At 33.6% G+C, this 288,358-nt stretch overlaps 2 protein-coding genes across 6 annotated transcripts; one reads left to right on the top strand and one right to left on the bottom strand.

Moving 5' to 3' along the window:
* The first annotated feature begins 109,975 nt into the window (after positions 1 to 109,975).
* LOC129219352 (dnaJ homolog subfamily C member 4-like) lies at positions 109,976 to 259,943 on the top strand. Of its 4 annotated transcripts, none has more exons than XM_054853722.1 (6): positions 109,976 to 110,241; positions 114,342 to 114,423; positions 138,856 to 139,025; positions 140,496 to 140,678; positions 158,176 to 158,262; positions 259,808 to 259,943. In XM_054853722.1, the coding sequence occupies exons 1-6, from the start codon at positions 110,147 to 110,149 to the stop codon at positions 259,839 to 259,841; spliced, it is 651 nt and encodes a 216-aa protein (XP_054709697.1). In that variant the 5' UTR covers positions 109,976 to 110,146; the 3' UTR covers positions 259,842 to 259,943. The 4 variants fall into 4 exon arrangements, with proteins under 4 accessions (XP_054709697.1, XP_054709696.1, XP_054709699.1 ...); XM_054853721.1 differs by lacking the exon at positions 259,808 to 259,943 and adding an exon at positions 193,562 to 193,707; XM_054853724.1 differs by lacking the exons at positions 158,176 to 158,262; positions 259,808 to 259,943 and adding an exon at positions 193,562 to 193,707.
* On the bottom strand, positions 206,388 to 284,798 carry LOC129219351 (esterase E4-like). 2 transcript variants are annotated; one of them, XM_054853719.1, is made up of 10 exons: positions 284,591 to 284,798; positions 282,343 to 282,495; positions 275,755 to 275,908; positions 269,476 to 269,661; positions 268,442 to 268,635; positions 260,986 to 261,130; positions 259,163 to 259,338; positions 257,042 to 257,198; positions 251,352 to 251,487; positions 206,388 to 207,703 (listed from the first exon to the last, which is right to left on the bottom strand). In XM_054853719.1, the coding sequence occupies exons 1-10, from the start codon at positions 284,783 to 284,785 to the stop codon at positions 207,349 to 207,351; spliced, it is 1,851 nt and encodes a 616-aa protein (XP_054709694.1). In that variant the 5' UTR covers positions 284,786 to 284,798; the 3' UTR covers positions 206,388 to 207,348. The 2 variants fall into 2 exon arrangements, with proteins under 2 accessions (XP_054709694.1, XP_054709695.1); XM_054853720.1 differs by lacking the exon at positions 206,388 to 207,703 and adding an exon at positions 242,589 to 243,361.
* Positions 284,799 to 288,358: the final 3,560 nt, after the last annotated feature.

Raw genomic sequence — 288,358 nt, 5'->3', positions numbered from 1 at the left:
CCATATAATCGGTAATCCACCGAACCCTCTAACTGAAGCTTGGACTAAAAAGGATCAAAAAGCGAGAGCGTTAATAAATTTATCCATTGATGATAAACAAATAGTTCACGTAAAAAATGAAGTTACTGCTCGAAGTACTTGGGAGGCGTTAAAAAAGATCCACGAACGATCTAATTTATCAAGCAAACTATATTTGCTGAGAAAATTATACAGCACAAAATTAGAAGAGGGTGGTAATATGAATAACCATATTATTAAAATTCTTGAGATCACTGATAAGCTCAAAGCTATTGGTGAAGATATCAAAGATTCCCATTTATCTGCTGTCTTATTATGCTCCTTACCCCCAAGTTATGATACATTAATTACAGCTCTGGAAGCACGGCCAGAAGAAGAATTAAACTTAAATTTTATACTTATATATTAACAGACGAATATAACAAAAGCAATGAAAAATTAAAAAATAATTCATCGCTCTGTTTCGAGACGAATAGAATTCCGAAATCAAACGCACATTGTGAAACGAGTTTCGATGACCCACTTTCAAAAGAAGAAAAATATAAAACCTCAAGTAGGGATCTGGCTTATCTCTCCTCAGACAGGAGTAAATCTTATATTTTAATGCTCCAAAGTTAATGGAACTTATTTATTAAAAATGGAGCAAAAAAGGTAAGTACAGAAAATATGAAATTTTTATGTTATTAAATGGATTTTTGAAGCATAAAAATACCTTTTCTTAAAAAATAAAACAACGTTAAAAGCACAAATGTGCAGGAACACTGCAGACACGTGTTCTGGCATTACAAGAAATGCATTTTTCAATGCACAAAACGTGAGCTTATGGATTTGTAGACATCCGACAAAAGTCGTATTTTTTAAACATTCATTAGCTCACATTTTATGCACTGAAAAAGATGTTCCTTATGATGCAGAAACACGTGTCTGCAGTGCTCCTGCACATTTGTGCTTTTAACGTTGTTCCATTTGCTTTTAAAAATTATTTACGTTTGGCGAACTAGAAGAATGGATTGATATAATTTGTTTTAATTCCAACTTGATTAACCCTACCTTTTATGTATTTGTTTATTTTTAATTTAAAAAATAACTTATTTGTCAAATTACTGACAGAAACAAATATTTTCAATAATGCGCAATAAAATTTCGGCTGGAATTTTGTTTTTAAAACTATTATTTGTGTATGTGTGTGTGTGGACATGGAGGTATATACTACTCTTCCACTGACCACTGAGTTCAAAATTCGTCACGTGTGTGTCGGTGGTTCTTCTTAAAACATAATTGGAACTTCGAACTCGATACTCGACCAAAGTGCTTTTCGGTACGTCTCTAATGCATGAATTACTCAAAGGTTCTTTTGTTCAATGAAATGCTAAAAAAATATTTCCTAACATGTTTCTCCCTTCGACATACTGGGTTGATAAAATTAGAGTTTTTATTATATCCTCCTTGAATGTACGCGAACCTTTTGAACCTTTTTTTTTTTAATGCCTGGTCTGTGCTCGGCAGTTATAAAATGGCTTTTAACAATTTTCTAGTGCATAGTTCACCGGTTTTTGGTAATGTTAATTTTTGTTCTCAAGGTGTCATTATTGTACTTAATGATATTGATCTCGATTATTTTCATTACTGCATTAAAAAATTCAAACCCTGAGCAGTTTTAAATCGAATGAAAGAAGTAGAAATACCTTATATCATGTAACTTGATTTTATGTTATGTTATTAGGTAGTTTTTATTACTTGCTCCTTTTTCTTCGGATTGAAATGTTGCGTTGAAAACCCGAGTACAGTCAAATACATCAGTTGATATGGAAAAATAAATTCAAGGAACGGGAATTTATTTCTAACTTGTAGCATTGTGGGATTGATAAAATTTTATTCAGGGCGAATGACTAATGTCTGAGAATAACATCCATATTTATAGTGGAATAATAATGTTTTTTTTTTGTTAGTGATAGTTCTTAAAATTGCGTCTTTTATCTCAATGACTATTATACATCCCCCTCCCCCCTCGCAACATTAATTTCTGTTCCCGCCCTCCGCCACTGTTTGTAACTGAAAAGGAAAAAAAAACCTTGGAATGTTCCTATTTATTCTCAAGTATCACTTATTGTGATATGTGCAGTAGTTTCGAAAATTCGATTTTTAAAAATTTTGTTCATCATTTGTGCGCACCATGTTCAATATTGAAATTTAGATGATTAATAAAGCACTTGAATTTATGTTATAACTTTTCTTTTCTCTCTTTTTTTTTCTGCCTTCATTTCTCAATTCTATTTTCTACGCATTCTGCAAATTTTCTAATGTGCAGAATAAGTTAATTTCCTGACACATGGTCTTCTTTCTTCTGTCCCTCTTTTGGCGGGAGAACTTGAGTGGACAACTCAGACAACTTTCCCTGCTATTCCTTTCGCTGAATACGGATTTCTCGGAAATCGTAAGCAAAGCAGTCAGCTCTAGAAACACTTTGAAACGAAAACACATGTTCTTATGGAGGGGAAACAGGTCGGGTGGGAAACATGTTTTGGAACAGGATCCTTTTCGAATCCATCGCAGTCTCTCTGCCCTCGTCCGATAGCAAAGACAGTACCGACGGGCACAGCTTAGATTTATGGCTGTCATTCACGTACTCAGTGATTGACGCTGTCCATCATGAAATCTGACCAATTAGCAGAGCAGAAAAAAACGAGTTAGACCCTCCCAGACACACCCTCTGTGTTGCCAGAGAGCGCGAGCGAACCGGTTCCCATGTCTATGGATGGAATACTTGAAATTATCCTCCTGAAAAATTCAGTTGCGAGATTACCCCATCCCTCGCGTTGGCACCCCTGAGATAAGAGTTCAGGATTCTCAGAAGCAAGTATTTCTACGGCAGGTTATGGAAGTCTAAATATGTGCTCGTTTGCAGCATAAATTTGAAAGTGTTTGAGTCTATGCTTCAAACATCCCCGAAATTCTGTGTATTCGCTTTGGGATTGTAAGTCTTGTGCGGGTGCCAATCATTCTTCGGTTGCGCTTGAATTTCAATGTTTACTCGCCCTTTTGCGTCTTTCTTTTGTCTGGACACTAAGAGTCTTGGTTTGTGTACCAAGCATTACAAGGTCACGCACGTACATGTTATTTGTATGGATTTTTTTCTGATTAACTTATGGTTTTATACTTAACTGCTTTCATACTTTTGCCCTTTCATAATGTAAGAAATGTTATTCAAGTGCTCATTATGTGTGGTATTTTAAATAATGATATTTTTTCTTTTTCAGGTTTCGAGAGATGTCTGCGATTAACTACACTGTTACAACCAGGGGTTCCAGAGGGATGAATATCTTCCCCCTAAGGTGAAAGCATGGTTCCCAAGGGTGCCATGCTGGCCAGGATATAGAGCAGGGGTGCCAAAACAGCAAACAATCGCAGAATGACTTGCTGGCGCATGCGCTTCCGGCATACATTCAACATTCAACCACTTCAATATGGCGGATAAATGATAGGTTGCAGCTATGCGTGGCCTTCTGTCTTTCACATTGAATGAAGTACACTATTGGATTAAAACTCAACTTTCCTCGGATTTATCCCCAAAATAACAAGTACAGCTTTTGATCACTTTGTAGCTTTTAATGCTTTCAAACATAGTTTAAAAGTACGTTTACTGCTTTTCAGTTACCACTACTGGCGTTAAGTTTTAGTTTACTGTTACTGTCGTGAAATTTCCATCATTCAAAATGCTACTAAATATATCTTTCATTATATTCTTGAGTACTCGATAGGCAACATTTAATCACCAAAATAATAACCGCAATAAGATTATCAATAATCAACAAGTGAGAACCTAAATAAAAATGATTCTTGTGCTTCATAGATTACAACAGAACAGCAAGCGGAAAAAAATAATCTCTCGTCATCTAGCTTTTTTTTTTTTCATTCAAGTGTTTGAATCATTTCCTGTTAGCGGTTAATATTTCGATAGCGCTAGGAATTTCTTAAGGTTTTTAAAGTGTCGAAAAACTTCGTGTGGATTTTATTTTATTGTTACTCTAAAATAATCTATAAGTACACTTTACTTTCGGTATGGTTTCATTCGGTATTATTTCTCACAAATGATTATTATCTTAACTATGATTATTGAAATGATTACTCGTCTTTAAATTTAAATTGATTCAAAAACGCACACAATGCTGGGGGGGGGGAGGATCTACAGTAAAAATCAGTAAGGGTGCCATGTCTCTCTCCGTAGATTCCTTCTTTTCACCCCCGCTGCCTATTTTTTAAAAGGTACCTATTTTTCACCCTAGTTAGAGGTGCCATTTTGGCTCCATATTCGGTGCCGCTGGTGAACAAGCGTTTCACTCCTGAAAGGTGCCGAATGCAACCTGTAGTTTCAACAGTGTAGTTGAAACTTATGGAGTTAATTTAAAGTAAATATATAAATAATTCGCATTCTTTTTGCTGTAATTTACCAACTCTTTTAGCATAAAGCCTTAAGGTGATGAATAAATTGGTTATTTGTTATACACTGATTTCAAACGCCCAGGGTGTTCAATTATTTTAGCATTGTGACTTTAATTTGGACCTCAGGGTAGTTCACAGTTTAAATTAAGTAGAACGATACATTGTTCCTGGCAATTTAAACAACTATGTTTAAATGAAGCTAAACCGCTACAGTGAATTTTCTCGTCAGTTTTTAAGGAGTAATGCAACTTTCAGTATCATGGAGGAAAAAAAAGCCGACCATTTTTTAAAATTACTAATTTGACTGTAGTGTAATGCAAACATCTAATTTAGCTCTGCTTTTAGTACTTCACCCTTATACTGACAATCCCGTAACTTTTTCCTTTTAACACTTTAGCAAATTTATGTGCAGAAATCACTAAGAAAATCCCTGCAGAAAATCGCCAAAAGGGATAGACATCCCCCTCCCGCCCTTTTTTTAATCAATTTTTTGATTAATACCTTTATAAAGAATAATTCTTTAAAGACTTTTTCACTATCTTGCTGGCTGGCGAAGTGGGAAAGCATGCGCCTTCAGATGCGAGATCTAAGGTTCGAGCACATGCAAATTACTAAATAACCCCGTGTCTATGCGTGAACTGGCACGTTAAAGCTGTGGGACCGAAAGGTGGTTGAGGTGACTGATCGGCAAGGCATTGCACTTGTAGCTGGAGAGTCGCGGGTTTGATGACTCTCTGTCGAAAATCCTCCGTGTACGTTAATGTTGACTGCTGCAGGTTAACTCTGTCGTGTCACCAAGTCCCCGCTTCAAATTGATACCTCTGGGGTGCTGGACCAGGGGTTGCTCGGCTCCTGTTCTGGATCCAAAAAAAGAGCTCTCCTCAAGGCCGAATTTAACTGGTTAACCACATGTTGTGATAGGTGTAGTTTGGGACCACAAGTCCTTCCCTGGAATTCAAGGAGAACAACATCATTGTCTTTCTCCAGTACTATTAAGTACTAGGGACGTTCAAAAGTAAGTTATACTCGAACAATTTATATCAAAAAACACTATTGAGAAGTGTGATACAATACAATATGACACAGATACATCACTCTATTTTACTACAAAATTTCCCAGTCGCTGCAGACATTCGTTGGACCGTAGCACTAATCGTTCGATGCCCTGACGATAGAAATCCGCTCCCTGGTCCTTGAGCCAGCTTAGAACAGCTGTCTGAACCTGGTGACCGCTGGTAAATTCTCTTCCACCCAAATATTCTTTGAGTTTGCCGAACACGTGAAAGACGCAGTACGCCAGATCGGTACTGTAGGGTGGATGCTACCAGACCTCCCATCCAAAACTGCGAAGCAAATCCTGTGTTGTGCGCGCCTTGTGAGGTCTTGCATTGTCGTGCAAGAGGACAACACGATGAATCTCTGTACTTGTTAAACGTTTAGCCCACGTAAAACGTACTGTTCCGCGGACTTCAACGTTGGAGTACGTTTCCAGTTGCCGCGCCATTTTTTTGTCGTACTACGCAGCAACGATTCAAACTAACCGAATGAAATAGCTGCAGTTAGAAGCTGTTTAACTAAAGTATCGTCTGCGCACGTTTCCTTCTTGTTACGGGATGCTGCCATCTATGGGGACACAAGTGTAACTTGCTTTTTGAATGCCCTAAATACATTGCGAGACTTTTAGCGGCTACTTAAATTGTTTTACAAAAGGCTTTTCAGTTTTTTTTTTTTTTTTTGAAGTTCATTAAAAGCATTGAATTTAACCCCGTTTTTTAATTTCGACCTTAGGCTAATACAAAATTGAAATTATAATCTTGAGAGTAATTAATTAGTTTTAGAAGTTTAAAGAGCTAACTGAAACCTAACTTTGATATTTCAAGTCGACTACTAAGGAATATTTAAGAAGGCAACTTGCAATAGCTCAGATAAAAAGAAATGCTTTTGTAAGAATTAAGTTGCCATAGTTTTATGCAAACATCCATAATTGAGAAGTTTACGTTCAAAACGGATTATATCCAGTTTTATACTTTTTTGGCAAAACGAAAAAAACGTTTTACACACTAACTGTTAGAATTTCAAATTTCTCACGATGTTTTGGTAAAATAACATGTGACTATTGGCATAAGTCTGGCATTTTTTCCTCAATTTTACCAGACCTAAATTGCCAATTTTATTTTGGATATGTTCCTTTTTAACACGCCTTTATTAGCTTCACTTGTATGTTTGTGAGTAACTCTCCTTTGGACTAAGAGCTAGTGGCTTATTACTCTTAGTACATTCCACTACTTTATGAGCGTTCGAGGCCGAGCGGTCTAAGGCGCGGGTCTTCGCTAACGTCCACCTCCGGGAATCATTGAGCGTGCGTTTTAATCCCGTCTACACCGAAATTAAATTTATAATCTTGCTACTCAATTTTCGCCCACTTTTTGTGATCGGATTCTTTTAAAATTTGGAATGCAACCTCAGACCCGATGACAATGCAATATTCTATAATTAAATTAATTTATTAACAATAAGTTATTAGGTTATTCTAATTAACATGCTTTTATTAGCTTAACTTGTATGTTTGTGGGTCCAACTTTTCTTTGGATAAATTGCCAGTTGCTTATTAGACTTACTTTCAGCGTACAAATCAGAGCTGCGGAGTGTAACAATTGTTGTTATAAATTCGTTGTTGGCACACGAATTTACCAGAGAGCATTCAAAATGTCTGATGCAAATAATGCAATAGAATATTAAGATACATTCCATTACAAAAATCGAACACACGCACAAAGATTTCATTTAAGTGTTACAAGTGTTAGCAATATTTAGTATCTAAGTCTTATTTGAAATAAAATAATAGTTTAAAAAAACTAAAAAAACACGCTTTAGTAGCAAAATGATCTGAAAGGTTAAAAATAATCTTTGGATGACAAGAAAATAATGTAATTGACCAAACACTTAATTTTACTGTAATATAAAAAAAAGCGTGGGGGGGGGGGGCTTCTTATCAGGTGTCTTAAATTTCTTCCACTTGTTATCCATACAAAAATGTAAATAGGCAGCCTCCCCGCGATTTTTTTTATTACAGTAAAATTAAGTACTTGGTCACATACTTTATATTTGTCATCCAAAGATTTTTTAACTTTTTAGTTCATTTTGCTACTACAGCGTGTTTTTTTAGTTTTTTAAACTATTATTTTTGGAATAAAACAGTGGATATCATCCCTTTTGCAAAAAAAAAAAAAAAAAACACGCATTTTCTTCAGACATAAACTTTATTAGATTGAACAAAATATTCAACATTTTTTAACCGACGAAAAAACGGAGGAGGTTCTCAATTCGACACGTATATTTTTTTTTTTAAATGTATGACCACGCAAAACTTTTTACAGAACACTCTGATTTTGATAATTCTTTTTTTATTGGAAAGGGTATACCCCGAAGGTGGTCCCATAAAAATTTTGAAAAAAAAAAAAATCCTACCCTAAGGGTGGGAAAAGGGGGTTGATTTGTTGTTCACTCACAGATTTTTAATGTATGACCACACATAACTTTTTACAAAATAGTCCGATTTTGATAATTCTTTTTTTATTGGAAAGGTTATACCCTGAAGTTGGTTTCATATAAATTTGAAGAAAAAATTCCTACCCTAAGGGTGTGAAAAGGGGGAGATTTGTTGTTCACTCACAAATTTTTTTATATATGACCACACATAACTTTTTACAGAATAGTCCGATTTAGAATATTCTTTTTTTTATTGGAAAGGGTATAGCCTGAAGTTGTTCCTATATAAATTTGAGGGAAAAAATCCTACCCTAAGGGTGGGGAAAGGGGGGCGATTAGTAGTTCACTCTAAGATTTTTTGATGCTGAATTGGGTATAAAAAAAAAAAAAAACTCACGATGAATGAGATGCAGACTTGTATGTCTCTCGTGTGTACTGTCTTGAGCAGGTAAACGACAGTATCTGCAGAAATGAGTTTTCGAGATATTTGAAGAATTGTGCGCTGGATTCAGTACTATCAACTGGGAAATGTTGGAATTATATTTCTTTTAGCGGAAACCAAATAAGTTAGTTTGTACAACAAAGCTAACGTACAAACAATGATGACAAAATGCAAAAAAAATAAAAAAAAAAAAAAAAAAGATAAAATTGCAGTTATAGCCCTTTACCTGCACACGGCAGTGTAGACCTCTCAATCTCTGATACTTGTGATTAGGGTTAGTTTTCAGTGCCAGTCGTCAAACATTTTTTATATTCAGGATTTGTATGAAAAAATAGGGCGAAGTTTAGTGATGGTGACATACTATTTTTAACCGACGAAAAAACGGAGGAGGTTCTCAAGTCGACACGTATATATATATATTTTTTAATGTATGACCACCCATAACTTTTTACAGAATAGTCCGATTTTGGATATTCTTTTTTTATTAGAAAGGGTATGCCTGAAGTAATTTCCCTATAAGTTTGAGGGAAAAATTCCTACCCTAAGGGGGGGGGAGAGGGGGTGATTAGTTGTTCACTCCAAGATTTTTTGATTCTGAGTTGGGTATTACAAAAAACAAAAAGCTCACAATGAATGAGCTTCAGACCTGTATGTCTCTCGTGTGTACTGCCGTGGGCAGGTAAGCGGCAGTATCTGCAGAAATGAGTTTTCCAGATATTTGAAGAAATGTGTGTTGGATTCAGTAGTATTAACAATAAGAAAATGTTGGAGTTATATATTTTTTTCAGCGGAAACCAAATAAGTTAGTTTGTACAACAAAGCTAACGTACAATAGATGACAAAATGCAAAAAAAAAAAAAAAAAAAGAAAAAAAAATGCAGTTACTGCCTTTGACCTGCCCACGGCAGTGTAGACCTCTCAGTCTCTGGTATTTGTAATTAGGTTTAGTTTTTTAACCGACGAAAAAACGGAGGAGGTTCTCAAATCGACCCGTATATATAAGTTATTTTTTTTCATGTATGACCAGGCATTACTTTTCACAGGTTCGTCCGATTTTGATAGTTCTTTTTTCATTGGAAAGAATTTTCCCAGAAGTTGTTCCCATATAAATTTGGAAAAAAAATTCCTATCCTAAAGGATGGAAAACAGGGGTGAGTTATTGTTCACTCAAAGGTTTTTTACTTTTTTTCGTGTAAGACGACGCATAACTTTTACAGAATAGTCTGATTTCGATAGTTGTTTTTTATTGGAAAGAGTATACCTAGAATTTGGTCCCATGTAAATTTGGAAAAATTCCTTATCTAAAGGTGAGATATTAGGAGTGATTTATTGTTCGCTCACAGATTTTTTATTACTGAGTTGTGTATTACAAAAAAAAAAAAAAAAAAAAACAACTCACGATGAATGAACTTTAGATTTGTCAGTCTCTTGATTTAGAGCTCTAAGTCTCTGCATTTCTGCTAAAGCTCGTTCATCGTGAGGTTTGTGTAGTAACTTATTTGGCTCTAGATCAGATAAAGCAATACCCTCAAGTGTTTTTACTCTACTCAGTGCCACATATGCCTGTCCTTTAGCAAACACTTTCTTTCCGAGGTCTATTACAGCTTTATTAAGGGTCGTACCTTGCAATTTGTGTACCGTGACGGCTCAGCATAGAATTATTGGCAACATCCTGTGCTCAATGTCACCATAACCTTTCGTTCCTTGAAAAGTTGCAACCACTGGAGGTATGGCGACACAACCATCGCTATCTTTTAGTCTGCTTCCTTATGCTTTCATCGTCAAACTTAACTAATATGCTATCCGGTAATTCTCCTTCCTCTAGTTGATCCCTACGTATTGATGGCCATTTTATTTTTTTTTTAAATACCCATTGCACCATTGACGAGGCCGTCAGATACTGATATGTTACGTTTCAACATCACACGAGATTCGGCAGCAAGTTTTACCTCTGATAAAAGTCCACCAAAATTGTTCACATCTTTCGGGACAACATTATCTGGAAGTTTCTTTCCATAGGTAGCAATTTCACGAGACTCATCTATGGAACGGATTGTATAGACACAACGTCCTCAATTTCATTTGAAACTCGCTCTCTTATCAGATCTAAACGATGAGCGCGTTGCTCTTCACTCTCATTTGAAAGTCGCTCTCTTATCAGATCTAAACGATGAGCGTGTTGCTCTTCACTCTCATTTGAAAGTCGCTCTCTTATATCCAAACGACGAGCGCGCTGCTTATCACCTTCTTGCAATAAACTATCGTTATTGTAGCTTCTCATTCTCGACAGTCTTTCCTCGCGCTGACCTAAACTCTCCTGTGAACGTGTTAATGTAATTCTCTTTCTGTTTGCTTCCAACCTTTTTTCTTTCTCATTAATAGATTCTTCTAAACATCTTTTCCTCATCCGAGCAGCATTTTTTTTAGGCCTACCCATGTTAGTATGTAAAGCCTGCTTTTTTAAAATTATTTATGTAACACAACAGATAATTGTTAAAATACGATTATATATATATATATATATATATATATATATATATATATATATATATATATATATATATATATATATATATATATATATATGGTAATAGCTTAAAGTAAGGTAGGTAGCTATTTTAAAAGTAATCAAAAATATAAGCATACAGATTATAGCCACATTAGTAGCTTATAGCCACAAATAATTATAAAATAAAAACTTTTTAACAAAAAAATTGAACCGCCGAAAAAACTGAAAAGCAAAAAATAATAAACCATTTTAATTAAACCTTAATAACTAAGTTCTTAAACTGATGTAAGTATACCTAAGTATATATTTTTGTAATAATTTAGAGTTTTTAATTAACCTTAATAACTCAGTTCTTAAATTAATGTAAGTATACCTAAGTAGTTTTGAGTCGGTGCCAAACAATAAATAAACAAAGATCCCTAAATTACCTAAATTTAAAGAAATAACCAAATAAAATTAGCAATGTAATGTGAAATGTCCGGCGATAAACATAAATGTTTCAAAAAATGCTCCCTCCACACGCCGTCATTAAATCATGAATACTAGTAGATCGTATACAACGAAAAGTACCTCTCGTTGGAGCTTTGAAACCTTTGGGACGAGAGAGGCAAACAACCAGTGAGAAAAATCTTCAGGATCATGTATGCAATTAACGACTACAGTTGTTATGCCATACTTACGCTGAATAATACTATGACCCACAAAACCATTTATTTGAGCTTTTAACAAGATGAGAAATCCTTCTTCAGTATGATGAACAATGATATAAACATTTTGACTGTTGTATATGAGGCAAAAGCTCAGTAGCAGCCAAATACTCGACACGTGCTTCTTCGAGACCACTCGACGACGTTCGGGTTAACTTCGTGAACGCTCGGCATTTTCCGGCGAAGGGGCGTGTCGCCATACGCCACCGCTGCGCCTCACTTTTTTCAAAAATAATTAATTTGCTTGTTTGGCACCGACTCAAAACTACTTAGGTATACTTACATTAATTTAAAAACTGAGTTATTAAGGTTAATTAAAAACTCTAAATTATTACAAAAATATATACTTAGGTATACTTACATCAGTTTAAGAACTCAGTTATTAAGGTTTAATTAAAATGGTTTATTATTTTTTGCTTTTCAGTTTTTTCGGCGGTTCAATTTTTTTGTTAAAAAATTTTTATTTACTTTATTTTTTACTCAACTTTATTCCTTCTTACTTTATTCTTTACATAAACCATTTCAAAAAAAAAAAAAAGACTTTCGATCCGATTAAGTATGAACAATAAAACCACCCATGCCGATTCAAATAACAACGTTGTAGGTATTTATAGATCACAATTTTTCAATTAATCATAAATAAATCATTAATTATTCATAACTTAATAGCATAATTAATTATTTAAAATTAATTTAGTAATCGAAATTTGAGGTCGCGCTTGCCTAACTGATAAGATTTGCGCAAGGTGCTGCGATCTCTGCGACGGACGGGTATCATGCTTTGTTTGGAAATGCTCAGCCAGTGCCTCACTCTGCTATTTTATTTGTGAACTAATTTTGAGTTAGAAGTGGCAAATTCAAATTTGGATATGTGCCCTTTTGATATGAAAGTGAATGAGTGGGTGCTGGAAAATAAGGGATAGGTTCCACTGTGCTGTAAAAGACCTGGCGAGAAATAAGGGGATGGATATACACCGTTTAGGTGGTAAAACCCATGTTTACGAATTTTTTTAGCAGTAGATGAGAAGAATGAAATTCATGAGTCGACAAGGCTTATATTAGATTCTGAAAATGAAAAAACAATTTTTTTTTTTTCAAAAGTGGATATAATCCATTTTGAAAGTAAACTCCTCAATTAGCCTTTGCAGTGCACTGTCAATTCCGCAAATGAATTATTAATTATGTTTTAGTAAGAGTTTTGGCGAATTTATGTAAAGAACTTGTTATGCAACTGCAAAAGCATTGCCGAAATGGATAGAAAATGACTTTTTTAACAAAGTGCTTTAGTTTATCGCTTCGTTAACAGAATTGAAGACTAAAATTGAAAAACGCATTAAGTGCTAAAAAAAGTTTTCTTTTTCGTCAAAATGAAGTAAATGCAAAGCATTGTTACAGTGCGACGCAAAAGTTTAGACAATGAGCAAATTCACACAGATTTCGAAATCTATTTATTCAGTTTTCCTAAGACTACTTTAGTCTAATATATAATATTTACAGCAATGAAAAGTTGACTTGTGCATTTTACAAGTTTTTACATTGTAACAAAAAATTAATATTGTCTCAAAAGTTTAGACACAAACGAAATAAAAGTTAAATAAAAGTTTTAAAAACTGCTTGTGCATCCATTCTTCTTTATTAGTTAATAAATACGAGTTTCCATCGAAGAAACTAAATCTTGCATGGTTTGGGGCTCAATTTCGTACCATACTTCCTCAATAGAACTCTTAAGTTCCGTTACAGAAGTGTATTGTCTACCATTGCTGTAAACTTTGCGACACATGATGCCCCAAAGATTCTCTATAGGGTTGAGGTCTGGGCTACACGATGGCTAATTGAGAACTTTTACATTATTTGAATTTAACCAAGATTTTGTGTTTCCTGCAGTGTGAATCGAAGCATTGTCTTGCTGAAATTCCCACTGAGGGCCCCCTATAAGCTCAGCAAATGGTAGGAGATTATCCTCTAGTGTCTTAGTGTAATGCTGTGATGTTTGGGTACCACTGGTAAAGGTCAAAGACACTTGTCCATTGTAGCAAAACGCTGCCCAAACCATCACAGAGCCACCACCTTGTCGGTGACTAAAAAAACATCTGGGTTCCTTCCGTAAGTCATGCCAGTACGATGTCCAGCCATCTGGACCATCCAGGTTCCACTTTTTTTCATCGCTAAATATTACTGATATCCATTTCGATCCATATGACATATGATTTCGAGCCCATAATATTTGTTGTGATTTATGATGTGGCTTTAGAGCTGGTTTCTTTTTCATTTTGCAGTGAACCATTGTCCCTGTTTCCAAAATTCGTCTACGAATCGTATCCTTTGATACCGAAAGCCCCAAGGAGCTTTGAACTTCACGAACAGTCATTTGTTGGGTACTTGCTAGTCTTTGGATCTGACGATCATCCCGTTTATTCGTCACACGCGGCCTCCCAGATCTGCGTTTTGCTTTATAATTGCAGTGACTTAATAAAACTCGATAAATAGATTTCTTAGATCTATTAATAATAGACGAAATTTCAGGAACAAGCTTACCTTCAGCTTTCAGCTGCCAAATCTTAGTTACCTCATCCGCTTTAATCTGCTCAGCTCGCGGCATCTTGACTACCAAGTGTTATCGTTGGCAGATCTTAAGCACAAGAGATCTGTGAGATGTCATCTCTTTTAAATTTGCATATACGAAAAAAAATTTCACAGAAACTTATAATAGTGTCTAAACTTTTACAACAAGCAAATTTCTATTTTTATCCAAAACAGTATTGTTAAAGCATATCAAACAATTGTATTTTGGTTATAGTATTTCAAAAGAGTTTTTGAATATATTTGCAGACTTTTGTATTTCTACTATCGCAATTCTAAATTCTACAGTTGAAGAACGTCATTGTCTAAACTTTTGCATCGCAGTGTAGGTTCGAACTCAAGCGAACCAAACAACCCCGAGTCACAGGCAGGGGGGCAGTTTAAAATTGTCACTTTTAATTATGTAAAACCACTTAGATGTGATAGGTTTTTAGTTTGTTGGACAAAAGTGTTTCATCGAATTTCATTATGACAACACTTTTTGCATTTTTGAGGGAGAAAAAGTCAAAGTACGAAGAATGACCTTGTTTAAAACTAGAATTTACTTTAACCTTTTGGGTTTAATCAAGAATGTCGATTTTGTGAAAGAGATACTTAGCCTCTTTTTCTTTTCCTTTTTTTTAGTCACTGACAAATGACAATTATTTAACATGAACTGCAGTATAAAAATTAAACTTGCTTTTTAAATCATTGAATTCAACAAATGTTTTCCTCGAGGTCAAATTAAATAGCATTGCTTTCGCTTTAGCCAGCACGTTTTGCCACTCTGGAAGTGAGTATTAACATTTTGAATTTTCACAATTCGTTAACACGTATTCTTGAAAGCTTGTTGCCGAATTTGATTGCCATTGGTTTCTGCTTTTATTTTTCTGATCTTTCCGAAATATTTAAACCGTCCAGTGTTAGATACTAAGCACAAACATGGAACCAGCTATTTGACAAAATTTGTCATTTAATATTGTTGGATTAATTAATTATGGTACATTACACCAACTGGATCGAACCACTTTATCGTTATTCTTTGACCGATACTTTATCGGTATCGGCATCCAGTTTTGTCATGCAGTTGTTACATGGTATCATCTGCCGCTAGGACTTGGACTGGGTGACTATATCATTCTCACTTTTTTAAACTTATGCGGGAAAAAATCAAATAGTTTTCAGTTGATTACATTTCAAACCTCTTGTTCATTGTAGTTTCAACATTGGTTTTGCTTACGTCTCGGGAAAAATTAGTTTTTGTGTTTACTGAGTTTTATGTTTGTAACTTAATATGCATATTTCAATTTATTTTCAAACAATTTAAATACCGGATCTCCAGAATTCGTCAGTAAAAGGAAAAAAAAACTCCCCTTGAATACAGGGGGTGGGCAGCTCTGAAATCTTGGCCCCTGCTGAGGAACGGGCTTGCAGTTCTGAGAAATGTAGTTCCAAATTTTCGTTCAAAATTGATCTTAATACGATAATCCCAAAACTATAAAGTATAAACAAGTTTTAGTATCTTATTTTACGTACAGATGTAAAAATTAATTAGTTTAAGCTGTGGTATAGCAACTTGTATCACTTAAGTAAGAGACACAAGTCGCTGCTTTTCGGATGTACTATTTCGCAGCTGCAGCAAAAATTATATCCTTTATAGCACGTGTTCTTGTATTTAGAAAACCTATCTGCAATTTGGTTTACATTAAAAAAAAAAATTTGCGTGTGAAAAGCTGTTTTTTAATAATTGTAGTTTATAATATCCAAAAGTAAAGCTCATTTTTTATATAGGTATCCGGGTCTACGATCAATAAATCTTCTTGGAGAAGTCTTCGAAGGATTGCGAGACAGTGGACTGTACTGCCAGTTGCGACGCTTGTTAACATGTTTGCTTAGTGAGAAAAATACAGACAGAAAAGAAAATTTCAGTTACTTTCAGTGCATTTCTTAAGACATGCTGAAAAATAAGACATTCGCTGAGAAAGTACAAGAAGGAAAATAAGATCGTCATACAATCTTTCAGTTATGTGGAACACGTAACTCCATTCTGAACTTTGAATTATTTGTCACACAGCATCGAGCATTGGTATCAATTTGTATTTTTTCTGAACAAATTCTCTGAAAATATTCAATATGTGAAAGATATATCAACATATGTTGAAATTTCGACGATACTTGGTTGATAAATCAAAAATGTTAGCTCGAATCGAAAACAGAAGCTGTAATTCAGTTAGTGTACACCTTTACTTCTACTTCTATTCATTTCTTTTCCATTTCAAACGCCTCTTGCAGAAAATTTAAAAAATAAAGTGTTTTTAAATTGTGGAAACTAAATACATGGTTATACAATCCAAATAATATTTTATATTTAAAAATTCCGAGTTTACTATTCCTAATGAAACTTGATTTCACGTTGCTTTACTAAGAAATAGCTTACAACATAGGATTGATTGGTAGTGAACTTTGTTTATCTCACAGGGGAAACTAGGGATACTTGACCCCCAATTTTGTTTTTTTGTTGTTTTTCTTTTCTGTAAAATCTTTAAAACGAAATAAAACATAAACATAAATAGTTTGCCGCTTTGCACATCATTATGGCTAAAAATAATAGTATAATTCTAAGTAGTAATGGTACAAAAAAGTCTGAAAATGGGTCAAGTGTCCATAGTGTTAGGGCGACTTGACCCAACACTGAGGGAGACATGACTCCCCTCATGAATATACGAAGACTCGTAGATATTGAAATCAAAAACGCAGGTTTGATGGCGTTTTTTGTTTTAATAAGTAATACTTCAAGTGAATATACAGGTATAAAACGTTCACTCTTTAGGTGAAGTGTTACATACATTTTTTTAAATTATCATTAATCTTACTCCATATTAGCAGGAGATAACAAGTCGAATTCAAAACTTTATCAGATCAAACCTAAGCAATATTTCAGTTATTTTACTAACAATTCCAACTCATTGGGTTATTAGTCAAATAAAAACACTTTTTTATACAAAAATATTATATATTAGCTATTTATTTAAAAAAATAAATAAATAAAATCACCCTTCATGTTCACAATATTAGTTATTACTTAGATAAAATAAAAACATTAAGCCTATATTACAACATTTTATCTATTCAAAAACAAAAATTCATTGAAAACATCAAATTAAACAAAAACATCAAATTAGTCTTTGGGTCAAGTCTCCCTACACTGTAAAAAAAATCCGGAAACGTTTCTGAGTATATCGTGCAGCTGCGGTTCATGAAATTTTCAAAAACGTTTCTGAGTATTTCGGAATTATTTTTCTATAATGTCCAGAAACGTGTCTGAGTATTTCGGAATCCTCTTTCAATGTTTCTGAGTATTTTGGAATACTCTTTCTGTAATTTTCAGAAACGTTTTTGAGTATTTCGGAATCCTCTTTCCGTAATTTCCAGAAATGTTTCTGAGTATTCTGTGCAGCTGTGGTTCATGAAAGTTTTGAAAACGTTTCCGAGTCTTTCGGAACTCTCCAAACAATTTTCAAAAACGTTTCCGAGAATTTCGGAATCCTTTTTCCGTGATTTTTTCTAAAATATAATTTTTTACTATAGTATTGCATACCATATCAGTTTCAGTTCTTTCATATCTAACAGCAATGAAACAAACAACTTTAGAATCATTCGTGGATTTTTTTTTCTGAATTTCTAATGACAAATAGCATGGTTAACAGCATAACATACACTGTAACAAATTTCGGAAACGTTTCTAGATATATCGGAAATGTTTCCGAAATAGTAGGAATCCTTCATCCAATAGCGAACTCCTCAATAATCAGAAAGCTTTTTGTTATTTCAAGAAATCTAGAAGCGGAAGTGATGACGTAACGATTCGAAACCTATTTCATCCTTCCAACGCGGGCGCCAATGAGTCGGAAATAACGAGAACTTATTTTTTTCTTATCTATGGTTGCTGCTGTCAGCAACTGTTTAGCATTGGATTGCTTGTTATTTCATGTCTAGAGAGTAGTAAAATGTGTCGAAACTAATTTTACGCCTTTGTATTTTGGACTGCTCTTGATTTTTTAGACGATGTACGCAGCTATTAAGTTAGTTAAGGCTGCTCTTCAGTGAGGGAAAACATTGAAGTTAGGGTGTAAATGGCTTTCTTCCTTGAACGAAGGGCGTGAACCTGAATCAAGTGATTGACACTTCAACGGCCAATGGAGTGGACGGTAATCGATGTAAGGCAGGAACACGTGACCTGTCACAGCTGTCATTGTTCTGGAGGGAAAGGATCCCCTAAATGACTCCCGTCGTGAAAAGCAATCAAAGAAATTAGCTGGCGGCCGAAACCCCACTTTAACAGTACCGACGCGAAGGTTGAGCAGAACAGAAAATAAAGTCAGTACCAACGGATCTGCGGTAATTTTTGAAACAAAGTTTTGTTTTTTGGATATGCGTTCCCAGAATTTATATTCATGAAAAATTGATGAATGAAATCAAAATTTATCATAAATTGAACAGGAAAAACGATTGTCTTCATATTTTTTTTTTTTTAACGATGTTCTCAATTACCACGTCCGAATCTTATTTCGTTCATAAAGCTAATTCATTTCTTATCTGAAGTTTAATTAAAGAATGCAATTTTTTGCTTTAGGATATGATTATATAAAAAAAAGAAAAACATAAGAGGTAAAAGCTTAGTGTAAAACTGTGGTGTAGTCCCGGAAAAAAAGGCTGAGGGGTGAGGAGGGATGATTACATATCGGTTATCGGATATTTACAGTCAAGAGGTGGAACCATGCGGATTTTATTTTTAATTATTGGGAGGATGGCAGAAATGGCGTAATCAGAAAAAAATTTCTGATTAGGATATGGTTACATTTCAAAGAGGGGGGGGGGGATCCCGCTATTTTCAGTATATATATATATATATATATATATATATATATATATATGGTCGAAAAAGGAATACTTCTGCAATTCGATGATGAAGGATATGCAACGCTGAACTGACATTTTTGTTAATTAATCAATTAATATTTTAGATATTTATTTATATTTTTTCGGTGATTCTTCATGCGCAGGGCTGCATTTGTTTACTATCAGTAAACAAATCATCCCGCTAAAACATAGATAATCAGCATAGTGACTAGAGCAGCATACACAAGACTAAATAATTAATATACTTCTTAAATTTGAAATTCTTTTTCAAAAAAATAATAATAATAATAATATTTTACGCATCAAATGAAAAGTACAACAGGCTACAATAATAAGTAATTGGTAAGTCTTTTATTGAAGTGTATTTTCGAAGCAGGCAGTTATATGATGTTTGAGAACAGTTGAAAATACATTTCGTGGGTGGAATTACTCGAGCAACAGGGAATTACTTGCAATAATGTACTTAAATTAAAAATACAAGCTGCAGTTTACTTGCAGTACACTTGGAACAATGTACTTCGAATTATTCAAATGCAAAATGTTAGGAGGAATAGAATAACTTTTTAAAACTTTTTTGATTTTTTTTCTTCTCAGGTCTTTTTTTTCTAATGGTTTTCAATTTTTGGTTACATTAGTTATGCATTGCTTTCTGCGATTCAAAATAGTAATAATAACAATAATCAGAAATGCTTTCCTTTCTGCAGATACTATGGTGAAAAAAGCAACGGTTAAAAGCACAATTTTCAGAAAATTCATTCATGCTCGCATTTCGAAATTAAATGAAACCTCTTTATTACCACACAAAGTTGAGAGCTTCGTGCAAACGACGTCCTAAACTTGATAGCTGCACTCAATCAAGCTTTCATTGATGCAAATTATTGCAATCAATCAAACCAGCGTTAGAAATCAGTAAAAAATCCTACTGGTCCTTCGGACCAGTCAACATGAATATGTACTGGTCCTCAAAAAACATCACTGGTCCGCTTTAGATTTAACACTAAATATGTTTGTATCAAAAATTATTTGCACTTTAGGCTGATTGCATTTGTTCATTTATTTTAAATGTAACTTTTTCATTTTTATCTCATTGATTAAAAATTAAATAAAACACTTAACTGTTCAAAATGGTAAACATAATATTAAATAACAATGCGAAACACATTTAAGCACATTTTTATACTGATGAGGATTTTTTGTGAATTACTTGAATGTTTCAAAATTTAAGATTTTTGTTTGGCAAAGTTTGGCAATAAACATTTAAATTTGCGAAGTATACAGTATGAAAACAAATTTCATTAAAACAACCATTGAAATATGCTACCAAAAATTTGAATTTAATTTGATCATTTTTACTTAGTTTCAGGACGTTATTTTCCCCTCTAAGTGTGATAAATATTGAATAAAATATAAATGTATGATTTAAACTTACGTAAAACTTTTGAAAAGAAAAATAAATTGTAAAAGAAGTCAACCAACAGTTTGACTAAACATTGGCTAGGCAAATGCTTTTGAATTTTTTATAGCAGAGTATGATAAAAAATATACAACAGTAAGTGGTCCCAGGGACCACCAATTATTTTTTTAATGGTGGTCCCAGGAAGGTTTCACTGGTCTGGGACCAGTGGACCAGCAGTAATTTCTAACGCTGCAAACAATCGTAACAATTACGCGGGATATTTCCGGATTCGCTTTTTCCCTACTTACGTCAATTGTTTGCTCGTAAGAACGTGAACAATGTCTTACATACATAATTTATATTCAGAAAAAATATTAGAATTGAAAATATAGTCCGACATTTGCAAATCACACACATTAGTATACTATCCTTTAAATTTAAAAAATATTTCAATTTAATTTTTCTCTTTTTGTATAAAAGTATTCATGAAGCCGAATTTATAAATTGTTGAGTGTACTAACATTTATTGCTCTAATTTTTCTAATTTTTCTTTTTTTTTTTTTTGATCTCTTCTCGACTTTCCGGGGAAATTTTAAACTGTTAGCAAAATTAGGGTAACTCAAATAACTCTAGAACGTGGAAAAGAAATCTGTCAGGCCCAATAAAGCTTTTTGAATGATGTAAAAGACAGAAACACATGTATCTATCTCTATTGATAAAGATGTTCTTAGTAACCCCGAAACAAGTGTAATTTAATTTGCACGTTTGTACAGTAAAATAGTGTAATTTCTATATTAATAAATGTTAACCTTTAAAATCAACAAAAGTTGAGAGATGTGCGCAAAGTTGCGTGAGACTAATACCAATCATTCGCCCTCAAATACCTTATTATTGCTTGGCCAAGACCAAATATATTCTTTTTTTCAGCGACCACGGTTGCTTATTATTTTTACTTGTCCGTAACTGATGTTCTTTCGACTTTATTTTTCTATGCTTTTAATGCAAACTCGTCTGTTCCACGTGTCTTCGCGAGCATGTCTCTCCTCCTGGGCGGTGAAGTTCATGTCCCCCGCTAGCGACTTTACTTATTCCCGACCCTCTCGATTTTACACAATACTTTTCAGACAAAAACAGCATTCAGTCAACAACGTCCAGCATCCAGCCCCTGGAATTCATTTGAATGTAGACGTCTTGTATTCAAATCATGACTTTTACAAATATATGATTCGGATAGGAACCATTTGTAGAAATAAGAAACCCAACGAGTAGGATCCTACCACAATTCGTAATTGCGAAAAACATAATTTAAATTCAAGACGTCAAAATTCAAATGAAAGCCATGGGCTGGATGCTAAATGTTTCTTTCTCTTCTGCTTGGTATTATTATTATTTATTTATTTATTTATTTATTTTTTTTGATTTTTTTCCCCCATTAATGAATAAGATCAAGTAATGATAATGTTTCAATGAAGTTTTAACACCATTTTAAATCGGGTGTTTCAAAATATCTTCAATTTTTAAATGTGTAAATTGTAATTAAAATATGCACTTTAAAAAGCATGAGTTTTGTGCAAGAAATAGATAAAAGTCAAAACAATGTAAGCACAAGATAAAGATGTAAAAGTTTAAAATGCAAACATGTTTCAGAGACAATAGCCTCCTTCCTCAGTGCAAAGCAAGCAAAAATATGCACTTGACAAGTTTATGAGCTGAACTTATAATTAATTTCTTTGAATCAAATTTTACTTTTTTACTTTTATGAGACTTAAGATTTATGTGTGATTTATGGAGTAAATATTGACTCAAATTGCTGCGTTTTAAATATAGTGAAGAAACCATTTGCATTAAATCTACAATATTTATTCATTACTAATATACATATATAAGGACATAATATGCAATAGTAAACATGAGTTACTATACCACCCCTATACATGAAGCCTTTTTATAGTGATTTCAAAACCATATAGTCGAGCTCGTTTAGCAAAATAACAGAAGAAAAGTAATTAAAAACATTAATACATTTTTGGCATTACTTACAGAAACAAAATGAGAGAAAAAAAAAAGATTTCTACTTTTTTTTTTTTTTTTTTTGAAAAGCAAGAAAAAGCTTGATTTTTGACCTTCAAAAAAGAAAAAATGAGAGAGAGAGAGAGAGAAGTTTAATTTTTTTGGAGAGTTCATAATTAAACGAAAATGAAATTATTCGAAATGGTTTTCGATTCATGTTTCGTCCCAACACAGTTGAAATTATCAAACAATTTTAATGAAACAGATACAATAATAAAGTATTAACAGCATACTCTTTCACACCATCAATGATTAGTGTGAAATATGTTTTAAAATAATCTAAATTTGTTCCTTACTAGTAAAGTGTGAAGTATATATATATATATATGCTATTGGTCCTGCTTTTTTCTAGATATTTTGCGTTTATTGTTATTATTTTTTCCTCCATTATTTCTTTCCTGCTGCGCTTCTATTATATAATTTGGGTCTCTGATTGGCATCGATCGCAGATATCTGAGATCGAGTAGTTCTGGTAATATACAATCCAAGTAAAATTTTGTCAATTTTTCTTTCATGTTATTTTTCCAAAATGTATCATCCTTTAGAATTTTCTCTGTTAGAAGGCCTTTAGGAGTCCAAATAACAAAAATGCAGTACGACCTCTTACTGATATGTAACTGCCCCTGAATTTGAAAAAAATACGAATGCTTTTTGTTTACTTCATAGCTTAATTTGTCTCTTCCCAGTTTCCAGAACTTTATTTTCCTTTGAAGTATTCCCTCTACGGGAGTCAAATCAGAACAGGATGATGGACATTTTATCTCAATAATACCATCCTGTTCAAGAAGACCGTCGGGCGAAGCGGCAAGAAAAGGTAAATCTTCATCTATAATCAATCCACATGGATTTACATCAATTTTCACTTTTTTGAGTTCGTGTATTGCATTGACTTCATTTTGCTTGCCATACACCATAGACGAAGTGGAAGTATGAATGTATAGCAGCTTTTTTGCCAAATTTGCGCAACTTGTATAAGGAAGGGAGTCTCGCGCAGACATCTCCAAAATTTGATGCCGTAAGTCTCTTTCGGCGCTCTTCCATCCATTCTGTGGACATACTTTGCAAAACAGTAGATGAAAAAACTTTTTCTCTTTCTTCTTTTGTTATATTTAATTTGCTGAAGAAATTTTGTTTTATTTCTTCAAAGTTTTCAGGTGATAAATCTGGTTTTTCCGCAGCATTTCCGTAAAATTTATCGGGTTTCTCTTTTGTGAATAACTTTCGCCTGCGCTTTACTTTTGATCGTATCAATGCTTTTGCTGCTTTCCGTTTTTCAAAACCTTTACTGAATGTTCCTGGACTGCAGTTGTATGTATGCTTATATAAAGCATTTATTGGCGATTTGCTGTTGAATGACACTTACTGGTTATGAGTACCTGATCAACAGTCAATAATATGTAAACAATGTTAATGTACATGAAGTAGCTAACAGATAGAGTAACAAATTCATTTATGTAAATGTGAACAGGGCCGATCCTAGCAGGTGTGCAGAGTGTGCGCCGCACAAGGGCGGCCAAAGCAAGGGGCGGCCGCAGGCCGCATCATATAGTTCTTATAATCAAGCAAAATTCCTAAAGAATTTCTCACAAAATAACTTATAATAAGTAGAATAAATATACTGATTTTTAAATATTCAATTGTCGAAGTATGTGTCAATTTCCCGAGGTGCAAAGTTTGTGACAGAATCGGTAATCAGGTATGGATACAGGGGAGGGGAAAGGCCCCCGTCTGAAGCATAAAATGGTGCCGTCTAAAAGGAGCACCGAGGGCGGCCACTAACGTTTACCCCCAAGGCCCCAAGTTTTTAATGACCAAAGCAATGAAGACATATTTTATTTATTAAAAAAAAAGCTATATTGATTAGATGCTCTCGCAAGCATTTCAAACAACAAACTATGTAACAAACTCTGTGTTTAACAATCGTGGATGCGTGGAGAGAAAGTGGGAAATTGCGACTCCCTTGAGAGTAACATATATGAATGACGAACTAAAATGTTGTACTTTTCCCAATTTACGACACTTTTTGTGATTAAAATCTTGAATGAACTGCCCAGTTTCAGATCAGGTAGGAGGACAGAGCCCTTGCCCCGGGAAGCAAATTTAAATGTAGCTCCAAAACGAAGATCCAAAAGGATGCCATGATCTCCTTGACGAAACTAAAGAAGGCTTAAAATTGCGTTTCTAGGACTTTACTTTCGGAAAATTTCGCTGGTTGAACCATCGATTTTAAGGACCCAATTAAGTCTCTAATTCACCTCTTCCCCTTAACTTAATCAAACATAGCCTAAAAATTTTGTCTCCAAAATCCAAAACGTGTTTTCAGACGACAGCCCTTCCTATTGTCAAACGTCATATAAAATTGCTTTGGCATTTTTCGAAATTTTTTGCAGTGGGGGGACCCCGAATCCATTCGCAAACATTACTACCAAAAACAGTCTCAATTAGCGTCTTTAGAGAAGCCCCTAATTCCACCCTTTCTCACTTAACGTATTGAAAAGAAACTAAAATTGCGTTTCTCAAACATCAGTTTCAAGAACTTTTGGGGAAAAACCCCGGATCCCCCTTTTCTCCAACGCAATCACTATACCTGAAATTTTCGTTTTTAGACGGTTCTGTGGAGCCACAGCTTTTTGCCTAAACTAGCATGAAATTGACCTCAGTTTCAAAAACACAGTTCGTAAGGGCATACTGATCCCCCGCCCGCTCTTAGTCCCATCGTTATCAAACAATGCTTAAAATAGGATTTTGGGACGAATATTTCTAAAGAATTCCGGAGGAGAACTGCCAGGCTTATGTAACTTTTTACGGTGCTAGGGCATATTCATCAATCGTCAAGCTGAGGTGGACAAAAGTCTATAGTTATATTTTTCAGATATTAATGTTGAAAAATATCCGAAAGAACCGTAGAAGCTTCCCAGTTTTGTTAACGTCATCAAAGATAATAAAATTGCGATTTTAGAAATATCCGCTTAAGAGCTCCAAAATCCTTCCTTCCCAAAAATAGCCTATAATGGCTTTCAGTTCCAAAAAATATTTTGGTTCGGAATATTTTCACGTTTTCCCTATTGTTTTCAAATCTAGCCAAAAACGAGTTTTTGAATAAAATAGTGCCGAGAAATTACCGGAAGATAGCCGCCAGATCCCCTACCGTCACTAAAGACGGCCTAAATTTTAAACTTATATTTCGAAATCTTTCGATGGGAGACGATTGAATCTCCCTCCCTCTTGCAACGTCAACAAAGGTAACCCAAAATTGCGGGTTTAAAATTTCAGTTTCGGAGATTTTTCGGGAAGATCGCCGATCCTTCCTAAGCTACGGTCTTAAAATATAGCTTCAAATTGATTTCAATTTTGAAAGAATTTTAGGAAAGAACTGCAACATTACTTTCACTTAAAGTCTCGAAAAAGTCCCTAAAATTGCGATATTTAACGTCAATTTCGAAAATTTCTCCATTCACCTTGAATATGCTTGACCCTTTTGTCCTTGCAGCCAAACACAACTAGAGATTAACTAAAAATATTTTTCATATGCCAATTTTGATAATTTTCTTGGAGCAATCCTCCTCCCCCGAACCCCTGACACCTCCCCCCATGCTTCCCCTTCCTCCGTCCCTTCTCTGATGTCACCGAAGAAAGATTATAAAATGCGTTTTTACGACCAGTAAATTTTGGTATCTATTGCTTTCTTCAAAGATATAAATTGTACCTAAGGAGTTTCTTAGTATAAAAAATTCTTCCTTTTTATAAAATCATTCTTCTGTTCCTCACCCCCTTTTTTTTTCTAAATTGGAGCTTGGCATAGAAATTTAAAGATTTATATAGACGTTAAAAATTAGTCAAAATATGCAAATTACTCTTGAGGGGCGGCACATTAGGTCTTTGCACACGGGCGGCCGACACCCTAGGATCGGCCCTGAATGTGAAAGCGTGAAAGGCTGAAATGAATATTCTTTGCCTTACATTTCGACACGAAATGTAACTCGATACCAAGATTTTTATTCATTTATTTTTTATTCACTTATTTTTTATTTTTTTCAATGCATTCCTATACGAACGGATTGAATTTACTTATAGACAAAAAGTTTTTCCACCCATCTAAAACAATTCTTTTGTTGAACTACAAATTATAAGTGTAGAAAATGCATTGCTTGATTGAAAACTTGTGGCTATGTATTTGCTTTTTCATCCAGGATATTAAAAAACTTTGACCTTTGACACTTTGAATTAAAATTCAACTAGAAATTTGGTTTTTCGTACTAATATTCAAGCCGTATATATTGTATTTATGGTTCAGTTCCCTTCTTGTTGTTTACCTTTTTATAGCGAAATTGAGGCTATAAACGAAATTGTTATTTTGTTCCTTAGATTTCTCTATGAACAGGTCGACTGCACAATACATACACACAAATATATATAGATAAAGACCGACTAAAATTGAAAAACCTTAGGTTTCAGGGAAATGTTTTAGACGTCAGACAAATTATTTGTCTGAGCTTATGAAAATTTCAGTGTAACACGACTACCGAAAGATTCTTAGAACATTGTGTATTCATCCAGTCAAAAACAAAATGGTCAGTGTTCTCCCCCTTCCCCCATCAGTTCTCTAATTATCTGTAAATTTAAACCAGTGGTTCCCAATCTTTTGCACGTTGCGACCCCTTTTTGACCAAGTAAAGGACCTGTGATCCCGTAGCCTACATGTTAGTAAAGTATCGCTAGGTGTGGACCTAACCTGGCAACATTGTGAAAGCTACGTTAGATCCTAGATTACAAAACTGCTATGTTAGATTCGATCCACCCCTAACTATACTGTGGTAGGAATAATGTTTCGACCGAATAAGAAACGCTATACACGACCCCATTTGGGGTCACGACCCTGGGAACTCACCCCTGCTTTAAAACAATTTTTTTATACTCATTCATGCTTTAAAGAAATGCAGGTATGTATAATTTTTCTCCTTAGAAAGTTTTCAAAAGAAAAATTCAGTAAAATCCTGTTACAACGAATATTGGTATAACGAAATACCCGTTTCAACCAAATAAGTTTTCAGTCACGATTTTGAAGTTCATTGTTACTGGATTTCACTGTATTATGGATTACATGATCAATGTGTACATACCTTGTAAAGAATTTTTTTCGAGTTTGGCTCGAGAAATTATTTTTAAAAATGTTTGTTGAGCTGTGGAAAGTATTTTATGCGTTTACATTTGTAGTAACATAGTATAATATAGACAAAAATAGATTCCAAATATCTAGTAAGTATCTGGAATACGGTTTTGGAACCCAGGTTTTTTTTTTTTTTTTTAGAAATGGTCGCATTATTTCGAACAAAGTCTCAAAAGAGTGCTGGAAATATTTTGCCAGATCTTTTATGGAGCAAAATGTCGAACAGTACCTACCACCTTTTTCAACGAAATTCATTTTTTTCGAATTTTAAACAATCAAAGAATGGATATTTCAAAAAAGCAAAAAGTACACGACACAGACAGAGGCTTGAAAAATACTCGGAAAAAAATGTACATGAAAACTTCAATGGAATTTGTAAAACCTTCATCCAACTTTCCCCGTAGGTTAACATTAGATCCGTACGCTTTCAGACTCAGTGAAAAGCACCCTTAAATTTGCTTATAAAATAGCATTAATATACATATTTATCTTTCTTTGGATGCACCAGCTCCATTGTTTATGCTTTCTTGATATAGTGAAAAGTAATGGGGGTAGTGCATCCCCAGAAATAGAAATATTCATTAATGCTGTATTACAAGCATACTTAAGATCAGGGGCGTAGCTAAGGGGGGGGTTTTGGGGACAAAACCCCCCCCGAAAAGTTAGTCTCAAAAAAAAAGAGAAAAAGAAGAGAGAAGAGAAAGAAAAAAAAAGAAGAAAAGGGAAAAATTCCAAGCGATTATTAATACATATATATATATTATATATGTATATACATATATATATATTATATATGTATATATATATATGTATATATGTATATATATATATATGTATGTATATATATATATATATATATATATGTATATATATATATATATATATATATATATATATATATATATATATATATATATAATATATATATATATATATATAAGAAGTAACCCCCCCCGAAAGTCGGGTCTAGCTACGCCACTGCTTAAGATCATTTTAATCTTAATTATATCCGTGAATTAATTTGAGTAACACGGAAAGGTTCTTCACTGAAGGTCTGCGATGCAACTTTACGCAAAATGCGATACTTCCTTTTTTTAAAATTTACAACGTGAATCTTTTTTTTTTTTCGGATATAGGGTTTATAGGTGTGAGTCCTATACTCTGGTTTTATGCCAAAAAAAAAATGGGAAAAAATTGTAAAACAAAGCCCTAGAAAAAAGGATGGGTTTTGATGATTTTAAAAATATAATAAGTGGTAATACCCCCCATGAGTTAACCAATTTCCTCCATATGTTCTTGCGCACAAACTTAGCACCTCTCTGGTCCTTCAGAAAAGTATTAATGTATAATATAACGATCCCTTCCCCTCCAGATAAAAATAATGGCTACGAAACTGTCAAAAACTGAAAAAAATTTCGGGAGACATTTCCAAAAAAGCGGGACGTGTGAATGGAAAAAGGTGGTCATATTTGGATTCAGGAGGTCATTTAGCACAAGAATTCACAAGAATTATCTCCCCAGAAGCACTCTTTAAAAACTATATCCTTTCTAAACACAAATCAAATCGTGAAGATGTTTCCAAGCATGTGGATTCACTTTCAAAAGCACTCATTCATTCCTTCATTGAAAAATGCCTCCGGAAAAGAGGGGAGTAGTAAATGGAAACGGTCGTTTGCGCTAATGATTGTAAATCTTATACACCTCACCCGGTTTTTCCCCTCAAGAAAGGAGGGATCCGTGGTAGGCGTGGCTTAGTAGAGAAATTGAGCTTTTTCGAAAATATTTCAGATGGTTGGAACTCCGATATATTTTTAGAAATGGTCGCATCATTTCAAACTTAGTCTCAAAAGAGAGCTGGAAATATTTTACGTGTTGGGGCGTTCTTAAAATTTCGATAGCACGATTTGCAGCTTTTTTACAGAGCGAAAGGTCCAACAGTACCTCGTTTTCGAAGAAATTCATTTTTTCTCGAATTTTAAAAAATCGAAGAATGGACGTATCAAAAAAGTAAAAACTAAAATACACAGACATAGGCTTGAAAAATACTCAGAAAAAAAATTGACCCGAAAACTTCGAAGGAATTTTGTAAAATAACATTCAACTTTCCCCGTAGGTTAGCATTGGATCCGAAGCTTTCAGACTCTCAGTGAAGAGCACCCTTAATAACCATTTGTTTCTTTACAATTTCCAATGCGACCATAATTAGATATATATTGTGTGTTCAAGCGTGAATAGTTTCAACACCCGTGTTTATACTTAATGAAACGAAACCCTTTGGATTACTTATTCAGTTGTAATGGAGGTACTTAGATTTTCTTCCGCTCATGTTCACTTGTAAGTATTAATGAATATTTTAAAACATGTTGTTATATACATTTATATTTTCCTTGATTTGCATTTGATGAGGCTCCAATTGTAACTGTTTTTGGGTTTATCGAGTTAATTTAAAGTTATCCTACATACCTATGTGCGCGATGTACTAATTTGTTGTAACCAACTGAAACTGATTAATTACGCAAAAGAAATAAGATTTATATTTGATAAGCAATCACAGAAAAGTTATTTCGAAATACTTGGATGTACATACATTTTGGTTCAAAAAGAAAAAAAAACAATTGTTTAATTCATTAAAAATATGGTAATGCAAATATTTTCTAGTATTGTAATATGCTTCACAAAAAATGTGCCAGTATTATTTATCTTTTTTTATTATAATTTATTCATTCATTTAAAAAAATTTTATATCATTAGAAAATGACCATGTTATCTATTAGTAAGAACATAGTTATGCAATTAATTCATCTGCTTATTCATTTTGTTAAATGTGGTTAACAATAAAAAAATTCCTTGACATTAGTTGTTCTGAAAATAACATTTCCTTCGTGGATGTACTAGTTTAATGTAGGACAGTCAGGAGGAATGAGTCAGTGGCAAAAATGGAACAGCTGTATTTACATGCCGAAATAAAAAGTAATATTATTTCATGTCATCGTTTTAAAAGTGATCATTTTTTAAATAATGTTATTAATATGCAATGCACATATGGGGAGAAGACGAGGGGCGTTCACCACGCAGACTGTGCCATTGACATTTTCAAGGGGTTGCTTTTTTAAGGGGGGGGGGGGCGCTTTATATCATTTTATGGGTGCACCATCACTTTTATGGTGTGGGGGGGACTCTCGTATATATTAAATGGAATAATCATGTAATAGAGTTCAATGTTTTAATAAATAAAATATATAATGCATTTTGCGCACACTCTAAAAATAAAATCAGTAACCTATTTTGATTACGTATCTATATTTGTGATAAACTGGAAAAGGGCAAGAACAGAAGAATAAACCCGAATGGTTCCAGCAGGGGGACTTTGGTGTCACATTTAAATTCATCAATTTCTCTGTTGGTACTTTTCGGTACACTTTGTTCGTCAAAGAAATAGACTTGACGTGAACGAATTTCGGAACGCAAAGTGTAGGTAAGTTCTGTCAAATTATATCCGAAAATAAAAGCTATCAAGTTTGATACAAGATATGTTTTTAAGTTCTGCATTAAAAATACAATATGTTGATAATTTTGTCTTGAAAATATTGAGAGAAAAACTGAAATTTAATATTGTTTAACAAACAATCCCACTTTTGAGAAAGTACTCCCCTTCCCTCCCCCGACGATTTTGTGATCATGAATGAAACTACTATATTATTTCATAAATTTTCAAAAATTTATAACTGTGCATATGTTATGCTGTTAACCATGCTATTTGTCATTAGAAATTCAGAAAAAAAAAATCCACGAATGATTCTATAATTGCTTGTTTCATTGCTCTTAGATATGAAAGAATTGAAACTGATATGTCATGCAATACCATAGTAAAGAATTATTTTTTAGAAAAAATCACGGAAAAAGGATTCTGAAATTCTCAGAAACGTTTTCGAAAATTGTTTGGAGAATTCCGAAATACTCGGAAACGTTTTCGAAACTTTCATGAACCACAGCTGCACAGAATACTCAGAAACATTTCTGGAAATTACGGAAAAAGAATTCCGAAATACTCAGAAACGTTTCTGAAAACTACAGAAAGAGGATTCCAAAATACTCAGAAACATTTCTGGAAATTATAGAAAGAGGATTCCGAAATACTCAGACACGTTTCTGGACATTACAGAAAGAGGATTCCGAAATACTCAGACACGTTTCCGGACATTACAGAAAAAGAATTCCTAAATACTCAGAAACGTTTTTGAAAATTTCATGAACCGCAGCTGCACGATATACTCAGAAACGTTTCCGAATTTTTTTACAGTGTATGCACAGTTATAAATTTTTGAAAATTTATGAAATAATATAGTAGTTTCATTCATGATCACAAAATCGTCGGGGGAGGGAAGGGGAGTACTTTCTCAAAAGTGGGATTGTTTGTTAAACAATATTAAATTTCAGTTTTTCTCTCAATATTTTCAAGACAAAATTATCAACATATTGTATTTTTAATGCAGAACTTAAAAACATATCTTGTATCCAACTTGATAGCTTTTATTTTCGGATAAAATTTGACATAACGTACCCACCCTTCGCGTTTCGGAATTCGTTCACCTCAAGTCAACTTCTCTGACGAACAAAGTGTACCGAAAAGTACCAACAGAGAAATTGATGAATTTAAATATGACACCAAGTCCCCCTGCTGGAACCTTTCGGGTTTATTCTTCTGTTCTTGCCCTTTTCCAGTTCATCACAAATATAAATACTTAATCAAAATAGGTTACTGATTTTATTTTTACAATGTGCGCAAAATGCATTACATATTTTATTTATTAAAACATTGAATTCTATTGCATGATTACTCCATTTCATATATACGAGATTCTCCCCCCCCCTTAAAAAAAAGCAATCCCTGAAAATGTCAATGGCAGTCTGCGTGGTGAACGACCCTCGTCTTCTCCCCATATGTACATTGTATATTAATAACATAGTATTTAAAAAAGGATTACTTTTGAAACAATGACATGAAATAATATTTCTTTTTATTTCGGCTTGTAAATGCAGCTGTTCCATTTTTGCCTCTGACTCATTCCTCCTGACTGTCCTATATTAAACTAATATATCCACGAAGGAAATGTTATTTACCGAACAAACTAATGTAAAGGAATTTTTTATTGTCAACCACATTTAACAAAATGAATAAGCACATGAATTAATTGCATAACTATGTTGCTTACTAATAGATAACTGGGCCATTTTCTAATGGTATAAATATTTTTAAATAAATGAATAAATTATAATAAAAAAAAATAATACTGGCACATTTTTTGTGAAGCATATTACAATACTAGAAAACATTTGCATTACCATATTTTTAATGAATTAAACAATTGATTTTTTTTTTTTTTTTTTTTTGAAATAATGTATGTATATCCAAGTATTTCGAAATAACTTTTCTGTGATTGCTTTTCAAATATAAATCTTATTTCTTTTGCGTAATTAATCAGTTTCAATTGGTTACAACAAATAGTACACTGCGCACATAGGTATGTAGGATAACTTTAAATTAATTCGATAAACCCAAAAACAGTTACAATTGGAGCCTCATCAAATGCAAATCAACAAAAATATAAATGTATATAACAACATGTTTTAAAATATTCATTAATACTTACAAGTGAACATGAGCGGAAGAAAATCTAAGTACCTCCATTACAACTGGATAAGTAATCCGAAGGGTTTCGTTTCATTAAGTATAAACACGGGTGTTGAAACTATTCACGCTTAAACACACAATATATATGTAATCATGGTCGCACCGGAAATTGTAAAGAAGCAAATCGTTATTAACTAACTTAATAGCTGCGTACATCGTCTAAAAAATCAAGGGCAGCCCAAAATGCAAAGGCGTAAAATTAGTTTCGACACAATTTAATACTCTCTAGACATGAAATAACAAGCAATCCAATGCTAAACAGTTGCTGACTGCAGCAAACATAGATAAGGAAAAAATAAGCTCTCGTTATTTGCGACTCACTGGCGCCAGTGTTGGAAGGATAAAATACGTTTCGAAGCATTGCGCCTCACTTCCGCTTCTAGATTTCTTGAAATAACAAAAAGCTTTCTGAATAATGAGGAGTTCGCTATTGGATGAAGGATTCTTACTATTTTGGAGACGTTTCCGATATATCTAGAAACCTTTCCGAAATTTGTTACAGTGTAGTTAGGGTCAAAGTTCCCTCGCTAGTTTTCTTTTGTTTACCTTAGTTTTTTAGCATCTTAGATGAAAGGTTACATAAAACTACTGTCTATAAATATATAGCTGGAACAGTGACTAAAATAAGTGTACTTTTAAATTTCATTTTCCTCAAAACTGGAGGTTGAGTCATTTTCTTTAAAGCTGGACACTTTTGATAGTTGATGTCTTCAATTTTCGTAAAAATTTCAGGATGTGTTAGTGGTACTATAAGAAAAAGTGAAGTTTCTTTTTCTAAAGAACTGATTCGTTTGTCCTTAAGTAGGGGTCAAAGTTTAAAGTCGTGAAAAAAAAAAAAAAAAAAAAAAAAAAACGAGCTAAATATATGATTGCTTTACTTCAAATTCAATAAGTGAACCAAACCAATTCTTTTAAATGTGGATACTACTTGATACTAGGAGGTGACTGTTAGCATAACTATTCTGGTGGCTTACTCATGGTTTTGAGGGCAAAGGTCAATTGAAACTGCTGCTGTTTTTTACTTTTTTTTGCCTTGTTTAGGCCCGGATATCTGCTAAAGTCGCGAGTACTCCTCTTAAATAAGTATATGATTAACTACTCACCACAGTAAAATACTAAGAAAAATATAAAATATCTTTCTTTTCTCTTTGCTTTAGTAGATAAACGGTCTCAAAGTCTGATTTTTTAAAAATGCTCAAGTTTAGAGGTCAATAACTTTGATCGCGACGGGTCAACAACTTTGGGACGCAGCTGTAGTTATAGTCAGAGTGGTGTAATTTAAGATCCAGGTTAGAAACCCATGGCAACTAATCAACTTTTTAAATTACGTGGTCTCAAAGTCATTTGAACCAAAAAGAATCAGTTTTGGGTCGATTACTCTAAAACGCCTGAGTAAATAACTTTGAACAAACGCTGTAATTATGCTCTACGTGGTGTAGTTTTACACTAATGTCAGAAAATCATGAGATCTAATCATTTTACTTAATTAAACGGTCTCAAAAATGACGATTTTAGTATAACAGAGAGTTTTTTCACGAGTTCATATGCGTGCTACTCAAAATCTTATAAGCTCAAACTCCCATAAATGCTAGAACTAACCAACAACCTAATGTACTTAAAGCTCCCAAAATTTCATGCTTCCAGTGTTATAAAATTTTCTGTAACCTTGTCCACAACATGGCAATACTTCTCACAAATCTGATCCGCCATTTTGGAGCACTATATTTTGAAGATCCTAGATCCTCAGGATTCGGCTCTCGGAAGCTGAAAATTAGCATCAGGTTAGTTTCAAAGACATCTCTACGTTTCTATAAAATTCTATCCCATTCGGGGACGATCGAGCGTGGACAGTTTGAAAAATCATGTTAGTTGACGTGGAATCATTCTGCTGTAATCATTATGCACATTTTAAATGCATCTTTTGTTATTGTATAACAAACCTGTTTTTTTTTTTTTTTTTTTTTTTTTTTTTTTTTTTTTTTTTTTTTTTGACGAAAAATTTATATTTCTACTTTTGAGCCTTATTTAATATTTTTTTTTTATTTATAAAAGTTTATTTCTAAGTAGTGTAAATGCAAATTCTACTGTAATTATGAACTCAATCTCTTACCCAATTGCAATCCTCTTCCTAAAATATATTATTGATTTATTATCATTATAAGTCAAAGATAACAAAAGATGCACGTGAATTGTCAATGTTAAATCAGAGTGATTCCATGTCAACTGAACAAAATTTTAAAAATCGTCCCTGTTTCATCATCCCCGAATGGGATGAAATTTTATAGAGGTGTAGAGATGTATTTGAAACTAACCTACGCAAATTTTCAGCTTTTTCAAAGTGAAGTGGTTACTTGGTGGGCAAAAAGCTTCCCGCCAAACAAGATAAACAATTTAAAGGATCTATCCATATTTCTGAGGAGTTGAAGGTGAGAGGAGGTTCTAATGGAAGTAGGTGTGATGAAAGAGAAGAGCGAGGATGATAGTTTGGCAGAGATACTTGGCGGGCAAACTAGATATAACTTTTTAAGGCTGAGCGTTTTTGGGTTTAGGATGAAAGCCTTCTTTTTTGGGCGGAAAAGTTAAAGGTTTTCTTAGCGGGGAAATTTTTACAACAGGGTTGTTTTTGATGAGATATCTCATCTTTTTGCATTGATGAGATATCACATCTATTACTTTGTCTGTATTTTTGGAATTGAGAACTTCAAGTTAGAAAATTTTCAATTGAAACAACGTTGTTTTGTGTTTTTAAGCAACGATAATGGCGAGCCTAATTTTACGTAAAGTTATTTTCTGACCATTAAGATTCTATGTTAGTTTTGCGAGAATTGGGCTGTTTAAATTTTATTCCAATCCTTGTGTCCTGTCTGTTGCAAAGAAAACTTCTTGGATAATAAAATACTATATTTTAAATTATATTGTTTTCGAGTATTTTACAACTTCGCAATAAATTCTGTTAATTTCTTTATTTGACGGATTACTCAACATTTTCATGAAGGTTTCTTTAAATGTTTTACAGCTTGCGGGCTATTATAATCTAGCTTTTCACTTTTTATTAAATGACTTTTTTTCTTAAATCGTGGATTATTTTAGGGTTTTGGGGTTTTATGGGATAATTTTAATTGTTTGGTGATTTATCTTTCTCTTGATAGAAGTCTTTGTCTTGTTTAATACCTAGATTTGTTTAAAAGTTCATTAAAAAGACAAAATAACGCATGCTATCAAAAGGAAAAAAAAAAAAACTAAGCCATTAAATATTTTACATTTGAATGTGTCAGAAGATCTATACAACTGTACTTGACGCGCATGATGCGCGCGGACTAAACTCAGTAAAAGACTTGCTTAAATTATTTGCAAAAATTTTGTCTGAACACATTATACTGCAAAGCACTGATATCCACACGCATATTTTATATATTTTCAATTCATAATGTGTTTGTGAGAAATGCATTAATTTAGAAAATAAGCAAATTAATAAAAAAGTGCTATTTTTCGCTTTCCATTAAAAAGTTATATGTGTCGTATTTATATACGTACAGTTTCATATAATATGTCACGCAAAATATTCTAATGGTTTAACCCCAGTTTTGCGCCGACATTTAAAACTTCTTCCCCCTTTAAATATATCAAAATTGAAAAACAGGGAGAAGGAAATTTCGTATCGGCAAATTGGGGGGGGGGGGAGGACAGCATTCTAATCTCATTCATTAATTTGTTTCTCTGCTTAAATATAAGCAAACAACATGGAATCTTAAAACAGAAAGTCCAATGAGTCAAGTACATGCACAGTCGCTGTGGCAAATTTGTGATATCCGCGATTTAACGTCTAGTTGCAACTGCTGGATCTGTTTTAGTCTTGATTGAATTTCATTTCCTAAGACAACTTTTGAATAACTTTGGTTAGATCTGTTCTAACCTTGCAATTGCAGTCAGAGATTAACAAACCCTACGAGCTGAGAGTAAGTTCATAAGAATTTAGGGGATATTAATGATCTTCAAACTTTAATTACTCCGGCCCATGATGTTCCTGGGTTTTGAATTTTTGTATGTGTACTCAATGGCCCTCTCCCCCCCCCCCCCCAAGAATATGCATACAAAAACTAACTACCATAGCCTCCCGGGGGCCAGTAGCGGATATTTTAGTGGGGCACAGGGGGCACGTGCCCCCCAAAAGGATTAATTAATTTCACTATTTTATTTATTAATTTTTAACTGACCTTTCCTTTGCACTTTTTTTACGTAGCTAATTAAAAAGAACACAAAACGCACACACAGCATATTTTGAATAAAAGCATTTTTGTTTGCTAAAGAAGTATTACTGGAGTCAGAGGCCAAGAGTTGCAGAATACATTTAACTCATTGGCTTCAAATTCAAGAGATCGCGATTCGTCCATTAATTCTTCTTTGATGGAATCAATAATTAACATTTTTTTTTAATGTGTAGGAGCACCTAAAAGAGTCATTTTGATCTAGGAACCTATTTGCGAAATAATAAGTTTCTTTTTCAGCTAATAAAAGATGCAAAATGAAAGAAATCATGTGGTAGTTTCTTAGAAAACTATGATTTTTGATAGAAACGGCATGTAGCATTAATATGTTATCTTAACTGTATCATGGCTTTAAGAACAAATCAGCAATTGTTTTGAAATTCACACAGAAATAGTTTCTGAATTCTTTAGTGAAACTTATATATCTTTATGAAGTTATGATTGAATTAATTTTAAAAAACTCAAGAGAGGTATGGGTTTATTTAATAACCTTGCCCTCGTGTTATAATCATTATGACAATGTTCCTAGGCATTGTCTAGCATCTTGGTGACATCATATTGGGTTTAGTATTTAAATGGCTTGAAACGTTAAAGATGTATTCCGTCCACATTCAAAGTATATTAGTGCATAATATTCATGTACTTAGAAGTAGATTCATTGACCTTAAGGAATCCTAAAAATAATAATAATAGTAATAAATAAATAAAAAAACACGCACATTTAAAAATAAAGTCGTCAAAACTTTATTATGAAACATCGAAGGCGGGGGGGGGGGGGTATTCAATTTCTCGTGCCCCCTCCAAAAGATTTTTCTGGATCCGCCCCTGCAGGGGGCTGTGATAGAACCCCGGGAAAGTACAATTTGAGGGATAAAAACGGGGGGGAGGGGGTCAAATGGCACAAAAGGCACATCAGTAGGACACAAGGAATGTGTGCGAAATTTCAGCTTGATTTCTCTTTTCGTCTTGGCTGTAGTCCTGTCAAAGAAAGCGAAAACTTTTTTGAACAGCGATTTTCTAACTTAAATTCCTCCTCCCCCTGATAGTCCAGGGGATTGTATCTTCGTTTACGTCGTCATAGTATTGAGTATACCAAAAATCATCTCCGGGGGTCTTCATGGGGCTGAGATACAGAGGGGTGAAAAACCCAGAAAACCCCAACTTCTTCTGTCGTGTAAACTTTTCTCCGCACGCACCCCACCTCTTAGCCGTAGGCCTTAGGTTCCACCGCCCGGGGGGTCCGCGTAGCGTTATTTTCTTCCGTCTTTCTTGGCGGTGGATTTGTTTTTGTTGACTGCTGACGTTTGATTTCCTTGGATCCCCGTGATTTTAAAATAAACTGTTTACCTTTTACAAATATATATCAGCCAATTTTCAATGCCTGGCTTAACTTTCAAAAAACAAATTGCCTCATAACATAAGCATTGTTTCTCAGGGTTGCAAAAATGTTACGTTAGTCACACTGCTCTTTTTGGTAAAAAAAATACCTATCAGCAATTATTTTGCTTCAAATTCTTGGTAGAAATGAAAAATAGTCACCTTGTTATATTTCAAATCTGCATATTAAAGAAAAAAAAAATACTCCTGCTATAAGTAAAAAGAGTTAGAAAATCAGCTGCGAATGTTACGTAAGTCACTATGGAATGACCCTACTGCTTTTAATAATTTTAGGCACGTTCATGTGTCGTAACTGTGTAGCAGTGTGATGGAATTAGCAGCAATCAAAGTTGTTTTTTCCAGATTTCAATATACACATCTTTTCGTTTCTACGCTTCACTAATAAGTTCCTTAAAAGATGAAAGGCCTCTATTGAAGCATAAAAAAATTCGTTATTCTCAAAATTTGAATTTGACTTTTAAATTTGAATTGTAAATGATTGCAGTATATTATATGCTTGCACTTTTTTATTAATTGTAACATCTGCTTTTCAATTTTTTACAACTACGCGGTATTGGCCGAGTTCTTGATCAAAATATGGCCGAGTACCGAGTAGTTACCGAGTACTCGGTGCGTCTCTAGCATGCATGCTGCAACAGGGAAACAGACAAAAAAAATTTTAAAGTTAATGACAATGTCTGAAAAATATCTACCTTGCAAAACTCTAACTTGCAATAATCTATTCTATTGTGCTAGTGATTAAACTTTCCATGGCTGTAATTCCGTGATCAAAATACAAATATGCTACAATCCCACAAAGCTTTTTTTTTAAAATGGCTTCTTTTGGTATTTCTGCTTTATTTTCGTTCACGTGGAATAGGAATGAGACTCTTTTCCGTTACGATTAAAATCTGTAATTAACGTATGAATGTTTGGTGTTTTTTCAAGTTTTCTTGACGATGTAAAATATGAGCACCTAACATACTTGATTAAAAATTTATTTTAAAATAAGGGAGAAGAAGAAGGAGAAAGCTATAAAGACATATTTTTTAAAGTTTAAAACATTTTCAATCAGGAGTGCCAGTGCCAAATCTTTCTGCGATGCTCGAGTACACTGTTAAAACTACAGGTTGCATTCGGCACCTTTTAGGGGTTGAACGCTTGACCACCAGCGGCACCCAATACGGAGCCGAAATGGTACCTCTAACTAGGGTGAAAAACAGGCACCTTTTAAAAAAATAGGCAGCTGGGGTGAGAAATAATCAATCTCAAAGAAAGAAAACGGCAAATCAAAAGTCCCGAAAAAATTAAACGCAACCCTCCATAAATACAACTAAAATCCCCCCCCCCAAAAAAAAGAAGATAAATCGCCATGTAATAATCAAAAGGGGAATTTTTTACCTCAAAACAAAAATAAAATTTTATTTAGTCACATCCGAGAAAAAAAACCTGGCAACCTTCTGAACGCTAATTTAAAATGAGATCGTACAAACAATAGTGTTCCGATGTAAAAATAGAGTTCCATTAGGCTTAGCAGTGCTTTTTATTTTTTTCCCGGTGATTTAACGGCCTTTTTTTTTTTTTAATTCGAAAGAAATGAATGAACTGTATGGGAGTTTTTACGCGTGTTTTCGATGGCGCCAAAATCGAACTGATCGGATAGTTATTTCGGGTAGAAAGAGCCATTTCATGTCATTTTCGGGCCCTAAAATTAAAATTCGAATAGTTCGGTTCTTTTTTGGCATTTGAACCCCCCCCCTCCCCTACGTTCCTTCTCGGGTGCCCAAGCACCTCCCTGCTAAATTTGGTCCAGATCCGACGAAAACTGTGGATTAGTATAGGGTACATATATACACACACACACATATATATATATATATATATACACACACACACATATATTTGTTTTATTTATATACGAGCTGCGTTGCCCTACTTTGCACGGTCTACCTCGAAAATAAAAGTTGGGTCAAGTGACGCATGCTCAACAATCAAACTTCAATTACAGAAAAAAAATACTACAAAATTTCCCGTCAAAATAATCATTCTCAAAGAAAGAAAACGGCAAATCAAAAGTTCCCGAAAAAATTAAACGCAACCCTCCATAAATACAACTAAAATCCTGAAAAAAAAACAAAGAAAAATCGCCAAATAATAAAAGGGGAAAATTTTACCTCAAAATGAAAACAAAATTTTATTTAGTCACAACCGAGAAAAAAAACTGGCAACCTTCTAAACGCTACTTTAAAATGAGATCGCGTAAACGATAATTTTCTGATTTAAAATTTCTGTTCCATTAGGCTTAGCAGTGATTTTTAATTTTTTCCTGGTGATTTTAAAGCTTTTTTACTTACAAAAAAGGAAGTATTGTATTCACGAAAAAAAATTATCTCAAAATTCGGACTTAATTTCCTTTTTGCTCACCCACGAATGAATATTGAGTTTTTTTTTCCAACCCAACCACACGCGAATAAGTGCCTATAAACACCCGAAATATCCATTTTGACATTCCCCGAGTTAATTGCAACGACTTTTCTCGTGACGTCCGTATGTTCGTAAGTGTGTATGTATGTCACATACACAATTTGGAACGTAGACTCCTAGTGGGGTCTAGTTGTGCACCTCCCATTTTTGTTTCATTCGGATGTTCCAAAAGGGGTCTTTTACACCTTTTTTTTTGGGGGGGGGAGGGAGTCAATGTTAATTCAATGCAAACTCAAGTAGTAGTAGTAGTAAACTCAAGCTTTTGGTCGCCAACTTTGCGACAAATTTGGCGTTTTTTGAGCAATCACGATTGCTAATTGTTTTCATTTGACCGTCCTTGATGTCTGGTTCCTTTTGCAACCCCCTAAGTTCCTACTCGGGTGCCCAAGTACCTCCCGGCCAAATTTGGTCCAGATCCGACGAAAAGTGTGGATTTGTATAGGGAACATACATATACACACATATTCTTTATATATATATATATATATATATATATATATATATATATATATATATATATATATATGTGTGTGTGTGTGTGTGTGTGTGTGTGTGTAACGGAAACAAACTGTTGATTATATATAATTAGCGACGATTATTCATAATTTTCAATAGACTTGGTAAATATGATTATCAAATTTACTAGTTTATTCACATAATTTCCTATTCTTCGTGGATATTGCAATACATTAGGATCATTTGTGGAGTAATGAGATCTTAATTACAAAAATTGAACATTTTCAAGCAACACAAGAAAACTCAATCGTCTAAAAAAAGAAAAATGTCTCGGTTGCAATTAAAATTTCTAATAATATTTCAATTAAAAAACTGAAATGTGCCTTTTTTCGTACATAACTTTCATTTCTTACCTTGGAAAATGTATATTAGATAATAGTATTAATTCTATATAAAAAAAAATTTATATTATTAACTATTTAATTTTTACCTAAACAAAACGGAACTTCAAATTTAATTACATATTTAGAATTCTAGATAATGTCAAAGTCTTGAAAATTAAAGATCTGAAAGTAAATGCACAACACACAAAGCCTCCATATCAAAAAGCAAACTAAGTCAATATTCTAAAGAAAAACATTTTCTTGTAGGATAACCTATTCGGACTCATTCTGCTATAACCTTCAGAGAATTATTACCAACTTTTTCACTAAACTTCATTTTCAAAGGCATCGTTGTGTGTGATATATCTCATCCTTCCAGAAAGATATGATTATTTTTAATTAATATTGCTAGTTCTGGAACATTGTCAAGCAAAATATTTGTTCTATACAAATTGAGCTGATTTTTAGTAAAGCTATGGACTTTTATTATATTCACCACTACTAGTCAAGGAATATAGTTGATAAATATTAAATACTAGTAGTACCCACACGGCTTTGCTCGTAGTAGAAAATTAAAAGGTCTTATGGTTCGCCTGTATAATTACAAAAAATGTATGGTGAATTTTTCACCAATTGGCTTACACCATGTTATGGTTCCACGTTATGATAACTTGGTAATTTACTCGTCCATCGTATGATAATTTTGCTCGTGAAAATGTTCTTAAAATTGGAATAGAAAAAGAACAAAATCGAATTTTCGAAAAATTGCTTCGAGGTGCACACCCCACGCTACAAACTAACTTTGTGCCAAATTTCCTGAAAATCGGCCGAACGGTCTAGGCGCTATGCACGTCACAGAGATCCAGACAACCAGACATCCTCCAGACATTCAGACAGACTTTCAGCTTTATTATTAGTAAAGACTATTTCCCCTGCTTTGACGCTTAGTGAATGACAGTAATTTTTGATCGTGTTTGTGGGAAGCTTTCTTTTCTATTCTTCTGAAATTACATTACACCACAAACTGTCTGAAGCCTGTAATTTACCCCAAAGAAAACACGTGAAATGGAATGTTTTACCTTTTTCTTTAGTATTGTTAATCACCGCAAGGTAGCGTATTCGAGCTCTGGAGTTGCGAATAGGATTTGACCGTTTTTTAAATAATTTGACTAATTTTAATAATTTTAAAAATTTATTTTAATCGGTGCGCTTTTATTATTTACGGCTTCTGCCGATGATATCACAAATGATGAAATGCCATTCACTGTTGCCATTCGTAGAGCGTAATATTTAATTCGCATTTTTACTCAAGTGTAATGGCAACGATATGGTTGATAACAAGCGTAGAGTGCAATATTTAATTCGCTTCTTGATTACAATAACGTGAAAACGCAGTACACAGATGCGCTTACGTACATCATTTGTGACGTCATAAAGACTACGTCTTATTTTCAAAATCGGACATGTTAAAAAAATTTATTTAAAAAAAAAATTATCGGGAAAATGAAAGTTTTTTCTCGCTTCATGTTATTATTATTATTATTATTATTTTTTTTTTTTTGCTTATTCAATCAATTTCAATGACTAAAAATAGTACTTTGACTGAAGGAAACAACCCCATTTTGAATAATCTCTGCGGAATATGTATAATCGCCAGATTAATCTCGTTCTACTGCACATACACTCAGGAGAGGGAAATTTCATGATTTACTCGCCACTTCCCCTAATGTGGCTAGTGTATTTTAAGTGAATTGGTTTATATTTTTGCAAATTTCACATCGAGATATAAATCGCAATCACTGTACTTGGCGGTATTTTTTTAAAATTAATAATTTAATAAAGAAATACATTAATAAAAATGGCATTTCGAATTTTTTTTCCATTATAAAATGCGGTAATTTTTACAAAATAACTTCCACATTTAAACGGGGTACTTATATTAAAACAGCATTGAAAAATATATCACCTAAATAATTTCAAAAACTTATCGAATAGAACTCTAAAGAAGAAAAAAAAATGTTCTTTTTAGAACGGATTTCGTCGATGTCACAGAGATACAAGACCAACACACAAAACGACAAAGAATATTAGGGGGGATTCAGTAATTTATTGCCTGTCATTGAGGCAGAGCGGAGGAACGGAGAAGCAGCAGACAAGACCCTGAAGACCCTGGGGGGAGAAGAGAAAGTGGTCCCTCGAAGTGGGAGGAAATGGGTGTGGTCTGGTGAAAGGCGTGTTTTTCGCAGTTTTTCACAATTTTTCGAAAACAAGACTTTACTACGTGGAGAATATCAATGGAACAAATTGTCGCAGAAACAAACTTAAAATATTTTTTTAAAGAGAAATGTTCAATCTCTTGCGCTCCTTTTTCAGTTTTTCCATATCATTTTTCAAACGTGTGAAAATAGTCGTTTAAAGTTTTAAAATGTTATTAAAAAAATTTCAAAATAACTACAGAAAAAATAAAAAAGAGCATATCTAGTTCTAAGTCATAGCCATCGTTTAAAACAAACCGCGTGAAAATATTCCAGTAATTTCTCGTGTTATGCTTTGCATAGGTAGCAGATTTTCCCGTAGAGAAAGCATTAGCGTCGAAAACCAAGATGGAGGGTATAGAAGAGCCTTAACTAGATGGATCATCCTGTGGTAGAAAAGTGATTCCTTTTCAACCAACGATCGTCCGCCATTGCTAGGGCAAGAACTTTCCACCGCACATCACATAAACTTACTATCGGTTCGTTTTCCGCAATTTTCTGGGATTTTTCTGTTTTAAAATAGTACTTTCAGTGTAAGATTTTTTTTTAATTTGAAAAAAAAAATCCTCAATCATTTTTCTGTTCGAAATTAACTACTGGAGGTAATTTCAAACCTGAAAATAGATTTCGCATCTTCTTAATTTGTAACTCACTCGTCATTCGGAATTATGCGAAACATTAAAGTATACTTTTGTCTTTAACGAAAAATTAACTTTTGGGTAACGGATAAGTCAGTATTAATCACTACGAGGATTTTTTAGGCTGCATTTCGTATCTTGTATGAATTCTCGCATATTTTCAAATAAAGGGATTTTAAATTAACTAGGATATATCTGTGAAGTTTACTGCATAAAACTTGCAATTCATGGGTAAATTTATATGTACTTTTGGTTAGTAATAAATTATAAATTTAAGAAATCAAAATTGATATTGCATGGCTTTTAAAGTCATGATAACATGTTTAATTACTCGTAATCAGAATATGTACTTTAAATTGCCAGAAGTAAAATTTACAAAATATTTTTATTGAACAAAAATGGCATAAGGCACATAGATTTGTAAATCTCACATCCACTTTCGGATCAGAATCAATAACAAATATTATGAAATAAAATAATATGTAACACTTGCAACTAAATTGTTGATAAAACACGAAAATTTGCTTTTAACTCTCTATTATGTGCAGTTTTTAATGGTGACAACTTTTCAACGCTAATTTTTGATTGATCTAAAAGTTTTATGTCCTTAACAATACAAAAGACTTTAGTTTTCGAGCAGTATCTGCCTGCATGCGTGTGAAAAATATTATCCATTTCTCACTGAAACTTGCTAAATTTAAACTTTTCTTAAAATTACGAGAGACCTACAAACTTCATATTTCGGTTACGGAGATACGAAGGCAAAAAAATTACGAATCTAGACACATGTTGTACTTAGCTCTTTCCATTGCTGCTAAATTATCAATATTTTTCGTTATTACACTATCGTATGGTTTCCTAGTATCTTTGAAACTTAAAGTTGAAGCATTAGTTATCGTTTTATTGTTCTAAAAGCTAGTAAATTGCATAAAACTATACGTAATCAGCTTATATGTTAACTTGTTAATTGTTCATGTCTTTCTTAAAACAAAATTAAAATAAAATGCTGTTTGGTATAAGTTTATTTATGCTATTTTATACTTAACGGATAATTTAATCGTTATTAAAGAGTATGGTTTTTGTTAATTTTTGTCTGATTCTACTACGCTTACAATTGAGATTCTTAGAAATATGGTGACATCTAGTTTAACATATTGGTTTGCAAGTAATTTTATTAGTTGAAGTGTATGCTCCCTATCTTTATCATCATTGCCATGATTGATCTCTTTAAATAATGAAATGCAAGTAAAATTGACTAGCACTAAATTGACAATTTTGGTTCTTATTTTGACCATTTTTGGTAAACCTTTGTTAATATACTTACGGATACACTTTTCTGTTTCTGAGCAAATTTTAACACTATCCTTAGTCGGTTTCGTCAACCCTCCTTTATTTTTCCTATCAAATAGAGCAGTATGCGTTACGGCTGCATTTTTTTTTTTTTTTTGATCGAATTACCTTCAAACACTCATCACATTTTAAACGTTGCGAGACTGTTTTCTAACAAAATCCGGCAATATAGGTGACAACATTTTTGCTATATTTTGTTAATTTCAAGTCATCTTCTAAGTCATTTTCGCCATTGTCAAAGGAAACATCAAAATGCAAATATGTGATGTCTTGTGAAAAGGAGGAGTTTTCCACACTGGTTCCGTCATTGCACTGTAAAAGTTCAGTTTTATCTTGTAGAATGCAGTTTGTATTTGCCGAATTTTCAACATCCAGGTGGAGTAAAAGTTGTCTGTAAGCTGCTCGAAATTGTACAGCTGAAGGATTGTTATTCAATCCACCTTTTTGTCTAATTCTCGAAAAGAAGAGTTCCAAATGGTCTTGGCTGAGTTTATAAGTAGGCAGGTACTTAAGATTTTTCGTAGCAACGTAGTCATCTAAAATTCCGTTTACACTTTCAATGTTACAAAGAAAACCTAAAACACCAGTTTTCATGTTCGTTTTGTATACAGGTGTCTCTGACGAAGTTAATTTCAGTTCTCTGAGATACTCGGATACGTCAACAAAAAATCTGCTCCAAATGGGTTAGTTTCCAGTCCTAAGCACTGCTTTGTATCCTGTTTCAGAGGGATTTGAACTGTTAAGCATATCAAACAATCTATCCATTTTCTGGCAAAACAAAGCGGTCGCAGTTGCTCCGATGAAATGGGGATGCTTCAAATCATTTTCTAAGAACATCAAGGATTCATAAACAGATGAACTTAGTACTTGGGATGCTAAACTTACTTTCATTTTTTGATTTTGAAAATCTACATGCATCCTTTTTATTTTGTTTCCCAAATGGATACCTTCCACATTTTGTACTTCATCTAATTTTTTAATGTAATTCCAATTTATTAGACCAGAATCTTTGTCAGTAAGACCTACCGAAGCAAATAACTTCCGAACCAGTTTTAGCATATGACACGCATCTAGAATTACATATATCTTTCTGTTATTGATGGGATTCGTAAAAAAAGACCTCATGTTGTCAGCATCAATTCTTGCTCCAAGAATTTCAGCCATGCAGATGTTTGTTCTAGTTCCATCAAATGTAACGGATACCACTGTAACTCCTGCACCCTCAACTTCTGAGACACAGTATTTCAGTAAGGATGCTTTTTCATATGCTTCACAGCCATCAATTAGATAGTAGGCTACAGGAATACTCCAACAAGTATTAATACCTACAATTAAAAAAACAAGAGCTTCTTTAGCTTCGTTAGGTACATTATGGCAAATGCCTCTTCCGAGAGTAACATATCCCTCAAATTCCTCACCATTCCAGTCAATGTGTTTTCGAATAGCAATTTCATCAAACATTAATGCAACAAATATTGGACGATTGCTATTTTTCACTCTTTGCTTAATGTAATCAATTGATTCTTTTGTGATTCCTGGCTTACCATTTACTGACCTGGACCATCTTCTGATGGTTATTTGACTAGGTAAGGCCTTGTTGAAGCTTTTCCTAACATAGGCGTAAGCCTTAGCTGAGTAAAAATTCAAAGTCATTGCAAATGATTTCAGTGACTTACTATACTGGCCTCGGCTTCCAATTTTGTGATTGAAAATTTCTTCTTCTACGTGAGAAAAGTTTTCTTCCAGAATGTTTGCCGCCTCTTGTTTTATTAATTTTTTATCCCTCAGCGAAGAGATTAATCTTTTCATAGAATTAATTTTTTTCTCTTTTCTTTTCCACTTTAGTTTAGCAACTTTCAGTTTACTCTGCAAAAGTATAACATTGCATAAATATATCTTCTTTTTCACGGTACTTAATTACTAACCTGAACCTAATATTACTATCAAAGATAGTATGTGTCTGTAAGATTTCAATTTATAAATGTTCGCGAAAGTATTTATATTCTTCAGTATACTACCTACATGTAAGTTTCTTTCACTCAAAGTAATTCAAAAGCCCGTGCTTCATAATTTTACTGTAAAAATGCTTGTTTTTAATGGGTTACTGCAACTCATTAAAAACAAGTATTTTGCCTGTAAATTTACGATGTATGAGGCATTTGAATTACTCTGGCTCAAAATATATGACAACTTGAAATTCAAGAAAAATTTCCCCGCTGCATTTTGTCAAGAGTTTACTTGCATGTTACACAAAACCTAATTAACTTAAACTCACAACAATACCAGAACTTATAAATAAATAACCAAGTGTACTCGCTAAGGATAAATTACTGAAATTTTGTTATCTTTTAGCCCTGACAACCCTTATTAGGAACCGGAAAAGGGTAGACAACCTTTCTTTGGCTTTTTATTTACAGCTTTTACTCTTCATTGATAATAGAAATTTTTGGAAACCAAATTACTCATTTTTGGTCAACTTCGGCCCCTGATAATCTTGGTTTGATTAGGGACTTGAAAAAGGCATACTCTTACTTTAGCAATTTATTTGCAACTTTTACTCTTCACTAGAAAATCGCCCGTCATTGTATGACGGGTGAAAATTGTTTCTACATTTAAACGAAGCAATTGCATATTTGGTGATATTTCGATAGTTGAAATTTTAACCCTAACACCAGCGGATTAACCCTAAACTCCAGTAGATATCGTTAATTGTTTTGGTTTCTTCGTTTTCATAAAATTGAAGTCTTGCCCTTAAAACAGTTAATTTACCGTAACGAGTTCAGCCTTGTTACATGAAAGCATTTCCCTGCATGTTAAACATTACCAAAATATATTATCAAATTATCATGCCGTGGCGCGAGCTTCATTGTTGAAACACGCAGGTTACTCGATTCATCGGCTGTTATTTATATGAGAATTTATGGTAACATTTTGGAAAGTCGATGAGGGTAGGTAGAGCCGGCTCTAGTAGTTCTGTCGCCCTAGGCGATACTGACAAGTGCCCCCCCCCGCCCCCCATTGAATAATAGTAATAATCATATAAAATAATATATTAATAAAATAAAAATAAGAGTAAAGTGCTTAATTAAAGTGAGTTTCTAGTTAAATTCCAAATTAAGTTTTGCATATCCAAGCACTGGTACGCACTAAAATTTATATTTTGTAACGTTAAAGCAGTGCATCTTATGAAATTGGAACAGATAATGATATTTTCAGAAGACTTTTAAGTCATTCAATTTGCCACTTCTAAAATTTTACTGAATTTCTTGTTAAATTCGGAGCTATATTTTGCATCTCCAAACACTGGTACACACTCTAATTTATTTATTTATTTATTTATTTTTTCTTTAGCATTGAAGCAGTGAATCTTTTGACGCTGAAACATATACTCATGCTTAAAAAAAAAAAAAAAATCAATTTCGAAATTTGCCGCTGCTAAAATCTGCTGCCCTAGGCGGTAATCGCCTATCCCAGGAACCTACCCCAGGAGCGACGATATATACATTATATGCATAATAATAAAGATCACTTACCTTTATAAGATGTTTTGGGAAGTTAAATACAGTTGGAACTGCCGTAGGTTTCAACTTTCTAATATTTACGTAGCCTTTTAAGAAGTCATCTTCCGTAAAATGCTCAGAACACAAACAATGATACACTGTAGGAGTAAAATTTTCTCTTTTGACAGCTGTCACCCACTTGTGCAAAAGCTCTTTGTTACGCAAAGGAAACCTGTAAGCAGTGTGGTATTTTTTTATATAAGTTTGAGCAAATTAAAAAGAATACATTCTAATATCAAAGCAGACTATATATTAAAAAAAAAACTGTGGGCTTCAAAAGATAAAATCATGCAGTAAGTATACAAAATTCCAGGAAAAAATGAATCGCTTTTTATAGATATTGCAGAAAGTTGCATTGTTTAACTTGTGTTAACTGCAAAACAAAACTTCTTGTAATTTGACTGTTTATAAATTTTAAAAAAATGCGTTTTTTATATTGTTTTAAAAATAATAACTACTATATTAATACGCATTGGAATTGGTCCGAAAGTGTGCTAGATATGAGATAGTATAATACATTTTAACATGCCTTAAAATAAGTATTATTTTCTATCGAATGAAATTAGTTCTACATTTGCTTTTAAGAAACATATTTAAAATTTTGCCCTGAAAAATGACATTATTAAAGCAGCTTCACTTTATATTTTGGATCAGATGTTGGGAACTTTTTTTTTAAATTTGGTTTGCGATATCAAAGTCATGTACATCGCAAATTTAAATGAAAAAACACATTAAAATGCTGAAAACGTGCTTAAAGCGTACAACTGTACGTTTATCTATCCAGACTTGGGGAATTTTTCTGTATTTAAAATATTTTTACTCCTGTTGATTATTTAATATTATAGTAGTTCAAACTAAATTCTACGCTTCTAAATATAAACCCACTCTTACCTGTGGAAAGATACATTGCTTCCTTTTTTTGCTCTATTCGTGCACTTAAATGCTGAACACGAAGTCGGCATGACTGAGTTTCATCCACCTGAAAAATGCTGAGAAACGAAGCAAATGCTGTTCAACCACCAATATATTTGCCCTCACAATGGAGGCCGAGTCTACTCCGAGGGAGAATCATTTTCCCCTCCGAACTTCGGTAGGCTGATCCATGTGAGCGAGAGCGAACCGGTTCCCATGTCTATGATTCCATCCCCAATTCGCCATCTAACCCGTTCAAAAAGAAGAAGGCATGTCTGCGCTGTGCAGGAGAGGGGGAACATTCCAAATCAATGAACCGTGTCTGAATCGTAGGGATTTTTCTTAACGGCAGAGAAAATTTTAGGGAAAAGTATGAAGTGGAAATGGAAGGAACGCATATTGGCTCTTCTCAAGTGGCGATTCAAATAGGACACATCTTCTATCTGTTTTATATGACGTACTTGATTTCCTGGGTGCACGATAGAAAAAATGTGGTGCTCTGCGCCAGTAGCGTAACCATGGGGTCTAGCGCCCCTGGCGAACGAAAGAAATTGTGTCCCACCCCCTGCCCCAGGGTCGTCCACGTGGAAAGTCACCGGAGATCATTGTGACCTCCAAAAAAAATTTTTTTTGGAACATTTCGATTATATAATAGATTCGACAAATAGGAGGCAGCATCGTAATTTTTTTTTTCGAATTTTCTTTTTCAGAATTGTTTTCAATGATGCCCATTGTTCTTTCTCAGTAGATGTTATGTGTGTGTGTATATCAAGGGCGCCCATATAGGGGGCAAGAGGGGTTTAAGCCCCCCCCCCTTAGAAATGAGAACTTCCTTGCTTTTAGTACTTTTTCCTTTGCAAAAATGCAAAAACATTTCTTTTCCAGCTATTAATGAATAAGTTATTAAAAATGTCAAATTTTAATTTCTCTAATCTGTACTGCAATCGGTTTCTATGGGAAAAATATCCTGCTAAACCATGGTGAAAATATCTGAGCCCCCCCCTTAAAATTGTGCATATAGCCGCCCATGGTGTATATATATACCCCCCTCTAGCTCCTTTTCTTGCTAGTTTTTTTAAAAGCATTTTTCAAATTTAATGATGAAAAAAAAAAACTCTTAACTTTTTTTAATTAGTCAAAACTCCGCCTCCCTTCGGCCCCCACCCTCCCTTACGCTACTGCTCTGCGCTCATATTTCTGCTCTGAAATTTCAGCCATGTGGCTGCAGCCACTCTACGAAGTGGCTATAATTTACATTTTTTTTTGTAGTTTCATAAATTTATTATTAATTCATCTGAATTTTTAATTCATGAAAATAGCAATACAGTAATCTTTAATCAAAAATCAAATGTTAGTTTTTTAGTTATACTGCGTAAATATTTTATTTTTATTCTTTTAAAAAATGTCAAAACAGTAGTTTTATAAAGTTGTATAAATAGCTTTGTCCTTGAAAAGTAAAGTTTTTTAAATTAGAATAGTGTTGCAAATTCTTTTTGCTATATTATATTTATTTATTTATTTTGATAATTCAGAAACCTGTGATAAACCATACAACTATTAGGTTCGAACTTTTAAATTATTTTTAATTTGTTATGTAGATTCCAAGAAGAATCATTTTGAAAAGCATACCAATAAAACTAACTTATTTAAAAATTCATTGTCTATTTTAAACACAAAATAAAGGTTTATTTAAAAAAAAAAAACCTTGCTAGCGATTGATTTATAAAAATACTATAATTACTGTAATTTCACAAATTAATCTGAATTAATAAAAATGTATGTTTCAATTTTTTAAATTTATTGCTTCATATATATTTCACTATTCATAGGATAACAATCACATTCTTCATTATTATTTTGGGGAAAGGGCCCTATGTAAACCTTTTTTTTTAATGTCTTTTTTTTTCTCATTTTTTCATAGTAAAAGTTTGAGATTTAAAAAGAAAAAGATACATTATGGATTTTTAAAAAAAAAGTCTTCAATTGTTCACATAAGCTCCTATAAGATGAAACAATTTAACATGCCTGGAGCACATATGAACAAGATTTAAAAAATAAATAAAATAAATTTGAATTTCAGACATCCTGAACTCAAATTATGATTTTCGCAATCACAAGTTGCTATAAGACCCTACTCGTTGGGTCTTGTTTGTGTAGACGAGTGTGTGTGTAGATGTGTGAGTGCGTATGTGTGTAGGGCATTGACGCCACAGCGCAAGAGTAGTCTCGCTCGAGGAGGTCGTAACTTTAAACCCCCCCTCCCCCCTTCTTCTAAAAGGCAAACTATGCTTAATTTAAGCTTTGAATGAATGCAAACGATTTGTAACTATGGCGAACTAAAATTTTTCTTTTTTATAAATATTACAACAACAGAATAGACTTATTCTCATCGTCATGGCAACCTGAAAAATCAGAACAATGTTAACCTCAGTCAAGTGAGTTTAATAAGTATATGTGGTGATCGCTCAAAAAAGAAATCTAACTATCAACATATAACAAAGAATAATTCTTTAATATTAAAGATATACGTACGTAAAAAATGCATTGTAGGGTTTGTAGCCTTATACGACTACATAGCACAGGTAATATTTTATTATGTAAAGATTTTACTTATTTTATAATAATTTATAACTTCAGAGAGGGTGTGATGATGTATTAAAAATATTTTTAGCTTAAGTGTTGGATTATATTAACCTATCTTTTTCTTTTTATGTCCTGTTACCGTTCTATAACACAAATAAGTCTTGACCACTGTAAAAAAAGAGAAAATCAAATAACAAAATAAATAAATTTTAAAAAGTGGTGAATTTATGAATTGTCTAGAGGAGAAAAACAATGAAAAATGTTTATGCATTTTTCTAAACCTTATAATATCTTACACTTATATTCATATTATGGAGAGGATACAGGAGCAGTTCAACTGTGCTTCATCATATACTTTGGTACAAAATTGCAAAAAAAAAAAAAAAAAAATCAATCAGACGCATCTTTCAAACTTTTCCAGGAGGGGGTTGCAAGCACTGCTAATTACATCGAAAAACAACACAACCCGCACTCGTTTGTGTAAAAACATTTTTTCAAAACGGGGGGAGGGCGGGATTGGGGGGATGGCAATTGACCCCTCTAAATAAAGGTTCTGCTTTTAATGCGATAAAAAATTTAAACGTTCTCAAAACCTTACTTGAATAATAACACAATAGCTTGCAATAGTTAAACGAAGCTTATTTTGAACGCGTTTTTACATGAAGAATACTGGCGAAATTACATAAAACAGCTGCTAAAAAAATTGTCACCACAGAAATACAAAATGACCTACTGCTCTAAAAGTTTGCAAGGAAGGTAGGACTAGTACTGCCATCCCTGTAGAACTTTTTAAAGATTTTTTGTGTCATGTTATTACAGAAAAACATACAATGTTCACATGCACCTCCTGTACCCTACAAACATGCTACGGCTTTTTTTTTTTTTTACTGAATCATAAATACAAACTTTCATTTATCAAGCTTTTAGTCAGGCCGTCATTATAATTAATAATGGGAGGAGGTAAAGAGTATGCGCTGAATGTTAAAAAAAAAAAAAAAAACATCCTACTTCACATAAAAGAAACATTTGATTTCCAAAATTTGAGTTTAGTGGGACAATTGACCCGGCATGACCCTTTATATGATCGGCATGCTTTCAGTTTCAATGCCATAATACGTACGCTCACACATCTGCATACATATGATATAGCAATACTTTCAGCAACTTATATAAAATGTTGTTATTGATTTAATCATGATTGCAGTGGTTCATTTCATGCATCTTGCTCCACACGTTAAGCAAATTTCATGCAGCAAATTCACACCTTTATTACTTTTTGTGTTATCTCCCCTCCTATTATTTAACAGTCACAAACACTGTTTTAAAAGGAATTTAAATATTTTTGTGCCCCAAAAGTAAAGAACCACAAAAGTAAAATTAAAACGATGTAATTTGCAGGAATCTACAGACGGGTATTTTGCAGTGACAAGAAATCCCTTTTTGAGTGAGCTTTAGGATGCAAAGACATCCAACGCAAACTTCTGTTGGAGGCTTTTTCATCCATAAGCTCACTTCCTTGTAATCCCGAAACACGTATCTGTAACTTCCGGCAAATTTGTGTCTGTTTACGCTGTTAAATTTCTTTTACTGTTTTAATATGTTTAGCAAATTTCATCCCAAGATTTTTTTTTTTTTTTTTTTTTTTGATCCCCCCTCGCCGTGGAGAGAAACTGCAAATCCGTTGTAAACCTTGTTTACTGATAAATTGATTATTATTTCATTGCTTCTGATTTTTTTGTATAAGAGTAGACTTTCAAATCCGTGGTTATAGGCGTTCTAAACAATACAAGGTATTTTCTTAAATGAAATATACTTTTACAAAAACCTCACAAAACAAATGAACTTAAACTGAACATTAAATTAGCTATGCAAATAGCAACTTATTAATACTCTCGAACAAAAATAGAGTTGATGATTGATAACCAAGAAGTCATGTATTTGTTATTATTAAGGAAACCTATTATTAGTTCACATTTCTAATTTCTGGCTATAAGAAGAAAGACCTAATCAAATTTAATTTTTAGAATAGCATAAAATGTAAAACAACTCCCTTTAGTTGATTCATAGTGTTCAAACGCTTTAATTACTGCAACAAAAAAAGGAGAGGGAGGGATTAATACGATATGAATGAAATGTTGTTCATAGATCACTATTTAAGTTAAATGTTAATCCAATGAATGGTTTTTCAATTAGGGACTAGAAACCCCTCAAAGTATGCTTCAAAAGCACATTAGTTGCGAATACATTTATGCTTTCGTGTAATAATACCGTAACAATGGAGTCGTTACACAATCAGAATAGAAAATTTTTAATTACATGTTAATGGAAGCACAGATGTATCTTTATTTTCAATCACTGAAACTGAAAAAATGATTAATTACATGTCAATGGGTGCACTAATTATTTTTGTCATTTTTTTAAACCACTGAACCGGAAAACACTTGAATGGAAAAAAAAATATGCAGAATTAGGAATTCCGCGGGATTGAGAGCGAAATCCCACGGGATCAATCCCGCTAAATATCCTGCGGGATCCCGCGGGATTTCGGGATTGGAAACCCTAGAAAATATTAACCTTTGCTGTATTCATAATATTTCTTAATGCTCTTGAAGCATGGCGAAGACATACAAAAACAGTACTTTTTTGTAATATATATATATGCACAGTAAACTCTCGATTATCCGCGGCCTCTCACAATTTCAAAAGAATTTTCTTTTTCGGCGTTGAATGTAGATAAATGCACACAACATGACTTAACAAGAGCAAAATCTATTTTTAGACATCCCTATTTATTTCTCCCTCATCCCTTCCAATGACATCTGCCCTTTCATGGCCACCGAAACCTGAATAAATGAAACTTGATTTTTAGATCTACCCTATTTACTGATTTTTAGCACTACATTATTTAAGTGCATAAACGAGTGACCGGACCAATCTTTAAAGAATTCCCCTTCCCTCTCATGTGCGTTTTTGGTTAACCTAGATTGATATGTTGGAATCATTTGCTTTCACGATTAGCTTGCGTATGTGTGTAATCTGTTTGCAATAATGAGCAATCCTTTTAAACTTTTACATGCACTTTTTACCTATAGTGTTATCGTTGTAGCTATTGTTTTAATCAGAGTTGGGCAAATTTTAATTGCATGGACAATTAAAGATTAACAATTGATCAATTGTAATTGTGAAAAATTACAATTAACAATTGATCAATTGTAACTGTGAAAAATTACAATTAACAATTGATCAATTGTAATTGTGAAAAATTACAATTAACAATTAATTAATTGTTAATTGTAGTTTACTGCAGTTAACAATTAATTAATTGCTAATTGTGGTTTACTACAATTAACAATTAATTAATTGCTAATTGTAATTTTTCACAATTACAATTGATCAATTGTTAATTGTAATTTTTCACAATTACAATTGATCAATTGTTAATCTACAGTTAACAATTAATTAATTCTTAATTGTAATTGTAGTTTACTACAGTTTTCAATTGTTTTGTTAATTTTAATGTCTGTCTGGCAAGGGTGTGTCTTGCTCGCTTAAAAGTTTGTTCGCGTCCGTAGTTGCGCAAAGGCTTAACGTATGTACACAGCATCGTAAATGAGCAGGAAGGAAATAATTATGCTCAGAATCTTCTAAATTTGATAATTCTTCATCTTCAACATCTGATTCAGAAAAGGCTTCTGTCGGCTGAGAGTCTAGCACAACTTCATCTGTAATATTCATATTGGTCAATTTGACACCGAATATTTTGAAAACCTTTACAAAATTACTGCCATTACCAGTCACCGATGCAACAATTTTATTCGTATTGAGGCAGAAATCACCGTTAATTTCTTTAATTATATCTGATAGTTGATCGTAGCTGTGGACACCTTTGAATCATTGACAAGCTAACGCCACAGAAACTCTGCGTAGATCATTTGTGATCCAGTGTGCTGCAACTCCGATGAAATTTCTTTTTTTACTGGACCAAATATCTATTGTTGTGCACACATAGGGAACTTCCTGTAGTTCCGACTTTATCTTAGCTACTTGCATTTCGTAGTGTTTTCCTATACGACGTCCTAGTGTACGTCGACTCATTACAGTTAGCCCCATTTCTGATATTTTCAAGTTCATAAACATTTTAGAAAAATTTGGATCTTCCACTGCACGTAATGGAATCATAGAATGTATAAAATATTTCAAAATATTTTCATCGAATTGTTCTTGTGTAGTTGTATTCTCATTTGACTTATTAGTTTTTCCAGTTTTTATTTTAACAATAGTATCATTTTTTTCCCGTACCTCACTTCTCTGTTTTTTTGAATATGTTTTGTACTCTTCGATGCATTCTTGCCCATGTTTTCGCTTCAGGTGATTCAAAAAGTTCGACGTGCAATTATGATAACCTTTAACTTTAGTTAATACATCTCTTGGACATTTCATACAAAGCGCTGCGATTTTATTACCAGTAGACTCTTCGGGCAAGAATTTAAAAAATGTTCCATCAAGTAGGAGAAGTCGCTCAGGCGAAGACGATGAAGACTCGGCGGTGTCGGTTGGTGGACTTGGTGGCACTGGCAAAGTTATTTCTAATGACTCATTATTGTCCGAAACCCGAAAAGTCACTGACATGTTACTGCCTTCGTCCGTTTCGTTTATCGACGCCATTTTATTTTATAACTTTAACCCGCAACAGGGGAGAAGACACATGCGGTCTCACACACCGCTCAAAAGCTTATCCTACCACCCCTATTTCATTTTCAGCCCGATTGAATGGTTTCTCCCAATAGCTTTTTCTTTTGTGACCTTGAACACCTCCCTTGCTTATAATCAGCATCTTTTTGTAAGAGCTTCTAGTTTAAATTTCAATTGTATTCTTTAGACTGTGAGACCTCACCTCCCCATTCCCTTCAGTGCTACAATTTCCGGCAGTGGTAAACATGGCTTTTAACGTTGGGATGCGGAATAGATGCAAAATTTTCTAGATGAGGTTGAGAGTTCGAAAAGTTCGCACAAAAATTACGCAATGAATGTTCTAAGGACATTTAGGCCGAATGTTTTTCGGAAATACGACGCTATACACTACAAGTTAAGATGCTGTCAAAAATTTCTCTTAATGTGATATAATCAATTGTTGTTGCCGTGAGCCAGTTAAGGTGGCAATTTTGGATGCGCTGCTTCACTTTTTCAAAGTCCGACTTCCACAGTACACACATGCAGAGCCTAATTACGTAAAAGGAATTTTCAGAGGCCCTAACATGACTGAAAATATATGCTTAACAATACCAGCTTCTGCGTTTAACAACAGTTTTAAAGAGATTGCTAACATCAGAGCTTGCCAAATAAAAATCTTTGGAAGAATTATATAATTAAAAAAGATATATATTTAATTTCATACATTTAAAGACACATTTAATAAAATGTGGTCACAAGTTAAATTTTCAAATGTGGGATTTGGTTCAACTCTGTTTCAATGTATATTTATGCCACTTAGTTTCTTTTGTGAAGTGTTAAATTTGATTCAATTTCTTACTGCCATTATTCGGCGAGAATTGCTGTACAACAACTGGGGGGGGGGGCGAAATGAGACCGAGCTACCCCTAATTTCAAAGGTTAATCGGGCCCTGCATACATGCCATAAGGACCCGTTTATAGGGTAGGCAACCATTTACAGCACAGAAACACATTCACACAAAGAAAGGACAAGGACAAGAGAGAGAAAGTACATCCTTGCCCAAGCCGAGATTCAAACCGGGGGCTTCCCAGTCGCAGTCAGACTCCTTTGAACACTAGACAGGACAGGCGACGATAATATCAGTTTTCTAGAATTAAAATGTTTTGTATACATTAAATACCTAAAATAAAATAGTTAATATACAATAGGTTCGGCTTTATTGCGAGCAATAAATTATTTACTGCAGCATATGACTTTTCTGAAAAAATCTTATGGCTCCAGCAAAATTTCCTCAGAAAAGGTATAATTCAATTAAAAATTAAAATTTTTTTTTCCGTACTAATAAAACTCCAAAAAACATCTGACAGAAGTTACAGAAATGTATTTTAATTACATGATTTAAAAAAAAATGTAAAACAGAGCGGTCTCTGTGACCTCACGTCCCATGATATGTCCTTCTTTCTCACCTCTTCTGTTACGGGTTAAACTAAAACAACGATTTTTACAAATTTAAAACACTTAATTAAAACACAAACATTTACGTGTGGAAAAAGCTTGCCAAAACGAGACTAGTTCACGCGGCGAGCGAGCAATCAGCACTGAACGAAAATATGAAATTGAATAATACTTGGGACCCTGTACGCTGCACTGTACCTATTGATACATAAAGTTAATTGTTACTTTTAATTGTTTCATAAAACAATTAAAAAAATCAATTGCAATTATTTTAATTGTGAAAAACTATTAACGTACATTAATTCAATTAAATTAATTGCAAAGTGCAATTAATAGTTTAATTGCAATTAATTTAATTGCAATTAAATTAATTGCAATTAATTTAATTGCAATTACTTTTTTAATCAATTAACTAGGCAATTGAAAAAATAATTGATTAATGCCCAACACTGGTTTTAATGTATGCGAGTGTTACTGCTCCTGTTAAGCACTAGCATCGTTTTTACCTAATTTTCAGATTGTCCGCAAATTTGCTTAACCGCGGTTTCCGTGCCACCCAGGGATGCCCTCCCCCTAAGATCAAGAGCCCCCCCCTAAAAAATTCAGTGGCGCAGACTGCTCCCCTGGTGCCAACCCTATTACGCGGGTTTCTGGGAGTTGACTGTGTATAGTAAATATAAAGCATTATCCGCCTTGGTACTTCAACATCCTTGTTTATCCTCTCCCACGCTTCTCCGTGCTAAAAACGATGTCAACACGTTGTCAGTCGCATCCACCTGAAGAAATCGCGGCGAAAGGGAAAGCGATGCACCGCCCCAAGCGACGGAAAAACAGCTCGAGTGTCTTATCCGGAAGTGCGGACGAGTCCAGTCGCTTTGTTTCGCGCGCTTCCGCCCCTTTGAATCTGTTCTTTTTCGGGATGTCGAATCGGTTTCCGAGCCATCTCTGGTTTCGATCGGTGTCTCTGCTCATGCTCATCCCACTTTGTCACCCTTAATCCATCTCCGCAGATGCTGCAACCACACCCGAAACTGGACAGCAAAAAAATTCTCTTGATATCCGGTGCTGAAGCACATCTAAAAGAAACAGACACATGAATTGAAACACTTGTTTTTCTCGAGCAATCATCTCTGCAAATATAAGTAATTATACTTTTTTTTTAAAATAAAGATGTAAAAATAAAAACTCACTGAGTTATTAATAAAGCAAGGCAATAAAGATAAGTGATTATCATAGTACGTATGTCTTCCTAGGTTTAAATTACGTTTCTGACTTGTGTCACATTTATTAATCAAGTTTTTTGTTTATAGTGATAACAATATACACTCTATAACAAAAAAATCGACGCACCAAGAAGTAATCATCCGATTGCTTTGAAATTTCGTATGCATGAGTGTTTTGACCAGATACGCAAATGATTAAAATTTGGTGGCCAATGAATGAATAGTTTGATCTCCAGCGCATCGGAACTGCGCATCCAGCAAATATATATAAAAAGCAGTTCTTCAACAGTTGATAAAACTTTCGGTTTGATTGCGATTCAGATTACTTTTCAACAACTTAAAAATGCCTCGCCGCATGGTTCGTGTTCATTACAAGCAACTGTCCGAGTTTAAAAGAAATCGTATCATTGGATTGAAAGAGGCCGGTTGGTCAAATCGGAGAATCGCTCGTCATTTGAGTCGAAGCGATGCGGCGATTCGAAGATGCTGGCAAGGATGGGTGAAAATGACGAAGTTTAGCGTCAGGATGGGAGCGGTCAATCTAGGGTCACAACAGATAGTGAAGAGAGAGTGATTGTCCGATTAGCTGTCACAGCGCTTTCTTCATCTCTATAAACCATCAGACGTTCTACTCAAACACCAATGTCCATCATGACCATTTACAGACTGTTGTGACAGCGAAATCTACACTCGCGCCGACCGTTACGCCATCTGTCACTGACGCCTACATACTGCCGAGCCAGATTACAATGGTTCATTGCTCGATGAGGTTGGAATCATGCCGACTGGGGACATATAGTCTTTAGCGACGAATCCCGCTTCCAACTGTGTCCTGAAGATCATTGATTACGTGTTTGGAGACACTCAGGGCAGAGGGGGGGATTCTGGTTTCACTTTTGCACGCCACACTGCACTGGCCCTCAACAAGGCATTATGGTCTGGGGTGCCATTTAATTTGATAGCTGAACCTCTTTGGTCGTAATTAAAGGTACACTTACTGCACAGCGGCACGTCGACGACATCCTAAGAGCTGTTTTGCAACCGTTCCTTTTGCAGTACCCTCGGCTGGTTTTCAGCAGGACAATGCCAAACCACATACGTCACGTGTTGCTATGAACTGTCTGCAAGCTTGTCAAACTCTTCCGTGGTCTGCCAGATAGCCAGATCTCTCTCCCATCAAGCTTGTCTGGGATATGATGGGATGGCGATTGCATCTTGCAAGGAATGTTGATAACCTCGTTCGATAATTGAAGCGAATATGACAGGAAATACCGTAGGACAGCATTCCGGAGCTTTATCGGTCTTTGCCACGCTGTGCTTAAGCTTGTATCCAGGCTGGAGGTGGGTCAACACCTTATTGAACATGTTACTGTAACTCTGACATAAATTATTCAATTGTTCTGAGAACTTAATCATTTACTATTCTGAGCATTGTTTTTCTATCCGCCAATTTTCGTTTCAATCAGATCACTCCTTCTTGGTGCGTCGATTTTTTTACTTCCTTTTACAAAAAAGGAAGTATTGTATTCGCGAAAAAATTTTCACTCAAAAATCGCCCTTAATTTCCATTTTGCTCACCCCCAAATGAATGTTGAGTTTTTTTTCGATTCGACCACATGCGGAAAAGTGCCTAAGAATGTATAGACACGCGAAATATCCATTTTGACCATCACCGAGGTAATTACAACGACTTTTCTCGTGACGTCTGTATGTATGTGCGTATGTGTGTATGTGCGTATGTGCGTATGTGCGTATGTATCTCGCATAACTCAAAAATGGTATGTCCTAGAAAGTTGAAATTTGGTACATAGACTCGTAGTGGGGTCTAGTTGTGCACCTCCCCTTTTGGTTGCTTTCGGATGTTCCTAAGGGGGTCTTTTGCACCTTTTTGGGGGGAAATCATTGTTAATATCAATGCAAACTTAAGTGGTGTTATAATTTGGTAAACACTTGGTGACGTATCGCCAAGCTTTTGGTCGCCAAGTTTTTTCGCCAACTTGGCGACGATTTTTTTTTTTTTGTGCTTCTTATAAATTAATTGTTCTCCTGCCAAATATACCTAGCCATTCCTGATTTGTTATTTGATAAGAATGAGATTAAAAAAACATATATTCAGCTCAGTGGTGACTCTTTTTTACTTCCTTTTACAAACGAGCTGATGTGTGCATCACATGACTTCCTTTTACACCAATTTAATGTTATTTCTCTATTATTGCAATTTTAATGTGATTCTCTCTCTAACTCTCTAAATATCACCAACAATGGCTACATTAAAACCAGATTTAAAAAAAAATAGCCAAATTTGTCGCCAAGTTGGCGAAAAAATTTGGCAACAAAACGGCTACCAAAAGACTGGCGATATATCGCCAAGTGTCTGCCAAATTGTAACACCACTTGAGTTTGCATCGAAATTAACAATGAATTCCCCCCCAAAAAGGGGCAAAAGTCCCCGTTAGAAACACCCGAATGCAACCAAAAAAGGAGGTGCACAACTAAACCTCACTAGGAGTCTACGTACCAAATTTCAACTTTCTAGGACATTACGTTCTTGAGTTATGCGACATACATACGCACATACGTACATACATACGTCACGAGAAAACTCGTTGTAAATAACTCGGGAAACTTCAAAATGGATATTTCGAGCGTCTATACGTTCTTAGGTACATATGTACGTGTGGTCGGGTCGAAAAAAAAAACTCAGCATTCATTTGGGGGTGAGCAAAATGGAAATTAAGGCCGATTTTTGAGTGAACATTTTTTCGCGAATACAATACTTCCTTTTTTGTAAAAGGAAGTAAAAAAGAGTCACCACTGAGCTGAATATATGTTTTTTTAATCTCATTCTTATAAAATAACAAATCAGGAATGGCTAGGTATATTTGGCAGGAGAACAATTAATTTATAAGAAGCACAAAAAAAAAAAAAAAAAAAAATCGTCGCCAAGTTGGCGAAAAAACTTGGCGACCAAAAGCTTGGCGATACGTCACCAAGTGTTTACCAAATTATAACACCACTTAAGTTTGCATTGATATTAACAATGATTTCCCCCCAAAAAGGTGCAAAAGACCCCCTTAGGAACATCCGAAAGCAACCAAAAGGGGAGGTGCACAACTAGACCCCACTACGAGTCTATGTACCAAATTTCAACTTTCTAGGACATACCATTTTTGAGTTATGCGAGATACATACGCACATACGCACATACGCACATACACACATACGCACATACATACAGACGTCACGAGAAAAGTCGTTGTAATTACCTCGGTGATGGTCAAAATGGATATTTCGCGTGTCTATACATTCTTAGGCACTTTTCCGCATGTGGTCGAATCGAAAAAAAAACTCAACATTCATTTGGGGGTGAGCAAAATGGAAATTAAGGGCGATTTTTGAGTGAAAATTTTTTCGCGAATACAATACTTCCTTTTTTGTAAAAGGAAGTAAAAAGGAAGTATTGTATTCGCGAAAAAATGTTCACTCAAAAATCGGCCTTAATTTCCATTTTGCTCACCCCCAAATGAATGCTAAGTTTTTTTTTTCGACCCGACCACACGTACATATGTACCTAAGAACGTATAGACGCTCGAAATATCCATTTTGAAGTTTCCCGAGTTAATTACAACGAGTTTTCTCGTGACGTCTGTATGTACGTATGTGCGTATGTATGTCGCATAACTCAAGAACGTAATGTCCTAGAAAGTTGAAATTTGGTACGTAGACTCCTAGTGAGGTTTAGTTGTGCACCTCCTTTTTTGGTTGCATTCGGGTGTTTCTAACGGGGACTTTTGCCCCTTTTTGGGGGGAATTCATTGTTAATTTCGATGCAAACTCAAGTGGTGTTACAATTTGGCGGACACTTGGCGATATATCGCCAGTCTTTTGGTAGCCGTTTTGTTGCCAAATTTTTTCGCCAACTTGGCGACAAATTTGGCTATTTTTTTTTAAATCTGGTTTTAATGTAGCCATTGTTGGTGATATTTAGAGAGTTAGAGAGAGAATCACATTAAAATTGCAATAATAGAGAAATAACATTAAATTGGTGTAAAAGGAAGTCATGTGATGCACACATCAGCTCGTTTTGTTATAGAGTGTAATTAAAAAGATTCATTTGATAACTATTTTGTGAAAATGTTGGGTCAATTGGGTAAAAGAAAGCAGAATTTCGATGTCTTAACTTCAGATCCATTCTTTTCTTTTGGATGAACTGAGAGATAAAATTTTGCAAAGAGTACAAATTAGAGTAACTGGGTATGAAAATTTTGACTTTATGAATGTTTGTTCGCGATTGAAATCATATTTCCTTTTCACCCCAGCGTGTTTCCTTTTACCCTAGATGATAGGGGTGAATGGAAACGCCCCATTTATTTCTCCATGAGAGTGATACAGGTAGATCATCGCACTCTATACAATCAGTTTTGAAGCTTATGAAGTTCTTCACCAACGATGCTCAATCTGTGGCTCTAGGTCGCATGTGACCCGCTGAATTCTCCAAATATAGTCTCCCATTATTTAAAAAGGAAAATCATACAAAAAATTAAATTATGCTATGAATTTATGTAAAATACCCTCAAATGTGTAATTTACATCAAAAATTTTTTCTTCCAAACAATATGGAGAATAACAAACTTAGATGTTTCCATTTATCCCAGAATACATAATGTGTGAAGGGAATGGAAACACCTACATTACATTGCACATCAAAAATAGCAGGGAACATGCAATTCATGATTCATGACCAAAACTTTTAGTGACCTTCTATATACATGACAAATATAACTAGTTGGAAATTTATTCGTAGTTGTAGACCTGTTGGAGGAAAAAAAAAATACAATCACTAAATTTAAAAAAAAAAAAAAGAAAAGAAAAAAAAACTTTTTTCGCAGCGTGATTTTTAAAGTGATTACGTCAACCCTATGTGTCTTCACTAACCCATAGTTTTGCTGCAAAAACCACCACAGACCTGGTAAGAGTTCGTTTCCGCGTTTCATTTTATAACCAACTGAACCCACATATTTAAATCCAGAGCTAAATTTTCTGAAGTCTCCTGACAGGTATTTTTAAGTCCCCTTTTTATTCGGAATTTTTGACTAACCGAAAGCAATTCGGTCCTAATCACTACGGTTAATTGAGGTTCTACTGTATGTTTGTGTTTTTCATCAGTTTTACTTAAAACTAATGATTTCTTTTAACGTGGTAAATAGCAGTACCAATCTTATTTCCTATCATTTCTCAAGGGTGTTAGTTGTGAGTATGACATAAGTTCTTTTAATGCTTTAAAAATAAGGCATCATTTTAAAGAATCGTTCACCACTATCGGCAAAGCAAAAAAAATCACATTTAGATTTCTTTTTTTGCAAAAAGTTACTCATAAGAGAATTGGATTTTTGAGTTTCCGCTGGTCGAGTGCGAATGCATCGCACGGGTGAGTTGGAAAAACTTGACCACGGAGATATGGCACGTGAACTCGAAGTAGAAACGGAGCACTTCATTTTATAATGGGTAGGATGCGTGAGAGCGCAAGACGTTACTACTTGCGTGATCTCGCTGATTCTACCTTTTACAAAACGAAGTGGTCCGTTTTCACTTCCTGATCACCCACCATTTCTCCGTAGTCAAATTTTATGCATTATTTCTCAAAGTTGTGTTTTAGTGATAATGCTAGCACTTCAATACGTTATCAAACTTAATAAAGCTATTTTCCCTCGCTTCATCAAAAAAATAAACAAAAGTTCACGTTTTGTCAGTTTTTCAAAAGAAAAAAAAATCTTTTTTCGTTTTTTATTACGCCTTACTTTAATGTATAGTATCCCGAAATAGTGGCCCATTAAAGTTCAGTTGGTTAGAACGTCGTGCTAACAACGCTAAGGTGTAGGTCTGAATCCCCAAGGACCTAAAATTATTTTAATAACTTGTTTTCCTAAGTAAGAATTCTGATCCAACTTTTCATAACTATGTCGTAGGGTGAATATGCTGCGTGTAATTTACAACATTTCAATTTTTTTCGTACTTAAAAATAATTTATTTCGTTGAAACCAATATTTCTTTTTTTTTGTATTAGTATTCTTTCTACCGGTTTTTCACTGTATATATAGTATACAGGATCTTCGAGGAATAACCTTCCAATTCTAAACATTAATTATTGTAACATATACTAACAAGTCAAATAAAAAAGGTTGCAGATGAAGAATGAAAAACTCTAAAATTATTCGCTGGTATTAAATGCCTGAGAAGTAGAAGGTGCTAATTCCTATTTCTTGATAAATCCATGTCAATTGAGACCATTAAAAAAAAGAGGCAGGTGCACCAGGAGTATAAGTGTAGCATGTATTACAGTTAGCTGAAACAAAAACACAGATACCCTCTTAAGCAATGTTCACCAGGTGTACAATAAAGATCCACTAACTCTCACATCTAGAGGATTTTTATCATTGAGAAGAGGTAAAATGGAAGGAGTGAAGACAAGACCTCAAGTCACATGATAGATTTTAAAGAAAAGCACTGTGAGAAATCAGGTTTCATTCGCTAGTTTCACGCAAAACGTGTCAACCATTCGTCTTTGTTGAGTCACGTGACTTTAACTCTTTTGCCCAAGTTTTTTCTTCGCCAATGATTGGACTTGCTAGCTCCCTCCATTTTAATTCCTATACTAAGATTTTTTATGGTTGAAAAGTTCTTTGCACAGTTATTGAGGATTTTTTCTCGGCTAACCACAACACGCGCTGCACTTCTCCTGTGCAGGTGCTAATTTATTTTCTTAGCTCAAAAAAAGTAAATTAATACCATATGTGGGAGTATTTCCTGAAATGTTCCGAGATTTCACCAGATTCCTGAGAAAAACAAGTATTTTTGAGAAAAGTTTCTTGAATTGCTACTAGTTGCATTAATGCAGACTTTTCAGTGTATAGTGAAAAATATATTTAGCTACACTGTTTTAAAAATTCAGGAAACTCTTATGGTAAATATTACTGTAAAATTGAGTGTTTACAGTACAGAAAAAAAAAAATACATAAAATTGTACTGAAAAAAAAACGATACACCACGTGACTAAGAGTGCGAAGCACTTAACACTGTATTTCCAATTACTCGATGTGTCCCATTTTGTGTGGTGGTCAGCAGAGCCGCCTTCCAATACGAAAGTCCCGAGATTGAACCTGAAGCTCGTGTTTCGCGTTTTTTAACTCTCGTTTATTCTACCATAAAATTTTACATTAAAAAAGGATTTTACGGTAAAAGTTACTGGTAAAATGGAGGCCAGTAACTTATACCGTAAAATTTCAGGATTTTTTTCAATAGTGTATCATTGAGAAGATATGTTCATCTTCTTTATTACGCTCTTCGCCACAGTTCTGTTACTGCCCTTCTAGATTGATAGAGCGCAAATCTAGGGCGAAATGCAGTCTCTAGATATTGTACTTTTGTAAAAGTGGCAGGCAAATAAGTTGTTCGATACTTGCTAACAATTCTGCTTCAGCTTCGGTCATACTTTCCCAAGTGCTCTAGGAGCCTTCCTAATTAATCAGGACTGTGCAAAGCTGTTTCTATAAATAAAGTTTTTTTTTAAGCTTCCTGATTTTTTCAGAAAGATTCCAGGTTAATGTCAGAAAACTTTTCCGGTTTTATTATTATTATTATTATTATTATTTCAGTTAACTTTCAGAAATTATGCACACTAGCTGTCCATCATTTTTCAGAAACTTTCTTAAATTTTTTCTTTAGTGCGTAGGGAAAAGTATATCGGTGCTCTGATCTGGAAAAAATTCGAAATTGAAATTCTAGACTATGCAATTTTAATACATCCTATGATGAGATCAGGGGAAATAATGGGATTCGGAATTCTCCCTTTGAATTTTCAAAATATCAGTTATAAAGAACACAGTTTTAGATGATGTTTGTGTGGTGATGTTGGGGAGATTTTGGGGACCTTCCCACGGAAATGTTACGTCATATGAGTGTTAAAAACGCATTTTCATTCCATTTCTGATAACTTTAGGGGAAGTGATGGAGTTCAAAGGTTTTTCCCCTGCAATTTTTGAAACGAAATTTCCAATAACCCAACTGAAGACAATTATTGATGATGTTATGTGAAAGGATTTCGAGGGGTTCTCTTCTGGAAACTTTTTGAAATAGCTGTTCTGTAAACGTAATTGTGAGCCATCTTTGATAACGTTAGAAAATTTCATTAAAATTTTTGGAAATTAAAGTTCTGATAACGCAATTTTAGACCATCCTTAGTGATGTTAGAGCGAAGCGAGTTTCGAAATCTTTCCCCAGGATATTTTCGACATCAAAGTCCTAAAATCTCAATTACTAAGTTACTATGATGACGTTTGAGGAAGAGATGGGAACTCTCCCACGAAATGCTTCGAAATTAGAAGTCCAAAAAATGCTATTGTGTGAGCCTCTTTTGATGGCGTTCAGGGGGGGGGGGGGGATTAAGTTCGGTACTCTAGTGCAGAAAATTTGCAGACAGCTCCAAGTAGAGATACTTATTTTATAACCACCTGATACACGTAGCACTGATTTTTGCACACTATTCCTTGTGTATGTATACTAGGGTGGGGCCGAAATAAGCCGATTTTTTTTTCGAAATCTATTTTGGATAGCACGCAAAAGTTGTGTAAGTGAGATATTTAGCACTGACAAAAACTATCTTAGATATTAAAAAATATCTAGCCGGCCCTATTTGACACTGAAAAACCGAAAAAAATAGAGAAAAATGAATTTATGTCAAAAAATTTTTTTTCAAAATAAATTCCAAATAATTTGCTAGAATGCAACGAAAATGTTATATAATGAGCCAGTTCGAGCCCATGAAATGTTTAACTGATTTTAAAGAGCATTTAATCGCACCTTTTCTGACATCAAAAATTGGAGAAAAATGAAAAAAATATTGGATTTCTTTAAAAACCAACGTGAAAATTATTTTTCAAAATTAATTCATAGACTGATTAATTAAATAGCACTATTAATCATAGTAACTATTATCACGCAATAGTATCATACATTTTTTAGAATTACGCATAGAGAGAATAAATTTTTTTAAAAAAAATCTACAAATTTGTTTTATAATACCTCATGCATAATGAATATTATTTTTTCGAATAATATTGTCCCTTGTTATCGAATGATGGAAATTCTTTCCTACCTTGAAGTTAGGAACGAATATATCCATCACGTGCAGTTTCACCACAAACTTTTTATGTAGCTTAGATTATTAGTTTCACACAACGTTCCACAACCAGCGTGTAGCGGAGAAATTTCTCGAAAGTTAACTTTGTAGGCTGTTCTTTGCACATTTCTATCAAGTCTTGGTCTTTTAGATGCTTTTAGGTGGCCCTGTTACAACACAGTTTGCCCAATCAACTAAATCAACATAATCAACGGCTTCAAAAAAATTTTTTAGACCGCTTAAAAAATCGCACACCATCGGAGCTCTCCGTCTTCTCATTTCTGGAGTTGAGAATGGGCCTAACTGCTAATTCCCGAATGTATTTTCTAGAGTCAAACAACATTGTCAACAGTAGCTGTTCGGGATGAACGAAATATGCATTATTTGAGAGAACTTTGAAAATTATCTGCTTAACGTTGTCTGGAAACTGCCTTGCAAGAGAAATCATTTTCCAAAAATGTTGCGAATGAACTGGGCGGTGTATTTCATGAAACGGTTTGTAGTTGTCAGCCATCGTGAATGATTGAGTTTGCCTGGGCTACTGTTATCCACGCTAGAAGGGAAACTACCATCTTTTACGGCAAGACAGATTCGATACAAATATTTAAGGTATGGTACATATAAAAAATTTAAGTTCAGTACTTAAATTTTTTATATGTACCATATCCAAAGCCAGACGATTGCAGCCAATTTTATCAAATGTGACCACTGGATTTTTTTCAATCTCTAAGAAGCTGTCCGATAGCTTCAGAATATGAATGTGGTCCCTTTGTGCAAGATGCCTCAGTAGTCACTCATTAGTATGCAGCATATATATGTTCCAATATAAAGGTCTTTTAAAATATGTCTCAAAAAAAAAAAAAAAAAAAGGAATTTCTCCACCTTTCCATCCCGTATTTACATTTGTTCCGTCGCATCCAATAACCGATAAGTGGAGAAAGCTCATATAATACTTTTTTGCAAAAGCCTATATATACCTTGCGAAATTTCTTTTGCACTTTCCCCAGCTATTAGCAATATATGACCGATGTACTTGCTACCTGGCTCTTCTATCAGTGCTACATGTGTTACAGATGCTAATTTTTGATGGCCCAGATGTCTTTTAAAGAGTGCATCTTTGCGGCCGTCAATTTAGTCAGTTTAAAGGACTTCAGAGGATGGAAATATTTTTATATATACTTAAGGGTTCTATTTGTCAAACGTATCTAAAATAGTAGTAAAATAATCTTAGGAATAGTAAAAGCAGTTGAGCGCCGTTTATTAAAAAGGAGAAATAATTGGAACCGCAGATAACAAAATTAGCATCCTGTATAACTATTTACATTTGAGTGTGTGTATTTTTTAAAATTGGCGAACAAATGTCGCTGAAAATTGATTGAATTTGCAATGCATACCCCAAGTAACGCATTACGTAGCATTTCAATATTAATACTTATTTCAAAACTACTTTTTAACGATTATTGTCTTTTTTTTTTTTGCATTTTCTCCATGTTTCAGTCTTAAGGATGCGCAGCTAAATATTCTAAAGTGTATAAAAGTCTTTGAGGGTTACAACTGATACTTCTACTGTTTGTTGAACTAGTTTTAAATTGATTCATTTTTTGGAACCCCTCCCCCTCTTTTTTTTTTTGGAAAAAAGTACATTTTTGCCCTTTTTTTCAATTTTTCAAGGTCAAATAGGGTCGGCTAAATTTTTAACAAATTTAGCGAAATTTTTTGAGGGTGATAACAGACCCATATAGCAACTTTTCCGCACTATCTAAAAACAGATTCCAAAAAAAAAAATAAATAAAAGGTTTTTCGGCCCACCCTAATGTATACGGTACACCACCTAACTCGATCTTTCGGATATTGCTTAGTCAAGCTAATTCCTTGAGCATCAAAACAAATTTCAAATCCATTATGGCTTTTTTTTTTAATAAAGGAAAGTATTGAAAAGGCAAAACGAGGTCATTCTAAACTAAAATGTATTATCGAGTTCAAACTAATTGCCTTTGCATTCGAAAGTAAAACTTTTTCATCAATTTCGATTCCAGCACTAATATTTCTCTCCGAAAAAGGCCTTCAGATACCTTATTATAAGTCTAAGGCATCATTTACTGGGGGGGGGAGGGGCTTCACTTAATTGAGAAATTTCCGGAGATAATTACACTGAGGTCTTTTCCCCCGGTCAGATAGAATATTCAGGCACGCTTCTGCTGTCAGAAGCCGTAGAAATCGATCTGGAGCTACTTGCAAGAAGCCATATAACATAGCTTGCTATACCCATTCGCTTCTTCTGCTTATTATTAAAAGAAGACTGAAAAGCATATCATGTAGCAGGAGGATGCGCTATTTTCTCTAAACATCTTTAACTACTGAAATAGAATTCATTTTCTTTCGGAGAATGGCAATTAATAATTGTTGCGGAAAAATGGCTGAGGATCCCAGAATATAATTGAACTCATTCTACACTACCGATGGTTCTGAACGTGAAGCAACTGTTTATTTATGAAAATATGTTAAATTTCTGAATTAGATGCTTCGAAGAGAGCTGCGTGTTGTTATTAGTAAATGATATTCAAATGAGGCAGTGAGAAGCAAATGGATGTAAGAGGATATTTTCAAGTTTTGAATAAAACTCGTTTAAAGATAAGATCCTTGGTAGACTTTCATTGAAAAGTTTTTCTAAATCATGCTGTATAACTGCGCTTACTAGGGTTAATAGTACTATATTTTGCCTCAAGACAGAAGGTAGGTTCCCCTACCATTTGTACTGGTTACCTCCAAATTTTTAATTTTGTTACTTACATCCCTTTGCTTCTCACTGCCTCAAATGTGTTAGAAAATTTTAAACATTTTTTCTTATGATCAGGGTGTTTGTATTATGAAAATTTTCTTAATCTTTCAGCTTAGGTCTTAATTTCTGGCAAAGAAGTGTAAAGACCTAGTGGGGCAGGTAAAGGGCAGCAACTGAAAATTTTTCATTTTGCATTTTTTTCCCCCATTTTTGTCATGTATTGTACGTTAGCTTTACTGTACAAGCTTGCTTATTTTGTTTTCGCTAAAAAAACGGTTCGAAAAAAAAAAAAAAAGCCTGATTCTAATACTTCCCTATTGCTAGCATTGAATCCAACACACATTTCTTCAAATATCTCGAAAACTAATTTCTGCAGATACTGCCGTTTACCTGCCCACGGCAGTATAGTTCTCAGAACTTATTTTCTTTCGTAAATAGATAAATATAATACATTTCTCAATGTAAAATGTAAAAAAAAAAAAAAAAAATGCTTGAAGTGTTCAGGGCAACTAAACTTTCCCTCACAAAGCCACCTTTAGGGGTAACTAGGGAGCCTTGACCATAAGGGAGGCTTGACCCACCCTTCAATTTTTGTATTTAAAAATATTTTAGCTGTTTCTCACTAGATGGCAATCAAAGCTAATGATGTGATCAGGCATCCATCTTAGTTTTATTCATCTAGCTATCAGGTGTGTGGAGATATTCAGAAAAGAGAGTTTTTCAATCTAAAAAGTAAGAATTTTGAGCATAATTTGTAAGACCTTTTAAGCAAATGTAATTAATTTATATTTTTGCAAATGGGATTTTCTAAATACTATAATAATGAGCTTTTTTTATAACTATAAAGTTTGTTCCTTGAATTAGGCTTAACCTCACCATGTGCTATTCTGTACAAAATGGGTAGGTGGGGTGGCTTGACCCACTCTATGTAAGGGAGGCTTGACCCACTGGGTCAAGACTCCCTTACTTAAACAGTTTAGGAATTCTAGAAATACTGTTTAGCAAAAACAATTTATAATTACAATAGTTACTTCATGTTGATAATATATATGATTATTATATATTTTGTATATTTACAAATGATGAGTATGAAGTCACCTTTTTACGACGATGTGAACAATCATTTAGTTTTATTTTATCCTGAAAACAATGATTCATCTGTTGTATATTTTACAGATATGACTAAACTGCCATGTCCTATATCTTCTGGTTATACTGTAAGTGTAGTCATGAAAGTTCCATTTAATTTTTATTTTTCCCAATTTATGCCATTAAGATAATGTCCCATCTTGTACATTTTGGTGTATGCACAAATTAAATAAAATATATTAAAAATAAATACTAGGTAAGTCTGTTTACTTGATTCTATGGACAGTATTCTTTATTATTTTTTAAATATAATTGGTAAAATATTATAAATGTCATATTCTAAATATTAATGTATACATGATCTTAAAAATAATTTCTGAACATTCAGTTATCATGCTAAAACATGTATACTTAATATTTACATAATTAATAAAAGAATATTTTCTATTTCTCATTTTATAATTATATATCATTGCCCGCGTCAATTTTACAAATTTACAAAAATGTTATCTGAAAACGTGGTCAAGGCTCCCCAGGTTCCCCTACTACTAACCGTAAACCATATTCGTTAAAAAACGGATGTTTCGTCCGAAAGGTTAAAGGTCACACATTTGTGAGATTATAAGTGCATAACTGAAGTAAAAACCTAGATTATTATTTAACCTTTTTTACCCGACTTCAAGAAAGGAGGTTATGTTTTCGTCATGCTGCTTTTTATGTATATTTTCGGACTATTTCAAGACTACTGGACCGATTCGAAAAACTCTTTTTTGTTTAGAAGGTTATATTTACCAGATGGTCCCATGGTAATTTGGTCTGGATCTGATAAGGGGTCTCGGAGAAATCCAAGAAACTTTGAATTTCACACGTTGTGGATACGTATCCAGCTTACTTCAGCGGGCGGGATACGTCACAGGTCACGTGACCGGTGTATTTTCACAGCAAAGGTTTTGCCCTCGTCTTAAACGAGAATTCTCGCGGCACATATAGATGATTAATTTTTGCCGCCTGTTAATTTTTACTTATAGGTGTTACCAATGTCTTACTACGTAGCAAAGCAGTAAATTAACTATATTTTGTTACTTTAATAGCTGAATCAATTACCTTAATATAATTTTTAACTAAAATAACTTAATTTATTCACTAAAATGTTTTTTATACATATAATTCAGTTTTTAAATATGTTTAGTGTTCAATCCAAGGGGAATTGAATACAGAACAGGCCTCTCACGATAATTTAACCCATATTCTTTAACAATCTGTTGTGACTGGTGTTTGATTTCTAAAGTTTGACCAGTATTCTAGATTTACTATTTCACAATGCCGCCGGTTTAATTTGAAATTAGGGTTATACTAATTAGCAGGCTTCAAAAAAAGGGGAAGGTTCTGATAGTCGAATTAGTTTTTTCTTTGTACAATGTTCTATAAATACTCGAAGGCAACTGTACCCAGGGGCGAGCACGGGGGGGGGGGGTGAGAAAGAACACCTTTTTTTTTTGACCCTGGACCTGAGAATGAAGGGGGCCCAATATTTTTGAAACTAGGGGTGAACTATAGTGGTAAACAATATGGAGAGGGGCCCGGAAAAGTCATTTGTGACGGGCCCAAAAATTTCTGTGCACGCCTGCCTGTACCGATTAGGATTTTTTTTTTTTTTTTTTGAAACGGTATACTTCTCGAGCGATCCAATGGTAATCAAGTTCGGATTTAAGGAAATTGAGTTAACTTTTCAAATATCCTACTCAGATTTAAAGCGATTTGTACTTTATTAACTTTGTATATCGTCTCACTTAGTGAACCGATTTTTATGATTTTTTTTTTTTTTTGTCTAGTGGATAGGGGGGTGGTTTAACTTTACTCCAAGGTTCCAAATCTTTGCTTTGCTTTATTTGTTCTTCAGAGAAAAGTTATGGGCAAAAGACAATAAATTTCATGTAATTTCCTTCACGAACGATTAAATATAAAACCCATTATTTAAAAAAATGCCATAAAACTAAGGTATGTGTTATCTTTACCCATACTTAAGGAAAGTACTAAAAAACATTATTATTAAGAGTAATCATAATAAAAATTTTGAATCAAGGATTCTCTGAAGCAAATATAAAATTCATTCTAGTGGAATTTTTTAATAAATCGTGTAATTTTCTATAATTTCTCACAAATAATTTTGATCATTGACTTAACTATGATTATTCAAATTATTACTAGTCTTTAAATTTAAATATATTTGTGACAGCTCTCAAATATACACGTATAGTTATCAAAAGGATCAACGAAAATATTATTGAAGCAACAATTTTGACGGGGAAGTTTAAATGAGAAATCATCCTGCTGCCATGCATTCCATTAATATTGTCTGAATCTCCAATATAATTTAGAAGGCTTCATTTTCCGCTTCAGTTTCCGTTTAAAGGAAAAACTGTCAAATCTCTTCGTGTTAGCAAAAACAGATTAACACATATACTGTGAATAAATTAGTACAAAGATAATATTCAATTTTAGTAATTTAAAATAATCGAAAAAATAGTTCGAGATCAATGTTATCTACCTTATTTATAAAATTCTATTTTTATAGCTTATCATTTTATTTGGTATATTTTGTAAGAAGTCATTGATTAAAAACTATAATTAAAGCTTAGGTGAATAAAATGTACATACAAAATTTGTTTGTTGGTTAATGCTTAATTTCAACATTCCGGTACTCTAACCTACCACTTTCAAGTTATTTTGCACGTTTCTCCGAAGTAAGTACTTACTAAATTTACTAAACGTAAGTACAGTAAGTAATGCTTTTGCTACAGAAAATTTAGTCAGTACTTACTAAATTTAATAAGTTCCTACTTCAACCAAACTCGCCCATTCTCAATTCCCTGTGATTTGAAAATCGACTGAACTTTTTCCAGCCTTATCAAAAATATTAATTTCATCGTATTAAAATAATGAGTAAAAAATTATTTCCATTTTCAGCCACAGCAACGCGTGGCTGGGTCAGCTAGTTATATATATATAAAAAAAAGAACAACTACACAAATGTATTTAAAAACGCACACAAAACGGGAGGGGGAGAGGAGGAACTACAGTACAAATCGGTAAGGGTGCCATTTTTATCTCTGAAGGTTCTTTCTTTTCACCCCCGCTGCCTACCTTTAAGAATAAGGAGCCTGTTTCTCACCCAAATAAGAGGTGCCATTTCAACTCCGTATTGGGTGCCGCTGGTGAACAAGCTTTTCACCCCGAAAGGTGCCAAACGCAACCTGTAGTTTTAACAGTGTAGGGGGGGGGGAACCGTAAACTTTTTGATAATCTAGAAATCCCTTATTTTTTGGCTAGTAAAATTAAATGATAATTAATTGCAGCAAAATGTTAAAAACAAATATCAAGGATGATTATTATTTGTGAGTTAAGTTCTTTTATGTCATTTCCTGCAATGATGTGTTAGCTCAATCATCACAGCTCTAAAACTCCGACAGCTTCCCAAACATAGTATTTATTTCTTATTCGTATCAGATGTGTATAATTACAAATTACAAATTGTCCAGTCATAGGGGTGTGTTCATTCGCTGGTCGGACTCCGGGGCGCCCCAATGACAGGTCATGAGAGGTCACTATGATCTTCCAAAAGTTTCCTTATTCGGCAAATTTTGTCTGGCGGTTTATCAAAATTTGGAGCTCGGCAAAATTATCATTATTCGAAGAAATTTGTAGTTCCATTCTGCAAAATGTGGAGTTCCATTCGGCAAATTGAGAATTTCCGCCCTCCCAAAAGTTTAAATTCGTGGCACCTTAAGTCGGACTAATCCAAATTCGCAAGAACTTATTCCAGTGTTCATAATTTTTAGATTTTATGGTGATGGATCGTTGCAAGTGTTGTGAGGACTATATTGCTTGGATGTGTCGATAGTCAATGCTTTTTGACAATGACTAAACTGTAGTTCTGCACACGCTTCAATAATAAATAAGGAAACTTGTTTTTTTTTTTTTTTCAAAAAACAAATCGTTCTGCCCCGAGGACGGACTGCTTTAGATTCGGGTAGAATTTAATCCAGACAAGATAGTATTTCGACCTGACGCAAAATGAATTGAAAAGTAGTTAAAAGTTCGTATGAATAAGGAAAAACACTGCATAAGAACGGGGTGCACGCAGCTGTTATCAAATCATATTCCTCGGTAACGCTGCATGTTAGTGAGACGATTTTTCAAAATTTAACTAACCAAAAACAATCGGCACTGTGACTGTCCGCTTGCCAGCCTGCTTTCAGGAATACAGCCGGAAAACGGCGACATTCGATCCGCGACTCGCCAGATGGGTGAATACGGAAACTCGGAAGAGCGGCCGCGGACGAGGATTTGCAGATCGTCGCGCGCACTAGAGCCCGATACCGGATTAGCATTTACGACGTTTAATTGCTGATTTCGATGTCGGATCCGATTGCTTATGCTACTAGTTACGATTTGAAGGGGAAATGCTCATCGCGCAATTGTTTTCAATTGCCGTAATTTAACTTGATAGTTCCTTGGTTTTTCTCTATCTCAAATTTACTGTTGTCGTACCCCTTCAAGGGGTCAAAGAAACTCAATGAAAACTTCATTATCAGGGGCCGATCATAAATTTTTGGTAAAAGGAATTCTCAATTCTTCTCCGAAAGCAGTTCCGAATTTTACTGAATTATAGAGCATAAACATGCAGAGACAAAAATGTCTTTTAGAAAAGATATTAGGCATCACTAATAATTATTATTTTTAGCTGAACAATGCGAAGCACTCACTCTCGACGGAGGGAATTCAAAAACCTATTTTTTAAGGGTTTTAACTTATTTATTTATTTTTTTGAATAACAGCCAAAGTGGGACTTGTTTATTTTCCTCTGACAGCAGTGCAAAAACCTTTAAAAAGATTTCTTACTTTTGAAGTTTGCAAACTTTATACCATTATACAAAAAATTCCCCCTCCCTTTGTACGTAATTTAGAATTTTTTTCGAAGCATTACTCTACAGCTGAAATGTATGGTAGTGTATGGTTAAATTTTCAACCTTTTTTGGCAAAGAATAATGAAAATATGAAGAAAAATACACATAGTGTTGATCTAAAGTTGTACGGTTTTACGGTATTGATGATGGCGTTCCTCTCCTCCCACATAAAAACACCTTTGAATACTAGCATATACTAGCTGACCCGTGCGAAACATTCGCATTTGACATCGGTAATTCAAAAATCCGATTTTTTTTTTCTTTTTATAGAAATTTTTCGAAAAACATTACAATGCAAATTCGTTGTTTATTTTTCGCCGATGGCGGGAAAAAAAGAATAAAATGATGCCTAACTTTTGTAGTTTTATGAAGTACAAAGAAAGCACCAAAATAAAAAATAAAAAAAAAAATGTGCTTCATGGGACACTCGGCAGAAGTGATAACTTTCATAGGATTAAATTATTATCATTATTTAATCCTATGAAAGTAACGATTGGCTTATGGTCTATAATGAGCAACGAAATTTTTGCATTGTATGTTATCTAAAAATCTTGCAAAAACTGCATCAAGTACAGTTCCGTGACTTGTAGTGGCTTCTTCTGGCTTATTAATCATTTGTCATTGTAATTTGGATTGTAGAAACGATACTACATTTTTAGCTCGATCAGAAGCAAAATTAACATTAAAATCTACGGTTAAAATTAAAGGAATTGTATAACAATCTTCATTAACTAAAGCAGAACCTTATTGTGTATAATTTAAAAGCTGTTTATGAATAAATTGAATAATACTTGAAATACTTTTGTTTGGAGATATATATATGTTGGCAATAATAATTTGTTGCTTTGCTTCATTGAGACGACTTCCAAATTGCTCTAAATGAAAAATAATTTTATTCTTTGATCACCATTCAGACTACTTTTAAACATTAGTTTTGATGTCGGCGCAAAAACAATAGATTAAATGAAGCGTCGTTTCTAAATATTTCGTTTATCCGAAAAAACATTCAAACTTACGAAACATTTTAGATTTTGCTCTGTGGTGAACAAATTAAATATTTATTTATTATTTTTTTTTTCTCGACCGTCCCCAACCCCCGCGTTGCGGAATCTGCGGGGATGAAGTTCGTTTAAAATATGTACACCTTATCACATTTTAAAACCCTAAATGAAGCGAGATGTTTTTAGTATAACTAATCGCAAAAATGTTTTTGTTTTGAAAATAAATGTAAAGATTAAATGCTGTTTTGAATATATATTGTTTACAATGTTATTGGTATTACAGTCGACTCCCGCTACAACACGATCCGACTTACGCGAAATGACTACAACGCGAGTTTTTCAGGAGCAATGAATTTTAGAGCTAAAGCGAATTTCTTGCTCTCAACACGAAATTATTTGGAAAGGAATCGTCATGCTAAGTTTCGGCTTTGTTATTGACTTCTAACATTGACTTCGTGAATCAACTTTCATCCTTTCAGCATCTCTGACTGTGCAAGTCCCCACACACAGCACTATAAACATAGCTTTATTAGTGTGTATATACATCACCACTCCTCATTTTTCATTTATTTATTCTAAATATGAAAGGTGATGAAATATTTTGGCACCTAGGCTGTTTCATCTAAAGTTTGAAGATGGAAACAAAAAGCGAAAGTTTGCCACAATTTAAGAAATGGTAAAAGATTCTTAATACGCTTGAACAACTAGAAAGTCAAAAGAAGGCAATCTGTATAAGCAGGGCCGTGTCCAAGGGGAGGGTTTTAGGGGTTAAACCCCTCCCATTGGGGGAGAATAATGATAAAAGCAATATGAAGAAAATGATATTTAACTTAGTTATAGTGTTAATGTTTATGTCAGTGCTCCTTTTTTAAGTCATTTTCTTTGATTTTTTTCCAGCAATTTACGAGTGCCCACTCTTCACCAACTGAAATTATATTTTAGAAAACCAGTTGCAAAAGAACCACTGAATAGACTGACAATACAAAACATCCAATGGGAATATTTTTTGGTATACAGCATGTAAAAAAAAATATTTGTGCGAAATTTTTAATACCTTTTGCAATATGCAGTGTAGTTAACAGATAAAAAGGCTTGTTTCTGAAGAAGCTGTAAAACAACATTCTATCCACTAGCGCAGCCGGAATTTGGGGAGATAGGGGAGGGGTCACAAACATCCCTACATGTATATAATACTATACTTGTTATCTCTTCCTAGGAATAGTAATGCGCTTTAAAATCAATGGCTCTGGCCAGAGGCGTAGCTAGACCCGACTTTCGGGGGGGGGGGGTTACTTCTTTTATTTTATATATATATATATATATATATATATATATATATATATATATATATATATATCTGTGTGTGTGTGTGTGTGTGTGTGTGTGTGAACTTTTACATACTTTGGAATGGGGTGCCCCAAGTACGATACTTGTGTCAAACAAAACAAAATCAAAGAATTTTTTTTATTTATTTATTTTTTGTAATGTTTTGGAAAATTTAATTTTTTTTCCTTTTCCTCCATTTAATTTAAAGTGAAACTTTCTAGCAACAGGTCTAGTCAAAACCAGTCTATCCAAATCAGGGGGAAAATCAAATATCTGATGAGCGTGTTCCGTTCATTTCAGTGTGACTGCTTAATTTAGAGGTTAACACACATCTACAAAAGCTGGCATCCCTGAAAGCTAATAGATGGATCCATTTCCGCCTGTGAACTGGATGCTTGACTTTCAATCTCATCGGTGGTCAGACTATTTTTACTAACTTGGTTCGCACTAAAAGCATGAAATAAAATAAAAAAAGACTTCTTGATTATAACCTGCAAAAAATGAAATGACTTTTCATATCGTTATATTTATATGTTGCTTTTTATATGTATTTACATTTATGCTAGTTCTAAAGCAGTTAATAAAATTTGAATTAAAAAAGAGGGAAGAAATATAGGCGGTAGAAAGTTATTTGCACAAAACTGCATACCATCTGTTCTCCTTTCAAGTTTTTATTTTTAATTTTATTACCTGCTTTAGAATTTACATAAATATCTATTTGAGAGAGCAACAACAATTTTCGAGTGTTATAAACAGAAGTCTTGTTTATTTTCTAATTTTTAATGCGAACCAAACTAACAGAAATAGTACAGAACAGTCTAGATTCATTTCGTTTTTAAACATTTTATTCATGTAATGCTATGCAGTTTTTCTTTTTAATTAAAATAAAATTTCCTTCAGAAGGGTTCGATGGAATTAATGCTGCTTCAGCAGACTGTACTTCGTTTTCTTCAGAGGACGTTATCTTTCTCTTTTTAGAGCAACCATATTCGTCATTTACATTTTTTTTTGGGGGGGGGGGGTTAAAAAGCTTGTTATCGGTTTTGCTCGCTTCATTATACAACAACGTTCACTTAGAATATACTATTCTAAATAGTTCAGACTGCACGTTTTTACAAGAATACGCAGAAAATACTGGCTGACATTTTCGACAAATCGATGTGATTGCGGTGGATTTTCTGGTTAGCAAAGGCCGTTTTGACTATGATAGCACAACGCCAACAAAAACCTTATGTCTCGAATTCCGGCTATGCTATCATTTTTGGATTCGAATCCCAATGATCTTCAAATCAGCAAGCAAAAGCATTTTCTTCAACTGGAAACAGAAAGGGCTGAGGGGGCAAAAAAAGGAGAAATGCGTTCCACAAATAGGTTTTCTAGGAAGATTAACCGAAGGACAGTCGTTTCGAGCACTTTCTTGGAAGAAGAGTAAAGGGGTGAAATTCACAAATTGAGTATTAGTTGCATTATGGATGAGTATTTCAAGTTCATGGTTAAAGGTCATTCAAGTTAAAAGCCATTTTGCTCTGTTATCTGGTTTAGTACTGTTCTGTGATCGCTCTCTTTCTTAAAATTATGATTCCTTAAAGAAAACCAAGATGATAGGAGGGAAAAGAAAGTTGAAGATTTTTTCAAGTAAAGAAAAAACGAAAATCCTAGAATATTGGCCAGGTTAGATTTGCAGCAATTGCTAACCTCAAGAGGATAAATAATTAATCAAAAAACAAGAAAAAGAAAAAATCAGGGGCCAAAAAGCAATAAAAGACGTTTTCTTCAAAAAGATATGCTCAAAGTTTCTTTTACTGTCAAAATGTTTCTTTAAACTGGCAATAAAGCACTTAATAATGTAATAATAGAATAAAGACCTAACAAAACTAATACAGAGGAATTTTGATCAAGAGCCCATGTTGTCTATAGTATCGATTTCAAATTTTCACCATCATATTCCAAATTTCTATAAAGTTTCTTAAAGCCCCCGTATTAAAACCTCTTTATCTCGATTGTTTTCCTTCCTGTGAAATTCGAAACATACAGATTCAACTCTATGTAATATTCCCACTGCGCCGCTCATAAAATTAAACATACTTAACAATTTTCAGAATCTATGACAAAAAAAAAAGGTTACATATACGTAGATTTAACAAATCAATTTCATTTCTAAAGCGAAGTGTGAAATTTCACTCAATTATCAAAAAAATGTTGCAGCATAGTGAGGAGTGAGGCGTCTTTACGCTTGAGGGTCACTCATTGAGCTGATTTTCAATGGCACTGGGGGGGGGGGGGGGGGGGCGAAGTGAATTTTTGACCACTGATTTTTGATTTTTTTTCTTTTCTTTTTCTTTTCTCTTCTCTTTTTTTCTCTTCTCTTTTCTTTCTTTCTCTCTCTCTCTCCTTTTTTTGGGGGACAAACATTTCAGGGGGGGTTTTGTCCCCAAAACCCCCCCTTAGCTACGCCCCTGGCTCTGGCCCCTAAAGTACTCCATTGCTTGATTATAACCATAAAACAGGAATGAATTATTTGGTACAAGAGGTGTTTTCATGCCACTGCGAGAAATGATTTTTAAAAGATCTTTGAAACCCCTCCCTTTGTGAAATCCTGGACACGGGCCTGTGTATAAGTCCAGACCTTAGTTTTAATACGAAGCTCGCAGAATAGTGTTTAAGCAAAATGCAAACAACATGTAATCGGAATCTGCTCTTGTATTGTAGATTATAGAGACTCTGAAAGAGGGGGGACCTTAAATGTTATAAAAATAAATGCGAAACTACTATGTTTAAAAATATATTAGAATGACGATCAGATTGCGCTGCATAAATCATCATCTTCAATTTTTTAGTTATAAATGTAACTTATTGTATCTACTCTATTGTACTCTTACAGTTCAGTGCTTTATTATTAATAATGTTGTACGTATCGTAGGTACTGTTTTAGTTTTATATTTCTTTCCCATAGATCACTAATTTTGTGCATCGTGACAGTATTTTATGTATTCATTTTTTTTTTTTAATACGGTAAAAATTCAGCTCTTTTTGTTAGAACCGTAATTGTATAGTAAAAAAATGATCTAAAACAGTTTAAAAGGTGTTTAAAAGTGTCTAAAATGATTGGGTATGTTAATAAAAAAATCACATACACAACACTTTTCCACAACGCGAAATTTCGACTTACGCGAGGAGTATTGGAACGCATCCCTCGCGTAAGTCGGGATCCATTAAACTCACCTTTCGTTAGGAGATTGCGTTATGTTGCGACGATCATCCATCTTCTATTAGTTTCATTACTTTTTCTACTATCACTTAACGTTTAAAGCTGAATCAAAGATTAAAGAAACAAAATTTCCCCGACCATGCGCGCTTCTGTCGTATGCGCGAACGAAAGGAATGTCAGACGAGATTTGCGCCGTTACGCGCGTTATGTCACAAATCGGTTTACCCTCCCATAAGAAGTTACCACTTCAAAAACATTGGCAGTCATGGGACTGCCGACAGAAGTGAAAATTTAATAATACAAAAGAAATTTGGTATGTTTGTACGCGCGCGTGTGTGTGGTGTGTGTTTAATTTTCATTTATAACTAATTGTAATTTCAAAAATTAAAGTTTTATAATTTGTAAATTCAAAATATCAGCTACAGTCTAGTTTTAACATTAATCAGCAATGCCAGCATCAATTACATACATTTTGGTTGGTCTATTTCTGTTCGTTTACGAAGTGAATATTGATGCAATTATAGGAAATATTAGAAAATAAATTCTTAGTTTGTGTTATTCAGTTTTCCATGCATAAAAATAACAAACAATACACATACTGAACTTTCCACGCAATCAATTTGCTGCATTAACCCTCTTTAGCTGGCTTGACGGAAAAGCCGATATGCCGTGAGATTTACAGATTTAAATTAAAAAAATATATATATGATTTAAATAAAAAAATTCCAATTTTTTATTTTTTCAAATTTATATGTATCATTCATATTTAATATCATGATTTTTTTACGCCATGATGATCATCATCATAATTATATTCCTAAACGGATATAAAAGGTTTATGGTAGCCAAAATAGGAAATAAAAAATTTTGATTCGAGTCTGTTTAAATATCGTTTAAAGCCTGCATCAACTGCACTTTTATAACTCGTTATGCTAAGAGTGCAATCATCGAACATCGTTAAATTAAATTCTGCATTTAAAAATTCAATTAATGGTAGATTTTTATCATCTGCAAAGTTGATATTGAAATTCCCAGTCAAAATCAGTGGCAAATCATCGAAACTCTTCCCAGTTTTATCTTGAAATAATGCAAAAGCGTCTTTAGAATAAATAAACAAATTTTTATTCAGAAATTCTCGTACTGCGCTTGAAGACTTATCCGGTGAAATATAAACCGCAACCATAACAATTAGCTGTCCATTTTCAGAGTGGCAACCGCAATCACAATTTCTCATCGATATCATAAACATTGTTTTTTCTCATCTCAAAAAATCCCCAGCACCTGAAGAAGTTTTCATTTCAGAAATATTATATGAGGGTGAAGACCGAATTCTCACACGGGCAGTTTATGCGACTCTTGAGACTGATGCGCTGTCGATTGTGATACTCAAGTCTCGTAATCTTAACGAAAAAATCGCACGTAAACGAGCAGAGAGAAGCCGCGCATGCGATGTATTAATTCCGGTGTTGGTAAAGTGATGGCTTTTCGGTGTCGTGAAATGGATGGTTTTTTCCCACCTCAAATGTGCTCAACGCGACTAAAGAAGTTTTCACTTCAAAAACTTCTATGAAATATTATTCATGATACTTCCGATTTACTATGCTAAACATTTTCATTCCTGATATTAATGCAACAGTACGACTGTGGTTTAGAATAATGCAGTGAGTTCAAAGTTTAGATCATATATTTGCTGAAATTTAGAAGAACAAGTCAGTCAAAAACGACCGGCAGGATTGAACACTACGATGCTGGTCTTTCTAGCAGGTTAAGGGATACTTAAAAAAAGAACCGATTTTTTTCGAAAACCATCGAAATATGAGTTTTCTGTTTATATTTTGCCGAAAGCGGTAAAACGTTTTTTCAAAATGATGCCTTAATTATGGAATTTGATCACGTATTGAAGGAGATATGGCGTTGTGTTACAAAAAAAAAAAAAAAAAAAAACACCTTGGAGAAACTTTGTATTCCAAAAAAGCATTGCAATACTGTCTCTGAATTCGCCGAATCGATCGAGAAAAATTGCCGAATATACAAAGTTTTTGGGAGGTCACAGTGACCACCCGTGACCTCCTACCGGGGAGCACCTATTCGTTATAGTGGAAATTTCGTTATAAAAATCTATTGATTAATGCAGTGAAATTATTCATACACAGTATTGCACATCTGACGCATATTGAACATTAAACAATTTATGGAAAAATTAAATAATTTTTGATACACTTTTATTTTCCAAGCAAAAGTTTTACTTTTTCTCTACATTACTATTTTTTTTAATTGCGTGAATTTTTCTGCCTTTTCTCCTTTGCATGTTTTTTTTTTCCTTTGCAGAATGTTTTAGCTCCAGCTACAACATGCGCTGGTGATGAGTATTTCAAGAATAGTGTTAAATTTTTGCGGATTTTTCAATTCCCAGAATTTTATCCTGTTCATTATTTACTGAACCTGGTGACGCTTCGTTAGGCTTATTAAGACAATATGGTGTATAGTGGGAAAAATGGAATTTTTCTTATGACTCAAAACACAAAATAATAATAATAATAATAATACATATTTTAGTTAACCTGTATAGCAACACCTTCGAGACTAGTCACTGCAACAGTTCCTCTTGTAGGGAAGCTGCAGTCGTTTTCATTTTCGCAACACTTTTGCTGCATGTTTGCTAAGCTTTACTTTTTTTTTAAATTTGAGGTAGAAGAAAAGTAGAAAATACTAATTGGAAAATTCAAATTTTTACAATTTTACTTTACAAGCATTACTTTACTAGTAAAATATGACTATACTTGGAATTTTCAATGAAAAAGACAGAGCGAAAATGCGCTAGATTAAAAGTTGTATACGAAGCGGATTTTTTCCCCGTTTCGTTCCAAAAGAACTAGTCGCCAATGTAATTTTTTAGTCGCCTAAGAGACCTAGTTAAAGCGTTTTTTTTTTTTTTTTCTTTTTCAGTTACATATGTTTTTACTATTCTACTAAATGTTGTTGAATTTGCATTTTCCAATAACTCTTCGGCTAACCTTGCACCGACAAAATGCTGAACACTGATTAGTTTCAGAGCCATCTTTATTAAATTTAGACTCAGAAGTTTAAATCTAGTGTCAGAACACTAGATTTTAGTTTTTCATTCATCGCTTAGCGCTGAAGTAGCTACAGAAATTAGTCTGATATTTTTAATGATTTTTACTTGCCCTGATTCATGTTGTTTTTCCTTTTGCCATATTTTATATTTATTATTTTAATCAAGTCGTTTAAAAGTATTTCTCCTTCTGCCCGCAAAAAGAAGAAGAAAAAACTTGCTTTATCTAAAAATCTGCAAATAAAAAGAGACTGAAAGGAAGAAAATATGCTTTTGTGCATTTTTATTTGTAACGAGTAATTAAACATGTATTGTCGGTCACCATCAAAAGGAAAAATAAGGTCTCCTTTAATCATTTTATATCCATTAAAGTAATTGGTACTAAATATTCGCTTGGTTGGCCTCTTTCTAAGAGGATAGCACTGCATGGCGGTTTCGTAATAAGAATAATGAAATCCAAAATATAAAAAAAAATTTGCAATTTGGCAAAGATTCACCCTTTATCTACCATTGAATACTGAAAGGGTTAAATTCTGCGGCGAACCCTAATAACATGCTTCCATCATCCCCATTGCAGTATTCACAGAAATGTTTAATTCTCTCACTTCGACTGCTGATCCTCAGTGTCTGTTTGGATTTTTACCAGAGTGACAATAAAACCACTGCACGTGTCCATGGATTGGGGGAGATCTGATTTAGCTGAAAGCCCCATACGAAAAAAAAAACTGAGTCGGGGAGGGATGTTCGGGAGATAAGTCCCTGCTTCCCACCTGCATTGTCCGTAACTCTACACCTTCCCTAGCTTTAGCTTATCCTGTCTAGTTAAAAGCGTGAAAAGGGATAGCTTAATAATGTATGTGAGACGGTTGCCTTAACGGGATTTCCGTTTTATTGCAATAGCGAATCATTACCTTTTGATGAGGCAAATTGCGGCAGTCTTTGCCTCAGACTTAAAGTATCATACCCAATTCAAGAAAGCAGAAAATAGGCAACACATTAACAGTATCAGTAATATTAGAGGGTTTGGAAGCTGTGTACTAAAGAAGGTATTGGGTTACGGATAAAAGGTTGTTCTTTATAAATAGAACTACGAATGACATTATTCCTACCCATTTTGTTTTTTGTGTTAAGAGTATGACGCGTTTTTTTTTAAATATTATGAACTTTTATTTAAAGTTACTATTGGGTTACTCCCTGTAAAAGTTATTCCCCCCAAACACCACGTACCCCCCCTGAAAAAAAGAGAAAAATACTTCAACACCCTCCTCCCAAAAGAAAGAGAAAAATATCCCCCCCCCCCTTAAAAAATTCAACGGCCCAGTCTGCGCCATGACCCCGCCCTCCTCCCCTGGTTAGGAACCCCTGGCTAAGAGTAACTTGTTTTAAAGAAACTTTAAAATACTTAAACTACGACCATTTTATAATTTACGATCGGTTTACGAAACTTTTTTTTTTTTTTTGCCAACGAGGTTTTTAGAAATTATATCTAAATGAAATACAGTTTCTGAGCTATTCATAGAAAAAGATAAACTCGAATCAGTGAAATACTTTTGAAGCTGTTCCTTTTTAATTGCTGGTTTTCTCAAAATTTTGTGCTGAATTTCAAAAGCTTGACGAAGAAAAAAACTTCTTGCAAAATTCGTTCGGAATATTTCATACGTCTAAGCAAAACAGTTGATTTTAAATACCAACTGCTTTTTTTTTTTTTCGTTTGTGATGTTGGTCACGAGATACTTTTCAGTGCTGTCTGCTTTATTTTAAATGGCGTGGTGCATGCCCCGCCATTTCAAAATTTTCAGGAGAGGGGAGGAGGGGAGCGAGGGGTTTGTGTTTCATACTTTTAAAATGGAAAAAAATAGATACAAAAATGCACAATTACAATACATTTCTAAAATCCACGAGGGGAAGGATCAATTGACTCCCCCCATTGACCCCCCTTGATCACCCAAACGACGGTACTGAGTATGTATTTGTAATAAGAGAGTCAGAGTGGAGTTTTTATATGATCAGGAGTCGAAGTAGTAGATCTTTTTCTCTATTGTCTCCACAGCCCTGATTGCAACATATTCGCCAATGAGTGTTGAAAATATAGCTCACGCTTAAAAACAAAACAAAAAAAAGTCTTTTTCGTAAATTATTGAAATTGAAGAACCAAAAAAAAAATCTATTATGTTTTGAATTTTCAAAAGAGACTTCCGTCTAACAAGTTTTTTGTTTTTATTTGTTTGTTCAGTTATTACCCATTTTTTGAATTGTTATGGCATAGAGTTTTCCTTTCTGCCATTTTTTTTTTTTTTTTTTTGCTGGATATTTAAGCTTTCTTTCATGCTCTACTCATTTACAGTGGCGGATTGGTTGAAAAAATCGGCCCTGGCATTAGGAGATGTAGCGACCTCATAGCTCTTATAGATATTAAATTTTACCTAACGATTGGGAAATCACTTAAATACGAGGAAATTATTCTTAACAACTAAATATGTTTTATTTAAACAAAATTTAACAGATAAGAGCACTTCTGCGCTTTAATGGTGAACAAATTCATACAGTATTAGATAAACCTTATTTTGGGGGGAAATTGTGTTTGTAATTGTCTATTTAAGTATTTTTATAATGCCCGGAACTTGATTGAATATTTCCGTAATGATAACACTGCTTGGCTAGTACGTCCCTTTCTGCAGTCATAATAAGTAACCTAATTGCCCTGTTATATGAAACTGATCTAGCGATGTTCACATGGGTGAAAGACTAGGGCCGTCTTAGAACGTGATGGGTGGGTCCCTCGACACAAACATACATTATTGGGTCCTGTCATAAACATTCCCTTTTTTTATACTGCCATCATACCCTGACGACCCCCAGACTCGATACGAGGTCAAAAACCTGGTGCGAGGGGTCGGGTACGAGTTTGGCAGTCCCTTATTTTTTTTTTTTCAAACGCATGTATCAATACAAAGAGGGAGAAAGAGTGGACTTAGCTTTCTGGCTTCTTTTGGGAGTCACTAAAGTATTAGCAATATAAACTTAATGGAAAGATTAACATTGAGCCTGAAATAGGGGTGTCCAGGGGGCCTCTCCCCCGTAAAAGTTTCGAAATTGTAGTCTTAAAAACTCAATTTTATACAATATTTGGTGATGTTAGGGAAGCGTAGGTTCAGGGTTTCTCCTGCTGCAATTTTTCGGAAGTGGAAATCCAAAAACAGAATTTTAAATGATCTTCGAGTATATGGTATGAAGAGTGGTTCCAGGGGCTCTCCTCTGAAATTTTTTAAAAAATATTAGCTCTGAAAACGCAATTTTAGAAGATCTTTTGTGATTTTAAGTCGAGATAAATTCCGAGGCCATCCACCAGAATATTTTTATATTGAAGTCTTAAAAGCGTTTTTTGGTAAAGACTAGGGCACCGGCAGTTACTTGAAAGTTAAATTCCAAAAACAAAATTTTTTCCTGACCTTCAGTGATGTTAGGAAAAGGAGTTTTCAGGACGCTGTTTTAGATCATCTTTGGGAATGTTAAAAAAAATGAGAGAGGTTCGAGTACTTTAATTCAGCAAATTTTCCAAACTGGAATTCCATGTTATGGCGGGAGTGGTTTCGGCTGTTCTCCTATGAAGTTATTCAAAATTGAAACTCAAAAATTCAAATTTTACACGATATTGGATGATATTAGGAGGGGGGGGGGAGGTTCTGGGGACCACTAGAATTCTTTCGACATTGGTTTTTATCAACTCATTTTCTTTTTAAACTGAGGGGCCCGAAACGGTGAATTTGTACAGCATACAGAATACTTAATGTTTCGTCAAAAAATGTTTGAAACTCACATTTCGGCGACCTTTGGCCTTTGATTTGATAATCTTAATAATGTAGTCTTTCATGCTCCTCAATGTCATTTTAAGAGTGCATTTTTTAAAATAATTTTACGGAAAAAAATATTTTGTCACTTTTATTCCAATTGTTATAAACAGGGTCGCCGAGAGCAAAAGCGGATCCGGGAAAAAAATGACAGAGGTAAATTTTTTCACAAGCCTCCTTCTACACCTTTCAGCATTAGGATATTTTACTCTCTGCACGAGTTCAATTCCGAGCCTGGCCCCTATTCTCCAACTAAGCTGACATGACCTCACGTCGACCCTTATTGTAAGTTGCATTTTATAGCAATTGTGAATTGTCGTTTATATATAAAATTGGCAAAGAGACCAAAAGTATTTTAACTTTTTACTACCGCTAAGGTTTCCCTGTTTTTTTTTTTTTTTAATTTATTCATTTATTTTTTATTACAGCACTAAAAATATATTGGCATCCCCAAGGCCCGACTAACTAAAAGTGAGGCCCTAGGCCCACATTAATTTAGAGGCCCCCCTGAAGACTATGCAGTGTTTGATTTACATTTTTAAATCACGGATGCACTTTTGGAGGCCTCTTTGTCTAATCACACAACTATGTATAAATCACTTATGTGCATTTATGAATCCCCTTTGGGCCCCCTCATAACCGTGACCAAGTAAATTCGTTGCTGGCAGAATGATTAAAAATTTCCCTTTAAAGAAGTTTTTTTCCAATTAATAAGTCAGAATTTTTTATTTTTTTAAAATATATGTATGCTTCATATCGTTGCAAAGCTATGCATAATTCTTTAAAAAATGCGGGCCCCTTGGGAACATGGGGCCCCAGGCCTAGGCCTAGTCAGCATGTGTGGTAATCAGGCCCTGGGAAGCCCCATTTCAGAAATTCCCCGCCCCCTCTTGGTGACGGCCCTGCCTCCCTCCACCTGCAAACTTTAGCCCTTTTTTTATGCAATACTGATGGTATAATTTAGTTTCAGATCATGAAACGGCACAATAGTAAAGAAAAGACTACACCAAAGCTGTAAAAGATTCTCAAATACACTCTCTAACAAAAGAAATGACGCACCAAGAAAGCGTAGTCAGAAGTACTACTAAAGAGTAAAGAAATGTTTTTTAGAAAAATCTCGAAAAAAACCATGACACACAGAAAAAACTATTCATTCATAAGGACATTTTTGCTTGGAGAAATTGCTAATATTTTTCTCAAAAATAAAGAAATGAAAAAAATTGTTCACATTTGCCCCCCTTTCCCCTATACTACTTGAATGTTCACAAGCAATTTTTAATATAACGTAATACGTCAATAGATTTTATCTTTTTTGATATTTTCTCAGAAAAAAACATTCAGATTTACATTCATATCTGATTCTAGTGAATATGACATATTTCTCTTTAATGATCAATTTTCACTAGTTGAGTTTTTGACATGTCATACTGAAATCATGCTTTTGACATCAAAAACCCAACCTTGTATTTAAGTCATGAGTGGTGGCAAGGTAAAATTCTGAAAATTGTTTTTTTATAATAATAATTAAATAAGGGAGAATGGAATTCATTTTAAGTGAAGGATAAATTACTTTTAACTACAAAGTATATAGCAAAAAATATTAAGTCTCATGTTCATAGTCTCAGCTACTTTTATATAAGTGAAATTTAATTTATAATGACTAATTACAAAAATATGGGGATAAGTGAAAAACTAATTTGCTGAAATATCTCAACGAAAATGAAAACATATCTCAGAATTTGCTTTAAAATAAAATAAATTCAAGAATGAAGTAACGAATTTTATTTGTCTTAAATCGGGTCCGACCCTCCGATCCATCGCAGCAGCGTGGAGTTCGGAAATTGTCGGTGTTCCATTATACGACCGATGATGTCGACATGTTGCCCTGAATAACTGAATTCACATTAATGTGCAATTACGTATCATGTATTTCGTTTTAGTATCCATTTTATTGTCAGAGCCATCATTTCGCTCGACGTATTTTTATCTGGTATTTTGCTCAGTCGGCCATATATTTTAAGTCCGACCGCCAAGAATATCGATTGATATCCGATTCGAGCTATCGTAACTTCGGATCAGATCCAACACCCCTTTGAGCATGGTCGGGTGGGTCAGCCAGATCCGACTCATCGGAGGCAGTTCCGCTTTGCGCATGCGCCAACACTGGTCGGTGCTTCATTACGGATCCGATGGTCGGGTATGCAACACCTGCCTTTTTACTTCCTCTTACAAAAAAGGAAGCATTGTGTTCGCGAAAAAAATTTCATTCAAAAATCGGCCTTAATTTCTATTTTGCTCACCCCCAGGGGTGCCCACAGGGGGGGGGGGATTATGGCGCAAGTTGCGCCATCAAAGTTTTTGGGGGGGACTTTTTTTTTCGAGAAGGTTTTTTTTTGGGGGGGGGGACATGAAATTTTTGAATTGCGGAAAGAAAAAATATTTAAACTCATTCCACAAGAAATAGATGCATTAATAATACTTTCTTCACGAACTCTTCAGGGTCGTTGCCTGGGGAGGGGGGTTCACCCCCCTCACAGTTTTTCTGAAGTGGGGCCACCAATTTCATTTTGGAGAGGCAACTAACGAAGAAAAAGGGAAACTCTTCGTTGTTTAAAAAAAAATAGTAATTATAAATGAACAATTGAAATAATAGTGACAAAAAGTATTTTTTCTGTAAAATTTGAATAGAAAATGTAATCTTAAAATACAATTTAGGAGCATCCATTATTCTCTTTTACTAAGAGTATCTAAGTAAGGCCTGCAGAAATGTACGCTTCAAACATTTTTATTAACGCAAAAAAAAAGTATTCAGTGCAGTACACTAGGCCGCAGAGTGGGTATGTCTGCCTAGTTGGAAACTATGGGCTCGGCTCAAATTAAATTATTGTGCATAGAGTAAAATTAGCATAATGGGAGGGAGGACCGGCTACAAAACTAACATGGTGCACTCCTTATCTCTCGGCGGCCCTGGTTATAAAAAACCATGCTTCATGGTTCTTGAGTTAAAAAAAAATACATAAATAAATAGGACAGCTTCATTAAGACAGCCCTTAGGATAGGGGTCGCGAAGCATTCCCATATGTTTTTTTTTTTTTTTTAATGAAAAATATTGTCCTGAAAATCATTGCTGAGTGGAGAAAAATGTATGGGTCGCCGAAATAAATTTGAAATGACAGAGAGAGAGAAAAAAACACTTAAATACAAAGAGAGATTCAAAGTATTGTAATGAATACTCACACCAAAAGTTCTAAATGTTGGAATGTAAAAATCGTAAGTAAATCAAAGCTTAATCAAGAGATGCAGGTGGCATATTTAAAATAAGATGAAGTGGGACAGAGACCTAAGGTATCACAGAAAATTACCACATCCGTTCAAAATGTTAAAAGTCCTTTTTTTTAAGACCGTTAACACTTGTATTGCAAGAAAACAAAAATATTAGGCCGAGAAATTGAAAATTTTATTACTGAAAGTCCAAGTAAATAATCGTGTTTGGCAAAGGAAAATTGGAAGAAAATATCACCACAATATTTTTATCAATAATTAAAATTTACAATGAAGATAGGAGGAACGTAGCCAAACTGAAAGGAAAAGTGGAGAACTCCAAATCCTTCTTTTTACGTCCCCAAAGCTAACCTGGAAGCAGTGGCGGATTGGTTAAAGAAATCGGCCCTGGCATAAAGGGATGTCGCTGCCCCGTAGCTTCTAAAGATACTAATTTTTACAAAAATGATTGGGAAACGAAATCACTTAAATATGAGGAAATTATTCAAAAAAAATAACTACTTTCCTTTAAACAAATTTATCAGATGAGATTCTTTTCTGTGTTTTAATGGTGAACAATTGATACACGATAAGCTAAACCTTTGTGTGTAAAAAGAAAGGTGATTGTAATAATCTATTCAAGTACTTTTAAGTTTCCTGGTGCTGTATTGATTATTTCCGTAATAATATCTTCTAACATTACTTCAGTTAGAATAGGGAGGTTATTAGGGAGGCGAGGGGTGTGTGCGAACCCTTAATTTTTTCAAACACATGTACCAATACAGAGAGAGATAGGGAGTAGATTGATTTTCTTGCATATGGAAGTTATTAAACATTAGCATTAGAAACCTAATTGTAAGTTTAACATTGATCAGAAATATAAGGTCCAAGTAAATAATCGTGTTTGGCAAAGGAAAATTGGAAGAAAATATCACCACAATATTTTTATCAATAATTAAAATTTACAATGAAGATAGGAGGAACGTAGCCAAACTGAAAGGAAAAGTGGAGAACTCCAAATCCTTCTTTTTACGTCCCGAAAGCTAACCTGGAAGTGAGTTTTTAAAACTTAGGTTTTGAAAAAATGCCAGGAAAACGTTCTCAAATCCCAACCCTTTTCTCTTAACGTAAAGTCATTAAAGATGGCCTACACCTGAGTATTTAGGACAGCAATTTCAAAAAACCATGAGAGTGCTCCCAACGTAACCTCCGAGGAACGCCCTCTCAATTAATCATTCATCATCATTCAAGGTGGGATAAATTTCGTCGTTTGGACTTTAATTTAAAAAAAAAACTCCCTGGGGTGTCCCGAAACTGTCGTCCTCCAAATATTACCGTAGATCCTCAAAAATTTCATTGTTAAGGCTTCAATTCAGAAAATTTTTCGGAGATCTCCAAAACCTTCTATTCCTCATACAGTATTGAAAATCGTCTACGACTGCGTTAATTGAATTTCAATTTTGAAAATTTGCCAGGGGAGGACTCCGAATCTCTCCACCCATTACCAAAAATCTTCTGAAACTGCGGTTTCTACAGATCGTATTTTTTTCGAGAGAATGCCCTCCCCACAACCCTCGACAACACCATCGAAAAATGTCTTAAACTTCGGTTTTAGTGCTCTAATTACGGAACATTTCTGGTCGCGAGCCCCTTCAAAACTCTCCCTCCCCCTTACTTTTCATCGAAAGTTGGCTTAAATTACGTTTTTAAAGCTTTAATTTCAGGAAACTGGCGGTACACTAAATTTTTACAAAAATCTCTACAATCGCGTTTTTGAGTCTTCAAAATTTCAAAAAAATTGGGGGGGGGGGGAGCCCGCATCTCTCTTCCCCTTAATATCACCATTGATCGTCTAAAACTGCATTTTTTGAACTGCAACTTTCAAACTTTCCCGGGGGAGAGCCCACGAACCCGCCTTTACGTGTGTGTCATAATCAGAAATAATTCACAATTGGGAATGCGTGCTTGAAGTTTGAATTTTGAAAAATTTATAGAACGATGACCCCGAGGCTCTTTCTCCCTTAACATCACCATAGGTCGCCTAAAACTGTGTTTTTCGAATTCCAATCTTGAAAATTCCCGGGGGAGAACCCCCGGACCCCTTCTTCTGAACATAATTAAATATAATGTTTGATTGTGTTGGGAACTTAAATTTGGAAAAAATATCGGGAGAGGCTATCCTGGACATTCACTCTCCTTCCTCCCAAACTTAAAATGTAGTCTAAACCTGCGTTTTTATGTCTTCAATTTCGAAATAATGCAAGAAGGTAGCCCTCCGACATCCCCTCTTCTGATTGAATATTATCCTTTACGATTAAATTTATATTACTAGTACTAAGGTCTAGTAATATGACTATCCCAGCTAACCCACAAGTCAAATCTTCTCTCTCTCAGCATATTGGAACATGCGTTTGAAACAATTTTAAAACAATTAAGGGGCCACCAAAAGCTTAACCCCCCCCCCCCCCCCAGTTTTGTGACCTGGCGACAAGTTGGATCAGACGATTTGATTTCTTTTAAATTTTTTATAAATTTTCTGGAAGTATCACAATTCTGCATGATGAATATGTGTGACAATAATGAGAGGGAGAGAGGTCAAAAATGTTTTATTGTTTGTAATAATTCTGACCAGTATGCTCTAGTGGTCTTTCATATGCACCTTGACAATAGTTTAGAACTAGTTTTGAAGTTTACGAATAACATATTTTTTATCCCTCCAATCGACAATTAATATATTTTCTTCATTAACTAGCTTGAGCTTACGAAGAATTTTTCATTTCACTTCACTCCCATCTTTTCTACCATTTTTAAACTGATTGTTTTAATTTATCATTATATAATATTTATTAAAACTTTCAGTGAAGTTGGTTTTCACTGATGGAAGTAGAATAGTCTGTTCTTAAGGTGTTTAGATTATTTTTCGTAAATCATATTTACTTTCTTCCATATCTGATATATATAGAAGAATATTTGGTTCGTTAAAATTCTCGAGTTCTGATTTTTGATGTGTGCTGAATAGCTGAATCCATTTTTGAGGATTTCCGAAAAATAGCTGTCACGGTGTGTGTGATCCATCTTTTTTGATTATGCGACTTCAATTTTGGAAAACTTTCAGGAGAGTGATGCCACTGTACGTCCAGAATAATACTCTCATTATCATCAAGAGTCATCTAAAACTGCGCTTCTAGTACTGCAATTTCGAAAAATTTATAAGAGAGCGCCTCCTTTCCTTAACACGATCAAAGACAAGCCTGGAATTGCGTTTTTGGAGTATTAATTTCAAAAAATTGCCGAGGGAATTGCATCAAAATTCACCTTCCACTAAAATTATCAAGATCGATCAAAACTGCGTTTTTAAAGCTACCAAGTTCGAAAATTTAAGTGGAGCGCCCTTCTTCCTTCCCCTCCCCCACTCTTGTCAACCTTATTAAAGAGTCCTCTTAAATTTGGTTTTCAGAGCTTCAATTTCAAGAAAAATTCCGGGAGAGCTTCCGAAAACTCTTTTTCTTAACGTCACAAAGGTCGGCTACAATTGCAATTTTAGAAATTCAATTTCAGAAAACTGCTTGTCCCCCAACCATAGATAAGCGTTTCTAAAACTTTAATTTCAAAAATGTTACTGGGGCGAACCCTAGGATCTCTTCTTTCTCTAACATTACCACAGATAGTCTAAAACTGCGTTTTTAGAACTACAATTTTGAAAACAAAGTAGAGCCCTCCTTAACACAACGGTAGACTAACCACAATTGTGCTTTTAAAGTTTCAATATTGAAAAATTACCGGGAAGGGGCCACCAAACCTTTTATATCCCTAACATCACCAGAGATAGTCTAAAACTGGTTTTAAAACTACAATTTAAAAAATTTTCCGGGGGAGAAACCCTCAGACCCCCTATCTAAGTGACAATAAACTTCCGTTTCAAGGTTCATATTGTATACATGTAGCGATGCTTCCATCCCAAGCCAGAAAGTTGAATCCACTCTCCCTGTAAGTATCCATACGTTTGAAAAAAAAAAAAAATGCAAATAAGGTGTAGCAAAATTCAGGGGTACCCAAAAGTTGTTCGCTCAAGGTCCACGTTGTGAAATTCGGGAAAGCAAGGCGGGTCAGCAATCGAACACTATTTCAGTTGAAATGGTATTTGTTAGCGCTATCCCCCCCCCCCCCCCCCGTAAATTTTACTGGAAATCAGACACTCTAAAAACTGTTATGTTTAACACAATTCGAAAGCGAAAAAATTTTTTGGGGGAATTTGCGCCATTGAACTTGGGGGGGGGGGATGGGCACCCCTGCGCACCCCCCGAATGAATGTTAGGTTTTTTTTTCGACTCGACCACACGTGTATATATGCATAGGAACGTACAGACACCCGAAATATCCATTTTGACGATCCCCGAGTTAATTACAACGAGGTTTCTCGTGACATCTGTATGTACGTATGTATGTGCGATTGTGCGTATGTGTGTATGTGTGTATGTATGTCGCATAACTCAAGAACGGTATGTCCTAGAAAGTTGAAATTTGGTACGTGGACTCCTAGTGGGGTCTAGTTGTGCACCTTCCCTTTTGATTGCATTTGGATGTTCCTAAGGGGCTCTTTTGCCTCTTTTTGTAGGGAAATCATTGTTAATTTCGATGTAAACTCAAGTGGTGTTATAATTTGGCGGACACTTAGCGATATATCGCCAGATATGTCGCCAAGTTTTTTCGCCAACTGGTGACAAATTTGGCGATTTCTTTTTAAAAATCTGGTTCCAATTTGGCCACTGTTGGTGATTAGAGAGTAAACTATTGTATCACATTAAAATTGCCAGTAATGGGAAAATGACATTAAATTGGAGTAAACGGAAGTCATGTGATGCACACATCAGCTCGTTTAAATATTCAATAGGCATAGCCATAGGGACAACAGTCCGAACCTAAATTTTTGAGGGCTTAGCCAAAGCGATTTTTGAGAGGGGGGATTATTTATATTTGCCGAATGAAACTTCAAATTTTACCGAACAATGAAATATGAGCATATAAACGTAGATGCCTGCATCTAAGCATCACTTTGAAAAAAGAGTAAAAAATGCAATTTTTGTAATGAAAAGCATGAAAAATGTAATTTGTTTAATACGGTCTTGCAATTTGCTGAATCATCTGACAAAATTTGTCATGAAAGGAAATTCTTTGGAAAGTCCTGGTGACCTCCCATGACCTCCATTGGGAGGACATGGGAGGGCACCTCCCTGGCCAGATATTTTTGAAAAACCCCTAAAATAAAACTAATAACTGTAGTTGGGTATTGTAAAATTAACTTAAAGGGATTTTGAGCTGTTATGCAACTCAGATTCCTCTTTTAATAATTTAATATTGTAATAAGTATAGAAAAATATACACGAACAAAACAGTAAGAACTATTTTTAGCTTTCTCCACGCTCGTCATCAAGTTTTTTTCCCTGGGGGGAGGGAGGCAAAATGCACACACTTTTAATGTATTTTTAGAAAACAAAAATGCAGCCTAATAACATTGTGTTTCTAAAATCCGGTGGGAACGATCGACCTCTCTGATCTCCCAAAGTGACGGCCGATTTCATTCGAAAGAAATTTTTTTGCGAAATCAATTTTCAAACATTTTCATTTCCTGCACAAAGAAGTCTCCAATTTTTTTCCTAAATAACATTCCAAAATTTAAACAAAAAGTTTCTACCCAGACCGAGTTGGCTTTTATTCAAAAATGAGCAAAGGAAAAATGTATTGCTTCCTTGTGGAGTAGACCTTAAGTTGCCTCATAGTTCCAAAAGGATTCCAAATTTTTGCGCAATGTCGGCGGCAGAATTAGCACAGATTTTTTCTTCGATGAAGCTTTCAATAAAGTCAACACTGCTTCTCTAACAGAAACAGGGGTGGATCCGGAAATTTTTGTAGGGGGGGGGGGGCAAGTTTCAATGGCCAACGTTATACCTTCGACGTAAAAATATCAGTTAAGCAGGGAGCAGGGGTGCCATTCCTCCAACAAGTGATTGCGCACCCCTCCTTAAAATGAGATCAAGTCCCTACTCAAGCAAACTAAATCCCCCTCCCATAAAAATTTCAATGGCGCAGCCTGTGCTATGAATTCCACGCCTAACTTCTGCGGGCACCCCTCAGTTAAGTGGAAAAGGAACAAATTAAAACATAAATCTTCGTCAAAATATACGGGTGATTCTCTCCAAATAGATCAAACTAATGCCCCAAGCATAGGTTTCCTTAGTTTATAATTCAGGGCAGTCCAGAGCCAAGGCAGGCCCCTTGGCAGTTTGGTGGACTTGCCCTCCTCCACCCAAACCTCTTATAAAACTACACCGATTTTCAAGTCGGGGACTCTCCAAGGGCCGGGTTCCTAGTTTCCGACTATACTAGTATCAGGTTACCAAGATGTGCCAAATTCAGTTCCTTGATACATAGTGCGGAAAAAATGCAAAAATCATGATTCTTGCGTTTTTGTAGCATATTTTTTAAGATAAACTTTTGTGACTGATGTGTTGCATTTATTTAGTACTGAATTCAATATTTTAGAAGTTCTTTTGTTATTGTTTGTTTTTTCTTACTTCTACTGCATACTGTTAATGTCTTAAGCATGAGAAAAAAATATAACACATTTCATTTTCTGCACTACTTGGGATTGAAAAAAAAAATCGAAAGCATAGCGGAGCAGTTAAGATCATTTCAATGTAAAAAGGAATTGCTTCATTCTTATTTTTGGACATCAAAACCTTAATTTAAAAAAAAAAAAAAAAAAAAGCCTTGCTACTCAATTGATATTCTTTGCTACTACACTGTTATAACCAGGGGTTCCAGACGAGTGAAAATATTCCCTCTAAGGTGAAAGCATAGTGCCTGAAGGTGCAATGCAGGCTGGAAAATAGAGCAGAGGAGCCGAAACAGCATGCAATCGCAAAAAGACTCATTGCGCATGCGCTTTTGCCTTAGACATACATTCAACCACCTCAATATGACGGACAAATGATGATTGCGTTTGTGTGTCTTTCACATTGAATGAAGTACACTATTGGATTAAAACACAACTTTTCTAGGATTAATTATCCGAAATTACAAGTAAGTACAGATTTTGATCACATTGTAGCTTTTAGGGCTTTCAAACATAGTTAAGTGTTTAAAAGTGCATTTATTGCTTTTCAGTTACCGTTACTGTCTTTTTGTTAGTTAACCGTTACTATTGTGAAATTTCCATCATTCAAAACGCTACTAAAAATATCTGTCATTATTTTCTTGAGTACTCGATAAGCAGCTTTTATTAATCACCAAAAAAAAAAAAAAAAAACACCTGCTATAAGATTATCAATAATGAACAAGTGAGAATCTTAATAAAAATGATTCTTGTGCTTCGTAGATTATAACAGAAAGCTAGCGAAAAAAAAAATCTCTCTCAGTCTAGCTCTTTTTTTTTTTTTTTGCTTTTTCATTCAAGTGTTAGAATCATTTCCTGTTGGCGGTTAATGTCTCGATAGCGTTAGAAATTTCTTTTTGTTTTTTAACTGTCGAAAAACTTCATGTGCATTTTATTTTGTTACTTTTGATTTACGTTTATGAAACGATTTTGTTTTTCCGTAACTGTAATATCCCTGAATATTTTTGGCTCTTCATGTAAATAATCCATAAGTACAGCTATGTTTCATTTTTGGAATGCGTCATGTTTTAGTAAATGTATAATTTCTCACATTATTTAAATAATTATTCGTCTTTAAATTATAACAATTTGTGACAGATCTTTGATACCCTGTAAAGGGTAGATATTTATTGTTTTATAAATTCTTAACATTACTTTTTGTAAAAAAAAAAAAAAAAAAAAAAAACTCATCAGAACTCTGAATTTTTCACATGTTTTTAACGGCCCCAGAGTTATTAATATTATTTATTTTATGAATTTTTAAGAAAACGATAAAGATTTCGCTGGTCCACAAAAATTTTCATTTGCTTTTACCGCGCCCGTGGGTCAAAAGAGGTTGAGAGACACTGAGTTAGAGCAATGAGCACTTCTTAACTATGTTGAAAACTCTGAAATATGGTCAAATGCTGTAATTACATGTTTTAATCATTTCCAGTATCGAGTTCAATGTGAAAAATGTCCAAAACGTAGATATCATAAATCAAAACAAAACTTAAAAATAAAAATATGAAAAAAAAAAAAAAAAAAACCACAACTGTATTCAAAAACGCACACAATACGGGGGAGGGAGGAGGAGGATCTATAGTAAGGGTGCCATTTCGCTCTCCAAAGATTCCTTTTTTTCACTCCGGCAGTCTATTTTTTAAAAGGTGCCTGTTTTTCACCCTATTTAGAGGTGCGATTTCGGCTCCGTATTGGGTGCCGCTGGTGAACAAGCGTTTCTCCCTTGAAAGGTGCCGAATGCATCCTGTAGTTTTAACAGTGTAGTGTTTATGACTCACCCATATTTTATGAGAATGATTTTGAATTCGAATAAAATGGAAGAACAAAACTTGATCGTGAGTGATTTCAAACTATAATTATTATGAAACTAAACCAAGTTTGAATACAACTTAAAATAATTTTTTTAGAAGAAAATGTTAATCTGTTTGAGCCAATAAATTCGTATACTACTACAAAAAATCTTTTCCTGATTTGGAAGAGAAAGTACTGTTATTCATTTATTTTAAAGTTTATCTTCAAAAAATTGTAGAAGAGAGAAAGAATCATTATTAATATTAATAATATAATAAATTAATATTAATTATAAGAAGTAAAATCGAATTTATCAATGAAAAGTCGTTGAATTTAATAATATATAGCAACCATATTAGAAAATAGTTATATATTTACATTTATAAAATATATATAACAACATAGAGGGAAAAATACAAATACTCAGAAACTTATTACCACATGGTACTTCATTTATACGTCTTTTATGAAAGAAATTAAATATTTCATGAAGCATTTTTAAAGCAATTACTGTTATTACAAGAAGATATTTTTTAAGTACTGTTAATCGTGTATAATGGAAAGATTTTGTAACTACTATATTGATTCAAAATGCAAATAGCTGTGTACATAAATGACTACAATAAATATATATAGTAAAATATTCTTTTTGCAAAATATTAAAATAACTATAGAGGAATAAGTACGGAATATCAGAAGTTGGTTGGTACATAACGTTTCTTTAATAACCCCAACAAAAATATTATCCTATGAAATATTTTTAAGAACAAACCTTTACTTTAAAACTGATATTTCCAAGCACTATTGACTGTGACTTTTCAAATGGATACTAATGATGAACATTCAAAATATGATCAACTATGTAATTACTGATGCTTATGATTCAAATAAATGAAATAAGCTGTAGTAAATACATCTACTCAAATATTTGCATTTGTAGAATATATGCGCAACTCTAGATGAAAAAATATGCGTTCTCCGAAACTGACACAACAGGTTGGCACATAACGTTTTACTAATAACCCCACACAGAAATATTATCCAATTGAAACATCTTTGAGAACAACTACCTTTGCTCTAAACAGATATTTCCAAGAACTATTGGTTGAGACTTTTAAAATGGATATCAATCATACAAATTCAAATCATAATCAACAATGTAATTACTGATGATTATAAAACGAATAAATGAAATAAACTATACTGAATGCATGTACTGAAATGTTTGCATTTGTAGAATATATACTCCTGTTTGCGAAAATTGCAACACAACGAAAGACTTACGAAAGTGAGCTGAAAATTGCAGGAAATATAAAGTAGGGCAAGATAAGCAAATGATTAGAATTGCAGACCGGTAGCGCATGCGTATACTGAGCAGCGCCCTCTGAACGGCGGATCAAACCGAATATAAATAGACGGCTGTAGCGAGGCGTGCATGATTATCGGTCGTGTTATATGCTAAAGTAAACGTAAATTAAATCTTTACTAGGTCTCTTCAACGAAAGAAAGCGAAATTTGAGCAAATTTCGGAGTTTGAACGGGATAGAATCGTCGGCCTTCGTGAAGCTGGATTGTCTTATCGTGCAGTAGCCGCTCGTGTACAGCGTAACAGCAGCATAATCATGCGTGTTTGGAAGCAGTGGACGGACGAGGGTCGGACAGCTCGGAAATCCGGGAGTGGACCCCGAAATATGACGTCAGCTCGCGATGACAGACACCTGGTGCATATGACGCTGACGACCGCACAGCTTCTTCTAGACAATTGGCAGCACAGTGGTCAACAGCTACAGGTGTTTCATTGTGTGCTTTATCAATTCGGAGACGTCTGCTGCAGCGTGGGCTGCGCGCAAGGATTCCTTTATACAGGATTCCTCTCATGAAAAAACCATCGCCGCCTGCGGCTACAATGGGCCAATGTGCATAGGAGCTGGCGTGCTGATTGGCAGTAGATCGTCTTTTCTGACGAATCCCGCTTCAATTTGTGGCACCATGATAGCCGATTTCGTATCAGGCGCTATGCCGGTGACGAAATGGGAACTTTGGGCGCCGAGCACTTTGGGCGCCGGGAACTTTGGGCGCCGGGAACTTTGGACGCCGAGCACTTTGGGCGCCGGGAACTTTGGGCGCCGAGCACTTTGGGCGCCGGCAAGCGAAGTTTGAAACCCTCTCAATTACAGTGCATTGGCGAAATTCGGAAGCTGCCAAAATGGTTGGCGAGAATTTCGCAGTGCTGCTCTTTGCGGAGCGCAATGCTGCTTATGCTCTGCTCAAGCGCCTCTGCTTGCAACCTGTGTTTGAAAACAAAGTTCATTGTAATAGTCGCGATTGTCATAAAGTTCTGTATTTTTAAAACTCTGAACGATATTCTTTTGTCGTTCAATTATTTGAACACAATATGTATCAAGTTTTTAAATGTTGCAAGTCGTGTATGGATATTACGCTAGTTAAATTTTTATTGAGACTTATAAATTTTGTTTACAAATGCTCCTTGTGCAGTCGTGAAAGCTTGGCTTCATCTTCATACGTTATGGCTTTCATATTTTAACTCGTATTATATTTAAAATCCTTGAAACTTATGTTTTGTCACATACAATCTTATTTTGTGAAACAACCACGAATTTTGTTAGCGTTAATAAAAAAATGTTATATTGTTGACTAATATAATGTAAAAAATATATGAATTTTTTAGGATATATTTGGCATTTCTTTTAATTCAGTATTGATTCAATGTATTTTAATTCGTAAATATACTTCAGTTTGATTCTTCTGTGTGTTGAAGTTACGCATAATTCAAATTGCAGACGATATTCCTTTTATATTTTCCGAAAAATATTAAAGTGCATATTACTTATGAGTTAAAATCAAGTTGGGTTGTGGAACAGTCAAAAAATATTAAGAATTTTTCCTACCTTTCCTGCAATCCTACTGGTGATTAAAAAGTTAAAGTTGAAAATAAAGAATGATAACGGAATATCATATCAATTTATTTTAAATACTAATAAAATCTCGGCTGTGTTTCTTAAAAAAAAAAAACCTATATTGTCCCCTCAAAGCAACAGTAAGATATCTTAGTGTTATATCTGTGATTAGGTATGTTACTGTTGTTCTGAAGCTATGATGTATTTTGGTTTTGCATTAAAAAAACCCGAGTTTAGACCAAAATATCTAGGACAGCATCAAGACAAGTAAAAAAATAAAAAAAATCTAAAGATGGAATGGCAGATCTACCATGTTGCAATTGTAAGGGGCTCCCAGGACCATAAGGCTATAAAGATGATTCAAAATTGCAGCCTTTTTATTTTTTTTTACTTAGTTCTATGATAGACAAAGACTTAATAAATTTTTTAGAAATATCAATATTTTGAAATTTACCAAACTAAACAATGAGATGGGCTGGTCATTTCTCAAGAATGGAAAATGACAGAGCTGCGTTGACGGTCTTTAGTGCGATCCCATTTTGACAGCGACCAATGGGTAGACCAAAAACAAGATAGGTCGACTGTGTTGACTCTGATTTTGATTTCATTAAAATCAAAAACTGGAGGTCAACGACAAAGAGGAGGACAGCCTGGCGGGATCTCCTGAAAAAGGCCAAGGCTCGCAATGGGCTATCCAACCAATTATGATGATAATTACAGACAAAGGGGTCCCCAAAAATATATTTCAATGGGCCTCTTAAACCCATAAATCAGCCACTGAAAACTAATCTTCTGGTAACTCTGAAGTAATTTGAAGTGAATATTTACCAAATACTTGAACTACCTATAATCTGTGAAAAGGTAATTGTTTCTTATTCACAGTAATTATTACAATTGGCTAAAATCACCTTGGTTTGCTCAAGACATGAATAAGTACAGAAATTCTTAATTTCTTAGTATTCCTGAACTGCTAATACTGTACTAATACTTCGTATAAGCAGGCTTGTCATTTCGAATTTTTCCAGGGTTTGAGGTGTGGGAGAGGGTGTTTACTCAATGCAAATTTTATTGCAGAAACTACAACCCCTTATGTGTAACATTAATTTCTCAAAGCTAGGGGTGAGGCAATTGACCCTCCTAAATGACAGGCCAGCTTATAGGAAGTTTAAAAATTTCGACGGGGTCAACAAGAGGCCATGTCTGCCTGGTGTAAACCTAACCGGCAGCTCTGTAATGCTGTGATTAGGATTTGCGTAGCCTTCACAATATTCTCAGGTTAGGTTTGCCCCAACTATAGTGGGCCTAGCATGGAATCTAAGTGATATATTTATGGAGGGCTCAAAAGAATAAGGTTTTCTCAAAATATCTTCCGTTGAAAGGTTCTTCATTCATAAGGGCGTAAGGATTGGTAGGAGCACCATGGGCTCTCACAACCCTTTGCACTGAATCTTATTCAGCTCCCTATTCTGCACAAAATATGAAGTTGAGAAGACGATTGAATGTCATGGAGAAACGTGCCATATCTTGCGCTCACTTAGGCTTCAGATCTGGCCCTTCCCCCAATTTTCCTTCCACTTCCACAGTGCCATGAATTCAAAATTAATTATAATTCAAGCAAGCTCCTTCTGCAAACTTATATGGATTGCTTTGAACCTAAAAAAGAAAAACATGGGTGGCTCACATGTTGTAGGGTGCTTACTTTGGCTCAAGAGCCTCCCCCCCCCTTTCCCCCGACTACCAATCACTTCTGAAGTGCTCCAAATTCAGAGTTAATTACAATACAATATGAATAGCAACCCCTTCTTCAAGTTTTCCGGATTGCTTCACATGCCATGAATGGTAAGGGCAAACGGAACCGAACACGTTCAAAGGGTGCAAGAATGCACTAGCTAAGGGCGCTCACTTTGGCTCTCCTCCCCCCTCTAACTTAACTATCACAAGTGCTATGAATTCAAAGTCAATTATACAATATTTGCTGTAAACTCCTTTGATAGGGAACATTTTAATATAATTAAGATTTTGGTGCAATCTGCAAATTGTTATCAATTATCAGTTCATTCAGGCAAAATTAACAAGGCCAAAAAAAAAAAATTTTTTTTAGAGCTCTGAATATATTATTATCATTAGCATACAAATGAACTCACACCTATTAGACTATAATGATTTAGTACAGTTAAGGAGTGACACAAGCTCGGATCATAAAACATTCGAAATGGAACAGCTTACAGTTCCTGGGGCCAATGTCTACTGATTGCGAGTAGCTGGTAGTAGACAAACGTGTCATTTCAATTTTTTCTAGGAAATGGGGGGGGGGGGGGAGGAGTGTGAAAAGGCTGACACTGGTCGCTCATATTCTCACGAGCCCCACAGAGCATAGGAGCAGTGACTCAACATCTTCCCACCCATCCTTTCCCCTTTTTATTTTTTTTATAAACTAAAAACTGAGACAGATGAAGGTGAAATTACAAATTAAATAGAAAGGATTATATTCTTTCCTGAGATAAAATGTATTTCTTAGATCATTAAATGGTAGTATTTTTTACAGATTTTCTCACGACATCTTTATTGTTAAAAAACTTTATGAACTAACCAAAATCTTCAACATTGTTCAGAGAAAACCAATAAATTAAAACATCAACAACATAAGAGAAGCACACTCAGATCGTATTTCAGTTACTATTCTCAAGAATATAAAAAAAAAAATCAACAGTCAAAGAAACTCATTTTGAAACAGCATGTTCTACTATGTTTAAATCTGTTCTGCGTCTCTTTCAATGTGAGTTTATTGCGAATGTTTACAGCAAGCAGAATTTTCCAAACATAACAACAATACAGACGTAAATTAAGATTCAGAAGAAACCCTACGGAAACGGAAATATTTCACAACACAAAAACGGTAAATCGTGAAATTAAAACGAACTAAAACTTTAAACAGCAATATTTCGCATTGCAATTTCTACCTCACAATTTAAAAGGGCGGTCCTGTTTACATTTTACTCGGGGTTGCTTAAAATGTATCCAGGTTACCATGCTGTTTAATAGAACGCGCTCGTTTTTATTTCTCATTTCGCCAATGTACTGCAATTGGTTTTGTTCGGCGATCCTAACCGGTCGACCACTGAGTAACCGGTTGCTAACCGCTGCCTTCAATCATCAACCGGTTACCGTATTAATATGTTGCTTAGTTGATTGAAGCACATGATCATTAGATGTCACGTGATCGATTAACCGGTAGCTACCAGTTGAGCTCGTCGAACAAAAGCGTTCCTTGCGTTCGACGAACCTCACCGGTCGACCGGTTACTAACCACAGCTTTCTATGATCAACCGGTTACCATTCTAAGCAGTTGATTGGAGCATGTGATCATTAGCTGTCACGTGATTAACTAATCGGTAGCTATCGTAACGTAAGCATTGAGAGCGTTTCAGAATTCGCCGCCGGGAACATTGGGCGTCGAGCATTTTGGACGCCGGAAACATTGGGCGCCGAGCATTTTAGACCCCGGGAATACTGGGCACAATATGCTCGGCGCCCAAAGTGCTCGGCGCCCAAAGTTCCCGGCGCCCAAAATGCTCGGCGCCCAAAGTTTCCGGTGCCCAAAATGCTCGGCGCCCAAAGTTCCCGGCCCCCAAAATGCTCGGCGCCCAAAGTTCCCGCCGCCCAAAATACTCGGCGCCCAAAGTTCCCGGCGCCCAATTTACGGCGCCCAATCTGCGGCGCCCAATCTTCCTAGACCGAGAATCGAAATCCGACGATTTTTTAACTTTAATTCTTTGTATTTGAGAGGAGAAACCTTCAGGTTTTATTTCTCATGAATTTTTCGCTTGGTGATGAATATAGTGAAATATACTACGTAATTTTGTTTCATAACCACAACCACTGAACACAACCAGTAAAAAATCAAAACACAATATCAAAACATTGGTGTTTAATTTCGAATGGAAGTCACAAAATTACCTCAGAACTGTTGAAAGAGAGAAAGAGTTTGATTTTATTGTTGCAGCTTTCAATATGAGAGTCAAATGACCCAAAAATGATATGCAGGGGTTATTTAATTACCCCAAGGGCAGTCAGTAAAGCATTGGATGAGTACATCGTGCGACTTTACTCTGGTAAAACTAGTAATAGGTAAAATTGAAATGATATATCACTATTTTATATACAAGGTTTAGTTTAAAATATTAATTATCATGTTTTTGATTGATTGGTATGAACTTTTCACTATTTAATGCAGTGGGTAGTAGATTTTTAAAAGTACAGTTGGCTCTCTGTTTAACGACGCTCTGTTTAACGACCTTTCTCTATTTAACGACGGCTTTTCACGGTCCCAGATGGTCCACTATAGTGTTAAAAGAATTCTATTTAAGGACGCTTTCTACTTAAGGACGATTTTTTGTGGTCCCTTGAAAGTCGTTAAACAGAGAGCCAACTGTATTTCATTAGTGTGTTCTGTGTGAACATTCCATTTTCGCTGACTGCTAATCTTTTGTCATTTGACGGATTTTTGCCATGTTTGAAAATTATCAAAATTGTGCCCTACTCCCACCCTATTTGTGATTTTCATTTCCTAATGATTAAGTGCTTGTATGTTTAAAAATAATTTGATTAGAAACTTGTAGAAGGTTGTTTTTCAAAAGTGCTGCCACTGCTTGTGACATTTAATAGTGCAGCTTCAATGAAAGTAATTTTTCGGCAGTGGAAAATTCCCAGAAATTGGGTGAAGACAATTAAAAAAAATTCCCCCACTTTAGCGACTGGTTGTTCCCATTCCTGATATGCATACCTCATTTCCCTTCACAAACTTGACTGTTGCTATGCATTTCTATGGAACCTAAACCAATTGAGATTCTTTAAAGATATTTTAATATGCTTTCTAAAAAGCATAGAAAAAGCAAAGATACAAAATTTTATAAAAGTCCGAACAAACCTATGTGTCAAACTATGTTAATTTTACATGGCATGAAGGAGCAATTAAAAAATTCTGCTGAAATTTCTTCCGATTTTCTGCTGAAATTTCACAAATGTGTAGACTTTCTGCAGAAAATTTGTTTGAGTTTTTCTCTTATTTGAACAGAATTGTTCTGCAGCTCAGGCATCTGCTCTGCGACTTTCGTCACAAATTTAGCAGTATTCTGCTTTGGGGCATAGGTACAATGGGCTGTTAGAAAAGTATCTTACATCATTCTGTCTTGGGGCAAGTAAATGGCAATATCTGCAGAAATTTTTTGAGACCTTTGAAGAAACCCATTTATAACACCGGGGAAATGTTGGAATTAGACGTTTTTTTCATGCTTTATTTTACGCAGAAACCAAATGAACCAGCTTGTACAATAAAGCTAATGTACAATAGATGACAAAAATAAAAAAATTCCATTTACGGTCCTTTACCTGCGCACAGCAGTATTGTATGGTGCAAAAGCCTTGAAGTTTAAGGTAATAAAGGCAGAAGCAATTGGAAATCGACTTGCTGCCAGAGAGTTTGGCGTTGATGAGAGATGCATTTGCCGTTGGAAATCGGATAAATTAACCATCAAAAGTGATGGCCATTCAAGGGATGCCGAAGGCGAAAAGTGCAAAATGGGGATTTTTAAAAATATTTCATTATTGTTAATTAAAAATACTAATGAGAAATTAAAAAAAAATTACCTTTAATCCAGCTTTCTTTACTACTGGTTGTGCTCTTAAGTTGTTTAATGTAGGGTGTGGCGCTTACACTGGGTGCGACGCATACATTAAAAATTTTTCCTTTGAGAATATATTACTATGCGACGCTTACACTGGGTAGGGCGCTTCTTCCCAAAAATATGGTACTGGATTTTGACAATTTCTTTGATACTTGACTGGAAATAATCCTCTTTCAACTTTATGGAGAGAAGGAAATACTGTGTCATTTACAGCCTGCTGCATGAGGTAAGTTTTTAGTTTCCAGGCCATGTGAAGCATTCAAACAAGTAACAGTTTTAATGGGTCTTTCACTATCACTTTCTGCATCAGAATCACTATTCATTTGCTGCCCCCTCACCCCTCAGAAATTGCAAATTCTAATAGTGCTTTTCTGCTTTGCACAATATGAATATGTCATTTGGAAAACAATCCAATATCTCCTCACTCAAATTGACAAAAAAAATTTTTTTTTGGCTGTTGAAATTATTTGTTAATTCAGGGTTTATTTTTCATTTAATAAGAGGTTTTTGCTTTCATTTTAGTCAGGAAAAAATAAAAATTCGCTAAATCGCAAAATGGAGGTTCATTAAATCGGGGTTCGACTGTATCAACATTTCTTGCATCAATTTATGGCCAAAAAATAGCACCTATAGTTCTATAAATTCTGTTGTAAAATCCCATAGTATAGTTATTTTGAACAAATTTTATTTCATTTTTTGTCATAATGAAAAAAACTATGAGCATTGTTTCAGACCAAGAACGTGGTAAGTAGATATATGTTGGTCCACTTTTAGTAAACCTACAAAAAAAAATAAAAACTTTAGAAGAATTAGAAAATACATATCATAGTATATTAGCTACAGTGAAGTTGAGGAAGACCAAAGTTGTGCTGATTCTTGAGAAAATGTAGAGGTTTTTTTCATAAATCCTGGAAGTTGGTAAATTTACTATTTTATTGTGTCAGGGGTGCCCATCTGGGTGGAGGAAGGGCATGGAGCAAGCTGCGCCATTGAAATTTTGAAGGGACGGGGTGTTTTAAAAGGCATTTTTCTGTTTTTTAGGAGATCTTCATGGTACTTGGGGGAAGGGGGGGGGGTATGCTCTTGGGGGATGGGCTTCCCTGAATATTGATCTTTAAACTCAATTTGTTCTGATGCTAAACACAAAAGAACATAAGTTTGTTACAATATTGGATAATATTTATCATTAAAACTGTTATAGAAGTTGAAATCCTAATGAACACCAACGTACCCTGCGCTTGAGGCACGTTGGTTTGCTTCACAGAGTTCAATTAAATAATTAATTTACAAAAATAGAATAATGAATTGAACTTTTTCAAAAAAAAAAAAACATCTAGGATGGTGAGAAATATGTAATGAGCCTCATGGGTGGTGGGGGAGGAGTCAAACTGCTCATTTAATTTGAAAATGAAAAGTAGAAAATTGGACCAATGTGTCTTCTTTCCCCCTATACAAGTAACAACTGGAAGTTGGTAGGTCATTTAAATGGAGGATCACAAGACAAATTTCAAAATTTGAATATGCTGATGTAGCATAACTTACAAGTTATTTTGAAAACATTTATTTATTTATTCTTTCATTTTTTTGCTTATTTATTTATTTTTGTGGCAGAAAGTCAATAACCTATTTAAGTTAAGTATATCATTTGGCATGATTTTTTTCAATGGAAATCATGGTTAGAGCATTTAATCTTTCTCACTTTTCATATGGTGCTTCTTAAAAATAGTGTTTTAGCAGCCTCTATGCATGAAAATTAAAACAATGAAAAAAGAGACAATACAAGTATACTAAATACTCTTGGTATTGTCGACTGAATTAATATACCATTGACGAAAGCCAATTTTGCCTAAATGCATTTGTGACTGTTGCGGCAAATTTTAGCCAAGAGCGAATAAAAAGTTAAATATTAAAAGAATGACTAGTGACCAAATTTGGCAACATTTCTTTTGAAGGAATGCTAACTGAAACTTTGCAAGTAATATCAAATTTGTGTTATGTTGCCTTTTCTTTCCTTCTTTTCTTCCACTCTTGCTACCGTAAGTAGGCTTTCAAGCAGGTTTCTTTGCGTACACATTGGATCAAGTGCTTTTTTAGTAACCTGCAATACTTTAGCTATGCATTAGTGTGTTAAAGGGGGGGGGGGGACACCTTCTATAAATTAACCAAAATCTGTCTGGAATTGTTACACTTTATTTCATTTGTCACATTTTGTTTCATAAGTTGATTTATTCCTTTTCCTTCAGGGGACTATGTGCTCTTTTGCTCATATAAAGAAAAGGAACTGCCAATGTTTGTTAGATATTGTTGTTAGGGTCATTTCATGATCCCACTTGGTCATCAAAAGTTCTGATATGCCTGCAAATGTCAGTATAACACTTAAAAACTTGCTGGCATTTTGATGCATTTTATAAAATGTTTGACTTCAACATTTTAGTGCTTTTTTTTTGAATTCCCAATGATTTATATTTAATTTCAGTTTTGATGTAATTATATATTTTATATATAAATTATTGATTAAAATATTTGAAACAAATGTGCCCACAGAAGTCCATATGATGTTCTTGGATTGAAGAGCTCATGTACAACAAAAGATGTGAAGCAAGCCTATATAAAAATGTGTAAGAAAGTATGTTAATTGTTTTGTGTAACGTTTGTCTTTTAGTCAATATTCTTTAAAAATGTATATATTTTTTAATTATGAAAATTTTTCAGTGCCCTTTCAACACACAATATGTTTCTTATTATTATCTTCCATACATATGGAACAAACAATGGTGAGTCATAAAGTCAGTCGAAAAAGATAAAAAAGAAATATTTTACCATGATAATCAGTTGGATACAGTTTATATTTTTTTTACATAATCTCCAGCAATGTTGATGCTCTTATCCCATGGTCTTATCTCAACCCCAATAAGAAAAATCTCCTATAGGTTTAATGTTCCACTTAATGCATTTCTTGAATGCAGACACCACTTTTTAATTGAATTGAAATCACGTTTACGTGATATTGTCAACATAGAATCTTCACACTTTCCGCTGATGAAAATAATACCATTAATGATTTTTAAAAAGCCTATGTCTTTACAGTTGTTGATAAAGCCAGTTCTAATTATGATATTTGCTGCAAAAAATTATATGCTAATATTTTGAAAAATGAACTTGAAAAAAAAAACACCACTTATAATTTCTCCAAATTTAATGACTCTTCTATCATCAAAAAATTCGTTGCTGCTTGCAAATTTTTTTAACTGCCACATCCTGATTCTGTTAACTTACCTTACTTGTAGGCAATTCCAAAATTTCATAAAACACCTGTTGGGATTCGTTTTATATGTTCTGCTACTAACACCATTGGAAAAGATCTGAGTGTAAAACTTGAACAATTTCTAAAAAAAATTCTAGAACAACTTAAACTTCAACAAAAGAATTGGTTTTAGATTGTTAATAACAGTGTAGAAGTGATAATTTACTTAATATGCTTGATATAAATTATTTGGAAACCTTTGATTTTGAAAACCTTTTCACCAATATCCCACTCAATGAGCTTTTTTCCTCTGTTTCAGAGCTTTTTAATTCGGTTAAGAACTCCCTTGATTTTAATGAAAAGTTTTTTCTTTGTCTTTTTAAATTTTGTATATTCAATAACTTTTTCAAAAATGGTAATTCATGTTTTCTTTAGATTAATGGCATTGCAATGAGAGCTAATTTTAGCTCTACATTAGCCAACCTTTTTCTTTTACATTATGAGATGAAATTTTCAATTGAAAATCCTTCTTCTGCGCCTCTTTGTTGTAGATACATCGATGACCTATTGTGTATAAATTTTCCTAATTTTTCTGAACTTTGTAAAACTATACATCATAATTCATTAACGCTCAGAAAGACTAGTTTTGCTCAAAATAACTTCAATTTCTTGGATATTAACATACAAATTGATTCAAATTATTACATTACAATCTATGATAAAAGGTGTGAATTAAATTTCAAAGTTAACAGCTTACAAGATTTTTAATCCTACTTAAGTAAAAAGATTTTTATTGGCATCATTGTTTCTCAAGCTATCAGAATAAAAAGAATTTGCAATACCAATTCCGCTTTTAATCAAGAAATTTCTGTACTCAAAAATACATTTTTTAATAACTTCCCTAAAAATCTGGTTGAAAACATTTGCTTAAGTATAGCCTTCGATGAACATTTCGCTTCTCTTGAAACCGTTTAACTGTGTAAATGTATGATACAACCGTGACAAGCCATTTTTTATGGATTGTTGGGGTGGAAGGTTTTTACACACGGGAAACGGGTGACTGGCATGTTTTTGGATTATTCTCTTCGGATATGGACTTATTAATTTTTTTTGATTTTACTTTTACTTTGATAACTGGAATGAATTTTGGCAAGTTGAATATCGGATTGGTTCTGTTATAAATAGATCTCAAGGTAAGATAATTTTAGTTATTGGCAGGTACTCTCCCATGAATAGCTAATTATTCAGAACTTGCTTTCCTAATTAGTCGAGGTGAAACCCCCTGCTTTTAATATTAGGTTTAAGTTCTTGTTTATAGTTTAACATGTGATGCGTTCTGCCCAATGTTACTCTATATTGCATATACTGGAGCTTAGACACTGTCTTTTAGTTCATAGTTAATTTTTTTTTGTCTTTTGACCATATTTATTGAATCCTCCATGGCTGATGAGCTTTGGATTCATACTTTGTCTTTTCCTATTAAATAGCTGCTTGCAATTTTCCATATATATATATATATATATATATATATATATACTTTTTTCTCATTTATAGATTATTATTTCTTATTTATATCACGAAAGTTCACTATTTTTACAACAAATTGTTTTTTAAACTAAAATCTTTTCCACATAACTACTATCAAATTTTACAGTCTTTTAAAATATCTTGAAATGACTGTAAGTAAAAAGGAAATAACAAAACAGGCTCTCCACTTACCAGTTAGATGATCAAACTAGAAAACTTTTTATTTGGTGGCGATCAATTTTTTACAGCATGAACAAACTGCTACACAGAACTTAAAATTAGATGCATATGAATTTTTTCATTCGTGGAGTTAATTTTAATTAATTCATATAGCAAAGTTTAGACGATGAGAAGTTTTTGCTAGTTCGTTCAAAACATCCTCTACTGTTAGGGTGGCATTTCTATGTATATTTAGAAGAGAAAAATCCATTTAATCTCATATTGCCGGTGGAGTTGCGCAAGTAGTTCTTCAGACGACGGAGAGTTGAAAATGATCTTTCACTTGTGCACATTGAAACTGGAAGGACAGAGCTAATATTTCCAAAAGTTTGTAGATATTTGGAATGATATTTTTTTTGCATACAGCAAGAGCTTCAATTGCTGTTTTTGGAAGGCTAATATTTTCTTAGCTCATACTTGCCAACCTTTTGTACCATAAAGACATCTCGGTTCTTAGATCTTCCTCACCACCATCTATATCATCTTCATAAAACTTTGAAAGCTCTTCAAATTCCTAAAATTTTATTGTTTCAGAAACTGCAGATATGGCTGGAATGATGCTTTGGAAACCTAGTAGAATTTTAGGATGCATCAGGAAGCGAGAGTCTAACTGATTCAGGAACAAATCCAAAAATGGAATGAAAACTTTCACTCAAAAATATGCTTCTGGAGTTGTCGATGAAACATCATCAGGATTATTTTGCCTTGCAGCTTGTTGTGCGAGATTTACAGCTATTTCTAACTTTTGCAGAAGTTCAGAAGCTGATGTAAATTTTTTGCAAAATTCCACATTTGCGTTATCTCGTAAAGATTTTTTTTCTGAGCTGATGTCTTCAGCAAGGTTTACAGCTTTTACTAAATCAATAGTTGACTTCTGCAGATATTTGCATAAAGGCATGGTTAAGGTAAGCACTTTATGTATGCAATACAGTGAAATAATGAAAGGACTGTTTAATATCGTGCATAAAAGAGAATCGGCCTTAATAGATGAATTTTTATCAGTCCACTCTGAAATACCTTAAAAGGTTTCGACAACAGGATCAAAGAGCTTGATTAGTGCAGGGGTGCAGAAAATGTTTTTAACACCAACATTTCCCCCAATCTGTATGAAAATTTCCCCAAAATTTTACAATATGCTATATGTTTCAGATAAAAATTCATTCCTATTACTATAGGTAGAGATAGTTTTTGGGGGAAAAAAAGCAATTGCATCTTTAAAACTAATAGAATGAACTAGTAGCCTTAGAACTCTGTATCTAAAAAGCAAATTAAGTAAATGCATATAAGTTTTAATTAAAATATCATATCTACATTTATTTTAAATGTAAATTATTATCCAACAAATAGTTGATGAAAATATAAAGAGTGGTGATACAAAAGAAAATGCATTCAAAAGACACTTGTAGAAAAAAAAATGGATTTTTCTTTTTTTAAAATCGAATCTGCAAAATTTTCCCCAGATGGTTCAAATTTCCCCCGATCCTAGATCGCCGGATCGGACATATTCTGCACCCGTGGATTAGTGCAGCTACTGAGTTGTACCTCAGCAGTCAGCATGTTGCACAGAGCTTTTTTTAATCTCTCTCGCCGAGAGCACATTTCCTTCATTAATGGCTGCAGGGGTCTGGCCAGAGGATATTTGGGTCCGTTAACGGACCCTTCACAAAAATCCGATCAACCAAAACGGACCTTTCACAAAATCCCGATCAAACAAAACGGACCCTTCACAAAATTCTGATAAACAAGATCGGATCTGTCACAAATTGTTTACTGCAAGAGCAGATCTGAAAGCAAAATAACGCATATTTCTGTGTATAAACCGATAATTTTTGGAACCTTTTTTTAAGTCAAATTAGAGGGATCAGCTTAAACAAAATTGGCTAATTTTGAAAAAAAAAAAAAAAAATCGGCACTCTTGGGATATTCCTGCAAGCGATAAATAATTGCTACTGCCAAATAAATATAATGGTTGTTTGTTTTATCACAGCTAATTAGCAGCGGTGTTGTTGTAAACTTTTCTGAAAAGGCACAAGTTTCTTTATTTCTGTTAGAACTCCCATTTCAAGTTTTTAAAGCAAAATTCCATTTTCTGTTATGAGTCAAAAATTAAAATGCTGAATAGATGGTTTATTTTATTTTTTGGGTCAACTGTGTCCACAGATATTAATGATATGTTTATCATAGGACTCTGAAATGCAATTTTAAAATAATTTTATCAAAAATATTTCTTTTACAAGCCGTTTTTATACTTTTGATGTCTTCACTTGATCACAGAATTGCGATCTCTTTGCATCCGCTCTGGGAATCAGATTTTTCGAATTTTTGATGATTATTACGCTTTGTTAAGAGGTAAACAATTGAAATATCTTTTTAGTTTTGTTAAAATCACGGAATTTATAAGTTTTAAACGAAATTCTCTGCCTTTTAAGAGTGTCTTGGGTCAAAAAGTTGAATGCTGAACCCTATTCTGAATTTTATTTTATTTATTTATATTTTTGTTACAATTATTTTAAATACTGTACAGAAATATATCTAGTATAATTCAACATAATGTAGAATGGTAGATAAATATTGATACTTGAAAGAGCGATGCTCCCCCCCCTTGCCAAATATCAGAAAAAAAATTCAGAATGATTTTCTCGACGCAGAAGAGGAAAACGCTCAACTTTAAGTTTAATTGATGCAGTTTGTGCCATCTCTAAATTCGAAAATTTCGTTTTAACAAAAAAAAATTTTTTTTTTTATTTTTTTTTTTTTGCGAAATTTTTTGATTTTTCACAAAATTAATTCATTTTTCACAAAATTATTTTATTTTTCACAAAAAACGGACCCTGTGAAAAATCCTGGACAGACCCCTGGGCTGTAGTCAGTACATGATGCCTTTTTGGAGTATTTAAAAAATTGTGTAATGACGCAATAGTTCTCATGCAATTTCTTATTGCTATAGCATCACATACCATAGATACAGATTAAGGCTATGTTCTGAGCAGTGAACGTAGAGAGCTGATGGAGCAATTTCTCTTACGTGAGCTTGCACGCCTTTTAATTTTCCTCTCATCGCTCGACCCCCTTCATAGCCTTGGCCTCTTAATTTTTTTATGTCACTCTTTATTGTGTGTAGTTTATTTACAATCGCCATAACAATTCCTTTGCCTGTGACATCATTGACTGGAATGAACTGCAAAAAGTTCTCCTTCAAAATAGTTTTTCGGCTCCATATAGCACACGCACAATGATAATTGCTCTATGCAGGCTATATCAGTCGCTTCATCGGCGAGAATTGAGAAGCATGAAGAGTTTTAACTTCTTCAACCAATTTTTATAAAATTAACTCATTACATGTTTGGATAATTTGATTTTGAATCAGTGGACTTATATATTGAGCATTGCCATCACTATTATCTAACGTTTGTTTCAAAACAGGGTCGTATTTGCCCCAAAAACGCAAAAGAGCTCGGAAGTTTCCTTCTTTCAAGGTTTTCGTCGACCACAATTCTTCCGGCGTCTCTGTGTCCTCTCAGAGCAAGGCCTTGCACACCACAAAACAGAACAGTTTCAATAATTGGAGAAATTTTTTTCTGTTTTCTAATTTTCTGCTGACTGATGCAGTATTTAATATTTCATCAATCAACTTGTCCTTTTTATTCTGGATGTTGCATAATGTTCTGGCGATCACCACCGATTTCTGATAATACAAACATTTCTCATGAGCAGTGAACTTTTCCACAGCATCTTTCCAATTGTCAAATTTAGTTTTACAAAGCTGGCCTAAAGGTTGCTTCCCAGATCCAGCACCATCACTCGGTGCGAATAACACACAATGCTTGCAAAATACACCACTTTGAAGGTCGGAATAGGCTATCCATTTCCGTTGAAAAAGCCATTTATCTTGGAATCGTAGTTTTCTTTTCCCTTGAGTAGGAAATACAAATTCTGGATTGGGATTCCAGATATTGTTGAGAACATCTATTTTTTGTTTTTCATCAGGCACACTCTTTTCAATATAAAGTGCAATATCAAAAGAATGCGCTTCAATGACGTGTTTGGAAGTATCAGAAACATAGGGTCTGGTGGGGTAAAGTGCTCATAAAATCGTAGGTTTTCAACTTAGGTGGATAATAAATGCAACAAATTCTTTAAAAACTTAAACTTTTTTTATTGTTATTTTACATTGCATTACTAAAGAACACGGTACATTGAATTTTAGGAAGAAAAATATTGATTTTAGTAGTTTTATATAGCTTTCTTTTCCCTATGTTTTTATGACCACTTTACCTCATGGGGTGGGGGAAAGTGGTCATAGCATGGGGTAAAGTGGTCGTAGTTAAAAATAGATGCAAAACCATTATGAAGAACTCTAATACTTGTATATTTCAGTTGTTTATATAGTTACAAGTATATTTACGAGTACATGCTTGTACACACGAATATATACGTGTCGTGTTATACACAAGTAAACACGTTCCTATTGGAGTAGATACATGTATACATCAGATACATGCATGCACGTGCCTACTCAAGTATATACGTGTATATACGAGTATATAAGCATGTATACGTGATTACCTACAGGAGTGTATACGTGTCTATATGAGTACATATGTGTCACGTATATGTACGTGTCACATGTATATAAGAGTATATACGCTTATAAACGAATATATGCGCGTCTGCACTTGTATCTCGAGAAAATACGTGCATACTTGAGTATATATGTGTATAGTAGACGTATATACGCAAATATAAGTGTACATACATACATACACGAGTTAATTCGTGGATACATCCAGTGCATCTTTGTACGTGTCTACTCATGTATATATAATATGGAAGCACGAGTATATACGCATGTATACATGTAAACACGATTATATACCTGTATAGACATGTATACATACATTTATGCGTATACACCAGTACATGTATGTATACACGAGAATATACGCTTATATACATGTCGGCTTACAGAGTGAATCTGAGATCATGGGCAAAAATCAAAGAGGTGTGAGAGGGGAGGAAAAGAAGCAAGGAATCATAAGGAAGTTATAATCACTGACGCGCTACATGCACACAAAGCCAGAAACTGATGGATGCAAAGCAAGGCACAAATTTGTTGCACAAAGATGATTTTTTCTAACATTTTAGTTTTTAAGAAATATTTAGAGCAGTTGTTGAAAGTTACAGTCTGTAGTAGCTCTAATACACGCATCGCAATAAAGGAGCAGCGGCTGATGAAAGTTTTTCAAAAGTTTGGTTATTGCAGCAGAGAGGGATCTGTGAATGCGACGCATGTATTACAGCTGAAGGCCACAAATTTCATAAATCGCTTTAAAACTTTCATGTTGTGTAAAATTATATTTGTGTAATATATATATATATATATATATATATATATATATATATATATATATATGTACACATTTGTGATTTTTTTAGCATCCATCAATTTCTCACTTTGCGTGCATGTAGCGCGTCAGCATTGTGTTTGTGACCATATGTTCCTTATTGATTCTTGCTTCTTATCCTCTCCTTAAACACCTTTTAATAATTTGCTCAAGAACGTAAACTCGCCCTGTATACTTTTATATCAAATGTTTGTATGTAAGTGTCTACTCAAGTTCGTACGCTTGTATACGTGTCTACCTGAGTATATAAGTGTTCTTATATATACGAGTATATGCAAGCATATACGTGTATAGTAGAATGTATAGCTGGATGGATAAAAAATACTTGCAGTATATATACGCATATACTCGTATATTTAACCCCGTTTACTGTAAAAACAATACATATTAAGTAAAATTTATATTTAATTTGTATCTGCCTTATACCTAAAGATTAAGTGACATTAGAAGAACAATATTCGTTAAGCCTAATATTATGACCACTTTACCCCATCTTACTTAAATTGTTCTAAAAAATTATTTAAAATAGATTCAGCTAACTGCTAATGAGTAAGAGTTCTTGAGTCATGTAGGAAGCTTCCTGTACAGTCAATCTGTTCCTAATTCTAACAAATAAAAATTTCCAAGTATGTTAAAATAGGTGTTTAGATTTTAAAACTTTTCATATTCACGCAAACTTTTTTTTTTACCGAATAAAATTTTTCCAGTTATAAACTTTTGTATTTAAAATGTAGTTTCTAACTGCCTTACTCTAAAATAAAATTTTCACATTCATTCGAACATTTATTTCCAAGCTATAGCCATTTATTTGACGTATGACCACTTTCCGCCACCAGACCCTATACTTCGGATTTATTCATTACAGATGCTTTACTTTTATCCTTCAACAATGAAGAAAACAGTGTTTCTTTTTCGATGGGAAAACTGGTTGTGGTTGAAGGCTCGACAGAAATATGTTCACTTGCAGATGGTTCGTCATTAGAATTATCCAAACATGCATCCTTCTCACGTATGTTCACTTGCGGATGGTTCGTCATTAGAATTATCCGAACATGCATCCTTCTCACGTAGGCATGACTTTTTGCAAAAAAAGTGTGAAATCGGTGTCATCGACCGTTTAGACATTTAGCAGGAATATCCTTTACATCAAACTTAACTAAAACTATAGTTGGAGACTGTAAAACATAAAATTATGTTCAAAAATAAATAACAAAGCAGAGCAAATAATCGACGTACATACTTTAAAACCATCCACACTTTCGATTTTGCTGGCTGTCATTGGTTTATTTTGTCCCCTCCACCATGAGAATCAAATTTGCTCTGCATGATTTTTTCTGTGAAATGCGGGAGGGGAGAGCAATTGTAGTGATCAACCTAAGTTTTGTCGAGGGGGTTTAAATCTCCCCCTCTCCCCACCCTGTATACACCACTGGACCAAACAGAGATTTACAGAATCCACTTTACCGCTCTGACTTGGCGCTAAGCAATTTCCGTCTGTTTGGTTCACTGAAATATCTTTGAGGAAAGCAACTTACAAATGACAACAAGGTTCAACATTAAGTAATACTGTGCACAATGTAGCACCGAAAGAATTTTATGCAGCTGGAATTACTGCTCTGATAAAACAGTGGGATAAGTGTGTCAGCTTTGCTGGAGGTAGTGGGGGAAAATTGTCTCCATGTGATTATGATGGTAAATTATTTTGTCATTATAGTATATGTGACTTACTTTAATGATTTACCCTTGTACATGGGCGACTGGCTGACTTTGGCCCAGTCGGCAAAAGGGTACTTTAGCCCACCTCTGTAAATTAAAAATGTTAAATTAACCAGTACCGGATCTCGATTCTTCCGAGTCAAGCAAAGATATTAAACTACCGCAGGTTCCTATTTTCCCTTAAGTTTCTAAATCAAGTTTTAAAGTACTAAAAAAAGAAAAGTTTGAAACGTAAAATTAAGCTAACACTGACACATTTTTTTATGTGCCTTCAAAGAAGGATACTAATGATTATAAGTTTGAAGAGGCACATCTTTAGGCTTCTATACTGACAACATAGGAAAAACACGAGGAAAGGGAGGAATCAGGTTATTCCTCCGGAATTTTTTCGAAATTAGTTGATCTATATAGGCCTAAGGAGGATGGAATCAGGAGAAGGGGTTCTAATTCCCTTCCAAGTGTTATTTTCAAAGTTGATGTAAAAAACCGCAATTTTACGATTTTTGGTAACGTTGAGGAGAGGAAAAAGGGGTTCCCCACAACTTTGTTATCTTAACCTTTAGGCTACGGCAACTATACAATTATCTTTTCCATCTCCCTACGGCTCAAAGTTTTCTTAGTTCCTTCCCCCCCCGAATAGGATAGCATAAAGGGGGCGATGTCCACTTCAACCGCTGAGCTCTCCGCAATACAGGGTTACCATAGTGGGACACTATACTTGGCTAGTCATCACTTATTCAATGGTTTGAAAATAATTTTTTTCCCTCCTTGTTCCTTATGGGGTACTCTAAAAAACACTGCTGTAAACACGTTTTTCAAAAGCATATCGACATACTTAAAACGTAACTAGTACAATAAAATATCAGAAAATATTAACTAACTTACATTCAATATGATCAGCAGTTAATAGTTTTATCACAATAATGTTTCAACTATATTAGTTGGTAAAATACATGATCATATTCCCTTTTTAATTACGCGAATAACGAGATATACAGGTTTTCAGGAAATTTCATTCGAGACAAACATGGGGGAAAACATTGAATTAATACTTTATGTGCAGGGAAAATGAAAACTTTGACATAGAGAGGTTTTCGAGATAAACAGTTTCGACTGTATTAGTGAATATGCTAAAATATGCTTAAAGACAGTCTTACTCATTACAAATAAGCCCGCCTAATGGAATTTTCCATTAAGCTAGAGATTCTTTTATCCGAGATCACAGAAGCAATTTTCAATGGTTTAAAACATTAAAATATTATTACATAAAAAGGGTTCAACTGTAATTCATCAATAATGTTGTATATGTACACTGGAAAAAATTTAAAACATTTTAAGTTTATTGTGCAGACTTACTAAGTTATTCTGTGTAATATCTCTTTTCTCATTTTTTTATATAATATTATTGACATTAATAGTATGAATTTTTTAAGTTGAGATAAAAGTAAAAGTGTTTCTACTGTATGTGCTCCTCTCACATAAAATTGAGCCTGTGAAAAATCAACCACAAAAATGCGTTTATTTTTTGACACATATGTATGCTTAAGACAGAGAGAGAAAGAAATATATTTCTATAAATTACACATTTTATTAACGTTCAATTCTAATACAGGAAATTATTACAGCTTAAGGCGATACGGGGGTTTCAATTTTTTTAAAGTAATTTTCAATGAATTTCTTTGAAATTTTCAGCATAGTTACATGATGCTAATACCAGCTCAAATATAAAATTTCATTGAATTACTTTAAAATTTAATTTATTTTTAAATTTAAATTTAGATTTTATAACGCTTTTGTCATATTACTCCTTGCAAGCGAAAATTCATCTAATTTATAAAATACTAGCTAAATATGATACGTAAAACAACCGAAATTGGGATGTTGGAATTACTTTTTCAAAATTTTGTAATAAAGATAAATAATGAGAAAAAAAACCAAAAACTAGACGTTTTCGATAAAATATGTTCATATTTCAATAAAATATAGCAAATAAACTCCACAAAACTAATTAAACAGAAAAATCTTTCACAACAAAATGTTAACAAACCACTTAAATACTTGGCATAAAATTTTCAGCAGATTTAAATAATAATTCGTTTGCAAGGAGCAGTTTGAGTTTTGTAATTATGTCGAAAATTAGGTTTTGAGGAAATCAGCATTTTCTGTTTTACTATTGCAAATTTCGTTATTGAATAAACAATTTAGTTTTTAATACTAATTCGCCACAAGTAAGGTCTTATGATTCATTAGAAATGGTATTAGTATTAAAAATTTAAATATTATATGCTTTTTTTTACTCATGCATTTTATATGCATTTTTTATATGCATTTTTGTATGCATTTTTTAGTAAAAAAAGGGGGCGTGGCTCCCACAAAAAGTGTCACAACTTCGCCAGTTTTCCACCGATTCAGTTTTTTTTTAAACGGTTCAGCTAAAGGTGTAGTTTTTAGAAATATAATGAATGAAAATACGTTTGTTTGACCAATTTTTACTCATCTGAAAGCCCCTTATCGCCTGAACAGAATTTAAAGAGCACTAAGTTCGTATTCAGGTACAAACGAATAAACATAAACATAAACACAAATATTCATACACACATATATATTATAGCCCCCCCCCCCCGTTCCGTTTTTTTTCCCCAACTCGAAATTTGACCTGGTGGACGCATCTGCAAAGCTCTGCATAACTTCCTAAGCGTCAGTTGAATTTTCGTGATAAATTTCAAAACAATTAATATCAACGCATAGAGCAACATTGCATTTTTTGCATATGATGGTTGAGCGCCTTTGCACATTTTTTTTAGAACAGACAATGCATCTTCGTCGATTTTTAATTGCTTGTGGCCAATGTCCTTCGTTAGAATTTCTTATACAAATATTTTTCCTAAGTGGTGATTGAATGGACATATTACTGGTTGAAGGGCTTGTTGTAATGCTTGTTGAGATAGTTAGAAGTTGTCTGATGAGGTTCTTGCGAAATGTTTTGTGGATGCTTTTCGGAAATTTTAATTTAAACAAATAATGACAGTTAAGTACTGTTAGATCAAGGAGATGGAAAAATAACTTCTTAGTCCACTTCATTGTTCTTCTCCCAAAGGTATACGAATTGGCCATCCTATCACTTAAATCCACATATCCCATGTGCTGATTATAATCTTCTACAATTTCTGGTTTTTTATTATCTTTGCTAGTTTTCAAATCCGGACAATGTATGTTACTGAGCATATAAACATCGCGTTTATCTTTCCAGCGTAATGCTGTAAGCCCTGTTGCATTATATTTTAATTTTACTTCCCCCTGCTGCAGTTTACATTTAGTTTTTGACAATTCTTTTGGGTAATATTTTCGATTTGATCGTATGGTTCCACAACTGTTAATTTTATAGTTGAAGAAAAGATCTGAGAAGAGCAATGGGGAAGAAAAGAAGTTGTCCATGTAAAGCTTGTGCCCTTTGTTCTTGAAATGTTCACACATATTTACTACCACATTGTGCGATGATAAATTAGTGCTACTTCCTTGTGAGTTATCTTTACCAAGATAAACTTGCATATGACAAGTATAACCAGTTTTATCACAAATTTTAAAAATTTTTATACCCCATCGCTTGTGCTTTTTTGGAATATATTGTCTGAAAATAACACGACCTTTGAATTTCACAATAACTTCATCAATGGACAGTTCTTCTGTGGGATCATACAGGCTTCTAAAATATAAATTTATATGATCAAATACTTCTCTAATTTTCCACAGTCTGTCGTAATTTGGATCGTTTCGGTCTGGCGAGTTTTCGTTGTTGGCAAAGTGTAAAAATTTAAGGATCTGTAAATACCTGTCTCGGGACATGCTTTTTCCGAAAATAGGCGTTTCAATCAGTTCGTCTTTCGACCAATATTCACAAATATCATCTTTATCAATATGACCCATTAAAAGGGTCAAAGCAATAAAACGTTTTAGTTCTTCAGTGGTACAAGGCTTCCATTCTAAAACATGTTTCCTTTTTCCTAAATGTACTGGCTGCAAAGTCTGAGAAGCATACCTGTTCGTCTCTTTACATAAAAATTCAACAAAGTCATTGGTAAAAATGAGATTGAAATAGTCTTTCTCTTCTTGTAGTTCCTCCACACTTACTTTCACGCCAACATGAGAAGTGAATTGGAATTTCATTGGAGAATCAGAGACTTTTGGGTTATCCCACTTTTCTAAGGCTCCAACTTCAAAAGAATTTTCTGGAAATTCGGGTGCGACGATAATATTTTCTTCATTTCCGTCGATTAGCTCAGATTGCATAAACGATTCATCCTCCTCCTCGCACTCTGACTCACTATCAGCATAGTTTTCATCGTCTAGTTCTTGCATCAACTTTTGTATTTCTTCATCTGTGAGTCCTTTCCGACGATACATTTTGAATTGCAATAAATTTAGTAATTACATTAGAGGTTTAGATTTTCTGTAAGTATATTTGGTTCTGTTTTAAAATTGAAATCACTGAAATAACACTTCTCATCTAACCTAAAGCTAATGACAACAAAATAATAAATATCAAACTCTATTTGTGAGGTAGACCACTGGATTCAATAAATGCCAGATGTCCTTATATATGCGCTAAAATGCGGAGGTAAATAGCGTTCAACTGAGACCAAAGCCATTGTAAATACAATGTAGAATACCTTAGATTCAAGGGAGGCAACTTTGCTTTTCAGCTTGGCTATTCAGAAAAATGATGACACTAATACGTGTGTCCAAGATAGAATCTACAATAATAGCAAACAATTCCTTGCTTTGCTTTTCTGAGCAGGTGCAAGCGGAATATGCTTGAACACCGTATTCATTTACATAAAGAACGTATAGCGCTTATCTATCTTTTAGAGCATGCAAGGCACCCTTTTTTGTATATGAAGCTGTTAGAGGCGTTTCAAAGTCAATCACTGTCGAGTGAGATAATATGGAGAGACAGCCTACAAATCTCCTGATATCCCCATTCACTCTTTCTTCTAATTGTGGTTGAAATACCTGTAGTAATTGTTGAAGGATTAAGTTCCGCTCCCTTCACAATGCACAAGAAAAATATCTGGGCAAATTTGTTTTAGATTCCAAGTCTTTCCTCTTTTCAACATTTCTTATTTATGTACTATCTTTATAATACATTTTCACTACCCAGTACGTTGTTATTTGTGAGTAAGAGAAGATAAGTAAAAAAAAATACGCATGAGTAAACAGAAAACCAACCTCTTTCTTCCATTTTTTACTGGCATAAACAGTTCCAAATGTAAGAATTAATTAACAGAAAAAAAAATAAACAGACATTAGACTCTCATTGAAAACTGAGTAAGATATATCAGGTGCTCTTATAAATCTTTTCACTTAACCTCTTTTTTTTGCGCAAGAAAGAAAGAGGAGCAACCGACTTTGACTTAAAAATTAACATTTTAAGCCCTTTAAATACAAACAGGGGGAAAACTGAATGCACAAATTTATACTTTATCAACTGTTTTATAAGGCCATAACGTTTAAGAATTCCTAAGTTGAACCATAAAATTAAAAAATTCAGCGAAAAAAAAAGTCCTCGTAAACGTGCCCTGGTGTACTATACTTATTTTGTTTCACTCAGCATATCCTTAGTCCTTTTAACTTTCTACTGAAATAATATTCGCTATAGACAAAATATCAAGGAAATACATTTATATTTTCTAAAATATCAAAATTAGGTTTTTATGCTTTTCACTCAATAAGTGATCAATTATCACAGAAGATTTTGAGGCATAGCGTAGGGGGGGGGGTAAAAACACCCCTCAGAGCCCTTGATTTTAACATTCTTGCCATCCCTAGTGCAATAACTTTTACATATGAAAAGGTTCGTTTTGAACAGAAAACCCCCTCCAGAAGATAATTCTGGCTGTGCTAGTGACTCTTTTTATATAAAAAAAAAAAAAAAAAAAAAAAGAGCATTTAGTCTAACTTTCAATTTTTAAACCAGAAGATTCATGACACAGATTCCTAATTGAACCTCTCTTTCAAATTTATTGATTTTAGAATGTTTTCCATGTTTTGTTGAAACGGTATTACAAATAATTTTCAGTTAAAAAGTAAATAAATAAATAAATGAAACGTAGCAAATCGCAAATTGATAAGTTGTTTCCTATTCAGCATGATATTCATTTTCGAAAAGTTAGCAAAATAAATATGCTTTTCAAGTGTTTAATTATTTTTATAAAACCATAACAAAAGAAATATTTTGGAGAATGATGTTTCTTGCCTCTGCTCCCTAAATATCTACACTGCTTAACTCTCTGGCGGTTTGACATACGAGCGGAATTTCACCTGGAAAAGGTCACCTTGGGAACATGGCTATCTGCTCGAAATGGTCAATACTTTTTATCTTGAAATTCCCTCCCCCTTTCGGAAGGAGATAAAAAGCACTTTTAATCCCTTTTGACCAGGACGTGCTGTCAAAGCTCAACCCCTTTCTTTCCAACGCGTGTCGCAGGGAAGAGTGGAACTCCTCCAGACATGCTGTCAAGGTCCGTCCCGCCCATTTCTCCCCTCAACACGTGTAGCAAACGAGTTGAATTCCTTTCAGCCAGTCGTGTTTTACTAATCACAATTTTCTGTAATATTTATGAAGTAATAATCTAGATTTTAAATCTCTGGAATTGCTATCTCCTACTACTGCTCTAAATTACTATTCACATATTTTATTATTGAATGTAACTACTCATATTCAACATTTATAAAACAATATTTGGAACAAGTTATTTCAATATGAAATAGCTAAATGCATTTAGTTATGATTGTAATGTTTTGCATAACCTGAAATGATACGTAATAATAAAAAGCAATAAAGGAATTCCCTCCCCCTTTCCGCGCAACAGCAATTCGTTGTTTTTCTTTTAACGCTGGGGGAAAAAAGCACTGCAAATTTATACATCTATGCATACTTTTTACATACTATGTTTGTATATGTATATTTTTTTCTTTATTTGTGCATTTTTATGTTTCGAATCTCGCCATATTTGAGACTAAGTGATCGTAATAGCGGTATACCTAGACTTGCCTTATTTCCGAAATGTTCAACCAGGCCCCCCCCCCCCCCACCGTGGGTATTTCAAAAGGCACACACCCCGGCTGGTTTTCAGAGTGTTTTAGAAGGTAGTTTATTCTTAATGCTATGGATAAATGATTACTAATTATCAGCCTAAACCAGAAATAATAAATGATACATGACGCAAGCAGATACATTTAAACAATTTATTTTGTAAACGTTAATCTTTTGAAGTTACTTCAGCAAGAAATGAGGAATTGAATTTTGAACAATATTTACTTGTTTATTGCATTGGCTAGGACTTTTTTAGAAAGTCTTTTTTGTTTTAAATCTTTTTGTAAAATTCCTTACAAGCAAATCCGATAGTAATTTTATAGCTCATAAATTACAAATCTGTACCTCAGAGCTAAACTAACGTGATTCACATACGCTACTTTACAGGAGAGAAAAAAATATGTCATGTGAGTGCAATTTTCGAAAATATGTAAAATATCCGATATTTTCAATCAACGCAAACTAATGTCTTCAAAATAGTAAATGCATCCTCAAATCACTCTTTATTTATTATTATAATGTGCAGACTTAAAATTAAGGTTTCTTTAATTATTCATATCTAATAATTCCATTTTACATTTTAGTCAATTTTAATGCAGTTAATATAGCGTTAGCTGTTCTACTCATTTGTCTTCTGTTAGCTACTTTTACACAGTTATATGATTCAGAAAAAAACAATATGCAACAGTCAGGGGCATAGTCATAAGACATTTTCTTTTGTTCCAACCAATGGTTAACATTTAATTAGGTACTTTTAATATGCATTAAAATTGTTACATTACTAATAATTTTATGAATAAAAAAAATACATTATTTTGTTATATTAATGTGTAATAATACATCACAAAACTATAGTGCATAACTTTTTAGGTATTTTTAATAATAAATGAGCTATATTACTATGATTAATATAATTTTTATACTGAAAATACCGTAGTTGGAAAAATAAATATCGAAAATATCAAAATATCATGATATTTTCAGAACAAATATCGGATATATATTGGCGAACCCTAGCAGTAATAAACAGAAAATTCAAATTTTTGGACTTACGTCAGTCTGGCTACGAGGTACAGAAATGAAAAATTTATTATTTTAAATAATCCTTCACGGTTAATTATTTTTATATTTTTTTGGTCATCTGTAATGAAACTTATATTTTACCGAGACGTGAAGTAAACTGGCCGGGACACTGGATTTTGAATGAAAATTGGGACTGTCTAGGATCCCGTTTGAAAATCGGAAAACAAATACTAAATCCAACATTCACTGAATTATGGCGTATTTAACAAAGCTATTATTAAAGAAACACTGACAATCACATGGGATCTAGTATGGGGCGCCTCGATGAGAGGCTCAGAAGGACAGTGTAACCTCCCCAAAAAATTCTCGTTTGAAAAATGTGGAAACATTATTGCAACATTGAGATTCTTCTTTCAAATTTTAAAAATTGTTTTTAATGATGCATAATGTTGCTTCTCATTAGATGTTATGTAAGTATGATATAATGTGCATGCTCATGTTTATCATTTGGAAAAAGTAGAACTTCATTCGAAAATTTGAGAATCAACCTCTCCCCCCCCCTCTCATTTTATTTCGGAGTGCCCCTGCTAGTAGTTAAGACCTAAGTGACCGAACTAGGTATCAAATCAAAGTTATGAAAACACAATTAAAGCAAAAAATAGTAAACAACGAAATACTTTTAAATTATAGTGGTAAAAAAAAAGTCGCAGCAAAAAAGTTGTTAAAATAATTTTACGAATTTTCATCCCCGTAAAAGGTTTATTAATTAGTATGAAGCATGAATTATGATGATTTTTCTATAAAAATCAAGGTTTTATAATTATTTTTGCTTAATTTGTTCCAAGGAATTGAAAGATCATATGACTTGTATCAAGCAATCGCACAGATTAAATAGTGATTTGAGATAAATATCAGGCTTTGGGCAAATTGAGATCAATGAAAATTCTGGATTTGTTGCTTAATAAAGTACAAATAGTTAAGCTCTGCTGAAGTTTTATTTTAATTATAAAACGGTTTAAACCTTTATTTATTTTTCTCTATTTATTATTATTCCTTTTTTTACATAAAAGAATAGTTATAAATTCTCACTTAACCATTTCCCCATTTCCATCTTCCTACAAAATACTGTAGATCTTAAGCAACTCCATAGAAATTTCCGTTACTAAGAGTCAGGTCCCATTCTTCTGAATTTCTTCCCCCTCTGAATGAAAAAAATTCCGAGGCTCTTTATTTTTTATTGAAAAGAAAAAGCTACAAACGATTAAATTTTTGATTTTTTTTTTTTTTTTTGAAAACTATTAATTTTTATATACTTTTCCATTTTTAATAACAATAAAAAAAAATATTATTATTGTTCTTTGCTAACAACTGAAGTTTTTTTTTTTTTTTTTTTGTATAAATGTTAACACAATAGCCGCCTGGTGTTGTGCAAAATTTTTGCTCCTACTATATATTGTTTATTTAGTTTTTTTTTTTACTTATACAGAATTGAAATTGTATGCTAAGAGATAAATGTTTGTTTTTCTTTGTGATTAAAATAATTATAAGCTGAAGTATTAGACAGAATCGGTGAATTTAAAATGTTTCTGATATTAATGATTGAAATTTGCGACCAAAACCCAAGGCCAATCAGTTAGAGTAAATAAATTTGAAAAAATATCCCTTTTTTTTACATTTTTTATAATGTGTTTTGAGTACAACATCTGCCTAAATGTGCGTAAAACGCGACGTAAGTGCACATAAAAGTTGAAAATTGATCTTTTACGAGTACTCTTTGGTTTTTTTACAGCATTGTGATTTTATAAATTAAAGTTCCTAAATTATATGTTAGTAGCGAATAAAGCCGTAGCTATAAATTTATTTCCAAAAGGATACTTAGTTTGTTTTCGTTCAATTTGAAATCTCACGGCTTTTATTTATTAATTTATTTGAAATGTAATTGAATGTCATTGTCGTCGATTAAATTATGTTGCATCCATTTACAGCACAATCATTAATTTAATGTAAATTTTAAGCTTAGAAGAAAGAGAAGTGGATATTTCATTCTTGGAATCAAGTTTTGCTTTTAGCAGATGGAGGTTTGCTTAGAAATCTTTGCGTTGATAAGAAGGATGCACTGAACCTTGAAACCCCAACCTGATGAAAGGGTATTGTTTGCATGTGTGAATACAGAAGGTGGGCCCCTGCGCTCCGGGGTGCCGCTCTCAGGAGAGGGGAAAGGAAACGCAGGATTCTACGCCTTGGACCGTTTGACAACGAAAATTTAGTGTCAGAAAAATACGTGTAAAACGCTAGCGACGTGATCTTGCTACGGCGTGATAAGACGTGCAAAACCGCCGGTAAGACTAAATAGGTGTTTTGTACTCAGTAAAATATGCTGTTATTAATTATAGGACGCCTTACTTTTGGGTTATTAAACAGAAAAAAGCTATCAAAAATTTTTCTTTCCTTCAAGTATTTTACTTCTTTTCTTTCTCCCCTCTTTTTCGAAACTTCGCCACACATTCCTTCACTGAGAACAAAACTATGCCAAATGCCTCTGATTGACAGACCCCAAAAGGGGTGTAGTGCGTTTCATTCATTTTCTCCCTGCGTAGGCGTGTGTGAAAGGATTATCAGCTGCGGGAAGTAACTGGAGGGGGAAGGGAAGGACTGGTACAGACGTTGTACCACAGCCGTAGGAAGAGAGCACTTTTTGTCGGTACAGCATATGTACCGCCGTTGGCTAAAGGTTAACTTTTTTTTTTTCAAATTTGAAGTCTATCTTTGTTTACAATAGAATGTGGAGGGCTCTTCCCAGACATTCTTCGAAATGAGAAGTTTTAGAAATGTAATTTAAGGTTACCCTTTGTAAAACTAATGGAACAGGAAAGCATCGGGCAAGGTCGTAGCCAGGATTTTGTTTCGAGGGGGGGGGGGGGCGAAAATTTTCGATAAAAAGACAAAAAAAGTCACCTGTTGCTATGATTTTTGAAGCATTGCGCATTGGTAGACATATAGCAGTAAGAGAGGGGGCAACACAGAGAGACTGATGGCGACGGTATTACTGGTTGTTTTTCGGAATTGTTTCTTTTGAGCAGTAATTCTTACTGCTCAAAAGAAACTTACTGAATTACCAAGAGTTAAAGTTACTTTATCAAAATGTGAACAAATGTTTTCTCTGATAATTTATATTTATTATTATAATATCATTTAATCAAAATTTAATAATGATCAAGTTTTGTTGGTTCAGAAAAAGATGTGTGGTGTCGTAAATGTCGCAATTGCGAAAGATACCAATGACATAAGGACTTTTAATTGGCGCTCAAGTTGGACATGAAGTAGTAATATATACCACCAATCACTTTTCATAAACTATGAGGATCAGGAGCACCCAAATGATTGTTTGTAAGTGAGGAGCAGGCATAGGAGTATTTTTAATATTGTGAAATTCATGCCAAACTGACACTGGGTTTGGCATCTCATTTTAGACGCAATTTCAAAAGACATTTCTTTAAACGCAATTCATGCTACAGTAGGTAGTAATGCAAGGGAAGTGATTTGGCTTGCAGATAGTCCCTCGGGAAATTTTTGAAGCGTTAAAAAGGCATTTGGAACAGTCCCCGTAAAATTTTTGTTATTGAAGTTGTAAAAACGTAATTTTGGGATACATGTCGACATGTTAGAGGAGAATTTTGGTTGCTATAACTCGGAAATTTTTTTTTTTAAGTTAAAAGACTTACGCTTATGACGTGGGAGTTCTTAAATTAGGAGATGAGTCTTGAGTTCTCAAATGTTTTACAATGAGACTAAACGCCACTACAAATTTCTTTGGGTGAGTTTATGGTAAGGAGATGGAAATTTAGGAGTTTTCCCTTCTTAAAACACAGTCTAAAGTTCTCTTTGGTAGCATTAGACAAAGAAGAGAGGTTTCTCAGGGAAAACTGTTTGCAATCAAAGTCTTAAGAAACATGATTTTCTATTTTGTTTGATAATATGGCATATGGAGCAGGTAAGTGGCTACTGTCCTCCCGTGAATTTTCGAAATCAGAATTCTGAAAATGAACTCTAAAACCTTGCCTCCCCCCTCCCCCTTCCCTAATAATTCAGTCCTAAATCCGCCTATGTTCAGGAGCTCTCTCTTCTAAGTCGAAATTTTGTTCTGCTTCTGATTCAGTTTATCGTAGTCCAGACTTGCTTTCCCGTATGCAATTCTGAGATGAAAATACTCATATAGCGATAACTAACTATAGATCAATGAAATATCTTGCCAACTGACAGCATTTAATTGAATCTGTCACAACCATTGAATACTATGAGCTTGCATGGAAATTTTGGGGCCCTCACAAATGACTTTTACGGACCCACCTTTATCTTGTTTATCCCTTGGTCCCTACATATATCTCACCCCTCATTTAAAAAATCTCGGATAGGACCTCCTTCAGGCTCGGAATCGGGTCAACGGGTGTCCCTTCTCCCCCCCCCCTCAAAGCATGGCCTACTCATTTATAGCTGGGCTGGGGCCGCTTTGTCTAATAGTGCAGGCCCTTTCAACTTTTGTTAATAGACGTACAAGTATAAGTTTTTAACTCTCTTTTTTCGTCCCGGGTCCTCTTTCAGGCCTCGTTGGACCCCAATTTTTTTGGTCCCCTCCCGTTTCCTCATGGCCCACAGAGCTCAAAAACTAGAGAGAAAGTTGAAAAGAGAGGAAAGCATTCGCACGTGTGAACTTCGGCCATTTACTTTGGTCCCTGCTTAGGATGGAAAAAAAAAACCTGTTTCCAAATGCTTTTTTCACATAGAGTATGCAAATTACATGTTTTTTTTTTATTTTTCATTATGACACTTTAAAGAATGTTATGTGAATTTAAAATGTATTAATTTCAAGAAAAAAAATTGCTTGAAGTTGCCCACTCGGTGCTTGGCCCAGTCGGGGATCCCCGCCTAGCCGAGCTGGCCAGTCTGCCCCTGCCCTTGTATTTATATGTAGGTCTAACTGTACTAAAACTTTTCATTGTGCAGGAGCATTCCAAAAGTTTTATGATGATTTTGCCCATTCCCTAATGTTTTATTAAATTATTAGTTGAAATTCATAACTTAACACACAGATGTACTTTTCTGTTGGAATTAGTACTGTTTCTTTATATATATTTCATTTATTGTTACTAAAATTCAAATCTGCAGTGTGAAACTGAGTTACCATTTTTCTTTGTAGAATTCTTTTCCTTTTTGTCTTTTTCTTTAGCGAAAACGTTTTTGATAGTGATTTCTTCTTAAAAAAGGTGTTATTACCTGTTAAATAGTCCAGACAAATGTATAATACATTGCCTTTGAAAAATGTACTTTACAAAAATGTACTGGAAATAAAATGTTCTCCCTCCCTCCCCCACTAATAATTTTCTGATCTCTAATAGTAGCTTTTGACAATGGTTATCAATAGTTCCTCCACAAAAAACTTCTTTTTTGTGACTTTGGGAGATTTGGATTTCATCCAGTTTCTGTATTTGTTCTGCAATATTTTGTTGAACTTCAAGTCCTTGTACAGTGAAATTTTACTCACATGCAAAGTTCTTGTGAAAATGCTAGTTATTTATTCTGTATTTTGTTTTACTGAGCTCTAATGAGAATAGACATCCGTACACATGCATGTATTTAAATATCATTGCAAACTTATCAAAAATTTATCATCATTAAATCAGAAATCAAATGCTTTTCAATAATTGTTTTCTTAGTTGCTGATAATTTTGTGAGTAAGGCTGTGAGATTTTGAGATATTCTTTTCTGGGTAGGGGGGAAAGCAAAGTGTATATACTCAGTGCATATTATATCCAAAAATAACAGAAACCAAACACACATATATGCAAATCTATACATTTCTCAAAGCCAGAAGGGTAACACAACATGACCCTTTCTGACCTTCTAAATTATATGCCAAGAAATACAGGGTGTCTATAAGTGATGAACCCGATTTTAAAAAATCGAATTTTCAAAAGTTCTTGACGGAATAAAATAATTAATGCGTAAAATTAAGGAGAAAAGTACCAAGTTTTTTTTACCTTATAAATGTTCGATATGGGACCCTCTTGTCACACGGCATACGTCCAGTCGATAATCTAGTTCATTCCACACGTTTTCTAACATGTCTCTGTTAATGGTTTGTAATGCTGCAGAAATGCGTTGTTTCAATTCTGGGAGCATTTTCGGGATTGGCTGTACAAAAACACTGTCTTTCACATAATCCCATAGAAAGAAATCGCATGGGGTTAAGTCTGGAGATCTTGGTAGCCATGTGAATAACGTTAAATCATTGTCACCCGCACGGCCTAACAATCTGTGTGGAAGCACATTGTTTAAGTAACTACAAACTGACAAAGACCAACAAGAGGAGGTGCTCCATCTTGTTGGAAGATTAGATCGAGACTGTCCTCAAGCAGTTGCGGAAATAACCAAATGTCCAGCATGTCGAGATAATTGTCAACTTGGTACTTTTCTCCTTAATTTTACACATTAATTATTTTATTCCGTCGATAACTTTTGAAAAGATGATTTTTTAAAATCGGGTCCATCATTTATAGACACCCTGTACTTTTTGAAGTGCATCATTATTGCAGCATTTAACAGTTGATAGCTCTGCTTATGCAGTTTGAGTTATTTTTAAATGATGTCTATGCAGAACATTTTTATAACTAAGCCAAAACAAGCCAGAAGCTAGAAAATAGGTGCAAAATGAGCTTAACTTACTGAAACAATTTTTAGTTTGTTTGTATGATTAAATGTTCTGTGTTAAAATGATTCAATTGTAATGTTAATGTGTTGTTGTTACACAAAAATAATTTAGTTATTAAATTTTAGCTGCATCCAGACATAAAACCAGGAGATTCTTCTCAGCATAAGAAATTCGTTGAACTTAATGATGCTTATACAACACTTGTGAATACTGACAGTAGACGACAATTTGACAATAAGTCCTGGAATCCAGTTAGAAGATCTCATTCAGAATATCAACAAACATCTGGACCTTAGTTAGTGACTTTTTTGTTTTGAAATTTTATATTATGTTTGTTTGTTTGTTTTAATGAATGTATTGATTTGTGACTATTTAAAGTAGGTTTTCAAGAAGAAAGATAGGACCTGACTTTCATTTTTGTTTATTGTAAATAAAAAAAAACAGCATTCATTTTAATGCAAATTAATCTCCTTTTTTCAAAATAATCTGCTCACAGGCAGATTTAAGGTAGTTGCAGAGGTAGCTTCTGTAACTCATATTCAGTGCACCATTACCCATTTACATCCGAAATAAGATACTACTAAGATATTACTTTGAAATCTCTAAGTTTCCATGTTTACTGTTGCAACCCATATTAGATGCAGAGAAATCCCATTCCAATAAATACCAATGTTACAAAATTTCTGCTTCAACAAAATGAATTTTTAGTCCCAATTTAATTGCTGTCACATTGCTTGGATTCAACAAAAGTCCCATTACAATGAACAACATTTGTGGTTTCTTAAAGTTTGCTGTAATGGGATTTCACCGCATTAGATCTTCCTCTGATTATGTAAGAATTTATATACTGTATCAGTTATGTAGCAAAGAGTTTTAAGCCATGTAGCTAATCTTGGTATGAAATAAAGTATATTAAACACTATGCACTGCATGAAAAGTATGTTATGCTTTTGACAGTTCTTGTAGCAATGTAATAAGCCACAGTTCAAACGTTTTGAAACATATTGTATTAAATTGTCATTTATATCTCATAAACTTCAGTAGTCCTTTTTTTTTTTCTCATCATACTAAGCTGTTAATTAAGGCTATCTCTTCATTTTCCTTTTTTTTCTTCTTTGATACAGTAAGCTGAAATTTATATGAATACTATTTTTTAAAAGAGCTTGATTTAAAATTAAATAAGACTAGCCAATGTGATGTGAAGAGCTAATTTTTAGCATAAAAATATACTGAAAAGATGAGGATCAAGTGATTAAAGTTAAATTAGTTACAGAAGTTGCTCTCATGGTAGCAAAAAAGTTATTGCATTTTATATTATAATATCAAACTCTAGTAAAGTAACAGCTTACCAACCTTTTTTTAGAGGCTTCTCTGCATCAATATGTTTTGCATCAAATAACTAATGATGGATAAAACTTTTTTTCTTCTAAAGTTAAGTAATAGTACATTTGCAAATTGAAAAATTCAAAAATCATTCATCAATATACTTGGGGAATTGTTTTTTTTTTTTTGAATAGATACAGATTGAAGAATTACTTAACTAGATTCATTCTTGCACTACAATTAATGAGCTGTAAATAAAAGCAAATGAAATTTCCTGTGGATTTCTTGATAAATAATATTCCCTAAATTAATTCTGAAAGGAATGTTTCATTTTAGAGATTATTAGAGAATATATTTCTGCTATGCATTGTAAAAGCTGTTTCCTAAAATCCCAATTTAACTATAATACTTTTCATTACATCATTTTTATTCCTCTTAACAGTGATCAGGGTTCTTGGAATCAAGATTCTTCATGGAATGATAGACCAGAATTTAAAGAATATTTCTATCAGCATGGTAAAACAAGAAAAGTGGATCCTGCACATCGCATAAAAAATATATGGATTGTTTCTGGCTGCTTTATCCTTGTTGCTATAGGTTCTTTGTTGTACTTAATTGCATATAAGTAAGTATGTTAATTTTGATGATATATGCTTATGCATTTCTCAAATTTTGGTTTGTCCATTCAAACAACTTTTAAAATTTTGAAACACAAAAACAAAAACTGTTTCACCAAATATCTTGCCTGTTAGCTTCTCTAAAATCAGTTTTAAATTATGCGTACAGTTGAATTTTATCATCATATCACCCTCTGGATTGTCTACAAAATGTTATCATAAGCAAGAAACTTCCTAACTGATATAACTTCAAAATGCATAATTTAATATTAACTTACAACAAAAATAATGGATTAAAAAAAGAATTAGCAATTTTATGTTCTTCCTTTGATTCAATTAACAAAATTTTCAATTATTGACTAACATATAAGAAAAAAAAAATGACTTTTTTATTTTACACTGCAATACTTTCCTATAAGGATTTGCCTAGTTCTTTTTAAAATTTAAGCAATCCTACTTTCTAGGAAATTGATTATCTCATGGAAAAATTACTGCTGTAGTGCATTACCTGCAAGGAAGGAAACTATTTGAAAAACACCTCACTTTTGGCCATAATCTGACCAGTTGCTAACAGCTATACAGCCCTCTTTTTGAACATTAAGAACACTTTTAAATTATTTTCAATACTTTTAGGCTGTACACTTTTGCCAGTGCTAGTGGTTAAATGTTATATCTTTCACTCTTGTGAGAACCTTTCAATGACCATTCAAGTACAGCTGAGTAACTATGCTCGTCCTCATCTTGTGCTGTTTCAACTGTCTAGCTTCAAACCCCACATTATTCCTTATTTCTTTTTGTATATTTGTCTTCTCTTGAAGTTTTGACAAGTTGTTAATTCTATGAGTAATACAAAAAGAACTTATCATTCATTGGTATCTCCATGTAAAGCTGAATAATTGAGATAAAAATACAGAGCAGTTTTGCACTCCTTTCCTTGCTCCTCATGTCAAAGGTTAAAACCTGTCACTTTCAAAACTTATGCTTCCACCTCACTGTTTGTTCTTGAGTTGGTATGCAGTGATTAGTAAGTATAACACAAGTCTCTTATTGCTTGTTAGAAATTCCAATAATGTAAATTTATTTGTACCGCTTTTTTTTTTTAATTTCTTTTTTACAATACTGAAACCACTTCAGTTCTAAGAAAAATTTCTGTCCTGACTGAACAGCTGAAAGGTTGTGGTAGCTAGAATATCACAATAAAACACTTGTGATATCCATTGCCATTTAACATTAATATTAAATGCTATATAAGTTTGGCATTTTGGAAGAGTTATATGACATCCAATTGATGCAATAAGGAGATTTTACTTTCTATATATATATATATATATATATATATATATATATATATGTTTTGAAAAGTTAAAGCTAAAAATAAACTTTTATGCTCCATAAGAAGGAATATAGGAATTTCAGAAGTAATTTCCTGTTTATCAGGTTTCTGTAAAGTACTGTGCTAAATTTCTTCACACATTACGACCATTCCACTGTCATGTGCGGGACAAAGACGCTTAAATTTCATTAACATTTTGTCATATCTCTTAATATTTTAATTAAACTGGGGTAAGCAAATTTTTTAATCTTTACATTTAGTGCAAAGATACTCCTGACACAGATATATTTTTATTAAAAAAATTTGTTATTTAAAATATAATTTATTTCCCTGCGTCACATGCAGACATTCAAAGTCAACCACTTGTAACTTGCTTATGAATTAGTTAATATTTTGTCTCTATTAATAATATTAATGTTAAAATAAATTGTAGATTTTGAGAGCAATGGTTCCAATGTAAAGGAAACACACATGACAGTTCATATGATAAACAATAAAAAGTAATTGTTTAAAAAAGTAATGAAAAAATCTTTTGCTTAAGGAATCACATATTCATTTGTAAATTGTTAATCAATAAAATGTTTATCATTACCCTTTTAAATTATTATTTTTAACTAAATATATGAGGCGTCATGTGCAGGACAAAATTTTCCGTGGAATGACTCATTAAAGCTCTATGTCTTAAAGGTTCTGTTATAAAAAACTACAACATTTTGTATGCAGGGAGTCATAGCCTGATAGGTCTTTTTTGTATTTTCTAAGCATTTTAGCTGTTTTCAAGTTTATGTGAATATAGTCACAATACTTTTGGACATATGAGCTTTATCCTCTGACGACACAGATTATTAGATATATTTTGATTTAAGCATTGGAAATTTGAGCACTGTTTTTGACAATTTGATTCAAAAAGCACTTTTTTATTGGCTAATCAAAAGTTTTCAAATCTTTGCTCATGAAAATAAATATACTTACCTTGCCTATACCAGTGACTAATGTCCTTCAATGTGCTGCGCCTTACAGCATGCCCACATACAATATGTGACCAAAAGTATTGGAACACTTTCAAAAATTCATATTTTTATGGATTTCTCAAGAAATAAGAGACCAATTTTTCTGTACCTTTTGTCAGATTAAAGGTTATGCTCCAGCTGTCATTTTCTACTAAAAAGTATGCATTTGGAAGAACAAGCAACAAATAAGAAAAAGAAAGGTTTTTGATCATCCATCCAGTAAATAGCTGGGAATAAGCTATAAATTTCAGAAATAAGTTAACGATTTACGTAGAATTTATTGTTATGTTTTCTTAAAAGTATCATACATATTCATGAAGATGTAAGCCTTTCTTTCAAAAATACAAATTTTATTTGAAGCTTTTTGGCTCACAACACGCAGATTTTTCTGTCAACCCTCACCAAACTATCAGAAATTTTACAGCATACAAGAAAAACACACTACCGAAATTTGAAACTAAAATAATGAAAATTTAATGAAATATGAACTTATAAAGCAGTTAATTTTTCACTGTGCCTGCATAAGATATAGCAGTTTATAGCTTTCATAAATCAAAAAACAAGTAGATCCCCCAACTCATTAAAAAAAAAAAATCCAGTTCAGTGACTGAAACATTTAGAAAGATATCACCAATCTAATGAACCTAATTTCAATAATTTTCAGATGGGCGACAATCATGAGGGATAGTTCACAAATACTGAACAATTGCAGGCAAGTGTTGCAAATTTGGGAATGAAACTTTACGATTTCTCACCTATCCAAGAATTATTGAAATTCGACTCATTTGATCGCTGATATATTTCTAAATTTTTAAGATATTGAAATGGAATTTTTTTTATGAGTAGGGGGATCTGCTAGGGTTTTAAATTATAAAGATTACAAATTGCTATTTTTACCGCATGCGCAGCAAAAATTTAGTTGCTTTTTGCTTTCGTATTTCCTTAAATCTTCAATGTTTCAATTCCAAATTTTAGTATTATGTATCTCTTGTACGCTGTTAATTTTTTTGAATGTTTGGTAAGGGGTGCCTGAAAAATCTGCATATTATGAGCTAAAAACCTTTAAATAAAACTTGCGTATATCTGCAAAATTAAGTGATACTTTCATTAAAATATAAAAATCAATTTTACATAGTTCGTAAACTTATTTCTGAAATTTATAGTTAATTCCCAGCTGTTTATGGCAAAGGATGAATAAAATCCTTTGGTTATTTTCTCATTTTTGTTGGTTCCCGAAATGCATGGGTGATTTTCTTTTTATTAGGAAATGAAAGCTGGAGCATACCTTTTATGTAACAAAATTTACAGAACAATTGATCTCTCATTTCTCAAGAAATCTAAAAATGAATTTTAGAAAGTGTCCCAATACTTTTGGTGATATTGTGCATCATCGTAATGTTCTCATTAAAAAAAATGTTTACAATGTTAAATTGAAATTTTGCAAAAAACACTTGCAAACTTGCAGTTTTAAGGGTCATATTAGTCAGCATCATAGAATCACTTATAGGAATTACCTATGATTTCTTCTCAGTATTTGAAACGATAGTTCTTCAATCCAACCTGACTGTTTTAGCATTCCTCTTACTAACTGGCAGTGCTCGACAGTTTCGAAATTTTCCCTGTTTTAAAAAACAATGAAAATCTGCCACTGCTCACTGAACATGACTCCCTGCAGTTATTAGAAAACTTTCTTATCCAAAAATGTAGAGTAACAAGAATAGATTTGAAGACTAAGGAAATGAACATGGTTTGTCGTGTAAGCTAAACATGATTTTAGAAAGTGTTTCTAATGTTTGAAACAGCTAGGATAAGTATGCTACATCAGCAGATATTAACTTAGATTAGTCCAAATCATTGAAATGACTATTTATTAGTTTTATTATGAACCTTGATTGGATGCTCTATGAATTCAAACCATTTTCTTTTTTTTGACTGATCTCTTAAATGTATCTCTTAAAAATAATCATGAAATATGGTTTGAATGTTGACTAAACTATTCTTATTTCCAACTGAATGTGAAATTAGTATAAAATTTCTCACTGAAATATTTTCCATGTGATAACCCTCTTTTGTTTCTTACATTTACTTACCACAATGCTGTGATTTTTTAAAAAATTGAATTAGAAGCTGTATGCACCAAAAATATTAAAATGCATGCCACAGCAATCTTAAAATGTGCAGATAATTAAAAAATTTGCAATTTTTCTTTGTTTGAAGGAACTTATGTATTTAAACCACACTAGAAATATAAAATAAATGATTATGTGATTTTGATGGAGAGGATAAAATTTGTTTGAATGATGAGCAATGAGAAGAATTCAGGAATAATTTCATTTTTTTATTTTAGAATTGACATCTCAATTCATACATTAAAATTTTTTTTTTTTTTTTTTTAAATTTCTTCAATTGCGTCTTCTTAAGCATGAGTATTTCAGGCTGTATATCTATGTACTTCATGAATAAATGCAAGAATGGTTCTGGTAGTTGAGAAGTGTTTTCTTGTTGATTTATTACTTGTGGCAACTTACTCAACTTCTATACCAAAATATTTCTCCAAAGAGGCAGTAATTTTACAATTCAATATATGGCATGCAGAATATTTGTAACAAAACAACACATTTCTATGAAAACCTTAAGATAGTAGTTTCTTTCAGAGGTGTTTGAAGAAATACTGTACTTAGAAGAAAGAATTGCCATGGTTTACTGAAAAATAGTTGGTGAAACATTTGAAGAGGTGTCTCAGTGGTACCATTGAATTTATCAAAAATAGGTTCTGTGCAAGAGCCAATATCAGGTTATTTGTGACCACAGTGTTAGCACATTTGTGTTAGCACATGCGGGACCTAATTTGGAGAACTAGGGCAGGTCCCTTTGCAGAATGGTTGTACAAATTCGAGAAGCGGCGACCAATTTTTCTGATTCAGGCAAGGATTTGAAACTGCGGCAATTATCCTTCTTCCTTCAAATTTCTACATCACGTTTGAATTTTTCTTTTTTTCTTTAGAAATGAATGAATTGATGACTGCAAAAAGAAGTGTAAATTTTAAGAACCTTGATGTACGAGAAAATTGGGTGGGGTGTGGGTCAAAAGAAGTGTGGGGGTTAGGGAACGGCGCCCTTGATGTTGATTTTTTTCTTCCTTTTTTGTAAAATTAGACGATATTATGAGACTTTTACATGACTGATCAAATGACCCCCAAAAAATGTGGAATAGGGCCTCCAAAACCAGAACGGATGGCTACCATAGATTCTCTCTTCCGATTTAAAGTTTGATCATCGTGAAATAACATGAGAAAAGTCCATTTAGTTGGAATTTTTAGTTTTCATTTTCGTGGAATAAATCAACCCAGTCAGCAAAAAATCATTTTCTATGGATCATTATTGTATAACTTTGAGAAGTGAGGGAGCAAGCCCTTTTCACCGTTTCAAGTGAACGGGCGCAGGGGTGAATAGACTACCATTTTAGGGGGGTCATGTAGAAGAGTGACCTGCCCCCCCCCCCACACACACATGAATAAACTTATGGTTTTTGGTATGAAGAATTTCTGAAACTGCTTAGGTATCAATAAAACACACCACACCGTTCAAGAATATAGCACCTATTAGGACAAAAACCTCACTAATTGATTTTATAAAGAATTAATAGAAGTAGTGTTTCAAGTATTCACTTTTAAAAATAATTAATGAATTGAAAAAAATTACTGAAATCGTTTACGTTTTATCCATAAAGTGTTTGAGCACAATGTGAATGGATAATATTATAAAAGTTATAGGGGGGTCATGACCCCATGACCCTCCCCTTTTATTGCCACTGAACAGGCTGTTTTTGGGATGTCAGACGTCTTTGGGATGTCAGAAGTGGAATGGAAATACAAGGAACAGGGGAACTCATCTTGGAAATTTTTCGAAATTGAAGTTAAAAAATGCAGTTTTAGTACTGAGATAAAGTTTGGGGGGGGGGGGGGCGGAGAGGGACGTTAGAGGATTCAGTGACTTTTCAAAAATTTTTTGGCCCTGTTTCGTTACAATAAAGGAAAAGGGAGGAGATTTATCCCAGAATTTTTTTCAGAACTGAAATCAATTTTATGCTATCCATGGGAAGGAAGGGTTCAAGGGTTTTCTCGTGGTAGTATTTTCTAAACGGGAAATTTTAAGCTATTGTGCCGATGCTAAAGAAAGGTTTCATAAAAAGGTTTCAGAAACCTTCCCCATGAAGTATTTCGAAATTAAAATCTTAAAAACACTATTTTATATACCTTTGGTGACGTTAGAGGAGAAGGGAAGGACGTTTGTGAAATTTATCAATCTTCCTTCCTTGGAAATCCTTTAAAATTGAAAACTGAATGATGTAATTATAGTCAGTTTTTTGCAATAAAGTTGAGGTAAGGGTGGGCGTTTGAGTAGCTTTCTCCAGAATTTTTTGAATTTGAAGTCTTAGAAATGCATCTTCAGTTATGTTAGGAGATATGTCAGGGTTTCGTGGCTACCCCAAAAAAGCTTTTGGCCTTGAATATTTAAAAACCAAATTCCAGGCTATATGTATAAATGTTAGAAGATGAATGGCAATTTGCTTTCTTTAGAATTGCTATGGAGATATTTTATGTGTATTAAGCATGCAGTATTTGAAGTTTATCATTTATTTATTTATTTTTCAGAATTGCACCTATATTAGTGTTAAGTGTGCATTAAGAAAATTGTCATTGCTGCTGAGTTTTAAGATTTTTTATCAACACAAATAAAGAAAGTAAAAAACATAATTAATGTAAATATATAAATGAAATAAATTAAAAAGATAGCTTTGGAAATTCCTGAAATTTCAGAGTCTTGGGTAAATTTCGGCATGCCAATGTGATAGTACGATCCAAGGATAGAGGATCTTAACCCTTACTTTATTCTGGACAAAATTATTTGCTGATAATCATTAAAAATTTATGCTTTGATTCCCCACTACCTAGTTCCTTTCTCTTGATCGGAAGTTATAGGGTATGGCTATAGATATGGATTTAAAAATGTTCAACTGGCTATATGTTTTTTTTTCTTCTGGAAATGTATTTGAGACTAGTAGTTTTGGACATATATTTTCTAACTTTGATAATGATACTAAAAGCCTCAGGAAACTCCCCCTCTCCCTTAATTGCACTGAAAGTAGCTCCATATCCCAGATTAAATATCAGTTAAGCTCATTTGAACTTTTTATTTCCATTATTTTCTTGTTTATTTTCGTGAGGGAAAAAAAATTTAGAGCAAGGTCCTTGCTGGCCCAGGGCCTTATTGGACCCTTTTTTCTCTAATCGGCTTAAGTGTGACCTAATTCATACATGCTGGGATTGCCAGATATTGATGGTGATCCGAGATGTTTTCCATCTGCCACGCAACCAGTTTGTGTGAATTTGTTCACAGGTTGCCTGATTGGTGTCTATTTTCCGTATTTTCAGTCGCACAGCTGACATGCCTCTACACCTGTTTCATCACTCAGTTCCAAGGAAATGATGGTGATTCTTGCTTCTAAAGACAGCATTTTTACAAAATCTTGTAAAAAATAAAAATAAAAAAATCTGTGTTTTCTTGGAAATGGATTATTATTTTTTGGAACACACTATGATAAAGTATTTATAAGGATATTTTACAACCATAATTGCTTGAACACAACAGCATTCCAAATAATTCATTTCTATTTAATAGCCACAAGGAGTGAAGTAGTGGGGGGTTGGGGAGTGGGGATGGTCCAAATTCCCAGAAGTTGGGTTTTAAGTAATACCAATTCTATTATTGTATTTTATATACATGACAGAACTGTTGTGAACCTGTCCTCCCAAATGGTAAATTCTGGCTGCGCTAGTAATAATCTCAGCATTTATTCCTTATACGGCTTGTTTCGATTCAAACCTCATTATATGTTTACTGTGTTGTATATTGTTACAAATAATTAAAAAATTCCACAAATTATTTTATGACATATACAGGGTGACAAGAAATAACTTGGACACACATGATACATTATAATTCTAATGCTAATGAAAATATAACAACCAACCTTCAACATAACTATGAATACATTATTTTGTCTAATATATTTACAAATTTTCAAAGTGGCTACCTTTAGCCTTAATACACAGCTCTAAATGTGTAACAAAATTTTCGGCTATGGACTGCAACTCACTTACTGATTTTTTACCCCATTCCTTGCATAAGGATTTCTTTAGGAATGCCAAAGTTTTATGAGGTTTAGCACACACCCTTGCATGGGCGGATCCAGAAATATTTGTGAGGGGGGTCAAGTTTCAATGGACGGCGTTATATCTCCTAAGTAAGAAGAGTGCCCACCCCCCAATGAAATGAAAACCCATTCAAATACCCCCTCCCTACAATTTTTCAATGGTTAAGCTCATTAGAGATGATTGTGCTTTTGAAAATGAACAAAAAGAACTGAAAATGGCAATAGCCCATTCAAACAAACTCGGTCAATCCTTTGAACTGTGACGCGCTGAGAAGAAATGCCTAACAGAACGACGCAAAAAACAAGTTAACATTGATTCCATGCAATAGTGTAACTAGGGGTTGGTTGGAGAGAGAGGCTCTCGCCAGGGGCGCAGCAGCCCTGGGCGGCATTTCAACTAATAAAAAAAGATTTTTTAAAAGGATTTTCTTTTTTTGAGCAATCACGATTGCTTATTGTTCTCATTTGACTGTTTTGAATTCCTATGATTTTATTTTCCCACCACCTCCCTCTGCCAGCACCACCGTCGCGTCGACCGGCCTCATGATGCTCCTGCTCTAGCGAAAACCGTCACCAGGTTGCGTCTATATCCTACACACACACACATACACATACTCATGCCTGCGCACAGACACAAACACACTGTAGAATATATTACCGCTAATAGCGTTTATAACTTACATCCACCATGAAAATAACAATTTCCGTCTGTTGAGATCAAAAGACACTTATTTAAAAGCAAATCTTTTATTGAAGATATTATAACATACATGAATTTCATATCTACGATCTTTTTTGCTAACCAAATTAACGGCATAACCTTCTAAAGCAAAAAGAAATCTTGTTTCCTTAACTTATAAGGACAGAACATTTGCATAATTCAGTTCACGGTTTGCAGTGATACTTTTCACTTTAAAAATATATAAGAAAATTTGCAAATGTGCTTTCAAATGTACGTACGAAAAACAATCAAATTAAAAAATTCTAACAATCGGCCCCATCGGGCGTACATTCATTCTTTCTTAGTTCAAAAATAATATTTACAATATACTGAAGTTTTTCCTTTGATAAAGGTTTTGTTAAGAAATCTGCTTAATTATTTTTACTACTGATATAACTTAAACTAAATAAGTTTTCTTTGATCAGATCTCTTATGAATTGATATTTTATATCTATATGCTTAGTTTTAACATTTTCTGGTGAATTTTTAGAAAAATATATAAGCAGATTGATTATCACAAAATTGTATAGGAATATTTAAGTTTTTAACGACATTAATTTCTTTTAATACTCTCGAAAACCATACAAGTTCTTTAACACTTTCTGTTAGAGATACAAATTCAGATTCCATTGAACTAAGAGCGATTGATTTCTGTTTATTCGATTTCCAGTTAAATGGAATACCGGCAAAATAAATAATATGCCCACTTGTAGAATACCTATTCGTTAACTTATAACCCCAGTTTGCATCAGAATACGCAATTAAACTAGAATTGTTAACATTTGACAAATTAATTTTTAAACTTTTAGTATTAAACACATAATTCATGATATCTACAGTAACAGTCCAATGTTTAAATAAATAACCATTGCAAAATTGAGACATGACATTTACTGCAAAAGAAATATTTGGTCTGCTTCTCGCAGCTAGAAATGATAAACACCCAATCAAAGTTCTATATGGGTATTTTTTCATTACATCATTTTCCACAATTTCTTTCTCGTTAACCCTTTGAGGTAATTCAACACTGTTTTTGAAAGGTAAATTAACATGATTTCTTGGCAAATCTTTAAATTTTTCCATTAGTTTATTTATATAAGTTTCTTGATGCAAATAAATTTTATTGCCAATCTTTTCAAAATTTACACCCAGTAAAAATTTAATTTCCCCCAAATTTACGACGTCAAACTTACTTTTTAGTAATGCTATAATTTCATCAATTTTACTTTTACTTTTTCCAAATAATATTAAATCATCTACGTAAACCAACAAAACTATTTCATCTTTAAGTTTATAAGTACAATTACACCATTTCATTTTTTCAAACCCAAGTTTGAGTAAATTCGAGTCTAACTCCAAATTCCATTGTCTTCCCCTTTGATGAAGCCCATACAGTGCTTTATTAAGCAACCAAACCTTATGTTCTTCACTTTTAACTTCATGTCCAACAGGTTGGGTCATGTATACCTTCTCATTTAGACTTCCATACAAATAGGCAGATTTTATGTCTAAATGTACATGAGACCAACATAGCACGGATACAAATAAAATGAAAAACAATCGAACAATTGAAAAACAAATGACTGGCGAGAACACCAAATTGTAATCAATGTTTGCCCGCTGTTTCCAACCAAGAGCCACTAATCTTGCACGGAATTTTTTAATTATATTCTTATCATCCCTTTTTATGCTATATACCCAACGGTTTCCTATGATTCTACAATTTTTGGGGGGTTCAACTAAAGTAAATACTTTTCTTTCTTTGAATATTTTTAATTCTTTGTTCATCGCTCGATCCCATTCAAGTTTTTCTGGAACATTTTGACTATCCTGGAAGGTTCTGGGTAATTCTACGTTATTTACTTCGTCCTGAAATAAAGCGAAATCTATTTCATCACAAGTAAAATTATTTTCGTTCTCCGAATTAGACTCGTCGCTATTTTCATTTTCTGACTCCGGTGTTCGATCATTTTTCGGCTTAAACAAAAATGCATCAGGTTTAAATTCGATTTGTTGCTCCTCACAATATTCTTTTACTTTTTTTAAAGATCTTAACCTAGGTTTTCCCTCAGGTGGATAGTAATAGACGTCAACTCTATTGCTCTTTTTTCGCGGTCGTTCTTTTCTTTCCCACTCAGAAATGTTTAAAGGTTTTAGTTTTCTATCAGCGTCAGATTTTTGTTCCTCAATAATTTCATGTTCCTCTTCAATCGGCCAATTTAGCGTACCAATTTTGAAGTTTGCGTACTCATTTTTACGACCTTCACCGAAAAGACTTTCTACCCCATTTTTACGCTCGTCTATACTAACATGAATAGTTTCTTCTATAGTTTTTTCTTTCGGTAACCAAATTCTATACCCTTTTCTATTTGTTGCATATCCGACAAGTATGCCAATTTTAGCTCTGTCGTTTAATTTATGCCTTTTAACTTTAGGAATATGTACATATGCTAGCGATCCAAATAATCTGAAATGTTGTACTGAAGGTTTATGACCACTCCAAATTTCAATTGGTGTTTTACCTTTTGTAAGTTTATGCTCACAACGATTGTAAATGTGAACGAAAGTATGCAGGGCTTCAGCCCAAAACCTTTCTTGCAATCCACTTTCATGCAATAATGCTCTAACTCCATCTAAAGCTGTACGGTTAAATCTTTCTGCTACGCCTACTTGTTGAGGTGTATAAACAGAAGATCGTTCAATTTTTATCCCACGTTCATTTAGAAATTTTTCGAATTGCTTATGGCAAAACTCTAAGCCATTATCAGTTCTAACTGTTTTTAATTTACAATTTAATGTACGTTCAGATCTGGCTAGATAGGAATTAAAACAATCAAATACTTCACTTTTGTTTTTTATTGTAAATACATCTACTTTTCTAGAATAGTTGTCTATTATCGATAAAAAATACAAACTACCTCCCAGCAAACGAACTGGAGCGGGACCCCACAAATCCATATAACATTTATCCAACACATTATTAGTTAATGTTCCATAATTTCTGTTTAAAGAAACTCTAGTAGATTTAGCAATTTTACAAGTCACACAAGAATCGAAATTTCCCGTTACGTTTTCAATACCTTTGACACTATTGTTAACACTCATATTTTTTAGTAAATTAGCATTAACATGACCAAATCTTTTATGCAGATCATTTATGTTAATGGAAACATTATATGCATTCACATTAAATATTTCAGATTTCCTATAGTTAGGTATACCGTAAATAACATACAATTTCCCTACTCTATGAGCTGTTAAGAAATATTCATCATCTTTAGTAAAAATTCTCATTTTATTATTACACCAAATTATTTTGTACCCTCTTAAATCAATATTTGCACCTCCAATTAAATTCCTACGCATATTAGGTGTATAATAAACATTTTTAAGAATTAATTTCACAAAATTTCCATTATCTTTTACATAAAACACTATATCACCTACGCCCTTTATTTCACTAGTGCAATTTTTATCCCCAATTAAAACTTCACGTTTAGATACAGGATAAATGAATTCAAACCATTCTTTGTTGTTGCAAAAATTTCCTGTTGCTGCACAGTCTATCAAAAATTCCCCGAGTTCTATCGTATCTTCATTACTTGAGACTGACGAATTCTGCACTTCCATATGTTCCGTGTAAAAAATGCGGCTGTCTGGTTGAGACGATTTACTTTTGACATCCGGTTTTCTTCTGTTCTTGAAATAACAGTTTTTAGATAAATGATTATTCTTTCCACAAAATGTGCACGGCCCCAGAAGATTTCGTCTTTCATGCGATGTTTGCCTCAGCTTGCTTCCACTGTTAACGCTCGAGAACTGACTTTTCTTCCATTTAGGGATTGTATTCAAGTTCGAGCAGTCTTCCAATTTGGAAATGTGTGCGTTATCTACGGGTAGATATCCCTCTTCTTTCATCTTTAACTGAATTCTTCCCAATTCGCTTATTAACTGCTTTTCCACATTGTTGTAAGTGAATTCATTATCATCCAGGCGATATAATATTTGAACAAGGCTTTCAAACTCTTTGGGTAGTCTTCTAATTAACTGAAATGGTACTAACAGTTCAGGTATTTCAAATCCAGCATCTTTGATTTGAAGTTGCTCTTCCTTTACTCTTTGGCAGAAGATTCCAACTGTTTCTTCATCTGGATAATATCTCAGTTCATAAAATTCATCGATTAAAGTTGCTATACGAGCGCGGGAACAAGGTTCGAAGTTTTCCTTTAAAATAGTCCAAGCTTCTTTTCCATCTTCGGTACACTAAATCAATTTTAAATATTGCTGTTCAACACTTGTGTAAATTGTTGTGTAAGCTCTGGCTTTCCTCTGCTCGAAATTTCTTATCAGTGCTTCCGGGGATGTTTCTGCTGGTTGTTTTGGTTCCCCGACGATGAATTCCCAACATCCTCTGTCAATTAGAACAACTTTTACATCACACTTCCATGAACTATAGTTGAACGCATTCAGCTTTGGAAAGTTGATACTACTGTAATTTTTTTCTAGGCTGTTCTCCATTCTTTTCTGATATATCAAGTCCAACAATATGACGAAAAGTCTATAGTTATTTATCAGGGTTTTTAAGGCCCCGTAACCAATGTAGAATATATTACCGCTAATAGCGTTTATAACTTACATCCACCATGAAAATAACAATTTCCGTCTGTTGAGATCAGAAGACACTTATTTAAAAGCAAATCTTTTATTGAAGATATTATAACATACATGAATTTCATATCTACGATCTTTATTGCTAACCAAATTAACGGCATAACCTTCTAAAGCAAAAAAAAATCTTGTTTCCTTAACTTATAAGGACAGAACATTTGCATAATTCAGTTCACGGTTTGCAGTGATACTTTTCACTTTAAAAATATATAAGAAAATTTGCAAATGTGCTTTCAAATGTACGTACGAAAAACAATCAAATTAAAAAAATTCTAACACACACACAGGCATACACTCACACACATACACTCATGCCTGCACACAGATACAAACACATATGCCTACTTACACACACAAACACCGACACACATGCGCGTACACACACACCACTGCATACACAACACGCACACACATGCATACATACACACACACAAACACGCACCCACACACATGTGCCTACACAAACACATACACATGCGCCTACACAAACACACACGCTCGTGATTGCGAAAAACAATTTGAATTCAAGATGCCAAAAATTCAAATTAATATAATAATTTTTTTTTTTTTTGATCGTAGAATTTTAAGAATGCTTTAAAAAAAGGAAAAAAAAAAAAAAAACTCGCAAGAAAAAGAGCTAGAGACACATACAACATCTACAGAGAAGAAACATTGGGCATCTTTGAAAACAATTCTAAGAAAGAAAATAAGAAAAAAAAAACCTACAATGCTGCCTCCTATTTTTCGAATCAACTTATCAAAATGTCCCCCCCCCCCAAAAAAAAGTTTTTTTTGGAAGTCACAATGACCTCCTGTGACTTTCCACATGGGTGACCCTGGGGGGAGGGGGCAATTGCTTTAGTTCGCCAGGGGCGCTAGATCCCATGGTTACGCTACTGATTCCAAATACTCTTTTTTCGAATTATTTGAAGATTGGTAATAATCATGATAAAAATCTTGTCACAGGGGGGTCAGCTGACCCTTTGACCCTCCCCTGAATCTGCCCGTGCACCCATGTCTCCAAGATGGACCAAACAGAATACTCTATTGGGTGCAAATCTTGGGAATACGGTGGCCTTTCTAGAGCTCCAACGAAGTCCGCAAAATGTGTTGACAACACGATTTTTTTTGGAAGGAAGTATCGGGTATCGGCTTCGTTACTGGCTACTAAATATTAATTTCGTGAATGTTGTTACATCCCTTTATCATCACTGACAGCAGCGAAAGTTCTCATACCAAACTACTCTACGTATCGCGTAGTTGTGCATCAAATAACAACTCAGCATCTTTTTTTTTCATTCTAATTATTAATGTTGATGAAATAGAATGGCGCCTTCGTGCGCTGTTTCATCCAAAGTTTGAAGATGGGAAGAAAAAGAAACTTCCTGCCAAAAAAAAAAGGGTTAAGATTCTCGATATGCTTGAACAACTACAAAACGTCGACAGTAGCACGAAAATAAGTGTGAGTGAATCTTTCATGAGTATAATTAAAAGTCAAAACAAAAGAACTTAAAACTTAGACTTCAGAAATTAGTTTCAGTATTGAATTGCAGAGTAGTGTCTAAGCAAAGTAAATATGTATTATGAAAATGGAAGCTGCTCTTGCACTGTGGATTAAAGAGTTCAGGAAGAGAGGCTGTTGTCATAAAATGGAAAGGTTATAAAAGACAAGGCGAAACAACCGTATTTAAAAATATATTGAAAAAGAAAGGAGCATAAATCATCACCATCTTTATTTTTCAACTCATGAATATTATTACTGTATCTACTGTACAGTGTTATAGTGCAGCATTTTATTATTACTACATACTGTGTGTGCCGTGTTGTTTTATTTTATGTCTTTCCCTCCCATGCATTGATCATTCATTTTGTGCAACTTTAAGTATTTTATGTTGAATAAAACAGCTTTTTTTTATTTTTTAAGTTCAGTTCTTTATGTAAGAAACTAATGTATATTTGAGGAATACTTTAAATTAGTTTAAGGGGTGTTTAACAGTGTCTAAAAGAATTTGGTGTGTTTCAAAAAAAATGTATATGTAACGTTTCTCTACAAGGCGAAATTTCAACTTACGCGAGGAGTCTTGGAACGCATCCCTCGCGTAAGTCGGGACTCGACTGTATTTTGAAAAATAGACAGGGGAGCACTACCGGACCTCTTCTCCCCTAACGTTACTAAAGATCGTCTAAAATACGTTTTTAAGACTTAAAATTCGAAAAATTTCTGGGGAAGAAAACCCCGGACCCCTTTACTTTGGAATTAATATTATACTTAGGATTGGTTCATATTGGCTTCCTTTTAAATCAGAAGTCCTATACAATCGCCTCAGAAATACAGTAGTGATTACAGGAATACCATTTTGAGGCAGTGATATATGCCCACGTTTGTTAAGGAAAGGGGAAAACTATTGAGAAGGTTACAGCCATTTATGTTAAACTTGTGTCACCTAGTGAAAATTCCTTAAAAAGTGCTCTAGTTAAAGGTGGGCTATATTGATGTTTGTAAAATTCAAAAATTTTCCAAAGCATCAAATTTCGTTGATGCCGCTTAACAATGCAAGGTCTTGGAAACAAGGGTGTTTGCTAAACCTCATAAAACTTTGGCGTCCCTAAAGAAATTTTTATGCGTAAAACGGGATAAAATGTCAGCAAATACTTTGCTGCACATAGCCGAAAATTTTGTAACACATTTAAAGCTCTATTAAAACTAAAGGTATCCACTTTGAAAATTTGTAAATATACTAGACGAAAATATGTATTCATATGCATTTTGAAGTTTGGTTGAGATATTTTCATTAGCAGTAAAATTATAATGCATCATGTTTCTCTTTTTGTGAAACATCAAAGTCATCATAACCTCCTTATAAGAAAAAATATTAAACACAGTGAATAATTTGTATTGACAGCCCATTCAAGGGTTTCTCCATCACTGTTTTTTCAAAATATGATTTTTTAGATAAAGAGAGGAGATTCGTAAATTACCGAGAAACTTCAAAGAGAATGTTTTTTTTTCAATGCTGTGCACAAACTTCAACATTAAAGTTAATTTTAAGTCAAATGTGCATTCTACTTCTACTTCTTCTCTTCCCCAATGGGAGGAGTTTAACCCCTAAAACCCTCCCCTGGACACGACTCTGCAGACTAACATAAGTCCAAAAATGCCACTTTTCAGAGTATTACTACTTTTGCATTGAGTTTTCACAACGTAACTCAATAAAATAAATCCTTCATAATCTTAAAAGAGTGAGCCCCATTCTTTGTATGTAGCAGACGAAGGTTTTTCCACTCTTGCAAAGTAGCAATGATGTGACTTACGTTAGTCTAGCTTTGAGGTACAGATATATTTCCATATTAATGACAAAGTTTGTAATCTGGGCTCTATGTTTTATTATTTTGCATTAATTGTGTGAAACAAATATAGAATCATTCTCAAAACGTCAAGAAAACTATGCATTTTACACAAATTTCGTACAATGTGTTCAGCATTGTTGTTAATCATATTTTATATCTGGTTTAGTCGTGTTTTTTTTTAATTAATTTTATTATTATTATTTTTTAGCTATGCCAAAATGTATACTTTAACAAAAGTGGATGAGAGAAGTAAAATGATCAGTGAATATTATAGTGGTATACGAAAAAATGCTGAGTATGTAATTTATTTATTTCCTTTTTATCCTCTTTTTTAAGGGAGTGGTAGGGTTTTGCAGTTTCAAAAAAGTGATAATTGTTTCTTTTTGTTTCATCTTGTAGTTAACATTTAAATAATATATTCCCAAAATTTCAATTTGTTTTGAGAAAAATCCTCAAAGTTATCAAGTATTCAGTCTCCGCTCCTTCAAACTGTAGCTCCGACAGCTGCCGAAGAATGCAGCAGTTCTGATAGCTGCGGACGCTCCGAACGTCAGTGCTGCTTCCTTAAGGGTAGTTTAATCTATATATGTAAAGCAGACAGTGTTTGTTTGTTTGTTTGTTTCTTTGTACCCAATGGCCAGAAGCCCCCATAGCACCTACAGCTCTGAAAGTTGACAAATTCAAACATACCCCGAAGATCTGCACCTTTAAGCCCAAATTCTAAATTTCTAGTTAGATTTTTCTTAATTAAATATTTTATGTGATTTTTAGCCTTTTTTTTGTGTTTATTTCGACACAGACCCCAACTAATCCTGCCGGGAAACTATTATTTGTACTATAGTGTAGGGAATTTAATTTCAAATATGATGACCGAAACAATTTTGAAGATTGACCGACTTTTAAATTTTTTTTAATGAAATTTAAAAAAAAAAACTTTATTTTGCATTTTTTCCTGGTTTTAACTTTTTTCTAAACCCATTCCGCAAAAAATATGAGAGATTTCTTTCTGAAAATTTAGTATGTTGTAGTAGAGGTGCGACATCGATAGTAAAACATCGATGTTTCAGAACATCAATGTTGGAAATTAAAACATCGATGGTGTTGATACATCGACCAAAAAACATCGATGTTTTCGAACATCGATGTTTTAAAACATCGATCTTTTTGTGAATATTTAACATGCATTTTTTAATATACTACACTACAAACTTACATAGATGATAATCTCTAACAAATGTTTCTTAATGGATCAGGGAATTCGTTTGGCATTGCGTCTAATTTAAGCAATACAAAAGAATACGAACCCCACGAATATATTGAAACTACTGAACTGCAAATCATAAATACAATTTAATAGGAATAATTTCGCAACATCTTGGTACTATAATAAGACAAAAAATGATAATAAGACATGCAACAATTAATACAAACTAGTTAAATTTGCGAAAAAATATATCATAGCACTTGCAATCAGTTGTATGATGAGAAATAGTTGTGCAAATTATATTAAAAGTACAAAATTAATTCTGACGATTATTATTAAGAGCAAGAAATATGTTTTGCACTGTTAGTGCTATATAATTAAACACAAATTGTGCGTAATTGAGGGACGGCTTGTTGGGTGTAGACGCAGTGGCGGATACAAGTGAGAAGGTCAAGGGGGTCATATCACCCTCTCCCCCCCCACCCGCAACAATATTTGAATGTTTGCTCGAAAAAATAAACTCGATCAAAACCGTAAGAAGTGTATACAAGAAGAAGGGGGGATCATGGGGGTCATGACCCCCTCCTCCAATCAAAATCTGCGACACTATTTTGTCATCTGTTTCAATCAAAAAACTAAGTTGGAATGGGGGGCATGGTTTAAGGAGCAGAATTCGAAAGGGTACTAACTATCGGGATTTTAGTAGAAACGGAAATAGGGTGGCTAATAAGAGAAAAGATTTTAACACTTGGGATTCAAACAATCGTGCAGCATTAAATAAAAGTAAGATGGGCTTACTTAAGGTTTTTTATACAAATGCTCGTAGTATTAGGAACAAGATGGAAGAATTGAAAAGCATAATTATAGACGAGAGGTTGGATATTATTGGAGTTACCGAGACATGGGCTACCGAAAGTGATGATGATTTATTATCTATCGCTGGGTATAATTTGTTTCGACAAGGTAGAGTAGGTAAAAGAGGTGGTGGGGTTTTATTTTATGTCAGAGGTAATTAATGATAAACCTAATGAGATTGATATGATTTGGCTGGAGTTGATTAGTAATAGGGGCAAAAAACTACGTTTGGGGAATATTTATAGGCCACCCAACTTAAGCCAGGGTCAAGACGAACAGATGTTTAGTATTATTAGTGACATTTCTAGCAAGGGGTCAGTCATCATAATGGGAGATTTTAATTATCCAGGAATTGATTGGAATAATTTTTACCATAGTAATAGCAGAGAAGAGGATTTTTTGAAAGTTATTGGTGACTGTTTCTTAGATCAAATTGTAACTCAGGGTACTCGACAGGACGCGATTTTAGATCTAGTTTTCTGCGACATGGAAGGCTCTGTTCAGGGGTTATGTGTAGGGAACACATTGGAGATAGTGACCACAACAGTATTAGGTTTGGGATTAAATTTGATATGCACAAAGTAGAGAATTTTAGGTTTGTGCCCAATTTCAGAAATACTGACTTTGTGGCACTTCGGCAGAGTTTGAAAGCAGTTTTTTCTTCTGGATTGGACAATAGCGATGTGAATCTTCAGTGGGCAGAGTTTAAGGAAAATCTAGCGAATACGGTTAGGGATCATGTTCCTTTTAGGAGAAAGGGTGTCAACACTAAAATTTGGCCAATGTGGTTCTCCAGGGAAACTAAAGACGCTCTAAATTACAAGCAAGCTGCTTTTTATAGGTTTAGAGAAACAGGTCACAGTGCAGATAGGCTCCAATATTGTAAGGCAAGGCGTAAATTTAAGTATTTGGTACGGATTCAGAAAAGAGAGTTGGAGCAAAGACTGGCAGATAACATAAACAGGAATCCCAAGCGGTTTTTTGCATACGCTAATTCGGGGAAAGTTCGAAATAGTCATATTGGGCCACTGGTTGATGAGCACGGAATTTTAATTCAGGACGATAGTGATATTGCTAATGTTCTTAATAACTTTTTTTCGAGTGTTTTTAACGATAACTGTATCTCAACAGTTGACACCAACAAGACACAAGCTATAGTACAGCTTGAGGACTTTGTATTTTCCAGGGATGACGTTTTACTTCATTTGAAAAAAATTAAAGAGACTAAGGCTCCGGGGCCAGATGATATTTATCCGAAAATTTTAGTTGAATGTGCAGAGGAATTAGCAGATGTAATCGCAAACATTTTCAATGCTTCTTATAATTCGGGGACAGTGCCAGAGGACTGGCAGCTGGCTAACATTACACCGCTCTTCAAGAAAGGGTCTAAAGGGAGTGCGGGAAATTATAGACCTGTGAGTCTAACTTCGGTGGTTTGCAAAATTTTTGAAACATTGATGAAAATTAAGATAGTAAATTTTCTAGAGACTAATAATCTATTGACTAGTTTTCAGTACGGTTTCAGGAAAGGTAAATCTTGTGCAACTAATTTATTACATTTCTATGACAAAGTTACCATGGCTTTGGACAATAAGAAGCCTGTAGATGTTGTTTACATTGATTTTCAAAAAGCTTTCGATAAGGTACCGCATGTTGCTCTACTTAGCAAATTAGCTGATATAGGAATAGGAGGGAAAACTTTCATTTGGGTAAAAAATTGGCTGACCGGAAGGAAACAAAGAGTAGTTGTAAGGGGAAATTATTCTAATTGGAGTGAGGTCTTAAGCGGGGTTCCTCAAGGATCAGTGTTAGGGCCTGTTTTGTTCATTGTCTTTATGAACGATATTCACAAAAATATTTCTGGGAACATGAATTGTTTTGCTGATGATGTCAAAGTTATGGGGACTGTAGAAAATGAAGAACAAGCAAATCAGCTGCAAGAGGATCTAGATCATATTACGGAGTGGGCTGATAAATGGGGTATGGCTGTTAATGTTGGGAAATGTCAAGTGCTACATTTAGGGCATGGAAATAAGTGTACAAGTTATTATTTGCAAGGTTCAGTCATTAGTCAGGCAGACAAAGTTACTGATATGGGGGTCCTAATAAGTCAGGATTTAAAGTTTAGCCAACAGTGCAGCATTGCTAGCAACAAAGCCAATAAGATGCTTGGGTTTATCAATAGATCTATTTCAAATAAATCTAAAGAAGTTCTTCTGCCCTTATATAGAAGTTTGGTAAGACCCCATTTGGAGTATGCTGTTCAGTTTTGGTCTCCTTATCTTAAGAAAGACATTAATGTATTGGAAAGGGTTCAAAGGCGGGCTACAAGGCTAATAAGTGGACTTTCCCACTTAGATTATGATTCCAGGCTTAGAAGGCTAAAAATGTACAGTCTTGAGCAAGGAAGAGACCGAGGGGACATGATTCAGCTGTTTAAATTTATTAAAACGAAAGATGTTACGGGGTTAAAGTTTAGCACTGAAAACAGGACAAGGGGTCATTGTTTTAAGCTATTTAAATCTCAGGCTAACATGGATATTAGGAAAAATTATTATTTTAGCAGGGTAGTGGAACCTTGGAACAGCTTATCGGAAGAGGTGGTAATGAGCAAAGGAGTAGACAGTTTTAAGAGGGCCATTGATCTTCACTGGGGATTGTAAATTGACTAGGACCAGTCTAGCTGGGCCCAGAGCCTGTTGCTGGTCGTCACTTTTGTATTTGTATTTGTATTTGTATATTTGAGTAGTAAAAATGACTGCTTGAAAAAAAAAAGCCAGACCGAAACCATAATAAGAAACAGTAAATAGTTCTCGATTTTTTTTTTTTGGGGGGGGGGGGTTATTAACTGTCACTTCTCTATTTATAGCATATGTATTTAAAATATGTAGACAGTAAAAATAACTTTTCTTGAGACAGTTAGTCTGCAGCGCTGGGTTCAGGAGCCAGTATAATGAAAAGTAACAAAGAAGTGTCTGATGCCCATTTACTTTTTATAAGCAACAAATTTAATCTATGATAGTTTTTGTAAAACCACATCCAAAGCTTCAGGCATCGCTTCAATCGATAAAACATTTGAGTCCGTAAATGTGTTTTTTTTTTTTTTAATGTAAAGTCTCTATAGATTAGAATTTCTTTCTGTTGTAATTTTTAGATAGTTCAGTTATTAGTCTTGCTGAGTTTATTTTTAAATGTGATGTAAATAGTTTATTAGTTTAAATCAGTGTGTAGGATTTATTATCGTGCAAGAAATGTAAAATTTGAGTGTCGTGTTAGCGCAAAACCTCATTATACATAGGTTCTCGCAGGGGTGCCCACCTAGGCAGTGGTGAATACAAGGGGAGGGTCATAGGAGTCATGACACCCCCTCCCCTAAAACATCGACAATATTATCCGTTCGCATTGTATTCAAACACTTTATAGATAAAATGTAAATGATTTCAGTTTTTGTTTCAGTTTTTGAATTATTTTTGAAAGCAAATACTTGAAATACTACTTCTTTTAATTGTTTATAAAATTTATTCGTGAGATTTTTGTCCTATTAGGTCCCATTTTTCTGACCAATGTGGTATTTTTTAAACACCTAAGTAGTTTCAGAAATTTTTCATACCAAAAACCATAAGTTTATTCATGTAGGGACGGGAGGGTCACTCTTTAGCATGAACCCCCTGAAATGTTAGTCTGTATCCTCCCCTGGGTAGATGATAAGTAACCCCCGATATTTGGTGTTTAAGCGCATTTCTCTTTTTGCTGACTATTCCACGAGGCAGAGTAAAAACTCTTTCCAATGAAACAAAAGTCGCCATCACTATCAAATACTTCGACACAACTTTTAACAGTTAATTTTTACAGTTATAATATTCACCGTAGTAATATATAGGATTCTTCTTTAGTTTAAGTATTGGAGCCTTAGAATCGACTGTAAGTTCTGGCAACAGACTACCAGTGTCGAGTTCTTCCAATAGCTTTGACCTCTTCCTCGCCCTCCAGTTATCTTTTACCATCTTGTAGTGATCATTCCAAAAATCATCCTTTACACAGAAAAATTGATCTTTTTAAATGTGCGCAAATAAATAAAATTTTTGGAGCAATTCCATAAGTAAACTTAATTACCTAGCGAGAAAATTGGAGCAAATTTTACTATAATTTTCAATTATAAAACAAAAGCATCAACATTGAAAAAACATCGAAACCAAAACATCGAAAGTAAGACATTGATGTTTCCAAAACATCGACATCGATGTCGCACCCATATGTTGTAGTCAAAACAATTCTCCCTCTTCAGAAAAAAAAAAGTTTTCAAAAATATGCAATAGTTTTTTGTTTTATTTTTGAAACATTTTTTTAATGAAATTTCAAAAAAACCTTTATTTTTCACTTTTTCCTGGATTTAATTCTTTCTAAACCCATCCCACAAAAAGTATGAGAGATTTCTTTCTGAAAATTTAGTATGTAGTAGTCAAAACATTTCACCTTCTTCAGATTTTTCTTTTTTTTTTTTCTTTCAAAAATATGCGATAGCATTTTTTTACTATTTTTTTTAAACACATCATATTTCTAGCATTGGCCCATGGGGGAGAAAAGCGTTCTTTGTTATCAAGCTGTGACATCATAATAGGGCAAAAAAGTTCCTTAACAATTTTTGTGAGGCTTGTTGTGACGTCATGCCTGGATTTCAATTTGCTTCTTTTTTCGGCTTTTCCTAACCGTAGCCCTTGCTTTTTTCTTAACTTTTTTTAAAATTTATTAAATCTTTCTTTTTTTAATCCCCCCCTCCCTGCTGGACTTTTCGCTGCAACTATTTTACGTTACATATTTGCATACTTAATTTAATTACATTTTTTTCCCGCAAACGCTACTTTTTGCACGTCACAGGGAACAATTAGAGAGGTTTTTTTGGCGCTATTTAATTAAATGAATGAAGCGCAGTTTTTTTTTATGCTGATCTTTGTTTAGATTAGGAAATGTGCAGGGAGGTTAAAATAAATAGAAACGGATAAAAAAATTAGAGATGGATTGTATAGGTAGATTTATGCCAAAATATATAAATATATAAATTTATGCCAAAATTGCCGAAATGCAAAGGCGGCAATTCGGCAATTTTGGCATAAAAAGGTGAATGAAAGGAACATTTAAATTGGTTCAATCAATGTCAAATTTGAAATAAATAAATAAATGGTTATTTATAGTGTTTTTTTTTTTTTTTTTTTGCGATTACTATTGCAATATGTCATACAGTAATGCATTTGAAGTGGAGCATTTAAAAAAAATTCTGTTAATGAAGAACATTTGACGTAATATTTTTCATTAACAGAGAGATCATGTCAGACTGTAGAAGGCTCAGTTTTTGATACAAGAAAGTTTCCTTCAGCCTCAGGCAGGCTCGGATTTTGGTCCGAGACTATACCACTCGGGCTCAGGTGGGCTCGATTACAAATTTTTGGGCCCGGGCTCTCAAAAATGAGCCTGAACTCATCTCTAGTGTGTACGCATTTTAGTTGAAGAAAAATGATCATTTCAAGTCAGACGGAGGGGGAGGGAGGCGTGGATTTTTTTATTCAACGAACTTCCTTTAAATTCTTAGCACAGGCATCGCTGTGCAGGTACTGCTAGTATAATATAAACGAATAACGAAAAAAGAGGAAGCTAAGGAGATCAAAGCTGCTGCAGGGACTATTAAACCTTTGTCTTCTGAACCTTTACTTCTAACTTTAAACATGTTTTTCTCAAAACCACTTTTTCAAAGTCATTGTTCGTTCCCATTTTAAAACCAATTGATCGATTCATTTCAAATTTAGTGCACACATTCTGCATATAAAAAAAAACCTCACCCCTACGTTCAATGATAGTTTTTTTAAATGTTTTTTTTACTAACAAAAAAGCCGAATTTTTCATCAAATATAGCCATTTTAACTTCCAATGGCCTCCAAAAATTTTAAGTCGAACAAAAAAAGATAGGATATTAATTAAACCTAGGGGTAGGATTAATTAATACTTTGACTAAATTCAAATGGAATTTGATTTCAGATAAATGTCAGCTGAGATACAGTGAACGCGGCCAATTGTCTTTCTCCAAAAATCTTCTGGGAAAAAGCTCTGTCACCGGCTTGCCTGTGGATATTTTTTGATCAAAATTTTCTGGAATATTTTTAAAACTATACGCAATAATGCACAAAAGGTTGTAATAAATTTAATCAATCCATTTTATAAATAAAAAACAAATTGTAAAAAAAGTGAAATTTGACGCTAAAAACCCTACTCCCCTCCCTTAAAGTGAAATAAGTGGTGGATTGAACAAAATCAGTGAAAAGAAAAGACAAGTTTTATGATGCATACACATGTTTCAGTTAGATAAGTTCTTCAGTGTATGTAAATGGAACTATAAAAGGAAAAAAGGAGCATATTTTTTCACATAATCTTTATATATTATTTCTGTCGCCTGTTTTTTGTTCCTACTCGAGACATTCCTCAATTCTCCAACGATTTCTTTAATTTACATCTCATTTTAAAGCTTATTGTGCAGGCTAATGAAGAAAAGTAGAAATAATTTTTAAAACCAGCTGAATGATTTAAAAAAGTTATGAGCTGAATGAACTTATTTCACACATATGCTCAAGGCCGTCGCCAAGTGCATTCGTTTGGGGGGGGGGGGGTGTTGAAATTGATTTTGCCGACTGACTCTCGACATTTGCCGACAGATACATCCGCACACAATAAATAAATAAATAAGTAAATATTATATATATATATATATATATATAGATATAGATATATAGATATATATATATATGTATATATATATGTGAACTTTCGTTTTGCAGTGTTGTTTTTTGATTTGTGTAAAGAACTGTTGTACAGAGCGCCCTCTTGTGGGAGAAATAATTTGCCAGAATGAGAAAACGCGAGAGACGAGAGTCGGATGCTTGAGGGGAAACAAACAAGTGTTCCAGACGGGAACTCTGTTGAAAATTATGTTGTAGTTCCAAATGGGAACATTCAGTGTTAACTTTTGTGTTTTTGTGTTTGAGTGTGTTCGTACTTGTATTTGAATTAAGTGTGAAATTAAATGTGAGTGTCGTCAAAGAGAAGGACTTGTCTTTTTTATGTAAGCAACGAGAGTTGGAAGATCTATATTTACATGGGGGCCCGTCCCGGATCGAACTAGGATGGAATTAGTATAGAATTCGGATATAGTTCCGGAAAGTCTCAAGAAGTGGCCGTGAGTACTTTTTACTGATTTATTTTTACTGTGTTTATCCAAGTTCTGTAATTTTGAAATATGGCGTACCTAGCCAGAGTCAGAAAAAATGATCTTCTTACTCTAGTTGACGATCTTGGGCTGACAGTCGGTCAAAATCCTAAAGTGGCAGATTTAGTTAAAATAATAACGAGTGATAAAGAATATGATGAAGAGTTTACTAGAGCTATTCTCGAGCGAATGCAGGATGAAAAAGAAGAAAAAGCAAAATCGGAACTTGAGGATAGGGAATATGAATTAAAGAGATTAGAATTAGAATCTAAACAGCTTACAAGTTTAACACCGTCACCTCAAATTGACATTTCTAAGCTTATGTCTCATTTCGATAAAAACAGTGACTTGAGCATTTATTTTTCATTATTTGAAAAACAAATAAGTCGATTGGACATTCCAAAAGACAATTGGGTACTTTACCTTTTAGGCCTTCTACCATTAGACATTGCTAATTTAGTAGCACGAGAACCAGACCCACAAGCCAACGATTATGAATATGTTAAAAAGATCTTATTAAAGCGATTTAAACTTTCACCAGAGCAATTTAGGCAGAATTTCTTCACTCATAAAAAAGAAGCAAATGCGTCTTGGCGTGATTACGCTTACGAATTGAACAACTTTCTTGAAGAATGGATTAAGGGATTAGACATCGACAACTTTGAAGAATTAAAAGACCTTTTTGTTGCTGATCAAACTAAGAGAAGAATACCGTTTGAAACTAGAGATCATTTTATTGAGGAATTGCCAAAATTAAATAAAGTAACCGATTTAGTAAATAAACTAGATGAGTATGAGACTGCAAGATTTCACCTTAAAAAACCGACTTCAAAAGATCCAAAATCCTATGAAATTCAAAATAATTTGAAATATGAAGGCAAAACCAAATCATCGTCAGTTCGTTCGCAAGCAAGCTCTTCAAACCAGCACATCAAATGTTTTGGTTGCAATGCTATGGGTCATAAAATTGCTCAGTGTCCTAACAAAGCAAGGGGAATTAAGTGCCAAAAATGTAATGAATATGGTCATCGGAAATATGAATGTAATAAAAATGTTAATATCAATGATGTAAATAAACCCTCAATTAATACATGTAGTAATAGTAATGAGAAATTGTTCAAAAATATTCAAATTATGGATAAATTTGTTAATGCAATTTTTGACACCGGATCAGACTTGTCAATTGCCAAATCCGATTTTTATGAGCATCTCGGAAAGCCCGAATTAATACCTTGTGATATAGTATTGAATGGTATTGGAAATGAAAATGTCAAGTCTATTGGTTATTTTTATTCAGATATTGTTGTTGATACTTTTAAAATTCATGTGAAACTGTTTGTTCTTAAGAATCTTTGTTGTGATATTTTAATTGGAATGGATGTAATTAGCAAACTTAATATTTCATTGTCGGGATCTACTTTAAAGGTTCTAGGATTGCGAGAAAATTATTCAGTTAATCTTTTTTCCATCAATGTATCCATGTCAAATCAGCTAGCAGAAAAAAGGGATCAAAGCGAAATGACCTTGGCAGGGAGAAGAAATGATCCGCTCATTTCAGTTGAAGAGGGCATAATTAATTCAAAAGCCGAAGTGCAAGGTCAAAGTTTAGTAGCTGAACCCAAGGAGGGAAAAAAGAGGAACTCAAGTGAATCTTTAGTAGTGGGTGTAGATGATATTGAAATAAACGATAGTAAATCACAAAATGATTGCGTCAACGTTTTAGCTACACTTGTTAACGGGATAAATATTCATGAATTAGATTTGACTCATATTGCTAATACACAGTTGAGAGCAGAGGTCTTAGAATTAATTAACTGTTATAAACCACTCAAGATAAAGAATTCGGAAGTGAAAATGAATATAATTTTGACAGACGATAAACCTGTTAATTTATCTCCCAGACGTATTTCTTTCGCGCGGAACAAAAAATTGTTGATGATCAGATTGAGGAATGGTTACGAAATGGAGTCATAAAACATAGTTCTTCAAACTATAGCGCGCCGTTGGTATTATGTCGTAAAAAAGACTTATCATACAGACTATGCATTGATTACAGACAATTAAACAAAAAAATTATAAAGAATAAATTTCCGTTGCCTTTAATTGAAGTTGTCTTGGATCATCTTGAAAAAGCTAAAGTATTTACAACGTTAGATTTAAAGAATGGTTTTTTCCATGTTGACATTAACCAGAAAAGTACCGAATATACTGGCTTCGTGACAACAAAGGGTCAATACGAATTTTTAAAAGCTCCATTTGGTCTTTCGGTATCGCCGAACGTATTCCAAAGATACATTTTCGATATATTCAGAGATTTAATGCGCGACAACACAGTCATTATTTATATGGATGATTTAATTATTCCATCAGAAAATGAAATAGAGGGACTTATTAAATTGAAAAGAGTTCTTAAAATAGCTTCCGAGTATGGAGTAGAGTTCAATTTCCGAAACTCTCAGATTTTGAAGAAAAGAATTGAATTTCTGGGCTACATAATAGAAAACAACACAATTCAACCATCTCCAACGAAAATACATGCAGTTCAAAAATTTCCTCGACCAAAAACATTGAAGCAAGTTCAAAGCTTTTTAGGCCTTACAGGATACTTTAGAAAATTTATTCCGCATTACGCGCAGATAGCCAAGCCCCTAAGCGATCTTCTGCGAGGTAACAAACCCTTCGAATTTAATTGTGAACAAGAAGAATCATTTCTTAAACTTAAGGAAATGTTGATACAGAAGCCAGTTTTACATATTTTTACCCAAGGAGCCCCTATAGAGTTACACACGGACGCTAGTAGTCATGGGTTTGGAGCAATTTTATTACAACAATCGGAACAAGGACAATTTCACCCAATTTATTACTTCAGTAAGAAAACATCACCCGCACAAGAAAAGTATTGCAGTTATGAATTGGAGGCCCTAGCAGTAATAGAAGCTCTTAAAAAGTTTAGACACTATCTACTGGGATCAAGATTCAAAATAATTACAGATTGTAGCGCTTTTCAAAAGACATTGGACAAGAAGGATCTTACCCCAAAAATAGCACGATGGGTAATGTTCTTACAAGAATTTGATTTCGAAATTAAACATAGGGTGGGTGAACGAATGAAGCATGTTGATGCTTTAAGCCGTAATGTTGCTTGCGTTGTAACGCGGTCGCAAGATGCCATTACAACACAAATTGCAGCCGCTCAAGAACTTGATGGCTACGTTAAAACACTTAAAACACTCATTGAACAAAACGGTCATTTTCTTAAAAATGGTGTAGTGTATAAATACGAAAACGGTAGAGAATTGTTAGTTATACCTGAAGCTATGAAATTGCAAATTATACAAAACATACACAATCAAGGACACTTTTCCGCATCTAAAACTGAGGAGGTACTTAAACAAGACTTTTATATTCCTAATGCACGAAAATTAGTAGAGACTGTAGTAGCTAATTGTGTAAGCTGCATCTCATGCAATAAGAAGCGAGGAAAAGGGGAAGGAATGCTAAACCCAATCCCTAAGAATAATGTCCCCTTAAACACTTATCACTGTGATTTTATAGGACCTCTTCCGTCCACAAACAAATGATACCAACATATTTTTACAGTGGTAGATGCGTTCACAAAATTTGTATGGTTTTATCCAGTAAAATCCACATCATCTCAAGATGCTATTGAAAAACTGCAGTTACAGAAAAATGTATTCGGTAGTCCATCGCGGATAATATCCGATAAAGGTCCAGCTTTTACATCTCAGATGTTTGAAGATTATTGTACTGATGAAGGTATAGAGCATGTTAAAATAACGACAGGAATTCCTCGTGGGAACGGACAAATTGAAAGAATTCACGCAATATTGATTCCAGTTCTTTCAAAACTTTCTCTCGATAACCCGCAGCACTGGTACAAACACGTAGCTACAGTTCAGAGAGTCATTAACAGTAGCACAACCAAGAGTACTAAGTTTACACCATTCGAACTTTTAACCGGAGTAAAGATGAAAAATAAAGAAGATGTGAGAATTCAGAAGTTGTTAGAAGATGAAATTGTTAAATGTGTTATGGCAGACAGAGAAAAACTACGAGAAGCTAAGAACAATATCTTAAAAATACAGCAAGAAAACTGCCATCAGTTTCATCGAAAGAGGAAAAAACCTCGCGAGTATAAAACAGATGACTTAGTAGCCATCCAGCGCACTCAATTTGGTCCTGGATTGAAACTGAAAATGAAATTTTTCGGACCGTATCGTGTGACAGCAGTGAAGCCTCATGATCGCTATGATGTCGTGAAGATTGGACACTACGACGGACCAAGCAAAACTAGTACAGCAGCTGACCACATGAAACCCTGGTCTACAAATATCCTTTAATGTCATGTTTAATTTGTTTTTTCTTATCTTTTCAGTTTTTCTTTTAAGTAGATGTTCTGTAGATGTGATGCTGACGAGGACGCCAGTATTGCAGGATGCCCGATGCTGTGAACTTTCGTTTTGCAGTGTTGTTTTTTGATTTGTGTAAAGAACTGTTGTACAGAGCGCCCTCTTGTGGGAGAAATAATTTGCCAGAATGAGAAAACGCGAGAGACGAGAGTCGGATGCTTGAGGGGAAACAAACAAGTGTTCCAGACGGGAACTCTGTTGAAAATTATGTTGTAGTTCCAGATGGGAACATTCAGTGTTAACTTTTGTGTTTTTGTGTTTGAGTGTGTTCGTACTTGTATTTGAATTAAGTGTGAAATTAAATGTGAGTGTCGTCAAAGAGAAGGACTTGTCTTTTTTGTGTAAGCAACGAGAGTTGGAAGATCTATATTTACATATATATATATATATATATATATATATATATATATATATATATATTTGATCGAAATTTGTCACATAATGAAGTCTGCAACACGCATTGTAGACTAACTTTAGTAATGCTAAGGGAAGGCATTAATTTCGATACAAGTCAATATATACTGCTCTCCTCCGAAAATTTTCTGGAATTGGCATCCGAAAAAGGTAACTTTAGGCTTTGTTGTATATTTTAGGAAAGAGAAGGCACAGGTCCCCCCCCCCCCATTATTTTTTTCACTGGGGTCAATTTTGGACTTTATAGAAAGGATGGTTTGGGGGGCTAGAGACAAAGATTTATGCTATCTTTGCTGACTCAAAGAAAAGGAATGGGGTGTTCGGGGGCCCTCCCCCGAAAAGTTTTCGAAATTAAAGTTTTAAAAACGTAGTTTTAGGCTATTTATGGAGACTGTGGGTGAGAGGGTAGGTACTGACAGATCTCCAGTGGACAGTGGCAGATTAGCTATAGAAAAAAGGGAATATACAGTCAAACAAACAGTCATGACTCGCGATTTTAAAAGACTCGATTGTTTAGGAAATTTACGAGGAATTATAAGAACTTTTAGAGGAGACATAGTGAGGAAATTCGAAGAAAAAAAAAAGGAAGAAAACATATTTTATCCATTCAAAATTTAAATTTAGGCCAAAGAATATTTTCTACTCACACAAAAAGTTTTCATACTATATGGTGAATTAATTATATTACATAAGCAAAGCATGTTTTTGGAAGAAAAAATATCTCACGGTAGTCATCCATTCAGGTACCCTTCGAAAACTTTGTTTTTTATTGAATATTTTCATAGCGCACGAAGAAGATTAGAAGTATACAAATCAGGAGAATTGCATTGTATGCCGAGAAATAGAGTATGATATAGAAAGTATAATATGAGTCATCCCATGATAATAATGGAAGGTTAGAAATAGCGGTGTTTGGCAGGTTCTCCCCCTGAAAATTTTAGAGATTGTTATTCTGAAAACGAAATTTTAGACAACCTTTGACGATGTTTGTGTGACAGCAGGCTCGGAAAATGTTTCGAAACTGAAAACTTAAAAATGCGATTTTAAGCTATTTTTTGAACCCGTTAGGGAAAGGGATGGGACCCAGGGGCGCTCCCTTTGCAATTTTGTGAAATTAAAGTTCCATAGGCAATCATAGATCACTATTAGTCATATTAAGGAAAGAAGAGATGAATGACATCTTTTTAGTGTTGGGGGGAAAGAGTGGGATTAAAAAAACTCAGCCCCGAAAATTTCTGAGATTGAAATTCGGAAAACGTATTTTTACACAATCTGTGATGATGTTCAGAGACTGTCCCTCGAAAAACTTTATTATTTCTATTCTGTCTTCAAAAATGGGGTTTTCGAGTCGTAAATTTGACACAATTTTCGGTAACACTTTCTCCTCCCCTTCCTCATCTAACGTAGCTAAACATAGTTTTCTAATGTTTTTAGCAGGGACACAGTTCCCCGGCACTTTGTTCTTCCTTCGAACATCATCAAAGATGGCTTGAAATTGCATTTTTTGCCTCAATGTTGAAACATTTTCTTCGAGAACCATGGAATCTTATCTCTTCCTTTATCGTCACGGAACGTTAGTGTAAAAGTGCCTTGCCTATTAGAGACGAGTTCGGGCTCATTTTTGAGAGCCCGGGCCCGCCCAAGCCCGAAAATTTGTAACCGAGTCCGTCCGAGCCCGAGTGATATTGTCTCGGACCAAAATCCGAGCCCACCCGAGCCCGAAGGAAACTTTCTTCTATCAAAAACTGAGCCTTCTACAGTCTGACATGATCTCTCTGTTAATGAAAAATGTTACGTCAAATGTTCTTCATTAACAAAAGTTTCTAAATTTTCTTAAAATGCTCCACTTCAAATGCATTACTGTATGACATATTGCAATAATAATCGGAAAAAAAAACACTATAAATAAGCGTTAATTAATTTATTTTTTGGGAAGGGGGGGGAGGGGTAAATTTGACATTGATTGAACTGATTTAAGTGTTCCTTTCATTTTCTCACAGTAGTAAAATGTTTCTTTGCTTTGAATTTGTATCGAGATTGGCGATTGAATATCTGTGCTTGAGCCCGAGCCCGCCCGAGCCCGAAACCTATTTTCGGTTCTAGAGCCCGTCTCACCTCTATTGCCTATAAGAAGCCATGTCTGCCTAATCGAAAACTAGGGGTCTGACTCTTTAGGGGGCCCTGCTCGGAATAAGACTCGTATAAATTTTATCAGTTTTATGAGAGGAAAGGTGCCCGGAAAGCAAACTAACTTAACCTGCCTTGGTTCTCCAAGGCCTTGCTTTCAGACCTCCAATTTTGAACAATACCCTCATCCCCGTTGATCTCTACACATAACCTAAAACTTCGCTTTTGAAACTTCAAAATTAAAGCTTTTCTAGAGACATCCTCCAAGCACTATATTTTCCCTAACGTCATCAAAATAATCCTCAAACGCGTTTTAAGATTTTAATTAAAAAATCCAGTTGAGGGTCCCCGAACTACACGCTTCCCAAATATCAAAGATAGCCTGAAACTGAGCAAAATTTTGCCGAGCTGAATTCTGAAACACCCCATCTCACCTAATGTCTGCAAAGATAGTCTAAAATTGCGTTTTGAAAACTTCAAAATCCAAAAACTTTCCGGGAGAAACTCTTGACTCCCTAATATCAGCAAAGATAGTCTAAAACTTACTTCAATTTTAAAAAATATTCCGAGATTGTACTCCAAATCCTCTTTCCACATTACAAAATGTAGCCTAAAATTACGATTTTATGTCAATTTCCCAAATAATCGCATTCTGCTCTTTTTACAAGCCCTATACCATCTATGGCAGCAATTGACAGTACAATTTCGACATTTATCGAGTGAGGATCAATTTAAAGATCAGTATTGATGATTAAGAGCATCAAAATGGTCTAACTCTGTCTGATGTCAGTACACGGTGAAATCAAAGTCTTATTTATAAATAACTAAAAAAAGGAAAATGAGAGCTATTTCAATTTTTAATGTTTAAAAATTTTTCTGAACATGTTTAAGTGATTTATTAACATTACTGCAGGTGAAAACATTTCAGTATTTCTGTCTCCTAGTTAAGTTTTAATCATATTACTCATGCATAGGCGTTTTGTAGCTTTTTATATCTTTTTTAAAATACCCAGATTCACAAGATTCACAAATATAAGTGTATTGGAATTTTAAATTATTGTTAAATTTAAAGCTACCAATTATTAGCATAATTTGTAATTAGGGATTGCAATGCCGGTCCAAAAATTCAATACTGGTATTTGATACTTTTAGAGCATGATACCGGAATTCCGGTATTAATCCCAGTATTTGAAATTTCTCAAAAAATATATATTTCTCAAAACATATTGTTTCGTTTCCACATTTCATAATTTTGTACAAACATTGTATTATTTATAAAAACGTATTGTGAACAAACGTAAATGCAGGAACAAATGTTATTTAAAAAAAAAATCAGTTATAGTAAAAAAACATAATTATTGAATTGTTTCAGAGCCTAGAACTCATTTGGTACTCTACTTTCCCCGGTGGTACTGTTATCAATGCGCGATACAGCTCGATCCTTTTAAAGTATTGATTATCTTTGCAAACACAGGCCATCCACATTTTATTGTTATACCTATGTTTAAGCAAGAACTTCTTTGTATACAACATTTTTAGTTTTTTTTCTGGTGCTAAAATTATTAAGCTGCTTGATGAACTGACTTTGGAGCAAGCTACATAAAATTGGCCGTGTGAAAAAAAAGTCTTCTCTTAAATTGATCCCTGCTACTTTTGATGTCTGTCCTTGTGACTTATTAACGGTTAACATGGCGCACAAAAATGCGATTCATCTCACCGTCTAGTAATGAAAATATCATTTTGCAATCTTTCCGCTACTTTTGTTTCATGATATTTGATTTGTTTGTGATTTTGAACCCAAATTTGACCATTAATAGATTGATTTTGGTCCTGTATCATGGAAAAAGAAATGTGCAAAAATATAAGTAGACATTTTGTAAGTTAAATTGAAAAAATTCTTTAATTAAAACTATTTATTAAAGAATATTCTACCAAAGAAACTTTTTCTTTCTTTTTTTCTTTTAAACTTACAACACTGCGAATGTGTAACAGGGGCCAATAGACATCCATTTTTCCATCCCAGCCAGCACCCAATTTACATCTTTTACTTTTCAATATTTAGTGGAAGATATATAAAAAAGATAAGCTCAAAATAAAGCTTTGAAAATATTACATTAAAATAATCATACCTCTTCTGCTGTTTTCAAATTTCAGTTTTTTTTTCCTCAAATTAAGATCAAATGCTTTCAGATATTTCCCTTCCTTGCCACAAGAATTATTGCTCGTTCACTTGCAAAGTGAAGTTCAAAATTTCAACTAAACTTTTTTTTTTGTGCAGTGCTGAATAATCAAAATAACTCCATATGTAGAATAGTCATTCAAATCGTCTGCTTTACTCTTTGATGCGGCTAGCAATGAAAATCAAACTCAATGCCACTTTTGTCATCAAGGTTCCAGCTCTAATAACCATTTTCGTCTTTTGGCGGAAAGTTCACACAGCAGGGCTCCGGACAAACCGTTCGAAACTAAAAGCACACAACAACAGTTTTGATTCAGGATTTCCCTAATTTTCCCTCGAGCTCCTAGTTCCAGAGAAACGTTTTCAGTGGAAAAGACTCTGAAGGTCCAACATTCCTGTGTTTCTAGTGTCAAACGGGTCCTTCTTTTATTATGTATTCCCCACACGACTACGCCGTCTCGGCGGCGGCATTTCCGAGTACTACAATTGACGGACAAATGTTCTGTTACTATATTGTGCACTCAGTGGCGGATGGGGCCGGCGGGCAGCCGGGCAAATGCCCGGTGGGCCGCCTCGGTTTGGGCCGCATTAAATCTTTCAATTGAATAGTACAAAAAAAAAGCTTTTTTTTTTTTTTTTTTTTTTTTTTTTCATTTTTTCTTCCTTAAAAAAAACTAGTGAAAAAAATCTGTCGCCTAGAAAATGTGAAATCAAACCACTTTGCGACATTGGGAAATCTAAAATAGGTTCACTCATTTTTGTAAACGGATTTCAAATCTTTGTAAAACTCTTAGGAAGACCCTTGCCTTCTTTTTTAAAAAAAAAACCGTCGACTCGTACATGACGAAAGCCTTCTTTTTCTTCCCTTGTGGACCGGCCCACCACGCACTCGGCAATCGATTAGCACCCCACCTCATTAGCCCTTTCATTGATGATAGTCGATAACCATTTCACGGCCATATGTGTACAGGGGACAGGGACCAGTACAGGGACACTACTTGGGACGGGACGGCAAAAGCAGTTTGCGGAACGGAAACAGCTGTTTTTCATTCGAAGATGCAAAGAGAGAGGAATTTTTCCCGAGAGTGAAGCCGAAGGCTGAAGGGTCGGGATTGTTTCCTGGAATTCTTTTCAGTAATTTTTGCTTTAGGGTAACTGAGGATTATACCACACCTACCACTTCCTTTTTTGTGGCTTTATGTATAAAAGGGATTCGCGCGTTGAAATTTGTAGGCACTGGCAATCTATTTATTTTTTCTCCAGCTTCGAGGCAACAGGACTGAAGAATGATGGAGTCTTTGTAACACGTTTTAGCTGTAATTAAAAATCCTTTTAAAGTTATAATGAAATTGAAATTCATTTTGATGATTCAAACAAAGGATTTTGAAGAGCAAGTTTGGTTCGTAAAAAAATTTACTTATTTCTAAAACTTTTACTTTAGTTATCCATTACCGCTTTTAATTTGTAAAAATGTTTTGGAGACTTTTGTTATTTATACTATCATTTCCAGGGCCGGATTTACATTTTAGTTGAAAGCTATTGCTTATAATGAAAAGTTGTGTGAGTTGTCGTTCCTAAAAAAAGTGGAAATACTTGAAAAAAATCAATTTCATTTTCAAATGCTTGAAATGATGCAAAAATATGGCTACAAGCCTTGAATTTTGAAATTTCTAACAAATTGGAGTTGATAAGGGGGAGGAGTGCCAAGTGGAAAAATATGTTAAATTCAGTGTGTGCTTCAATGTATGTTCGTCAAAGTATGCTTCAATTTTATTTCTTACTAAGAGTATAAATTATGAATTGTTCAAATGGGCAGTATGTTACTCTCTTGCTACCTATTTTCTAAGTGTGTACCCTATTTCTTTTAAAGCAATTTGTAGATGGGTTGCAGGGGTGATTAAAAACTAGCTGTATCGAAAGTCCATGAGCGCAAGTAACAATGCATTATACTTTATCCTCCCTCGCTCTTTCTCTCTGTCGAGTGCCTCATCGATGTGTCGACCTTTAAAAAAATTTTACTGTGTATTATCTCAACTTGCAAGAGTACATAATTTGAAAAAGTTTTGTTTGCCTACTTTTCCACCGAATATTTTTGATTCCAATCTTCCTTTATATGGCTTCAAACTGCAGAATTTTACTATATATTTTTTTCCAAAATTCCCTCTGGGGGAACCCCCAGAACCCCTAAATTGGGAGCCCTGCATCATTCTCTCGATGCTATTCCCCTTCTTAAGGGAAATCCAAAAAAGCAGGCAAACACACATTAAAAAAACACACACAAAAAAAGAAAGAAAAAAAAAAGAAAGGAAGGAAGAAAGAAAATAATGCATAACTTTATGGTGTCTCAGGGGAAAAGACAAATATAGCGCAAAAAAGTAATAATAGTCATTAATAAAAAAAAACACTTTAGCATTTCCTCTTTCGCCACCGACAAAGTGGTCCGGATTACAAAAAGGGCCCCATACCTGAAATAACTTAAGGCCCCGTTAAGTCTAAATCCGGCCCTGATCATAAATGTTTTAGAAATAGTAACAAAACTGGCTTTATATGCTAGTCTATGTAATTATTCTTCATTCCCTTTTTAATATGGGATCTTCCAAACCACTCCTCTTGTTAATATTACCAAAGATCGTCTACAAACTGCGTTTAAAAAAAAAAACTTGTAAAAGTTTCCATAGGAGGGTGCCCCCACCTCTCTTTTCGCCAGCATCGTTCAAGATTGACCGATTTTGATAAATAAGGTGTCATTCGTTTCGTAATTAAGACCCGGGTAGTCTTTATTTTTGCAGACTTCAGCAATAGGAAAATTTGATTTAGCCTTATACATCCTGATTTTAACCAATTTCATTCCTTTCTCTTTTTAGCACGGGTTTTAAATAAATATAACAAAAACTGTAACCATTCTACAGAAAAAACATCATTTGGTAAAGAACAATTTAGATGTTATGATTATTACTATATTCTTATTAAGTAAGAGCAATCTTTCATAATCTAAGTTGTCTGCAAGTTTTATGTAGTAACGCTAATTTAATTTATCTTTCATGTGTTTCAAACTAAGATGCTTGCTTGCAGGTATATAGTGCTAAAGCTATTGTATTATTCGTTTTTACCCGACTACGGCAAAGTCAAAAGAAAGGGTTATGATTTTAGCAGTCTATGTATGTTTGTATTTACGGTTGTTTCACCGCAGCGCCAAAACTATTCATCTTATTTTGATAAATAAGGTGTCATTCGTTTTTAAATTGTAACCCGGCTAACATAGGCTACATTTGACACTTACAGTCCTGAATCTTTTAAAAATATCTTCGAACGATACGAAAATCAACCACGAAAGTTGGATGACTACACTGAAAAAAGGCAGAAGTTACTGGCTATTTCAGTGGAACGTTTCGGGATTTCGCAGGTTTTCATCCACTTCCTGAGAAAATCGAGGATATTTGTCAAACAGTTTCCTGAATTGCCAAAACCTACACGAATGCCCACTTTTCACTGCTGTGAAGAATATTTTTTCGCTACCAGTTTAAAGACTGACTGAGCTTGTTTATTAAGTGTGTCGGCTTTACCACGATTACTTTCTGTCTAGACTGACTAATGTATCGGTAAGAGCGAATTAGTCAAGGATCGCTTCAGCTTTGCTAGGAGTATGCTTAGTTCTCTTACTTGCAGTTCTGTCGTGTCTGCTTTAATGCTTCTGGAGCTCTGTTGGTGGAACGGCGAGGTTCTAATTAATTATTTAAAACCCACCTACCACATTCTTCTCGAAGGTTCCCGAGACATGGCTGGCTTTAACAGAGGAGATTTTCCAATTCTTTAAAAAGTTTCAAGGACCGTTTCAGAAAGGTTACGGACTTTTGGCGGAACATTTTTCTGTTTTTCATCCGGCTACGGCGAAGCCAAAAGGAAGGGTTATAATTTCAGCAGTCTACGTATGTTTTTGTATTTACGTATTATCCACCATAGTGCCTAAACTATTCATCCGATTTTGATAAATAAGGTGTCAATCGATTCCCTATTATAGCCCGAGTAACATAGGCTATATTTTAACCGACTTCAAATGTAGCATGAGATGATTTATTTGCTTTAAAAAAAATTAGCAGTCTTTGTATTTGTGTATGTTCTACTGTAGCACCTAAACTATTTATCCGACTTTCATGAATAAAGTGTCAATTGATTCATTATTACGACCCAAGTAACGTACGCTATCAATCGACTTCAACAATAGGAGGAGTTGATTTTACCTTGTAAAACTCGATTTTAAAGGATTTTTTTAGCGTGGGTTTTAAATAAATTTATTAATAACCCGACTAAGGAAAAAAAGGGTAAGAAACAAGTTTGGTGTTGATTACTATTATAGTCTTATTAAGTAAAATCAATCTTTTATTGTTTAAATTTTCTATCAGCTTCATGTAATAGCAATAAATTAAGTTTACCATTCTTGTATATCAAACTAAAATGCTTACCGTAAATTACTCACGCTATTATTTTTTGTCCATCTTAGATTAAAACGGAAAATATTTAAATAAAATAAAAGATTAAAAAACTGAATCCCGACTACGGCAAAAAAACCTAAAAGATAAGAAACAAGGTAGGTGCTGTTTAATATCATCGTCCTATTGAGTAAAACCAGTAATCTGATAGGTTAGATATTCCTATTTATTTAGTTCTATTGAAATCCTCTGTCACTTTCACATTAATAACATTATAATTCAATTCAAATACCGTAGTCGTGCGGTATAGTAGAACTGTAGTTGAGAACGCACGACAACGGCATTTGAATTGAATTATAATGTTATTAATGTGAAAGTGACAGAGGATTTCAATAGAGCTGAATAAATAGGAATATCTATCCTATCAAGTTACTAGTTTTACTCCATAGGACGATGATATTAAACAGCACCTACCTTGTTTCTTATCTTTTAGGTTGTTTTTTTTGCCGTAGTCGGGTTTCAGTTTTTTAATCTTTTATTTTTTTGAGCTACAATTTCCGAGAGAGTGCTCCAAACCTCTTCTCCTCTACCATTATCAAAGACAAGTAGAATGCATCTTTAAGACTGCAAATTAGAAAAATTTCTTGTTGCGGGCCCTAGAATCACTCCTCCACGTGAGCGCATTGAACTCCGTTTTTAGCACTACAATTGCAGAAAAAAATCCGCCGGACAACCCCCGAATCACCCTCCTCTGAACATTATTGGACATAATGTTTGCGTTTTGAACGTTTCAATTTCGAAAAACGGGCGTGGGGAGGGAGTCGCACCCGAGCGCATAATATGACGAAAGACAGTTAGAATGCATTTCTAAGATTAAAAATAAAAAAAAATTTCCTGGGATATGGACCCTCAAATTTCTCCTCACTCTAACATCATCAAAAAGATCGTCTAAAACTGTACTCTTAGAGCTACAAGTTCGAAAAATAGACAGGTGAGCGACACCGAACCTCTTCAATCCTAACATTACCAAAGATCGTCTAAAATTCGTCTTCAAAACTAAAAATTTCGAAAAATTTACGGGGGAGAAACCCCCGGACCCCCTTTACTTCGGAGTTAATACTATGCTTAAGGTTTGTTCATATCGGCTTCCTTTTAAATCAGAAATCCTATACAGCCGCCGCAGAACAAACAGTACTTACAGAAATACCACTTTGAGGCGACGATTTTGCATACATTTGTTGAGAAAAAAAAGGCTGTAACCTTCTCAATAATTTTTACTCTTATGATAAACTTATGTCGCCTAGTAAAAATTCTTTAAAAAATGTTCTGCTGTGAGCAATAAGATGCTTTACTGTGTGTCTGTAAATTCATCGGTTGACCGATAAGATAACTTTATTGCATAACTGTCCAGGACCTTCTAAGGCGCTAACAGCTGCCTGTAATAATAGTTTGTAGGGGGACAATGAACACGTAAAGGCAGGGCCACCTCCAGGGGTGGCGTAGAACCGTGGCTGCCAATTTTAATTTAGGGATGAACAAAGTAAAAAAAGAAAACCTTCTCAGTATTTAAAAAAATTTAAATAGAAGTAACAAAATACCAAGTGGAATTCCCGTGACAAAAAAATTTTCTCAACAAAATTTTGAAAGAAAATGCAACCCTTGAATATTAAACCTTTAAATATTATTTAGGAACATTCACGGTTCTTTATTATAATTTACCTAACTAAAGGCAGCTAAAATTTTTCGAGACATTCTGACAAATAAAAAAAAAAAAAAAAAATCAAGCAAAAAAAGTATTCAGTACATTGTAAAAAACCTATGACAAATTTTAATTTAATGCAATGAATGAATAGCTAGATAATAATGGAGGTTTCATAGGGGGCGCTGAAGCATGTTTTAAATAGAAAAAGAGTTAAAATGCAGTAAGGGAGATTTAAAACATTGTAACGTAATGAATACTAAGTGTTTGAATGTATAAAACGAAAGTAAAATAAAACTTTATTAAGATATTCTAGCTGGAGGATATTTAAAGTAAAATAAAGTTGGAAGAAGATCTGGTGTCCCTGAAAAGTACCACATCAGTCCAAAATGTTAAAAAATATTTTGACGAATCTCAATCTCTTTATTTTCAAACACCAGGTTGGAAATTGAAAATTTCACTATGAAAAAAATCCAAAGAACTAAAATGATCTCGGAAAAGATATACTGGGGGGAGGGTTTCCCATAACATTTGTATGAATAATTTAATAAAAAGATAGGGACTTAGCAAAGAATGCGGAAGGGAGAGACATCCTCTAGCCTCACCCTTCATTTTACACCTCCAAGGTAGATTAGAAACGTGCTTAAAACTTTTATTTTGAAAGAGTGCAGGGGAAGTTTCTAAATCGGAACCCAGTCCCATCTCATATCGCCTATCGTTATCAAAGATGGCCTACAATTCGTATTTAGGACTTCAAATTCGAAAAGCTTCCAGGAGAGTGATCACCTAAATCCCCCCCTGCAGAAGTGCCTCCACCCCATCTTTAAGGATCATTTAAAATTTCGTTTTTAGGACTACAATTAAGAAATTTTTCAGAGGTCATCGAATCTCTCCTCCCTCTTGTATCACCAAAGGTGGTGTGAAATTTCTTTTTTAGGGCTTCAATCCCGAAAAGATTTCTGAGAAAAGTCCCTGAACCCTTGGTAACATCAGCGAATATCATCTACAACTGCGTTTTAGAATTCAAATTTCGAAAAATTACGGAATGAAAGTCCCCGAACAGCTTCACCCACTAACATTACAAAAACTGCGTTTTAAAAGCTAACTTAGAAAATTTTTTGTTCCCAACACGCTCGTCAGCATCACTAAAGGTCCTCTCAAATTTCGTTTTATGGGTTTCAATTCCAAAATATGTCCCGAAAATTCCTCCCCCTCACGTCATTGAAAGTCGATGAAATAACGTTTTTTAAGCTTCAGTTTCCCAGAATTGTCAGTCCCCTTTACGTTATCAAAGAAAACCTACAATCCCTTTCTTTAGATTTCAATTACCAAAAAATTCCTGGAGAGCACCTTCGAGCCTCTTCTCTCCCAAACATTACCTAAGATCACCTAGAATGCATTTTTAAGACAACTAATTGAAAAAAATTCCCGGAGGGGAGGGGGGGGACACCGGATCTTTGCTCTCATTAACATTGTCAAAGATGATTTAAAGACGTTCATCAAAATTATACGTTCTCTTTTCACGCGGTTCCTCATCAATCGTTATTGCACATAAGACCTTCAGATACTGACTTTAGGGGAGGGGGCAATTTATAGGTAGCAAACTTTTTGAAGAACTTCAATTTCAAAAAACATAGCCCTCCCCCCCAAACATCGTCAATTGTCACCTAAATTGGCGCTTTGGGAACTTCAATTGAGAAATTTTTCCCAGAAAGAATTCCTGAACACCCTTCTTCCCCCTAGTGTTACAAAACAATGCTTACGCATACGTTTTAGAAATCTGATTTTGAAAAAGTTCTGGAGAAATTCTCCAAATACCCCCTCCCGCAAACATCGCCCAAGATCATTTAAAAAGTCTAACAATGCGTTTTTGAAGCTGTAATTTTGAAAATTTTCCGGGGGAGTACCCCCGAACCCCCTCCCACCATCATTAGCTAGAATATTAATTTTTACTATGCAGGTGTTCGTATTATTGATTCTTTTTCTCCACATTCGTAAACGCAGTTCTCCTAATTTGAATACTCAAATTCTAATGGTGACTCCCTACTAAAACTAGAAGATGTATCCGCTAAATCTTTTATATCTGAAAAAAAACTTAAGGACGGTGGGAGCGTCTCCTCTTCAAGGAGCAAGTCTTAAGGGGACCGGCTGGTCTGTAAATGCCAGGGCCGGTTCATGTTGCCCCATCCGTCACTGTGTGCACTTGTGTGGTCGACAAATAAGCATAACCCCAGCTAGTAAAATACTATTTTGATTTTTACTCGTTAGTGTAATAAAAGTGGAAATGGTGCTCAATGTGCGTCCAGAAGTTTTTTTCAAAAACAAACACTTATGAGTACAAATGTGACTTTGTATTGCAATATTTTCACTTTGTCTCAATTTTAATTTGTTTTAGTTTTGGCTTCCTATGTATTTTTCCCACTTTTGATGTGGTTTTTATTGATGATGCAATTTCATAAACGTGTCGACAGCCAGAAGCTACTGTATTTTTAAACTGAGAATTTCCATAGGTTTTTCCATGTAATGTTCTAAATAATTTAAAAAAAATGTTTGAAACGTGCATCTTGACTGCTCATCGTTAGGTAATTTTAATGTGCAATACAGATTCCCGGGTGATATCTAAATAATATATTATGGTTTCTTTTTCTTTTTAGATTTTGAAGAATTAACACTCGATTAGAATTTACGAATATCAGACTTAACGTTCAAATCCAAAACGCCCATGACATTCAGAATTAATTCTAAAAATAAAATTGCCGATTCTAGCTGAAACTGCCGACTGACCCTGTGACCTCATTCTTATTCGGCAAAACTTGTCTGATGATTCGGCAAGTTTTGATACATTATTGCATTTTTTTTTTTTTTTAATTTTAATTCCTGAATTTTCCTTCTCATGTGTGCATTGCATACCCATATTTTATCATTCGGCAAATTGAGAATTTCCCAAAAATTTAAGTTCGGGGCGTCACTGGATCAATGTCGGCAAAATCAAATTTTGTTCAAGTGAATGTCGGTAAATTGTGAATGCGGTGCAATTAGCAGCTGCGAGTTGATTATGTCTTTCAGAAGAACAGTCTTCAGTATAATCACAGGATACACTAGACATTCCTATACAAACTATACTAGTATATACATGTTTTTTATTTTTCTTTCTTCATTAAAAGGTGAAAATGTACGCATGGTCAACATTACTTTCTACTCAAATATTTTGAATCTAGAATCAATTGAAAAGGCAAAAATGCCGACTCCCTAGATGAACTTTCTGAGGGGATCGATGCTTATTGTGTCGGCAAAATGAGATGTCGCAAAGTAAACAATCAGCATAGTGAGCAGATGAAAAAAAATGTTTGTGTCTGCAATATGAATTCATCAGAATGAGCATGAAGTGCAATCAAACACGGTATACCCACACGAACTCTTCATGTTTTCTTCCATCCGGTCAATGCTTATTATTAATTATAAATATGCGTACATTGTATTATACATATCTCAAAAAATCAAACACTTCGTGAATGCTGAAACTAATGAGTCAAGAATGCCGACTCTTGTGAATTTGATGATTAGGCACTGTGCAATGCCGTATTTACACACTCGGTAAAAGATGCACGCTCAAGGGAACAGTCAAGGGAACAGTCGGCGAGAGAATGCTGAATGACCGTGTTTGCTGTACGTAGTGTGAGCAAAATGTAAATAAAGATCCTATTCATTATTTTCTCTTGCGCAAAGTACCGAAAAGGTTAGATTTGTAACTTTGGAATATGAAAATGCTAAAAAAAAATCAATCAATAAAAGCTTTGAAAATTCGAAACATTGAAAATGCCGACTTAAAAAACTGATTTTGCCGACTGGAGGAAATCTCTGGGAGGGTGAGACACCCCCCTCACCCCCCCCTATGGCGACGGTCCTGCATATGCTTCATGTTATATACCTTTAAGGCCATTTTTACGTCCAATTATATTTTCATTTCTATTTTCTCAAGCCGAAATCTTCTATTAATTTTAAAAGGGTTTTTAAAAATTGTGTTGTACAAATTCTATCCTGAATTTTTATTTAAAGAGTAATTTGTGTTTGTCCATACCCGGGGGCAACCTCCCCGGAATCCCCCTCCCTTCAATCCCACATCATGGAGTGAATACTGTACTCAAGATTAGGTTTATATTATAGTACTTTGACTGAAAATTGTATGAATTTCATGTTTACATAGACTATTAAAACTTTTTTTTTTGTTTGTATTTGTGTGTGTCAGTGTTGGGCATTAATCAATTATTTTTTCAATTGCCTAGTTAATTGATTAAAAAAGTAATTGCAATTAAATTAATTGCAATTAATTTAATTGCAATTAAATTAATTGCAATTAAACTATTAATTGCACTTTGCAATTAATTTAATTGAATTAATGTACGTTAATCGTTTTTCACAATTAAAATAATTGCAATTGATTTTTTTAATTGTTTTATGAAACAATTAAAAGTAACAATTAACTTTATGTATCAATAGGTACAGTGCAGCGTACAGAGTCCCAAGTATTATTCAATTTCATATTTTCGTTCAGTGCTGATTGCTCGCTCGCCGCGTGAACTAGTCTCGTTTTGGCAAGCTTTTTCCACACGTAAATGTTTGTGTTTTAATTAAGTGTTTTAAATTTGTAAAAATCGTTGTTTTAGTTTAACCCGTAACAGAAGAGGTGAGAAAGAAGGACATATCATGGGACGTGAGGTCACAGAGACCGCTCTGTTTTACATTTTTTTTTAAATCATGTAATTAAAATACATTTCTGTAACTTCTGTCAGATGTTTTTTGGAGTTTTATTAGTACGGAAAAAAAATTTTAATTTTTAATTGAATTATACCTTTTCTGAGGAAATTTTGCTGGAGCCATAAGATTTTTTCAGAAAAGTCATATGCTGCAGTAAATAATTTATTGCTCGCAATAAAGCCGAACCTATTGTATATTAACTATTTTATTTTAGGTATTTAATGTATACAAAACATTTTAATTCTAGAAAACTGATATTATCGTCGCCTGTCCTGTCTAGTGTTCAAAGGAGTCTGACTGCGACTGGGAAGCCCCCGGTTTGAATCTCGGCTTGGGCATGGATGTACTTTCTCTCTCTTGTCCTTGTCCTTTCTTTGTGTGAATGTGTTTCTGTGCTGTAAATGGTTGCCTACCCTATAAACGGGTCCTTATGGCATGTATGCAGGGCCCGATTAACCTTTGAAATTAGGGGTAGCTCGGTCTCATTTCGCCCCCCCCCCCCCCCAGTTGTTGTACAGCAATTCTCGCCGAATAATGGCAGTAAGAAATTGAATCAAATTTAACACTTCACAAAAGAAACTAAGTGGCATAAATATACATTGAAACAGAGTTGAACCAAATCCCACATTTGAAAATTTAACTTGTGACCACATTTTATTAAATGTGTCTTTAAATGTATGAAATTAAATATATATCTTTGTTAATTATATAATTCTTCCAAAGATTTTTATTTGGCAAGCTCTGATGTTAGCAATCTCTTTAAAACTGTTGTTAAACGCAGAAGCTGGTATTGTTAAGCATATATTTTCAGTCATGTTAGGGCCTCTGAAAATTCCTTTTACGTAATTAGGCTCTGCATGTGTGTACTGTGGAAGTCGGACTTTGAAAAAGTGAAGCAGCGCATCCAAAATTGCCACCTTAACTGGCTCACGGCAACAACAATTGATTATATCACATTAAGAGAAATTTTTGACAGCATCTTAACTTGTAGTGTATAGCGTCGTATTTCCGAAAAACATTCGGCCTAAATGTCCTTAGAACATTCATTGCGTAATTTTTGTGCGAACTTTTCGAACTCTCAACCTCATCTAGAAAATTTTGCATCTATTCCGCATCCCAACGTTAAAAGCCATGTTTACCACTGCCGGAAATTGTAGCACTGAAGGGAATGGGGAGGTGAGGTCTCACAGTCTAAAGAATACAATTGAAATTTAAACTAGAAGCTCTTACAAAAAGATGCTGATTATAAGCAAGGGAGGTGTTCAAGGTCACAAAAGAAAAAGCTATTGGGAGAAACCATTCAATCGGGCTGAAAATGAAATAGGGGTGGTAGGATAAGCTTTTGAGCGGTGTGTGAGACCGCATGTGTCTTCTCCCCTGTTGCGGGTTAAAGTTATAAAATAAAATGGCGTCGATAAACGAAATGGACGAAGGCAGTAACATGTCAGTGACTTTTCGGGTTTCGGACAATAATGAGTCATTAGAAATAACTTTGCCAGTGCCACCAAGTCCACCAACCGACACCGTCGAGTCTTCATCGTCTTCGCCTGAGCGACTTCTCCTACTTGATGGAACATTTTTTAAATTCTTGCCCGAAGAGTCTACTGGTAATAAAATCGCAGCGCTTTGTATGAAATGTCCAAGAGATGTATTAACTAAAGTTAAAGGTTATCATAATTGCACGTCGAACTTTTTGAATCACCTGAAGCGAAAACATGGGCAAGAATGCATCGAAGAGTACAAAACATATTCAAAAAAACAGAGAAGTGAGGTACGGGAAAAAAATGATACTATTGTTAAAATAAAAACTGGAAAAACTAATAAGTCAAATGAGAATACAACTACACAAGAACAATTCGATGAAAATATTTTGAAATATTTTATACATTCTATGATTCCATTACGTGCAGTGGAAGATCCAAATTTTTCTAAAATGTTTATGAACTTGAAAATATCAGAAATGGGGTTAACTGTAATGAGTCGACGTACACTAGGACGTCGTATAGGAAAACACTACGAAATGCAAGTAGCTAAGATAAAGTCGGAACTACAGGAAGTTCCCTATGTGTGCACAACAATAGATATTTGGTCCAGTAAAAAAAGAAATTTCATCGGAGTTGCAGCACACTGGATCACAAATGATCTACGCAGAGTTTCTGTGGCGTTAGCTTGTCAATGATTCAAAGGTGTCCACAGCTACGATCAACTATCAGATATAATTAAAGAAATTAACGGTGATTTCTGCCTCAATACGAATAAAATTGTTGCATCGGTGACTGGTAATGGCAGTAATTTTGTAAAGGTTTTCAAAATATTCGGTGTCAAATTGACCAATATGAATATTACAGATGAAGTTGTGCTAGACTCTCAGCCGACAGAAGCCTTTTCTGAATCAGATGTTGAAGATGAAGAATTATCAAATTTAGAAGATTCTGAGCATAATTATTTCCTTCCTGCTCATTTACGATGCTGTGTACATACGTTAAGCCTTTGCGCAACTACGGACGCGAACAAACTTTTAAGCGAGCAAGACACACCCTTGCCAGACAGACATTAAAATTAACAAAACAATTGAAAACTGTAGTAAACTACAATTACAATTAAGAATTAATTAATTGTTAACTGTAGATTAACAATTGATCAATTGTAATTGTGAAAAATTACAATTAACAATTGATCAATTGTAATTGTGAAAAATTACAATTAGCAATTAATTAATTGTTAATTGTAGTAAACCACAATTAGCAATTAATTAATTGTTAACTGCAGTAAACTACAATTAACAATTAATTAATTGTTAATTGTAATTTTTCACAATTACAATTGATCAATTGTTAATTGTAATTTTTCACAGTTACAATTGATCAATTGTTAATTGTAATTTTTCACAATTACAATTGATCAATTGTTAATCTTTAATTGTCCATGCAATTAAAATTTGCCCAACTCTGGTGTGTGTGTGTGTGGGGGGGGGGTGACACCACAAATTACCACCCTGCTTATCACTCATGATAGGTACACTGCTGATAACGCTTCATACTTTTGCTTCCATGTGTTAAAATCGATTGATTTATTTAGTATTTATTAACGCAGTTGTAATTTATGTGAAAACTAGAGAGCAAAAAAAAAAAAAAAAAAAAAAATAAGATAAGTTTATTTTTGTAATTTTATGATGTTTTAGAATTGAATTCAGAGTAATTTCTGTAGATTTTTATTTTGTGATCATGCATATTTTATACGTTAGGTACAGTAAATCCGGTTGGCTTTGCCCTCTGGGGAGACTTTGCCTAATTTTAATTCAAAGTTTCTCCTCTTAAAAAGTAGTACATCAAGATTCCGCTTCAAAACACTAATATAGTGAGTGCAATATCATCTCTAAACAAGGAAGCGACAGAATGATTCTTTAAGTTATTCGTCAAACAGTTTGTTTCATCGTAAGGTTATATAAGGAAATTTTAGTGTGCTGCAAATTACATCTGTGCTGTCCACGTGTTGAGTCAGTAAGTACTGCCTGTTATATTTTCCCGTTGCTCTAATAATAAGGAAGAGTTAGATTTTTCAGGGGTTTTTTTTTTTGCTAAAACCATACAATAGAATCCATGTCAATTCAACAAGGGCTGTAACAAGATGGTGACAGATTTTATTGAATTTAATATACGTTAAAATTCATAAAAAATTAAGAAATATGTATATATTTTTTTTGTTTTGCCTAAAAAAATTCCTGGGCCAAGATACAGGCCGCCAAAGATGGCAGTCCTGTCACGATTTCTCACTTTTAAATTACATTATCTCAAGAACGGTAGAATATATTTTGTTGCAGTTTGTTTTATATAAAAGGATATTTTTCTTGTTTAAAAACATATGCAAAATTTTGAAATATGTGCTTTAGTTTTTTTTCCACAGTCTTTTGAAAGAAAAGTTAAAAATAACGTTTTTGATTTTTCTCAAATATGTCAATTTCAAAAATTTTCATTTTTTTACAGTTTGTTAGTACCACTGAGCACTACGTTCCCTGAAAAGGAGAGCTTTCCCTTTTTCGTTTAACAGATTTTAGAGGCATCTGAAAAAATGAGAGTTTTTAAGAAACTCTTTACGTAACTGCAGACCTGAAAATTCAAAACAAAATTTTGCAAGAAGTGGCCAGAAAACACTTTTAATTAAGTTATGTAGCGGAAATTTCATTTTGAGTCTGCTTTATCCAGGAGTTTTATTTTTTATGAAAACTAGAACGCCGTCTCCAGTCGATTCACTGTATTTTCCCACGCAACTTTTCAGTGTAGCACCAAAAGAATCGTTAAGCATAATGCCATCTTGTTCTCACTAAATTTCATATCCTGAATAAAATGGCGATTAAAAATGAAAGTTTCAATATATGACTGAATTGAAAGTGGTTTCTGGCCACTTGCTGCGGAATTTTTTTTTTTTTTTTTTGAATTTTCAGATGTGCCTTTACATAAAAGCTCATTAAAAACCCTTATTTTTTCATATGCCTATAAAATCTGTTAAACGAAAAAGTGGAAGCTATCCTTTGCAGGGAATGTAGTGCTCAGTGGTACTAATAAACTGTAAAAAAATGAAATTTTTTGAAATTGACATATTCGAGAAAAATCAGAAACATTACTATTTTTTTTTCAAAAGACTGGAAAAAAAAAAACTAAAGCACATAATTCAAAATGTTGCATATGTTTTTTAACAAGAAAAAATATTCTTTAAAACAAACAGCAACAAAATATGTTCTACGTTCCTGAGATAACGTACTTTGAAGATTTTGACAAAAATCCCAAGTGAGAAATCATGACAGGACCGCCATCTTTAGCGGCCTGTATCTCAGCCCAGTAATTTTTCTGGGCAAAACAAAAAAAAAAAAAGAATTTAATTTTTTATGAATTTTAACATACGTTATATTAAAAAAAAATCAGAGATCATCATGTTACAGACCGTGCTGAATTGACATGGATTCTGCCATACATATTATGTATAATCCTTGTGGGCAATATCACCCTGGCTTTTACAAAATATTTGGGGTCACTTTGTCCACCTGATCCATACAAAAAAAAAAGGATCCTTACTTGAAAATGTATGAATGAATAATGACTACTATTAATATATGTATGTATTATTATTTGTTTCAAACAATCTTAGCAAATTGTCATGCACATATAAAGGAAAACTGGGGCACCGCCAATATTGATGGTGAGACATATATGTGGTTTTGTTGAACTGAGGTTGTCGATTAGGCAAGGCTATCTATTTGTCTGAAAAGCATTGGATTCTCCAAGTAGCTTTGGGAAGTATCAAGATAAAAGCATTAAACACCGTGGGGGGAAAACACACCTGTCAGTGCCAGAGGAAAGTGAAATAATCAAACAAATGTTGGTTTGTGCTGATTGGGGCATACCTCTGTCATCAATGGATCCACGGCTCATTGCTAAAGATTACTTGTCTTGAGTTGGCAGAGTGTGCGTGAAGTTCAAAAATAATCTTCTTGGGGAAGATTTAGTTTAAGTCATTTTTGAATTGTCTTAAAAAACAGCTCTCACAGAGTAAATGTCAAAATACATCCTGATCAAGAGACAAGTGGTGATCCTGAATTTTCTTCTAATTTTAATCATCAGCATGACTTCTTCCCATTTTTCCATTTTGATATTTATATTTATTTCTTGCATTCCTTTGTGCAATAAATATATTTTATTAATAGACAGTGTGGTTTTATTTGCTCCTGATAAAGTTGACTTTTTCCAACAAAATATTTTATGGTGTTTTCCTATGAAAAGTATAAGTGGGCAATGTCACCCCTTTTAGCATGTTCTTACCCACCTAGTTTTTTAATTCAAAAAAATGTATCAGTGAATCAAAAATAAAATGCACGAGCGATCTTGATTCCTTCTACCTTCCCCTAAACCACAAAATTATTATTCCAATATTCTTGCAGCAAGTACAGAAAAGTTGACTAAAATTTAAAACTGGGCAATGTCACCCCTGTTTACGGTGCTCATATTTTATAAAATGAAGAATTTTCAGATGAGTTTGTCAAATGTTTAGAATATAAAAATACTCATTGCTTATTATAGTTAATGTGTTCATTTTTTATTTATTTAAATTATATTTTAATTCATTTATCTTCTGTATTCTAAAAGACAGAGAAAAAATTCTCAATGCCTATTGGCAGTCATCTCATCTCATTTCATATATGTATGTTATTATTTATCTAACATTAACATGCTCATTTTTATAACTGCACTTTTCTCTATGTAGAGAGCAGAGCAGGCAAGAACAGCTGGAAAAATTAAAGAAAAAATGGTCTTTATAGCTACAAAATATTGCCTCTGTTACTGTGTTAGTATTTAATACTGTGACGTATTTAATATTCAAATTAATAAATTGAAACTTTATTCATGTGATTTGCTTTTAATCTTTTCACCACAATACTTGTTTTCTATTCTACTAATATGTTTCACATCTTCCTAAAAAAAAATTCTTTACTTTTTAATACATAGTTAATTTATGCAAATTACTGTGTGCATTGCAATTGCTACTTACTAGCATTGAATTGAAAATATTTAGTGTCACTGGCTGTATGCTACACATAGCACAATACAGCAAGCACATTTAGAATATTTTTGTTTGTCCTTAAAAATAAAAAAAGTTCATATTGGGTGACTCCTGGTTTTATAAAGTTTTTTTTTTTTTTTTATTTCCCCCAAAATAGGGAATTATATATGAACTGTATTTTTTTTGAAGGTGCGTTATTTGGATGCAGAACTTTCAAGGTTTTTTTTTTTTTGCTTCTATTCAGGTGTCTCTTTAAAGAAAGAACCAGTGGAAATGCACCCAAGAACCCAAATAGTATTCTTTATGAACAAATTTAGCCTACTGTGGTTGATACTCACAAAAAAAAAAAAAAAAAATGAAACTATCATCTTGAGTTACTTGAACATGGTGCTATTGATTTTTGTTTTAAAGCACAACTTAATTTTTATGTTACTTTCGTATTATAAATATTTATTTCATTTTGAATGTTTTTGATAGTGGATCTTCTTTTTTTCTTTTTTATAGGAGATGGATTTCTTATGTTTTTGCCTTTGTAACACAATTTAAATCTCTATTATAAGCTTAAAAATCTGATTCACACTTTTCCTTTATAAACATATTTTAATAGAGTTTTATGTAAACTCTGTAAGCAAGCACTTTCAACTCATTGTATGGTAAAAGATATCATTGACTGAAAGATTTCTTAAAACTCCGTACCTCTTTGCTTATGTATATACACGTGTATATGTGTGTAGGTTATGGATAATTCTGTTGCAAAGTACATTTTCTTGTCACGGGCTCTTAGTAATCGTAAAAAAAGCGTTTTCAATGAACTTTTATTATTATTTTTTTGTCACACAAAGAACAAAATAACGGGCATTTAACCACTTTGCAGTTCTTGATGAAATCTCATCCATTTCACATGTAATTCTGGGACTGTTCAACCGAAAGGGAGATAACAGTGCTAAACAATACTTTTTTATATGGAGGTGGAATAAAAAATTTCAATATTATAATCTTTTTTTTTTCTTTTGAGGAAATTTGATTAACGGCACTTTTTTTTTAAAGGAACATATTAATCCAGGAAAAAACTAATCGGAAACTTTTTCAGGTGCGCTTATAGTTTGAGTTTCAAAAACACACGTATCGTCTTTTCCCTTTTAAATTTGAATTGAATCATACACTTTTTTTAAAAATAGATTTTCATGTACAGTAGAGAACCAATTATCCAGGAAGAATTTGGGACCATCACTATCCCGGATATCTGAATTTCTCGGTTTTCTGGATCGCTAAAAAGCGCTATTGGCCGATTGTTTAGAAAACTTAAATTAGTATAGTAAATATATATATATATATATATATATATATATATATATATATATATATATATATATATATATATATATATATATATATATATATATATATATATATATATTAAAATAAGAAAAAAACAGTTCAGAAATGTTTATAAAAATCTAAATATTAAAAACTACTATGGTGAGAAAATGATTCAAACACCAAAAAATTTAACTTATTCATAAGACCTGAGACCCTCACACTGTTTTATAAAAAAAAAACGCTTTTCGACGTTTTAAAATGAAAGAAAATGAAGGGAAGGGAAAATAACAAGTTTTTGAACGTAAATGTGCGATTTTTCTACTGTAGTGTATGAAAACGTTGGTTTTCATGAATGCATTGCTTTTTTTTCTTTTTTTAAAAACTTTTTGTAAAGATGTTGTATTTGCGATTACTATAGTTATTGATAACTATTGCTTTTACATTAAGTTAATATCAATAGAAATTTGATTTATGAGTTCTTGCAGCCTTATTACAGTCTTGTGTTTAACGTTTCCAGATTCCACAATCAGCTATTCGGAAATTCGCGAATCTGGTTTTCAGCATTTCTCGCACTTTCGCTCTAAATGACTATAACTTAATTTAAGGCCATTCACAATAAAATATTGCATTAGAATGTTACAATATTTATTTCTTTAGGTTTCAGTTGGAATAAAACACGAAAATTTTGGACTTACGAGTGCACTTTTTAATTCAAGAAAATATTTCGGAAATTTTGTCCCGCTCTAAGAATAAACCAACGATTCTGCCCCGTTCAAACTCCGAAAATTGCTCTAATTTCTCTTGCTTTTGTCGGAGAGGCATAGTAAAGATTCAGTTAACGTTTACCCTAGCATATAACCACCGATAATCATACACGCCTCGCTACAGCTGTCTATTTATATTGGGTTCGATCCGCCGTTCAGAGGGCACTGCTCAGCATACGCATGCGCTACCGGTCTGCAATTCTAATCATTTGCATATCATGCCCTACTTTACATTTCCTGCAATTTTCAGCTCACTCGCGTAACTCCTTCATGGTATTGCAATTTTCACAAACGGGAGTGTATATTAAAAACGTTATGAAGAACAATAACAATTGAATAATGCAACAAATCAAATTATTTACTAATATATGTAACTATCTTCAGCTATAAGTACAAATACAAATGTTGAAGAAATAAAGAAAACAACACCCAATAGAAAAATCCTACAAAATCAAATTATGTACCTGAATATCGAAAAAAAAAAAAAAAAAACACATTCAAAAATCAATTCGCTGACTGCATTAGCGTAGCTGACCATGCGTCTGAGCCATGCGGCTTGATTCTGCGCACTTATCGACACTGTTGGCCAGCGCCCTCTCGATGAGTTAACTTACCCCACCAGGAATTCATAACACTAAACAATTATCAAACATTTAATTTTCAATTACAAATATTTTGGTCAATCTGTTTTTTTTTTTCCAAAAATAGCCAAAAGCCTTTGTCAATAAATGGACTATTCAATACAAAAAGAATTTTTCAAATTGAACCAGTAGTTCCTGAGATTAGCGCGTTCAAACTAACAAACAATTTCTTCTGCTTTATATTATATTTTAAATTAAATAAGTAAATAAGGTAAAAAATAAATATTGATAGCACAGCATGAGAATGAATTGATTCTTGTTAAGTACCTACACTGTAACTTATTTCATATCCACCAAAAACAAAGCTGTAATGAGAGAATGTTGTAAAAAATGTTTTTGCAAAGGAAATGTGGACAAAAAGTATCAGTTTTAATATTAAAAAGTTTATAAAATTATCAACTTTAATGTTTAGTAATAGAAACTTACAAAAACATTTCAATTGAAATTGAAGACAAATTTCTAATTTTTTGATGACTATAAAAAATCTGCAAACAATTTTGAGAAAAATGAAAGAGTTTTTTTGAGTAGATCAAATTGAAGAGAAAAACAGGTTTTTTATCTTCTTTCAAAAGAGCTGCAGAATATTTGGAGAAAAATAAAACAGAAAAATATTTTGAGGATTTTCTTCAGATTATATTGAAGATAAAATGCAAATTTTTTCTGTCTTCTAAAATTCTGCAGAAATCATTCAAAAAAAAAAAAAAAAAAATGCAGATTTTCTGAATTATTTTTCTGATTATTTTTAGCTAGATAGAATAAAAAACATAAAGTTTAAATGTCAATATAACGATTTTAATAGATAAATCATATTTAATTTAAAATAATAAGCGTGCGCCATGCATGCACAATTATTTTTTAAAAATAATTTTAAAACTCTACTTATTCAATATTCATGAGAAATTTAATTCAGATTAAAATTAACAAAAGTTGTGTTCTGGGCCTGATTACCGCACAGGCCAACCAGGCTTGGGCCTGGTGCCGCATCTTCCTGAGGTTCCCCAAATCTTTTAAAATCTTGTGCATGGCATTAAAAATCATGTAATTTTGTGAAAATAATGAAAGTTAATGTTTTATTAATTGAAAAGAATCTTCTTTTGATATTTTAATAGTATTTCTGGTTTCATGTGAATAAGAAAACTCTTTATTTTGTGAGAATATTATACAAAGTTAAGTAGAGTTACTAGTATTTTTCTTTTTTTGATAAATAAAATGACTAATGAAGTTAAAAGACTGAAAAAAGAATTATTTGGTAAATGGCCTATTTTTTTCTTTTGAATATATTTGAGGGTGGGATGGGACAATAGGCATTTCACTATTTTATGTATTATTCACTATGCACTATCAATTTAAATTTAATACAGGAACTTTACTATAACATGCATTACATATTTTACTCTTTGAAAACATTGTCAGCAAATATTTAGAATATTTGAAAATATCAATAGTAAAAAATTGCAGATATGAAATAAACCTTTTGGTAAAATTAATTTAGTACTCATTTTGTTTATAAAATATACCTTTGCTTTTTTTTTACCCTAAGTTTTTGGTATTATTATTTCCAAACATGTGTAACATGAAATGAATGTTGTATAATTTCACTAATTCAGGCTGATGAGCTCTAATAAGAACAAAACCGCAGTCTCTGGATGTGATATGTAATTAGAATATTGTTATAATTATTGATATTTTAGAGAATAAAAGAAAGCTTTCAAAATGCTTAGGATAGGTTTGTCTGGTCCAACGTGTTCTGCAAAGAGGTGAATCAATGTACCCCATGTTCTTTTTCTGAAATAAATGTCGTAATTATTTTCTTTATGACAAAAAATAAAAAAATGCTTCAATTGTGAACTAAACAAACTTACTTTAACAAACAGGTTCAATTTTTTTTCTGTAATCTTGATGAAATCCATTAAAAGAAAATAAAGTTGAAGTTTTCTGAAAATTACTCTGCACTACTGAAACAACACTTTCACTTTGTGTGTGAATCAAAATATGTTCAATAGAACTGTACCATGTGATTTCAATATAGAATTTGTAGGACCATAAGTTCTATTTATTAGTCAGAAATTAAGGTAAAAAATATTTGTATTAAAATTTTTTGAGACTGGTTCAACGTGCCCCATCTCCCCCTATACTTTATATTTCTTCAGGCAAAATAAATTAAATTGTCATTACCATCCATATCATCGCCATCCAGTACGTAACATATTAGCATGTGAATGGTATTGTGATATCGTGATAAAAGATTATTTAGCCGTAATATCCTGGTGAAGGACGTAGGTCTTCCACCTCTATGGCTGAACAAAATACACACCAAAATCACAGACAAAACTACCTTTTACTAAAACCACAACACACTTTATACATTTAGTTTACACTACAAAATATGGATTTTTTTTCTGTGAGCTCGCGAGTAGCACAGCTTGCTACCCTACCGTCACTCACAGTTCTCCTCTCTGTCCTCTCCAAAACAGACCAGCAAACCCTTCTTTCCACCAAAGACAAAGATCTCATGAATCTCTGCCTTGGCGCCTCAACACGACTTGAGACGAACCCCAGATCATCATTAATTTACAAATCACTGACAGTTAATCTGCCATAAACAAAATCATTTTCTGTTTTTCCATACTGAAGAGTCAAGGTCAAGAGGGGGAAAATAGGATACATTACAGCTTCCTTCCCCCTAAAAAATTTTCATTGGGATCCATTTGAAAATTTAGATGTGGGACGGATGCAAAGTCCCTCCCTTATATCACATCCAAAATGAGAGGTTCGGCAACTTACGCGCTGTGCATGCATATAACCCAAAATCAAACCAAACACAATTGTCAACTTGTGTCGTCAAAGTTCATGACAGCATACGTACCCAGTTCTGAACCACCATCTGCATCAGTTTTCACTTCAATGAATTTAAACCCAAAGAATTTTTTTTTTTTTGAAAACTTCAAAATGGAAAATACACTTCCTTTTATCTACTAAATATTTAAACTATTTCATAACAAACACATAAAAACACGATACTAATACATCTAGAAATAAAACTATTCACAATCACATATGACATTTATCACAGTTTTTTTTTTTTTTTTTTTTTTTTTTCACAGACAAACGAGGCAGACAATCCTATTCAGCTCTACTCAGTCCATCTACGTTTCCATGCAATTTTCCCGGTCTATGTTCAACAGTAAAATTATATTGCATCAAGCATAAAGCCCACCTAGTCAGTCTCGCATTCGTTCCTATCATTTTCTTTAAGAATGTTAACGGATCTGTTTGAATTATGAACTTCTACCCATCCAAATAATGATTCAACTTCTTAAGTCCATATACGATTGCTGCTAATTCTCGTTCTATGGTGCTATAATTTTGTTCCGCTCGCGAAAATTTCTTACTGAGGAACAAAATCGGATGCTCCCCATCTTCCCACGTCTGCGAAAGAACAATGCCCGCCCCATGCAGACTAGCATCCGTTTGCACAATGAACTCATTAGTGAAATCTGGAGCATACAAGACTGGACTGTGACTAAGCTGACGTTTTAACTCCTTGAAAGCTTTATCGCAACTCTCATTCCACTCGATTTTTTCCTTCTTAACTTTACCTTTCAGCATACTTGTTAAGGGGACATCTATAACTGCATAATCCTTTATATATCTTGAATAATATCCCGTCATACCCCAAAACGACCGTATTTGAGTTTTAGTTTTTGGTATCGGAAATTCCTGTATTGCCTTTACTTTTACCTCACTAGGGGACCTTTTCCCCGAACCAACTTCATGCCCAAGGAATTTGACATTGTCTTGTGCAAATTTGCATTCAGATGGTTTTACAGTTAGGCCCGCCTTTCCTAGGCGTTTTAACAGCTCAGTTGAATCCTTCTTATGGGCCTCCCATGATTGCGAAAACACCGCGATATCGTCTATGTATGGTAGAGCATATTTTTCTAGGCCTCCCAAAACAATTGCTATCAATTTACAAAAATAAAAGGGTGCGTTGACAAGCCCAAACATCATAACCTTTGGTAGAAATACCCCAAACGGCGTCACAATAGCAGCATACCTTTGAGTCCTTTTTGTCAAAGGTATTTGGAAATAACCCTTAGTTAAGTCCATTACTGTTATATAAGTCGCTGAACTCATTTTTTCCACGATTTCCTCAATGTTGGGGAGGGGAAAAAACTCGATACGTGTCTTAGCATTGAGTTTACGGTAGTCCACACAAGGTCTAGGATCTTTCCCAGGGCTTTCCACCAAAATCATGGGGGACGCAAAATCTGACTGTCCGACCTCAATGACGGATAAATCTAACAGTCTCCTAATTTCTTCCCTCAAAATTTCTGTTTGCCTTGGCGACATCCTATATGGCTTGGACCTGATCGGAGTCTCATCCATCAACTCAATGTCCATTTCAACAAAATGTGTTCTTCCTGGATCCGAAGAAAACACTTTAGCATTTTCCACTATGACATCTCTGAACCCACACAGTTGACTCTCTGTCGCACGTTTTTGTAAATCATTACTATTTACAATATCTACAAAGTCTAACTGAGTTGGATTTGATAAGGGGTATGGAATTTATTCATCCTCTTCTACCTCTTCAGCGTCAATTTCAACTACCAAATTTACAAATTCAGGGCGTTTCTGATAAGCTTTCATTAGATTAACATGATATATAGTTGCTTTATTTCGTTTTTCTGGCAGATCTATGGTGTAGTTTGTATCCGAAATTACTCCCGTAACAGTTCCTGGTCCTATCCAATTTACTGCCATTTTATGGGTTTTGGCCGTAGCCAGAACTAACCCCTGGTCTCCTACATTAAACTTTCTCGAGACTGCATTACGATCATACCACACTTTCCTTTTCTCCTGACACTCTGCCACACGCTTAACCGCTAAATCCTGACATCTTTTAAGCCTGTTAATTAAATTCAATACATAGTCAACCACATTCTGATCTACACTTTCTTGTCCCAATCAATTCTTGTACACCAATGTATGAGGCATGCGCAAATTCTTTCCATGTACTAATTCTGATGGCCTAAACCCAGTACTATCGTGGGTTACGGTCCTAAGTGCAAACAAGGCCATTGGCAAGACTTCTTCCCAGTCACGACCTGACTCCAAACAAAGAGTTTTAATCACCCTCTTTAAAGTAGAGTGCAACCTTTCAACACTATTGGACTCTGGATGGGATACCGAACTATGAGTCACCTTAATTGCAAATTTATTGAAAAACTCTGACGTCAATTCACTCGTAAATGACCTTCCTAGATCACTTTGTACTTCTCTTGGATACCCTGTCCTAGAAAATATCTGAAGCAATGCATCAATAACTGAAGTAGAAGTAATGTCTTCCACAGGTATAGCATCGGGATACTTTGATGCGACATATTGATGTAATTAAGTACTTGTTTTTATGACTAACCTTTAATGGGCCAACCGCATCTAAATTAATTTTAGTAAAAAATTCTGAAATTATGGGAACCAACTTTAGAGGGGCCTTACGCTTGTCTTTGTGACTCCCAACTTTTTGACACGGATCACAAGTCCTGACAAAATTTTCAATTTCCTTATAACAGTTCGGCCAAAAGTAACAACGTAATACCCTGTCTTTGGTTTTTGTTGAACCCTGGTGCCCGGACACCTGCTCATGGCATAATGCCAAAATTCTCGACCGAAAACGTTCCGGCACACACAGCTGCAACTTTTCATCTCCTCTCTTTGATTGCGACACTCTCACAAGCTTTCCTTCCCGTGTAGTGAATTCCTTTTCATTTGGTAAACTTGCCCGTTCCCATAACTGTTTCAACGATGAACATCTTCTTTGTTCTTCTAAAAACTCCTCCGCTGTTACCTTATTATGTAACCCTTCTTCTTCCTCGGATCTTTCCGGAATTTCTATTCCTACCTCTTCTTCACTTTTACTCAACCCACTTTCTTTTTTTTCTCCGTTCTCTAACAACGACTCATTCGCCACTAATTCTAGGGATTTATCTACCACCTCAAGTTGTCTTTTTTGACTGCGAGTGACTACCGCATTAATGAGCTCAGGATTACATTTAACTTTTTCAATTAGTTCTGCAGTTTTATTACCAAGCAAGTAGTACCCCTGTTCAAGCCCAGCTGGCTTCACAGCTGTTTTAGTAATAATTATGCCGAAGTCCCCTTTAATCTTAATCTTAGCTAACGGTAGACATTTACATTCACCATCAAGAGGCTGCTTCACCCAAGTGACTTCCCCAATTAGGTCCTCTTTTTTTGATCCAGCTAGTATCGCATAAATCAATTCCTGCCCCAGTATCTCGCAAATAGTTTCTCTCAATTCCATTTATTTCCGCTCTCTTTAAATAAGGTCTAAAACAATCACCCAAGTTAACTTCTGAATCAATGTGATTAACTGAATCGCTATCAGTTTTCTTCTTTAAATCCGGACAATCCGGTCTGATATGCCCAGCCTTATTGCATTGGAAACAAACAATATTTCTCCTTTTATCAAATTTGTCTTTATTCCACAAGTTATTTTGAACAGTAAACTTTTTTCTGTAATCTCTGCCTTACTAGACCTATCATTTTTACTTTTATTATAATTACTAGCCTGCACATTTCTATCTCTGTTATACGTTCTCGTATTTCCAGTTTTATTTTCCGCTTTTCGAACACCTCCGTGAACGCTTTCATATTTATCGCACTTCTCCGCGAAGCTGCGTCATTAATTTCATCCCAATAGTCCAAAAATTTGTCTTTGATCTCAAATGGAACTCTACGTTTTAATTGTTCTGTGAGTATAAGTTCTTTCAGTGACTCCATACTCTCAATATTCAGAGCTTCTAACCAACTCTCCAAATAACTTCTCAATTCGTAAACTAAATCTGAATATAGTGCACCCGGTTTTCTTTGGTGATTATCAAAATTAAATTTTAGTGCCCCTGCCCCAAGCCTAAATATTTTCATTAATAAATCTTTCATGTGTTTAAAGTCATCAGCTACTTCTATGGGTTGCTTTACAATTACCTCAGCAACTTCTACCGGCAACAACGGAATAAGTTGAGAAACCCATTTTGATTCTTCAAGTTCCTCTTTTTTAGCTTGACGTTCAAACATTACAAAAAACAAAGAAATGTCAATTGCTTTAGGGTTAAATTTTGGCACCAAATCCTCTAAACTTACATTTTTCACTCTATTATCAATTACAGGAACCGTAGATACACTAGAGCCAGTTTCTATACCATTTTGAATTTTGAACTTTTCCAACTCCAATTTATCCATTCTTTCTTGCTCTTCTCGTTTTAATTTATCCTCTCTTTCTTGCTCTTCCCGTTTTAATTTATCCTCTCTTTCCTGCTTCTCTTTTGTATACTGTAACACACTCTCTAAACAATCCCTTGCATATTGTTCTGTATAATCTGAAGCACCCATAATCTCCCGAATTATTTCAATTTTCGTATTTTGAGCAGAAACTGTCGTCAAATCGAATTCCTCTGCGAGCAAGAGCAAAATAGTTTTTGTTTGTTTATTCAAAAAACTAGCCATTTTAAATCTTTCGATATATACACTCCGCTCACAAAATAAAAATTAATTCGTATTAATATTCCCAACTTAAATACCAAACATTTAAGCAAGTGAAAACACAAACTTCAGTGCTTCAAAACTGAGTAACTAATGAATTATAACAATGCAAGCACATCAAATCAAACTGGCAAGAAAAGTGAAAATTTTACACAATTGTAAAAATTAAGTTTTCTTTTTCTTTAAAAGTTTCTAAATGTACCTCATATAAACAATTCAATACATATATTTATCATATGAATTACTTCTTAGAACACTTTCAGCAATTTAAATTAATTAATTTATCTCAAACAAAATTCACTAAGCATAGTAAATAAATTCCTCAATGATTAAAAGAATTTCAACTTTAAACAAAATATTCACGGAACACAATTATTTATCTACGAACCTTAAACGCGAAAATTTCTTTTTAAAACCAAATCAATTTCAGCGCAGTATACATTCAAACGACACTAACCTCTCATAAAGGACGCGTATAATAAAGAGGGACTTACCCACAGGTTCTTGAATTCCTTGGAATTAATTTCTCTTCTCCCTTGGCACCTCGCGAAAAGTTTCTATTTTCAGAAACAGTCAGAGTCCATGAAAACCATGCGAACAGTTTTTGAAACTCGGAATTTTCTGAGGTTGCGTTCCAGAAGCCAAACAGTTCATGAAGAACTCGTGAACAGTTGAGAAACAGTTCTGGAAAAGCTCAGGAGCACTTCTTGCAATGCGGAAACTTTTAACTAAGATCTAGAACAAGTGAAAACAGCTCTAGAACACTCAGGCTCAATTTTCAGAACCCAATCAAAATTGAAACGAACGCACGCAACCGCCACAGACTTGTTTCATCAAACAATTCTTATTAATCCATGTCAAGGAGACGTCTTCTGGATTAGAGAATCTTTAGGTTAGATCCTTCATCCAACCGCTTTGCCACCATAATTCTTGCTGTGATATCGTGATGAAAGATTATTTAGCCGTAATATCCTGGTGAAGGACGTAGGTCTTCCACCTCTATGGCTGAACAAAATACACACCAAAATCACAGACAAAACTACCTTTTACTAAAACCACAACACACTTTATACATTTATTTTACACTACAAAATATGGATTTTTTTCTGTGAGCTCGCGAGTAGCACAGCTTGCTACCCTACCGTCACTCACAGTTCTCCTCTCTGCCCTCTCCAAAAGAAACCAGCAAACCCTTCCTTCCACCAAAGACAAAGATCTCATGAATCTCTGCCTTGGCGCCTCAACACGACTTGAGACGAACCCCAGATCATCATTGATTTACAAATCACTGACAGTTAATCTGCCATATACTAAATCAGTTTCTGTTTTTCCATACTGAAGAGTCAAGGTCAAGAGGGGGAAAATAGGATACATTACAGCATAATAGACTGAAGATAAAATAATACTTTCTAAATGCATTGTTTTTAATATTTTAAATGCTTGACTTTTTTAAAGTTAAAATTTTGAGCTTGGGCTTTTTTCCATATTTTTAATCAGAACGTATTAGAAAAAATAGTATTTTCAGTAGTTGAGTATTTTTAGTATATTTGTTTTTACGTTTTGATGATACATTTAATGTAATGGTAGTTAATCAATTTCATGATTCAAAATTAAAGAAAATAAAGAATGAAAATTGCATTTAACCAATACTTGTTTACATTCACATAATAACTAGCTGAACAACTTACTATGTCACTCATGTGTGTATTTTCACAACATGATACAGTGATCATGCACAATACACTTTACTTTTGGAGAATGGCAAACACCTATTTATACCCTTTTTACTCCAATGTTTGGTATTTGTAAGCAGCTTTACAACGGCAGATACTGTATTGTAATCCGTAAGTTTTTGGTAAAACATTTTTAAAAAAAAGAAGTATGAAAATTAATTTTCGGTTGTGTAACTTTCTTTGCTTTTACTGCAATGATTTACACAAATACACAACATAATTTTGAAACGCATAACTTAAGGAAATGTTTTAAGATAAATTTATAATCAAATATCAATAATTAACAGCAGTTGAAATCATGAAATATAAGTCAGATTATCATTTTATTGTCTAGAATTAGAACAAAGTTTTCAAGTTTCATGTTATTTGACATAAAAAGTATACATTATTATCTTTCATTTGCTTCTTGATAGTATTTAACACTGTAGTTTTGCTGAAAACAATATTTGTTGCATTAAAAATGCACTATTAATGGTGATTTCTTTTTTTTTTACCATGTGAAGCGTAGTGGCTTCGTTTGTGGCCAGTTAAAATTTTTTTTAGCGAACTTTTGAAGCCATTTTGTTATTTGGTTGAGAAAAATGAAAGGCTATGTGTTCTCAAACAAGGTCATTTTGCCTCTTAGTGTTAATTACTTTTAAGTTAATGATGGTCCGTTTTTGATGGAAATTATTTCTTTGCGTTCTTCTTTTTGTTTTCTAAAGCAGTTTCAGTATGAACATTTCTGTGTAAGAATGAATTAACGTTAATGACAGTATTAAAGGTCTTTCATATTTATATTTTAGACATTATTTATCTTTCATTGCAACAAAAATACGCCAAACACAACCCACCATGAGATTCTAAATTCTAAAACCACAGAACTTCCTCTATAAGATAACAGTTCGCCTCTACAACCAGCTTCTCTCTTAGTAGAATTATCTACAACCAGCTTTTGCATATGCGCAAAAAAAAAAAAAAAAAAAAAATATATCAGACTTTTACTGTACAATATTCTTTTTTTTTTTTTTTTGTGTTGTATGCCTTTACCTTTTTAAATGTGTGTAGATAAGTTAGCTATTAGTTAAGACGATTAGTTTTTTTTTAATTTTTTTATGCTTGTACTTTTTTTTTAAATAAAATTTCATTATTTGCCATCGTCGTGCAATGTGTCTTACTTGAGTACTCAGTTTTGAGCAAGAAAATTTTTGCTTATGATCTGTCTTTAAAAAATGCTAATCATTTCATTTGCAATATTTTACCTTTGCTGATTAAATGTTCGATAAAAAATGTTTTTGTCATTATTCAGCAAGTTGTTTTTTAGTTAGTCTTTCTTGATTGTCTTTTTTTTTTTTTTTTTGAGGAAATTGTCAGTCTATTCTAAAACTATGAAGGTAAGTCCAGTAAAAGGAACTCCGATATCCTTGTAATGGAGTTATAAACTACACCGTTTGAAATGTGTAATGTTTGGAAATGTGGTTTGAAAGGGACTAAATGCTTCTGTATTTGACTTCATTTTTAGAAGATGACGCAGGAATAAGAGATGATCGCATAATTCTTTTCTTTGTTATGATCACTACACCAACTAATACAACGCATACAACTCCCGAAAGAATAGATAGACCAGTTATTCCCCAAGAAAATGAATTTATGTCCGCATCAGTTTCTTGTATATGAAAATATTTAGCTGTAGTATTCTTTAGATTGATTAAGTCTGGTATCAGCAAAGTCCAAAACTCCATATCGTTTCGCCTGTATTGTGATTTCATTTGAAGAGTATCACTGAGTTCCATGTAATACCGCATATTTTCGCTGCTGAATGCTTGCCATTTCATATCTGGGTTTCTGAAAAGTAAATAAGTCTTATTTTTTTTTAAATGAAAATGTAGATAGTATATCTATTGTGTAAATAAGAGAACTTTAAAGAGTGGCATTTAATTGAAATTCTTTGATGGTCTTCTTGAAAATTATTAGTAAATAGTAAAACACTTCAATGTAGCGAAAAATAATGAACTCGCACCAATTCAAATTAAAGTGTTTTAAACATCCCACAAACTGCTGTAGAATTTTCTAAGAAACAATTTTTTCTGTGTTTTGAGGATATTTATTGAATGTTGAAGCTGTTATTTCTAATATATTTAAACTACATTAAAGGGTTACTACAAATGATTCACTCACAAGGCTTGACTTGGCAGTCGGGCCAGCGCAACACTCAGACCCGTGTCCAAGGGGATGGTTTTAGGGGTTAAACCCCTCCCATAGTGGAAACATAATAAAAACCAAAGAAATGTGTAAACTTGACTTAAAATTAACTTTAATGTTGAAGTTTGTTTATGGTATTTAAAAAAACAAAACATTCTCATTGAAGTTCCCAGCATTTTTTTTTCCTTTTTTCTAGTTTGTCTGAAAATAATAAAATCTTCTTCAAAACGCTACTCCTACTAACCCCCCCCCCCCCCCGTGCCAATAGCATTACGGAGCATTTCAAACTTTGGTTTCCAGATCTTCAGTTTCGCAAAATTTCCAGAAAAAGCCCCCCGAACAACATCGCTTATTCTATCAACATTGCTTAAAATTGCGTCGCCGAAACTCGGGTTTGGTTTTGTTTCAGTTTTAAAAGGGCCCTAATTTTACCAAATATGATCGTACAACTGCGTTTTTGAGACTCCACTTTCAGAAAAAATGCGAGCAAGAGTCCTCGAATCGCTTTCCTTTAATATCATCAAAAATTAGGGTCTTCAAACAAAACTAACTAAAAATTTAAGTAGAATAACCTCTGAACCTCTCCTCCTAATATCTTAGAATACTGCTTAAAGTTTTAAACTTTTTAGGAAAATCCAGGGGTTAGCATCAGAATCCCCTCCTCGTAAAAATCTTCAAAGTTAATCTGCAATTGCGTTTTTGGAACTTCAATTTCAAAAATTTGAAAGGGAGATTAAAAATAAATTTTAATCTATTTTTCAAGAAAAAAAAACGATTAGAGAGAGTCTCTGAGCCGCATTCCTTGCCATAACGTCAATAAATATGGCCTATAATCGCGTTCCACGCCTTTAATTTCTACAAATTTTCGCGGAGCCAAAGACCGTCTAAAATTCCGTTTTCAGTACTAAAAATTTCAAAATTTTCCGGGGGAGGAACCCCGGCACCCTTATCAGATTAGATTATTTTTCAACATGTCTCCCTTAAAACTTAGTTTCTAGTTGCAGCACTGTTTTGCACTCACAGTTTTAAATTATTATTTAAGTAAATATATATTTTTTAACTATACAAGTTTGATCCGGATAAATATGAGCCGAATAAAAACTGGGCATGTCTACTGTATATAAAATATACAATAATATAATTGGTAATATCACTTGAAAACACATCTTCTGAGATTTTGGACCCCCCCCCCCCCCCCCACTTCCCACACACACCGCTATGCCCCTCATTGTAGCCGTTAAACAGAAATGATTTATTATTTGAGCCACTCTTGTGTTTTTCTGACAGTACAGGTAAGAACGAAAAAACATTGAAACCAAAACCCCTCCCTTTATGAAATTCTGGACACGGGCCTGGCAACACTCTTACTGCATACAAGTTTGAAGGACTAGCAAATTTGGTGTCACCTGCGCCAGGCCTACGTTTAATAGAGGCTTTTGGGAGGCAATCAGGCAATAAAGAGTGACCACGAGGCATTTTTTTTTTAATGGACTCGGGGCTGCCGAGAACCAAGGTGGGTGCACCCTGTCTATTGGTTTTCGGGCCTCTTTCCTCATCACAACTTATACGACTGTAATTCCGAGGCGAGTCCTCATTCGCGACTTGGCTGACATGGCCTCTTCGCGAATTCGCAAGAGGCCATGTTCTTCGGAAATTCTGAAAATGGACGGGGGTAGCACGTTAATTTGAAGACGGCCCTGAGTAACGTGCTACCCCCGTTCTTTTTCCAAATTTCATTTCAACTATATTTTAGTAATGCATGCACACGCACACACACACAAAAAGAAGCGCAGTCTTATAAAATTAAAATATTAGTAATAAATGAACAAATTTGGTTAAATGTAACAAAAAATATTTATTTGTTCCGCAAAATTTTCAATTATAGTGTAATCTTTAAATAAAATCATCCAAAATTCGGTATTATTATACGATTATCTAATTGAAGGTCACTGCACATGCACGTTTCAAACTTTTTTCAACGAAAATAATAGTATATAGTGTAAACTCGTGGCAAGCTTCAGTTTAAAAAAAAAAAAATGAATTGAGAAATAAAATTGTAATAAAAGAAGAAATAAAAACTTCATAGGGGCCACAGACATACTCGTATATTTACATCTTTAACCGTTTGCATTATATATCGCCACGAAAATCACAGCTAAATGGAGAAAAACACACTAGCTACCGAAACATGTTTTGAATAGAAAAAAAAAAAAAAAACATTAAAATATAGCAATGAATATGCACACCAGTTGTCCTAAAAAACTTAATCAAGAGATTCAGGAGGCATGATATTTTGAATAATAAAAGACCTTAGGGCTTTCCCAACATGGATCCCAAACTGTGGTCCGAAGACTCCTTGAGGATCCGCCGTACCTTAGTAGGGAGTTTGCCACAAACTTCAGGAAAAAATGTTTTAAACACGATAAATGATATTTAAATATTGCTGTTACATTTGAAAATCAGAATTTTCCCCTTCAAAGTATGGAGTTGTCCTTTAAACTATTTCCTGATAGCTCGAGATACAATGCTGCAAGGTGTAAGATAATGCAGCCACCACACTGTGAATTCCCAGTACACATTGGAAACTCGTTTAAAACACTTTTATTGAGAAAAATTGTTACAGTTGCATGAATGTGCACTAAAATGTGCTCCGAATTTGCTCCGTTAAAAAGAAAGTGTTCTGACACGTGCTCCAAATGTGTACCACTCGGGATATTTGTTATACTTCCGATTGGGAACACACTTGTGAAATTGCTTTTTTTTTCGTTCAAATATAATTTCATTATCTTTCTTTAAATTCCTATAAATACCGATGAATAGAATCTCTTTCTATGATGCTGCTAGAAATTTTGTTTCGAATGAATTGCGGCAGAAAAAAGGATGTCCTTTCTTGGACCGTCCATTGCCGGAGGCAATTGACAGCGCAAACGATATTGCTGTCAAATTAACAGCAAAAACTACTGGTATAATCAAAGAGGTGGTCAGTAACTCTGTAAGTGCTGTAAAATGTGTCATAAAAACTGTGTTACAAAATGTTCTCAACTGCATCTCCAAATGTGTGAAAACTTTAAATCAAATAAGTATTCTGAAAAGGGTTCTCAGAAATGTGTTGAAAGCTATTCCAAAAAGTACTTCAAAGAGTTCTAAAAAGTATGACAAATGCCTGAGTTCAAAAAGTGTTCAAAACGCGCTCAAAAAGTGTCCGAGGATTTCGCTGTAAAATTAAATAACGAAGCCATCTAGATTCTCAACCTGGCCTTCGACTCCAGTAGTTAAAAATTAAACTCAAAGAAAATTGGGCCAGATAAATCAACCTTACTTTTCCCCACTAATTAGATGTTCAATTTTGAATTTCAGTTGTTTTGTTACCAATTGATTTCTGTTGGATAATTTTGATTTTTAAACTTCAAAATTTGTTGCATTGTAAATTACCTACCGAGGGGCCGTCCTTATATGATGTCACGTTTTGAGGGGGAGGTTGTATGGAAAATTGTTTGAGTTTGTGACAAGAGAAAGTAGGGGGCGGTAACAAGAAGAGGCTCACATCTTTTGAAAACAATATGTTTATGAAAAACAGCGTGACATGTAACAAGGGGAGAGGAGGAGGTAAGGTGAAGAATGATATTTAGTGACATGGCGGGTCAAGCATGTTGAAAAAAAAAGTGAGATATCATTTATGGACAGCTCCCTAAGAGCTTTTTTAAAGTAGAGTCCGTTCTACATATTGGTCTACGAAATGGGTCCAATGGCTATAAAACTTGGGAAGCCCTGACCCAAAGTTTCACTGCAAAGTCCACCACTTCAGTCTAAAACGTCAAAAGTTCTTTTTATTGGGCCGCAGACGACTTTGTATTCCAAGTCGATATAATATTAGACTGTATAAACCAGCCAAAGCAGTCCAATGGTTTGGAGAAGAAAAAAAAGAGGGAGCGTTTTTCACAACAGTGTTATCCATAATTAGAATAAATAAAAGAAGACAGCTAAGAAAGGGTGGGGTTCCTCTCACCTCATTCCTTCATTTTACATGACCAAAGGTATCCTAAAAGTGGGATTTTGAAACTTTGGTTTCGGAAGCATTCCGAAGGAGGGTTTCCAAACCCCACAAATGTAACTATGAAGAAATTCAATTTTGATGAAAAAGACTTGGAATTCCCCCACCTCATCATTATTTGAAACTTTGACTTAGAAATAATTTCGTGGAAGAGTTTCCGAACCCCACAATTGCAACTTAGAATTGGGAATTTAGGACTGTAATTTCGAAGAACGCCCAGGAGAACACACCCCAGTAACCTTTAGAAATGATTCCTCCCCATCATTAAAGATCGTCTAAACTTTCGTTTACAGGAATCACTTCTAAACTATTTCTGGGGGAGAGCCCTTGAACCTTCCTCATCTCAAAACATCATTGAAGATCATCTACAACTGCGTTTTTGGAATTTCAGGTTCAAAAAATTGTCGGGCCGCCAAACTTCTCCTCACACGAACAGTACCAAAGATAGTTTAAAACTGCACTTTTAAAACTACAGTCGAGTCCCGACTTACGCGAGGGATGCGTTCCAAGACTCCTCGCGTAAGTTGAAATTTCGTGTTGTAGAAAAATATATGCATACAAATTTTTTAAAGCATACCAAATACTTTTAAGTACTTATAAACACCCCTCAAACTGCTCTAAAGCATTCCTTAACGATTACAGTTTCTTCCATAAAGAACTGAACTTTTACTGTATTTAAAAAATAAAAACTGTTATTCAACATGAAATACTTAAGATGCACAAAATGAATGATCAATGGGAATAAAAGATATAAAATAAAACAACACGGTACGCACTGCATGCAGTAAAATTAAAATGATGCACAAAATAGTACTGTACAGTCGATACAGTAGCAATATTTACGAGTTAAAAAATGAGGATACTAGTAATGATTTATGCTCCAAGATCAGATCGTTATTCTTATCTAATACATTTTTAAAATACGCTTCACCTTTTATTTAAAAGTTTCAATTTGTGGCTATATCTCCTCTACCTGATCTTTTTATTATTCCACAATGCAATAGCGCGCATAGCTTCCATTTTCATAATTTTTACTTTGCTAGACTGCTCTGCACGCTTCAATATTGAAACTAAGTTCTAAACTTTTACAGATATCTTTTTGTTTTGACTTTTAATTGTACATATGGAACATTCACTCATACTTATATTCGCGCTACCTTCGACGTTTTATAATTGTTCAAGCATATCGAGAATCTTAACCTTTTTAAAAAAATTTATCAGAAACTTTCTTTTTCTTCACATTTTCAAACTTTAGATGAAGGTGACACTAAGGTGCCATTATGGTTATATGATGCACTAGACTAGTTTGGCGTGGGAACTTTGGCTGTCAGTGATGCTCAAAGGGACGTAATAACATTCACGAAATCAATATTTAGTAGCCAATAACGAAGCTGATACTTCCTTCTAAAAAAATTGATGTTGTGGGCGAAAAATTCGCGTTAGCTCTAAAATTCATTAATCGTGAAAAATTCGCGTTATAGCCATTTCGCGTAAGTCGGATCGCGTTGCAGCGGGAGTCGACTGTACAATTTCGGCAAATTTCCGGGAAGAGACCCTCAGAAAATTCCGCTATTCAATTTCGAGATATTTTAAGAATTCAATTTCGAAACTTTTCCCGAGGAGGGTCCCCAAATCTCTTTTCCCCCAACACCACCAAAGATCGTCTGAAACTGAGTTTTTTTGAACTACAATTTCGAAATTTTTCCGATAGAGGGTCCCAAATCTTTTCTAACAGCACACCACCAAAGATCGTTTGAAAAAAACTTTTTAACAAAAAAATTGAACCGCCGAAAAAACTGAAAAGCAAAAAATAATAAACCATTTTAATTAAACCTTAATAACTAAGTTCTTAAACTGATTTAAGTATACCTAAGTATATATTTTTGTAATAATTTAGAGTTTTTAATTAACCTTAATTACTCAGTTCTTAAATTAATGTAAGTATACCTAAGTAGTTTTGAGTCGGTGCCAAACAAGCAAATTAATTATTTTTGTAAAGCGTGAGGCGCAGCGGTGGCGTATGGCGACACGCCCCTTCGCCGGAAAATGCCGAGCGTTCACGAAGTTAACCCGAACGTCGTCGAGTGGTCTCGAAGAAGCACGTGTCGAGTATTTGGCTGCTACTGAGCTTTTGCCTCATATACAACAGTCAAAATGTTTATATCATTGTTCATCATACTGAAGAAGGATTTCTCATCTTGTTAAAAGCTCAAATAAATGGTTTTGTGGGTCATAGTATTATTCAGCGTAAGTATGGCATAACAACTGTAGCCGTTAATTGCATACATGATCCTGAAGATTTTTCTCACTGGTTGTTTGCCTCTCTCGTCCCAAAGGTTTCAAAGCTCCAACGAGAGGTACTTTTCGTTGTATACGATCTACTAGTATTCATGATTTAATGACGGCGTGTGGAGGGAGCATTTTTTGAAACATTTATGTTTATCGCCGGACATTTCACATTACCTTGCTAATTTTATTTGGTTATTTCTTTAAATTTAGGTAATTTAGGGATCTTGTTTATTTATTGTTTGGCACCGACTCAAAACTACTTAGGTATACTTACATTAATTTAAGAACTGAGTTATTAAGGTTAATTAAAAACTCTAAATTATTACAAAAATATATACATAGGTATACTTACATCAGTTTAAGAACTTAGTTATTAAGGTTTAATTAAAATGGTTTATTATTTTTTGCTTTTCAGTTTTTTCGGCGGTTCAATTTTTTTGTTAAAAAGTTTTTATTTTATAATTTTTTGTGGCTATAAGCTACTAATATGGCTATAATCTGTATGCTTATATTTTTGATTACTTTTAAAATAGCTACCTACCTTACTTTAGCTATTAACATATATATATATATATATATATATATATATATATACATATATATATATATATATATATAATCGTATTTTAACAATTATCTCTTGTGTTACATAAATAATTTTAAAAAAGCAGGCTTTACATACTAACATGGGTAGGCCTACAAAAAATGCTGCTCGGATGAGGAAAAGATGTTTAGAAGAATCTATTAATGAGAAAGAAAAAAGGTTGGAAGCAAACAGAAAGAGAATTACATTAACACGTTCACAGGAGAGTTTAGGTCAGCGCGAGGAAAGACTGTCGAGAATGAGAAGCTACAATAACGATAGTTTATTGCAAGAAGGTGATAAGCAGCGCGCTCGTCGTTTAGATATAAGAGAGCGACTTTCAAATGAGAGTGAAGAGCAACACGCTCATCGTTTAGATCTGATAAGAGAGCGAGTTTCAAATGAAATTGAGGACGTCGTGTCTATACAATCCGTTCCATAGATGAGTCTCGTGAAATTGCTACCTATGGAAAGAAACCTCCAGATGATGTTGTCCCGAAAGATGTGAACAATTGTGGTGGACTTTTATCAGAGGTAAAACTTGCTGCCGAATCTCGTGTGATGTTGAAACGTAACATATCAGTATCTGACGGCTTCGTCAATGGTGCAATGGGTATTTTAAAAAAAAATAAAATGGCCATCAATACGTAGGGATCAACTAGAGGAAGGAGAATTACCGGATTGCATATTAGTTAAGTTTGACGATGAAAGCATAGGAAGCAGACTAAAAGATAGCGATGGTTGTGTCGCCATACCTCCAGTGGTTGCAACTTTTCAAGGAACGAAAGGTTATGGTGACATTGAGCGCAGGATGTTGCCAATAATTCTATGCTGGGCCGTCACGGTACACAAATTGCAAGGTACGACCCTTAATAAAGCTGTAATAGACCTCGGAAAGAAAGTGTTTGCTAAAGGACAGGCATATGTGGCACTGAGTAGAGTAAAAACACTTGAGGGTATTGCTTTATCTGATCTAGAGCCAAATAAGTTACTACACAAACCTCACGATGAACGAGCTTTAGCAGAAATGCAGAGACTGAGAGCTCTAAATCAAGAGACTGACAAATCTAAAGCTCATTCATCGTGAGTTTTTTTTTGTAATACACAACTCAGTAATAAAAAATCTGTGAGCGAACAATAAATCACTCCTAATATCTCACCTTTAGATAAGGAATTTTTCCAAATTTACATGGGACCAAATTCTAGGTATACTCTTTCCAATAAAAAAACAACTATCGAAATCAGACTATTCTGTAAAAGTTATGCGTCGTCTTACACGAAAAAAAGTAAAAAACCTTTGAGTGAACAATAACTCACCCCTGTTTTCTATCCTTTAGGATAGGAAATTTTTTTCCAAATTTATATGGGAACAACTTCTGGGAAAATTCTTTCCAATGAAAAAAGAACTATCAAAATCGGACGAACCTGTGAAAAGTAATGCCTGGTCATACATGAAAAAAAAGAACTTATATATACGGGTCGATTTGAGAACCTCCTCCGTTTTTTCGTCGGTTAAAAAACTAAACCTAATTACAAATACCAGAGATTGAGAGGTCTACACTGCCGTGGGCAGGTCAAAGGCAGTAACTGCATTTTTTTTTTCTTTTTTTCTTTTTTTTTTTTTTTGCATTTTGTCATCTATTGTACGTTAGCTTTGTTGTACAAACTAACTTATTTGGTTTCCGCTGAAAAAAAATATATAACTCCAACATTTTCTTATTGTTAATACTACTGAATCCAACACACATTTCTTCAAATATCTGGAAAACTCATTTCTGCAGATACTGCCGCTTACCTGCCCACGGCAGTACACACGAGAGACATACAGGTCTGAAGCTCATTCATTGTGAGCTTTTTGTTTTTTGTAATACCCAACTCAGAATCAAAAAATCTTGGAGTGAACAACTAATCACCCCCTCTCCCCCCCCCTTAGGGTAGGAATTTTTCCCTCAAACTTATAGGGAAATTACTTCAGGCTATACCCTTTCTAATAAAAAAAGAATATCCAAAATCGGACTATTCTGTAAAAAGTTATGTGTGGTCATACATTAAAAAAAAATATATATACGTGTCGACTTGAGAACCTCCTCCGTTTTTTCGTCGGTTAAAAATAGTATGTCACCATCACTAAACTTCGCCCTATTTTTTCATACAAATCCTGAATATAAAAAATGTTTGACGACTGGCACTGAAAACTAACCCTAATCACAAGTACCAGAGATTGAGAGGTCTGCACTGCCGTGTGCAGGTAAAGGGCTATAACTGCAATTTCATCTTTTTTTTTTTTTTTTTTTTTGCATTTTGTCATCATTGTTTGTACGTTAGCTTTGTTGTACAAACTAACTTACTTGGTTTCCGCTAAAAGAAATATAATTCCAACATTTCCCAGTTGATAGTACTGAATCCAGCGCACAATTCTTCAAATATCTCGAAAACTCATTTCTGCAGATACTGTTGTTTACCTGCTGAAGACAGTACACACGAGAGACATACAAGTCTGCATCTCATTCATCGTGAGTTTTTTTTTTTTTTTTTTTTTGTTATACCCAATTCAGCATCAAAAAATCTTAGAGTGAACTACTAATCGCCCCCCTTTCCCCACCCTTAGGGTAGGATTTTTTCCCTCAAATTTATATAGGAACAACTTCAGGCTATACCCTTTCCAATAAAAAAAAGAATATTCTAAATCGGACTATTCTGTAAAAAGTTATGTGTGGTCATATATAAAAAAATTTGTGAGTGAACAACAAATCTCCCCCTTTTCACACCCTTAGGGTAGGAATTTTTTCTTCAAATTTATATGAGACCAACTTCAGGGTATAACCTTTCCAATAAAAAAAGAATTATCAAAATCGGACTATTTTGTAAAAAGTTATGTGTGGTCATACATTAAAAATCTGTGAGTGAACAACAAATCAACCCCCTTTTCCCACCCTTAGGGTAGGATTTTTTTTTCAAAATTTTTATGGGACCACCTTCGGGGTATACCCTTTCCAATAAAAAAAGAATTATCAAAATCAGACTGTTCTGTAAAAAGTTATGCGTGGTCATACATTAAAAAAAAAAAATTATACGTGTCGAATTGAGAACCTCCTCCGTTTTTTCGTCGGTTAAAAATCACACAAAATCGTCACAAATGACTTTTCCGGGCCCCCTCCATATTGTTTACCCCTGTATTTCACCTCTAGTTTTAAAAATATTGGGCCCCCTTCAGGCTCGGTCCCGGGCCAACAGGTGTCCCTTCTCTCCCCCCCCCCTCGTGCACGCCCCTGGGGAAATATATGAAAATAACCATAAAACTCATCAAAATTTTACATTTGCAATTCTGTTAGCTAGGTGGTAGAGGTGGGCAATGTTCTTTTTAATGATCCGTTACTCAGAGAATCGTTCATTCTTTTGATCCGTCCATTCAACTCGTTCATTTGAACGATTGCGTCCATTTAAAAAAGTTGGAGGTAAGCTCTCTGCACGACATACTCGCGTGCATCCGAAATGTTCCATTGGATCAGTACCGTCCATTCAACTCGTTCATTTGAACGATTGCGTCCATTTAAAAAAGTTGGAGGTAAGCTCTTTGCACGACATACTCGCGTGCATCCGAAATGTTCCATTGGATCAGTAACGTTCTTTAAAGGAAAAATTTCTAAAACTATCTAAAAGTAAGAAAATATGCCTATGAAAAATGAACAAGAAAAAAGGTTTAGACGCATAAAGCAATTTTAGTTCATTTTTTACGATACTTCTCAGTTGCCGAATGTAAGATACGTTTTCCATTCCCAAAATCGCAGGTTCCATTTCAGCATGTCAAAAAATAAAGTTATTAAATTTTTCCAGCTACAGTACTTTATTTATAATTATAGTAAAAATAGACCATGTACAACGAAGAAAATAACAACAAATGTATCGGTAGCTCAGCCCGAGTACCGGATAATTTAATTTAAAAATAAAAAGACTCGCCTAAATATATTAGGGAACTATAAAATTATTCCACAGTACCGATGAGAACAGATTTAAAAAAAAAAAAAGTTAAAACTTTTTAATGGGGAAAAAAATAGACAGTAATAATCAGTCAAAAATAAAGCCGAATCAAAATAGATGGTAGTTGATATGGATGTAATAGAGAAGACAAAAGGTTTGCCAGAAAAAAAGTGATAAAAGGTATATATTTTTGGAAATAATTTTGGCGACGGAAAGCATGAGGAGGATTTTGGAAGGTACAGGAAGTCGAATGCCCAAACATTTTGTTAGTAACCTAAACAAATTACACAAAACGTTACTAATGGATACATTAGAAAATTGCAAATTAAATGTGACGATTAAAGAAAAATAAATTACTTTTAAATTAAAAAAAAAAACACCTACTAACTTAAAAGTAAAAAATAACTAATTACACTTACATACTATTTCCTACCCAAACCTAGAAATGAAATTTATTTTACTACAGTACAAGAATCAACTAAACTTAACTTCCAATATAAAATAAAAACTGCTTTTAATTAATATACGATGAATTATTTTAAATACCTAACTAATTGTAAACGATCACTTAATTTTTAATAACCTTTTGAAATCGAGGCCTCCTATAAACTACTATCTAACGTTACAAACAACCCACCGAATCCTGAATTAAACACTAATTCAACTAAACGCGTAATTAGTGTTTAAAACCAAACCTACTCAGTTACGTTAGGTAATCGTTTATAGAAGAGTAGGGTACTTATGAGAGTTCTGCAACAGGAGGCGGTGTCGGTGGTATGCATCTGCAATCCGCCTCCCCCTCCCACTCTTCCTCCCACCGCCTCCTCCCCACCCCCTCCCGACCTTGGGGTTGACCCTCCCCACGACCGGGGCCGCCGCGAGAACCCGTAGAAGGTGACGAGGGTTTTTCCCGCGTTTTAGATATTTTTCCCGCGTTTTCGGACTTAGAATATTTTGAACTTGTTGTCATGGTATCCACAAAGTTTTTACTTTTTGGATGGCAACACTTGTTTGAGTTTCGGTTTTGGAATGGCAACACTTGTTGTCATGACAACCAGAGTTTTTAGTTTTCGGTTGGCAACACCTGTTGCTATGCTTTAACTTATGCGGTGTTTAACGTTCATGGCGCCATCTATTGAGAGGTTTATTTTTATTTTTTTTTTATTTCTACGAATTTAATTATTTTTATTTTCACAGAGTGTTGAAGTTGGGAATCGAACACCCAAACTTTGAGTTAGCAAAAACGTATGCTAACCACTATGCTATATTTTTCATTACTCTTTCAGTCTTAATGTGAATCTGTACCATGACAACGAATATTACAATTAAATTAATTTTAAAACCATCAGTTAATTTACTCTTTAGTACTAATCATGGCATATCATTAACTGAATTTCAGCTCATAATTGAAACTATCATCATTATTATTATTTTTCATAATAACAAAGTTTTCACTTAAGTAAAGATTTATTTAAATACAACCCATTCGAGATTTTAGATTTGGTTCAATGCTTTGTGGACTTGAAATATATTTTAAACTTTGATTTTCTTTTTCATGCATTTCAAACTTTATCATTTTTATTTTTTCTAACTTGTTAAATTTTCTTAACTAATTTCATTTTTCTTTGTCAAATTTACAAATATTTTTTCTAACTTGTAAAAATTTCGAAGAAATAATTTTCTTAACTAATTTTTTTTGACTTTCATACAACAAAATATTTTTTCTTACTTGTTAAATTTTCAAAGAAATAATTAACTTAAATATTCTTTCACACATTTTGAACTTTAACGTTTTTTCCTGTCATTTAGCACTTTGATTTTTTTTTTTTCACTATTTTAGCGTTTTTCAATTATTTTCAGTCTTTAACTATTTTCTTAACTTTTTAGTCTTTAACTAATTTCAAGCATTTCAGACTTAGATTATTTTTTCGTGATTTCGATTTTTTTTTTAGTATATTTTAGAGTTTGATCATTTTCTCGCTTGTTTTTACTTTATCGTTTTTTTTTTTTCCCGATATTTTTAAACTTAGAAATTTTTCACAAGTAGTGACAGGAATCGAACCTTCAAATTTTTCAAAACGTTATCATGTCTTCAATTTTTGCAATCATGTCAAACTTGCAATCAATTTACTCGTAGTAGTAATTAACACTTATCATTAACAAATTTTCTCAGATTTTAAAAAAATCAACTTAATTAATTTTTTCCAGTAAGCAAATTGCGCACTCAAGTTACATTCCAACACTGCATATATGTTTCAAGAGTTTCATTGAATTTATCACATTCCATTTAATTAACTCTAATAATTACTTTTTCATTAATACTTAACTTAATCATTTTATCATACATTTATTCCAGTTACAAAATTATGCTTAAAAGTTATTTATTTTTCTTAGCACAAGAGATTTTAACATGTTCCTACTAAAATGCTTTTCACTCTAGTTTGAGTTTACTAAAATAGCAACTCATTTACGATTTAGATTCATTTAATCGTCTTTTGATTCTTTTTTCATTGTTAATATTTTAAATTATCACATACGTTATTATTTTTATACATTTATCCATTTAATTTTCGAAAATCTACAATCAATTTACTTTTCGTATTAATTAACACTTATCACTATCAAATATTTTCATGAATTTTAAAAAATTATCTTCTTAAATAATTTTTTACTGTAACCAAATTTCCCACTCAAGTTATATTTTATCACTACATATGCTTTTCATGAGTTTCACTTAATTTATCGCATTTCATTTAATTAACTCTAATAATTATTTTTTATCATCGATATTTAAGTTAATCATATTTTCCTTTATTTATTTTTCATGCAAACACTCTTGATGGAATAAAACAAATTTTTAAACTTTCATGAATTAAATCCCCTCTGACTATTTTATTTTACTTTACCATACTTTACTATTTTACTTACTGCGTTTTACTATTTATCATTCATTACAGCTTTTCCAAAATATTACTTTACAACCAACCAATTTCATTAACAGAATTTTCATTACAATTTATAAATTTCACTTTTATTTAATTATTTTTACCTACGGTAAAATAAAACACATAACACAAAAATGTTAAACATCAATGAAGTACCCAAGAAATAGAAATAATTAACTTAAATATTCTTTCACACATTTTGAACTTTAACGTTTTTTCCTGTCATTTAGCACTTTGATTTTTTTTTTTTCACTATTTTAGCGTTTTTCAATTATTTTCAGTCTTTAACTATTTTCTTAACTTTTTAGTCTTTAACTAATTTCAAGCATTTCAGACTTAGATTATTTTTTCGTGATTTCGATTTTTTTTTTTTAGTATATTTTAGAGTTTGATCATTTTCTCGCTTGTTTTTACTTTATCGTTTTTTTTTTTTTTTTCCCGATATTTTTAAACTTAGAAATTTTTCACAAGTAGTGACAGGAATCGAACCTTCAAATTTTTCAAAACGTTATCATGTCTTCAATTTTTGCAATCATGTCAAACTTGCAATCAATTTACTCGTAGTAGTAATTAACACTTATCATTAACAAATTTTCTCAGATTTTAAAAAAATCAACTTAATTAATTTTTTCCAGTAAGCAAATTGCGCACTCAAGTTACATTCCAACACTGCATATATGTTTCAAGAGTTTCATTGAATTTATCACATTCCATTTAATTAACTATAATAATTACTTTTTCATTAATACTTAACTTAATCATTTTATCATACATTTATTCCAGTTACAAAATTATGCTTAAAAGTTATTTATTTTTCTTAGCACAAGAGATTTTAACATGTTCCTACTAAAATGCTTTTCACTCTAGTTTGAGTTTACTAAAATAGCAACTCATTTACGATTTAGATTCATTTAATCGTCTTTGATTCTTTTTTCATTGTTAATATTTTAAATTATCACATACGTTATTATTTTTATACATTTATCCATTTAATTTTCGAAAATCTACAATCAATTTACTTTTCGTATTAATTAACACTTATCACTATCAAATATTTTCATGAATTTTAAAAAATTATCTTCTTAAATAATTTTTTACTGTAACCAAATTTCCCACTCAAGTTATATTTTATCACTACATATGCTTTTCATGAGTTTCACTTAATTTATCGCATTTCATTTAATTAACTCTAATAATTATTTTTTATCATCGATATTTAAGTTAATCATATTTTCCTTTCTTTATTTTTTTTTCATGCAAACACTCTTGATGGAATAAAACAAAATTTTCAACTTTCATGAATTAAATCCCCTCTGAATATTTTATTTTACTTTACCATACTTTACTATTTTACTTACTGCGTTTTACTATTTATCATTCATTACAGCTTTTCCAAAATATTACTTTACAACCAACCAATTTCATTAACAGAATTTTCATTACAATTTATAAATTTCACTTTTATTTAATTATTTTTACCTACGGTAAAATAAAACACATAACACAAAAATGTTAAACATCAATGAAGTACCCAAGAAATGTTAAAATTATAAGTCGAGTATCAAAACTTCATGTCAGCAAATTTTAAAAATAGACTTACCGAAAAATAACTTCTACTGAAATTCATTTCAAAACTTGGAATCAATTTACTCTTAGCATTAATAAACACTTATCATTAAGAAATTTTCATGGATTTTAAAAATCAACTTATTTAATTTTTTTCCAGTAAGCAAATTTCGCACTCAAGTTACATTTCATCACTTTATATGCTTTTCAAGAGTTTCATTTAATTTATCACATTTTATTTAATCAACTCTATTAATTATTTTTTTGATTAGTATTTAACTTAGTCATTTTATCGCATAGTGTTTTACTTTATTATTTTTTTTTTTTTCATACAAGCACTCTTGTTAGAATAAAACAAAATTTTCAACCTTCATGAATTAGAATCACTTTGGCTATTTCATTTTCCCAATAATATTTTACTTTAACAACTAATTTCTTTAACAAAATCGATATCATTTATTTTAGTCTTTATCCTTTTCGAACGATACATTCAAATGGACAGCTATACGTTAAATTAAGAAACTTAATCTAAATTTTGACAAATTAAGTTATAGCTAAATACTGACTAAAATTAAGTACAAAAGACTAACCTTTTTGGGGTGAAATCCCTCAAGTACCAGCTATCGCGAAGTTATTTAAAAACAGTGAATGAAATTGTAATAAGTGGATTGTTAATTATAACTCAATCTCACAAAATTACAATTACATGCATGTTTTATTTGAAATCGCTGCATACGGCTGGCTGCCCATCGTCGATTTGCAGAACGCATGCCGTGATATCGCAAATCAACTCGGCTGTTGAAAGAAACTACCGTAATCCCACAGCACTTCGGATCGTCCACACACACACATCGAGGCGAATTGAGAAAATGACTTTATCAATATTGCTATCTACCCCTTTACCGATAACAGATAACAAACCCCACGTGCTAGTATTATTCACCACCTGGCCTACGTCTTTCAAGTGATGTCACTGTTTCTGACCAATTAAAATTAGTTCACGTTTCTCAAATATCAAGCACATAGATCGGCAATAGCCTGATGTCAGGTTTTTCCAAACAAAATTTTAGATTTTAATTCGTAGTTTCGAATTAATTTCTTTTTCATTTCAAACTTATAAAAAAAAAATTTCCAGCTTGTAAGAATATTTCTTTCAAAAACAGATTTTTGATTCAAAACAGTATTTTTTCAAACTTGTAATATTTTTCTACTTAGAAAATGAAATCAAAAATTTTTGTTTTCTTTAATCATATAAAATGTTTTTAAGAAATAATTTCTCAAACTTGTAATATTTTTCCACTAATTAAAAAAAAATCAATTTTTTTTTTCAATCATATAAAAATAAATTTTTAATCTTACAACAGTAAATTTTTCCGCAAAAATATTTTTTTCAAATCAAAATAATAATAATATTTTTGTAACATATTGTTTTTTTTCCTTTCAATCTTTTTTTTTTTTTTTTCAAAAATTTTCAAACTTACGAAATAAAATTTTTTCAACTGAATCTTCAAACGAAATGCTTTAATTAAATTTAAAACTCAATATCACTTTACTCTTAGTATTAATAACCAATAGCACTTAACCATTTACTCTTTGCACTCTAAGTATTAATTAACACACACGCATTAGAAATAATAATAATAATAATGTTTAAGATACTTACAAATCACTTACTCAAGCTTTCAAATATCCATCTAGCATGTTATTGTTCATTCGTGTGAGGGAACTTGTAATAAAACTTTACTTATCAACCGAAATTATAAGCGAAAATATCGCATTTTTTAGCACTTAATATAATCCTACAATTAACAAATTGGTTTTAACTTTGAATTTAAGAAAAATAAAAACTATTACACACTTAGTAACATATCTATCGATGTATATTATTTCATGACAAATCACAAATAGGTGAGGATCTTTTATCGATCATGTGACCAACTAAGTTAAGAAAGAGCGTTCTTATCTCATATGAGAATTTATAAGTCTTTAATATTTCTCTTTAATGTAAGTGTATTGATACGTACGAGTTTGTGTATGTGAATATAACTGTGTATTGTTTTCAAACCATTGTCATGTTTAAGCTTTACGGTTCTAATTTTGACTTTCCACTTAGCATTATTTGAAGTCCTTCGCATGCATTAAACTATAGAAATATTACAAAAATTATATTTTCATTCAGTCTTAATTACAAAACCATACAATAAGATGAAGACAACACCGATAGTATAAAGATTACTTACAATAAAGTGCATATAAAAAATATATGTAAGAGTGATTTCAAAGTATAATCCATCAACCATATTCAACAACTCAATCAAAACACAAGTCTCTTTTAAAATGATAAACACAATTTATTCACACACACAGTAAAAGACAATTAAAAAAACTTTCATTTTTAAGTAAAACTCTTCAAAACTTTCAAGCGTATTTTTAACATCGATTGCATCAAATAAATCAGACACATGACATTTTAAACATGGACTATCAACATTCAAAGCAACGAAGTCACGAGTCAAGTTTTCCCAATTAACATTAAAAAGAGCCCGTTCGAAAAAAAAGTGTCGAACTTTCGACCCCTTGTTAATGATTCACATTCATGCACTCTCATGTAAAAAATGAATCCATTTTTACAATCCACACATTCTTTTTTAGAAAGGTAGTTTATGTTGCATATGAGCTCATCAAATAGTCACTTACGTAGAGAATCAGCCAGTTTACGAACTTCTTGTGATGTATATGTGCCGATTTTATCACATCGACAATCACAGGGATATTTTTTCTCAATTTCCGAAAGGATGTACTCTTTTAGAGTATAAGTCATAAGTTTGTCTTTGACACTACGTGAGATACAAGGGGATGCGTAGCACAATTTGTCAATCTGGCTTTCCAAAAGTAGAACTCTATCAGGCATCAACTGGAACACTTCTCGTTTCAGTTTGAACAATCTTTGCACACTAACACAGATGTTACCATTCGCACTCGACTCTCCTTTTTTATAACAAAAGCGAAATCACGGTCTTCGATTAATTTTTGATTTACATTTTTACGTAGGCTTGAAATAAGTGATCTCCACACATCTGGTTCTAAGGAAATACCATCCATAGTTGGTCGAAAAATACCATCTTTCCCACACGTATATCTTCTAATATGCACGCGTGTACGTTTCCGAAAAGTATTCACCTAAAGTGAAAATACAATCACCCAAGTGTATCATATCATCAGGCTGTGGAGAAGCCTCAATGTTCATTTTCATGTTCGTTGCATCCCATCTGTTCATCTTCAGGCTTCAAAGTTTCAGAATGATTTTCACCAGCGTTAGTCATTCTTAACTCTCATAGGATTAGGAGTCACAATACTAAAACAACTTCCTGTGAACTTAAAAAATAAATCAAACTAGGTTTTAACACTAGCTGGTGAAGAAAAATCCTAAGTACATAGAATAAAATTTCACGATCTCTTTCAAAGCTCAGAATCACCCTGAAAATGATTCTCCAAACATCCACTATAAACCAATGAATATTCACTTTAACCAATGAGAAGTGTACATAAATCTCTTGCTACTGACGTCATAGAATATCACATGAACTTTTGAGCAGAATTGAGTTGTTTTACACAGTATTCAGATTTTTAGAAAATGCCAACACTTTGACTTCCAAATTCATCCTGACCTACTACGAGTAATTTTAAGATGGTAGCAGGTTTTCACATCACATCGAATGCCGATGACGGTTTCGCATCTCATGCAAATTGACATGATCAATTACACGTGATTGATCATGTCAATTTGCATGAGATGCGAAAACGTCATCGGCATTCGATGTGATGTGAAAACCTGCTACCATCTTAAAATTACTCGTAGTAGGTCAGGATGAATTTGGAAGTCAAAGTGTTGGCATTTTCTAAAAATCTGAATACTGTGTAAAACAACTCAATTCTGCTCAAAAGTTCATGTGATATTCTATGACGTCAGTAGCAAGAGATTTATGTACACTTCTCATTGGTTAAAGTGAATATTCATTGGTTTATAGTGGATGTTTGGAGAATCATTTTCAGGGTGATTCTGAGCTTTGAAAGAGATCGTGAAATTTTATTCTATGTACTTAGGATTTTTCTTCACCAGCTAGTGTTAAAACCTAGTTTGATTTATTTTTTAAGTTCACAGGAAGTTGTTTTAGTATTGTGACTCCTAATCCTATGAGAGTTAAGAATGACTAACGCTGGTGAAAATCATTCTGAAACTTTGAAGCCTGAAGATGAACAGATGGGATGCAACGAACATGAAAATGAACATTGAGGCTTCTCCACAGCCTGATGATATGATACACTTGGGTGATTGTATTTTCACTTTAGGTGAATACTTTTCGGAAACGTACACGCGTGCATATTAGAAGATATACGTGTGGGAAAGATGGTATTTTTCGACCAACTATGGATGGTATTTCCTTAGAACCAGATGTGTGGAGATCACTTATTTCAAGCCTACGTAAAAATGTAAATCAAAAATTAATCGAAGACCGTGATTTCGCTTTTGTTATAAAAAAGGAGAGTCGAGTGCGAATGGTAACATCTGTGTTAGTGTGCAAAGATTGTTCAAACTGAAACGAGAAGTGTTCCAGTTGATGCCTGATAGAGTTCTACTTTTGGAAAGCCAGATTGACAAATTGTGCTACGCATCCCCTTGTATCTCACGTAGTGTCAAAGACAAACTTATGACTTATACTCTAAAAGAGTACATCCTTTCGGAAATTGAGAAAAAATATCCCTGTGATTGTCGATGTGATAAAATCAGCACATATACATCACAAGAAGTTCGTAAACTGGCTGATTCTCTACGTAAGTGACTATTTGATGAGCTCATATGCAACATAAACTACCTTTCTAAAAAAGAATGTGTGGATTGTAAAAATGGATTCATTTTTTACATGAGAGTGCATGAATGTGAATCATTAACAAGGGGTCGAAAGTTCGACACTTTTTTTCGAACGGGCTCTTTTTAATGTTAATTGGGAAAACTTGACTCGTGACTTCGTTGCTTTGAATGTTGATAGTCCATGTTTAAAATGTCATGTGTCTGATTTATTTGATGCAATCGATGTTAAAAATACGCTTGAAAGTTTTGAAGAGTTTTACTTAAAGATGAAAGTTTTTTTAATTGTCTTTTACTGTGTGTGTGAATAAATTGTGTTTATCATTTTAAAAGAGACTTGTGTTTTGATTGAGTTGTTGAATATGGTTGATGGATTATACTTTGAAATCACTCTTACATATATTTTTTATATGCACTTTATTGTAAGTAATCTTTATACTATCGGTGTTGTCTTCATCTTATTGTATGGTTTTGTAATTAAGACTGAATGAAAATATAATTTTTGTAATATTTCCATAGTTTAATGCATGCGAAGGACTTCAAATAATGCTAAGTGGAAAGTCAAAATTAGAACCGTAAAGCTTAAACATGACAATGGTTTGAAAACAATACACAGTTATATTCACATACACAAACTCGTACGTATCAATACACTTACATTAAAGAGAAATATTAAAGACTTATAAATTCTCATATGAGATAAGAACGCTCTTTCTTAACTTAGTTGGTCACATGATCGATAAAAGATCCTCACCTATTTGTGATTTGTCATGAAATAATATACATCGATAGATATGTTACTAAGTGTGTAATAGTTTTTATTTTTCTTAAATTCAAAGTTAAAACCAATTTGTTAATTGTAGGATTATATTAAGTGCTAAAAAATGCGATATTTTCGCTTATAATTTCGGTTGATAAGTAAAGTTTTATTACAAGTTCCCTCACACGAATGAACAATAACATGCTAGATGGATATTTGAAAGCTTGAGTAAGTGATTTGTAAGTATCTTAAACATTATTATTATTATTATTTCTAATGCGTGTGTGTTAATTAATACTTAGAGTGCAAAGAGTAAATGGTTAAGTGCTATTGGTTATTAATACTAAGAGTAAAGTGATATTGAGTTTTAAATTTAATTAAAGCATTTCGTTTGAAGATTCAGTTGAAAAAATTTTATTTCGTAAGTTTGAAAATTTTTGAAAAAAAAAAAAAAAGATTGAAAGGAAAAAAAACAATATGTTACAAAAATATTATTATTATTTTGATTTGAAAAAAATATTTTTGCGGAAAAATTTACTGTTGTAAGATTAAAAATTTATTTTTATATGATTGAAAAAAAAAATTGATTTTTTTTTAATTAGTGGAAAAATATTACAAGTTTGAGAAATTATTTCTTAAAAACATTTTATATGATTAAAGAAAACAAAAATTTTTGATTTCATTTTCTAAGTAGAAAAATATTACAAGTTTGAAAAAATACTGTTTTGAATCAAAAATCTGTTTTTGAAAGAAATATTCTTACAAGCTGGAAATTTTTTTTTTATAAGTTTGAAATGAAAAAGAAATTAATTCGAAACTACGAATTAAAATCTAAAATTTTGTTTGGAAAAACCTGACATCAGGCTATTGCCGATCTATGTGCTTGATATTTGAGAAACGTGAACTAATTTTAATTGGTCAGAAACAGTGACATCACTTGAAAGACGTAGGCCAGGTGGTGAATAATACTAGCACGTGGGGTTTGTTATCTGTTATCGGTAAAGGGGTAGATAGCAATATTGATAAAGTCATTTTCTCAATTCGCCTCGATGTGTGTGTGTGGACGATCCGAAGTGCTGTGGGATTACGGTAGTTTCTTTCAACAGCCGAGTTGATTTGCGATATCACGGCATGCGTTCTGCAAATCGACGATGGGCAGCCAGCCGTATGCAGCGATTTCAAATAAAACATGCATGTAATTGTAATTTTGTGAGATTGAGTTATAATTAACAATCCACTTATTACAATTTCATTCACTGTTTTTAAATAACTTCGCGATAGCTGGTACTTGAGGGATTTCACCCCAAAAAGGTTAGTCTTTTGTACTTAATTTTAGTCAGTATTTAGCTATAACTTAATTTGTCAAAATTTAGATTAAGTTTCTTAATTTAACGTATAGCTGTCCATTTGAATGTATCGTTCGAAAAGGATAAAGACTAAAATAAATGATATCGATTTTGTTAAAGAAATTAGTTGTTAAAGTAAAATATTATTGGGAAAATGAAATAGCCAAAGTGATTCTAATTCATGAAGGTTGAAAATTTTGTTTTATTCTAACAAGAGTGCTTGTATGAAAAAAAAAAAAATAATAAAGTAAAACACTATGCGATAAAATGACTAAGTTAAATACTAATCAAAAAAATAATTAATAGAGTTGATTAAATAAAATGTGATAAATTAAATGAAACTCTTGAAAAGCATATAAAGTGATGAAATGTAACTTGAGTGCGAAATTTGCTTACTGGAAAAAAATTAAATAAGTTGATTTTTAAAATCCATGAAAATTTCTTAATGATAAGTGTTTATTAATGCTAAGAGTAAATTGATTCCAAGTTTTGAAATGAATTTCAGTAGAAGTTATTTTTCGGTAAGTCTATTTTTAAAATTTGCTGACATGAAGTTTTGATACTCGACTTATAATTTTAACATTTCTTGGGTACTTCATTGATGTTTAACATTTTTGTGTTATGTGTTTTATTTTACCGTAGGTAAAAATAATTAAATAAAAGTGAAATTTATAAATTGTAATGAAAATTCTGTTAATGAAATTGGTTGGTTGTAAAGTAATATTTTGGAAAAGCTGTAATGAATGATAAATAGTAAAACGCAGTAAGTAAAATAGTAAAGTATGGTAAAGTAAAATAAAATATTCAGAGGGGATTTAATTCATGAAAGTTGAAAATTTTGTTTTATTCCATCAAGAGTGTTTGCATGAAAAAAAAATAAAGAAAGGAAAATATGATTAACTTAAATATCGATGATAAAAAATAATTATTAGAGTTAATTAAATGAAATGCGATAAATTAAGTGAAACTCATGAAAAGCATATGTAGTGATAAAATATAACTTGAGTGGGAAATTTGGTTACAGTAAAAAATTATTTAAGAAGATAATTTTTTAAAATTCATGAAAATATTTGATAGTGATAAGTGTTAATTAATACGAAAAGTAAATTGATTGTAGATTTTCAAAAATTAAATGGATAAATGTATAAAAATAATAACGTATGTGATAATTTAAAATATTAACAATGAAAAAAGAATCAAAGACGATTAAATGAATCTAAATCGTAAATGAGTTGCTATTTTAGTAAACTCAAACTAGAGTGAAAAGCATTTTAGTAGGAACATGTTAAAATCTCTTGTGCTAAGAAAAATAAATAACTTTTAAGCATAATTTTGTAACTGGAATAAATGTATGATAAAATGATTAAGTTAAGTATTAATGAAAAAGTAATTATTAGAGTTAATTAAATGGAATGTGATAAATTCAATGAAACTCTTGAAACATATATGCAGTGTTGGAATGTAACTTGAGTGCGCAATTTGCTTACTGGAAAAAATTAATTAAGTTGATTTTTTTAAAATCTGAGAAAATTTGTTAATGATAAGTGTTAATTACTACTACGAGTAAATTGATTGCAAGTTTGACATGATTGCAAAAATTGAAGACATGATAACGTTTTGAAAAATTTGAAGGTTCGATTCCTGTCACTACTTGTGAAAAATTTCTAAGTTTAAAAATATCGGGGAAAAAAAAAACGATAAAGTAAAAACAAGCGAGAAAATGATCAAACTCTAAAATATACTAAAAAAAAAAAATCGAAATCACGAAAAAATAATCTAAGTCTGAAATGCTTGAAATTAGTTAAAGACTAAAAAGTTAAGAAAATAGTTAAAGACTGAAAATAATTGAAAAACGCTAAAATAGTGAAAAAAAAAAAAAAAAATCAAAGTGCTAAATGACAGGAAAAAACGTTAAAGTTCAAAATGTGTGAAAGAATATTTAAGTTAATTATTTCTTTGAAAATTTAACAAGTAAGAAAAAATATTTTGTTGTATGAAAGTCAAAAAAAATTAGTTAAGAAAATTATTTCTTCGAAATTTTTACAAGTTAGAAAAAATATTTGTAAATTTGACAAAGAAAAATGAAATTAGTTAAGAAAATTTAACAAGTTAGAAAAAATAAAAATGATAAAGTTTGAAATGCATGAAAAAGAAAATCAAAGTTTAAAATATATTTCAAGTCCACAAAGCATTGAACCAAATCTAAAATCTCGAATGGGTTGTATTTAAATAAATCTTTACTTAAGTGAAAACTTTGTTATTATGAAAAATAATAATAATGATGATAGTTTCAATTATGAGCTGAAATTCAGTTAATGATATGCCATGATTAGTACTAAAGAGTAAATTAACTGATGGTTTTAAAATTAATTTAATTGTAATATTCGTTGTCATGGTACAGATTCACATTAAGACTGAAAGAGTAATGAAAAATATAGCATAGTGGTTAGCATACGTTTTTGCTAACTCAAAGTTTGGGTGTTCGATTCCCAACTTCAACACTCTGTGAAAATAAAAATAATTAAATTCGTAGAAATAAAAAAAAAATAAAAATAAACCTCTCAATAGATGGCGCCATGAACGTTAAACACCGCATAAGTTAAAGCATAGCAACAGGTGTTGCCAACCGAAAACTAAAAACTCTGGTTGTCATGACAACAAGTGTTGCCATTCCAAAACCGAAACTCAAACAAGTGTTGCCATCCAAAAAGTAAAAACTTTGTGGATACCATGACAACAAGTTCAAAATATTCTAAGTCCGAAAACGCGGGAAAAATATCTAAAACGCGGGAAAAACCCTCGTCACCTTCTACGGGTTCTCGCGGCGGCCCCGGTCGTGGGGAGGGTCAACCCCAAGGTCGGGAGGGGGTGGGGAGGAGGCGGTGGGAGGAAGAGTGGGAGGGGGAGGCGGATTGCAGATGCATACCACCGACACCGCCTCCTGTTGCAGAACTCTCATAAGTACCCTACTTAGAAGGCCCCGACTTCAAAAGGTTATTAAAAATTAAGTGATCGTATATAATTAGTTAGATATTTAAAATAATTCATATAGTATATTAATTAAAAGCAGTGTTTATTTTTTATTGGGTATTTGGTTTAGTTGATTTTTTGTACTGGAATTGTAAAATAGATTTCATTTCTAGGTTTGGGTAGGAAATAGTATGTAAGTGTAATTAGTTATTTTTTACTTTTTAGTTCGTAGGCGTTTTTTTTAAATTTAAAAGTAATTAATTAAGTAATAGATTCGTATCTTTAAAACTATGAATTACTGCATACGTATTGAATATGCAGTAAAAATGAAGCAGATTTTCATTCATTTTAGAAATATACTGCTTGAATACATATTTAACTAGCAGTGTCACTATAAGAGTTGGAGGGGGGGGGGGGCTCAGCCTCGTGTAACATCCTTTTGGGGGGGGGGGTACACCCACAGCGGATTTCAAAGTTACGTTAGTACATAAGCTCTGGTGTTTTCCTCAACATAAATGATATTTCATCACTCAAATTTCAACAAAAATTGAGTTTTATTTTTTGCTTTTTAGTGGTATAAATATATAATAAGTACGTGGGATAGAGTATGTGGTACATGACGTTGAATCCTTTCTTACTTTCAAATCTTTGCGAATTTTCATATGAATAATTATTGTCACTTTTTCCCTCCCTTGCCGCTCAATAATTTTTATTATTGATTGAAGTTTTCTCTAGAGACGTGGGCCTAACCTGTGATCTTCAAGATAAGTGTGGTAGGCAATTCTCCTAATTTATTAGGTCTAGCTTACTATATTGCTTAACTCTTAAGTTTTTAACTGAGACTGATCAAAAGGGCCATTAAGCTCTACCATCAATGACGCCCGCCTGCGGCCATAGATCTTAAAAAGGGATAGATAGGCCTTTCTCCTACAGCGCAGCGTATTTCGCCCGGAGAAAGTGGGGTCATCATGATTCTTCCGAGAATCACGTGATCAAGGGACATCGTGTCTCCCTCTTCTCGGGCAGCAGTGATCTAACAATACGAAGCGTCATTAAAAGTCTAGGATTATCTGAAGATTTTCATTATACTTATGTGAGAAATCTCTATGTGTGTGAATCTGAGATTTTCTAGCGAAAGAGGGTTTGATGAATGCAATGCTAGTGCCAATTTTATTAAAAAACTAGCTGCGTGCCCGGCGTTGCACGGGCTACTTAAAAAATGAAAGAGATGTTCAATTGATGTTTTTGTATTATTCTGACATCAGTTTCTAAAGCGCTAAGGAGTAAATAAATACGCGTAATGCAAGGTTTGCGAAACACCAGTAGAGCATATTTTTGGCAAAAATCTCTTTAACGTTAATCATAGTTATCAATGATACAAATTATGAATATTTTCAATTAGCACAAAGGATGAAAATATATGCATTATCAACTATAATCTGTGTTCACTTTAAACCGAATTAAATCTGATAGACTATATCTGAAATATTTATGTACAATTACGATCAACTTTTTACATAAAATGACACACACTTTTTGGTTGATTACGTGAAAATAAAGAACCAAGACTAAATAAATACCAATAAGCAATAATTTAATACCAAGTCATTAGATTCCAATTTAGCTTTAGTTAAAATCCTTAAAAACAATCTTTTTTGTTCAACTCTGTTTCTCTTAAAGAAATCCAAACAATCTTAATTTAACATGTTCTTTTAATGATACAAACTGTATTTCAAAAATAGAAACAGGAAGGAAAAAGAAAGTTTATTACAATTCGAAAACTCACCCATGTGACGGGAAAAAGTCCAACAAAATAAACATAATTAGTCGCACATCTTAAATGTACCAAAACATGAGGCTGGTGAATGATAAACTTACACTACAATCAATAAACATAGCTAAAGAAACAACTTTCATATGCTGAAAAGAGTTAAGAACGTTGAATGTAAGAAATAAAAAAAGGACAGACGATAAAATAAAAGCTATGTCCGAATAGAGCAACCTATTTTAAACTAATTTAAAATGAAATTCTAGATGGAAACGTTATTTTAAGATTTGGACAGCAGCCAAAAAAATCTCTTTTAAAACAATTGTTAGAATTTTACTTGCTCACCCATATGCGAAATGGCAACAGGAAAGAAATAAAAATTCCTGAATAACGTTATGTTAATTAACGTTTTTATTAATATCTCCGCTAATTAACGTCGCACAATTACGAGATTGGTCGTATTGTTTTCTTTGGAAAATTTCGAATTGATCGATATCTCGTTTGACTCTTGATTCGCAGCGGTTCTCGAGAAGATCGATCTTCAGACAGACAGACAGACGGACGCGAACAGATTTTAATATTATAGTGGATAAAGACATAGTGAGTAGCAGAAAAAATTTTTCTTTCTGCTAAAGGCAAAAAAAAGTCCCCATGAAGAATCGAAATTAAGAATATTTTAAACAATTTACTGTAGATGCCGAGCATTATATTAAATCACTAAAAACTAGCGATGGAAAATTAGTTATAGTATGTCCGAGAAAAACTGGATTTTTAGGTTCCCTAATGTCTATGAAAAGTGTGCTGGGAACATATGAAAAGTATGTAGGTGCCCGAATTCCAGTTCTAAACTGCGTAATGACTTATAAGCTTACTCAGGATCACCTTGAAACTTTTTTCAGTGCGATCAGGTTGTGAGGGGGGATTCAACAATAACCGTCGGACAATTTCGAAGTGTGAAAAAAAAAGATTATTCATTTATACGGAAATTAAAGAGTCGCTTTTGATCATAAATATGCTCTGGAGCAATGGCGGATACAGAGGGGGGGGGGGGGGGGTCATGACCATAGATCTTAAAAAGGGATAGATAGGCCTTGATCGATCCCAGTCGAGGCCTTGATCGATTCCAGTTCTTCAAATTGCGCTGATTTTGACAACCTTCAAATGCTAAGATTAAATTTGAAGCGTAACAAAAATGCTTTGAAAGAAAGCCTTTTCTTCAGATTCCTTTGAAGACGATTTGGAAAATTCAGAAATCATCTCAATTAACATGACGCAGTATATTAATGATGTTTCTGACTACGCTGGATTTTTTGTCCGGCAAGTGCACTCTGTTGTGAACGCGACGACTGCAACGCAGTCTCAACTACAACAAACCAAAAAATAGGCCTAATAAAATTTAAGAATTTTGGGGCACATTCAAGTATGATAACTTATAGCAAGATTGCAGCCATTGAAATATGTACATTCGTGAAGAACAACTGAGAGAGAATGTGAAAAAGTTTTGGGAGTAAAACACAAAAATATAATGTTACTCATGAGACCACAAGAGTTATCAGAAAAATTTCGAATTCCGTTTTTCTAAGATTAAATAAGCATATGTTGGAATCAGAAGCAGCAGATTTTCTCGTTAACAAGTTTATAAAATCAATCGTTACTAAATATTTAAGCGTTAGAATGTATCGCGCAGTCAATTCAAACAATGAAAATAATTCACAAAGACCAATAAGTCGGAAAGTAACAAAATTAATATTGTTAAGGGACAATAATCACTAGTTTTCTTCACCCTCGAGTTTAAATTGTCAAAATTATCATATTCTATGGAACAAAAAAAAAAAAGAAAAATTGAAGAGGGGGCGGAAGTCAAATGACCATTCATGTAGTTTATAATTGCAAATGAATTTATTTTCTGAGTACTTCAAAAAAAAAAAAAAAACACTGAAGCTGCTTAAAAATTAGGAACAAACCAAAGTTATTTGTTTGGCTAATGTAGTGCTAGTGCGAAACGCATGCGAATATTAGAATATTATTTAATTGAGTTAATTGATATTCGATACTATTTACATTTGTATTTCTAATTGTGATTTATGGTTTTAGATAGGGTTTTATGTTAAATTGTTGCACTGGCTTCTAAAGTTGTGGGAAGAAGCACGCTTTGAAACTATTTATCTGTATTTGAAAAATTTGATTGAAATAAAATGAAATTTATAAGGTCAATTTTTGTTTAAGATTTTTGAAGACGTCTATTTCTACTCAGTATTTAAAGCACTTGAAAAAAGTTTAAATAGCTTGTGCGCCTGCTTCAAAAGTTATGATGGGAAAATATCTAATGGACTATTCCGTGAAAAAGCTGTCATTTTGTCCCGCATTTCATTAAAAAGTAATACCTTAAAAAGGTAACAAAGAACATTTTTTGCAAAAGTTTCTTGTGCGGGGTGTCCCTTGATCACGGGATGTCCAACCGAGACCTTCGAGATAGGAAGGCCATCCAACTAGCAAATGACGTCATCGTTTGTCGATCCACAATGATATTGGGAAGTGAGCACTTCGATTAATATTTTGGTTAAATAAAACTATTTGGTTTATTTATTATTGACTTCTGTTATTTTAGTAGCATTACAAGTTCTACTTTTTCATTTGAAAACATAAAAAGGAACCGATAATCATACATTAAAAAATACACTGAGCTTAATTCATAGTATTTGACATAAAAACATTTATAAGTATTACAAAGTATTCAAATAACTAAACACGATTTTATTTTACAATCATGTTAAAACAAAGTGATAAATAAACACAGTTTTATTTTTCATTGGAAATTGTTTTTCAACTAATTGCATTTTAACTACTCGTATATTGTATTGAAACATTAAGTCTTAAGAAGTATTCAAATAAATAAATGAACTTTCATTTTACAATTACATCAAAACGAAAAATAATATTACTATTGTATTTGAATAAGAATTAAATGAAATTTTAAAAAATAAATAAACATTTTTACTTAAGAAAACGGGAAACATGACTGCAATATGTTTCAAAGACATAACATCAAATTAAAGTACATAATACCATATTATTAATGTTAACTTAGCTGAGCAAATTTATGCTTTTCAAAAGACGTGAATGCTTGGGTGCCATCCCCCAAAGTAGACGGTGCCCTACCCCCTTCAATTATGAAAACTTCAAAAAAAAAAAAAAAAACCCAAAACATCTCCATCTCCCTTAAAATTTCAAGGGCACAGTTATTTATAACTATAGCCGTTGAAAAGCTATCATTACTATGAGACTATGATTCCGACCACCCCCCCCCTTCGGTGGGCACTCTCGAAAAATTACACAGGAATTCAACTTGAAAAACGTTAATTAAAGAATGTATAATACAACATCATGAATACTGTATGTTGTACATCCAAAAAATGTATTCAATATCTAAACAGCCTTTTTTTTTGGAATTCGGCTACTTTTCCATTTTCAGCTTTTTCTGCTGCTAATGATTCTTGTGCGTGGGGGGTGGGGGGCTTTAATAGTTCATCATTTTAGGCTTTTGAAAAATTATTTTAAAAAGCATTAATTGATGACAAAGTAACCTTTTTCAAAAAACTTTTCATAGAATGACCATTTTAGCAACTTTCTTTAATACTTAAAACCTCATATATGTTAAATTTAGATCAACATTTTGCTGAGTATGCTCTTTTAGGAAATCAATGTGACAGTTTTGTGACAGGGGAAAGGGAGGGGATAACAAGAAGTGTGACATCACGCGTTGTTTATAACAATATGCTCATGTTGAACAGCGTTACATGTAACAAGGAGGAGGGGGGGGGGGGGAATTTGTTCAAAAGTTTGCGTAATACTTTATAGACAGCCCCTTAATTCAATTTATGTTACAGTTTCAGAGTTCCTGAAAGCTTATTAACAGAAAACCCAAGGAGTTCAAAAAATATGTAGTTCAAGATATTTTGCCCTTTTTAAGCATAAACAAACAAGCACAGAGCATTTGGCAAAAACACGTTGTGTATCCACTGCTCAAAACTAATCTTTCGCAAGCCCAGAAATTATGAATACCGTTAACTTAACCACAATGTGTGCATAAATATCATAAAACTTAAAGACAACAGTGAAAAAAAAACCGTATATATTTTTTTAATTTACGCACAGAACCAGCTTGTTTGAATAACATTGCAGGGGCGTAGTTGGGGGGAAATGTTTGAGTATCGGACCCACGACCTCCGGCGTTCAAATCTATTCTATTCTATTCAAGAGTCACAACTGACTACAACTGTATTTATGTCGAGGACTGCATACAAAGTGCCTTGCCTCCATTATTTTATATACCGATAGATGGCAGCACCATCACCGGATCGAACAGTTAATGAGAATTTAGAACTAGTCCAAGAGCTAATAGCTACCTGGTACTAGCACCCCCAGAGGTATCGTTTCACTTGGAGGACATTGAGACCACGAGCATATTTAACGTCGCCCAGTCCCCTTTAATGACGACGGTGGGTCTTCGACCAGCGGGGATCGAACCCGAGCCCCTCCGGCCCCGAGTCCAATGCCCTACCGATCAGGTTACCACGGCCCCTGTTCAAATCTAATCTTCTATCTCAGAACTACGGAAGCCCATCAAGGAATGTTTTTTGATGAAAATAACACATGCTAGCGTATGAAACAATTTAATCGAAACGGAAAATATAAGATTAGTTCAGTTAAAAGCCTGTTTCAATAAACTTGTTTACATATTAACTGAATATCAACACCAAGTTACGTTGCTCCTGATAGCAACAAGTATATTTGCAGAAAATTTTGACATATGTATATTGTCAGCTTGGAAAATCCATTTCGAATAAATGCGTGTACAAAGTTGAAAAAATAAAGAAATAAAAAGTTGCAAGTTAACCGTTTCAAATATTAAAGCAGTATACTAAAATTACAAATTACAGACAAAGATATCAGAAAGGAAACTGACAATTGTTCGTGTAATGGAGGAAAACTTAAGTAATCTTAACTGCATAAAATGTAAATTTGTTTATCTGAGATAAGTACTTACCTCCGAACTTTAAAATTTATTCCATGAGACGCCCAGCTTTTTTCTTCACATGCAGGTTGTTCGGAAGCGGAAATCGCTGATTCAAATTCACTCAGCAGACACTTATATTATATATATATTTTTTAATTGCCTCTACATTCCGGTACGTGGAAAGGATGAGATAAATCCAACAGTATTGTATTCAAAAATATGCAGCCGAAGTTAATATTTCCTATTTCATCTATTTCAACCAGACCAAGAAGCACTATTGTTTAACTGGTAGACTGCACTGCTTTCAAAGTTTCGCGCCAAGTTCAAAGATCGACTACTGGTGGCGTAACGAAGCGGGGGGGGGGGGAGGGGAGTTGTCTGGCCTGTTATCACGTGGGTCTCGGTCCAACGGGGGATGTTGGCGCGCGCTCTGAGGAGAAAAGTGGGGAGAAGGCACATCTATTCTATTTTAAGATCTATGCCTGCGGCGGGCGCGCCATCCGAATGAAGTTTTACGTGCATCTCGAGTAAGAAAGGGTCGAGCACATGAGTGTGAAAACAGCTAGAATGAGTTCGCTAGAGAAAGAAATAAACTACAGCGGCTCGGAAACTTCCAACGACTGTGAAGGAAGGTTTCTTTAAAATGCGCAACTATGTACAAAAAAAAAAAAAAAAGTCTTAATCATTAGTTCGACTTTATCAAAGTTTGCTTTCCGAAAGCAAAAGCACGAGACAGTAAAAAAACCAACAGAAACCGCTTTGAATTAAAAATTAAAAGTTGTAAAATTGTAAATTTTAAAATTGTAACATTGTAAATTTAAATTTATATTTCTCAACAATACGTATCACACAACCCTCGATAGAGCTGCCATAGATTTGGGAAAAAGGAACTTTGCGAAAGGATGTAGCTCTCAGCAGAAGAATAGTTCTAACTGATTTAGAACGCTCTAAACTTTTAACTAAACCTCACGATGAACGAGCATTAACAGAAATGCAACCATTGACACAACTCATTTCTGATGAAAAGTAGACTGTATTCACAGTATTTAGTTAGAACCATTTATATGTTTACGGTTTCCCAAACTACAAATAAATTGTAAAGTGTAAGTTGTAAATTGTAGTAGTTTAAATTGTAAAATTGTAACCTTGTAAATTAATTTATGTTTTACAACAATACGTGTCATGTAACTCGTGATAAAAGTCGTATGTTTCTTCACATGGCCCCGTTATGGATGAAGATGAAAAAAATTCCACTACAATAAATTTTATGTTTGCTTCAGAGCATCCTTGATTCAAAATTTTCGTTATGATTACTTTTAATAATAATATTTTTTAGTTCTTTCTTTAACTATGGGTAAAGAAAGTAGGGGAAAAGAGGGCACATGTGAACTTTTTTTTTTTTTTTCATTTCTTAATTTTTCAGAAAATATTTTCAATTTATCACAGAAAAAGGGTTTTCATGATTGAATAGTCTTTTCTTTGTGCCACGGAATTTTTTCAGATTTCAAAAAGTATTGATACTATACTTTATGGAATTTTAAAAAATGTTTTCAATTCCCATGTGCCCCTATAGGGGGGCACATGTGAACACGATTAAAAAATGCAAAACGAGCATCATATTTCAACGAAAAACTTGTTATAATGAAGCATATACGTATATACTAATTACATTCAACGGTTTGTAACCTATACTGTGTCAGTTTGAATTGTACATTAGCTGTCATTAAGGAAATATTTTTTCTGAATTGTAGAACTCTACTCACTGTCAAATTTTAAAATTTCATAGCATGTTCTAACCAAGGGATCGACAAGAAAAAATCTTATATGACTAAACAATACAAAGAATATTTTATTCTGTAAAGTATATTCTTGTTGTATAGTGCGTTTAAGCTTCATACAGAATATGATGATGAATTAAAAAAAATTCTAAACTTCGGTTTTTAGTTAAAAGAAAATATTCCGTCTTTATTTTACTTGCAAATATTATATACCACAAAATTTGTAGCCAACTATTTAGTAATTAACGAAATGAAAAAATTAAAAATAATAAAATAAATAATTAGTAGGGGAGACCGGGGCAGGTTTTCGCGCTTTTTTTAAATATTTTTTTATATTTTTTATTTATTTACCTAAGTTTGAAAAAACTGTACTACACCATTCAGAGAAACCTTGGCTACAACGTGGAATTACTTACATCAATTAATAAGCTTTGTTTTACAGAAAAATAGTTTTAAGTGTCGTTATGTCACGTGCGAAAATGTGTCCCGTGACCGGGGCAAGTTTTCGCATATCTTATTAATTGACAGGGGCAAGTTTTCGCATGCTCTTATATCAATATAGTTTAGGAGATCAAACAAAATATTTTCAAGGTAGGTTATTTATTGATTTTCAGTAAATATACATTTAAAAAAACTCATCACCAACTTGGCTACTTAACAATTTTAATACATGTAGGACTGTTAAAAACACTAAACGTCATCGTCACTGTCACAATTAATGCATACAAAAAACATAGGGTTTCCTTTAATGCAAGACTCGTGGGCTCATCTTTTGCAACGAGTGCACTTTACCCATATCTCTTTAGCCTTAGATTTACTGTACAATTCTAAGCAGTAAATGCAAGCACAGACTTCTTCCTCTTCATCACTTGATTCTTCATTTTCTTCGGGCTTGTTAGGTTTTCCAATTTGTCTCTTAAATAAACTCTTTTTTACATTTTTCATATCTTTCTTTTCATTCTCATTTTTCATTTGTTTTCTCTTCTTAGCTTGTTGCTGCTCTAGTCTAAGCTGCTCTTTGACCGGAGTGTCGGTCAAAATGGCCGACTTTCTCTTCTTTCTTCCTTTCCGTGTCTGTTTTCTCGAACCCGCTTTTTTCAGAGATCTCACTTCTTCTGGTGTGGGACAACCTGCGTTTGGCTGTGTTAGAACTTGAGTACTTAGCCTCTTTGGGTTGCCCTGTTACAGGCCTGTACACCTCTGCCTGCACTGGGGCAGGTCTGTCTACAATAATTTGCCAAAATCCTGTCGCACAATCCGAACTCTGCCGCTACAGTTTTCATACTTTTTTCTTCTTTTACTTTGTTGACAGCTTCTATCATAGTCTCTATGGTGTACTTGCCTCTTTCAGACTTCTTTTTGTAGTGTCGTACCATGACAAATCTGAAAACGCAACACACAGATCAATATCAAGTCATAATAATCAAGTGATTCTGTGAACATATCAGTTTAATGCTATTTTTATAAACACTTAGGCCTATTTTGTTTTAACATGTATCTCTCATGAATGATTGAGATTGTGATTTATTTTTTGTCCGTTTTTTGTTTAAAAAATATAAGTTGTCAAATAAGAAGCTTACCTTTTCATGTGCAATTTAATTATTTATGTTTCATTTAAGAGTAAATAATATAATAAACATCGATAAATAGTAGCAATCGGAAGGGGCGGAGCATATTCTCGATGCGACGGGGCACGTTTTTCGATGCGAAAATATGCCCCGCTTGGTGTTCGAAAACGTGCCCCATCGCCATGTTTTTCCTTTAACTTCACGCAGACGGTCAAAAAAAGAATTTTATGGACAAACTATCACATCACCGATAGCTCCTAAATGTGCTCTTTCGAAATATTACAACAGACCAAAAACTTAAGACGTATATGTTTGTTTTTAGTTTAAATGATGTCATCAAAATTTACTTACCTGTATTAAAAACAAGTGAACAATGACGTTACGCAGCTATGTGAACAGCCATCCAACTGAAACTCTTGCATGTTGTCGTCTAGTGACGCTGCCTTTCAAATAGTCTGGTCGGGGCTTCGTTTTACCGGCTCGCTAACGAGTGAAAGTCAAATCGAAAACGTTGCCCCGCGCGAAAACCTGCCCCGGTCTCACCTACTTATGTAATAATAATTAGCAATAAATTTACAAACTGATTGCAGCAAAATAATAATTATAAATCTTTACATCTCTTTTAACACTTATAATAAGTTTACACTATTATTTATATTTGCGGAAAGGATATGGGAGCTGCTCAAATGTACCCCTACATGTTGCGTTCACAAGTGTCCCGGCAGCTACCTTAGAACTTATTTTCAAAAATAAGGAATTTTTAATTTTATTACAAAATTTAAACATTGGTATAAATTTACGTGAATGTTCATATAATGGTTTGCAATAATTAAATTTAGCTTATTAGTTAGTTTAAAATATATTTTACACGAAGAAGAGAGTGATAAAAGTACTTCAGCATCTGCTAAAACAAAGAAGCTGTCACCACAGAAACATAAACTGGCTCCTTACTCTGAAAGTTTGGTTAAAAAGTAGAGCTGGTATTACTATTACTTGAGAATTTTTTCAAAATTTTTTGCTTGACGTTATCCTAGTAAAACATACCATATTCTCATGTGCCCCGTGCTCACATGTGCCCTCTTTTCCCCTACATTCCTTTGTTTTATGGCATTTTTTTTAACAATGAGTTTTATATTTAATCGTTTGTGAGGGAAATTACATGAAATTTATTGTTTTTTACCCATAACTTTTCTTTAATGAACAAATAGGATCAATCAAAGATTTGGAACCTAAGTTAGACCACCCCCTATCCACTAAATAAAAAAAATCTTAAAAACCGGTTCGCTAAGTGAGACGATATACAAAGTTAATGAAGTACAAATCGCTTTAAATGTGAGTATGATATTTGAAGAGTGCCTTCGTTTTCATCAAACCCGGACTTGATTACCATTAGACCGCCGGGGAAGTATACCGTTTCGAACAAGAAAAGAATTTTCCTAATCGGTACATGTGTCTTCGAGTATTTATGGAACATTGTACAAAGAAAAAACAAATCCGACGAGTTCAGAACTTCCTCCCTTTTTGAAACCTGCTAATTAGTAATTCTTATTTCTAATTAAACTGGCGACGTCGTGAAATATTAAATCTAGAACACTGGTCTCAGAAATCAGACACCAGTTACAAAATATTATTAAGGAATATAAATTAAATAATCGGGGAGGGGGTGTTCTGTATTCAATTCCCCTTAAATTACACTAAATATATTTAAAAACTGAAATATTGAAAAAAAAAAACTTATGCGACTAAATAAAGTTATTTATTAATAAAAAAAAAATAAATAAGGTAATTGATTCAGCTATTAACAGAGCCGGCCTTAAGCCTATTAGAGCAAAAGAGCCCAATGGAACCTCGCGCCAGCAGGGGCCAAGCTCTAAAAATTTTTTTTTCTTGAAAATAAATAGGAAAACAAAGTAAATAAAAAGTTGAAAAATGAACTTAATATTAATTATCATATGCTTAACTGAAATTTAATTTGTTGGTATGGAGCTACTTTCAGTGCGATTAAGGGAATAGGGGGAGTTTCCTGAGGCTTTTAGCATCCCTATTAAAATTAGCAAATGTATGTCCAAAACTACTAGATTCAAATAAATTTGCAGAAGAAAAAAAATAAAACATATAGCTAGTTGAACATTTTTAAATCCATATCTAAGGCCGTACACGCAGTACCCTATAACTTCTGGTCAAGAGAAAGCAACTAAGTGGTAGGGAACAAAAGTACAAATTTTTAATGATTATCAGCAATTAATACGGTCCGCAATAACGTAAGGGTAAAGGGTCCCTATCCCAGGATCTTATTATCACATGGGAAATGCGGAGATTTACCCGAAACTCCGAAATGTCAGGAATTTCCAAAGCTATCTTTTTAATTTATTTCATTTAAATATTGACTTTTATAATTGACTTACTTTCTTTATTTGTGTTGATAAAAAATCTTAAAACTCAGCAGCAAGGACAATTTCTTTAAAACAAAATTAACACTAACGTAGGTACCATTCTGAAAAATAAATCAATAAATGATGAACTTCAAATACTGATTGTTTAATAAGCGTAAAGCATCTCCATAACAATTTTAAAGAAAGCAAATTGCCACTCTTCTTCTAACGTTTAAATACACATAGCCTGGAATTTGGTTTTTATATCTTCAAGGCCAAAAAATTTCTCGGGGCAGCCGTTAAACCCTGAAATAAAGTGACTGAAGATGCGTTTTGAAGACTTCAATTTCAAAAAAGTCAGGAGAAGGCTACTCAAACGTCCACTCTTACCTCAACTTTATCACAAAAAACTGACCAAAATTATATCATTTAGTTTTCAATTTTAAAAAATTTCCAAGAGAGGAAGATTCATAAATTTCACGACCCTCCTCCCCTTCTTCTCATCTAAAGTCTCCAAAGGTAGCCTAAAACAAGTGTTTTTAAGATTTAAATTTTGGAATATTTCATGAGGAAGGCCTCTGAAACCTTTTTTCTAACTAATGACCCCTTTCTTTAGCATCAGCACAATAGCTTAAAGTTTCTCTTTTAGAAAATACTGATACAAGAAAACCCTCAAACCCTTCCTTCCCATGGATAGCATAAAATTGATTTCAGTTTCGAAAAAATTCCGGGAGGAATCTCCTCCCTTTTCCTCTATTGTTACCAAATAGGGTCGAAAATTGAGTTTTTAACACTTCAAATTTTAAAACTTTTCGAAGAGTCACTGAATCCCCTAACGTCACCACTGATAATCTAAAATTGCGAGTTAAAGCCCTCGAGTTTGAAAGTTTTCCGCAGAAGATCACCAAATTCCTTTCTTCTCCATTTTCATCAAACATCACCTAATTGAGACCAAAATTTCTGACAGGAGCCCCTAATTCCCTATCGTTACCAAAATTAATCTAAACTTATCTTAAGTTTTAAAAATAATTCGGTAGGCAGAGAAACTCACCTCTTCCCATTTCCCTTCATTTTACACAAAATTGTCCAAATTTACGATTTTAGACGTCTGCTTTGAAGATTCTTCCGGGTACCTTGGGTGGTTTATCTGACCTATAACATCCTCCCCTCCCCAAAAAGAAAAGAAACCTCATTTCCGTACCGAAACTGCGTTTTTAAACTTCAATTTCAAAAAATTTTCAAGAAGAGCTCTCCCGTTCCTTGCAATTCCGTTCCGCTTCTTACATCCCAAATACGTCTGGTTTTTTGTATGTAGACTAACATTGCTTTTTTAGAACTGATAAATGTTGGTGCATTTTCCTTTTCCGTCTAAGCTATAAATTGCGCATATAGGTGGCTCGTACGAGATGGGTGGGGGCAACCGTTCACTCACTTCGAACGGTGAAGGGGCGTGCCCCTCTCTTCTCAAAGTTGTACAATAATGATCGATAAAAAAAAAAGATTTTTTTTCTGGGTGGGTTGATTTATTCCACGAAAATAAAAAGTAAAAATTCCAACTAAATGGACTTTTCTCAAGTTATTTCACGTCAATCGAACTTTAAATTGGAAGAGGGAAGTCTACAGTGGCCATTTGGACAGGTTTTGGAGACCATATTCTACCTTTTCTGGAGGTAATTTAATCAGTCATGTTAAAGTCCCATAATATCGTCCAGTTTTACAAAAAAAAAAAAAAAAAGGGGGGGAAGAAAAAATCAGCATCAGGTGCGCCGTTTTCTTTTGCCCCCACAATTTTCTCGTGCACCAACCGCATGTGATTGGGCATAAAGATTCACAGAGCTACTTTTCTTACGTTCTTAAATTTTACACTTATTTTTGGGGCCATTCATTCATTCATTTCTGAAGAAAAAAAGAAGTAAAAATCAAAAGTAGAAATTTTAAGGAAGACGGATAATTGCGACAGTTTCGAATCCTTGACTGAATCTGAAAAATCAGTTGGCACTTTTCAAATTTGTACAACCATTTTGTAAAGGTCCCCGCAAGATTTCTTTAATCGGGCCCCGCATCTGCTAAGGCCGTCTCTGGCTATTAAAGTATCAAAATATATTTAATTTACTACTTTCGTACGTAGTACTACCTATGCTTAAAAATTAACAGGCGGCGTTGCGAAAATTAATCATCCATATGCCGCTAGAATTAAATATCGTTCAAGATAAAGCAAAACTTTAGCTGTGAAAAATATACCGGTCACGGCAAAACCACTTTACCTGTGACTTAGCCCGCCCGTGGCGTAAGCTGGATTACGTAGCCACAACGTGTGAAATTTAAAGTTTCTTGGATTTCTCCGAGACCCCGTATCAGATTCAGACCAAATTACCATGGGAAGTATACTCTTCCAAAAACGAGTTTTTCAAATCGGTCCAGTAGTCTTGGAATAATCAGAAAACATACGTAAAAAGGAGCAAGACGAAATCATAACCTCCTTTTTTGAAGTCGGTTAGTGATGAATAAGGCAGAAAGTAAAAAGGTTCGAATGAATAAATTGTACTGCAACTGAGAAAAAGGAAATTTGAGATTGATTGAGAGTTACAAATTTGTAGATGAATGTAATTATCGAAAAACAAAGAGAGATTTTATCACAAGAGTGCATCAGTACAATGTTCCAAACTGCTCACCGTACAAAAGAACGGTCGTTCATTTTTTAAGTGAACGGACGGATCCGTTCGTTTTAAAGATTCGTTCTTTTTGACCCGTTCGTTCATGAGCGACACATCCCTATTAGGTGGTAATACGAGTGTTATATTTTTATGATGGCGGCAAAATAAGAAAGGCGTTATTTGTGTGTGTGCTACGTCCCAGTAGCATCCACTGTCGTCGTGGTAAAGTTATCACTGCGGCATGGATACTATTTTTGAATTCTTCTATGCTTAGTAGGGGTACACAAACAAGGTCATCAATGTAATGTGCACCCAAAGCTCTGCAAGAACAGGTGAACATCACGAATACTGTGACAAAAAAACAGAAGAAATAAAAACTGCTTTTTTTCTTTTGTCGCCAGGGCCCGACTAACTCAAAGTGAGGCTCAAGGCCCACAACAATTTGGAGGCCACCAGGTGGCTATGGCAGAATGCAATGGGGGGGGGGGGGGGGGGGCAGCGGAATGCATTTTTTGAGGCCCCTTTGTCTGTCATAAAACTACATTTACCATGTATCATGTGCATTTATGAATCCCTTTCGGTTACCCTAGCTATTGCGACATGGTAAATCTTCAATTTGCAGAATTTACAAAAATTCCTCTTTAAGAAAGTTTTTTCCCCAATTAATAACTCATTATTTTATGAAAAATTACACGTATGGTAATTTGTTTTTATTAGTTTTAATGTTATGCATAATTCTATAAAAACAAAATTGAGGCCTCTTAGAAGATGGGGCCCCAGGCCTAAGTAGGCCTGTGAGATAATCAGGGCCTGTTTGTCGCTATTTGAAAAACACTACACTCGTATTCCGAATCTCGATGAGTTATTTTCATGTGTCCGTATCCTCGTTGCAAGTGCAATACTTTTGGATATATCGTCGCTTCAGAGCAACAGTGGGATTATCTTAGTATTATTCCGGGGATTAGATGTCTTACTGTTGCTCTGAGGTGACGATATAGCATTTCGATCATTTGTAGTAACCCTGTATTTCCGTTTTTACTTCACAGGCATAGGCAGTATTGAGCATATTGATTACTATAAGAATATACAACCCAAATTCAAAATAATAGAATAGCAGAACTGTTTGAACAAAACTTGTCCCTGAGTCGGGAAAAATGAACGCATGCAAATTAAAAAGAGTAAAACTCGTTATTCATGAATGGATAAATCAATTTAAACAACTTTTGAGACATTATTTTTACAAATTATGGATCACTAACACAAATGGAAAATTGATAGATTTTTTATTCGGGTCAAAAAATTAGAATAATCTACTCATTCAATGTGGATTTTTAAAAGTAGCCAAAATATTTGCATACCTGTTAACCCATGGTTTGTCACAAGTATGGAGCTTGGCACCCGGATAATTTTACGCTCTTTTAAAAGCCCTTTATTGCTCAAAATGGGTCGTGAAGGTGATAAATAGGAAAAAACGAAGTTACATATTGTATCATTTCTTAAAGTTAGAAAAAAACTATCCAACTCAATTAAAATGAACGTTTTACAAACTATGTTATGTAAGATTTTAAAGGAATGTAGAAGGACTGACTAACTAAAAAGTAACCGAAGTAAACGAGGTAGAAAAATTGAAACACCTGGTCAGAGACGAACCCAAATTAAAGTAAATCGTCCAAAATAATCGTTGAAAAATGCTTCTTAAGTACATAAGTGTTGGAAAGAATGTATAGCTATGTTGTCCACGCCAACTACACTTTGCGGTTGCATAAACTACAGTTTTAATTGCGGATCTACGAAGTAAGACCAAAGATTAACATGAATCAGAAACGTGCATGACTCTCTTGGAGCAAAGAGAAGCTCATACAGGGGCAACAAGGTTGGAAAAATATTATATTCAGTGATGAATCTTTTTTTGAAATATCTGTAAACAAAAAAGGTGTTCGGGTTTAATGTTTAAAAGAAAAGCGTATCAGAAATCTTGTATAAGAGGTTATCTCCAATTTGACACACCCGTTTTGGTTTGGGGTTGCATGAGGGCTGCTGGAATTGGAAAATTATGTATAACTTAAAATAAAACAATAAGTAACTTCCGCTATTTATCAATAATACTGCATGATACTTCATCTGAGGCAAAGCAGTTACAACTTTAGTGACACATTATATCTTTCTGCAAGATTCTACTCCATGTCATGTCTCTAAATCGACTCATAGATTTTAAACAGAAAGAGGAATATCGGTATTAAACTGGGCAAGCAAGTCTACCAATCTCAATACGATCAAGAATTTGTGATACCGTAATATCTAAAGAAAGCGGTTCAAAACCTGGTGCCAGCCAACGAAATTGAGCTCGTTTGCCGCATTAAAGGGGGTATGGAAACAGTGTCAGAAACGATTATTGTAAACAGGTGGTATAATCCGTGTGTGAAAGGATTAAAATATTTTGAATCCAACGAAAAATGACGCATTCTAGTAATGATATTTTGTTTTCTTTGAAAGTGTTTTTCCCCCTTTAATTTGGATATTCTAATTTTTTGACTCAATGTAAACTTTCATCACTATAAACTTTTGGATTATTCTGTCTAAGATTATTTTTAATTGAGTATATTTGAAATGAAATGCACACTTTAAGGTCTAAGAAAGGTGGCATGTTCATTTAAATACCTAATGTGCACTTATATTTGGTTAGAATAAACTTTTCTCCAAAAAAGAGAAGTATTCTGTTATTTTGAATTTGGATTGTAGTTCAACGACACTCACGGAGAACCAAATATCAGAAACTCACCCCGTTTTGATAAAGTTTCCCCAAATTCCACACATCGTTTTTATCATATCTTTTGACTGCCCATTGTTTTCCATCCCTGTCCATGGAGCAAAGGAAGTATTAAAAAGATATCTCACATCTTCCATGTGGGTAACACCTGTAAGTTGGAAATGAATTATTTAGATTTATCGTTCTTTCATAAATTCTCTATTAAATCTGAAATAAAAGCAAGTTAATAAGGTTGCTATAAAAATGACACTTAATTCTTAGTCATAGGTACGAAGTCAAGCACTAAGCTTAAGCACCATCCTCCCTTCTCCCTCTGGATGGTAAAAATTGAAAAACAAACCATTAAAAAGGAGGAGGGGCGCTCTTACTGATATTATTCAAGTGGATTATTGCTGGTGGTTCTTCTCTTAGTATTATAAAATTGAGTGTCAGTGATTAAATGTTGAATATAGTCATTTTTGAGGTAAAATTCATAAGCATATTGGTGTTTGAATTGTTTTCCATTCCATGTAATTAACTTTCTTACCTATGCTTATTTTTTCTGTTTTCTTTGGATTATTATTTTATTTAAGTTCATAAGTTCAAGTTGTTTTTCTGCGATACTAAAAAAAAAGAACGAACTGTCATTGAAAGTGTGTGAGCTCCATGTTTCTAGAAGTACTCAATAGAATAGTAGTACAGGCGTCCCTCGTATATAGCATGGTACTTCTACAACACGGTTTCAATATTATACGGTACCAAATTTGCGATTATTATAATATGGTTTCGATATTACACGAACGGTACAAAACTTTAATGTACACGGTTTCGATGTAACACGAATTTTAAAAGAAGGAATTTAATATTTGTTCAATACACTTAAAAAAAAGTATGATAACTACTGTCTAATAAGTTTTTATACTTTGTTTTTATGAAACTTCTACGAAAAATTGTCTGTCTTGGGCTCAAAAGTTTGGTTTCTCCGTATAACACTAACTTTTAACTTTTAAATAGGGTAGACCGGGGCACGTTGACGCAGTGCCTTTTTTTTCTAAACGATTTATAATCGGAGAGTCAACAGTCATAACAGATTGATGCTGATCTCCAGCACAAATTCTCACAAGTTTTTGAGCATCAGCTTAAGCTTCGGTTTAGCATGCGGATAGGAAAATCTGTTTTCTACCACGTTGAGTCAGTTTTATGTTGAACGTTTTGAAGCTTATTGTGTATAAATAATACTAAGTTAAGAAAGAACAAATATATAAAAATGAGCAGAATTTTATACTTTTTTGAGAATTGTACTTGTATGAACTAAAATGTTATTAATTTTTTGTTTCACGATAAAAATAAATCCAAATTTGGCAACGGGGCAAGTTTACGCATTGACATCGGAGCACCTTTACGCACGTTCTTACGGTGTCTTACATCTACACGTGCGCTGACGCTTTTTTCGCTCCGAACTGTCTCAAACCTTTTTAGTATTTTCGGGCTATTTGGTTTATAAAATCACCATTTATTTTATAATTGAGTTACAAATTAGTATGTTATAGGTAACAATCATACGCTGGTGTGCAAAAATTAAGGACGAGACGGTTTTTTCAATATAACTTTGTACAAAAGCTTTCCAAATCAACACATTTAATCCCGTAAGATCCCCAATACGTAAGGACATGTGTAATGTAAGCAACACTTACTAAAAGAGAAATCAGAGGGATAAAAAGAAGCTTTATTGAAAAAGTAGCATGGAGCGCAATGTGACTGAAGGCCGAAACATCCCTGTGATGGGTGTCCAGCAAGAAACATCCGGTCTTTAGTAGGGGATATGATCTCCCCCGACTGCTAGGCAGGTTTCACAGCGTCTGCCCATGCTGAGAATGAGGGTGTCAATGAGTTGTTGAGGCATTGCTGCCCATTCGTCTTGCAGCGCCAATCGAAGCTCCCGAATCGTTACTGGTGGTAAGGTACGAGCTGCCAAGCGTCTGCCTAGAAAATCCCATACATGCTCGATGGGATTGAGATCCTGAGATCGTGCTGGCCAATCCATACGTTCAATATCCTCACTCTCTAAGAGCTGTTCGGTAGCTACTGTGCGATGACATGGTGCATTGTCGTCCATGAAAAGGAACTGCAGACCCATAGCGCCTCTAAAAAGACGCACATATGGAAGAAGAATCTCGTTACAATAACGGGTCCCGTTGACTGAACCTGCGTCGAAGATGTGAAGGTCTATACGACTACCAAGCATGATGCCTCCCCAAACGAGAACACCGTGACGTCCAACCTGTCCCTTTCAATGATGTTCGAGGGATGATTGCGGCTTCCCCGTTCTCTCCAGATGAGTATGCGATGAAAATCGCTACTCAGACTGAATCTGCTCTCATCTGTAAAGAGTACTCGTTCCCATTCATTGTCTCTCCTATTCCGGTGTTCCCGGCACCACAGAGAACGCCTTCTCCGATGGGCAGGCGCTAGAGGTACACACCGTATAGGGCGTCGTGCAAACAGATCACCACCGTGCAGTCTTCTGGCCACGGTAAAACGCGATCTCGATCGTAAAGTCGCCTGTGTCGTGTATCTAGCGATTTCTCCCGCTGTCTGCCGCCTGTTTCTTCTGGCCTGTAAGACAATATACCGGTCATCTGCGGGTGTGGTTCATCGTGGACGACCACTACTGAACCCCCCGATAGCTGTTTCTGTAGTTTGAAATTGTCTCCAAAGTCGTGAAACGATTCTGTGAGTAATTCCGAACTCTGCAGCCACACTTGTCACGGCCTTCCTCCAACTTCCCAATGATTCGACCTCGGGTAAAAGCATCCAGATGTCGTCTAACAGATTGATTATTCGCCATTTCTCGCTGAGGCAGTAACTCGGTGTGATTTTAACTGCTATACGGCGTGCAATCTCTTTGCCAGAAATACTGATCTTACACCGACAACATGCTTTATACTACTCAGACACTCCCCCATTACGTCTGCTTGCATATCTGCGCATGTGCTACCGTACATCACCTTACTTAATCTCCTGATTGGTCTTTCTGTCCGCTCTGCCTCTTCGTTCAGCTGATATGCTAATTTTTCGACTTCGTCCTTAATTTTTGCACACCAATGTATAGTGCTGTCTTCATGTTCATTCAGCTTTTACTTAATACACTATATTCAGTCTGTAATAAATTTGCTTTGTTTTAACAATGGTAAGACATTACGTTCAAAACACTAACAGAACCACGTTTGGTGTCAATAAATATGCGTAAACGTGCCCCGTATCCGGGGCAAGTTTACGCAACCGACTTGGACTCAAAAATAATTTTTTTAACGGTTAAAAACACAAACGGAGCAACAACTAAATATATCAGTTTTGACTCCATTAACTGTTTTATAAAATAGCCATGTCTAAAACTTCCCAAGTTCAAACATAAAAATTAGAAAATTCATTGAAAAAAAATTTTCGTAAACGTCCCCGGTCTACCCTACATACTTGATTTTTCTCATCAGTGTTCTAAAAGCAAAAAAGGTGAATATTATTTTGTTTCCAATGCATTGTAAGAAAATAACATTAAGGATTGAACATAAGCTAAATTTAGCAAACGATAAATAAAAAATGTAGTCGTCACAAAATATGAAATAAAATAAATAGAGTGATTCTATTTATTTTATTTTAAATTTTGTTTTGTTGGTGTTGCCCAGACGAACTTGATTGCTACAGAAAAGCTCAGATTCTTTTTTTTATACAATGCGTTTTGTTCTTAGTACAGAAAGAAAAGCGGATTAAGTTTTTTCCTATTGTGCATAAGTTTTAGTTTGAAGTATGTAAAATAATCAATTTTTATCGTTTATAACAACTCTTATTTTTAAATCAGTGGGTCTTATGTTCTGGCTGCCAGTTTTCGTTTGTATATTCTATTGAGCCGAAGTTTTAGCTACTATAAAATTTGCACTTTATGACTCGGTTTCGATATAACACGGTACACATTCCTTGATTTACATTATTTAAAGGTCTCGTATAATACGGTTTCGATATAATACGGTACACATTGACATGATTTATGATATGTAGATGATTAAAAAATGAGTAAAAAGCATTTATAAAAAAAGTCTCGTATAACACGGTTTTGATACTACACGGAACGAATTAACCGTGTTATACGAGGGATACCCCTGTACTTTAAATGAACGTAGATAAAATTTTCGTAGATTATTTTGCACGTTTGATGAATGTTAAGTATTTTTAATTTTGTAAAACTAAGCGGCGAACGTGAAATTGAAAAATTGAGTTTATATATTACTCTTGGGCTGTCTTATTAATTGTTTGTTCTTCAATACCAGTACTTTTTGAAAGTTGGACTCGTATCACACTTGTTTCGTCGCGCCAGCTCTGAGATTGTTTTCAAACATGGAGATGGAGGCCATGATCCGCAATTTTTTTGATCAGTTTTACGATAAAAGCATAAAAGTGAACTGATGATTTCAAAAAGGACGCGCACAACCAATTAAATTCAACAGGACGTACACCCTTTCAGAAATTATTGATTCAAGCATTCGCACGCTAAATAACTTAAAGCCGGTACAAAGTAAATCAGTTTACTTTTGTTCATGCATTATAAGTGACCCTCTGCCGGCTCTGTGCATGGTGTTCATCAGGAAATACAATGGTACACCTACTAAGTTTTAAAAACTAAAATTAATATCAAAATAAGAGAGAAAAAGTTTTAGATTCACTATTCCGAATTTCAGATGCAAAATTATGTTATACTTGTAATTCTTTAAACTTTTACGTGCAGAGCACTTGGATTTTGGAACCCCCATCTTCTCATATGTATTGTAAATCCTTAGACTCTTCGTGCAGGGGTTGTTCTGAATCTCCGCCACGAGTTTCACCATGACTTAACAGTACCTTTTATGGTTTTTGATTTTCGAGGGAAATTTCTGTTGTATTCTTCATAAAAACCATTCTCCCCTCATAGGAGCACAAGATTTTTTCCTGTACATCTTTGCACTGAAAGTATATTTTCTTTTCTAAAAAAAGACGACGTAGTTGTAAACTTGTTGGAATTATTTACTAGATTACAATGTCCGTCTTGAAAAAGAAATGACTTATATATATATATATATATATATATATATATATATATATATATATATATATATATATATATATATATATATATATATATATATATATATATATATATATATATATATATATATATATATATATGCATGTATATGTGTGTATGTGTGTGTGTGTGTGTATTTTTAAAAAATAATTTAAAAAATACGAAGCAAACAACGCTGAGGTGTGCGATCGCTCAAAATTCGACAAGGGAAACCGGAAATCCATTTTAAAAAGCAGATTCGAATTATGGTGATCAACTACTTATTTTGTACGGTTGGCAACATCATGGTAGTCAAAATCACATTTTAGGAGTAAAATACGTCTAACGACTGCTTGTTTGAACCCTGATTTCAACCTATCCTCCATTTTGTACTAAATAAAACTAAAAAATGACCATGGAAGCTTTATTTATATCTATAACGAAACTTATATTAAAAGAAAAGAAAGTTTGTGGGAGGGATTTTTTTTTTGCCAGTGACGAAAAGTATGTAAATAAGGTATAAAAAAGTCATCGAATTCACGAGTGTTTTTCCCCCCTTTTGTCATGAAAAGTATGCAAATCGGTTTGACTTTCAAATATTGCATTAACTTAATGGCTTTAAAATAATTACCATAATTTTCGTGTCTATGTTTGGGTCCAAATATGTGTCCAAGTGTTTGATTCTCACTTTCATAATGAAAGACGTACATAAAAGTTTTCGATGTTCTCCGACTATGTAGTTTCAGAGTGCGATCTAAAGAGCTCTTATAGAGAAAGTCTGACATCAACTGAAAAAAGAAAAAAAAAAAATAAATAAGGAAATAAAAAAAAAAAGTCTCATATGTTTCTAAAATTTAGCAGAAAAAGTTGAATGTTTCGCAATAAAATGACACCAAAGTAAAGGCATTCAAATTTTTTACTTTAAGTTCCAACCCAACTTCAAATATATTTTTTAAAAATATTTTACAGTTCTTTGATATTCGGTTCATTTTTCTAAAGCGCCCTCCTTCCTCATATCTGCATTAAAATTCGAAATACCTTGAACTTTAATTTACCTTAGTATATGCATTGAGAAGAGATAAAATGGAGGGAGTGAAGACTTTCATTCACGAAACCAAGACCCCAAGTCGAATGATAGATTTTAAAGCAAAGCACTAGAAGAAATCAGGTTTCTTTCGCTTGTTTCACGCAAAAGGTGCCAACCATTTGTCGTTGTTGAATGACGTGACTTGGAGTCTTTGGATCAGCTTTTGCTAAGCCAATGATTGACTTGCTCCCTCCATTTTAATTACTGCTCTAAGGATATATGAGGCGCTGAGAGGCAAAGGGATGTAAGGGGACATTTTCAAGTTTTGAGTAAAACGCATTTAAAGATAAGGTCCTGGGTAGACTTTCATTGAAAAGATTTTCTAAATCATGTTGTATAACAGCACCTACTAAGGCTACTAGTACCATCTTTTGCTCCAAGACAAAGGAGAGGTTCACCTATCATGTGTGCTGGTTTTCTCCAAATTTTTAGTTTTGCCTCTTACATCCCTTTGCTTCTCACTGACTCATATATGCATGCATTTCTATGTTCTTTACATTATGGTAAAGAGAAACTTTTAATAAAGTTACGATTGTGAAATCAATTTCAAAAACCTTGTTGTTTCATAGGTTGATTCCTTGGTCACGTGTGGGATAACTTGAAATAAGTTTTCCTTATAATTTCATTTATACTTAAGTTACTAAGGGCTTTCAGTCAAAAGTTTGTTGACTCAGTGAAAGTACTTGACTCGTATTTTACGCTAAAAGTAATATTTTAGAAATGTAACAATCAAACGTTTTTTTCCTAAGAAACGACATACACGTGTGATCTCTCAGGCAAAAAAAGTTTGCTTATTACACGTTTTAAAAATGTAGTATAGATCTGTCACTTGCACGACAAAATGTCCGCTTTTTCGTGGAATGGCCCCATAGCAAAATCCAAAATACATTTATATAGTATTAGATCTTTGTCAAACGATTCTAAACGCAGTTAAACACTGAATCATAGAAACTGTTTGGTTAAATATACTTAATACTGTTTTCATATTTCAAATGAATGAAAACTAAACAAATTTGGATTTTCGAAACTCCTCCCAGAAAATGTTTCTGGCTGTGCCACTTGTGACGAGAATAAAGGTGTATCCCTTAGCCGCTCGTAATTACTTCGCTGTGGGATATCGAGTGTTTCTCACTTGTTGTTTTATGAAACCACTGATTTAGTGTCGTCAGATCGAACGGGGCAAATGGAGTAAGGAATACGCCCACTTCCGGACCTCTGTATAAATGTGAACATACTACTCTCCACCTCTAGCAAGTTGAGCTCCGCTGCCTGACCGATTCAACGATTCCATTAGTTGAAATAGGGGTGAGGAAAAACGGCTTGAGAATTTGCTGATTTAGTTGGCAGTGCCCATTAGGCGAACAATATTACTATTCAGGTAAGAATAAGCAAGCGGTACAGAATTTTCTCGCCAAAAAAAAAAAGGGTTACAATAGCCCAACCATGCCTAACAATGCCTCTTCTTACTGGTTGCATTCCCTTAAAAGAAATGGACTTGTTCAAGGCCATAGCTCAACTTGTCGGAGCTGGAGAGTATTAAGCTGAATAGAATTATATGTGTTTTCATGATGTGTCACTGGCCGATATATTAATGACATTATGCATTTCATTTAACAAAATCACATATCAACTTTAATTACAGAAAATATTTGCTTTTATACTTACGTTCACTATTTGGGGTTCAATTGAAGCGAAGGTTGGAATTAAGGATCCCCTAAAGTAGTGATACTTAGCAGCGACCGCTACTGCTTCAAGATTTGGTACGTCATGAAGATATGGTTGTAAAAAATGCATCACTATTTTATCCATATGCTGGTGTTTCAAAGAAGCGTCAAACGCATCTGCAAAAATCTAAATTGCAATTACTTAAACTGTACGTGATTTATTCATAAGTGTAGTTGAATAAGTGTTCACAGCTTAAAAAAAGAAACGTTTTTAATTAGGAGAGTAATTAATTGTGTGCGATTTTTAGAATTAAATGTGTTCCCGTTTTTCTCCAGTAAAAATGCCTTATATTCACACAAGTAGACAAATAAATAAATAAAATAAAATAAAAATTAAAAAAAAAAATAAGCATTGCTCATTAAAATTATTCATATCATATTTTTCGGTTCCCTTTAAACGACAATAGCGTAAAAAAAAAAAAAAAAAAAATCTCGTAAAAATTGGAAAGAAAAATAAATGTATTTATTGCCATCTGCAATCAAGATATTCTGTGAAAATAAAAAAAATTCTGGTGGTACTTGAAACTCAAAAACAGCTAACGATAAATAGCTTTGAAAAAGACTAAAGTTTACTTTTATCTTACAGAGGAGTGGTAATGGATGATACTAATGAAAATTAAGGGAAAACAGAAAAATGTGTGTTTATTTCAAACGAGCAAAAAGTGCAAGAAGAATGGTATAATTCATCTTTCGTTCTGTATTCCCAACCCTCTAAGATGCACTTAATAAAATTTTTATCTTTTGAAAGTTTTGAATGCATTAATTCTTTCTTCATGACAGAAAAAAAATGTGAATACCCTTTTTTTATTGTCTTGGCTAATACACTAATATATGCATAATTACACAATAGTAGGCATTGTATCACAATGGGTGATGTTTTTTTCTAACTACTTTCCGTTCTGTGAAAATATGTTACTTGCATTTAGATGAAACAAAGATTGAATTAAAAAAAAAAAAAGAAAATAAATTGAACTGCTATCAAATGCAATTAGATAGTCAAAATAGCGTTTTGAAAATTACGAGATATTCATTTACTGTAGGGTATTCATTCACTGGTCGGTCTATCCCAGAAAAATTCTGAAATATTAATGGTCTGTTAATTCTGAAAAGAAAAGAAAAAAAAACACTTTCCTGCGTGTGCATTTTGTAATTCTTAAATAAATGTAGTGAATTTCTAGTGACTGCTATAAAATTTTTTCAGAAAAATGAGAAATTTTGAAAATTTGATTAATTTTTAATTAACAAAAGTATACTAACAATTTTTCAACCTCAACCCCAGTTTTCTGATGCAGAGTAAAGAATTTCCTGCATACTTGCTGTCTGTTAAGGCCCGGAAAAAAAAAACAATTTGTTTAAAATTGTGAAGAATTAAAATAATAAAAGATAAGCTAACAGTTTAACTGAATGCAACAGGAGTTAATAGACTGCATTTGCAAAAATATAGAAACATAAAAACGTTATTTATAGACACTTTTTGTAATTGTAAGTTGGTTTGGCAGTGTAAATATTGTGCTAAGTATTTACTTTAAATATTTGAGCTTGAAAATTCTAGCTTTGAAACTTATGAGTTTCAGGCGAAGGGAGCGTATATATATATATATATATATATATATATATATATATATATATATATATATATATATATATATATATATATATATATATATATATATATATATTTTTTTTTTTTTTTTCTAACTTACAGATTCATTGAAGAATATTGCAAAGATTAATGTGCAGAAAAGTTGTTTCTGAAATACTTACGTGCTACTTCCACCGATGATTCATCTTCCGTAACTCCAGCCATGTAGTTAACAATGTTCCAATTGCTTGAAGAATACAGCTTTTCAGGATGGTCCATTAAAAACGGATTTTCCGCTTCAGTATTTATTGTTGGTAGGAATGAAACCTAAAAAATTGTAATTTATTTGGAGTTTTTAAGAAAGCAGTAAGCGTGTAATTTCTTAATTATTTTAAGACCTTTATTCTTTGGAGCAACAACAGCCAATGCCAAAAAATATCAGTTTCACAAAAAGTGGCCAAAATTTTTAGTTATTTTCTGGTTCTATCCAACATACTAGGGCTCGACCGCTGGCATTTTTTGGCTGATGGGCTGATGCCGATTGTTGGCCAATTGTTCAAAGATGGCCGATTGTTTTCTCCAAATGGCCGATGACCGATTGCCGATGCCGATAGCCGATGGTCAAAAAAAAAAAAAAAAAAAAGAAGGAAAGAAAAAATAAATAAATAAAACGGAAATAAATTACTAAGGTTGTCAGGGATTTGAAGGATCATTTATTTATTTCACTTTACTTCCTTTCTACGAATAGGGAGTTGCAATCACAAAAAAAAAAAAAAAAAAAAAAATCAAACTTCAACCTAAATTTCTATTTTACGATCACCCAATTTAAAGCCACAAGTTTTTTCAACACATCTGTACGTGCATATGTACCTATGAACATATGGGTGATTCTCCAAAATCCTAACAATATTATGTCCCAGTAGCCTAACACAAAAATTGCTCAACTCAGAAAGTGTTTTCATTTTTTTAATAGTTAGAAATAACCTATCTATTGTTATTTTACTCTTATTAAAATAATAACTTATTTATTCAGTAAGTTACTGCCCTATAGCCAGGGCTAAAGCAGAAATACATGAAATACACCGCCAGCTCAGTCAATTCCAGCCGAGGACTGCAGTTTCTTGCTTATTAGCACTCGTCAGCCCGGCAGAAGAGTGAATGAGCTGGAGGTGGAAAACCTCTTAAGGAAGCCTAGAGTGCCAAACAAACTGGTAGCTAATACAGAATTAGCACTGACCAGACGAGTGATCGAAACACTCGTCGGTTTTCGGTCACTCGTCTGGTCAGTGCTAGGTCTGGAAGTTACCAAAAACCACCAGTAATTGGCACCTGATACCCCAGTGTATGATACCTTGTGATCCAGTGATTGGAACTTGTTAATAGAACTGAAAATTCACTTTACTTCTCACTTTTAGATTACATACAAATTTTATCATCATAAGAAACATAATTAATGTTAATTTAAAGTAGGCAATTTTACATTAATTAATGTTAAATCACACATGTCGTTAAAAAAGTATTTTAGAGAAATAAAAATAAATTTGCAGTGTTACATGCAAAAAAAATGTCAAGATTATTACTGTTTCATCTGTCGGTATGCAGTTTTGATTTTACAAAAAAAAAAAAAAAAAAAAACTGTTTCCACAGTAAGAGGAACATTAACCAGTGATGTTCCCATCTATTTTTCTAAGGATATACTCCCAGTAATCCATTATGCACAATAAATTTGCGATTATATACGTAATATGTCATTATATGAAAATTTTTGAAACTTGAGTGTATACGCTATGTGTCTAAAATATATTTGAGAGTATAATGCGTATATGGAGTATACCCTATGGGAACACCACTGACATTAACCCGATGATTTTAAGGGAAGGGATAATAAAAAATGAAGCGATTCTCTGCAGTCGCAATAGCTTACTGTGATGGCAAAACATAGGTAATAGTTTTTTATTGTTTCTCTTAAAATTTTCAATTCAATAGTAGAAGCCATATAATATTGTTGCTCCAAAGGTACCAGAAATCAAACTAGTGACACACTGTGCAACACATTAGTGAATATAGGTACATGTGCCAATTACTGGGGACTAACGCAAAATTGAAGCACCACTAAATGGCATCCATCATTACTTCAAAAATCCAAAAAGGAGCAAAAATATACTTCTACCCACTTAAAGTAACACCTTGCAACTAAACAAAACTTTTGACAACCAAAATTTAAAATATATTTTAAGTCAGATTTTAATGGATTAATGCGCATGCTTCCCTTAAGCCAGAAAAGAAGCTTTTGCAACAAAAATGGCTGATTTGACACAAGCCACAATTGTTTCTCTTTCCTTTGCACTGCTACCACTTAGTAGCATGAATTGAAGTTATAATCTTTAAAGTAAATGTGCATTCAGTTGATTCTACTTTTAAAAGAATGGACATGCATCTTATTTTAGGACATTTTTGTTGGAAGTGCCAATCACTGGTGACCTGCCAATTTCTCGAGGTGTTACCCTAGGTCTTTTAGAACACCCGATTGAAAGCAAAAAGGGAAGTGCACAACTTGAACGTGCGCTGGTCCCACGAAATGTTAACCTTCTACAGTTTACGATTTTTGAGTTATGACTTATGAGAGATACTTGCACATCCAGCCGAAAAAAAATAATAAATAAATAAAATAATTAACTTGTTTGTACCTGAATGCAGTAATAGTTAACTTTTTTGTACCTGAATGCAGTATTAAACATTCTTTCAGGGGTGATTAAAATAGAAATTCATACTGAAATGTAAGTAAAAAAAAATATGTGACTTACTTTACTTTGTATTAAAAAGTAAAACAGCAAAGGTCCTTTTTTTTCGAAAACATCGGCCAAATCCATCGGCTTTTCGATGTTTTTTAAGGCAGATGGACCGTTGTTTCCTCCAAATTAGCATCAGCCGCCGATGCCGATGTCGATGGCTAAATTGTTGAACCATCGGCGCCGATTCATCGGTCGAGTCCTAATTTATACCCTAGTGAAAGACACTTCAAGGGTCTCATGCTACATTAGGAATGTAGGTCCAGCACTTGTGATGATTTTTGAGATTAAGTAATGGATAAGTGAAAACTGTACAACATAAAGAAGATATTCTGAGAGCTACCAAACAATTGTATAGGTGTCATCATAGTTTGAGAATGAAAATGGGAAAATGGTTGTTCTGTAAAGTTGAGTGGTGTTACATTTTCCTGTCCTGCAGATTTATAAATGTGAAGCTGTTGGTTTCAATTTTTTTCTTTTCTTTTTGTGGAATGTTACGAAAAAGGCATAGTTATGGATTTCACATTCTCTGCTATTTTGTTTGTGCTAATTAGGTGTTTCCATTCACCTCATACATGATGAATTCTGAAGTAAATGGAAACAACTAAGAGTGTCTCTTCTCCTATTTTTTGGAAGATTAAGTTTTGATGTAAATTACACTTTTGTGTGTATTTTACTTAAATTTTGCATATTTTTTTTTTGTTTGATTTTTCTTTTTAAATGGCATCAGATAACATTTGAAGGATTCAAAGTGTCGCATGTGACCTATGGGCCGCAGATTGAATATCAAGGGTGTAAAATTTCATAAACTTTTAAATTGATTGTGTAATGCTGTGATTATCTACCTACATCAAACAAACGTCATTTGGGAAATAAATCAGTTTCGATTTACCCATAGTCTTTACGGTAAATGTAAACATGCTGGAGTAAATGTAAACAGGATGGTATTTACTAGCGAACAGTCACAAAGTCAAATTTTTCATACCCAGTTACTCTCAGATTTTACCCCATTAGACTCTACATATAACTTAAAATTCATTTCAATTTATTCGTGAGTTAAAAGTGACATTGGTTGTTGATGCTCAAAACAAAAATAGTTTAACTGTTGGAAATATAAATCATAATTTAGGACATTGGTAAGTGTTATTACTCTAATTCAATACTAGATCACATTAACAACTGTCGCATTGCAAAGTTTATTACTTCGTGGTCAGATCTCTGTCGTAAATTGCATGTGGTCAAAATCTGACATTGGTTGTTGTTGGTCTGAGGGACACATCAATTACTCTGCTAATACTTCCGAAATAATTTAGATTTATAGTAAACTAGTCACCCTACTGTCGTAAAGACATTAGGAAACGCAGTCATGTTAGAAATACGGTTATAATTTGAAATTTTCACATAATCTTTTTACGTATAATATCATTTCCGATCAAATGTAACTATACTCCTATGCGGAATACTTGACAAAACAAAATAATTTAGATTGTCGATTTTGAAACTGTAAAGATTTTAATGATTCCTGTCCGAATATTTGAAGTACTTTAACTTTAGAACATTCAAAAACCCAGTGGTACAAACAATGCCACATTTATCTAATCTATCAGTAAAACTGACTTTAGACTCTGAGCAACAGTATTAAAAATTCCATTTTGTTCCATTTTTTCTGCTATCGTCGCCAGTCTAAAGCCAGTATAATATTTTTTTTTTCCTTATTACGACTGTTTTTTTTTTTTTTTTGTCGAATACATCTACAATTTAGAAATATTTGTTAAATCTCTCTGACTCAGGTTAAAATTGAAATCACTGGATACGTCACCAAATGTGCATCTTTGAGCATGAATCACAATGCTCTACAATTGTGTAATCTAAGGTTTTCTGCTCTGAAATGCATTTTTATGTATATCTACCAGTAAAATATACATAAATACATACTCAAAACAAAATTATGCATACATATACCCACAAATGGAAGATTTGAAAGGTTTACAGCTTGCTGACTTTTTATCGCAAAAATTGAAGAAAAGTTTGAGTTAACAAGGTAAGTAGGGTCTGGTGGGAGAAAGTGGTCAATGGGGTAAAGTGGTCATACGTCAAATAAATGGCTATAGCTTGGAAATAAATGTTCGAATGAATGTGGAAATTTTATTTTACGATAGGGCAGTTAAAAACTACAGTTTGAATACAAAATTTCACAATTGGCAAAATTTTATTTGGTAAAGTAAAATATTTTGTGTGAATATGAAAAATTTCAAAATCTGAACACCTCTTTTAACTTTCTTGGAAAATTTTGTTTGTTAGAATTATGAACAGATTGACTGCACAGGAAGCTTTCTACATGTCTCAAGAACTCTTACTCATTAGCAGTTACCTGAATCTATTTTGGTTAATTTTTTAGAACAATTTAAGTAAGATGGGGTAAAGTGGTCATAATATTAGGCTTAACGAATATTGTCCTTTTAGCGTCACTTAAACTTTAAGTATGAGGCAGACATAAATGAAATATTAATTTCACTTAATATGTATTGCTTTTACAGTAAACAGGGTTAAATATACGAGTATATGCGTATGCATACTCATATACTCGTGTAGGCACGTATATATACGTATTAACATAAATGCACCAATAAACGCGTAGTATATGGGTAACTGCAAGTATTTTTTGTCTATAAAGATATACATTCGACTATCGATACACGTATATACCCGCTTATACTCGTACATATACGAACACTTATATACTCAGGTAGACACGTATATACGCGTACGTACTCGAAACTCGAGCAGACACTTACACACAAGCACATGATATACATGTATATAGTGTGAGTTTAAACTCTTGGGCAAATTCTTAAAAGATGTAAGAGGGGAGTAGAAGAAGAAAGAATCATAAGAAACATATATTCACAAACACAACGTTGACGTGCTACATGCACGCAAAATCAGAATCTAAAGGATGCAAAACAGGTCACAAATTTATTACACAAAGACAATTTTACACAACATTTTAGGTCTTAAGAAAGTGTTAAAGTGATTGATGAAATTTGTGGCCGGCTGTTGTAATACATGCGTCGCAATCTAAAAGCACTCTCTGTTGCAATAATGAGACTTTTGAAAAACTTTCAACAGTCGCTGTGCCTTTGTTGCGATGCGTGTATTAGAGCTACTACAGGCCGTAACTTTAATATCTACTCTAAATAATTCTTAAAAACTAAAATGTTGGTTAAAATCATCTTTTTTTCCCCCAATGGGGCTGTATAAGAGTCCTACCTGAAGAGGCGTCTGGGCCATAACCAGACCTAGTGCGCTCCCCTACAATGCATCAGTCTTTTATGTGTCACCATTAAGGCGCTGATGTATGACACAGTTTTTTGACGCCCAGTTTCCACCAGGGGGAGGCACTTGGGCTCTCTTTGATGCGAAATTGCAGTAGGAATTTGATTTTTGCCTAAGAAATTCTAATCAAAACGAATACCATAAAGATCTTTTACATGCCGCATAATCATACGACATGGGCGCTGATGAGTTTCTGCATCTCGAAAATCCACCGACCGGCATCCCCAGGTCAGAACCCGATTCCACAGACGTACAAGGCCAGCGCCTAACCATCACGCCACCAGCTGGTCAGGTAAAATCATCTTTGTGTAACAAATTTGTGACCTGTTTTGCATCCATCAGTTTCTGGCTTAGTGTGCATGTAGCGCGTCAGCGAGCATAAGTTCATTATGATTCTTTGCTTCGTATCCTCCCTTCTCACACCCCTTTGATCTTTGCCCCAGAGCTTGGATCCCCTCTGTAAGCATACATGTGTATTAGGGAATATACTCGTGTATACATACATGTACTGATATACACGTAAATGTACGTATATACGTCTATACTGGTACATAATCGTGTTTACACGTAAACATACGTGTATACTCGTTGCTTCCATATGTATGTACGTGAGTAGGCATGTACAAACACGCACTGGATGTATCCTCGAAATAACTCGTGTATACCCGTATATGTATGTATGTATACCTATATATGCGTATATATGTCTACTATGCACGCATATACTCAGATATGCATGTATATACTCGAGATACAAGTGCATACACGCATATGATGGTCGCTTATACGCGTGTATACTGAAGGTAATCACGTATACATTCTTATGTATACCCGCATATACTCGTGCATATACTTGTAACTATAAAAATAACCGAAATATACAAATATTACGGTTATTTGTAACGGTTTTGCATCTATTTTTAACTATGACCACTTTACCCCATGCTATGACCACTTTCCCCCACCCCATGGGGTAAAGTGGTTATAAATACATAGGGAAATGAAACTGTTATAAAACTACTTAAATCAATATTTTTTTCCCTGAAATTCTATATATTGTGTTCTTTAATAATGCAATGTAAAATAACAACAAAAAAAGTTTAAGTGTCTAAAGAATTTATTTTACTTAATATCCACTTTTTTTTTTTAAGTTGAAAATCTACGATTTTATGACCACTTTACCCCACCAGACCCTACTAAACGAAAAACATTGATGCTTTCAAAGCAAAAATTGGAGCAAAGAGGTTGAAATGACTTTAACTTTTATTTTTATCACACAACATAATCAAATAAATAAGTAAAAGTATATAAATAAATAAATTTATCTCGAAATGTAAAACTTTGTTATAATCATCAAATGTACTTTAAAACGCTGACTTTACGTTCAGTTATTTTATTACATGAAGGATAAAACTTCAAGGAATAATCTTTCATAGTCGTTCTTGAAATGCTACACGGTTATTATGTGGAGAAGCTTAAAATAGCTTGAATTGAAAAAGAAATATCAGCTTACTTCCTTTAACCGGTTTTGTATTTTCAGTAGATCTCTCCAGGATCGTCTTTTTAAACAATGTAACAAACCGTTAGTGGAATTGTATTGGCATTTTAATCCGTTTGCTGCTCTGTTCAGGGCTGAAACTGGATCTTTGTTTTGAAGCCACGGATCAAGAGCAGTGCCGCTTCCCGAAATAGCTGTTTTGAAGTAACCTTAAACATGGAAAAAATATAATAAAGAAAACGAAAAAAAAAAACGACTTATAAATGAATAAAATATCAGTTTTTATTGTACAAGGAGAGACAAAAAGATAGACAAGAAGTATGCGATTTGTAAAAGTATTTAAAAATTTAATTTATTTATTATCCACATAAGTTGAAAACTTTTCTTTTATGACCACCTTACCCCACCAAACCCTACATCCTAAAATTTCTTTTACAGAATGTAACCAAATTTTTTAAACACTGCACACGATTTACACGAAACGACTATCTCGGATTTTTCTTCGGAACGACTTTTTCATGTTTGCTTTTTGTAACTTAGCTTCATCCAGTTTTTAATTCTAATCATAATTATTTATTGGATTTTTAAAAGATCCCGGGTATTTTCAGTCATTTCCTCTTGATATTTATACAGCGAACGCGAACTTAAGCAAAAAAAAAAAAAAAAGAAAGAAAAATCCTCCTGAAACTTAAACTTTCACGGTGGGGGTTAACGGTGGAAATTTAAAGCACAAAGAGGAAGGGGAAGAGAAAAGATTTCTAGTATAATGCTACAGGTATTATTATTAAACAACTTAAATACTTAATAATAATTACACAGTAAAGCATTGGGTTGATTTCAACCGGTGAAAGGAACTTTGGCTTAATTGAAATTCTGCACTGGCAAGAAGCAGTTTTAGAGATAATTGCTCTTTAGGTTCAAGAAAGGCAAACCACTGCGTTCTTATTCAGATAAAAACTAAATGAAATCAACAAGTCTTTTTTTTTAAGTCTTGAATAATCAGGGCAACTACGACGAGCTATGCAATTGGAAAAATGTCTTTTCCCTACCTTTAGATTGGGGAGAAAGAATATGCAGTCCAACAGAAGATCCACCAGCATCATGTCCAGCGCAAGTCACTCGCTCGGGATCTCCTCCAAAGGATCTGATGTTTTCCGATACCCATGAAAGAGCGGCACGCTGATCCCATAATCCATAGTTACCCTCCAATACTGAGTCTTGGGCACTCAAGAAACCTTTAATCCGAATAATGATAATAATAATAATGATTATTATTATTATATTGTAAAAGCAGCAGTGGCGCAGCGAGTTGGGGGGGGGGGGGGTCGGGGTGAAAACACCCCCCTGAGCCATTGGTTTTAACATAAATGCAAATTCTAATACAGTAGTTTATGCATCTGAAAGGATTGTTTTGATCAAAAAAATCCCCTTCAGAAGGTGTTTTTGATCAAAAAACCCCCTACAGAAGGTATTCCAGGCTGTGCTAGTAAAAAGCAGCAACAATAATTTTAATAATGATAATACTTATTATTATTATTATATTACTACTACTATAAAACAATAGCACAGTAATAGGAATGATAATAATGAAAATTGCAATAATACAACACTACTTCTTTTATCAGGACAAACGATGACCAAATGCAATCGGGATAGTAAGAAATTCGGATAATTCGGGCAGTTTGTATAGTTAGCAAACAAAATTCTTTCATTAGAAAGTTACCATTTATTACAGTAAAATCTATGTTTTGTAACAATCTTATGTTAAATTGTTTACAGGGTATTAAAAACATACAAATAATTTTCCAACAAAGAATTGGTCCAATGTCTTCCGTTTGAAACGTGAGTAACGGTTGATTTTAACAAGGGCAAGGAAAGCGTTAATTACATTTTTAACCGACGAAAAAACGGAGGAGGTTCTCAATTCGACACGTATATTTTTTTTTTTTAATGTATGACCACGCATAACTTTTTACAGAACAGTCTGATTTTGATAATTCTTTTTTTATTGGAAAGGGTATACCCCGAAGGTGGTCCCATAAAAATTTTGAAAAAAAAATCCTACCCTAAGGGTGGGAAAAGGGGGTTGATTTGTTGTTCACTCACAGATTTTTAATGTATGACCACACATAACTTTTTACAAAATAGTCCGATTTTGATAATTCTTTTTTTATTGGAAAGGTTATACCTTGAAGTTTGTCTCATATAAATTTGGAGAAAAAATTCCTACCCTAAGGGTGGGAAAAGGGGGAGATTTGTTGTTCACTCACAGATTTTTTTTATATATGACCCCACATAACTTTTTACAGAACAGATTACCGATTTAGAATATTGTTTTTTTTATTGGAAAAGGTATAGCCTGAAGTTGTTCGTATATAAATTTGAGGGAAAAAATCCTACCCTAAGGGTGAGGAAAGGGGGGCGATTAGTAGTTCACACTAAGATTTTTTGATGCTGAATTGGGTATAACAAAAAAAAAAAAAAAAAACCTCACGATGAATGAGATGCAGACTTGTATGTCTCTCGTGTGTCTTGAGCAGGTAGACGACAGTATCTGCAGAAATGAGTTTTCGAGATATTTGAAGAATTGTGCGCTATATTCAGTACTAACAACTGGGAAATGTTGGAATTATATTTTTTTTAGCGGAAACCAAATAAGTTAGTTTGTACAACAAAGCTAACGTACAAAGAATGATGACAAAATGCAAAAAAAAAGATAAAATTGCAGTTATAGCCCTTTACCTGCACACGGCAGTGTAGACCTCTCAATCTCTGGTACTTGTGATTAGGGTTAGTTTTCAGTGCAAGTCGTCAAACATTTTTTATATTCAGGGTTTGTATGAAAAAATAGGGCGGAGTTTAGTGATGGTGACATACTATTTTTAACCGACGAAAAAACGGAGGAGGTTCTCAAGTCGACACGTATACATATTTTTTTTAAATGTATGACCACACATAACTTTTTACAGAATAGTCCGATTTTGAATATTCTTTTTTTATTAGAAAGGGTATAGCCTGAAGTAATTCCCCTATAAATTTGAGGGAAAAATTCCTACCCTAAGGGGGGGGGAGAGGGGGGTGATTAGTTGTTCACTCCAAGATTTTTTGATTCTGCGTTGGGTATTACAAAAAATAAAAAAATAAAAAGCTCACAATGAATGAGCTTCAGACCTGTATGTCTCTTGTGTGTACTGCCGTGGGCAGGTAAGCGGCAGTATCTGCAGAAATGAGTTTTCGAGATATTTGAAGAAATGTGTGTTGGATTCAGTAGTACTAACAATAAGAAAATGTTGGAGTTATATATTTTTTTCAGCGGAAACCAAATAAGTTAGTTTGTACAACAATGCTAACGTACAATCGATGACAAAATGCAAATTCGTCAGCAATTTGTGTTATCGTAGAAATATCGATCACAGTAGGAAAATGCACACGAACATCTTTATACAGTGCATTATTCTTTAGGAGCCACTGCAATGCCACTTGAAGTTTACCTATATCAATTTGAAACTCCCTAGAATGTTCTAAATTTTCACGACTTTCTACTACGAGCACTAATCCAGTTTGATTAGGTTCAAGCGGAAGTTATTCCGCCAGCTCGACCACATCCTGAGCAAAAAGAATTGCCTGCCCTTTGCACCAGTCTTGGCTCAAACGATTTTGAACTTTTATTATTTTAAGAGAAATGGTACTATGCAAATAAAACGTTTCTCAATTTCCGATAACTCATCAATTTCTGTAGGTATTGCAGCTACCGACATTTTGTTCCAATAGGCCTGGGGTGGAGTTTTATGTTTTTTAATATTGCTTGAACATCGTGAACAAGTAATTATATTACCTAAAGCTACCAGTTCGTTAGGCAAAATAGAGCCTAAATTTTTAGTTTGCAATTTCCTACGTTGCTGAGGATACAAATTTTTTTTGCATATTGAACACGACAAGTCAGCATAAACATTAATTGATTTCTTAAAGTTTTCTGCGTTACACTGGTTTCTTCGCTCGCGAGCTGCTTGTCGCATGGCGCTCAGACAATTAGTTCTCTCCTCGGAAGATTCGTGAAGTACCACCATTGCTGAACGGTTACGAGCAGCATCCAAACGCAGCATACGTTCGTCCTCAATTTCATTTGAAAGTCGCTCTCTTATCAGATCTAAACGATGAGCGCGTTGCTCTTCATTCTCATTTGAAAGTCGCTCTCTTATCATATCTAAACGACGAGCGCGCTGCTTATCACCTTCTTGCAATAACCTATCGTTATTGTAGCTTCTCATTCTCGACAGTCTTTCCTCGCGCTGACCTAAACTCTCCTGTGAACGTGTTAATGTAATTCTCTTCTGTTTGCTTCCAACCTTTTTTCTTTCTCATTAATAGATTCTTCTAAACATCTTTTCCTCATCCGAGCAGCATTTTTTGTAGGCCTACCCATGTTAGTATATAAAGCCTGCTTTTTTTAAATTATTTATGTAACACAACAGATAATTGTTAAAATACGATTATATATATATATATATATATATATATATATATATATATATATATATATATATATATATATATATATATATTAATAGCTAAACTAAGGTAGGTAGCTATTTTAAAAGTAATCAAAAATATAAGCATACAGATTATAGCCACATTAGTAGCTTATAGCCACAAAAAATTATAAAATAAAAACTTTTTAACAAAAAAATTGAACCGCCGAAAAAACTGAAAAGCAAAAAATAATAAACCATTTTAATTAAACCTTAATAACTAAGTTCTTAAACTGATGTAAGTATACCTAAGTATATATTTTTGTAATAATTTAGAGTTTTTAATTAACCTTAATAACTCAGTTCTTAAATTAATGTAAGTATACCTAAGTAGTTTTGAGTCGGTGCCAAACAATAAATAAACAAAGATCCCTAAATTACCTAAATTTAAAGAAATAACCAAATAAAATTAGCAATGTAATGTGAAATGTCCGGCGATAAACATAAATGTTTCAAAAAATGCTCCCTCCACACGCCATCATTAAATCATGAATACTAGTAGATCGTATACAACAAAAAGTACCTCTCGTTGGAGCTTTGAAGCCTTTGGGACCTCGCACGAGAGAGGCAAACAACCAGTGAGAAAAATCTTCAGGATCATGTATGCAATTAACGGCTACAGTTGTTATGCCATACTTACGCTGAATAATACTATGACCCACAAAACCATTTATTTGAGCTTTTAACAAGATGAGAAATCCTTCTTTAGTATGATGAACAATGATATAAACATTTTTACTGTTGTATATGAGGCAAAAGCTCAGTAGCAGCCAAATACTCGACACGTGCTTCTTCGAGACCACTCGACGACGTTCGGGTTTAACTTCGTGAACGCTCGGCATTTTCCAGCGAAGGGGCGTGTCGCCATACGCCACTGCTGCGCCTCACGCTTTACAAAAATAATTAATTTGCTTGTTTGGCACCGACTCAAAACTACTTAGGTATACTTACATTAATTTAAGAACTGAGTTATTAAGGTTAATTAAAAACTCTAAATTATTACAAAAATATATACTTAGGTATACTTACATCAGTTTAAGAACTTAGTTATTAAGGTTTAATTAAAATGGTTTATTATTTTTTGCTTTTCAGTTTTTTCGGCGGTTCAATTTTTTTGTTAAAAAGTTTTGCTATTTAAAAATTATTATGTATATGAAAATAAATTAGAAGAAAAACACATCTTCAAATTCGATCCGGATACAAGAGGTTCTATTGCAATGGTAATAATACTAATAATGAAAACAAAACAATAATAAAAGTAATAATAACAACTTTTATACAAAACTCATGTATACAAACTTTTTTTCAAACATTCAACAAATTTAAAAAAAAAGTGTACAGTTATAAACAAATGTCACCCCAGCAATAAGTTCAAAAATAAATTTTGGAAACTCTTTCATCCATCTTCATCATATATTCAAAAGACTTTACCCTAATCGGCTATTTCTCTTGGGCATTGAATAAATTGTTGCGATGGAAGGAAAAACATACCATTCGCAAGAAATTTTTAAGCGCATTGTAGCCTCTCGTTCTCTTTGTTCTTCGTTTCTGACAAATTAAAGTTGACATCAAAATGGAAACTGTGTTGATAACTTTGGCGCATTGTATAATTAATTATACGAATTTTTTCTTTCAAATGTAACACAGAGAACTTTAAAAGTTGAATCTGACATATAATAATTAATGACCTAATATTTTTGCAATGTTCAGTCACAGTCATGGGGGGGGGGAAGCGAAACTTTTTCGTATTTGAAAAATATTTACATTCATGTAATGTGTGTTTTTTTTTTTTTCTTCTTTTAAGGTATAATGTAAGGGAATACGGGGCAAAAAGTGAAATAATAGTTGAAATAACTTACCGTTTTCAAAATGAACAAATTAGAAATTAGTTTTTAAAGTTGCAGTATATAAAGAAAGGACTCACCTTTTTTTTTTTTTTTTTTTGTAGAGCAAAGTGAAGAATAAAATATTTTTCTTATGAAATATTTTCTATTTAATTATTAAAAATATTTTTCATCAAATTGAGACGTCAATAAAAGGAAGAAGAATAAATAAATAGTCAGTGAAACAATAAAGTTACAAATAAATGAATAAATTAATAAACGATAAAAAATAAATGAGTGAATAAAATAGTGAATGAATTAGAAATTAAGATAAGGAATGCATTATTACTGAACATATAAGGATTATAAACGAGTAATTTTAGCTACTTCCTAGAAAAACCTCTTATGCTTCATTCGATTCTTTTCCATTCCACGGTACGCTTTAACCTTGAAAATAGCATGTTAAATGTGGTATCAGTCAGTCAGTCACTGCGTTTTTCGAAATGTTTTTTGCTAATCGCTTTTGCTTTGTTGGTCAGAAAATACAATCAAACTTGGTACTAAGGCATCATTAATCGTTGAAAAACTCGATTACGTAATAAAAAGTGTTGGTTTCTATTCAAAAATTTTAATTTTGCGTTTTTTTTTTTTCAAACTCTTTAACCCCTCATCGAAATTCCATTTAGATAATTCAAAAGAAGGCTTTAGTCGGTATCTATTGACACCTTTATTTCTTTCGTAATACATGTATGTATTACAGCTGAGTAAATAAGATTGTTTTTTTTTTCATAACTCCAGCATCATTATTCGTTACATAATTTTAATACATTAATAATTACAGTTGATCTCTAAGTTTCTACTTGAATAAAATCTTTTTTTTCTTCCAATCTCACGAAAAAACAAATGTGTTCATACTCAATCGTGGACAGAGCTTAAGAACAGATTATTTATACAATATTCTGTAATATTATCTTACCAAGGATTCCTAATCTATAATTTGGAATTACAACAATAATGTCGTTAAAACGTAGTAGGAATTCTGCTCCATATTCTTCTTTGCTTCCATGAGAAAATCTACCACCATGAAAATACACCAAAACTGGTATGCTAGAAAATTGCAGTAAATCTTTCTAAAAATAAGAAGGAAAAGGAATTAGTTTTGTTGGAATTAACATTAGAAGGTTTACATCATTCCAATGCAGCTGAAGATACTAACTTCCATGACTAACTAGAATAGAAACCTACTAAAATTTAAGAAACATAAAAGCAATGTTCTCGGAAGAAAAGTTTTGTACTTTAGAGGTTTTTAAATTAAAGAGATTAAGAAAAAGTCATTCGTATAAAGTAGAGCGTGACCTCTTTTGCCGTTATTAATTACTTCAATCCATTTTTTCTCCACAGCGCGGTATAGCAGTGACTAAACTTCATTCGTCGAAAAAATAGACTAGATATAAACAGAGAATTGCCCAATTTGGAGACCTCAATCTTATGCTTGGCTTGGACAGTAACAAATTGGTGCCAAGCAGCCTGTGAATGCTATTACTTAACTTCTTTTTTATTCAAGAAAAAATCCCAAAAAGTGGCATAACGGCAAACCTGCTGGAAACCTTTTTGTTTACTTTGTTTCGGTCTATGTATTCTGTGAAGAGAGTGTAGTATATTTCTTCTCTAGAAAACTTTATTTAAAAATTTTAAAAGGAAAGCAAGAAAGTACCTGAGAATGAATGGTAGTTTTTGGAAGAGTGATACGTATGATATGTAAATAATTTCCTCAGTTGAGAGGCAGGGGAAAATTTACTGTTCATAAATCGGCACAATCGTTCAAGGTTCAAGGCAACTTTGATCTAAAATTTCTCCATTTTAAACATTCCCTCTATGGCAATAAATTTACTGTTTTTATTGGCATAGAACGGAAGAAACTCTCGTAAAGTACACTCTATAACAAAAAAAAAAAAAAAAATCGACGCACCAAGATCGGTCGACTCCTTCTCGGTGGGCCGATTTTTTTTTTTTTTTTTTCTGTTATAGAGTGTATTTAATAGTATAATTGTCAAAATTTAAGAAATAATATTTGAGATATTCATTGAAAATGTATTATTATTGGGAAAAAGGTAAATCATACGCAAAATAATGATGAATGGGAAAAATCAAGTCTTTTGAATATACATAAATGCATGACATGCAAAATATTTTACAAGTTCAATTATGGCATAAAAAATTTCCAGAAATTCGTGAGAAAATTATTTTGTTTTAAATAAATTGCGCTGAAAATGCGAAAAACGTTTATTAAATGCTTATTGAATGTAAAAAATATTCGTTTAAATTTGAGAAAATTAAATAAAATTCTTTGATTGGTTCTAATTAAATCTTTCCCTCGAAAAGCTGCTATTTGATTAGTTTAATAAATCCTAACCTTAGTGGAAAGAATAATTTGCAACTTTGAGAAAAAAACGAGCTGATGTGTGCATTACATGACTTCCTTTTACTCCAATTTAATGTCATTTTCTCATTATTGGCAGTTTTCATGTGATTCAATAGTTTACTCTCTAAATATCATCAACAGTAGCCAAACTGAAACCAGATTTAAAAAAAAAAAAACGCCAAATTTGTCGCCATGTTGGTGACAAAACTTGGCGACCAAAAGGCTGCCGATATATCGCCAAGTGTCCGCCAAATTATAACACCACTTGAGCTTACATCGAAATTAACAATGATTTCCTCCGGGGATAGTCAAAATGGATATTTCGGGTGTCTGTACGTTCCTAGGTATATATCCACGTGTGGTCGGGTTGAGAAATAAACTCAACATTCATTCGGGGGTGAGCAAAATGGAAATTAAATCCGATTTTTGATTGAAAATTTTTTCGCGAATACAATACTACCTTTAATACCTTTTTTTGTAAAAGCAAGTAAAAATAAAATAATAAAAGTTCGGAAAAAATTATTACAATAACAAGTAACATTTTTCAATTAAAGTAAAATTAGGTTAATGGTACATGTTTATTCTAATTAATATTAAGATTTGTATTATTTAGTTGTAAGTTTTAAAATTTAATTCGTTTGGAAATAGAGAAAAAAAATTAAATCATATAAAGCTTATAAATATTATGCTATGTAAATAATATTATGATGCAGTAGAAATTTACTTAAGGAAGAGATAGAAAAGACAGCAGCAGTAGTTTAATCGATACCGTACGTTTTTGACAACTCAAAGATTGGGTCTTCGAATCCTAACACCGAAAGGGAAAAGACGCGAAAAATATAGTCCATAAATACTTTTAACAAAAAAATTGAACCGCCGAAAAAACTGAAAAGCAAAAAATAATAAACCATTTTAATTAAACCTTAATAACTAAGTTCTTAAACTGATGTAAGTATACCTAAGTATATATTTTTGTAATAATTTAGAGTTTTTAATTAACCTTAATAACTCAGTTCTTAAATTAATGTAAGTATACCTAAGTAGTTTTGAGTCGGTGCCAAACAAGCAAACTAATTATTTTTGTAAAGCGTGAGGCGCAGCGGTGGCGTATGGCGACACGCCCCTTCGCCGGAAAATGCCGAGCGTTCACGAAGTTAAACCCGAACGTCGTCGAGTGGTCTCGAAGAAGCACGTGTCGAGTATTTGGCTGCTACTGAGCTTTTGCCTCATATACAACAGTCAAAATGTTTATATCATTGTTCATCATACTGAAGAAGGATTTCTCATCTTGTTAAAAGCTCAAATAAATGGTTTTGTGGGTCATAGTATTATTCAGCGTAAGTATGGCATAACAACTGTAGCCGTTAATTGCATACATGATCCTGAAGATTTTTCTCACTGGTTGTTTGCCTCTCTCGTGCGAGGTCCCAAAGGTTTCAAAGCTCCAACGAGAGGTACTTTTCGTTGTATACGATCTACTAGTATTCATGATTTAATGATGGCGTGTGGAGGGAGCATTTTTTGAAACATTTATGTTTATCGCCGGACATTTCACATTACCTTGCTAATTTTATTTGGTTATTTCTTTAAATTTAGGTAATTTAGGGATCTTTGTTTATTTATTATTTGGCACCGACTCAAAACTACTTAGGTATACTTACATTAATTTAAGAACTGAGTTATTAAGGTTAATTAAAAACTCTAAATTATTACAAAAATATATACTTAGGTATACTTACTTAGGTATAAGGTATACTTAGGTTACTTAGGTATAAAACAGGTTGTTATCATAGTTAGAGACCCCTAGACATGAAACAGCACCATTAGCCACCATTGCATTTCTATTACTGAATGTATTGCACAAAATATGAGAAAATTAGATATGTTAGAAATAATAGATATCACATTGTTAATTATTGGAAAATAAACAACACACACACGCAGTTCTTATACACTACTACTAATCTATGAAAAAAACCTCAACTTGTTCGATGAAGAATCAATTGCCCGTTAGTGACCGTAGGTGCCCCCGTCTTCCTCTACATTTACGTGTGCAACTTAAAAAGCTAGTACATTGTTGAGCACCATTTACAGATGTATTTATCTCCTAGTAATAATACAGTGATTTATACTTTCCAGTTAGTGCTTAACGGTTAAAATGGGATTCCCTACACTTTCTTCGGCGATTTTATACCTCCATTCCCTCAACTAGTACAACTTGCCCCTCAGACTTTACTTAAAAGCTTACCTTACTTAAAAGACATATACTTTGTTATTCTTTTGTAGAAAAAAGTTTACACGAGCGCATAAAAAAGGCTATTTACTATATTTGAAGGAAAAAAAAAAACTAGAGAAAACTGCGATGCAGTGAAGCCGCGAAAGTTGAAGCGCGGAGTAGCGAGGGACGACTGTACTAAACCCTCTATTCATTTTTATTTTCGCAGTAATAAATGATCATTTTGCTTGCATTTTGTAATTACTTTCCTATATCAGTGCTCTTCTCACGTATGTAAAATTTCGTTTCATTCTGACCGCTCCTTCTTGGTGCGGATTTTTCTTTTCTTTTTTTTTTTTGTTATAGAGTGTATAGCACTTCATGCATTTAAAATCTATACTACATTCTGAAGTGGCCAAAAATATGAATAATAGCTAATTCGTTATTTTTAAGTTGCGTAATTTCCAACAAACGTTACGTTCATATGAAAAATGTGTTTGCAGAGGGGAGAAACTACAAAATAATATTTTAAGTAGAAATTATATTTCATGCACCCATTTTTTCAATTAAAGCTATAACCTCACATTTTCATGGCCAAATGAAATTTTTATGTCTGAAATTGAGAGAAAAAGTAAAATCGAAATTTTTGGACACTTGAAAATTTCAATTGTCTCCTCCAAAACGTTTTTAAAGATAATTTTTTTTTTTTTCAGTATGAGTACAATTTTTAAAACTTTTAACGTTATATTCATCAAATATTAGTGTATCAAAATTACAAAGAGGAGCAATATTGATGCTAAATAAAGTTTTAATATTGTAATTTTTTCCAGTCCTTTAAGCAAAGTATTTTCAATAGTCTTGGTAAGCTTCCGTTTTAAAACTTAATTCAATTTTCATGTTGTTGCTTTTAAAAACTTAAATAATTTGAAGTGTATGGGCAAAATAAACAGTGAAATGTCCAATCTGCTTCAAAAAAAAAAAAAAAAAAAACTTTATAGTGTTTTAACATAGGTGCGTTTAAAGAAACACAATATCAATTGATGAATTATATTGTACACTTTTCGTTTACACGATACTTTTCCTTGACGGTAACAAATAATCAACTGAAGACAGATTCCTAATCGATCTGTGAATAAATAGTGATTTCCGAACGGAACTTGATAAGCTGTTTACAAATCCTTCAGTCAGGAGATGGAATCGTTTGTTGTCTGAATAAACCGACTTTAAGTGTCTTCCAGATCAATGAACCCATTGATTCACTCGTAGATATTTTTTCATTATCTTTAAATTGTAACATCATGTAAGAAGTCTTGTTATGTCCTAGAAATATCTGCTTTTATTTTGTTATCATTGAAACACGCTGTGCAAATTGTTTACTTATTTTTTATCAATGCAATGTGCTGTGTCTTGCATGTTATTTAACCATAGTCTAAGATTTCTTATTTGCTTTTACAAAAATGTCTAAATTTTAAAGCATATCTTAAAAAAATCTTTACTCTAATATTCCCATGCTTTTAACTACATCTGAACACGTTACAAAGCGAATGATTAATGATAAAACCCTTTTTCACTTTTGATTTTAGTTGAACAGATAGTTTTGCATCATAAATCCAATTTTATAGTAACTTAGCCATGATGGACTACTTTTAAATTTAACTTTAAGTAACAGTTAACTTATTGTAACTTTGTACTTTCATAGCCTGTAATTGTAACTTAAAACACTACACATGTAGTACTACGATGCGTTAATACTTATTTCTTTTACTACATCAAACTTCATTTTGAAGTCTGAATACTTGCAATAATAGAATAAAAATACATTATTTAATATAGATAAAATAGGGTGGTATATAACAGAGTTGAAATGAAATTAGCTTTATTAATATTATTGAATCGAATTAATTAGTTGTATTGCTTTTCAAAATATGACGAAGTATTTTGTAGAATTTTGAAGATAAGTTGTAAAATTTAAATCTAGTTCTTACTTAAAAGCTGAATTGTTAGTTGGCTTATGTGTTTTTGCAACACATCAAGGTGAAAAGATATTTCGAAAATGTAAGTTTTTGTTTCGTTTACTAAACAACAATACTTTCACACGATATTATACCGCATAAAAGACTGAAAAGAATACAAGTGCTAGCAACTTAGTGAAGTTCAATTTCCAAAAAAAAAAAAAAAGATTGTATCATGAAACTTTTGCGGCGTTGCAAGTTTAAGTTAAAGTGAAAAAGCTCCGATATTTTCAGAAGCTTTTACATTAGGTGAAAAGCAATTGATTTGGTTAGCAATATTTAGATTTTGTCTATTATAATTAATTCTGTCTCCAAGTATTATTCGGACCATTAGTTTATGTTGTAGTAATCATGAAAAGTTTCCCTGCAGGCAAAATAATCCTTGTGACAGCTGATGTCTAGAACAATTCCAACCAAAAATGCAGCCCCCTCTCATCTTAAAATCAAATTGTCAAGAACCAGCGGAATACTACGTGTGTCTTTCGGGTTCGCTGAAGGTGGGGGGGGGGGGAGGCTGGGACTGATTTGGAAAAAGATATTTTGATGTTGTGTAACGAAATGAAAGAGTTAAGGCTTACTAGATTTTTCAATTAATTGCAAAATAATTGGATTTTTGAGGGGGGTTTTCCCTTTTTTTTTTACATCGACAAGAACTTGTGTATTTGTTTTTTAACTTATTTCAGAGTAGTCCACAATTACGCTAAAAGGATTATTGGAAAAATATTGTAACACCAGTTAGAACGTCTAGCTTTAATTAACACACGCGGAGTTGAATATTTTATGGCAAAACTAATTGATGATACCACTTACTAGCGGCATTGTGAGGGAAGAATAAATAAAGATAGCATTGAATAAATTTAGGACCTTTTCTATTCAAAACATAAGAATACATTTTTTTTTAAGTATGAAAGTTACCTTTCGCATGTACACATCTAAAACAAGGCAGTCTTCTTGTCCGAATGCAGTGTTATGGAGCTGCTGGCCAGTGTAATAGGGATATTGGGGACACGATATTTTTTGCGATGTAAGCTCCTCTTCTGACGTCCATGGCTCTGTTGGTTGCGGAAGCTGAGTAATAAAAAAAAACAAGGTAAGACATAGCAATTAGTACAACACTCGTTCACAAACACTGATTTAATTCAGGGCTGCGGAGTCGAAGGAAAAATGACCGACTCCGACTCTGGGAATTTTACAACCTTCAACTCCGACTCTGACCCTGACTCTTTTACCCCCAAATCTTTCCTACTCCGACTCTCACTATGACTCCGAAATCTGGCAAAGTTGCGGACTTGTAGGGAAAATGACCGACTCCGACTCCTACTCTTGAAGTTTTAAACCTTCGATTATCGACTCCTCAGACTCCTTTACCCCAAAATCAACCGGACTCCGACTCCACAGCCCTGATTAAATTAAAATTCAAGGATTTTCTACAAAAGGTTTTGAAACCTTGAGAGTCATTTATTTGAAGGCGCGAAAATAGTTTAAGATTACTACTAATTTCGCAAAATGGGATTTTAATCTGTATTAACATTTATTATGCGTTCAAGACTAGCCTCACTCAGATTACAATGAGTGCCTTATGCGAGAGGGACTCATTCTAATAAGAAAGTGCGTGTATGCAATTTGTTTTCCAATTATACTGTTTTATTATGATTGGGCATTACATTATTGTTCCTTTGGCATCTATTTCCACACAAAGGTAAAATTTTAATCCCCCTCCCCCGTTTTATTTTCATTTATTCCTTTTATTGTTTATGTAGCTTGTAAAGATGTTCAAATATATCTGTTGTTCTTTTGTTCTGTTGCTAGTGACAGTAATGAGCAAGACTGGACTGTTGATGATAAATTATTTATTTGTTTTTTTTTTTTTTCATTTTATGCTTCTAGAGCAATTTTTATGATTATTTTGGTCATATTTTTCACATTGTTTATAAGTAAGTAAATAAATAAATAAATAAATAAATAAATAAATAAATATATATATATATATATATACATATATATATATATATATACTCACGCGTACGAAAACTTGCTTGGTTACATGCATTGAATAAATAAATCAATCTTGCTAGGTTACGTATGCTTCAATAGGTAATAGTGATGTTGAACGAAGTTTTTCAAGGCTTAAACTTTTGGACTATAGGCGTTTTTAAAAATTTAAGGATATGAAAACATTTAATAATAAATTGCATTCTGATGTTATTGAAAATTTTAACCAAAAATTAACAAACACATATTTTTCTGATAAGTATTTACACTTTATATTATTCATAAATTGAATTTACTTAATTTTTAATTAAATTTTAAAGTTGATGAGTTCATATTTTTTTATTCAAATTTATGAACACGAGTTAAGGTTTTTTTTTTCGAAAATTTTAAAGTTCATTTAAAATTAATTTTAGCTGCATTTTTGCGTTTTTAACAGTATTTGATCACAAACAATAAAGCCGTGTAAAGTTATACAGATATACCTTTGTGTTTAATTTAAACCTTTTTATTCATTGATATTTTAACATTTAAGTTTGCACTAAACATTTAAAAAACAATTCAGTTATATGGGCATAAACACCATCATTACCAATTTCAACAGCTATCAACCTTAGTAGCGATTATTATATTAAAAGTATTAACTTTTCTCTGTATTTTCTGAGTATCACGCGTTTAATGATAAAGAAGTGCTCCATTAAAAACTTTATGAATTTTATTCACTACAAATGCTTAAAAGTGTGAATTAATTTTGCTTTAAAATTTTTTGTAGTAAGTATCTATTTACATTGCAAAAAAAAAAAAAAATTCTCATTGACTCCTAACTAAATGGAGATTATTTTAAAAACTACAAATTATTTTTCAATGACTTTTTTATAATCACAGGTTTAGTGACAAATAAACATTGCATAACCTTGTGAAATTAATTCATTTCAAACACCTGAAAATATGAGTTAGTTTCTTCTGACTATATATTCAATTACAATAAGAATAAACAAGAGAGTATATAAATCAAGGAAGGATGAAAACAAAAACAAAAAAAGAAAGAAAAAATAATGAGAATAAGGCAATCCAGAAGAATAAATGTATTAAGGAATGTATCAAAAACGAAAAAAAGAAAAACTATGTGTTTTAATCAATGCTGCTACATGACAAAATTTAAATAAAAACTCACCTCAAATCGTAAATCTCCTACAGGTTGCTTTGCAAATGGTATATTTTTAAAAGTATAGAAGGAAATGTCTTCAGTTTGTGCCTCAAAACCCTTAACGGGACCCGATTTTGTTTTAATTATAACACTTTGAATTTTAATAATAGCGCAAAAAACTAGACATGCCTTAAACTGAAAGAAAAACACTGCGGAATGCATTTTGATGAGTTACTGCTTTCCATATTCGTAGCAGAAATGGCCGTGCAACCAAAGGTCAATGTTTTTGCACCTGTTCCTCATGTTTAATGATAAAGATGACACTGAAGGAAGTCTTTATCGAAGATTTCATTATCCTCCTAAAGATAATTTGTGATGTCTGTATGTCTTGTGAATGCTCGTAGTATATTCATGACTTTATTGCAGTTTATTTCTTTTTACTAGATTTGTTTGCATGTATATTATAGGATGAACAGTCCATTTGCTCAAACAAGACATTTTTAAGCATAAATTTGCACTTTTTCCTGAAATTTTAAACTTTAGCTTTTGATTTTCATATATTAGACAGTTATGTATCATAATATGAAGTCGTAACTTTCTAAAATGTTTTCTTGTACAGTAAACTTCCGATTATCCACGGAATAGGGTGGCACGATAACTGCGGATAAGCGAAAACCGCGGATAATCCGAATAACAGATTAAAAAAACGATATTTAGTGTATACAATAGCTAAAAAATATTAATAACCCTTTCCACATACATTTAAATTATAACTAAAAACATTGCTACATCTACTAACCTTGAACATAAAAAATATATGTAAAATCTAAAAACGAACAATTACACAATCATAAGTAAAAAAAAAAATGAAAAGACCTGCGGATAATCTGAGCGCCGATAATCGGAAGTTTACTGTATTCAAAAAAATAATGAAATGTACGTGTTGCGGATGTGACCGTAAGGTCACGCCCGCAATTTATTTATTTTTTAGAAAGTTGATACTGCATGCATAATGGTTCCTTATATTCTAATAGCTATATCACAAAAAAAAAAAGAAAAAAAGAAAAAAAAATCCAAATTTGAAAATTCCATGAAATAAAGTGCAAATATATTGTTACAAATCCTGTAAATAGTAATTATTGTAGTAACGTAACCTGTAAATAGTTTCCCGTAATGAATATACAACCCCTTTTCATATGGCTAAAGTATACGAACCCCCTATTTCCCTTTTGTTCATTGATAAAATTTGATAACGGTCTACTATGTTCCAGAAGCGTGTGGAATATTTGAGAGATTTCTTTTCGGTGTGTATATAAACCGTTAGCGATGGATAAAAAGTGAGTTTCGATTGAGATTTCGAACTGAGAGCGTATTTGCTCTGGCTCTGTTTATTGCGAGGCATTTCGCTGTGTTGTTTTCGTATTTGGAAGTAGATACGTGTGTAAACGTTGAGTTTACGGTGTTGTGTGATAATTGCTTAATTGCTGATGAATAATTTAGCAGTTGTTGACGATCTTTCCTGTACATAGTGTAAATAAATTTCCTGTGTTTTTATCAATAACTGTGTCTTCATTTCAAGAAAGTGGAAGTCGCACCGAATCCGTTACAATTTGGCGCCCAACGTGGGGCTACTTCTGGACTTTCTTGGAGTAAGTGTGACTTTGGACATTTTTTTCATTAAGACTTTTTAAATTTGGACTTTGTTTTTATGGTGATTACTCGCGCAATGGATGAACAATTAAAACAACTTCTTGACGCAATCACCTCTGTGAAAAGTGATTTGACTGCAAGTTTTACTGCAAATCAAGAACAATTGAAAAATGAATTAGCGACTAACCAAGAACTGTTAAATAGTGATTTAACTGCTAAAATTACTACAAGTCACGATGAAATGAAAAGTGACCTAACGTCGATGAAAACCATGATGGGGAATCAACTAACCGCCATGGGAGATAAAGTCGATGCTCTGGAAGAAAAATTTGATACTGTGGAAGAGCGCATCGCCAATATGGAAAATAAGTTGGAAGAAGAAGACAAGAAATTGACTTCATTTAAGGAAGAAATAATTAAGGACGTGGAAAGGAGATTGGCGACCGCGGAAAGCAGCTCTGTACACTTTGGCGCTCCCACATCTCTTGCTCGACCGTCCATTAAACTGGCCACATTTGATGGGAAAAGTTCGTGGCATGTGTACAAGACCCAATTCATGATAGTGGCGGAAGCGAACGGATGGGACTCTGCTACCAAGTCCTGTCATCTTGCAGCATCCCTGAGAGGTGACGCAGCGGACATTCTCCAGACCCTTCCGGACAGCCAGCGCCTGAATTTCGCCGCCCTCACATCTGCGTTGGAGCTTCGCTTCGGTGAGAAATGCCAGAAAGATTTCAGCCGACTCCAGTTGAAGTCCCGTTTCCAGAAAACCGGGGAAACCCTGCAAGAGCTAGCGGCTGACGTCGAGAGACTGTCTCATCTTGCTTTTTGCGACTGTCCTGCGGATGTTCGAGACAACCTGGCACTCAACTACTTCATCGACGGAGTTCGGAATCCTGAGATCCAGAAGGCCCTCCGGATGGCGAATGTAAACGACCTGAAATCCGCTTTGGTATATGCGATGAGATACGAGGCCGCCCAAGAAGCAACCCGTGTGGATCGCCATCTAATCCGGACTCAGGAAGCTGATGAGTCTGATTCCAGGTCGTCCCACCTCGCTGAACTTGAGAGACAACTCGGTGACTTGGCAAGACATCTGAGCAGCATAACAGCCCAAAAGAAATAAGAGCAGAAGTGCTGGAAATGCGGTAGTGAAGGACACCTGCGAAGGAGTTGTCCGGCTCGCCAAGCTACGCGAGGGAAGGAAATCACCACCACCAGAGCTCTGCAGATTTCCTCTTCTAGTAGTGGCAGTGATGGACTTTTCATTTACGCACATGTAAATGGGAATCCTTGCAAACTGATTGTCGACACTGGAGCCAATGTGACAATCGTTAGGACAGATGTGGCTCGTGAATTTGGATTAAAACTGTTGTGGACATCGCCACGCGTAAGTCTCCAGACTGTGACATGTGACAAAATCGAAATTGAAGGCAAAGTGGACTTGGAAATAGTGTTTGGGAATGCCACCTACCATCATACGGCATTCGTCGTGGATATCACGGACCCCTTCATTCTCGGGTTGGACTTTTTAAAGAAATACGACTTCACCCTGGATTTCAAGACTAATGAACTGCACTCGATGAGAGAAGACATAGCCATCTTCAACGCAGAAAATGATGTAAAATCCGCTCATCAAATAATAGCCCAAACAGATTTATCGATTCCCTCAAGGTCAGAATCATTAATACCTGGCTCCATTGAAGAAACCAATAGTTTTCGATTTGGACTCATTGAATACCCTAACCTAAGCAATAGCCTAAAAGGAGTGCTGATAGCATCTACGCTTGTGAACCTTTCTAAGGATGTAATTCCTGTGAGAGTCGCCAACGTGAGTGAAAGGCCAAGGAATATCCGGAAAGGTGAAGTGTTAGCAACTTGTACTCCAGTAAACTGCATCATTAGAAGAATCAATTCCCCCGAGACTGTGTCTTCTGAGTCCTTGAAATCGAAGTTAATTGGGAGTGCGCCATTATCGAAAGATCAAAGAACTGCTGCGGAACAATTGGTGGACGATTTCAAGCATCTGTTTTCATCTACATCGGAGTATGTTGGTCGTACGAATTTAACGCAGCATAGGATCCACACTGGAGAACATCCCCCTATTAAACAGCATCCAAGACGACTACCGTTCGCCAAGAAGGA

Source organism: Uloborus diversus, chromosome 3 (assembly GCF_026930045.1).
Source record: "Uloborus diversus isolate 005 chromosome 3, Udiv.v.3.1, whole genome shotgun sequence".
In the NCBI taxonomy this organism is placed as follows: domain Eukaryota; kingdom Metazoa; phylum Arthropoda; class Arachnida; order Araneae; family Uloboridae; genus Uloborus; species Uloborus diversus.
This window is presented reverse-complemented; position numbering and strand designations above follow the sequence as displayed.

Coding starts and splice junctions, on each gene's coding strand:
- LOC129219351 (XM_054853719.1), bottom strand. CDS start 284,785: ATGCATTCCGCAGTGTTTTTCTTTCAGTTTAAGGCATGTCTAGTTTTT. Junction 269,662..275,754: donor TTATAGATTAGGAATCCTTG/GTAAGATAATAT, acceptor TTCGGATTAAAG/GTTTCTTGAGTGCCCAAGAC. Junction 251,488..257,041: donor ACATAGACACGAAAATTATG/GTAATTATTTTA, acceptor TCCAACTTACAG/GTGTTACCCACATGGAAGAT.
- LOC129219352 (XM_054853721.1), top strand. CDS start 110,147: ATGATATGCAGGGGTTATTTAATTACCCCAAGGGCAGTCAGTAAAGCA. Junction 114,424..138,855: donor ATATAAAAATGTGTAAGAAA/GTATGTTAATTG, acceptor ATTAAATTTTAG/CTGCATCCAGACATAAAACC. Junction 140,679..158,175: donor TTGTACTTAATTGCATATAA/GTAAGTATGTTA, acceptor ATTATTTTTTAG/CTATGCCAAAATGTATACTT.